This window comes from Mustela lutreola, chromosome 14 (assembly GCF_030435805.1).
Source record: "Mustela lutreola isolate mMusLut2 chromosome 14, mMusLut2.pri, whole genome shotgun sequence".
NCBI classification, from domain to species: domain Eukaryota; kingdom Metazoa; phylum Chordata; class Mammalia; order Carnivora; family Mustelidae; genus Mustela; species Mustela lutreola.
In genome coordinates, this window is record NC_081303.1 from 67,162,584 (window position 1) to 67,449,662 (window position 287,079).

Consider the following 287,079-nt stretch of genomic DNA (forward strand, 5'->3'; position numbering starts at 1 on the left):
GGCGCCCGGGGTCGGCTAGCAGGCGGGCGCGCTCCGGCTCGCTCTCTCGGCCCCGCCTGGGCGGGGGCAGGTGAGGGGCGTCCCGGGCCGGTCGGGGCGCGGGCCGTAGACCTCGCAGTCCCGCGTGCCCGAGCCCGGCCCCGCGAGGGGAGCACCCACTCCTTTTATCCCGGTCTCCCCGCGTCGCTGGGTTCCCGCAGAGCTGTCCCTAGGGCGCGTTGGTACAGGTTAGGGCGGAGTCGGACTCGGGATGGGAAACCTGGGGCTGGGGACGGGGTGAGGGGGTGTGTGTGGCGGGGGGTGGGGGGGGCAAGAGAAGGAGAAGCGCAGTTAGGGGGCGGAGGTCTGAGTACAAAACGCGTTGACTTCAAGTGAAATCAGATCAGTCGGAGCAGTTCGCGGTGGCTCCTCTCTCTCCTCCCACCCCACGTTTCTCTTGGCTGGACTCTCCCCTCCCTTCTCGTTCTAGTGACCCTGGACACTCCCTCCGTCCTTTCCCAGAAGTGTGGCGGCTGCGGGCTCCCGGTCCCAGAGGGCACGGACCCCAGAAGCATCGCTTCCTCTCCCTCTGCAGGTCCTCCCGGCCCGGTCCCAACATGCTGGACGGCCTGAAGATGGAGGAGAACTTCCAGAGCGCCATCGAGACTTCGGCGTCCTTCTCCTCGCTGCTGGGTAAGTGTTCAGGCCGTGCGCCCCAGGCGCACCCTCCTTCCAGCAGACCCCAGTTCTGCAGCCCAGCCCTCCGGGACCCGTTCGGCAGTAAGGGAGCCAGCGCCCTGCCTACTGCACTCGGTTTGAGCCCACGCTCCGTCTGTCCGTCAGTCCCCGTGGGTCCTTCCTACCCCGAGCCGACAAGCCGCCCCAGGTTTCACGCGCCGGGCACCGAATTCCCCAAAGCCGCGAGGGGCGGGCGAGATTGCTCGCGGGGTCTGAGTGGCAAGTGATTAAAAATACTCGGGGCTGGATTTTTAATCACGGAGCTGATCGACATCTCGTAAATGCCGCCGGCTTCTCGGCGGCCTAGGGGCGAGCATAGGAAACCTAAAGGCGCCCAAGTTCGAAGCGGCTCTTCGTCCCCTCCAACTCCAGGTCCAATCTCAGCCTCGGGCACGGCCGAAGGGCTTTTCCGGGCCGGTGGGCAGCGCAGCGCGGGGATTAGCCCGCACCGCAGGGCCCTCGCTTCCGTTTTAATTAACTGGAGCGGGACTTCGAGGCGGGCGGGTTCCCCTCAGCCTCCCCAATCCCTTTGCAGCGACCACGGAGGAGCCGCTAGCCAAGGGCCTCGAAAGGGTGTCCACACGCGCGGGGCTCGCTCATCTGAGGTGATGAGGATCATCATCTCATCTGAGGATTCTCAACCCCACCTGCCACCCCGAATACTTTGGTGCTTTTAAATTGTGGGCAGCGGGTGCTTTCATATTTTAGCGGGGGGGGGAGGTGTGTGTGGAGATTTTCGTTTTGTCATTTAAACCTCTTGCCTCTTTCGGTCCTTCGGAACCGCTAGAGTGGGGTGAAGGCGATGAGACAGTCTGGCTGGAGAAACCATAGCCGGAGAGGAATTCCCCCCTGCTCCCCAGATGAAGCGAAATCACGCGCACTGCGTTCCCCCCTTTCAACCCCTATTTGGGAAACTTCTCGACTCCGTGCAGCGTCGGAAGAGCGCGGGGGGCCAGAGCTGGCATTGCCCTGGCACGGAACGCACGCGACCCTGAGGCTACGGCAGGCGTCTCGGCCCGCAGTGTGCGCTCCGCGCGGCTCCGGGCGACTCCCAATGCCCGGGTCCTGGCCCTGAACGCCGAGACAGGGCAGAACAGAGAATCTTACTATTAAGAACTATCTCGCTACTTTTCTTAGCCCTCCCTGTGTGCCTCAAGGCGACTGGCCCCACTCAGGAGCTGGTGACAGGATCCCCCAAGGGAAAAAGCGACAGGAGTGTAGCAAGGAAGTGGGGAAGGATCAGGCCCTTTGGGCCACCACGCGCAAGAGTATTGTTATCAGGGGACAAGGCCTTCTTTAAATAGCTGTGAAATGTGCCGACAAAGGCGGCCAAGCGTTCCCACATCCTAAAAAAGGGCATCCTCTCCGCCAGCAAAATAAAGGAGCAAAACAGACAAAGTCCGAGGGGTAAGGTAGAGAGCATTCCCTGTTTGCGTGGAGTGGGTTTGGGGTGGGTGTTGCTCGAACGCGCGGTGGCTGAGCATGCGGGGTTCCGGGAACTCCCGCCGCATCTCGGCGCCCCGCTTCTTTCCTTTTTTACCCCTCTTATTTTGATGCTTCTTAATTATGTATATGTCTACATACATATATACACATAATATTAAACGTGTAAACCCACCCGCAACTTGTACTCCAGCCAAGGTACAGCACTTTGGCGTGCATTGCTTTGAACAATACCGAGTTTGCCTGGAGCAAGATGGTATTTTTCTGTACGTCTGAGACTTTTTAGGAGAAAAATAAAAATTTCAAAGTTTTCCCTCAAAAATACAACAGAATCGCATTATAGCAAAAGAAAAAACAAAACAAAACAAGTGCCCCCACATTCTTTTTATAGACTCACGGTTTTCCTAATAGTCAAAAGAGACAAGCGCAGTGAGTGACTTAAGGCTTACATGATAAATCCCGGAGCGCAGATTTATTTGTCGTCTGATTTTGCTAGTTGTGCGCACGTTTGCGCAAATACCTGGATAGGTTTGATAATTAAGTCCCCTTGTTACTGATTTCTGTCCCCTCCCCCGGTAGAATTTAAACCTTCCCGTAGAGTTGCTGTTTGTTAGAAACAACACCTGGTTTAATTCTTCTCTGTTCTCTAAAGCTCGGTTTGGTTGATGAGCGGAGGGCTTCCCGGGGTGGGGGGCGCGGGGGAAATCCGCGGGCGGGGAGGGATCGGAGCGAGTCCCGGCCGGGTTTGGCCGGGATGCTGGGCCGGCGCGATTGACTCGAGAACGTCTATTGCTGCTGTAGGCAGAGCGGTGAGCCCCAAGTCTGTCTGCGAGGGCTGTCAACGGGTCATCTCGGACAGGTTTCTGCTGCGGCTCAACGACAGCTTCTGGCATGAGCAGTGCGTGCAGTGCGCCTCCTGCAAAGAGCCCCTGGAGACCACCTGCTTCTACCGGGACAAGAAGCTCTACTGCAAGTACGACTACGAGAAGTAAGTGATCGCGTCGCCGGAGCGCACCCCCCTAGCCCACTCGCTCCTCCTTTACCCCCATCCGCTTCCGGAAGGCGCGGAGGCACCCTCTAGCCCAGAAACGCACGACGCCGATTCACCGCCAGGTTGTTGCGGGTTGCCCTCCCCCGGGGCCGGGGAGACCCGAGCGGGGCGCGCTGCCACCGCCCGGGCCGCAGGGGCGCAAGCGCCGGCTCCCTCCGCCGTGTGCTCCCCGGTGCGCAGTCCCCTCCCCGGGCTCCTGTACTCCCACCGCGCGCTTCCCGGAGGACACACCTGTGTGAGGGCTTCGACCCCGTCCGGCCGGCTGGGTCCCGGTTCTCCCCTTCCCTGGGGTGCCGCGCGGGCTGCCAGTGGCCCACATCTGCGCGCGGGGTTCCCGCTCCGTCTCAGCCACGTGTCTGCGCCACGGTGGCGCTCGGAGCGAGCCGCCAGCTTTCTGCTCCCGCGGCTTCCGTCCCCTGTGCGCGGTGCCCGTGCGGCTTTGTCCCCTGGCGTCGCGATAGACTGGGCTCAGAAACGGCGCGGCTGCCCCTCCGAGCTCCGCGCACCCTGTTTGCCTTTTCTCTCTCAGTCCGCGACCCCCGTCCCGTTTCTAGAAAACCCTGGGGCGCAGGGGCCTGATCTGAGGCTCCCTCCTGCACCGCACACTTCCCCACCCCCACCCCGAATTCCCGCGTGGGTGTGTCGTGCAGCCTTGCGCGGGATGCACTTCTCTCCTGCCGACCTGACCGTGCGGGTGTGTTTGGAGAACTAGGCGGCAGGTATCTAAGAAAGTAGATTATTTGGAACCTAGGTTTCTGTAATGCCTAAAGCCTGGACGCAGCCGGGAGTGGGAGTTAGAGGGATTTCCTGGTTCTCGCCAGGCAGGCCCGGAGCTGCTTGGTGGGTCCATGGAGAGGGACCTGCTTTTCCCTGTCCAGACGGCTAGTCAGTGGGGACACTGACTTCGCAAAGCTGTGCATGGTACTGAAGGAGAGAAAAGCGGCTGAAACGCAGGCCTCGCTTTTTGCACACTCGGGCTGGTGTGTGTGGCCCAGTGGACACGCGTGCCCGCGCAGGAGAATTCGGCATTTGTTACTGGTGAATAAGAGACAACTGTGCGCGAAGATAATCAAGGGCGGGGCGGGGCGCAGGAAAAGCTGTTCCTATCACGTTATTGAAAACACAGACAAGGGGTGTGTGCAACTCTCCATGTAACCACAACAACAACAGAGAGAGAACAGAAATATCTTCCTTCCAGTGTTGCCTGGGCTGTGAGGTTTACTGAAGACTGGCAAAGCGTTTATACCCAGTGACCTCAGACACACAATTTTTTTTTCTGCTTCCCAGGGCTGCTTTGCCATCCTCTGCTTGACTTTAACCCTCCTGCGGAAGGGGTACCGGGCATTTTGAAAAGATCACTTCACATTTTTAGCACTAAAAGGAATACTTGTTCTGTTTGGGAAGTGTTGGGCGATACAGAAATGAATAAAGAAACGAAAACACAAGGCCACTTTGCAAAGTGATAATTATGATTAACATTTTTTAAAGAAGACATGCCCGTATCTGTTCTTGGTTGTCTGTTTGTTGCCACAGTGTCTGAGGGAAAAGTGCAATTTTTGGGGCATTAAGCAGATTTTGCCCACAGAACTTCAGGTTATCACCTCTGCATAAAGCTTCTGGTTGTCTCTCGCATTCTCTCCCCTCCCCATTTTGCTTTTCATCTGAAGGTTTTGGGAATGTGTAGACCCAATCTTTATCTTTCTGCTTATAGATTACCGAAATGTCCACATCCTTCAGGCACAACACTAGCGAATTCAAAAGTATTGGAGCTTAGGAAAGGATTTGGATTGTGAATTTCTATTCTGTTTGTTAAAAAAAAAAAAAAAAAAAAATCACGAATCAAAGAAGGCTTAAGGGTCAACACAGCTGTCTGGCCAGTCAGATCTTCTTTAAGGAAGTCAGGCTGTGTCAAGAGGGGAAGAAACAGTTGTTGTAAAGTACTTAACACAACAATGACCCTCCGTCTCAGCCCCCCAGGTTTGGCGCGGGTTTTTGCTTATTAGGAGCCCACTAAGGTCAGTTCTCCGTGATCACAGCTATTTCTGCAGAGGGAAAATTGCAGGGATCAACTTGCCAGCTGTTGGCCAGAACCGAGAAGGTTTTGTAGAGAAGAACGTGAGCCGCATTGTTCGGGGAGGTGTTGCTGTCACAACGAGGAATTTTAATTTTAATTTTAACAACTATTTCGGAAACACAGGTCCAAAATGGAGTTGCCTGTGCTCTTTAAGCTCATGGCACCCCGTCGGCACAGGTCTGCACCCAACCCGTCCGTTTTTGGTTTTGTTTTGTTTTGTTTTAAAGCTTCTCCTCTGTTCCCCATCCCAACCTCATTCTTTTCCCAACAAAATGGGGTTTTAATATATCTGATCATCTTCAGGACATCGACATGCATGGTGGTTGCTGTGGTTGTTTGTTTCAAAAATTAGGCTCCAGACAAATCCCTTCTTTCAGCGGCTGTTATCATCAAGCGGCTCTGTCCGAGGCAGGGAGGGGGCTGGGTGAGGAGAGGCTGTGAGACCAAGTCCCAGCTGCCCTCAGGGGGCTTGCCACCCAGCCCCTTGGCCTTTGGCATTGTCCCAGCTACCAGGGATTTCTCAGCAGCCTCCTCTAAGCACAGGAATGGGCATCGCCTGGGACCCCTCGGGAATGAGCGGATCGTTGTCGTCTAGAGGGACCTTTTCAGTTGCTGATACCTTGAGACAGTCACAGAGAGCAATTTTTTTCCCTCTTGCACGAATCGATTATTTAAAAATAATTTTGACCTTTTGGGTGGATCTTTTTAAAGTCTGAGGCCCACCCAAGTTAAAGAGCCGGAGGCGTGGGTGTGAATGAGGAAGCCGGTGGTGAAGACAGAGGCAGGTCAGGCCCGCTTGGCTCTCCTGATTCGCCGAGTTACAAGTCGGCATGAAAGAGCACACAACTAAGTTGCAGTCTTCGGGGAAGGGCAGGAACGCAGTATGAACAAAGCGAGTTCATTGTATTTGTTTTAGCCATTGGTAGGTGCTTTTCTGGCTGTGGGCGGTTTTGCATTTGAATTATTAGCTGCTTGTCCCCGGTGTCAGGTGACCAGCTAAACAGTCCAAATCCTACTCTATCAGCTAGTGGTGACACCTCCTTGGTGTCAAACACCAAATTTGTCTAATTTAAAAAAAAATGGAATGGACACTGGCATCTGAGACACAGCCATTCATTTCAGACTTTGGGATGTTTTGTTAAATATTTGTCTCATACACTATGACACCCTTAGGAGCCATTTATCTTCCGATCATCCAAAACAAATAAGCATTTAAGGCCAGAGCGCCGAACAGTGATTTATGAGTGTCCGCAGAAATTAAGAGCTGGAGGTGATCTTTTTGGAGCGTGACAGGTCATCAAAGTAAAATCACTGGTTAGGTGGGATGATACGTTTCCAGAATTGCTGAAGCTGTACCCAGGGATTTAAAACAGGAGGGAGCTATAGGTATGGGTATTTAGAAACTGGATTCCCCTGTTTTCAGCGTGCCTGAAAGTTAGCAGACGACCCAGATATTTTCCAGCCCAGGGGGCTTCTATTTATATAACTGCTGTTCCCTATTTCACTGAGTCCTCTGTGATCTGGGTAGTTTGGAGTTTTTCCTGAATTTGTTCCAAACAAATACTGTAGTCGGACTTCAGCTGGAGACAGAAAAGGCTGCTGAATAATGGGAATGTGGTAATACAATAGATAATTAAGCTTTCTGGAAAGGATCCCACATTGAAATCAAGTTTTTATTGTTTCTTTCATGTGCCTGGCAGCTCGGTGCGTCAGCCCCGGGCCTTCTCCTCTCACATACGAAGTTTATCACGGTCCCTTAGATTGTTCTGGACATCCTAGGAGCAGAGTGGAATAGCGCTGCTGTCATCGGGGCTGTTCTCATAACATCGCAACTCCCCACATGTCAGCAGATCCCAGGCCTTGGGAGACCTTGCCTCAGAGGGCCGCAGGTCTGTGTTTTCTCCCCTTTCTCTTGGAGCAGACCAATTTTCCAAAGACAGGGACTAAAATGGGGGCAAAGCAGGTAGCACATTCAGAACTTTCTCTGTCTTGCCTTCACCCTGCTGATTGGCGGGCAGCCCTTCAGAGAAAATGGCCTGGGTAATGATCTCTCTTAGGACCAGTGATGGGACTAATTCTGCATTTTTATCAAGGTAGCGTAGGATGTGTGTGTGCGCGTGTGTGCGTGTATGTGTGTGTGTGTAGGGAGAAGAATTAGTTTGGTTTTATTACTGTGACGTTACTCGCAGATCAAAACTGGGTATGCAGTTACTCCTAGAAGGGAGCCCACAGATGAAATTATAGAGGCGGTTGTAGATTTTTGCTGTATTTTATCTTCTGTTGGCCCCACTCCTGGCATAATAAAATGTAAGGAATATAAAACTCAAACACAGCTAGGTAATAAATTGATGTCTGCATTAGATTGCAGGGGGGTTTAGCTAAGGATCAGCCCGGTCCACGGGCCGTGGCTGGGTGTTGGTACAGGCCAAGTAATCTCTTTTTTTACTTGGAGGGTGATTGGAAACAGTCCTTGCTCAGAGGTGTTTTCTCTTTTTATATGGATTGGTCCCTGGGTAGGACTTCCTTGGAATCTAAGACTTAAACTCTTGAAATAAAATTAGACAGCCCGAGTAGATATTAATAGTATTCTGGGAATTGTGTACGAACATCGTGGGATTCTTTTGATCCTTGCATAAGTGGAGCACATCATAAAAAGTTCTTTATCCAGGCCAGTTGTACATACGACAGAGTCTTGGGACTTCGGTCATCCCGCTAGCTAAGGAGTTGCTTTTGCTTTCAGATTTCCGAGCTCTTCTCAAAGCTCTTCGTTTGTCCTGCCTTTCGGTTTCATTTTTTCTCGTTTATAACTTTTGTATTCACCCAAATGCCGTTACCGGTTTTACGGAGGCCTCCGTCGCCACTGCTTTCTAATTCTGGAAAAAAAGTAGTTTGGAGGTCCTGAGCAGGTAATCTTCCTCTCATGAGAACAACTCCGTTTCCTAAATTATCAGCTCATTATTCTTGACGGTGGGAGAAATTGTGGGTCATAGCCTTTCGGAGCAAGACTAGAGACAAGGATTTAAAATACTCGTTATATTATCAGAAATTTAGTAAAGCCTCTTCGAGCCAACGCCCGTACAGCACGTCATTGTCGAATCCCATCATGTTCAAAATAACCCATATTGAATCCTGCCCACTCGAGTGTGAAACACAGTTGTACAACATTAGGGAATGAACGATGACGGGGCAGGGGCGGAATGTGCAACCACTTGGAAAGATTTAAAAATAATTTCTGCCATAACTGTGAACCTTTAGCCCTATTTGAGGGCTTTTCAATTTTCTTTTTTTTTTTAAACATCTTTCTGATGTGGATTTTCCAATGTCCTTTCGCATCTTCAGAGGGGAGTTCTTGGTAAGCCATTTGTGGGCTGAGATCTGGAAGTCTGGGGGACCCCAGGGTGTGGGGTGTGCCTCTCTCAGCCTCTGCACAGAACAGCGGGGTCCCTGTCCTGGAGGGTCCTGTCCTCTTTCCAACAGGCCTAAGGCTGCCCCCTAGGAACACTGTGTTTTTCTGAAAGTCCCGTAGTGACTTGTGGGACAATATTGTTACCAGCCCCTGTGTAGCTTTGCTGTGGGAAAGTTGGTGATTTTAGGGGCAAAGTGAAGAAAGGTTTCTGAAGGAAATAATACTAGGGGACAGGGGACTCCAGGCCCTTCTCTCCTGTGTGCCCTGTTTTACTGGAACCTACAGGAAGACCAGCTGGGGATTTCCATCATCTGCGTAGTTCTTGGTTAGCAAGACGTGGGACGTTTTAGTCCGTTTATCGCAATTAGAACTAGTTATGTCATTGCTGACCAGTGTCAGCGGCGGCTTTGGGCCTCTTTGTCATGTTTTCGATGATACATGGCCACCCGCCTTCCTGAAACGAAGGCAACACCTTCCAAATGTCACATTGTTATTTTAGTCAAGCCCAATTATCTGTCTCTATATTTTTAACCAAGACGAAATTAATAAAATTGCTGCGGGCCCTGGTATTAATTAGCAGTAGGATTAGAGCTGTACCGGGTAAAAAGGAGGTGTAAACACTGTCCTCTTGCTACATGTTTGTTTTCACACTACTGAAAATAAATAAAAGGAGACTTAGGATGGGGATTACGTTTCTTTTGGCATTATATGGCAGATCGGACTGGAATGTGGCAGAAACACCGCAGCATTAGCCAAGACTTTATGGAAGGAACGAAACTGCCGGCCTCGGTGGGTTCTCACCTTGTGTGTAGACCTGGTCCCATCACAGATAGCCCCAGCTGGATAGTCAAAAAAAAAAAAAAAAAAAAAAAAAAAGACCTTTGAAGCCTGCCTCTGGGCTGTTCTTCTCCACCGGGGAACCGAGGCAGCTGAGTCCTCAGTGGGGCCTGTCACCGGCCGCCAGGTTGGGATTAGCCAGAATGGAAGGAAGCCTTTGCCAGGTTCCCCGTTCGTGTGCCGTAATGTCACAGCAACAAAAAATACAAAAGGGCCTGAAACTCCATGGAGGAGTCTGGTGTCCCCCAGCCTTGCCAGCTTCCAGTTTGGGCGTCCCGGTTTTAGACAACAGTGCAGATGTCCGGCCGTTCTGACTCCCAGGTCGCCTCACCCTATCAGACTGGTGTTTGATCATTAGTGTCCCGTAACGGACCAGCCCTGGTGGAGGTCTGGCCATGGCCGGTCGGCCTACCGTGCCTGACAGGCCCAGTTAATCTCCGGGCATATAACAGATACCTTCAGCGTCTCGCCTTGCTGGGAGTGGACCACATGCTCTATCTGGGGCTCACATCTGGCCCGGGCCGTTCTGCCTCCCCCTCACTCCCCCTCACTCCCCTATGCCCTGTGGAATTCTAGTAACTTGACTCTCGCCAGCATCAGATCTTACTTAAATACCATCTCATCAGCTGCCTCATTTTTCCTCCCAGGCCATCCTTGTGGACCCTGAGTCCTCTTTTGATTTGCTTACGTGGAGGAAACTAGGAAACTAGTCTTCTGGATGCGATGGTCGGAGCCTTGTCCCATGGCCCCCCAGTTACGGCTCAGCTCAGTCGCTGGCAGGGGGCACACCCCTCGGGTTTGCGCGATCCCAACCCTTGCTCTTTGGGTGACCGTCCAGGGACACTGGCATGTCTTCTCAGTGTGCTGGGTACCTCTGAGGATGCCACCTTATGTCCTGCCACTCTAGATGGATTTTTTTGAGGGGGGGGGTGTGTGTGTCAGAGAAGCCCCTGAGTCTGATGCTGTCCCCAGTAAACCGAAAGGAGTTATTTGGTGAAAAACCCGACTGGGATCCTGATGGGATGTGAATACCCCATTCATTCTCAACTTCTTGCTGCTTCCCTGGACGTGGCCCTTCTCCGGGCAGGACGAACCCTCCCTCCTTCATCTCTGGAGCCCGGGGGTTCTATGGCTGCAGTGGGGAGGGGTCTTTCTGGCCACTTCCTCTCACCGGTTCCGGTTCCGTCCAGGCCGCCTCAGCTACACCAGGGCCCCCGCCTTGACTCACCGTACTGGTGCCCCCTTCCTATAGAGCCTCAGGAACCTTTAAAAGGATTTTTGAAAACAAAACAAAACAAAACACCCCCTCCTGAACTCCAGATTAGCCTCTTAAGCTCATTAAAGTTCCTTTAAATACCAAAATGTTGGGCTCCTGGGGATGATCCCCCCCAAACCATATTTTCATTCTTAACATTGTTGTCATTCACTGGGCAGCAGATTAAGGCAGCTCCCTCTGGGCCCAGAAACAGTCCCCTCTCTCTCTGCAGGAGGGTCCAAATATGTCTTTGTTCGAACACTCCAGTAGCCTGAACCTAAGTAGGAGCCGATGCCAGATTGGCCTGGGGCTCCTGGCTCCATGCTGGAGAAGTAAGTTGTTGTCTTTGGGGGGTAAGGTGGAGCCCAGAGCAGGGAATGGGCAGTTGGGTTGTGAAGATGTGGCTTGTATGGTTTTCAGGAGCTCGGTGGCCTCTGGGCTCTTTTGCAGTCCCTGGGGAGAACCCGGATGGATGAAGGCTCCAGTGGCCTGGATTTAAAGGACTGTCCTTGTCCTGGAGAATGGGAGCCCTCTTTCTGGGACCCAGCAGAAACGCCGGAGCCCGGTATCTGTTCTTCCCTCAGGCAGTGGTGGACCATCACAGCTCAGAAGTGGGTTTTTGTAGCAGTACCTGCCTTTGTCCCCAGGCTGCTCCCCCTCCCCCCATTCACTTTAGCCTCTTTTCCAAGGCGCCTCCTTAATACACCGGCCTCCTCTCCATCATTTCAGGCTTCCTTCCCTAAAGCTGGCTCTTGGGGAGAGCTTTCTGGTTTTGACAGTGGAACAAATCCTTTTTAACATAACCATCGAGAGCTTCCTCCCCTGCTGCTGGTTCCCCTCACCCCTGTCTCCGCCCCTCCTACATTGTAGCACAGATTCCTTTGTGCCTGTCTTCCACAGACAGTGATGGCCGCCATCTTCACAGAGATACAGGCACAGCTCCTCAGAGACCAGAGACGAAAACCAGGTGGCAGTGCCATGAGGTATATTTTGGAAGCCCAAAGAGGAAGAACATCCCAGAAGACCTTCCCTTGCATTTTTGGTAGAAGTGTTCCTTGGTCCCTGTGCCTCTGTTTCCCTTGGGGCTCTATGCACCTGGGATCTGTGCATTTATCTAGAGTATTAGTTATATAACCCCATTGTCAAGCTCTCAGCTCAGTCTTGTCTTCTCGCTTATCTTGTACTCTGACCCCATCTTGTGAATTTCATATTATCTTGGGTACAGGCTGGAGCCTGGTCTTAGCTATCTGTCAAATTGGACAGGATATTATGAAATAATTCTCTTGTGATGTACATGAGAATGTGGCGTTCTTTCAAAGAGACTTTTTAACTTGAAGGGCGTTCAGTCAAAAAGGAATGACTACCTTACAGTAGAATCTGAGATCCTAGAATGGGAGATTATTTTGGACAGAATGCAAATACCACTTCGTGGGGTGCTTTCCTGTTTGTCTATGCATAAGGCTGGTAGTAGTTATACACCTGCTCCTTTTCATCTGGGTTCTGTTCTTGGTTGGTGTCTTCCATTTCAAAAATCCATGTCTGTAGATGGAAGGGGTTGGACAGGTAGGTATGGCTGGTTTGAGCACTGCGTAGCTCCCTCCATTACCGGAAACACATGTTCTACTATGAATAGATGTCCAAGCCACAGTTTCCTTATCCATATGAGGGAATATGCAGACGACCTTCTAGGGTTATTGTGAGACTTGAGTAAGGAAATGAACACGGAAACCTTTTTGGTAAAATAGAGAGCACTATACAAGGTTGGTGTTATTGTTGACTTCTTTTGATATGAGTAAGAGAATGTAGATTCTCTGTCATGTAGATAACTCTGCATGGTGTAGTGGCCAAGAGCATAGACTGTGGACACTGGGTGTCTGGGATCACATCCTTTCTCTGTTACTTACTAGCCATTTCTGTGGGCAAGGGTCTTATTTTCTCAGCGCTGGTCTCCTCTCTCTAAAATGGGGGTAGTGGGGCGCCTGGGTGGCTCAGTCGGTTAAGCGGCTGCTTTTGGCTCAGGTCATGATCCCAGGGTTCTGGGTTTGAGCCCTGTGTTGGGCTCTCTGCTCGGCAGAGAGCCTGCTTCTCCCTCTCCCTCTGTCTGCTGCTCTGCCTACTTGTACTCTGTCTGTCAAATAAATAAATAAATAATCTTAAAAAAAAATGTGGGTAATGATAGTACCAACCTCACAGGGTCATTTTGGGTTAATATTTATAAAGTGTGCAGGTCAGTGCTTGGCTTATTGGAATTACTGTAAAAGGACATGCTGGGAAAAAAAAGGTATCTTTTTCCATTTTCTTTTCTTTTTTAAAAAGATTTTATTTTTTCATTTTTGTGAGAGAGGGAAAGAGAGAAGGAGAAAAAGGGAGGGGCAGAGGGAGAAGCAGACTCCCTGTTGAGCCGGGAGCCCAGTGCAGGACGGGATCCCAGAACCCTGGGATCATGACCTGAGCCAAAGGCAGACGCCCAACCGACTGAGCCACCCAAGCACCTTCATTTTCCATTTTCAAGGAGGCTTCACATGTATTCTCTTTACTGGACCTCACAACAATTTTAAAACTTAGGTAGGGAGAGCTTTTTTCCCCCTCCTCTGCTTTTTATAGCGAGGCAACGGAGGCTCAGAGAGGTGAAGGTCACGTTGTTGATAAAGAGGGAAGCTGGGATGCTGTCCCCAGCCGCAGACTCTTGGTGCAGTGGCCTTTCCTCTAAATCACACCATCTGCTGCTTGGGTTCTGGTGTTCACACCCCAGTGAGGTCACAGTTCTGTTTGTCCTGTTGAACGAGCTCTTGGAAAACAAGTCCCCACCTGCTGGATACTTGAGCCTGCAGGCAGCCTTCCGACGGTCAGCTGTTGATATATTCCGTGGTTTTAAGGGAAATGTTTTGGATTTGGGGATTGCCTGAGTGCGTGTGTGTGTGTGTGTGTGTGTGTGTGTGTGTGAGAGAGAGAGAGAGAGAGCGAGAGCGCGTGAGCGAGCTGCTAGCGTACACCCACCCCTCCTGGTTATCAGACTCGGCTCCCACGGAGCCGTCCTGCCGCCATCCTTTGCTGTCCCACCCAGCTACAGTGGGGCCCGAGGTTCCTCTAGCTTAGCTGTTCTTCCCCACCGGAAGAATGACCAAAAGGCAGACAAGCATCCATTTTTCTCTCTCTCCAGCTCCCAGAGTTCGCTATTGGTGGCTCGTTCTGGGAGGCTCTCCGCACATTTGGCAGTAGAACTGTTAAATATCAGGTCTGGAGCCTCCCAAACATAACTTCCATTGGGACCAGCCAGCAGCTGTCCATCCATTCTTTGCATAACCCTTTTCCAAGGCTTCTTCTGAACTGTGTTGCCTTTTCAGGCGAGCCCCAGCCTCAGCGAGAGAAGATCCCCCGCCGGGCACTGGTTCAGAGCCATGGACTCCCTCTTGTTTATCCCGTGACCTGGCTGGACCAAAAAAAAAAAGGGATAATGGAATCTTGGTTTTATTTTTTTATTTATTTATTTTTTTTTTAAGATTTTATTTATTTATTTGACAGAGAGAGATCACAAGTAGGCAGAGAGGCAGGCAGAGAGAGAGAGGAGGAAACAGGCTCCCTGCTGAGCAGAGAGCCCGATGTGGGACTCGATCCCAGGACCCTGAGATCATGACCTGAGCCGAAGGCAGCGGCTTAACCCACTGAGCCACCCAGGCGCCCGGAATCTTGGTTTTAAAGGAAATTAAATATTCCTGTACTATACTCTTTCATTTACCGGTGCTGACACTTGGTTCACGTAGACCTGGTTCTGCTCAAGTTTAGAGAGATGGACTGTGGGTCTGAATTTAATCTCTGTGAACCGGCGTGTAATGAAACTAGAGATTTCAGGTAATACAGCAGTAACTAGAATGCATTATACCTGGTTGTGTGCGGATTTCTCAAATTGAGAATTAAATGGAATCTTACAAACAGTTGGTTTATTAATTAAATCACTCATTCCTTCCTCTAATCATCAAACAGAATTATTAAATTCCTCTATGTGCCAGGTATGTAGAAAATGAGGAAAAGGAAGCAGGGATGTATTAACAATCGAGCAGAGGCTGTTTAGAGACATAAATTAAACAGATGCCTAAGAATAAGATTTCTCTGAAGAAAGGCCTGGCCTGTAGGACGCGTTTAAGTCCCTTGGTTCTGCATTTCTCTATGTTTCTCCTGATCTCCATAGTGCTTGTCCCCCTATGAAGTCTATTTTTATTTGTTGCTTTCTGGCCCGTGTCACCAGGTCACAAACTCTGCGAGGGCAGGGACCTTCCCGTTTTTTTGTTTGGTGTTTTGTTTCTCCAGCGTCTTGTCCGGTACCTGACACGGCGTAGGGATTAGACAGTTGTCTGTTGGTTGGATGGATAAAGTGATCCATGCGTGGCTTGTTTGGGGTTGTTATAAAAGCTTCACAGGAGAAGCGACAGAAAATAAACCAATAAATAAAGACCTATTTCAAATTGTGGTACACGCTAAGAAGCTAATGAATAGTCCATAGTAATACATAACCAAGGGACTCCAAGCTTTGGGATATTTTATCACATAAATGACAAGAAGAGGGGAATGCCAAAGGGGATGCTACCAGGGTGAGAGGAGCGCCTGCATTCCCGAAGTCCGTCTGCGGCAGGACGGCACGGAGACGGGAGAGGATGCCCTGGAGAGTGGGGTTCTGGAAGCCAGGGCAGTGCTGGGGACTTTCCAAGAGTAGGGCTGCCTAGTTGCTCTTGAAACGGGCGGTCCGTCATCGGTAATCTTAGCAAGAGTAGGTTTTCTCTTTTTTTTTCTGTTTTTATTTATTTATTTATTTGTCAGAGAGAGACAGAGAGTGAGCACAAGCAGGGGGTGGGGCAGGCAGAGGGAGAAGCAGGCTCCCCGCTGAGCAATGAACCCAACCTGGATCTCAGTCCCAGGACCCTGGGATCATGACCTGAACTGAAGGCAGAGGCTTAACTGACCGAGCCACCCAAGGTGTCCCTCAAGAGTAGTTTCATCATAGAGGGGACGGCAGGCATTTTAATAGCTTGTAGGTTAAAATGTAGTGGAAGGAGCAGAGGGAATGATGTGACCCCCTCTTCCGAGACGGTGGACCGCAGAAGAATGATCAGAAGGAAGAAGACGCAGCCGTTCTGGGGTTGGAGCGAGCATGAGGGGACAATGTCACAGGACGGGCTAGTCGTGAGCCTCCGTGAGGGCTCAGATGAGTTTCTCTGGGAAAGGAGGGAGGCTGAGGATCCAGGAGAGTGAGGGGCATCTAGTTGACAGAGGGGAAGCCTGGGGAAGGGTCAGGGACCCATCTCGGGCCCAGGGTCTGGCCCTGCTCCTCTCTCCCAGCCCGGCAGTTGCTTTGTTCTTTTGTGGCCATCTGTGAGGCTTAGCTGGAACTGAGCCGCGGCACAGGGGCCAACAGAGGGCGAGTCTGTCTTCTGTCCCTCTTCGTGGAGTCACGGCAGCTTCCCACCTTGCTTCTTGCCCAAGGCCACCCTGGGTTATGGGCCTGAGGGGGGGCCGGCAGAGGGAGGCTCTGTCCTTCTTCTTCAGACACTACTTGTCTTCGTGTGAGCCTCGCCCGCCTGTCACCTTCTGTCTGTGCTCTCACCCGCCAGAACTCCATTTGGTTACGGCGTGGTCCGAGGTGGACATGGTGTGGCCGATTCCCCAGGACAGGTGCGCCAGCCTTCCTAGGCCCGGAGCGAGTTGGCTGTGCTGGGCAGCTAGACCATGCAAACCTGGCTGTGGAAGGGCCTTTGTTTCCTGGGATACTCAGGCAAAACCGGAAGAGAAGGGCGTCCGTGACCAGGGGACGCAGTCCTCCTCGTCGGCCGTGGTGGCCCCGTCTCCTTCCACCTGGCCGTCACTGTGTATGGCCTCATTCACATGGTTGGTTGGTTGGTCTGTGAACTTTCTCAGACTGGAGACTGGACTGACCTGGAAGAGACCAGTGGATTTTTCCAGAAGCCTCCAGCCATTATGCTGCCTTTGCCTCTGCTTTGGCTGGACGGGCCAGGGCAAATCCCATCATCTCTTCAAGTTTGTGTGGTTTGCCTCCCGTGCCTTTCCTTTGAGTTCTGGGAGATGTGGAGCCTGATGGCAAACTGTCTGATGTGTGTGGTGAGGGAGTGCGAGTGTTTTTGCCCGGGAGCGGGAGAGCAGTGCGCAGATGGGTATGGATGTTTCCTTAGGTCCTGGGTTGTCCTGTCCATATGACCCTAGGAAAGAAAAAAAAGTAAGTGTCATAAGGGGAGACCTCTTCACTTAGAAGGGGATTAGGGCAAAATTGGTACTACCAAGGGAGCTGAGTATTTTTCAATGGCTCTGCCTCTGTGGCCAGTAAATTCAGTGGAAAAAATCAGTGACAGGTTTTTTGGTATCAGAGACACCCAACTGATTCATGGAATGGATTTTTCTCCTCATCAACAGGCCGTGGAGCTCGGTTTCGGCTGAGCTCCACAAAGGTAGGAGGGAAAGCTGTGGGCAGAGCAGTGAGACTTATCTCGGTACTTGGTGATATATTATTTTTCCGTTTCCCTGTTGACAGTTGAAGGGCAAGGGGCAAGTGGACCGCACTCTTCTAAGTGGCAACACGGACACGGTGGGACTGTGGGAAGCCATTAGCAGCCAAACCTAGTTAGCATCCACTCAGGAAAATGCTCTTCCCTCACTGGCCCCTTTCCCTCCACTCAATTATTAAAGGACTAAAGGACTTCTCCAATGAGCTCCCTTAAAACTTTAATGATGTGTGGTAATGCAGGGATCGAACTGTTAGGACAAAGTGATTCAGCTTTGCCCTGATATCCCTAGTTGATCGGAGAGGAAGGAAGTTTCTGAAGCTCACATTACCTGGAATAGGGGAGACCCGCCGTCAGGAAAGTCACTGCTGCAGCATCCGGGCATCTCACATTCCTGGCTTGTCCCCCAGATTGAGCCAGCTTCTGGGGGCAGGATGGAGAGACAGTACGTGCTGCCCTGTGGCCCTTGCTCCGAATAGTACTTCCTCTTTCTCAGAGTTGGACAGTATTTTCAGGAGAAGCTGATGGAGAAATATGTGTTTAGGGCCATGGTTTGATACTGTAGTTGTGCGTAAGGGAGTCATTCGGTTCTCAGTGGTCACTTGTAGCCTTCTTGACCATGAAGCCTGTGCCCTTTGGTTGTTGGGGGGGGAGGGGGGGAGTAACACAAGTGCTCGTGTGCATGCCCATGCGGACACGCTCTGTGCCCTTGTATAACTGGGGGTATGCCCTTGTGGGATCCCTGGACAAAGTCAGAGGTGAAACCTGTGGCCAGAGAACTGAGTCAGCTCTTGTTAGTTTCCGTGGGGACCCAACCCGTATCCCGAAACTGATCAGCATCAAGGGGTAGATACCGAGCTAATAGCTACAACCAAGCCTAAAATCCACAAGCATCAGCACACGGTGAGTGCTGTGGACATGGGGGCTTGCAGTACAGAGTATGGTGGGGGTGGGGGGTGGGGGGGTGAGCGGCTGGCACTTCCCAGGTGGGTGGCATCTGTCTTCATTGCCACATCTCCGTGCACCTCACTGACAGTCTAATTGATGAATCACTTGGCATTTGTTTATTTTTAAAGATTTTATTTATTTACTTATTTATTTATTTATCTGTCTATCAGAGAGAGAGTGAGTGATTGTGCACGAGCAGGGGTGGAGCGGCAGCACAGGGAGAGGCAGGCTCCCCACTGAGCTGGGAGCCTATGTGGGACTTGATCCCAGGACCGTGGGATCATGGCCTGAGCCGAAGGCAGACGCTTAACTGGCTGAGCCACCCAGGCATCCTGAACCACTCAGCATTTAGAAGCTCTGTATTTCATATTCATCTCTAATTTTAAAGCCCTATTTGGTGTAGGCTCTCCTTATGTTTTGTTGTTGTTTTGTTTTGTTTTTAAATTCCATTTCTTATTTGGTTGTTCTGAAGTTGGAGTTCAGGTGATCACCACTTTTCCCGTATAGTTTTTGGTTTTCTCTTCTAAGCGGTGCCTCTGTCTTGACTCCACGTCCTTCCCTCTGCTCTACATTTATCATGTAATTAAGACTGTTGTCGGAGTTAGGGTAGAATTTAGAAGTGTGGTCCTAACCCTCCGATTCGGCTCGCCTGAAAGGTAAATTTTACTTTGTTCCCTTATGTACCTCTATTTGTCCAGAGCCTGTGACACGCCAGACATCGTTATAGGAACTGGGAGAGAACCGTGAACAACAGTAAAGAGAGAATCCCTAACCGACATTCTAGAGGGGAAGGAAGGCAGTAAAGACACAAAATACACTTTCCCTCCCCTGCCACTGATATCCACAAGTCTGACTTTCCTTCCTACTTAAATATCCATCTGTTTAATGCCGCAGCCCACCCCTGCAATCGCTACTACCCCATTATATGTCTATATTTTCCTTCTTTCCAACCACTAACCACCTTCTAGCATATGCCGTAATTTACTTTTTTATTATTCCAAGATATCGTTTCCCCCATTAGCATGCAAGCCTCACGAGGACAGAGCCTGGAACAGTTTTGCGTACTAGCCCAGTGCCTGGAACATGATAGGTGCCCTGTGCTTGCCTTGGGAAGCCTGGGGTGACGGATTCATTGATAAAGCTGTCTCACACGGTGATAAAAGGAAGAGTGGGCGGGCGGTGATTCCTGGGTATTCCCCTGAGGGTATACCCAGGTATATCCCTGGGTACTTCACATCCCCTGAGTTGGGGAAGACATGAGGGGGTAGGGGGCAGCAGGGGCCATGGAGGCTGCAAGAGCTTGCTCGGATGTGGGTGAGATAATATATCTGCTTCTGAGCCTTATTTTATTCCTGAAACACTTCCGTAGAAGGCAGAAAGTAGGGGCAAGTGTGAAGGAGACAAGTGAGTGGAAAAATCCAGTGGTGTTGATACTTGGAGACTGTCTGGAGTCAAGGTTCCAAACCTGCATTTTGCTTCAGGGTGTCCTGTGAGTCCCTTGAGTTCTTTTCTCAGAAGTAGATGTGTATGTGCCTGTGTGTGTGCACTCTTCTGGGTCCATACAGTATGTCAGATTCTAGAAGCTGCCTGTCATCCCCAAATGGGTAAGAGTCAGTGATGTGGAAGAGAGGAGGTGATGAGAATGGATGGCAGAATCCCAGCCCCGCATGGGGACAAGGGTGGAAGTCTCAGCTCTGTTTCTTGGTGGACTGAGCTCTGAGGAATCTGCCTCCTTATTTCTAAAAGGCAGAAAAATATCTCTTTGCATATGTTATAGGGATTAAAGACTATGTGTGTTTGTACAGCATCGAGTAAGATCCTCAGAAGGTGACAGCTAATTACACTAATAATTTACTCACTAATGTTTGGCACTGCCAGCCAATTGTAGATTATTATGCCCATATGGGCAATTTTGTTCTCATACCGGTGGTGTGTTTCTTTCATTACTTTTAAACCTCAGCATTACTTCTCTAAGAATTCTCAGTGGATGTACCTAATATTTTAAAAGGACGTAAAGGCAGACAGATTGCCTTGTAAAGTAAAAACACACATCAGATGCCAGAAAGAGAAATCAAGAACAAGAAATACTTGGTTTGAGAACAGGGCTCTCGATCTGATAAAATTTGCTTCCCGCTGTTGGTTTATACGAACGGACTGATAAACTTAAGCCACAGGCATCCAGTATTTATTTGTTACATTAATCCTAAACCGAAAGATAATTTGTTAAGTAGGCTTATGTTTGCCCTTCTTTGCCAACAATTGTGGTTGTTTGTTGGCGACTGAAGGTTGAACTGAGCTCTCCTGTCTTGATCACAGCTGTTGGGAGGAAATAACGCGCTTGAGTTTCACAAACGTGTGAACTTTCTAGGTCTCATGTTATATTTAACAGAGGCTTGTTCTCTCTCAGAAGGTAGCAATAAGGATGAGACTTATGAAGTTATCGATCGTCCTTCGTAAGCAAGGCAGCCGAAGGGACCCTCATTAAACACTTTGCTCATAGTAATTTGGTGAGTGGGTGCACACCAGTTTTCATGTTTATGTATAATATGAATTCATTAATCCATATGTTGTGAATAGTTTAGCTTTAAAAAAGATTTATTTATTCACTTTGGAGAGCAAGCAGAGGGGAGGGGCAGTGGGAGAGGGAGAGAGAGAGAGAGCGAATCTCAAACAGACTCCGTGCTTGGCGTGGAGCCTGACGTGGAGCTCGAGCTCATGACCCTGAGATCATGACCTGGGCCGAAACCAAGAGCTGGATGTTTAACCAACTTCTGCCACCCAGGCACCGCAATGAGTGTTTTAGCTTTTATGAGGGACTTCAAAATCTTCATTTGTATTTTCTTTTTAAAATCACAGTTTCTCTCAGCTTTTCTAATGCTGACCTAGAAGCTACTATGAAAACTACTGGCAATGGACACTGATTTTAGTATATGTGCTGCCGAAGTAAGCACGGCAGCGGACACTGAGAGCCTGAATGAGAGAGAAGCCGGGAGAGTATCTATGATAACAGGCACTATGTCATGTAATCTTCGTCCCAGTTTCATTCAAGATGAGAAAACTGAGGCTCACAGAGTCTGAGCCACGGTCCCGATGTCACATGGATTCTTTCTAAGCTGTATGACTGGGAATCAGGCTCAGGCTTTCCAGAACTCCCTTTACCGTGTCATAGCTGCTTTGTCTGCGGGGCAAAACCCTGGAGACACTGCCTGTACTTATCACCAAGTTGTGCAGAAAGGTCATGCCAATCCCTTCTGTGGAGGCTTAGATTCAGGCAGTTCCGGGACTGATCTGTTGCTGAACCCATAGGTTTAAGTCACCCATTAAGAATGAGTGAAGTGATTATCCTGGACACAATTGCCCCAAACTGGCAGAACAGTGAGGGAGAAATGAAATCCTCAAGGATGGATGTGTTAACTTGGTAAATGGCTCCTTCCACCATTTTGTGTGGGTTTAGACACACATTTGACTTTTGTGAATTATAACTGTATCTTGAGCACAAGAGATACCTATATACGATATACATGTGTATTTGGTATGTATCAACACAAACGCATGTGGAATCATTGGATCTTAGTGATGGAAGATACTTTGTAGGTTATGGATGATAGTATAAACAGTGAAAAATGGGAGACAGATTGCATGATTTCTAGTTTTTAAAAAATATTTCCTTTATTTATTTATTTATTTTAGAGAGAGAATGCATGAGGAGGGTGGGGACGGGCAGAGGGAGAAGCAGACTCCCCGGTGAGCAGGGAGCCTTAATGTGGGGCTCGATCCCAGGACCCTGGGAAACCGACCTGAGCTGAAGGCAGATGCTTAACCAACTGAGACACCCAGGTGTCCTGATTGCCTGATTTCTAATCTATACTTTTAAAGTAATCTTCTATAGATGGCATATAGGTGAGTCTGTTTCATCCATTCTGACAATCTCTTTCTTTTCTTTGAAGTGTTTTGTCCATTAGTATTTGATGTGATTATTGATATAGTTGGATTTCAGTCTACTATTTTGCTATTTTATGCTATTTTATTTTCACTTTTGTTTTTGCTTTCTATTTATGCACTCTATTTTTTTGTTATCTGTTTCTCCTTTCATGTCTTCTCTTATTTTTATTTATTTTTAATTTTTTTTTACTTTTTTAAAAGAAGATTTTATTTCTTTATTTGAAGGAGAGAGAGTGAGAGAGAGAGTGAGAGAGAGAGAAAGTGCACGAGACGGGGTAAGGTCAAAGAGAGAAGTGGACTCTCCACTGAGCAGGGAGCCTGAAGCAGGACTCGATCCTGGAATTCCAGGATCATGACCTGAGCTGAAGGCAGTCTCCTAACCTGAGCCCCTCAGGTACCCTATTTAATGGATTTTTTAAAGAATTTTATTTTAATTCACTTATTTGCATCTTAACTATATTTCTTTAAATTATTAATTTTTTAGTGGCTGTTGCCAGGATTATAGTATGCATCCCTAAGTATTCACAGTATCTGTAGAGTTGATATTATACACTTGTACATTACACATAAGAACCTTGGAACTATATATACCCATTTACTCTCTCCCTCTGTTCTGTTTGCTATAGTTGTTGCATTTTTTTCTCTGTACTTTGGATTGTGTCATTTCTATTGATCTGCATGTAAGTTCATCAACACTTTCTTTGTCATCTTTGATCTGCTATTAAGCCAATCCACTATATTTGTTTAATTTCAGATCTGGTAATTTTCAGTTCTGGGGCTCCTCTGTCCAATTACCGTAGCCATTAGCAACATATGGATATTTAAGTCTAAATTAAATGCAGTTGTATACAGTGTAAAAGTCAGTTCCTCAGTTGCACTTGTAAGCACTCAAGTGCAACTCAGGTGCCAGTGGCACCATATTGGACAACAAAGACGCAAAACACTTCCATCATTGCAGAAAATCGTGTCAAACATTGCTGTTATGGAATCCCTACTTGATTCTTTTTCATAGTTTGAATTTTTTGGTGATATTTCCCATCTTTAAATTTTTTTAGCTTATATTTTTCAGGATATATAAAGGCATAATTATATTAGATGCTTTAAAATCCTTGTCAGAATATAGTGATCCAAGGGGGACCCTGCACCCCAAAGTTCATAGCAGCAATGTCCACAATAGCCAAACTATGCAAAGAGCCCAGATGTCCATCAACAGATGAATGGATAAAGAAGATGTGGTATATATGTACCATGGAATACTATGCAGCCATCAAGAGAAATGAAATCTTGCCAATCGCAACGACATGATTAGAACTAGAGGGTATTATGGTAAGTGAAATAAGTCAATCAGAGAGGGACAATTATCATATGATCCAGAGAGATCATATATGAAGAACTTGAGAGGCAGGGTCGGGAGTCCATGGGGGGAAGGGGGGAAAAATGAAACAAGATGGGATCAGGAGGGAGATAAGCCATAAGAGACTCTAATCTCACAAAACAAACTGAGGGTTGCTGGGGGTTGGGGGGCAGGGATAGGGCGGCTGAGTGATGGACGGTGGGGAGGGTATGTGCTATGGTGAGTGCTGTGAAATGTGTAAGACTAATGATTCACAGACCCGTTCCCCTGGGGCAAATAATACATTATATGTTAATAAAAAAATAATTAAAATTCTTGTCAGCTAGGGGCGCCTGGCTGGCTCAGTCAGTAGGGCATGTGACTCTTGATCTCAGCGTTGTGGGTTCAAGCCCCATGTTACATGTAGTGATCACTAAAATAAATAAAATCTTTAAAACCCCTGTCAGATATTCTAACCTCTGGGTCATTTTGGAGTCAATCTCTGTTGATTCTCTTTTCTCTTAAGTACGGGTCCTGTTGATGAGTTTAGATGGTGCCCCGGAAATGATACAGTATAGGGAACCTGAATTCTTATGGTCCTTCAAAGAGTATTCGTATCTTAGGAAATTTCCAGGAGGTAGCTAGCTTGGTGGAACTCAGACTGTGGACTCTTGACTTTGCTACTCTTGTGAGCTACAGCTAGAGTCTTAGTTCAGCATTTTGATCTTTAATTGGGCTGCTTGGAATCTACCCAGTGCACCTGGGATCCAGGGGCCCCCTAGAGATTTCAGCAGAGCTTATACGTACAATTAGGGCTTCCCCCTCTGCGGAGCTCTCCGGGTTTTTCTCTCACTTTTAGATGCTGTGATCGCTCCAAATTCTGTCTTCTGGTCCTTTCCCTCCGTGAGACTGGGGCGTCTTCATCCGAGTCTCTTCGTTATTCTGTGTGACTAAAAGCTGTAAAAACAGGAAAATCCCCCAGTTCTAGTCCTTTCTTCCAGGTGCTGAGTCCCCTTCAATGTCGGTCTGCTTTTGGTCATTATCTGGTGTCTTCGCATAGTTATTTTCTGCATTTTGTCTAGAGTTTCCGGTTACTTGTGGGACGCTGGGCAGTCGGAGCTACTCCGTTCGCTGCCAGGGAACCCTCGTTCCCGGTCTTGACTCACCCATTTCGTGTGTGACCTTGTTACCACCTGTGATGCCTCGTTTCTCTCATCTGTAAAATGGGAATAATAAGAATACCAACCTGACAAGACTGTCATGAGGTCAAGGAGGTTCGGTAAGCAGACTTAGGTATTTCTGGGGCTGAGTAATTGCTCCGTGTTAGCTGCTGTGAATGCGCTTCTGGTCTCAGCCTTGTCGTTTGTGTCTGTGGAAGTCACGAGCGGATCGGCACCAAACCCTGATCTTCTGCGGGGCTGCACACCCACTCCATACACACGCGCGAGAAATGATGTTGATCTTAGAGTGGCTCCTTGCCTGTCAGAAACGTTTGTCATTATGTGGTGTGCTGTAACTCTGTACATTGTTTTATGTGTCCATGGGTTTGATATTGGGAGAGGTAAGAGAGCGGTCTGACAGATTTTACTAACAGCCTTTTCTGTCAGATGTCACCAGAGTGTGTTTCTTGCCTCCATTTGGTTGGTTCTCATCTAGCTGCATCGGTGTGAGGCTTTCGGAGGGGGGTTATTCAGGCGTGTGGGCACTTGCTGCCTTCGATGACATGGCTCTGTCCTCTTTCCCATTGAGTGCGACTGTCCGGCTTCACTCCCTTTCCTTCATTCGTGAGTCAGCCTCCCCAGACCTCTGTCATGCTGGTTGCTCTTCCCCGCCCAGCCTTCTGGTTGCTGACATGTTTTGGGGACAGAGAAGCCAGTCGGGCATGCATCTCTATGATTCAGCAGGAAGCCTGGAACTCAGTGGAAGGCTTAAGGCTGCCTGGGTCATCTCTGGGAATGTGGCTTTCTGCTGGCCCACTTCCCTTGGGTTCGCCCCCACAGCTGTACCAACGGTGGGCCACCCGCCAGCACCTGCGCAGGTGCACGAACCCTGAAGGTGGCTCCATCTGGGGAATCACCTGTCTCAGTCTCCCCCCGGGGTTCCTGGCCAGGCACTCGGACAGGTTTGTAGCCGGCCAGGGGCCCTGCAGAGGTACAGCAGGGAGCTTGCTTTCCAGAGCTGTGGGGCTCGCATCAGAGTCACATGTTAACTGTGCACTCTTGGGAGGTAGCCACGAGGGACAGGCTGGGCTGGGGCTGGGACTAGCGGCGCCCTCCGGCCAACCCTCGCCCGACACTCATCCCACGAGCAGATCCTTGGTCCAGCGGGTAGCGGATCAAAATCCGGGGGCTTCTGTGCGCGATCCCGAGAAAGCACTAAACAAGGGCGCGGCTTGGTGCTTGTGCTGTGGGGTTTTCCTTCCCCCCAGTCTGTGCACTGTGCTCCTCCTCTCTCCCTGGCCCCTCTCACTGCCCTTCCTTCCCCCAGTCCCGACCCGGGAGCTGGAGCGAATGACACCCTGCAGGGTCTAGCCGTCCACACTCGACGGAAATATTTTCCATCCAAGTTCCTCTTTGGACTCTGGAAGTGGAGGCGGTGGCTGCGGCAGCTTTGGCCTCTCCCCAGCTCTGAGAAATCCCCAGTCAAGGCCTCTTAGTGAGAAGGATTTACGATGAGACAATGCGGCTTTCACAGCTTTTAATCACACCTGAGTCCTTCCCCAGCCTCCCGCTGGCTGGGACCACCTTGTTGAAAAGGGCCAGGATCTGGGCTGAGGGCGATGGGGAGGCTCCTGGCTGGGGGCGGTGCGTGCAGACCCCACGAGGCCCCCAGTCCAGCGCTCCCCTCCCTGGGGGAAGCTCACTGCTCCCCACCCCTCAAAAAAAAAAACCTGAGTCTGATGGAGGGCGGTGACGGTCCAGTGTCGTGTCTGGAGCGACGCATGATGGCCGCCCCGGGTCTGGTGTCCTCTTGCAGGTTCTGGGCTGGCATTCGGAGTGCAGTGCTCAGCTCCAGGGCCTGGAAGGGGGGCCCGGCAGTCCTGCACGCTCTGAGGGCCGGCACCATGTTTTGGCATCTCTCTCTGTCTCTCTCTCACGTCGGGTTTGACTCCGTTGACGTCAGGATGGTCTGGAGGTTTCTCTGGGTGGTCCTACCGGCCGCAGCCGCTCCTTGAAACAGGGCCGGCACCCGTAGTTGGTTCTGGACCGTGCGCCAAGGTGGCGTTAGCCCGTGATCTGGGTTGGGTTGGGGAGCGCTTCTCTCCTTGGGGTGTCACTTCTTCCTCCTTTCGGTCCTACTGTGGTCTTTCCCCATCGCTCTCATCTCCGTCCTGCCTGTCTTCTCCCCACCAGTGAGTTCATCCTCTCCCCTCATCACAGCTGGTGAAGTGAGGGACTTGCGAATCTGAAACTTACCAAGCCCCCTGTACCCTCACCTCTAGACCTGTGTTTTCACAAAAGCTAAGTGAGGGCTTGGGCCAGAGAGGTCCCGGTGGGGCTTGTCCATTTCAGCCCGTTCACATTTCGAGCCGGGTCGCTGTTTGTCGTGGGGGAGCTGCCTGGGCACTGTAGGATGCTTAGCAGTTTCCTTGACTTCACACCGCTAGACAGATGCCAGGCTCAGCTGTGGCAGTCAGGACTATCTCTCAACATGGCCATATCCTATGCGGGGGCAAAAATCTCCCCCAGGTGAGGACCGCTGGGGTATAGGGATACTAGGCACCACAGGACCTGAGCAAGCTGGGGGCAAGAGATGAGGCAGGTTTTCAAGATTTGACACTAGGGGTGTTGGCAGAAAGCAGCATGGCGGGGGCCTGGGGAGGGCTGGGGAAGGAAAGGATGCTGTCCCTGCAGAAGGAGGTGCTGGTGCCCAGAAGGGCGGGTCTCCTCTGACCCGCAGGCCCGGGCATGTGACTTAGTCGGGCCTAGAACGAGAAGCTGGTCCAGAAGGATGGCAGGACTCAGCCATCTGTGACTCTGCGCTGGTCTCACACCACTGACCCGTCCGCAAAGGCCGTCCTCATGGATGGTGCTGGCCCTTCCCAGGCGCAGAAAGCAGGTAGACCCGCTGGCTAGGGGTCTAGGAAGCCGTTGTGCCTAATTTGGCCCCTGATGTGCAGCTGTTCCCGCCGGTCCTCAGAGATCCGCGCGTTGCCTCGAGGGTATAGGGAACTACGGAGCCTCAGAGGCCATCGGATGGAAATGGGACTCGCTGGCGGCTCAGGCGCGTCCACAACCCGAGTGTCCTCCCTCCCATGTTGCCTGCCCGCTTTCCCTCCTCCCCCTCTCCAGCCCCTGTAATCACCATTCCCATCCAGCCTCCTCCAGCCTCCTGGAAAGATCTGGAGGCTGCTGATGGATTTGACTGAAGAGTGTGTAATATAAAAGGGCAGAGCTGAGCCTGCAGGGACCCGGGGCTGCTCCAGCTCCAATATTGCTTCCTCCGTCAGGGCAGGGCCGGGGAGCCCCTCTGGGATTACTCACACAATATTACTGCCACCGGTGAGGTGGGGGGGGGTGGGTGGGCAGGCGTGGGGAGGGTCTCGGGCTGGCTGCCTACGAGGCCCGGAATAACAACAACAATAATATTGGCGATATTTTCATAATAGTAAAAATAGTAATAATTGTGTTTTCCAGGTTTATTAACTTTGGGAAGTCTGGTTTATTAACTCTCCTGGCTTATTAACTTGGCGAAGTCTTTGCTCGTCACAGCATCTGCCTGAGGCTTGCGGGTGTGTTTGAGTTCATCAGTGTCAGGCTCTCTAAGAGAAAGAGGGGACGCAGGAGAGAGGGGAGGGGCAGGAGCAGTGATATTTGAAGTAATTAGACTTTATTGAAATCAAATGCCCGGGCAAGAAATGGTAATTAACTGAGAGGGGAGGATGCTGTGTTCTCCCTCATCCAAGGACCGTGGGGCTGTCGGAGATTAGCCTCATCTTGGGGCCACTGGATAGTTTCTGAAAGGCTGTGTGGGAAGGAATGTTTTTGTTTAAAAATAGAGATCTCAGTCGAACAGGATAGGAAGGAAGCGTACCTCCTTTCCCCGAGTTATCATCGGTACAGAATACAAAAAGGGAGAAAAAAAAACCCTAAAAAGATAGAATGGTTTAATTGGAAATTCCCATTCTGTCCCTGAAGTAATTCACTAGTGCAGGTAAACCAAGACCCACTAAAGGAGGGAAGACACTGATATGCCCGTCTGCAGAGGTCAGATAGAAAAATTTTGATGAGGATTATGATGAGGAGGAGGATTTGCAGGGGGATGGGGGTGGGGCGCATTTCCCATTTTGAAACTCACATGATGGTACCAGGATTAGGAACCTGGTAGGCTGGTTTCCTTGGGCTCCCTCTGGGGGCTGTGCTCTTGCCTTTGGAGGGTTTATAGAAGCGAAGGTGTGGGGTGGGGGGTGTCTCTGGAGCTCAGGGCTGGGACGGGCTCCTCGGAAAGCCATTCAGCTCAACTTAAGGAAGACTTTCTAGCCCTGCTTTTGAACTTGGAGAGAGTGAGTCCCTTATTGTATTGGGACGCAGAGAAGGCGTCCCAAATCCTTACGTTAAACATACGTTTACTATCTACGATCCTTCAGTACAAAGAAAAAAGCTGGCCTAACTCGATGACTTGGAGATCAAAAGAGTATTGGATCTGGAGGCAGGAAACCAGGTTTAAGACACCCTTTGAACCTGAGTTACTTTATGTGTGAAAATAGGGCCAACGGCGTCGGACAGGGTTGGTGGAAGGATGGCGGGGGGCGACCAAGTCAGAGTAATGCTTCGCAGACTGGAAAGCGCTCTATCCCTTCCAGGTTGAAAGCGATTACTGTTATTATTAGTATTTATCTTTGTTTTTATGCATCTGAGCCTTCCCAGCCGTGGAGTCGTAGACATTCTTTCTCTCCCAGCCTCTCTGGTGGTTTTGCTTTACGTTGCCCTCCTGGCGCTGGACGATAAAGAGCCACTGTGTCAACATTGACACAGGGATTGCTCTGTGTCTGGATGTATTCAATCAGTAATTTTCACTTGCAGCTTCTTTTGTCAGGGCTCTGAGACTCATGGTCAAAATGCACTGTGGACACGCAAAGGCTCTCCTGTATTACGGGGATTTACTTCTAATTAGGAGAGTATCAAGTTGAGAACTGGGCCCCTCATCAGGGTAGAGCCATTCTCAGGCGGGTGGGAGGAGACTTAACGTGGAGACCCAGGCAGAGCCGTGTGGTCCCGGTCCCAGGGACACCCTGACTTTCAGCCCGAGGTGGACTGCGGTCTTCGCACGCTGGCTTGTCTGTGCTCATCCCTCTCCCCTTCTGGAGCTGGTTTGTCAAGGAGGTGGGGCCTTTGGAGTAACAGCCCCACTTAATCAATACTCAGTCCCCTAAATTTTCGGAAGCCTGCTGCATGCCTGGCACTTCTTTTAACGAACCATCCTTCTCACCGATTGACATCTGCACCGGGCTGCTGATGCGGCCACACTCTAGACGAGGAAATGATGTGGGTGAATTTCTCTCTAGAACACAGATGATAAAAAGATAACTGTAAGCATTCAGTGGGCACTTTCTGTTCAGGTAAACCTGATCCATTCCGCAAATGTTTGCTGTAGTGCAGTTGAGCCTATGGGAGGGAATAAAAGGGACAAGACGAGATCTTTGCCTTTTGGTGTTTTATGAGCTAGTGCTGGACTTGAAAGCCTAGATGGGAACGAACTGAGAACATTGACACCAACCAGTGCAAAGGTGTAAGTCAAACGTGCAAAGGCTTATCACGAGGGGGGTCTCTCAGACAGGGTAAACAGTCAGTCAGAGAAGGTTTTCTGGAGGAGGTAGGCTGTGATTCAGGTCTTCGAGAAGAGTGTTGGCAGAGATCAGGGTTCCCTTGACGTCTGCCAGCTGTGGTGCCAGTGGTGACTCTATGTGGCACATAGGTATACAGTTCCCTACATGGCAGCAATGTCTTCTAACGTGTAGAAGAATCATGGTATCAGATCAGTGATGACTTAAAAGTGATAAAAAGTTTCTGTTAGAATAAATCTGGTTTAACTAAAATATGTGAACTGATTTCAATAATAGGTTATAATCATGCAGGTGGTGGGGCGCTTGGCCTAAACCATGTCTGCGGACCTGAAAATTCTGGAAGCTTAGGAAAGTACTAGCACCGAGGAGATGATCACTTTACATAGGTTGGGGTTTTTAATCGTTTACAGTTTAATGTGGTTTCGTCTATTTTCTGTGGCCTGTCGTCTTATGAGCTCCAGATGGTGGGCCGGCACACTATGACCTTGGTGCAAATTGGAATTTTAATGTGTTTATTTGTTCATTGAATTTTGACTATTTATTTTACACAGGAAGAGAAGTTGCCTTACCCAAGGTGAGACAACGAGTGAATAGTGGACTGGGGTTAGGTCCTGGGCCTTTAATTCAGAGGATTAGGGGGTTCTAGATTGAGGGAATGGGATTTGAAGGCGTAGAGTTCAGCTGGCAAATTGTATTCTACTCCAAGGGGGATGCAGCAAGAACCTGGTTCACTGGATTAGAACATGATTATACATGAATTGAAAAATCAGGAGGGACAAGCATAGGGATAATTGGAGAGGGTTCTTCAAAGTCTAGGTGTTAAGGAAACATAGTGTGTTCTTTATTATTATTATTAGTAGTAGTAGTGTATAAGTCATATAACGTGAATTTGACTATCTTAACCATTTTAAAATACACAGTGCGGTGGCTTTCAGTCCATTCACAATATTGTGCCATCATCACCACGAATTCTAGAACATCACCATCATCCGCATTTCGTCAGCCCTGTACCCAGGAAGCAAACACTGTGTTCTTTCCTTCCCTGAGCCCCTGGCAAACTCCGCTCTGCGATCTCTTTCTATGTATCTGCCATTCTGGATATTTTCATGTAAATCAAATCATGCAATATAGGACCTTTATGTCTGGCTTCTTTCACTTAACAGAATCTTTTAAGGCTCCTCTGTGCTGTAGTGAATATCAGTATTCCATTCCTTTTTATGGGTGAATAATACTCCCAACACATGGATATACCACATTCATCATTATTCCTTCGATAGATGTTTGGTTTGTTTTTATTTTTCAGCTATTACGAGAAACACTGCTGCGAACGTTCATATACAAATTTTGCTTGAACACCTGTTTTCAGTTCTTTTGGGTATATACCCAGGAGTTCAGTTGCAGGGTCACATGGTAATTTTATATTTAACTTTTTGAGGAATAGTCAAGCTATTTTTCAACAGCAGCTACACCATGTTTCATTCCTTCCAGCGATTCATGAGGGCTCCAATTTCTCCATATTCTCACCAACCCTTGCTATTTCCCCGTTCTCTTCTGATTCTAGCCATCCTAGTGGGTGTGAAGTGGTATCTTATCGTGGTTTTGATCTGGATTTTCCTGATGGCTAATCAGGTCAAGCATCTTTTCATGTATTTATTGGCCATTTGCGTGTTTTCTTTGCAGAAATGTCTCTTGAAAATGCATTTTCAAGTAGTGGTTTTTGTCTTTTTTTGTTGCTGAGCTGAAAGAGCATTTACCTATTCTGGAATTGGACCCTTATCTGATATGTGATCTGCAAACATTTTCTCCCATTCTGTAGGTTGTCCTCTCATTTTCTTGATTATGTCTTCTGCTATATAGAAGTTTTAAATTGTAGCAAAATCCAATGATCTATCCTTTGTTTTGTTTTAAGTTTAAAACTAGGGGGTCCATGTGGTTGAGTATTACAAGGTTGTAATGGTCAAAGACACTGGATTATGAGGTAATTAAATGCTTATTGGGGAACATTTGGAAAATATTAGAAATATAAGGAAAGTGGAAATCATCTATGATATCACTATTTACAGAACTCCCTCTTAGTATTTTGGTATTTTTCTTTCTAGTCTTTTTTTTTTTCTCCTTTTTTTCATGGGTATTTATGTGTGTGTTTGCCTGTCTGATTGCCCTTTGTTTATTCATACTGAATGTACATTCTTAGAACTACCTATCTTCGTTTGACTCTGTGTGCTGAACGTTTCCCTGTATCATTAGTCTTTGAAAGTATGGTTTTATTGGTTATGAAACTTAATTATAGCATAATTTGTAAAATCATTTATGTTATCACAATGAACAGTTGATCTTCCTGCTAATTCATATTTTATTATATCTTAGATGATTTCCTTTGATTGCCGAAGGGAGGATTACAGCATAAAATATATTAACATTTTTTTTAAGGTTCTTGAGATCTTTTCCTTCCTTCCACTCTTTTTTTTTCCCTTTTTATTCTTTGTCTTTTCTTCCTCTCTCTTTCCCCTCCTTTCTCCTTCTCCTTTGCCATCCCCCTTCTTTCCTTCCTTCCTGAAAGGGGAAGGTTGAGATATTAGTGAAGATCAGTTTGGAAGTGGTGTTAAGCTGGGGCAGGGCCTGGGCTTTTGTTGGTCAGGGGTCAAATGCATTAAGAGGGGCCACACCATCTCTCCCTGACTCCAGGCTTGGTCTCAGAGTGTTTCCGTGACGGGGCTTTCTCCTCTCTCTTTTCACCACAGTTTACCTGTTTTGGAATATGAGCTCTTTTGGAGAGTACACTCATGAAGCCTAACCATTTTTCTCCCTTCTGGCTCTAGGTCTGGATCATAGAATCGATGTGCTGTTTCTCACCTGCCTGTCTCTTTCCTCCTGACCGTACAGTAAAATGTATAGTAAAATGACGAGTGCGTATTGTTCTGTGGCTGAAATGTCTCTTGGAATTTGATTTTTTCTGTGCCATAGGAATAGCTGTTTAGTTTCTATTTTGTTGAAGCCGAGTTGACACACAGTGTCACATGAGTTTCAGGTGTACAGCACAGTGATTCGACCAGTCTGTAGGCTGTGCTGTGTTTGTTCGCCACAAGTGTAGCTCCCGTCTGGCACCGTATGAGTCTACTGTAATATTGTTGATTGTGCTCTCTTTGCTGTGTCTTTTATACTCATGACGTCATTCCATAACTGGAAGCCTGTACCTCCCACGCTCCCTCCCTCATTTTGCCCAGCCTCCACCCCCTCCCCTCTAGCGACTTTGTTCTCCATAGCTGAGTCTATTTCTGCTTTTTGTTTTATTCGTTTTTTTTTTTTTTTTTTAGCTTCCACATGTAATCATATGGTATTTGTCTTTCTCTGACTTACTTCACTTAGCCTAATATCCTCTTGGTCCGTCCACGTTGTTGCAGATGGCAAGATCTCATCTTTTTTGTGGCTGAGTAGTTTTTCATCGTGTGTATTCCCATGTCTTCTTTACCATTCATCTTTTGATGGACACTTGGGCTGTTTCCATATCTTGGCTCTTTGTACACAATGTTGCAATAAATACCTGAGTGCAAATATCTGTTCAAATGAGTGTTTTTGTTTCTTTTGGGTAAATACCCCGGGGTAGAATTGCTGAATCATATGGTAGTTCTTTTTATAAATTTTTTTGAGGAAACTCCACACTGTTTTTCACAGTGGCTGCACCATTTGACATTCTCACCGACCGTGCACAAGGACTCCCTCTCTGCATCCTCGCCAACACTTGTTAGTTCTTATCTTTTTGGTTGTAGCCATTCTGACAGGTATCAAGTCTTATCTCACTGTGGCTTTGATTTGTGTTTCTCTAATGATTAGTGATGAACATCTTTTCATGTGTCTGTTGGCCATCTGTATACTCTTTTTGGAAAAGTATCTATTCCATTCCTCTGCTCATTTTTATCAGATTATTTGTGTTTTTGGTGTTGAGTTGTATTAGTTTTTATGTATTTTGGATATTAACTCCTTATCATATATATCATTTGCCAATATCTTCTCCCAGTCAATAGGTGGCCTTGTCATTTTGTTGATTTTCCTTCGTTGTGCAAAGCTTTTTATTTTGGTGTGGTCCCAATGGTTTATTTTTGCTTTTGTTTTCCTTGCCCAAGGAGACCTATCTCGAACAATGTTGCAACAGCCTGCCAGAGCTGTCTAATTGCTTACCTGCTGTTCTCTCTAATCCTTTCTCTCGCTCAGGTTTTTTTTTTTTCCTTTCTGTTTTGACTAGTTACTGTGGTAAAACCAATCCAGTCTACTTGCTCACTTGCTTAAGATACCTGTACAGCCTTTCCATTACTTCCCAGGTGGAGTCCCTTACTCATAAACAGGTTTTCACACTCTGGCTTCTGTTGGGATGTTAGGGAAAACGTCTATACTATAGTTTTCAGTGTTAGGATGTCATGAATATTAAGTTACTGTATTAACTTAAGGCAGTATTTGTGGGGAGAAATGACAAAGGAAAAGGCAGGCTTTTAAATTTTGTTTTTGAAAGAGTTGTCTGCTTCTGAGTTACTTTCCAGAAAGGTTCTCCCAGCTTGCACTCCCGTTAGCTGTATGGGAAGGTGTCAGGCTCTTTTCATCTTTCCCCCGCTGACCATTTTTTAAAAAATAGATTTTATCTTTTAATTTTTTTAAAAAAGACTATTTATTTGACAGAGAGAGAGCGAGACCACGTGAGCACACATGCAAGAGGGAGCACACAAGCAGGGGGAGGGATAGAGGGAGCAGGAGACACCCTGCTGAACAGAGAGCCTGACGTGGGGTTCGATCCCAGAACCCTGACATCATGACCTGTCTTAAAGGCAGACACTTAACCAACCGAGCCACCCAGGAGCCCTGATATTTTATCTTTTAGAGAAGGTTCAAGTTCACAGAGAAATTGAGTGGGAGGTACAGAGCTCATGGTCTCATATGCTTCCTCTACCACCATGTGCACACCCTCTCCCATTACCACATCCCCCACTAGAATGGTGGCTCATTTGTTATTGTCAGTGAACTACACAGACAAATCATTATCCCCCAGAGTCCATAGTTTATTAGGATTCCCTCTTGGTATAAATTTTATGGGTTTGGGCAAGTTTATAATGACACTTACTCACCATGATAGTAGTGCCCTGAGCAGCTTGGCTCTTCTAAACACATCTGTGTTCCACCTCTTCATCCTTTCCTGTCCACGAACCCCTGGTCCCGCTGAGCTCTGCTGACTCCATACCCTTTGCCTTTTCCAGAAGGTCTTGTAGTTGGAACGACACAGGATGCAGTCTCTTCAGACTGGCTTCTTTCACTCAGAGATAGGTTCTTCATTCTCCTCCATGTCTTTTCCTGACTCGATAGCCCGTTGCCGTGTAGCATCCATTGTCTGGATATACTCCAACTTGATTTACTCATTCACCCGCCAAAGGAAGTCTTGGTACCTCAGAGTTCTGGCCATTACGAGTAAGCCACTGTGAGTGGCCACGTGTCAGCTGTTGTGTGGATGTGAGTTTTCAGTTCCCTTGGGAAATGCCGATTGTGGGATTGTGCCGTAAGAGTATGTGTTGTCTTGTAAGAAGCCAGCAAGCCATATTCTACAGTGGCTGTGCCATTTTGCATTCCCACCAGCTATGAGTGAGAGTTCCTGTTGCTCCACATCCTTGCTAGCATTTGATGCTGTCAGTGACTGGATTTTGGTCTTTCTAATAACTGTGAAGAGGTCTCTCATTGCTGTTTCTCATTGAACGTTTCTTTAGATAGAGTAGGGCAGGAGAGGGAGAATCTTAAGCAGATTCCACGCCCAGTGCAGAGTCCGACATGGGGCTCGATCTCACAATCCTAAGGTCATGACTTGAGCCGAAATCAAGAATCGGAAGCTTAACCAACAGAGCCACCCAGGCACCCCTTCATTGGCCGTGTCATACTTACAAACATTTGCTGACTGATAGTCTTGTATTGGATTTTAGATTATTCAAATTTAAATGATTTTTCAAAGGGTTAATGGCCATTTTTTCTGCTTTGTCTCCTCTTTTATAAAATTTTTTCTTCTTTTTCATGTGTATCTATGAATGAATACTTTATCATATTTGCTAGATGTGTTTTTCCCAGTTTGTCATTTGCTTTATAATTTTTTTTAATCCCAGGGACACCTGGGTGGCTCAGGTGGTTAAGCCTCTGCCTTTGGCTCAGGTCACAATGTCAGGGTCTTGGGATTGAGTCCTGCATCAGACTCCCTGCTCAGCTTGGAGCCTGTTTCTTCCTCTGCCTGCCACTCCCCTTACTTGTGCTCTCTGTCTCTGTCTGACAAATAAATAAAATCTTAAAAAGTATATCTATATGTTTTCCCCTTACATACATTTGTTTGATAATGAAATTTTCCTTTTCTTTTGTGATTTCTTCCATGGCATCAATGCTTGTTAGTCAGTAAACAGATAGGAATGGGAGCCTTTGTCTATGCCAGGAACTGCACCAGGCTCTGTGGAAATAAGCATGAAAGGCAGGCATGGTTTCTGTCCTTATGGAGCTTGGAGTTCCTGAGACCACCCACCCTTTATTCTTGCCTTTGTTCTTCCACAGTTAACTTTTCTACCCATCTAGAATTCTACTACTGTATATTGTCTAGTGGGGAGATCAGTTTATTTTTCTCCAAAATCCAATGTTCCTGACGTCTTTTGTTTTTTTGTTTTGTTTTGTTTTGTTTTTTTCCTGACGTCTTTTGTAGGAGAGCTTCTCTCTTCTCCGAGGCTTACGGTGTTTTTGTTACCTGCTGACTTCTTGTACATTAGAGCATTTTCAGGGCAGCTTAAATTGTGGCACTGACTGTCTATCAGTTTGAAGGCTGCTGGGACCCTGCTATGTTAACTCCCGTCACTCTGTAACTTATTTTCGTATCCTCAATAGAGCATGGCCTCCCTTATCACCATAGTTTGTTTGTTTGTTTTTAAATAAAGACTTTTTGTTCTCCTCAGTTTATTCTTCATGCATCCTTTGTATTTGTATTGTCAACTCAGAGAAGGAAACGTGATTAGGATTTTGGCAGAGATAGTCTTCCGACTTTGGGAAGGAATGGCCTTGGTGAACCAGTCTCCTCCTTAAGGAACCGGCTGCATCTCTGCATTATTCGGATCTTTTCCATCTCTCTGTGCGGTTGCATTTTCCTTGTGAGGGCTCCACATAGTCCTTTTCAGGGGTCGTTCCTAGATGTCATCGTGTTTTCTTATTGGATTTCTCCAGAAAGTTTTCTAACTGGATTTTTATCATGAGTTTTGTGTGAAAAATGAAATGCTCACCTATAAAAATGGTTACCTACAGAGGAATTAATTCTTATGTATTGTCTTGTCTCTGTATTTTACCCAATCTCTTCATTTTGGTTTTCATTGCTTTCTTGGTTTGATTCACTCTCAAATAATGGAAATGTATTGGATCTCATTCCAGTAGCTGTAAGTCTGTTGGTCTGCTTTATCTGTTTCTTTACACAAGACTTTTAAAGCATTTAAAAATTTAAAGTATTTTAAAGTATTTGGAAGTGGTTTAATAGGGAACATTTTTATCTTTTCCCTGGATTTTAAGAGGGGAAATGAATGCCTGTTGGTTTCTTAACAAGTATGCTGTTGTCTGTATGTTTAGGGTTGATGTTCTTTTTTTTTTTTTTTTTTTAAGATTTATTTATTTATTTGACAGAGATCGCAAGGAGGCAGAGAGGCAGGCAGAGAAAGAGGAGGAAGCAGGCTCCCTGCTGAGCAGAGAGCCCGATGCGGGGCTCGATCCCAGGACCCTGGGATCATGACCTGAGCCGAAAGCAGAGGCTTTAACCCACTGAGCCACCCAGGCGCCCCTGATGTTCTTTTTTTAAAAAAAATTAACACATAGTGTATTATTAGCTTCAGAGGTAGAATTTAGTGATTCGTCACTTGTATGACACCCACGGCTCATCACGTCACTCGCCCTCCTTTATGCCCATCCCCTACCCCCACCCCTCCAGCAATGCTCAGTTTGCTTCCTAGAGTTAAGAGTCTCTTATGGTTTGTCTCCCTCTCTGGTTTCATGTTATTTTATTTTTCCTTCCCTTCCCCTATGTTCATCTGTTTTGTTTCCTAAATTCCACATAGGAGTGATATCATATGGTATTTGTAATTCTCTGAACGACTTATTTCGCTCAGCATAATACCCTCTAGTTCCATCCACGTCATTGCAAATGGCAAGATTTCATTCTTTTTGATGGCTGAGTAAGAGTCCATAGTATGTCCTTACATCAGGAATAGCTCTGTTCCCTACGACGAAGCTGGTGGACATTGGTGTGTAGGTAAGAGAGGGAGAGAGATCTCAGCTAAATTACGTTCGGCTTCAACCGAAGGCAAAGCCAGCTAACTCCGGCTTAAACAGAAGAGCAGTCTGCTTTTCCACACTCCAGGAAGTCTGGTGAACAGAGGCGATGTGACGGCTCATCCTTGCCATCAGCAACCAAACTCTCCCTGCATTTCTTCTTTCTCTCCTAACACAGAGGCCTTTATCCTCTTGGCCGCAGAAAGGCAGCCCAGGGCTTGAAACTACATTCCAGGTGGGAAGAAGAGGGCGGGGCCTGAAGGTGAAGGGTCAAAGAGCAGAGTCCCAGCAGCTGAGTCTTTTTTCTTTAACGAGCTCTCCTAGAAGCCACCCCGGGTCTTCTGCTTGGGTCTCATTGAGCCAGATGGGCCATCCCTAAAAGCAGAAATTGTCTGGGAGAAGGGGCCTGGGCATGCTGGCGGGTTAGCCAGCCAAAAGTAGTTGCCCCAGCTTGGAAGCAAGTGGCATGGGGCCCTCAGAGAAGAGAAATAAAGTAATACCTTAAGCAGCCAGCTGAACGTCTCTCCGGACCCTCTGTGCCAGCATGAGTAAGTCACTTAACCTCTCTGTGCGTGGGGTGCTGCCCGCCTCGGCTGCCTAGAAGGGTGTTTGTGGAAGGTAGATAAAGTCACATCCTGAAGGTGCTCCTATCTTTATGCCATTTTTTGGTGTTAGGATAATTTCTGTGTTTGTTTGTTTTTTGGTTAATGAGTAAACTCTTTTTTCTCCCTGATTTTTATGGTGTTGTTATTAAATTACTTTTGCCTGAACAGAACCAAAAGGTGAACAGGATGTCGAGAAAGGGAACCTGGACAGCTGTTAGCAACAGGAGTGACTTTTTTTTTTTTTAAGATTTTATTTATTTATTTGAGAGAGACAGAGAACGTGAGTTTACACAAGCCAGGGGGAGGTGCAGGAGGAGGAGGGAGAAGCAGACTCCCTGTTGAGTGGGGACGCCAGGAGCCGCATGTGGGGCTCCATCCCAGGACTCGGGGATCCTGACCCGAGACGAAGGCAGATGCTTAACTGACTGAGCCACCCAGGTGCCCCAGGTGTGACTCCTTTGAAAGGGAGAGGAAATAAGGTGCGAAGACAAAAAGGCAGAGAGTCCTCTCAGCTTCTCCCTCAACAAGGGGAAGGAGGAAGACAGAACGTGTAATGGTGCTGTTGAGTGCTTTGCCCTGGTCTGCATTACGTCTGTCCTCTGCCTTGGGGTACGAGAAATGCCTAGCTTCGCAGTTTGATTGGGAAAAGCACCTTCAATCACGTTGCTTTTGTGGCAACTATTAATTGCTTCCTGAATTTATATAGCATGAATAAAGCAGGTTGCCAGGGAGTGAATTACCCAGTGGATAAATGGTGGGTCATTAATGTAGTGTTGACCCTGAACCCAGAAGATGACGTGAGATCTGCGAGAGCACTTGAGAAATTTACCAGAACCCGTTTCAGCTGGAGGTGATGTGTTTTAAATCCCCCTGTAATGCAATGAGGGGAATCAAATTAGATAATAGTTTGCAGAAATCTTCTGGGCTTGGAGCCCCACTCAGAGGGATTTTATCCTCTTGTGTTGTCATGCTTTCCTTTTTAGGACTATACCTGTGTCCCAGCCATTCCCAGAATGGCTTTATTTTTTCCCCCTATGGCGTTAAGCCCAAGTTGACACGTTGGAAATGTCATGGTGAGCAGGCGTTGCTTTTTATTATAGTTATTTTGTGTTAAGGACGTTCCAATTCTGCCTTATCCTGAAGCCTAAGATTTTAACAAATACGAAGAGAAAGGTAAGTTTGCTGGGTCATTCCATCTGTCCTGCTGCCTTATGTGTGACTTAACTCCTTTAGGAATGTCCAAGGTGTCCCTCTGAGGGTGTCACACTGTTGGGGGAGCTGGGGTGTGTGTGTTCATTGTATTTTTTTTTTTTAAAGATTTTATTTATTTATTTGATAAACACAGCAAGAGAGGGAACACAATCAGGGGGATTGGGAGAGGGAGAAGCAGGCCCCTCTGCGCAGGTAGCCTGGTGCAGGGCTCGATCCCAGGATTCTGGGATCTTGACCTGAGCCGAAGGCAGACGCTTAACCGAGCGAGCCCCAGGCGCCCCTGTTCATCTTATTTGTGGAGGCTGCTGTTTCTCTGGGCTTTAGAAACCAGAATCCGAGCTGTCGGGGAGCCTCATCTCTTCACTCTTCTCGCTCTGACCCACCTCCACAAATTCAGAGCACGTCCTGAAGAACAGGTTGTCTAACCGCCGTGAGGGCCTGTGTGCTGTGGGTGCTGGGTACCCCCGGAGGGCGGGGGTCAGAAGCGGACCAGCGTTCTCTTTCTTCTTGGGCACTTACAGTATCAGTTCTGTAAATGAGCCTATCAGGGTAGGGTTTTGTTGGTTTTTTTTCTTCATTATCCCAGACTCGCGGTCCCCGAACCAGATCCTGATCAGAAATGGGAAGGGAAATCTCAGGCCTGCGGGGGGAGTAGAAGCCTGGCCGAGGTCCCGGGGTGCCTGGGGACCCAGGTGGGAAGGGGCTGGTCCTGATGGCTGCCGGCCTCCCACAGGCCCTCTCTCTTCTGTCCCATCCTTACGCCGTAAACGGGCAGGTACATGAGGGCCCCAGTGGCACGTGTGCTGCTCGGCTGTGTGTCCCTGGGGCCCACGTGCCTGTGTATGCTGGCCACCACCCTCGCAAGGCCTTCAGGACTCTGCGAAGACCCGCCTCCCTCTCCCCCATCCCCCCGGTATTTCTGTACGCGGCTGTGGAGCTGCCTGTCAACTGCTCTAGCCTTTCTCTCCTGCTCCGGCCCCTCCCTGCGGTGCTCTCTATGCAGGAAGCAGCTTGAGGGTGAGCCACAGGCCCCCTGGCCCTGGGGTGTCTGCCTCGAGGCCGGTGGCGTGGTGACCGCAGGGGCGTGTGACTGTGTTCCGAGGACTGCCAGGCCTCAAGGTGCCACGGGCTCCCAGGGAAAGCTGGGTCCTGGGCTCCCAGACCTCTCTGCTCTGCTCCCCTTATTTCCTTGCGAGCTCTTGGAACGAGTTGGTGAGGCTGGGGAGGGGACAGGCCCAGGGCGACCCCCTCCAGTCAGAAAAGACAGAAAACCGTCGGAGCTGACTGAGCCACTGACTAAAAGAGAAAAACCTTCCTCCTCCTGCCCCATCCTGGTCTGTCATGCAGACAGACGGGGGGGGGGGTGGGGTGTCTGTTTGCCAGCGGCCTGACCCTGACTCCAGCCCCCGCGGGTGGCGGTCCTCGCTGGAGCGGCTCTGGTCCGCCTCCCGCGATGGGATGTGAGGCACGGCCATGGGGAGTGGACCCTTTCAGGCTTGCCAGCGTCAGGACCCTGATTTCCACCCGCGCTGCCCAGAGGGACACTCCCTCAGGCTCGGTGCAGGTGAGCTCTCAGCAGCTGGAGACCGGGGTTTCCAGGACAGGGGCCGAGGGGCTTGGGTGCGGGGCCCACGTGTCTGTAGCTGGGCTGGGCTTGGAGGGGACTCTCCAGAGCCTCTCGTGCCTGTTGGGATGCTTCTGAGCTTCTGCCAGGGGCCCCGCCGGCTAGAGGGGCCACGTCTCAAGGTTGCCGGGCTGCGCGCTGGGTGGAGAGGTCCGTGCCGAGCTGCAGACTCCGCCGGAGTCAGGGTGACAGGGATTTAGTTATACAGTGTTGGATTAAGGACCCGATACAAGGTGACTTGCATAATTTCCTCTCCACCGGCTCCTTAGCTACGAGTAATTTATTCTAACCTCCTTCCATAATGCCAATTACAGCTGTTAGCACGTACTTCAAAGCCAGGATTCAAAGTACAAAGCTATGGTTAGGATTTCCTGTGCTGGTGTCCCAGAAGGCTTTCAACCAAGGTTGGAGCTGGGGAGATGAAAGGCAGTGGGGCTTTTCCCTAGTGTTCTTGGGGTAGCGTGGATGCCGGGGGAGCTGAGGGACGGTGGGTGGGAACAGCCCCCAGAAAGGCTCGGCGGGAGGGAGGACCAGTCTGGCGCTGTGGGTGTGGTGACGACATCCTAAATGCAAAGGCTGGGTTTTCCTAGAGGCCGGATTTTCCCTGAATGGGGAGAGCTGGAGAACAGAACGATGGGGAAAGTCGGAGAGAACAGATCTACTAAGAGACAGAAATAATTGATAGACACGTCCCATTGGACATGTCAGGAGAGACAAATAGAATTCGAGACTGTCCTTTATGTCTGGTCGTGCTTGCCCGGAGGGAGGAGGGGGGTTGACAGAAGGAGGAGCCACGTAGCCCGTCCACCGGGAGCCTCCAGGGTGCTGCTCTCTGGCGCTTTGGCCTAGGAGGGAGTGGGACTGCCTGTGGCCGCCACGCTCCCAGCTGGTGTGCAGAGGAAACCACCGTGTCACCTGCCGGCTGTGTGTCAGTCTAGTAATCCCGTAAATGTCAGGTGCTGCTTGCAGGGAAAGGCAGCGGGGCCGGCTGCTAGAGGAGAGGGAAACTGCCCATTGTGCAACAAGGGAGAAGGTGCTAGAAGTCTCGTGGGTCTGGAGACCTGTTCAAGCACTAAGACTAAAGAGAACAGGGAGAGAATTTTTGGAAGGAGAGCTGAAACAGATACCGGCATAAAACAGTTTAAAAGCATAGAGGAGAGACTAGAAGAAATCAAAGGAAGAGAAAGGGAAGCCAAGACAGGAGGAAGGAGAACCCGTGCAGGGCCGGCTAGAAAGGAGGCCGGTCTTAGCATTCAGCTTACGGCAGCCTGTCTTTCGTCAGGTCTTAAACTCAGGAGGGTAGACTGGTGACGATGCTCCCGGAGACCCAGAGGCTCCTGGCACCCAGTGCTCAGAATGCTGGAGTCCCTGAGCTCTAGGAAGCGAACTGAGGGTTGCTGGAGGGGAGGGGTGTGTGGGGATGGGCCAACAGGGTGATGAGCACTAAGGCTGGCACTTGATAGAATGAGCACTGGGTGTTGTATGCAACTGAAGAATCACTAAATTCTCCCTCTGAAACTTACAGAGAGAGAGAGAGAGAGAGACAATGTTAGCAGAAGACAGTGTTGCTGGAGTCCACTTGGAAGCATCCTGGGAAGTTTGCCTCTTGGAGGCTGATACGGTGGAACCCTGGGTCCCTTTGCCATGTTCATTGCTTTGGCCTCCCAGGGCCAAGCTAGCCGTGTGTTCTGCAGCTCAGAGACCTCCCATGTGGTGACAGTCCCCCGGTCCCCTGGGAACCTCCCACACAAATGGCTGAGTCGTCCGTTACGTTTCAAGGAGGCACCTGCTTGTGGAGATGTTCGCCGTCTCACGTAGGTGGCTGGCTTTGGGGCCTCTGTTTGCTGTGACCCCTCCTTCTGGTGGCTGCGGGGGGAGGGCTGGCCCCGGCCAGTGCGCCCCCTCAGCGACCCAGGCCGGCCCTGGTTTTGAGGGCCGCTGGGGAAACGCCTCCCAGGGATCCCTCCTGTGCTGCTGGGCTTACGTCTTCAAATGAAAAAATGGGAAAATGTTGAGATTTTCTAAAGGGGCCTTTTCCAGTTTCCTTAACAAGGAATGCCCCCAAGAGAATGACTCTCAGGCCTGCCTCAGGGGATGCACTTGGCCTCTGGCCCCTCTTGGGTTTGACCAGTAGGAGGCGCTGGTCAGAGGACCGAGAGTGGAAGGGGAATGAGGCCGGCTGCCCGCTCCCCTGGCTCCTTCCCGGGGCCACCCCGCCATGCTGGCGCTGTCCTCGCGCCACATGCCTGTCGCTTCCGATGACTCTTCCCGCACAGCCCCGTCTGGGTCTTTGCCTGCGCCCGACCCTACCTTGCAGGCCCAGGGACGGTGCGGTTCCCCGAGGCTCCCAGCTCTCCCTCCGCCCCTTGAATTTTAAAAGGTAAGTCGTGTCTTTTAAGAATGATTGCTGGTGACAGGAACCATGAGAAGGTGGGCGTTTAGGTGCGTGACTGAGGGTGAAGCTGGCTGGTCCTTTCTGAAGTGGTTCGTGACCTAGTCCGCTGGCCTGATTCGAAGTGGAGTGACCAGAACGGGTTGGGGTAAGGAGCGGAGGAGATGGGTTTTTGGGGTTCGGGACCCAGGTGCCTGGGATGTGACTCAGCCACCACTCAGCTGGGATGGAGGGTGGCTTCGTGGGCACGTGATCCGCGCCTTTATACAAGCCCTGACCTCCGGAGGGTCCCAGGCTTGGATTCCTTCTCTCTCTCCCATCTTCGTCAGCCTTAATAATTTAAAAATAAAAATCTTTAATTCTTAATAATGAGACTAGAACATATCTTATAGTTCCATAAGCTCCTAATATATATGTAAGAATATATATAAACACACGTGTTGTAAGATTGTTATTCTTCATTGACCAACAAAAGGGCCTGTATTTTCACGTAGTCCCCAGGCCCCATAAATTATGCGGGTCCTGCAGGGATGAACTTGCCTGTGGATTCTGTTCTGTTTCCAGCTGGTGGGAGTCGAGCATGACTATGATGGTTCCTCTGCCCATGATTAGGCCATTGATTAGAAATGCTACTTTTTTGGGGGGACATTTTTTGGGGGGGTACAGTCTCTTTGAGCTAGAGAGCCAATGCCTCGATATTTTGTTCGGTTCCATCTTCTCCACCCTGAGTCTGAACATCGGTTCCCATCATCTGCTGGCACACAATGAACCAGCCCAAGAGAGAGTTCGTACAGCAGCAGCTGTCAACTTTCGTTCTGGATCTGCAGTTTGGGGAGGGCTCGGCAGGGTGGCTAGTTGCCATTGGATACTGCTCTCAGCTGGGGTGGCTCAGCTGGGGATAGGGGGTCTGTCTCCAAGATGGCACTCCTTGCCTGGCAGGTCGGCCCTGGCTCTTGGCCTGGGAGCTCAGCTGGGACTGTGGCCTGGGGGTCTTGTTTCCTCTCCACATGGGCATCTATGTTGCTTGGGCTTCCCTACAACATGGTGGCTGGTTTCCAAGAGTGGACGATTGGAGAGGCAGGAGATGGAAGCTGCGTGTCTTAAGAGCTGGGCCCAGAGGTCGGCCCGGTACGGCTTCCTTTTTCCCTGCCACTGTCTCGGCACCCACTCGGATTCAGAGTGAAGGGACTTAATCCCCATACAGATGGGAAGAGAGTCAAAGAATTGGTGATCTGATACCTTATGTGCCACATAGACATACCTTTTTTACATGTGAAAAGATTGAAGACAACAAAGGAATGAGATCTCAGAGCAACAGCAAATGCGGGGCAGAGCTGGGCTCCGTGTCTATAAGCTCCTGATTTCCCAGACGATGCTCTGCCTGGCATACCAGACTGCTGTTTTGCATAATCTAATAAACAGCAGTAACTCTTCTCTGTCCTCATGGCCCTGGTTTTCAACCTCAAAGCACATTGGAATAGTAATCAGGGATCTAGTCCAGTGCCTTTTTTCTTTTTTTTTTTAAACTGCCGAAATGGAGAATGTTCATTTACAAAACAAAGGCGAGCATCCACACCATAAAAACAGAAGCAGTTCTCCATCGTCTTGGTTGAGGAAGGGATGTGGGGCTAGAGCAGGACGCCCTGGCTCCTTGTTCTACAGGCAGAATGGCTGGTTTGGGACCAGTGCGTGAAGGGCGGCAGTGGTGTGCAGAGTCCTCCTCTGGGTCACTTTGAGGTTGAGTTAAGAAGGAAGGGTTTCGGGTAACTCTCAGCCCTCATGAATGGCCCGCCACACATCAGGGCCCCCTGAGGAGCACCTAGGCGAACCGGGCCTGCCAACAACCATCGTGCCCATCCTCTTACAAAGAGCTTGAATGCCCACATGCAGAGGGAGCCAGAAGATGAAGAGTCCCTTTCCCGGAGCCTCTGGGGAAAGCCCACCCTTCTCTTCCCTGGGGTGCAGGGTCTGCAGATTAGAACTTGTTCAACCCAGGGTGACAGGCCCGAACCTTTGACAATTCTGGGAAAGAAGTCGGTGGTCTCCAGAGTTTGGAGTGTGCAGGCCCCTGGTGTGGCACTTGGAACCCATTGCTGTCTTCAGATTGTCTCTGCAAGGGTGTGAGGCTGGCAAGAGCCAGACAGTGGCCCTCTGTGTCTGTCCCTGGCTGTCCCGGGGTCGCGAGGGGCAGGGTCCCCCCGGCATGGGTCTCTAGGTGGAAGCGGAATGGGCTTAGGGATTTCCGGTGGCCGATTTCTTGCCACACAGACCCAGATGAACCTGGGAATGTGGTCCAGGGACAGCCTGGCCTGAGACCCCCTTTACACCTGGGACCTTGTTTTCCGTGTGACTAGGAATTTCCGTGTGACTAGGAATCTCAACACCACGTATCACTTCAGGCCTGTTGTCCAGAAAAACTCAGATGAGTAAATACAGTTTATTCTGCCTCTGATTCCAGCCAGGCATTCCTAGGGAAGAGCGAGGGTCCCCGGGGGAAGAAAAAATGTGAATCCTGTTGACTGAAATGCTTAGTTCTTGGGATTCCATTACATCCATGGATGAGAATCCAGATAAGTCTAAAACTCCTTGAATGCGGGAAAGAAGTCATAAAGTCAGACAAGAAATAGACGTTCAGGTCTGGGGACGCGACGGCACAGACCGGCAGAGCAGCGGCTTTTGTATAAAAAATTCTTTCATTGTCTTGTGGGTGATCAGATTCGTCCTAGAATATTCTAGAACTCATCATCAAATATAGGTCCCTTCTGAGTCCTGTCCATGGGGCGTCCCCTCTGGATTGCAGGCACCTGAGTGTGTGCGGGTAGTTGGGTCTGCCCATCCCCAAGGGACCTCCACAGTGCCCAGCGCCTACACCTGAGGACTTCTGACCGAAGGACCTGCAGACCTCCACAGATCCTCTGCCAACCTAGGACTGTCCAGAAACAAGGGGGAAGAGTGATGGCAAGGGGACGAGGCAGGGCGCGTGGGCCGTGGTTATAGCACTGCCCTGCTGGGTGGGGTCCAGGACCCCCGTGTCCCTTGCTTGTTCTGCCCAGAGACGGATGGCCTTTGTCTCCAGGCCCCTCAGCGGTGTGGTGTCATCTTTCTATGCCCGACTACTCCCTTTCCCTTCAGGCTCTGCCGTGGGTGCCCCGTGGGTTTTGAGAGCAGGTTTGGGTTTGCAGTGCTCTATCTGCTGGCTTTCTATTGAGTCAGAAACAAAGGAGCAGGCAAAGGAGGCCCTTCCCCCCTCACCTGGCTCGTTTGTTTTCTAATCTGAAGCAGGCCGCATCTTCTCCTCCAGCGAGCCAGCTCGGGTGGGGAGCAGAAAGTTGGGAAGGCTGCAGGAGCCCAAGTCTGGGGCAGAGAGCAAGGATCCTGCTCACGCATCACCAGGGAAGAATTCAGGTAGAGGCCGCCTGAGGCGAGGGTGAATTGGTGGGATGTCCAGGGTCCTGCCTTCGGACAACGGTCCTCTAAGCCTGAAACTCTGTGACACAAGGCAGAGGGCTGGGGCCTTATGTCACTGGACCTAGGTTCAAGGGATGATGGCCACTGGCTGCCAGCAGAGCGCTGGGCAATGCTTGTGTATTCCCGAGGCTTTTGTGCGTCTGTATATTGGGGAGAGGATTGATTCCGTGAGATTTTATTGTGACTACCTAATGGCACAGCTTTGAGAAAGGACGATTCAGGGTGGGTGGCCAGCACTGTTGCCACAGTGGAGGGATCTGGAGGGATCATTCCTCCAGGCACGAGGAGGTGATGGACTTCGTGGGTCGTGGGGAAGGGCGTGGTTCTCTTCTTGAGCACCTGCTGGGGCTGAGTGCCCAGTGGCTTGGATGCCTCCCCCAGGGGGGCTGGTTACCCCCAGGAGCCTCAGCACGAGCTCAAGGGCCAGGAAGGATTGGAACTCCGCCGGAGCCCCTCTTCAGAAAGAGGGCAGGACAGAGCCACGGCACAGACGGATGCCGCGGTTGTTTGAGCAAAGGCAGAAGGGCTGCGAGCAGGTCACGGGGTTCTGGCATCTCGGGCGAGAGGTAACAAATGAGCTGACAGTCGGCCCTCCAGCGCCCCACCAGGACTTCCTCGGTTTGGCCACCGGGGGCTCTTGCTAGGCAGAGGTGCCTTCCCTGCCAGGTTTTTGTTATTAAGGTTGATCCCGTGTATCAGAGAGTGGAAAGCGAGCCTTGGAAATCCGCATCCTAGTGGGACTCGAGGCTTGATGGAGCAGCGTGTGCCAAGGGCTGGGGGGTGGGGATGCGCGGCGGGCTCCTCACTCAGCATCGGGAGCGAGCCCTCGGCATCACTCACTCTGTCAGGGTATTGCGGTGGTAATCACTTCCAAATGGCGGTGGGGTGGGGAGGGCGTGGGGAGGGGGGGGTCGCCCCCAGTCGCCCAAGGAATGTCTTGACTCAGTTCGGAAAGGGAGGTTTTCCATAAGCAGCTCCTCTTTCCAGAGGGGACCAACTGCAGAACACGAGATGCCCCGAGCCTCTCTCGGCATCATCCATAATAACAGCCACGTCAACCAAACGGAGGGGGAGGGCACGATCATCCAGGAGAGGGACACGTCCCATTGTCTGACCCGGGAGGTGCTTTCAGGATGAGCGACTCATTCCTCCCAAAATGACACACGGCCTCTCTAGTGGCTTCTAAGAAGGGATTGTAAGTGTGCGTGGGCACCCGTTCCATCTCTAAAAGGATGGACAGGCACGGTTAAAGCCCCTCCTTACACACACACAGACCCCAGCTCAGAACCTAGGGCAAGGGAATCCAAACCACAAGTCACGTCACCACTTAGTAGCTGTGGGATTTCCATCAGGTCTCCTTTCCGAAGCTCGGTTTTCTTGCCTATAAAATGGGGATGATACTGCCTATCTTCTAGGACTGTGAGGACTAAGGGATCCAACTTTTGAGAAAACATGAATCACCACCTAGGTGCTCAGTAAAATTATATTAAAATGACAGGGAAGCTTGTCCGTGTCTCTCCCGCCCTTTTCACTGGGAGGTCTTTCTTGCTGCAGTTCCTGCTGGGCACTGGCAGCATGACATGTGCACATCACACTCAGACTTCGTGGAGAGCTTTATTGCATTCACAACGGTCTCCACTGTTCCTGCTGCAACTCTCCCTGAGGCTGCCTGCAGCTGAGGGAGCTGACACCAGGGCTCAAGGGGCTTGGCCATGCGGCTCGTCTGTAGGGTGTCCTGCCCCGCGGATGCGTTGAACACTGTAGCATTGGCGCATCTGTTTCAGACTTGGACTAATCATTTCCTTATGAATATGCTGACTGGTTTTTTTCCTCAAAACTGTTTCTTCCATAGGTGATTCCTTTCCTTCTGTTTTCCTTACATTGGCAAGCGGGCTCTGGAAGCTCTTCTCTGGCCTCCCGACCTCCAGAAATGGTTCTGTGTCTCATCCTTTAGGGAACCCAGGAGGAAGGAGGAGGGGTAGTATTTGTAACTATAGTTAGTGGCCTTCATAGTCTTTTTTTTAAGTTAAAATTTAAAATGAGCCGGTGCTCAGGGATGATTTTCATTTAAGGTCTGGGTCCAACTATCCGTTCAAATATGGATGGCCGAATGAGGTTTGCACTAAGAACTCATCTTATTCTTGTCACCCATGGGCCAGGCTCCTAGGGATGGAAATTCTCTCAAGAGGGACCGAACCTAGGTCATGGTGGCTGCTTTGTTGCAGACTCGGATGGGTCAGTTGCAAGGGTATTGCTGAGGTCTGGAGTTTACGGGTGAATCAACTAGTGACTAACAGCCTCTTTATGAAGTACACACAGCGCCCAGAACTCCTTGTGGGCACAGCGTGACCCTGGGGACAGAGGTCCTGATGGTCTTCTTCATTCTGTCAGAGGCATGGGCACATCTGTGGTTAGTAAGTATCTCAAATTGTACTTTGGTTTTGAGCTTGCTCAAACCAGCCCTCACTCCCATCCGGTCTTCTCTCTCTGGGGCACCTTGACTATCCAGAATTCTTGTGGAACAGCACTCAGATTTCCCAGACAGCCAGTATCCATAAGCTCGAAACCTTCGTGGAGCTAGATTCCGTAAGGTTTGGATGGACAGAACTGTGAGCGTCAAGAGTGGAATATACACTGAGGTTTTTCCACACAGATGTCGGAGTTCCTCTCTCTTTGTCTTTCGCTGCCTATTATCTTTCCTCTTGCTTTCCCTCCACTTCTAGAGCTGCGCCCTGGCATTGCTTCCTGTGTGGGTCAGCAGAATGAATTTCCTGCCATTTGTTTCACTGTCGTTTCTGGAACAAGAAGGAAAGTTTGGCCGGCCTTGCCTATACTGCCTGATTCCCTTGCATGAAGCCACAGGGAGTTCTCATTACCACCGCCCATATGCACAGACACAGCATCTGTCTTCTGCCTGGGAGAGCTGCTGCCAGCAGCTCGGGGCTGAGCCCTGTCTCCTGCTGACCAGTTCCCTCTGTCTGCTGCCTGGACAGCGGGGAGGACAAGGAGGAGGGAGGTATGACACGCACCGTTTCCAATAAGGACTGGAGTGAAAATCTTGGCGATGGTGGGAAGTCAGGCAGAGGCGGCTCAACCACCAGCCCTCTTATCTCTGGGGAGTGCCGAGAGCTGCATCCCGGATGTAGGATGGCGTGAGAGCTGCCAACAGGCTGATGGTGAGATCCGGAGACCTTCTGCGCCGACTGCGTGTGGGAGGGAGCTGTCCCCGTGCGGTACAGAGAAATGGAGGAGGTTCAAGCTGACCATCAGGGTTTGCTTTTACTGGGTATGTGGGTTCTCTGGTGCCCCAGGAATGCTGCATCACAAAAGCTCTGGAGACTCAGGACTTACAAAACCAAACCTCTGTCTTACTGATGGGCTCTGTGTGGGTAGGGGTCACTTTCTTTTAAGCTGCGGGTCACTTGGACTTGGCATCTGGCTTCAGGTTGGGTTCAGGTTTTATGTAAATTCGCTTTGTATCAGCAGCCCCTGAGTCACGTTCTTGTGGAGGATGATGGGAGCCAGACCACACCTCCCCACTGACCCATGTCCCGTTGGCTAAACAAGTCCTATGGCGCAGCCCAAAGTCAGTGCGGGAGGGGAATTCACTCCTCCTCAAATGGATGGAAGTGGTGGGGGGAAAGTGACTGTCTATTCAGTCAGAAGCTGAAGCATCACACAAAGTTATGCATCTATAAATTCCACCAACTCAACTTCGGAAGCCCGAGAGCAGGAGTGGGGGAGGATGGCGAGGGGCCGGGTGCATGTCCAGCCGGGGGAGGTGGCGGTGCAGGTCCAGGCAGGAGCTGGACATCGAGAAGCTTGGCTTCTCTGTAGACCCCCCCGGGGGCAGGGGCTGCGCTGGCTCCCATGCACCATGGCTCTGCGAGCACCCATGCTCGGTCAGGGCTTGTCCTGCCGGCTACACCTTGTCTCTGAGGCCCCAACCCTGGAGTCAGCCTATCCCGCTGTAGTTTTCAAGGAGCTTTGAACGTAAGCTTTTAGGGCTGTCCTGGAGACCAGTAATAAAGAGAGAAGAACCAGGTTTGGGTTGGAGGTTCCCAGTAACTGGGGCAGATTTCCGTATCCCTGTATTTCTTTGGAGCAACCAGTGAATATCCGGTTTGACTTTTCTGCCGTGGAAGGTGCCGTTGGCCAGCTCCACGCAGGAGTCATGGCCAGAAGAGTGGTGGTTATAGGGACTTCTCTGCTTCCCGACCCTCGCCCCGCTCCCCATTCCTGCCTCAGCCCTGACTGGAAAGACTGATTTTTAGGTGCAATATTTGGGTTACTAAATCCTTTCAGACTGAAGCTTTAAGATCATCCCCGTGATGTCTTTTTCCCCCATGGGCTAGTTTTCGAGAACACGCAGGTCTAGATAATGTCGTAGGTCAGAAGTGTTCTCCTTCCTCCTCTCCCCTTGCCCCTGTGTTTCTAGAAAAAGGAACCTTTCTCCAGGGCCTTCCCTCCCCTGGTGGCAATATGTGTCGATGAGGCCTCTTTACTCGGGCAGAGCTGTGTAGGTAGGGACCTGTCCCTCAGTCCTCCTGCGCATTTCTGTCCCTCCTTCCTTCCCCAAACACCTACTGTGTGCTGGGCACCACACACACACGCACACACAGACAAACAACAGAGACCTGTTCTTTGCTGTCAGGAGACCCATACTCCCGAGTGCCTAAGAGACAAGGACCAGAGATCCGTGGAGTGTGAAATGGTTAAGTTTCCTAGTAAAACAGTGTGCACGTTATAACTTCAACATGAAGTGGAGGGGCCCCGGCCTGCTTGTGGGGTTGCATGGAGTAATGATGCCTACGGGGCATCCAGGAGGAGGTGACGAATGATGGGAATGGGCAGAAATGGAGAAGTGACACTTTGCGGGCTGGTGGGATCGTGTAAGTAAAGGCACCAGGCAAGGAGCACGAGGGAGGAAGCAGTAGTCCGACGTTGCAGGAGGGCAGAGGATTCCATTCCCAAGATGGGAACTGGCAGATGGTGAGGCAGGGAAGGTCGACCAGGGTCAGCTCAGGGACATCGTTGGATGTCATGTAAGGAGCTTGAGTTTGGGGACCCACTGAAAGTCCCCTTTGAAGCAGGCCAGTGACCTGATAAGATTTGCATTGTGTTTAGTTAAGAGCATTAACTGTGTATAGTTAATTCTTAGTTATCGGCTTGAAGGAGTAGGAAAAAAGCACAGACTCACAGCAGATAATTGCCATTAGTTTACCGCTTGTCCAGACCAGTGCTGCTGCCCCTGATGACCACATTTTTATTTTTTATTTTACGATTTTTTTAAAGACTTTATTTTTTTGACAGAGAGAGACACAGTGAGAGAGGGAACATAGGCAGGGGGAGGGGGAGAGGGAGAAGCAGGCTTCCTGCTGAGCACGCAGCCCAATGTGGGGCTTGATCCCAGGACGCTGGCATCGTGATCTGAGCCGAAGGCAGATGCTTAATGACTGAGCCCCCTAGGTGCCCCTGACGACCAGGTTTCGAGGAGGCCTACTGTAGGCAAGTTGGTCCCAAACAGGAAATGTCATGCTTTTGCAAATAACTAAGAGAAGGATGAACTACACTATGGCTGCTGGGTCCCTTTCTCATTCTGAGACCAGGCTGTAGTCTTTAAGGATAAGACTGACTTTGGGAGTGAGAGGCAAAGGTATATGGCATACCATGATCCTCCCAGTCCCATGAGGTGGGCTTTGTTGTTATTATTATTATTAATAATGAGGACACCGAAGTCCAGAGAGATTCAGTACCTTTCCCATAGTGACCAAGCTGGTAGTGTGGAGCCAGGCTTGCCCACCTCAGTTCTGACAACTTCCAGAACTAAACTTAAAACCAGCTTGTGGCGCAGCGTCTACCTGACTCCCTCCTTCCTCTGGGCCCAGAAATCTGAACCCCTTGCATCAAGGGAGTGATAAGCTGCTGTGCATTTTAAGAAAACAACAGCATCTGGTCTGCGATAACTCACACACACACACCAGACAGGACGTCCTGTGTAGAAAATGTGGAAAGATCTCTGCTCTGTTGACTATTGCCTTGAAATCCATCCTGAGCTCCGAAGCTTACGCCCAGGCTACTTAGAAAGTCCATCATTAGGGTAGAGGGGATCCTGGAATCTGGCGGGCATTGAGGAGAAGTGGCTTCCTACTCCATCCTTAGCCCCGCGGGTCCCCACCTACGCCCCAGTGTTCTTTGCCTCCCCGGGAACTGGAGGGCTGGTGGTCGGAGCGAAGGAGGCGTGGGCGTAGGCGGTGTCTGGAGGAGCAAGTCATCGGGCTGCCGAAGCCAAGTCCGTGACCAGCGCGGTCCCAGGAGGGCCCGCAGTTTGTGGTTACTTGGCCACTCTTCTAGCAGAGGAATGTGCTTCCCCCTTCTCATATGTCTTGAGCTTTTGTAAATTTTGACAAGGATCCATGAACAACCCAAAGCACCAGAGTGGGTACGAGGTCAGCCAACCACAGAGCATTCCCAGCCCCCAGCACGCTCGGCACAAGTCAGATGCCACTTGTGAGTCATAAAGGAGATGATCCCTTCGTGGATGACTGCAGCGGGGACCCGGTGGGCTGTGGGAAGGCAGAGGCAGAGGCAGCCCATCCCGGATTTACCTGCACATTTGGGAGCCTCTTGGAGTTCTCTGTTTGGTGTTGTAATCCTGGCACAAAAACAGTGTTCTCGCTAGCTCTGCATTCCTGGTTTTGGCCCAAGATGTATAAAAAATTGTACAGTGTCTTTCTTTTCAAAGCTTGAAAATGTCATTATTATTATTTATATGGTACCCTTGATTTAAGGCAATTTACAGTCATGACAAAGCCTGTGGACGGAACAACTGTGTCCACCCCCCACCCCCCAAGTTCGTGTGTTGAACTCTGATCAGTGTGATGGTGTCTGGAGATGGGGCCTTTGGGAGGTAATTAGGGTTAGATTAGGTCATGAAGGGAGGAACCTTACGATGGGGTTAGTGCCCTTCTAAGAAGAGGAAGAGAACAGAGCTCTCTTTATCATGGGAGTCTACAGCAAGAAGACGCCACCTACAGATTGGGGAGCAGGCCCTCGCCAGGAGCTAAATCTGTCGGCCCCTTGGCACCTTGATTTCGGACTTCCCAGCCTCCAGAACTCTTAGAGCTAAACACTTGTTGTTTAAGCCCTGTCGTCTGGGGTGTGCCTTGTAGCAGTCTGGGCTGAGTAAGACAACCAAGGTCCAATAAAATGATTGAAACAAGAATGCAAGAAAAGGAGCAAAACAATGGAGGGCATAGTGTGGAGCAAGCGGTATTCCAAAGACAGGGTTCGAGGATTCTTTGGGTGACACAGACTTTGTTCTGAGTTTCTGAAGAGCCTGGGGGAAGAGCAAGGGTTCTGAGTTCGGGGGGTGGGGGCGTGGGGGGGTGGGATGGGCCCTGGGTGGGCTCCACTGCTAGCAACAGGCAGCCCCCCTATGCATCTGGAGAGAGAAACTTCATCTGGTACTTTCCTCCCTAGAGGGGGAATCCTAGGGTCACTGGACAACTTCGTGGGCAGTGATTTTGTAAAAACGGTCGCCAAGCATTCAGTAATACAGGACTTCGGGGAAGTCCCCTCACTGCAGTGACTCGTGGACCCTGCAGTGTCCTCCGCTCCAGAAGGAGAAGGCGAACGATGTTTTGAAGAGGTCTCTGCCTGCGTTTCTGTGATTTGGTCTTTCTGGCTCCCCCTTCCTCTCCCCCCGCCCCACCCTGTTCCCAAGGGCCAAATACATAAGTAGGACCAAGTGAAATAAGTCATCTCACAGAGAAATACTTCATCTTGCAGAAGTAAGCAGCTTTCTAGGGATAAATAACTTGGCAACCGTTGAAAACAAAGGAAAAAAAGAAAAGAAAAGAACCATTTAATCTGTGTTCATCGCGAGTGTCCTTTCTGTCTTCCCGATCCCATGGCTTTGCACCTGATTTCTTTTTCTCCTTAAAGTGCATTTTGGAACCTGGCTGCCGTTTTTGACACTGGAGGGCCATATTTAGCAAAGCGTTCTCGACTTTTTTTTTTTTTTTTTTTGATGCTGAATTCCACCAGGTTGGAAGCTGCTTGGCTGTGTAAACCGGGGGCGGGCGCACATCCGAGTTGGTGTTGCGTGCACTGAGAGTGGTCAGTGCCGTGTGATGTGGTGCCTTTGCTAGTTCCTCCTTGTCCTCTGTGTGTGTGTGTTTCGAGTAACTTTCAGGTCTCAGAGAAGCGCAGGTGTGTTGTGGTATTGTACTGGTAGAAGAGCGTGTCTGGGAGGAATGTGTCCTTGACTCCTAGTGTGGAGTGAGCCAGATAGATGCTGCCTATAGGTCTGGGGTGGGGGGAAGCTCTGGGTTTGCAGGTGCCAGGTGGGATGACAGACAGGTGGGTGTGACGCCCCAGAGGACTGGAGCTGTAGGAAGTTCACTTGTTAAGCAGGAAGGAATATTAAATGGACCAGCAAGGCTTCCGCAGATGGCACAAGGTAGCTGCCCCGTGGCTTCTCACCAGGTTCAGAATTGTGCTAAAGCCAGTCCTGGGAGCTAGGGGTTTTGAGGCCCCGTTGTGCATCTTGGCACAGTGGACAGTGACGAGAATTGGACTGTGACTGCACGCATAAGGAAAGCCGGTATCTGGGCTCTGATTCACTCCACATCGGAACGTACTGCCGTCAAACGCCTGTCACTCAGAGCCCCTTGTCCTGAGATGCCACCCACGAGTTTCTCTGGCTTAGTTCCCCAGGGGGCCAAGTCTGTCTGTAATTCTCCTGGGTTCGCTGGCATCCTGGGATTCCTGGCTGAGGAGAAGCAGGCGGGGAGAGGAGAGGGCAGGGAGAGTTCGGGGCATTTCTACAATATTATATGCAAGTGCTGTGCAAATAAAATGCAAATGAGCACGGAGCGCTCAAGCAGCCGAGCAAAGGTGATGCAAATCTGCTTTTAATTTCCACGCCCGTGGCAAACACTGCGGAGGCATCCAGAGAGCTGCCGTGGGGAGCGGGCAGCCGTGGGGAGACAGAGCCGGGCACTCTGTGGTCGGTGCTGGACTTGACTATGGGTCTTCCAGCTTGATGTGAGCATAAAATGCGGCTGTCCAGAGGAGAGCTGAGGAGAACCACTTTCTCTGCCCTTGGAAATGAGGGAGGCTTGGGAGAAGGGAGAAGAGGGCTTAACTGGCGTCCAATTGAGGTTGTGTAGGTCACTTTTTTGGTGTGTCTGGGGAATGCTGCTGAGGAAGTTTCTAAAAGCTGTCCTTAGTGACGAGAAAGCCCTTTCCAGAGAGCCAAGGCGAGAATTAAGTGTACAGGTCTCCCTTGGGAGCACATTGTAGTTGATGAGCTCCGAGCTCAACAGGAATTGGTGAGAACTCAGAGCTGGGGACAGTGTGGGCTCTGAAGGGCGTGTGGGTCGGGGCTGGGCCTCCTACTACCCACGGGGGTCGTGCTCAGCAGGCTTTCATGAATCATTACCATGTACCTGACTCTTCTCAGAGGGCTCTGGGGGAAGGGTTTTCTGATCCAATGGCCACCGACCCCCAGAAGCACATGGGCAGTCAGTTTTAGGTATTCGAACCAGTGACCTGACAGTCATGCTGGGTCAAGGGATCAAGTCCAAGTGCCAATGCAGGGCTTAATTTTTCCTGCTGGAGAGAATGGGGGGACAGAAAGGATTTGGAAGATGACATCAGGCATCAGGAAGAGCTAGCTGCCACCTTTAATGGTATAGCTCCTAAAAGAACACCTGTCTCCTTTCTTTCTTCTTCTTCTTCTTCTTCTTCTTCTTTTTTTTTTTTTTTTTTTTTTTGTAGTGTGTTTCTTGGTTGCCCTGTTATCAGTGATACATGCAGGAGCTCCAAGAGAAATATGTTTTAACATCCTGAAACTGAATTATTAAATGGGGATTAACTTGGTGTTGACTTTTCTTCATGGCTGATTTGCAGTATAAACTGGGTTTAAGGCGTCTTTTGCTAACCCTTCTGGATTTCAGTGGACCGCATTGGATGAGCCATTCATTAAAGATCTCATGCTGATGTTATTTGTTTAGGCTTTGATGCCCTTTTTCTGTTTTCCCTCCCCTTTTATTCAATAATGATATCTTTCAGGCAGAGGATACCTTCCATCCTGTGGTATTAAGGGCTTTCCACGATAGAGAGCTTGGCCCCGTGGCCAGCAGTGAGGCAGGAATTAAGAGTGAGTTTGGTGGCCCTGCCTGGTCCCCGGATGGCCATGTAGCTGGGACTGGCTGCAAGGAGGCACAGGGCCTAGATGCCCTGGCTGGCATATGCTTCCTCTAGCCGCTCCTGGAACCCTCGACTCTATCCACAAGGGAACCTGTCTTTTCATTTTAGTCTTCAAACACCCAGAGGGAGGACCATCACCCTGTTCTTGTCAGAGAGCAGGTCCCGGAGGGAAGAGGAAAGGGCGGAGAGCTACCAGAAGGACACTGGCTTGGTTAAAACTGTGCTTCCTGTACCCTGCTTCCTCCTTAGGCAAGTTACTCAGACTCTGCGAGTCTCGTTTTTTTCATCTGCGAAGTAGGAAAAATAAACATACTCTTGGTGTTGTGAGGATTAAGTGAAATCATTCTTGTGATGTGCTCAGCATCTAACAGAGGCTCAGAATTTCCCTTTCCACACGCAGACACCCTTCACGCAGCTGAAGTCATAGCTCGGCAGCGCTCCATCTGTTACCCGCGCAACGTAGGTACCTCCCTTCGTCCTGCAGCGTCTCTTTCTCCAGCACGGTTCGTGGCTGCCCGGTACCACCTGTGGTCACGTGCTATGCTTATTGTGGGTTATTTTGGCTGTTTCCCAGAGTGAGAGTCCCTTCTGTGGGCCTTAGAGACTCCTGTCCAAGGAACACACTGCCTCTGTTCCTTCTGGAACATGGAGATGAGAGAAGATCTCAGCCGCTACAGGAGCATTTCACACGGACCGGCCGCCGCGGCTCCGGCCAGAGGTCAGCCGCCCAAGTCCAGAATGGTGCTTTGAATGTCATTCTCAGCCCTCTGGGCCCCACGGGCATTGGTTTGTTCTTGCAGCCGGGCCTCCCGACTCTAGGTGTCTGAGCCCAGGCCTGCAGTGCCACGGATGTGCGACTCGCTGTCTCCTTAGAACAAACCGTTTGGCCAATTGTACGGAATTCCTCCCTTTGACCCCCGCTGGCTGTGGCCTCCGCCTTGGCTGTGCTTCCCCACTGACTGGGCCACATGCCTTTCAACTGAAAGCTGCACTGTCGAGCCTCCAGATCCATTTAGTCTTTAAGTGACAGAGGTCTTTGCTGGCGATAAATTAGCCCTGGCAGCCCCCAGCCCTGCCAGAAAGAAGCACGCCTGCGCTGAGCCGCTCGTGTGCTCCGATGAAGGGAAAGGAGGTCAGCCAAGGGGCTTTTGTACCTGCACCCGAGGGGATGCCTCGCTGGGACATTTTAGGTTTCAACCTTTATCTCAAGTTTTAACTCCTGCAAGCTGCATGCGGTGACTTCTTCAAGGCACACCTTGAATCATCTTTATGTCCTATGACCTTGCTTTCCTGGTTCAGGAAATGGGAATTGGCTTTTAACGGGATAGACATCTGCCATCCATTGCCACATTGAAGCTTCGCACGGCTTGGTGTAGTGGGCTCAGTTTTATTATCTCCATTTTGCAGATGGAGGAGTTTTCCAGATGAGGCATCAGGCTTTGAGAGGTTGAGTGATGTGCCTGAATTCCCATAGCTAGATCGCATTGGTGCTGATAACGGGACTCAGTTCTACTGTCGCCCAGGCTGGGGGATGGGGGGATGGTGGGACATGGATAAACCTTCTTCTTGGCTCAGTGGGCTGCAGGGTCTTAGGGTCATTTGAGACTCAGCCCTGGAGGTCACAGCAAGTGCCTAAAGTTGGTCTAGAGTCTTCTGGGAATCCATTTCTGTATCTATTTATGTCCAGTCACTAGCCCTCCCTGACCACCACTGTCTTCATCCAGAATGTAGAGGCCTTAAGACCATGGCCCACCATCTTGCTTCTCAGTGTTGAGTGTTTTGCTCCTTCAGTGTGAGCTGGGGACATCCAGACTTTCTATTAGACCATTTTAGCCTCACTGGGAGTTGATACTTACAAGGTTGCTTTCAGCCTTGTGTTTGCCTGATGAGACAAAGGACACAACATTCCTTTCTTGAGAAGCTCTAGGAAATCCTGATTCCTTGGTCCTGCCCAGATCAAATATACCATGACCGGTGGGGGTGTTTGGCTTGAGCGTCTCCATCTCACCCATCCCCACCCCCACCCCCTGGTAATTCTAGTGTGCAGCTGGGAAAGAGTGCCTGTATTTTATTTAGCCTCTGAAGGAAAGAGATATTCAGTGCCTGGGTGGACACAGGGCAGAAGGGGAAGGGTCTGAGTGAGCCGGGGATGGACAGGGGAGTTTACGTGTTCATTCATTCAGGACCTCATGTTCCACGCATTGTGCTTGGGGATCTAGAGACATCTGAGACCCCTTCTTCATAGTGTGATGGGGAAGTGCAAGACACAGAGAATGAACTATATCAGCTCAGACCAGGGATACATTGTTGCTTTGCAACCCTCCCTGTACATCAGAATCACACAAGGAGCTTGTTATGAATGCAGAAGCTAACACACTTGCTAAATGTGGCTTGACTCTTCTACTAAATCAAATTCAAACCCCACAGTCTTTCTTGTAGCCTCCACCATAAGGGAGAGGAAATGCACATTCTTTAGAAACAAAATAAGACACAAAGTTACATTGCTTGCAACACCAGCGTTTCAGGAAGTTCTGTGTAGTATCTACTCATCCATCCTAGAAAAAGCAAGTGGGAGAGGGAAGAAGGTGAGTCCTGGACCTCAGATGTACCAGATGTGATTTGGTAGTGCTGTGTGTGTGTGTATGGGGGAGTGGGGAGCTAGCCTCTGCTTTTTGTGCTGCACTGGAGGTAGGCGAGGATACTCTAAGGGATCAGGGGAAAAGCAGGGAATTCTGAGCGGAGACTGTGAAGAGGGCTTCAGAGCGGAGGTGGTGTTTGGAACTGGCCCTTCTGTATTGGGCTACCCGCCTTGTTTGTGGCACTCCCACACCACGTCTGCAACTTGTCGGGTACGCTGGTACTCCCCTCTGAGATGGTGACCTCCAGTTTGCCCAGCAGGACCTTCCTCGTCTCTTCTCTGACCATTCCCTGTCTCACACTTCTTGCCCTGGCGTGCGTCTCTGCACCTCGCAGACGCTCTTCCCCATCGATCATGCCCTTCCCGCTTCAACTGATTGATTCCCATTTGTTGTTCAAACCCACATCAGACCCCTTCTTGTGCAGGAAGATTTTGTGATCGCTGACGGACATCCTCTATAAATTTTACACGCCGTGTTTCACCGTATCTTTTGAAGAGAAAGTGTTTAAGGATGGGTAGAATTTGGCAGTCAGGTGAGGGAGGCGGGGAAGTAGCATTCGGCAGAGGGAGGAGTACAAGCAACACAGGACAGAATGTTCTTGAGGACTGGCAAGCTGTGGCAAGCCTCGGGGCGCAGGGTTTGGTCAGGGTGGCTTTTGCAGCTGGGATGAGTTTCATAGGCTAAGTTTGGACATGGGGCTCTGGTGTGGGCTTTTCAAAAGTACTGTGATGTGATCAAATCTGTTCTAGAAGGAAAAACATGCACTTTTGCTGACCGTGTGAAGCATCTGGTTGTTGCCTCCATGAATCCGTGTGGATTGGAAAGAAATTTGGGGGTTAACTTACCATTTTACTTCTCAACCGTGTGTCCCTTATACATACACAGCTGTCTGTATGTGTACATTTCGGTGATTTAAAAGAACTCCCAAGCAAGGTAGATTTATCGGCTGCTGTTTATGTATATAATTTGAGTGGGATTTAAAAACTGGATCTTTAATCGGTTCTCAAAAAGGTTACTACTGTTTCCAACCAAGCTTTCTTGGCCAAAGAAATATTTGGAACAAGAGAAGAAGAAATGTTCAGTATTCTCTCCCGTCGTTCAGGATGGTGCCCCGGACCTGGTGTGCAGGTTCCAGGCCCATCTGATCGATCTGCTGCTACCAACCACATGAACTTTATGTTTATTGCTGCTCTCCTCCCGGTCTGCCTCCAGGGAGCTAGTTTTCTCCTGGGCTGGGGCTGTGGACTGGCCCTAGGAAGGGTCTTCGTCTTAAAGGGCCAGGACTCCTTACCCTTCCATTCACGGATTTGATACTCCTGTTTCCCTCTCTCTCTTGAGGAGACAGTTATCTCCACTTTTGCACACGAGGAGGTGGAATTTATCCACTGATCATACGCTTCAATTGCAGGGTTGACACAGATGCCCTTGTCCAGAGGAGAGCTATAAAACCTGGGGGCTTTTATAGGAACAGAAGAAAAAGAGAAAGGAAAAAAAAAACTTCAGGTTTCTCGAAGCAATGTCATTAGGTTATTTCTCTTTAAAAAATAGTTATATCTGATTATGAAATAACCATGTATTTATGATAGAGAATTTGGAATACATAAAAAAGAAATAATAATAATAATAATAATCATCTATCATCGCCCCATCTAGAAATAATCACTGTTGGTGTTTTGTTACCTAGACCTCGGGTTTCCCCTTGTAACCCCCTCCTGCCTCTATATTTTTGTAGGTGTCATATTACCCATATTATCTTATAAACTGCTTTTGCATTTCACAATTTATCATGAACACTTTCCCCTCGCATTCAGTGTGCTTCACATTTCCAGTACCAGTTTCCATGTCTGCATACTGTTAACTGGGTTTATGTACCATATGATCTACGTGTTGGACATCCTTGATTTTTTTTTTTTTTCTTTAGAGATTCAAAGCTGAAGCTCGGGCCTCAGACTGGCATACATCCGTCCTCTGTAACTGCGTGCAAACATTCATGTTTATTTAATTTTTATGGGGAGCAGTACATCGCTTTTATTTGATACTCAGAGCTTTAACTGCGGGAGGGTCAGAAGTGGATAAAGGTGCTTATGTTAAATCTCTAGAAGAGGCATTGCTGAGGCTAAATGGTCTGTACATGTTTGGAGACTTTTGATGACCTTGTAAGTTGTCCTTCTGAGGGAGCTCTGGCAGTTGACCCTGCCCCCAGGCAGCAGCCAGGGTGCCTGTGTTCCTGGACCCCGGCCAACCATGACCAACCCTAGGCATCATGCCTTTAGAAACTTACCGTCGAGTTATCAGTGGCTGTTCTGACTCTTGGCTTGTAACTTATGCTGAAGCTTTGCAGAGTCAGTGCTCCTCTTAGAGACCAAGGCACCCCAGATGCTGCTGAGGTTATTGAGGTCTGACTGAAAGAGTTCGTAACTAGAATATCTGGGTTTGTCAGCTAGGTCAGTGCAGCCACCTCCCTTGCTGGGCTGACCAGGCAGGGTGGCGGTTAGCAGCTCACCATCTGCAGGCTCAGATTTGATTGGGCTTTCACCTTGACCCCTGTGCTTACTCGCTATGTTACCTGGCACAGGTACATGAAGACTCTGTGTTTCTGTTCCCTCCTGCATAGACTAGAGATCTAACATCCGTGCCCATCTCACCCACAGGGCTCTGGTAAAGACCAGCGAGCCCCGCCTTGTGCGGCATCCACGGCACGTGCTCAGCCATCATCAGCTCTCACTGTCACGTGTGTGCCGTTCTCCGGTGGCCTCCTCCTTCCCTCCAAGTCTTAGGCTGTGATTCTCCATGTCACAGCTTTTAGAGCTGGAAATGGTCTTACTGACATTTCAGCTCAGGTCTTTAAGTCTGCAGACAAGACAACTGATGAGACATACGAGGGAAGAGTGGTCCCTCCTGGTGCAGAGACTGGTTTTGAGGACAGGACTGATATCGTCCGTAAAGTTCTTTTAAACTTGTGCACAGTCATCCTGTGTTAATCCGATGTGCGCGGTCTGCGTGGTCTATGACAGATGAAACTCACACAGGAATGGACTACCTGGAACGCGGATTTAACTGGAATCTTCCTGAACCCTTTCTTCCTTGAGGGCACTAGCCCAGGTCCTGCAGACAGCTCTGCCCTTGTCGGTGTTTTCGATATTGACAGGGAGTGTGACAAGTGCTCTGGGCTGACTGCAGCTGGGGCTGTATTTGTCCCGGCTCCCGGGGTCTTGTTCATCTCTGAGGCCCACCACCCTACGCATAGTTTGAGGGAATGAGCAAATGAATAATATCTCCCTAGAAGAGATAAAGGGGAATAATCTTCACCAGCAGGCATTTTCAGGCCTAAATCCAGTCTCGTTGCTGGTGGGTGAACCGGGGGATGCTGTGGGCTGAGTGTCTCGCTGCAAAGGTACGATGCGGGGGCCTCGCCGCTCTAACAAACCTTAGAGCCACCTCGTGAGTCTAACCTGTCTCTTCGTTTCTCCTCTGCTTTTCACTATATAACAACCACTCCTCCAGCTGCCTCACCTTCTAAGCCTTGTTTCCTCTCTGCGTGGTTCTCAGAGCTTTTAAGATGAAAACATTGTTTCCAGAACAGGGCGGCTCTTGAGGCCACTGTAAGAAGGAGACTCCCAGTAGCTGTGCTCATTTCCCCCCATTTGCCAGAGAAAGAGAAAAGCCCAGATTCCTGTAGGAACATGGTGCCAAATTCTGATTTTTATAGCCAGTGCCTGTTGGCCATCTTTCAAAGCCAGAAGTAAGGGTGCCTGCCTTGGCCAGCCGACCCTCCCCACCCTCGTCTGCGGTGAGCAGCCGGGCAGCACACGGTGGGTCAGAGGACAGGTTTAAAGCCCAGCACCCGCCCCCCACTTCTTAGCTGTGTCCTCTATCTGGAGAGTTCCTTAGCCTCCCTGGCTCGTATCTCCTGTATGAAGTGGAGATGTTGACAGAGCCTACCTCGTGGGGTTGAAACAAGGACCAAATGTGTCCAAATGTTTAAAACAGCACATGCTGTAAGTAGGCATTCAAGACTGGGTAAAATAATGCTCTTTATTTTGAATTCAGCGCGCACTTTTGGCCCCAGAAAGAGTCACCGACGACTAGCCACGGTCCAGTTCACTTACCTCATTTTTGAGATGAGGGAACTGAGGCCCAGAGAGGTAAAGTGAGGGGCCCAAATTCACTCGACTGGTACGCCACATAGATGGAAAGAGACCGACTGGCCTTGACGCTAGTGACAGACACTTGCTGCTATTTACATCAGCATGTCATGTGCCTTTGACTGGTCTGTCCATTCTGATGGTCACATCCGTAAAGCCAGCACCTGTGAGTTTTCTCTCTCTGTATCCCCTTTGGTGCCTGGGGCAGTGATGCAGACCAGTCATCAGCTGTGATGGAAACTGTTGGAAGGCGGAGGGTGTTGGTGATGTCTGGGCTTTGCAGCGAAGCTGTCCTAACAGTCCTTCGATCTTCTACTGGTAATGGCCGTAACCCATCTCTATCCATATGAATGGTGAGCAGTGGAACAGACAGGTGTCTTAAGCGGTGATATTTAAGCAGGAGCTGGATATGTTGCACAGAGATCTTGGGGAAAGAAGACTTAAATATCGGAACGCCATCACCTCCAGTCCAGAGCTTCCCAAACAGAAACCTGCATCAGAGTCCCCTTGTTAGAACAGGCTCCATAAGTCTAGATTGCTGGGTTTTACCCCTGAATTTCTAATTCAGCAGGTGGGACAAGGGCCAGGAATCTGGCTTTCAGACAAGTTCATGGGGCTGCTGCTGGGCCAGGGAACATACTTGAAGAACCATTGCTCTCTTTCAAATCCCGAGTCTGTAATTCTTAACACTCCTTGACAGTCATTAGCCTCTTACAGTCGACTGTGTTCTCAGCACTTAGCACGACGTCTGACCCGTGATAGGTGTAGTGGGCAAAAAATGTCCCCCCAAAGATAACCGTTCCTAAGCCCCGCAGCCTGTAAATGTGACCTCATTTGGAAAAAGGACCTTTGCAGATATGATTAAGTTAAAGATCTTGGGAAGAGATTATCCTGGATTATCTAGGTGAGTCCTAACCAGAGTTGGGGGGGGATCTTTCTCTCTCTCACGTACACACATGCACACACGCACACACACTCACAGGGGTGATGTGAAGACACAGGTAGAGGTTGGAGGGATGTGATCCTAGACCAAGGAATGTCAGCAGCCACCAGAAACTGGAAGAGGCAAGGCACAGACTTCCCCCCCAAAGCCTCCGGAAGACATGATGCTGATGCCTTCCTATCCACCTGGTGATACAGTTCTGACCCCCCAGAACTCTGAAGAATAAATATCTGTTGTTGTAAGCCCCCAAGTCTGTGGTCATTTTTCACAGTGGCTGGAAGAAATGAGTATAGTCGGTATTCTGCAAACATCAGTGAGCTGAGTACCAGCGCTTAGAGGCAGGTATTATGATGTCCTTTTAACTGATACGTAGAAGGGACCTTCGTGGCTCTGGCCCACCGGTACTGCACACCTTTCCTGCAGGGGAGGCCTGGGTCTCTTGCCTCCCGCTGTTTCTCTTCCTTTCTTCCTACTAGCTCCGTGGTCCGTCCCCAACCTCCCCCATCTACACATTAGGACAATGGAACTGGGATCCCCAGCCGTGGGGCTTCTGCTTTGTTATTTCATTATTTATTTATTTATTTATTAAAAGAATTTATTTATTTATTTGACAGAGATCACAAGTAGGCAGAGAGGCAGGCAGAGAGAGAGAGGGAAGCAGGCTCCCCACTGAGCAGAGATCCCGATGCGGAACTCGATCCCAGGACCCTGAGATCATGACCTGAGCTCAAGGCAGAGGCTTAACCCACTGAGCCACCCAGGTGCCCCTGCTTTGTTATTTTAAAGAAGTTTCTCCAGTGTGGCTGGTGTGCAGCCTGGAGGACACTGCTGAGACTAAGTTCTCCCCGGAGGCTGGCTGACCTACAGTGGCAAGTAAGACCTTCAATGCACCAGTGGCTTGAGCGTTTGCAAAGCACGCCTGTGGAAGTCAAGCCCTGAGGCGGGCGGGGTGGGCGCTGTCTTCCTTTTCCCGTGTGTGATGAGGCCTGGAAGTGGGGCCCGGACTCCGCCCTCGACCCGCTCTCCGCGCGACCTGCACCAGAGGACAATGTTGTTTGTGATCCTGTGCCCCCCCGATGACACCCACAGTGGTGGGGGCGGGGTCAGGCCTGAGATCTTGGAGGCTGGGAACATGAACAGTTTTGTATCGGGCCTCCCCTGAGATGGGTGATAGGAGGAGACATTCACGGCCGGGGAGACTTCGTGACGTTTCTCTGCAAGAATTTCACGTCCCTCCCCATGGCAGCTGCGGGGGCACTTAGCATCTGACTCTGGGCTCAGGCTTGGGAGACCGATGGCCCCAGACCCCTGTTAGAGTGCTCCCTAGCCCCAGGGGCCCCTCTGGAGAGTTCTGGAGTGCCATATTGCTCGTGCAAGTAGTGGGGCCCCTGGCTCTCCTTTCTCTTGGTGACAGTCCAAAGAAGGGAGCTGAGCACATGTTTCGGGGACTTCGGGGCAGGGGATTTTAAGTTGCGTCCGCTGCACCCCTCCCCATGGCAGCGGCAGCACACCTCGCCATGACTTCCGAATGTGACTGCGCCAAGGATGGGGGACGCCCTGGGGCCTGTGGGCCTCTGGCTCTGGCCCGGCGAGCGAGACGCCCCAGCAGCGCCCGGCGCTCTGTTTGCTGTGTCCACTCGGCCCAGCTGCTCACGCTGGTGCCTCGCTCTGCCCATCGGAGATCACCTAGTGATTTTTATGGGGTGAAATCTAAAGGAAATTGGAGAACGAGATCACTTCCTCTGTTTTAATCAGAGGTCGGGGACAGGTTGCCTCCAGTGCACCCGCACTGCCGCACCTCTGCAGCGGGCTGGTGGCCAGGACCGTGGTCGGGTACTGAGAACTTTAAATCTGGAGAAGGCTGTTTGAGGAGCTGGGTCAGGACTGCCGTGGCCGGCTGAGTGTGTGTGTGTGTGTGTGTGTGTGTGTGCGCGCGCGCGCGCGCGTGAGAGCACGGTCATACACACTCACAGTGTACCCCATACAGCTGTTTGAACAGTCCCCAGAGAACACACATTTTCTGTTGTAATAAAGGAAAACACAGTCCTCGGCGGTAACCTAGGAGACACGGGGTCCCCCCAGAATTGAAATCTTTAACCACATGTTGGCTGCTCACAGACCCGGCCCGGGAGGCCCCGGCTGGTGTGGACTTCACGTCGCCTTGTAGCTCCCGCCGGCTGAGGAGACAGCTGCCTGCTGTTCGCTGGCCCGTAAATCCCTGGGGAGAAATAAGAGCTAAGTGGTTGTTACGAAGGGGTGAAGGGTTTGCCTCTCACGGCGGCTAGTCGCTGCGACATCTCTGCTCGGCCGCACGACGCTTTTCCTCCCCGGATGCCTCACGGCTCTTCTGTGTGCATGTTCTGGAATCACAGGGCTGGAAGGAGACTCGGGGGGCCACCTACCTGCCACTGCCCCCGCCCCCCCCACCCCAGTCACTGCCTGTCTGTTCTTTCGTGCTGGCCCGGCCCAGGAGAGCTGTCCATCCAGTGACCCCCCAGGATGGGCATAAATATTGTTATCTCCGTTTAATAATGTGGTGCTGGAGCAAGGTAGAGCGTGTTTGTTCCGGGGAAATGGCCGTGGTTGTGAGCCCAGCGACGTGGAGGTGATTTAAACCCCCTCATCTGGATTTGTTTAACACACTTCAGTTTTATTATTCGGTTTTCATACAGGAAGTTAATGAATAACTCGGTCCGGCTCTATAGCTATACAACCAAACAAGGGACCCTGGCCGGGAGTTCATTCTCAGGACAGGCGTACCTCGATTTACACAATAGCAGAAGTCTTGGGAAACGGTCTCTGCTCCGGATTTTTGAAATAAGAGTCTTTAGAGGAATGAGGAATATTTTATTGTTGTTTCTGAGGGCTTTTTTTCCTTTTCTTTCTATTTTTAAGCAAAGCCAAGATGCATTTGGGAACGTGGATGATTTCCCTCTAATTGACTTTTTATGGGTTTGTTGGGAATAGAGGATTCCTCAACAGGACTTTATTTTAAGCTTAGGGATGGTGGCTCAGGGGGGCGGGTGTGGCCCTCGGGCCTGGGGGTTGAATGAAGTGACATGAGTAGAGATGTTAGACAACCACAGCACGGGGACCCCTCTTCGCCCTCCTGGACAAAGCGCACCAGTGTTCTGGAACACAAAAGAACAAAATAATTCACAAATGTAACCCCTTTGAGGGCCCAGTTCCAACCCCATCTTGTCCCTGCCTCCTAAAAGCTAATTACTTTTTGAACTTGGGCTTCCTATGTTAAGGAGAGGTGTAGCCCATGGTATAATTCACTGGTTAGGAGAGGAGTGGGAAAGAGTAGGGCCCTGGCCCCCTTAGAGAAATGGAATTCCCCTGTGACAAGAGGAGTTTTAAAGCCACCGGCTATATTTTGCCCACAGAACCATCTTCAGGGTATAATGAATCAGGCTGTGTTCGGCGGATTCTCTGGGAGGAAGTCCGCGCCACGGAGGCAGCTGGCTTGGCCGTGGACTAGGAGGTCATTCAGACAATTAGCAGTTTGCATTTTTAAAGCTCATATGCTTCCTATTATCAAGACAAATACAACGGGACTGCCTTGATTTATTTTTCCTTAATTAACCTAATCTCAGTAGTAATTCCCACTGTAATTGCCTCCTGGGTTTTAACCTAGTTGGTGATAAGTGAGGCAAAGAGATGAGACTTAAGGTCGATAACCTTGGACCCTGCAGACTTGTCCACCAGCTCCTTTCTGGCACCAAACATTCTTTGTAGTGTTGTGTTAGCGTTTGCTTTTCTCTAAGTATTTCTAGACCCAGACTTGCAAATACTCATCACACCTCCGAGAGGTGTTCAGAAATTGGAAAGGGGCTCGTCTTCAGAACTGGGTAGGCTGAATTTGAATCATGGGGCCCCACGTGATCTGCGTGGTTGGTCTCAGGCTATTTGCTTTCCCAAACCTCCCAAATCCTTCTCCGGAGAGTGGCTCTGTGGCAGGAACCCTGCAGGGCCCCTATGATGACCAAAGGAGAGAAGGTATAGACTGTGTGAGGTTTGGTGCCTAGCACTCTCCCCTCCACCCTGAATGTTCTGGTTCCGTCTTTACTGAATCAGGGGAAACTGAGGCACAGGGATAGTAACATCCTTGATCAGGGTAAAACCAAGGTGGAATCCTCAGACTCTGGTTTTCAAAGCCGTGTGCTTTCTTCGTCCAGGTGTACGGAGGTAGGCGATATAGACCAGCCAAGAGTCTAGTGCGAAGTGAAAGGAACTGGTGCTTCGGCCCGACCTCGTTCCTCCCTGGCCCCCAGCTTCCAGGCGAGATCTACACAGTCTATCAGGGCACTTCCTGCGCAGACCCTGGGCTGCCAGGAATAAAAGGAGGACACTCAGATTTACTGGGTGCTTTTGCATACGTTAACTCATTTGATACAAGAGCCCTTCATGGTGGAATGCCTGAAACTCTCTTACAGATGGGAACGTCAAGGTTCAGGCATTTTTAGAGTTTTGTCCGCAGTCACAGAGACAGTGAAAGCCGTGAACGTGGAGGTCTACACAGCCCCCTGGCCTTGAGCTGCCAGCCCTTCTGCCTATCCCACCTCCCCCTGCACAGTGACAGCTCGGGGTCCTGCCTCCTCTTGGATGGCAGCCTTTGAGTCTGGAACAGTGCTGGCCTGGGTTTTCTCTACTGGCCAAGGAGAGGGGCTAGTCCATCTCGGGACTGACACCAGGGAGCTGGGTCACGTAGCTGACCAAGCTGGGAAGCCTCATCACCCTTGGACTTCCCACCCCACTCCCATTCCCAACAACAGAGCCACCGCTGGGAAGCCAGGGCCCCTCCGGGCAAGGAAGAAGCTCACGCAGCTTCTCTTGCTGGTGTTTAACAATGCGTCCCGGCCAGGAACGCTTCCCTACCTCTAGCCTAAACCCTGGCAGAATCCGTTCCTTTTTATTTGGTCCTCAGTAAGATGGCAGACAGCTACTTCTCTAGCATCCATCCTAACCTTTCACGGGGAACCCTAGTGTGTGCATCTGCCTTGGACATTAACCCCTTTCTCCTCTTCTGGGCAGAAGGACCACGAGTCCACACAGACCCGAGACTCAAAGCAGCTCTTAGACCGGGAACGGTCTGCAGCATTTCTGAGCTGTCATAGCAAGGGACAGGCAGAATCATAGAATCACAGAGTTTAGGGACACTTGGGGGGCTCAGTTGGTTAAGCCTCTGCCTTCAGTTCAGGTCGTGATCCCAGGGTCCTGGGATTGAGCCCTGCATTGGGCTCCCTGCTCGGTGGGAAGCCTGCTTCTCCCTCTCCCACTCCCCCAGCTTGTGTTCCTGCTCTATCTCTATGTCAAATAAATAAATGAAATCTTGAAAAAAAAAAAAATCACAGAGTTTAGAACTGGAAGAGTTTAGAACTGGAACTGGATGAAACACCGTTTCATCCAACTATGTCCTTTTATAGATGAAACTGATCCCAGTGTCCAGGCTGTCACCCAGCGTGGGTGGTAAGAAGGATCTAGGGTTCCTGTGGAACCTGGGGGTTTTCTTCCAAGAACATGATGGGCCCTAACTGTGAAGTGGAGGCAAGAAATCTTTTATTCTCCCGATGAAGTCCTGCATCCAGGCCAGAAACCCTGCAGCCTGTTTTCACATGAACATTTAAGTAACTAAAGGAAATGCATTCATTCTTCTTAAGAATGCACTGTGGACGCATGGTATCCTTCCCAACATCAAGCACGTCCTGTAGGTCAGAGCTTGGCAAGGTCAACTTTCATTCTTCCTCCCACCCATTTTGCAGACGGAGAGACTGAGGCACTCGGGCTCTCCCAAAGGCAGCAGTCACGGGTGTTTTCCCATGTCTGGTGGCTTCCGGTGGCCACTGAGGCCTGGTCAGAAACCCAAGAACTTCCCGCCACCTGTCCATCCTCTCTTCCCCGCGGAGAGAAGAACACCCAGGCAAAGGCCACCTTTCTTCCCGTGCGGGCACTAGGCGGGTGCTAGGCGGCGAGGCTTTGTAAACGGAAGGACTTCCGTGTTGGCAAACCTGCTTGCGCTCAGCAGACACGTCCATAAATCTTGCTGGAAACAAATGCTTTAACTAGAGAAGGAAAGTTTAAAAGGCCCTGTGGGCATATTCTAATCACTGCTCAATAATATCAGCCAGCTCAGACTGAGGCCGTGGGGCTCCCAGCGGAGGGGGCCTGGGTAGGCACCGTGTAAAATGCTGCTGGCTGTAATTAAGTCTGACCTCCGCCGCCTGCATACTTGCTCTTAATATTAGCTCTGACTCCCAGAATGAGCCTTCAGTGCTTGCTGCTGGGATGGGCTCTTCAGGCTTCTTTCGTAGCCTTTCTTTAGCTTCTGTTCCAACCCCAAACACACACACACACACACACACACACACACACACACACATTCACACCCCGAGCCGAGGTGATCAGATGGTATCCAATTAAAGCAATAACCAGATAGATTTTTATAGTCACGAAAAAATGCCCTTGATCTCGAGAATGGCAGCAACTCCTGCATTTATGGCTCACAGTTTACAATGTGCAGAGTGCTTTTGCGTAGGCACTTGTTCCCCATTGTAGCCCTGTCAGGTGGCAGGGCTGGTATTCTGGACAACTAACATGTGAGGAATAAACAAAAGCTCAGAGAGGGCACAGCTTGTCTGCGGGCACCTGGGCTGGAAGCGGCTGTGCCCTGGATTCAGACCTGGGTCTTTGGATCTCAGGCCTGGTTTCTCATGTGCAGGTGTTCTTATGGACCAGAGACAGTCTGTAAAGTTGGAAGGTGGGGCAAAGGGGAGCGAATTTGGATCTTTTCTTTACTTTGTGCCAATGGAGTGGTGATTAGCCAGCAATTTCTTCCTTCTGTCTCCTGGCACCAAAGGAATATTAGATGTAAAGGGAAGATGGCCCTGTGGTTCGTGATGTCTGGTGGACAGTGACGAGGAGTATCCCTCCTGGATGTTTGTGACTCTGGTGAGTGTATCTTATTCATTAGACGAGTCCTACGTTTCAGAAATGTTTTTTAGATCATGCTACTTGCTGGGCTCTGTTCTAGCCATGCAGACATGGTTTCTCTGCCTACGGAGTGACATTAGAATCGGAGTAAGATGCTAATATGAAAAGCAGTGCTGTGTTGGGTTGCGAATGAAGTGACCGGTTGGGTACTTAGGGTGGGTTACCGGGTTGAGGGGCGGCTGTTTGAGCTGAGATCTGATTGCCAGAAGGAATTATTAAAGAGTGGGGAAAGGGAGGCTGTTTCAGGCAGAAAACAGGCCAGTGGAAATGCCCGATGTTGGGGAAGAGCTTGGAGAAGACCCATTGGAGGCACAGAAGGAAGTCCGCGTAGCTGCTGTTAGATGACGGGGCTGGGGGGTGGGCGGCGTGGCTTGGGGTTGGAAGGGGCGGCAAGAATCGCACTGGAACTTTAGCAAATCTGAGTAGGGATTTTGGATGTTCTTCTAAGTCCATTGGAGGAGGCCCTGGAGTAAGCCCCTGCTTTACACAGGGGAGTGAGATCTGATTTACATTTTCAAAAGGTCACTTGCTGCTGCGAGGCAGGAGATGGAGGGAGCTGTGGACACAGTGAGAAGTGGAAGGACTCTGGCCAGGACTGAGAGGTGGCATCAGGGTGGTTGGCTTAGGCTGTGGTGGAGAGATAGAAGGAACCAAAGATGGGTCCCGGGTAGATGGAGGCCCTGCAGGCTGCCGTGGGGACGATTTGGCCAGAAGAGGGCTGGCAGAGAGCTCTCTTAAGTTGGGAATGGGTTATATATCCAAGAGGGGGTGTCAGGAGGCAGCTGGATGTGAGTTTGGGGGGCAGGGGGCAGGATTTGGGGTTCATCCGCTGTGGATGGCATTGGAAAGCATGGGGTTGGATGGATGGTCCGGACGGAGTGTGCACAGAGGGAAGAAGCAGGGGCTGGGACCCGGGATTGGGGTTCTAGCACGAAGCAGAAACATCGAGGCTGAGGGCCGGGCGTGCCACGTGTTGAGGTGTCTGTGCTCCTACCCCAGTCAGCTGGGCTCGCACCTGTGGGCCACGGGTCCCAAGGGGGCTGAGTGGGAGCTTGATTTATCCGTGAAAACTCATTGCCGTCTCCGGAGGGAAAAATCCCTTAAGTTATATATATGCATGATCTCAAAGTCTGTAGGACTCTGACCCATCAACAGGTAACGTTCTCCACGTCTGCTGTCGGTCCGGCACTATTCCGGGCAATACAGCCTTGTTTCCAGAAGATGGTGTGTTAGGGCTTCACGTGTGCATGCACACACACATACATTCACAGATGTATGTGGGCACAATTTCCCGTGGGCACCGTGGGCTGAGCGGGCAGCCCTTCGCCACACCCAAGATGTACCGTCCGTCCTTCATGGGCCAGGGTCGCCCGGCATCGCAAAGGCTGCTTTCCGCTCTGCCTGTAGTCAGCCTTCAGAAACCTTCCTTTTGTGCATCCTCCCCCGTCCTCCCGGCCGAGGAATCCTGGAGCCTTCGGTCTTTTGGGGACGGACCTGGACTCTGTTGTCCAGCTCTATGTTTGGCAGGGCTGCTGGCTTCCGTGTTTGCTGTGGCGACCGCTTGAATCTGCCAGACTTGAGCCCACGAGCACTGAGGCCACGGGCCCGAGCAGACAGCTGTCAGAGGCCCTGGTCTGTGCTTTGGGGCTGGGGGTTCCTTCCCTGCTGCTGCTTTTCAGTGAAGATGAGGGTTCAGGGAAGCCATGTGCAAAAATCTTCAAGAACCAGAGAATTCTGGAGTTTTTTTTTTTTTTTTTTTTTTAAAGAAAGCTTAATATCTTGCATTTCTGTGTTTTCTCTCTCAGAAGCTCTTGAAGTGCATTCTGGTCCTTATCCCCTTTAGCCCCTGAAGCCCTGGGGGTTTGGTGAGGCATAGGAATTGTTACTCTCATTTTAGGGAGGAGAAGGCCCCTGACAGAGAATCCTGCCTGAGGTCAGAGATCTATCCAGGGAGGTTGGTGGGCCCCTAGCTCTCAGGGTCCCGTTCTCTATATCCTAGAGCAGAGAGGTCCCTTCTATGGTGGGAAAGGTGTTGGTCTGATTTGCAGACAATACTTTCGTAAAGACCCTTCTCTAGTCTCCAGACCTTCAGTGCCTGTCCTCTACCAAGGGTCACAAAGGACCCATCCAGTGCACGGATCTTGGGGAATTTGGGTAAAAGGTCAGTGGGACACCACAGGGGGCTGAAAAAGAATTGAAAGTTGTATTAAATTATAATGAAGTTCAATAATGTTTGTGTTTAATCTCTGATATATCACAAGCCTGCTTCCCTACCTTTGTCATTTCTACCTAGCCCTCTAAATTCTTCCATAGCCAAACAGTCCGAACCACAAAAGCATGTCTACCCGTTTATCAAGCTGGCTTACCATGGGGGGCACAAACTTAATAATGCTAATGATACCAGTGAGAATGACATAACAAAAACAAAAACAAAAACAAAAAACCCCAAAACAAAAAAGTAACCTCCAGGTTGAACTTTGGGAACCATGGTAATAAATGGTCTGGTGACTGAGCACGAGGGGTATCATTCAAGGTAGAATGGTGAGACGTGGGGGTGAACCCCCCAACCCCACACCTTCGTCTTTAAGAAGTCAGCCCTCAAACCACCGAGGACCGGCCCTGGGGTGTGTGTGTGTGTTGGGGGGGGGTGGCTCACCAGGGCGGGGTGTTTTCGGGTGGGGGGTGGTTGTTTTTAAGGGATAGGATCAAATTTAAAAGCACCACCATTCACCTTGGTTGCTAAGCCCCCCTGAGCCCGAGGTGAGGAATTCTGATTGGCAGAGTCTGTAGGAACCCAGACAAGGGGAGCAGCACGGAAAAACGGGAGGCTTAGGACGGGGACCCTGGCTGCAGAGCAACTCGGGGCTTCAATAAGCCCGAATCTGCTGAGAATACATTTTACGAACATGCAGCGAAGTTGGCTGCCTTTGTTTGGGGGTTTGTTAAGCATTATCTGAAGAATGCCATGGTTCAGCCTGCTCGGTGTGAAGCCTAATTCTTCCCCTTTCTGGAGCCACGGCCTGGTGTGTTCAATTTTTCTCTCTCCGTAGGGCTGCAGGCTCTCTGCTACTCCAGCCAAAAAAACACTCATATTTTAGCAAGCTTAGCCCCAGTCTGGTTGCCAGGCAGTAAAACGAGCACTTGCCCGCCCCGGGGAGAGGGGGACCGCGAGATGGAAAAGGGTCATGTAAACGACCGCTTAAACCCTCCCCCCAAATCTCCACGTGAGAGTCTTGGGGGCAGTTGATATGTTTATTGATGTGGAGAGACGCTGCTGCCTAGGCCCGGACTGCGGCCACTTGTTGGAACTAATAATACAAATTATTTTTGTCATCAGAGAGATGCTAATGGCAAGATACGTTCACCCTGGGCTGCTTGGGAAGGGTGTTAGATCTTTGACGAACGCTCCGGGCAGGCGGCACTGACCCCGTTGAACTGAGGGGGAAACTGAGGCATAAAACCGCTGAGCAGCTTGCACAGAGAGAACAGATGAACCAAGCACCCCCCCCACCCCCCAGCAGACCCTCTCCTCTACCTCGAGGAGCCCTTGCTGGTTTCCCTCTTAGCTCTTCTCTCACGCTCCCTTGTAGGAGAAGAGTCCGTGTGTGCGGGAACTGATGTGCGCTTGGTTCTGGAAGTCCTTAACTGTGACCGTTTTGAGGACCAGGGCGTGGAGCTGCTCACCCCGGCGCTGCTGCCGGGGCCCCACGGGAGCAGGCAGCGCACTCGGGCCAGTGCCGGCTGACCGCAGCCGCGGTGCTGGGAGACGAGGCCCCTTCCCACCGGCTGCGGTCTCCACCTGCCTGCCTGCTTCTCTCTCGTTGGGCAAGTCTGGGGAGTTGCAGCCTGTGTGCTGAGTTTCTCTCAGTCCTGCCACACCCCTGCCAACCGCCGGTCATACAGGGAGGCAGTCCAGAAACAGGCGGTGTGGACTGTGCCCCTCCTGGGGCACGGGGCTTCAGTGAGTTTCGGGGACATGACCGATGCGGAGGGAGCATGGGGAAGACAGGGGAGGCCCAGACTCAAATGTTGGTGGCGGCGGAAATGTGTTTGGCGGAGGGCTTGGTATTGGCCGAGGGGCCGAGAAGGATGTGAGAATGTGAGAAAGAGCATCCCGGGAAGGAAGGTCGCCGCCCGAGAGAGAGCCTGGGCCGCATGCCTGTTCTTTCTCGGAGGAGCTGGCGAGTGGCTCCCGGGTGCCAGGCCCCGTTCTGGGTGGTCGCTGAGCAAGGATGAGTGAGTCATAGGCACGGGATGGACGCTGAGAGCTGGATGCCTTCAAGGCCATTCAGTTGGTGAGGTCAGGGGCGTCTCTGAGAAGGCCAGGCCAATGGGGACAGTACGTCAACGTGGTTTTATGAGCAGCGCTCCGGCATAAATGGCCTGGGCTCGAAGTCTGACTCCCCTGCTTGTTAGTTTTATGAGCTCGGGCACCCTATTGAGCTTCTTGGTACCTCTATTTCTCCATTTTTACTTATTTATTAAAATTTTAAAAAAAGATTTTATTAGAGAGACAGAGAGCATATGCACACACAACAGGGAGGGGGAGGGTTTGGGGCAGAGGGATAAGCAGGTCCCCTGCTGAGCTGGGAGCCCGATGTGGGGCTCGATCCCAGGACCCTGGGATCATGACATGAGCTGAAGGCAGATGCTTAACCCACTGAGCCACCCAGGCGTCTTGTAGTTCCCCATCTTTAAATGGAGGAGTAAAACAGTTCATATCTCCTAGTTAAGGACTGAATTAGCTGGTTTGTGTAAAGCCCTTAGAAGAGCACTTAGGCACATGGTAACAGACATCATTTAGCAATTATAGTTACTCCTAGAAATTCACATAAACACTTTGACACAAAGCCGTACAATTTCTGGGGGTTGGTAGACCTCCTGATCCCCAATCCTAGACCTGTGGATAAGAATCCCGCTTTCTTTCTTTTTTTGTATGTTACCCAGCCAGTCGGAAGAAGCTGGATTCTTGCTGTCGAAGACAACACATAGCACCCCTACCCCCTTCTCTCCCATTCTAACAGGAAGCCTTTGAGGTGCTGCTGTGTGTGTGTGTGTGTGTGTGTGTCCGTGTGTCCGTGTGCATGCATGGGCGTGGACATGGGGTGCACTCGCCTGATGATCAGGCCTGCCTGTGGCCACTGTGGATGGAATGGGGGCTCCAGGGAACCTGCAGCCCGGGGAGGGCTTGTAGAGCAAAGGAGGACATGGGATTCCTCCAGCCAGGTGCCTTGCTGGAGTCACGGGAAGCCGCAGCGACATGGGATTATCTGTGTCTGACATGAACATACACTCACCCGCGGGGAGAGGGGACGTGAGATGCAAGAAGACCCACTGAGAGACACTGAGAGACTTTCCCCTGGGGCTGCAGAGCCTGCCTGTGGTTCCCGAACCGTCTCCCAGGCCCTGGCACAGCCCTGGCATGCCCCTTCCTGAGCGGAGGACTTGGCAGAGATGCCCTCCGGAGGCTGGCACTCCTGCTAGCAAGCCCCTGGCGGAGAGCAGTGAGGTGGGCAGATGCCAAGACAACTTCATCGCCTCGACGTGCCACCCACAGAGCTTTCTGACCGCCACCTCCTGCTGTCGCTGGTGTTTTCCCGGCTCTGGCCTGCCCTGCATTAGAGATTCCTCCAGGCCCCGCCAACTCGCTGCACCTCCCCCACACGCGGCTTTCACCAGTGAGCCCAGACAGATCCCTTCCTTGGGCACTTCCTTTCCTGAGCTGGACAGGACAGCCTGGGTCCCCAGAGCTGTTGCACTGTTGCACACCAGAGCACTTCCGAACCCTCACCGTGCATTGCTGATCCTGAACACGGGGGTGGCATGCCTCGGATCTGACTGATTACGGATTTTATTGCCCCGATCTTGAGCTCCGCTGAGGCCTGGAATGATACTTCTCCACATCTCGGTACTGCTCTGCGCCCTGGTTCTCCCCTGTAAGTTGCTAGAGAATGATAAGATCAAATTCCGTGTGCAGAGTTTGTGTCCTTTCTAAAGAACGCTCACGGTCACGGTCTTACTAACATTCTCCCTCTTCATGAATGTCTTCCCCTCCAACCATTCTCCTAAGAGCTGGGGAGTTGACTGCAATCAACGAAGGTAGCCATTGATCACACTTAAATTCCTTTTGCTTTTCTTTACAAAGATTGTGTGATGTAGAAGAATACTGTGTGAGGAGGTTTTAATAGCCCACTCGGGACAAGGTGATTATAACCTGACGTTTTGGGACCTTTGTGTCCCCACCACCCCCAACCCCGGGCTGGAGCATAAGGCTGTAGGGCTGCTGGCCATTGATCCCATAACTTATCTATCAAGTTCCACGGGCTGACCCTTCCTGGGACCTGCAGGCTTGGAGCTGCGCTCCGCCAAAGCCTGCAGGGGTGAGGTTGGAGAGGCAGGGGTTGTCCGGCTGGAATCCTTTTCTGTCTGAAGAGCTCTTCCGAGGCAGGGGTCTGATTTTAAAATCTCAGCAGACTCATGATCAGAAAAGGAGGGGCTGGTTTCAGCCTTAAAGACCTCTCGATGGGCAGGAAACGCAGAGGGTTTTCCGGACTCTGCTGTGACCTGGGAGTTTCAGTCTTCCAGGGAGTCCATTCTCAGGACTGTCGTGGGGATGACTCCTCTTAAGGGGGGGCCTTGGTTTTTCCTTCATCGTTCCCGACGTCTCTCGTGCCCCTCACCCACTCCCACCTCCAGCCTCTGGGGGGGGCGTCCCACGGCTCCCAGCCCACTCCCCTTTGTGAAACCTCACGGACATCCCCCACACTGTTGTGGTTCTCTCCTGCCTAGCCCCAGTCCGCGCTCATTCTCAGAGTTGGCTGGCGTTCAGACTTGCAGGGAGGAAGGCACACATCGTCTCGCACTGTGAATGTTCTAGAAACCAGAGGGAGGGGAGCACACTTTCCCCGCTTGTCTTCCCCGGATGCCGCACCTTCTCATCCCTACTCTTTTACTGCCCTTTGACCTGCCCCCGCCCCACTCCCCATCCCGTGAGCACTGGACGCAGCCGCAGTGGTGGCTCATCTTCTTTCCCTGGGGAGGCTGTGTTGGTGTCTGGGCTGGATTTGTTGTAGGAAGGCGAGGAGGGGGTTTTGCTGAGGCGGGGGGAAGACACTGTGTGGTATGGGGGGCCCAGCAGGGGTGTATAAGAGGTGACTAGAAGTCACCCGGGAGGAAGTCGACCTCTGTCACTTGGGTCAGCTTTAGTGTGGCACCCTTGGGTGTGTTGACTGGGGTATCCCTCACGAAAGCTCATGAGTGGTCACATCGGGCTTGCTAGCTAGCCACGCCCAGCCGGCTGCTTGTTGGGGGTTTTATTCACACTTGCTAATGCATAAATGCCTTTACTATATTAAGAACTGAGCCAAACAAGTGACTTCAAGGACCCAGAAGCAAATGTCTTGCTTGGGAGTGGCCTAGCTTGGGACTCAGGGCTGGCCAGTCTTGCGAAGTTGGGAGGAGTGAGTTCCGTAGCTCTTTGCTGGCAATTTCCCATGTCAGCCTGCCTGTGTTTGATCAGTGCAAAACCTTGTTTACTGGAAACCATAGGGTTCCTTCCACCATGAACCCCAGAGTTCCTCCGATTCTGTTCTAGTATATTTAAATGAAAAATCAAAACACAATTAAAAAAAGCAAACAAACAAACAAAAAGCAACTCTTCACACTGGGGATGAAGTAATATGAGAGCTTGTATCCCTAACAATAGGTAAGGAAATAGGAAATGCTGTGGATGATGGAGGACCTCCGATGCTCCAGCCTCTGCCTTCCCTGTAGGGCTATGTTTAATCCTTCCAACGACCTTATGAAATGTTGACCACTCCACATTACAGATAGGGAAACCAAGGCCCAGAGAGGTTAAGGAACCCACCCCTGCCTGTGAATGCGTTCCCACCAACACTTCACCTCTTGGGGAATTTCATTTTTTGCCTCCATGGCGCGTTACGTCCGTGACCGCCATGGTAACAACGCCATAAAGTTTCAAGGGCTCCAGCAGCCCCGAGGCTGTGGCTGGAGACTGTGTCCCACAGCTTTTTACGAGGGTGGCGGTCGTCCATCAGTCCCACTGGCACTTCTGATGTCCGAGGTAAATTCTCACCCCTGGAGTCCGGCCCTGGGAAGGTAGATTAGCTAAGGGCAGTTTGGTCATCCCTCAGTTCTTGGAAAGACTCAGCAGTAAACACTGACTTCTTTACCCCCAAAACTTAACCCCCAGATTAGTTCAATTTCCTTCTGTGTAACCCAGTCTGACCAAGAGTTACTACATATCTGCTGTAGGCTGGGTTCGCTGCGGCGCTGCGGTTTGGGACAGGAAACTGAGTGTTGTTCCTCCAGGGACACAGTATAGTGCTGGAGACCAACATAAACCAGTATTTATATGAACAGTGACACAAGCCCAGGCAGATGTGTAAAATTATCCTTAGCCTGGACAGTTGGAAGGGAAAAATGTGGTGTGTATAGGGGTGCCGAGGGCAGGGATGGAGGATGGCCAGGGGAGCTCACAGTTGGACTGAAAGGTAGAAAACAGAGAAGGTGAACCCTTCAGGTGTTGACGTGAACCCAGGCAGGTGTGCACGGTGCGGGACCCAAGGCAGATCCACGGTCAAGCTCGGATGAGAGTATGTGGTCGTTGAACCTCTCTCGTTCTGGCTTTCCTAATCTGTAAATTGGGGATTATAATTCTGTCTGACTCGGGTGGTTTTGAGGGATAAGTGACAGCCTAGCACCTGAGGAGTGCGTGGGGCAGGGGAGACAGCTCAGTGGGCATGATGATGCGAGGCTTTGTTGTCTTTTGTCTTTGTTTGGTGCTACCTTGGGGTGTCTCTCTGTGACCCCGTGTGCCCTCCCAGTGGAGCCGGCTTTATGGTCGATGCTCCACTGAAAGTCCTTGTCTCACCCTCGTCTGGAACTCCTAACTCTTGTTTTGTCACTTAGCTTTTCTCCTCTATATGCTCTGAACCTCCTGCTAGATGCAGGACTTCTCTTGCTGAGGGACCCTTTCTGTTTTTGTGATACTTACACCATGGGGCAACTCAGTACAATGGGCACCTAACAAAGACCTGTTTATACAAATAAGATAGTATGTGACTGCCCAGTGTGTTTGGTGGGGCACCATTCATATTAAAAGAGACAAAGGAAGGACTTAGGTAGTGAAGTGTTCATTGCGCAGGAGTTCAGACAGGAGGGTGAGGTCTGTCTTGGTGGCCAGGCTCCAAGGGACCCCTGATTGGTTGACTTGACTATTTTTTTTTTTTTTTTTAAGATGTATATATTCCAAGAAAGAGAAGTGGGAGGTGGATCCCAAGCAGGCTCCCCACCAAGGGCAGAGCCCCACACAGGCCTTGATCCACAGCCCTAAGATCAGGACCTGAGTCAAAACCACCAGTTAGATCCTCAACCAGCTAAGCCACCCAGGTGCACCCACTTGACTTTTTCTTTTTCTTTTTTTTTTTTTTTTTTTTTTTAAGATTTTATTCATTCATTTGAGACACAAGTGGGAAGGAAAGGGAGAGACAGGCTCCCTGCGTGCAGAGAGCCTGATGTGGGGTTTGATCTGAGGACCCCAGGGTCATGCCCTGAGCCAAAGGCAGATGCTTAACCAACTGAGCCACCCAGGCACCCCCCCCACCCCCAGTTGATAGATTTCTCCCCGTCCCATTGATTGGGTATGTTGCCTCTGTGGGTGAACGTGTGGGCACGGACTGAGTGTCTTGGGACTTTGCCTTTAGGGGTGCCCACTGGGGGTGTCACAGTCCCCATGATGCTGGCCAGGTGTGCTTGCTCCCCTCTACAGACCATTCATCCTACTCCCCCTTCGGAAAGGCCTGGGAAGGAGTCTCTAGGCACGACAGACCACTGGGCGATCGTGGTGGCATCCCCACAGCCCCTGTAATGCTCGCTCAGGAGCTCTCGGTCAGCCCTGCTCCGCACACTCAGACTGGCCTGCTCGGCAGGCACAGGAATTCCTCCCCACGCACCGTCCGCGCGTCTTTACCTGAGCCAGAACACGTGCTGCCGCTCCTCCCAGCTCGTGGCTCCAGCTGTGTTGGTGCAAATCCAAACCACGAAATCCTCCTGGGACGGCCGGGAATGTGGGCGCGATGCGGAGGCTGGGCCACAGAACGTTCTCCCATTTCCTCCCCGCGCTGCCGGGGATGTGCTTACGGATGCTTCTCCACGGCCCGGGAAATGGTGCTCAGGGAGGATCTAAGTCTTGCCTTCTTCCTGGCTGCATTCTAGGCTCAGCCCCCAGCTTTGCCCTCGCTGGCCTCTTCCTAAACCACACCATCAATAACTATCGCTCGTAGGCCCCGAGCAGACCCCTCGCCAACCCGTCGGACGGCTCTGGGCCTCCTGGGGGCTTCTGGGTTTCTTCTTCCCTCTGATTTCGGCACTCGCTGGACAGTGGAACACAGCCAGCTGACTTCCCAGTCGGTCCCCATCCTTCCCGCCATCGTGTCTCCCAGCCCCCACCACCCAGGTCCTTCCAGCCTCCCTGCCGTGGCTCTCAGCCTGCCTTGATGAAGCGCTTGCACGCCCTTGGGCCTGGGCTGTGCCCTTGTTGGGGCCTGGGGGGAGGGGCCAGGCGTGAGGGTCCGCCCCCAACGTGACTGCCACCCTCAGGTTGCCCCGTTGCTTTCAGTGAGTGCACGAGGCTGGTGGGAGCCTCAGCCACCAGTGTAACCAGATCTCTGTGGGCTCTTGAAAAATGGAGCTCTCTTCAGCAGCAAATGTTTGCAATTAACTTTAACATATGGTGGAATTTGTTTTTGTGTCCATAAAGCATGATAGGCGGTGAGGATCTGGCGGGGAAGACGTCCAGCTCATCACGCCCTGGGCCGAGCGTGTGGGCGGGCTCTTCCCACTCGATTTGGAGCCCGAGACCCTTGGTGAACTGAGCGGTCATGGATGGGTCAGCTGGGGCCCTGGTCCCTGTCTTTGGCTTGCCACATCCTTTTCCTGCCAGATGTTCCTACCTGTCCGGCAACGGGGTAAGGTGCGGTCCCCTTCCTTTTATGATGGGGCTTCGCGGCCTCTGGCCTTAATGACCCTTGCTTCTCAGTTGTGGCCACTGCCCAGCTCCAGCTCCTGGTCTCGTGGTCTGTGCGGATGTCCTATAGGATCCGCATGCTTTGGTCGGCTCTAGCCATAGGACTCAGGTCAGCTCTGTGACCAAATCCCAGGTGACTTCTGTGTTTTAGTTCCTGTGGGGCTGCAAGTAACACCAAGCTGAATGAACAAGAGCTTACACCAAGAGGAGAGTGATCTTTGCCCAAGTGGAAACTGAGGGCGGAAGTTACTGGATTGGTTCGGTAGTTTGCGGTCATTGGGGATCCAGTCTCTCCAGATTCCCATTGTGTGGCTTCAGGGTGCTGCCTGCATCAACCAGCTTCCCACCTTCCTATCACGGGGTCCAAAGCGAGAAGGAAGGGGGCGGGACCAGGGCTTTTCTTCATCATTTGCTTCTTATACAGAGGAAAATCTCTCTCGGCAGTCTCTGGTAGACTTCCCCCTGTATCTCTTTGACCGTAACTGGGCTGCAGGCCCACCCTCAGGGTAGTCACTGATCAATGGCAAAGAGATGCATCTGCCTGGCTTTGGTAAGTCATGAGTCACCTCTGCCCAACGATGCCAGGGTTTTCCTAGCAAGGTAGAAATGATGGTCGGAGGGTAGCCGGCCGTGTGTGGTCTAGTGCTCCTCCACTGTCAAGGGATGGTCAAGAAATGTCGAAGGGCGGCGGTCCATGGGTTGGTTGAAAGTGCCACCAGGGGAGCAGTTACTCTTGAAGACACGAGGCCATGGGATAGGAGATTGCGGTGGCCCACACCTCGTCAGGTCCTTGCGCATCTATCCTGTGTATTGTCCCTAACTGCCATCCTCCTGTAGCACTGCTTCCTCAAGTTATGCCTCTGCCAAAGATGTGCCAACACTCTCCATTTCCTGTGAAAAAGCCATCAGAGTCTACAATTCAAGGCCCCTTCCACCTGGATCAAAATAATCTCACATCTAGCAGAAAACACACACTTCCTGTTTTAGCTCTTGATATTTCTTTGTGCAAACAGGCAACAGACCGGCCTACTTTCTACCTGCCTAACTCACCTTGGGTTTTTGTGTCCACAGCCTTATCCCTCTAGAGTCTCCGTTTGGCATCAGCCTGTTCTGATTCTACTTGTTGTTTGAGGTGCTCACTGAAGTCCTCATTTCTGTGGAGAACACGTCCTTGATGGCTTCAACTGGAAGTTTCCCGAGCCCCTGTTATTGGTCTACCCACATGAGACGCAGAGAGCGCTAGGGGCATAGATGACCTTGGAGCTAGGTACAAGATTTGCACTGACCCTTGAAGGCTGGGGAAGATTTGGGGTGGCTAAAAGAACAGAAGCCATGCCAGGTAGTTAGTGTGCAGGATGAGGCCATGCATTAAGAATGCACCAGGGTAAGGATGCCTGGGTGGCTCAGTCACTTGGGCGTCTGCCTTCAGCTTGGGTCATGTTCCCAGGGTCCTGAGATCGAGTCTCGAGTTGGGTTCCTTGCTCAGTGGGAAGCCTGCTTCTCCCTCTCCCTCTGCCTGCTGGTCCTCCTGCTTGTGCTCTCTTTCTCTGACATATAAATAAAAGAATAAGATCTTAAAAAAAAAGAAAAAGAATGCAGCAGGGTCTTCACATTCCCACTTTTGTCTCACCTTCCAGCATCTTAACGTTCTTTTCCCAGGAGCAAATAAAACGGGTGTATGGTTACTGCACTGGGCAGCTCAGATGTAGGACATCTGCAGAAAGTTCTACTGGGAAGTACTGCTGTAGACCAGGGGAAGTCTTCAGTGGTGCTGAAACCCAAAAGTCCTTCGGCCCAGGGGCAGTGCCCACATCTGTCCCACTGGTTTGCCGAACTCTGAGCTGGTGGTTTCTGGTGTGGGGCTGGAAATGCAAAGCTGTATAAACAGACCTTTGAGGAACCAGAGCTCAGTGGGGTGCTTCTGAGCAGGCTTGTTCTCAGCACGGGACAGGTAAAACCCTCTGGAGGCAATCTTCAAGTAAGGAGTTTAGACCCCGTCTCTTGTCCTCTTTGGTCTTGAATGCTCCACAGGATGGAAGTGTGCTAAAAAAGAGGGAGTCCATCGTGGGAGTCCATGATGAGACAGGAATTGGGACCTCCGGGCAGCTCTTGGCGGGTGACTTAGGCGGGGGTAAGGTCATGAACCCAGAGCCTAGAAGAGGCCACATGCTCGCGCTGTTGGGATTTCTCTCTGTCCTGTTCCTGGGCTTCGAGTCTGGTGCACAGAAAGGATTCTTGGATCCTCTGTGGATTCTTGCTGCCCATCGTACAGTCTCTGCTGTAGCTTTCAGAAACTCGTAAAATGGTGAAGCCCATGGAGACAAAGCCAGGTTATGTAGATAACCGTGGATTGTTTTACGAACTGCTTTTAGAGACCTCTCCACTTGTTGCTGAAGGCTGGCGATGTGGGTTTTACAAACCCCATTTTTCAGGCTCAGAGACGTTAACTAACTTGGCCGAAGTCCCGCAGCTTATAAGTGGTAGAGTCGGACCCGCCATTCCAGCCTTTCTTTTTTTTTTTTTCTTTTTTTTTTTTTTTTTTTAAAGATTTTATTTATTTATTTGACAGAGAACACAAGTAGGCAGAGAGGCAGACAGAGAGAGAGAGAGAGAGAGAGAAGCAGGCTCTGCACCGAGCAGAGAGCCCGATGCGGGGCTCGATCCTAGGACCCTGGGATCATGACCTGGGCCAAAGGCAGAGGCTCTAACCCGCTGAGCCACCCAGGCGCCCCCATTCCAGCCTTTCTATGCTCTTTCCACCACGGTGTCCTTGCTCCTTAAATATTAAAAAAAAGAAAAAAGAGAGACATTTTAACATACCTTCCACCTGCTTCCTATTGGTACATGCTGGCCGCGTGGGATCGCTTCCCGCCTTCCTACCAAGACACTGATGATCACTCCCAGCGCCACACGTGAGGCCTCCATGTTTTGCGTGTGGTGTGAAGAGCAGAGCTGAGCCGGGCCTCTGTGCTCACACCTGAAGCCGCTGCTGCGTTATTTGTGATGGTAGCTTCAACTCCAGCCTGAGAACGTTGTGAGAAGGGTGAGTCTGAGGCCGAGGAACATCTCTTGGAATATTATAGGGTCAGATATCAGTGCTGTGGTGTGGGGACATTTCTACTTCAGCTTGGCTTCTCTCGCCATTAGGTCCAGTAATCCAGAAGGGTCCAGACTAGGCTTCTTCCAACGACTTCCCGAGAAGTCTCCCTACAGCAGCAAGGAGGCGTCCGCTCCACAGGACGGAGGGATCCCACTGGAGGCCGTGGGATCCCCGCTCGTGTTCTTGGGGGATCACTCCATTCCTTCCCCCCGCCTCTCACCTGCGTCCTGGTGGTTCCTCTCCTACCTCATGTGTGCCAGCCGCCATTGCATCGTTACCCCCATCGAAACAAACTTTTGACCTGATAGCCCACTCCAGTCATTCCATTCTTTTTTTTTTTCCCGAAAGATTTTATTAATTTTTTTTGACAGAGAGAGAGAGAGCGCACAAGTTGGCAGAGCAGCAGGCAGAGGGAGAGGAAGAAGCAGGCTCCCAGTGAGCAAGGAGCCTGATCTGGGACTCGATCCCAGGACGCTGGATCATGAGTTAAAGGCAGATACTTAACCGACTGTGCCCCCCAGGCGCCCCTGTCATTCCATTTCTCTGTGCTTCTCATGAAACTCTTTGAAAGAGCTTCTCCCTCCTGTGTCTCCATGCCCTTCCGTTCCACCCAGGCTTTCCACACCCATCTACCCTCGCTCACATCTGCGTTGCCAAGTCCAGTGGGCAGCATTCAGTCCTCATCTTGCTGGGTCTTGCCTGATGGATTTCGTCCCTCTTGTTTCCTTGAGACACTCACCTCCCTTGGCTTCCCCTCCACTTCCCTGTTTGTTCTCCTCTCTCCCTGGTTACTACTTCTCAGTCTCTGGCTTTTCTCACCTGGTGCATTTCGGGAACTTCCTAACTGACTTTCCCCCTGCCCTTTCTCTCCCCATGGATAGTTTTCAACCCAGCAGTGATAAGGATCCCATCAAAACTTCATCCTGGGTATACGGCCAAAGGGATGGGAAACAGGTACTCCGATAAGTTCATGGACACACGTGGTCATAGTAGCACCGTCCCCAAGAGCCAAAAGGCAGAGAGAGCCCGGACATCCATCAGTAGACGGATAAATAAAATGGCGTGGATAGTGGATAACTAAAACGACAATATATCCATGTAATGATATTCGTCATAGTAATGAATTCATTCTCTAAAAGGAATAGAGTACCTGGTCAGAAAACTGTGATTGGATCTGTAGAAAGAAGCCAGACACAAAAGGTCACATACCACATTGATTCCATCTACGTGCGCTCTTCGTGGATAGTCTGTCCGTAGAGACACCAGCCTGGTTGGCCCAGCTTTGGTTGGTGCCCACGTTTGAGGGGGAGGCTCTCCCCCCCCCCCCCCCCCACCCCCCTCCCCCCCCCCCCCCCCTGTGGCGTGATGGGAACGCTTTGGAACCAGAGAGAGCTGGTGGGTTTGTACAACGTTGTGAATGTGAATACCCCTGAATTGTGCCCCTTTGAAATATCTGGTGTGTCTTTTCGCTCCATTAAAAAACAACAACATGCACTCGTCTGCAAATACCTCCACTGTCATCCTGCCGTCGCCTGCAAGATCTCTGGCCTGTCCAACACCCCGCCCCCCACGACGTCTCCAGCAGCAGCTCTTACCACATTCGCCGTCACCCACTCTGCCCAGCCACTGTGGCCTCTGTGCTGTTTCCCAGCATGCCCAGCTGTGCTTCTGCCCCAGGGCCTCTGCACCTGCTGTTCTGTCTGCCTGGAATGTTCTTCCAACAGGCAGTGGGGGAGGGGCTCCCTCCTTACCAGCTCCTTCGAGTCTTTGCTCCAACATCAGCCCCTCAGTGGAAATTACAACTGGCCACCCCTGACACTTTCCATCCACTTTTATGCCTGCATTTTTTGTCTGTTGCGCTCATCTGACATTTTATTTGGTGCCATTTGTTGTCCATCAAAGGTAAACTCCAAGGGCTGCGAGTTTTGCCTGGTTTATTCACGGTTAGATGCGTAGCACCTGGAACCACGCCTCGATGCCAGCAGTTAGAACTATTAATTTTAGAACTATTAATTACTTAATAAATACTTGTTACGGGTACAGTATGAACAAAACCCTTCCATTCAGTGATCTTTAGTGCAGGTTTCCCAACTTTCTCTTTTATATTTGCTAGTTGAGAAGACCTTATGTCCCTTGGTGAGGGATGCTGCAAAATTCATATCTTTTTTCTCCCAAGCATGCCCGTAATGAGTTGGTCGTGACCTCTGAGTGGCTTTCTGGTTGCTGAAAATGCATCGCGGTGTTTACCGAAGCCTTGTTGTCTCTGCCTCTCTCATGACTGCAGTCTGGGGGGAAGAATATTTATCTTCGTGGAAGGACTGACCTAGTTTTAGAGGCGTTCAGCCCCTGACTGTGGTCTAGGTCTCAATATGTTCCAGTGCCGGTGACAGTCACCACACCATCTTCCAGCGAGCTTCTCTCTGCACAGCGGGAGAGGGACACGCGGCTCCTTCCTCGCAGTGCAGAAGTGTGCCGGGCTCGAGGAGAGGCTCTGTTTGAATGCAGCATCGTTCTTGCCTTTGCCGAGAAAGTCCTTTCCTCCTAGACAAGGGCAGTGTCTTCAGGCCTTTCAAGAGGTAGCTTCCCCACAGCCCCTTTGCCAGAAGATCAAACCAGCCCGGGGCCTTTGTGCCTAGTCACACAGTGATGACAGCGGGCATTTCTCTTCTCTCTGGCAAGAGGAGCCCCCCGCCTTCTGTTTTGGCTTGGAGAAACAGGTCTCCAGCTTCCTCATTGTCCTTCAGCTTGTCATGGGGAACCTGGAGGTCTCTGAGAAGTGAGGGGCTGGTGAGCTATGTCATCAGCACCTCTCTCTGGTCCCACCTTATAGATCTGAGAGCTCCCTGCCCTGAGCTGAAAAGACATTCCAGAAAGCTCATGCTCTCTTCAAGACATGGTCTGGTGTGGAGATGGCCTGGCTTGTCCTTGTTCATTCCCATGGTGGGGAGAGGGTGCTGTGAACGTTCTTTCTAACTTTTTTTTAAACTTCTGGCCGTAGTATGCCTAGATCCCCAGTCGAAGGGAGCACGCTCGTGTGTGTGTCTTGGGGGGAGGGGAAACCCACTCACATCTGTACACATAACTCAGCATTGTGATTTCAAACCAGGAATCCTGTTTCACAGAAATTTTTGTGGTTCTTCAGCTCTTCGTGACTGTCTCTGTTCTCTAATCCCCTGAATGGAGCTGGATATGAGGAGCAGAGCCATATGAAAGGCATCCAAGATGAAAATTATATCCTAGACTTGCACGTGAATGTTGTGGTCGGAGGTGGGGGTGTGCGCTGGCTGGCGTTACACGCTTGCCACCATTCCTCCCGACTTTGTATTTCTACCCAGTTCCTATTTGTTTGTTTCCACTCAAATTCCAAGGTTGAGGCTCTCCTGGGTTAGACCCAGTCTGGACCACTGATCTCAGAGCCTGGACTTTCTTTAAAGAAGTGGTGGCCCAGCCTCTGGCCTTGCCTTTCTAGGTAAAATATTTCAATATAAGTTGATAACTTTGTCCAGTCTAACTTACGAGGAGTGTGGGTTGACAACGATGGTGGTGTTGCTTTACAGTCACATACAAGTTTTAATTTGCAAAATACTGTACCATCCTACCGTTTGATGAGGACAACGCTCAGAGCTAAGTTAGGCAGTGGTATAGTGGATCCTTGGTGGGTTTTAGCACTGACAGACTTGATTCAAATCCTGGCATTCGCAACTACTAGCTGTGTAAAGTTGCGCAAACTCCTTAGGCCTTCGTAAGCCTCTATTTTCTCATCTGCAAAATGGGAGTAAGTTTTGACAGATGAGGGACATGATCTAATTTAGCTCCTAGTGAGATCACCTTGTATTGAAGCTGTATTGGTGCATGGCAAGAGGAAGCAGGTGGTCCCTTTGGGAAACTGTCAGGGTGATCCAGGGAAGATGTGGTGGGAGCGTGGCCTGCAGTCAGAGCAGTGGGCATGACGCGAGACGTGATCAGATTCTGGTTATATTTCGATGGTGGAGCACAATGGCTTGTTGATGAAGGGATACGAGGTGTGCAGGGGGAGGAGTCAAAAATGATCCTGAGATGTTTGTCTTGAGCAACTAGGAAGGTGGAGGTGCCATCCATCAACAGAAAAGAGGAGAGCGTGGTTCGATGGAGCAGGTATGACCCAACAGGAGGGGTGGGGGAGTGACGATCAAGAATTCTATTTTGGTTTTATTAAATTGGAGATTTTGATTAGAGATCCAAATGAAGAAACTGAGCAGGTAGTTGGATACACAAGTTAGATTTGGGAGGGAGATCTGGATAGAGATAGAAACTTCAAAGTCATTTAGCATAGATGTGATATTTAAAGCGATGAGACCACATGAGCTCTCCAAGAGTAGTAAGACTGGAGAAGGGGAAGAAGCCCTTCAGGGTTACGGAGGGGAAGCCGAGACCAGGGAGGAGTGGCCTGTGAGACAGGAAGAAAACCAGGAGAGTGAGGGATCCTGGACACCGCGTGGTCGCCATGTCAGATGCTGCTTATGGGCTCAGGGTGATGAGGACTGAGCAGAGTGGAGGTCACGGACGACCTTCCCAAGAAAGTTCTGTTGGAAGGAGTCTGACAGCTGCCTGATTAGATTGGCCTCCAAGGAGAGCAGAAGGAGAGGACCTGGAGATAGAAAACAGAAGTGATTTCTTTTTGAAATTTTTTTTTACAAAGGCTCTCAAATAAATATTTAGGGGAAGTAGTTGGTAGAGAAAGTAGGATCAAGAGAAGGGTATTTTTTTTCTCAGGATGTGAGAAATGAGGAGAAATAAATGAGAAAATAGTTACAAAGAGGGAGAATGTGTGATGTTGACTCTAAGTGTGAAGTGCTGAGTTCTAGTGCTGTGGTGAAGAAGTCGCCCTGGATAGGGCATGGGGTACGCTACCTTGAACGGAAAGGGGACATCCTGTAGAGAGCTGAATCCTGACCACAGTGGGTTCATCAAAGAGTTTCATTTTTCTCACTTCAAGGAAGCCAAAAAGAGAAGTCCAAGGATAGTGCAATTGCTCAAGATTGTTTTCACGGATCCAGGCTTTTCTCCTTTTAGGATATATCCTTAACAGGTGGCTTTCACTTTCTTAGGACCAAGAGGGTGGTTTCGTCTCCAAGTGTTACATTTAATTCCAGGCCGAAATAAGGGAAAAGGTAAAGAGTGAAATGTATGTACCAGCTGAGTCTCATGTTATCAAAAGAATAATGGCTCTTCCAAAGCTTCCTGCCCTGTCCCCAGCCCTAGCAGGATCCCATGTACTGCCTCCTAGGGCCACTCTGAGCTGCCAGGGAGTCTAGTGGGTGAGATTTTTCCCCTGGGAAGCTGGCCATCTAAATTTTGGCTATAGGAGGCAGAATATGAAAGATTATTGTTTCTTTCAGTTAAAAAATTTTTAATTGATCTTTTTACTTTTATTTTGTAAAAAATATTTTATTTCTTTAGTTAACAGAGAGAGAGCACAAGGAGGGGGTGTGGGAGAGGGAGAAGTAGGCTCTCTGCTGAGCAGGGAGCCCGATGTGGGACTCGAACCCAGGACACTGGGATCATGACCCAAGCCAAAGGCAGACACTTAGCCGACTGAGCCACCCAGACGCCCTTATTTTGTTGAAATTGTAGTGAAAAACACCTAACATGACATTTACCATCTCAAGCATTTTTAAGTGCACATTTCCGTGGCATTAGGTATCTTCACAGGATTGTGCTACCACTTACCACCATCCATCCACAAAACTTCACATGGTGCAATCCTGAAACTCCACACCCACTGAATGGCTCCCTTTTTCCTTCTTCCCAGAGCCCCTGGCCACCACCATTCCACTTTCTGTCTCTAGGAACTTGAGTCTTCCGGTTACCTCCTATAAGTAGAATCGTACTGTATTTGTCCTTTTGTGATAGGCTTGTACCTTTGAGCACAATATCCTCATTATGTTGCAGCATGTGCCAGGCTTTCCTTCCTCCCCCCCCCCCTTTTTTGGAGGTCGAATAATAGCCCATTTCAAAATATTCCAACGTAGCTGCCGCACTTTTTAAAATCCAGTCCTCTGTTGATGGGCACTTGGGTTTCCTTTATCTTTTGGCTGTTGTTAGTCACGCTGCTGTGAACGTGAGTGTACAAACACCTCTATGAGTCCTTACTTCAAATTTACATATACCTAGAAGTAGCGTTGCTGGGTGGTATGGTAATTCTGTTTTTAATTTGTTGAGGAACTACCATACTGTTTTCGTTGGCAGTTGCACCAGTTGGCAGCCACCTGTGCACAGGGTTCCAGGTTCTCTGCATGCTTGCCAAACTTGTTGTTTTCTGGTTTTTGTTTTGTTTTTGTTTTGATCTTAGCCATCCTAATGGGAATGGCGTCTTCTGGTTTTTAATGGATTGGGAGAGAGTTGGGATGGAGGGGAAGAGAGTTAAAAGACAAAAAGGATCAAATACAAGACATAAGAATGGTCTTACTTCCACTGGGTGTCCAGATGTCACTGAAACCTTTCTGGAACTCTCTGGACACCTTGAGTCTAACTGGAAAGGAAGGCAACATCATCTCATGGGACAGAGGTTGCCTTGGAGGCTTGGGACACCTGACTTTTGTACTCAAGGCTCCACCAATGCTGGACTTGGGGAGTCTCTGTACAGTGCTATTTACCTATTTTACCTCCTGTGTGAGGAGGATAATAGAATATGACTCCCACCTTACATCAGAGCTGAGATGTTACACAAGATCACGCGTGTTTGAAATCTCTGAACTAAAGGCGTTCTAGGACTTCAGATCACCCAGAGATATTATGCATCCTTCATGTGGGAAGGGAAGGTCCCACATGGCAGCTCTTTGTGGCTTCTATGCCGTGGAGGAGATTTTGACTCAGATTCTTTGTCAGTGTTTGTCTTTTGCTGTCTCCCCTGGAAGATGGCATGATCCCTGAAAACAGGTGTTGTACACACAAGAACAGTAACAACTGTCAGTGTTTCAAACATTACCTTGTGCTACTCCCTGTACTAGATGCTTTAGGAACAGAATTGTTGGTTTTCAGAGTATGTCTCGTTCCTAAGACTGTACTGATGGTGTCTGTTGATTCAGTAGGGTGCTCTTAGGTTGTGACAGTATGTCTTTTTTTTTTTTTTTTTTTTTTTTTTTTCTCTTTTGGATGTGTGGCCCAGGGGTAGTTGTGAAAAGTGGAGGTGACAAAAGCAAACAGAATTCATGGAGAGCTCGGTGTTGCCCCCTGCTGGGATTTCAGAATCTTTCCCATCAAAACATCATCAATAATGTCCTTGTCCTTCCTACTGTTATAACACACAAACTCTCTCTCTCTCCCTCTCTGTGGGTGTCTCTGTCTCTCACTCGCTCATAGAGCCCAGGATGCATACAGTCTTTGTAAGAATATACATCGTATTGGCCACGTGCCATCAAGCCAAGCCAAAAATTGTGGAACAAAAGGAATCTGTGCCCGGAATATCAGCTAAAAATATCTCAGTCCCTCTGCTCTGTTGTTTTCTGGGTATGTTTAAGAGTGTCCCAGGAGGCTAATGAGATGAAGGGAAAGTAAAACTGACAATTTTCGAAGGAAACCAAACCTTTAACTCCCTCAAAAGGAACGATATATTTTCTGTATGTCTGTTTTATGTTTCTTGCCATTTCTGCCTGTCTGTGCGACAATATGGAATGTCTAGAATACGAGTTGTGCCACCTTGGCTTGGATCGTTGGCATCCATGCCTTTACCACAGTCTTTTGCTCTGTGGTCGGACTCGTCGTCTGCTTTCCAGGTTTTGGTAAAGAGGGGGAGGGGAAGGAAAAGAAAGAGCTGCTAATAAGCAGGGCACACACCGTCTCACACACACTTTCTACTTCTTCAATGGCTCGGGCACTGGTGAAGAACCAGGGAGACACATTTCCATCCTGGCTTGGGCCGATGGTAACTTCTTCCATTTCTGATCCCTGACTGAGCCTCAACCTCTGGTTGGCCCTCTCGGTAATGTCCATGTTCTCTGTGATTTGGGGTAGGTCATCAATGGTTCCCTGGCCTTGGTGGCTTTCCATTTCTAAAGTGAGGGAGGGGAGAGGTTGATCTCTTGCAGGGGGATGGCTCTGACAGGGGAGCAAGGCGAGGAGTAGGGTGTCTTACTGAAGGGCCACACAGTGGTCAGCAGCCTTCGTAAGAAGCAGTCATCTGAGAACTGAAGTGATAAGGGGCAAGGGTCTGTCCCAAATATTTGCCAGATAATGTCAGCATTAACCAAATAGCAACTGTTGGCTGTGGTTGGCTAAACATGGAGCTGCCGACTTCCTGAACATATGCTGGTATCAGGCGTGGAGGTGGGTGTCGGTCGGCAGGAGTTGGCTGATGTCAATATTTACCTTGGGTTAGCGTGGACCATAGCCATAGTCGCCTGAATGAAATGCCATTTCCTCTCAACTGTCTGCTCTTCTGTATTTGTCTGTTGGTCTGTTCTCCAACAACGTATGAAAGGCTTGTTGAAGTTTTGATTTAATTTGTCATAGTCCCAAAGAACAAAGCCTTGGGACACACGTGAAGCTCTATTTCTGGCACCGTCGTCTGTCTTGAAATAAATGATCTTATACAGATATTTCCATGGCGGATCCGGTGACTTGATTTCAATAAGGGGAGTTCACAGTTGCTACTGACAGCAGCTGGCCGTGCCAGGTACTTCAAATCCATTGTCTCGTTTAATCTCCAGAGCATCTTGTAAGACGGTAACTATCTCACTGACGGATAAGGAGGCCGAGGCCCCAGGAGAGTCTAAGACTCACCCAGATGCTCAAGGGCAGAACCAAGATTTGCATCCGGGCGCTCTCGGACTCCCAAAGCCATGCTCTCGTCATTCTGTTGCGCTGGCTCGGGAAGAGATGCCTGGTAAGGACAAGAAAAGTACTTAGTGCACCATTCCGAGGTAAAAGCTGCCCACGGCCCGCAGTATTTTCGATGGGCGATGAGCCATGTGTGATCCCCCTGCCGCTTCTCGGGGAGGCCAGCGCCTCACGGAGCCTCCGGGACGTGCAGGCATCATCCTTAGCCGTTCCCATCCCATTGTCCGGTCCTCCTCTTTGCTCCCCAGGAGCCCCAAGGAGACAGAGACTCTGATTGGCTCTGCCTGCCACTTATTGTTTTCCATTTTCTCCCCACTGCAGAGTCTTGAGACTGTCTCCTATAGAAGATCCTGCCACTTCTATTGTCCTTGCAGACTTTCCCACCGCCCCAGGCCCACAGGCTCCGTGGCTTATTGTGGTGGTGTTGGCTCAGCCTCAAGGACAGAGACCTTCAGCCAGCTGACAAGGTTGCTTGTGTCACTACTTCTAAGGCCACAAGCCATGCTTTTGCTTCCCCATACTTTTGAATGCTCTTCTCTCACCACTGCTCCTTCAGTGGAGCCACATGGTCTCCCAGACTCCCAGCAGCAGATTTCCCCGACAGACAGACAGTTTTGGCTGAGGGCCAATCCCCATCTCTGTGCCTGGATGACCTCAGTTACCAAGTCAACATGGCACTTAATGCGTGCTGCTATGCCGCCCCCTGGTGGAGAGGGTGGAAACTGAGCGAAAGCCCGATGACTGCCTTCAGGGGAAGAGTTCCAAAAAGACCCCTCTTCCGGCTCTCTCAACCACAAGTTCATCTATTCCATTACAGCTCGTTTTGGTAGCGCCAGCAGCAAGATAGCATGATCTGTAGTTGCCAGCTGTCTAAGGCTAAAAGCAGCTCTGATTGTGTGTGTGTGTGTGTGTATGTGTGTGTGTGTGTGTGTGTGTGTTGGGGCTAAAGAAGTACACAGCCAGTTGGCCTGCGATGAGAATTCGGGTTTTTCCACATACTTACTTGGTCTTCCACCTTTCCACGTAATTGTCTATGGTGTGGAGGCCTTGAGAAGCTCCTTTGGAGGTCTGCAGGACTCTAGGTCAAGGTTAATGGAGATCTCAGTCTTTCCAAACACACACTCTGTTCGGGAACCTTCTGCCATGTCCTAATGGGTGCTCTCCGAATATTCCTGCCCAATCCTGAGGAATCTCAGGACCCTTGCCATGGGATCGTTCTGGGTTTGCATGAGGCTGCCCTGTTTTGCAGTATCCCTGTGTATGAGACGCTGTGTCATCAGCTATCATGACGGGGCATCTAGTATCTGGCGTCTGGGGGAGAGTGGGGCAGGGGTGGGAGAGATTGAAGGAAGCCATGGGAATAGGAGAAGAAGGCAGGTGTATTGAGAAGAGTCTGAAGCCTCAGTCAACCTCTTGGTTTTTACTTTGATATCAAGAGCAAGAAATCATTTCATCTAACCGTGCCAGGGCTCTTAGGGAGATCCAGACAGATCCTGTGTAGACAGGCTATGGACAAACCCTAGCTTGAGGCCATTTCAGCAGGTGGGAACTCAGTCCCTGGCTCCATGATATTGTCAGGGCTGACCCCCAAGTTCACAGCCAGCACCACCGGAAAGTTGACCTCTGACATCTTGCTTTGTTCATGGTCTTGGTCCTGAACTACTCTCCCTACACTTCTTTTTTTTTTTTTTTTTTTTTAAGATTTTTTTATTTATTTACTTGAGAGAGAGACAGTGAGAGAGAGCATGAGCGAGAAGAAGGTCAGAGAGCGAAGCAGACTCCCCATGAGCTGGGAGCCCGATGTGGGACTCGATCCCGGGACTCCGGGATCATGACCCGAGCCGAAGGCAGTCGTCCAACCAACTGAGCCACCCAGGCGTCCCTCTCCCTACACTTCTTTATCTAATCCTGATTCTCCTGGTCTCTCACACTGCGGTTCCTCATTTTTTTTTTTTACTTATTTCTCTCATATTCATATTCAACTCTTTTTCTCCATCATCATCGTTACCACCATGGTGGTAATTACCTTTTTTTTTTTTTTTTTTTTTGAGGATTTTCCACACACCAAGCACTATGCTAAGCAGAGTCAATGCCTTGGTTCAATGAATTCTCCTTGGGACTCTATGAGAGATAGGTCCTTTTTTTATTCCCACTCTGTTAGGTAAACTGATGCCACTGTAGCCTGACCAAGACCATCTGGCTAATAAGTGGCAGAGTAGGGACTTGGACCTAAGTTTTTTAATTACATCATCTTGTCTCTTGGTCCTATTTCCACACCAGTCCGTCTCTGGCTGCGCTTCCCTGGGTCTTTCTGGGCCCAACCCCACTGAACTATATTTTTGTCTGTACCTTGAAAATAGTGACCCCACCCCCACCAGGTTCCCTTGTGAAGGGGGTTCCAGCAAGAATTATCTTGTTTTGCAGTCATTTTGGAGTTCATGTAAGATTCTTCCCATGGGGGTGTTGGGTCCTGTGGGGTCTCCCAAATACAATTTATTCCTAACCTAAATCCATGGAGAACAGACCCCTCTCACGGGTCCCTTCAGGTGCCCTGAGGCCCAAGAGCTGAGTAGCCTGAAGGGACCAGCTCGGTTCCTAACCCTGCCTTTCTCTCACATGTCGGGGGCAGAGTCTCAGGACCCGGCCACGGGTCCCCTGACATAGCCATCTCAGCTGCTTGATCTTTTCCCTTATTTCTTCTGTAGAAACAGCGCTAGAGAGGCTCTCAGTGAGAAGCAGAAGAAGGAGTCTCTCTCCTGGGGGAGAGAAGCCTCATGAGGGAAGCTGAGTGAGGTACTGAGTTCACAGGGTGGTTCTACTTACTCTCCCCTCACAAGTTCACTGAGGTGCTAGAGAGAAGGGTTACCACAGCTGTTGGCTCCAGGTGGGTATTTGGTAGAGATTCATTCTCCGCCCCCCCTCCCTTCCACAAGCTTCTCTCCTTTTGAAGTAAAATAACTGGGAGGCTGGAACACGGTCGGACTGTGAGGACCCCAGCATTCGGAATGGGGGGTGGTTTTCCTCAGATCACACCGCCGGCGCCAGAGCCGCTGTGTCTGGTCCTTCAGCAGGTCCCGCCTTTCTGCCGTGACTCCTGGGCCGTGACTCCCAGGCTCCGGTGCCTCCCGCCGGCCTTGGACGTGCTCCTGAGGACGTCCTCGGGCGTCAGGCCTCCACGTCTGCTTCTTGCAGTGCTCTCGTCTCCTTAGCCGCAGAGTGGGATTCCCAACCCTGTGACAAAATCATGAATTATAAGAATGGGAGCGAATTAAGAAATCACGTCGCCCTAGTGGGTTTCGAGTGTGCCTTAGGGGCACACGGCTTGCTTCCTTCAGCATCTTCTCTAGAAAAATATCCAGAGGGATCCTTTTTAGAGCGAGTTGCTTGTGGCTGGAGTGTGCAGATGTGTGTTTCGTGTGCTTGTGAGCCCACACATGATCTCTTTGGGCCTTCGTTTGTATTTTTATAGATCCTCATGCATACACGTATGTAAATCTGTGAATGAGAACGACACGGTTCTGGCGAATGACCACGGTGTGGCCATGTCACACCAGCACACCTTCTGGAGACCTGGACTGGGGCCGCGGCGGCGTGGGCTGCGCTGGCTGCCAGATGTGGAGGGAGGAGGCATGAGGAATAGAGACTCGCCCCCTCTGCAGCCCCTCCGTTCACGGTCTGACACCGACCTAAGCAGTGCTTGGCCATTTGAGACAAGAAAGGGGAAGGGTGGTGGCTTTTCGGCGGGCTGTCGGTAAAGGAGGAGCCCTCAAGCCCTGGTCCCCCTGCTCCCGTCATGTGCTTCTCTGCTCTGCCCTCTCCCCACGCCCCGCCCACCAGCACGGGGCAGGGGGGCTGCGGCTGGGTCTGCCTTCCCTCCCAGTCCCCCGGCCATTGTAGCGGGGCATATGCTTTGTGTCAGGCCTGTGCTCTGTCTGGATGGCACCCTTGCATTCATCCCCCCCTGCCCCTGGGGCAGGACCTCACTCCTGGGAGATGAAGTCACACCCCCTCGAAGCAGAGACAGGTGGGGAGACGGGCTCACACTGCTCTCCCAGGATGGGACTCGGGAAACTCCTAAGCATACGTTGCCATTTGGGGGCCGAAAGATATCCCCAAAGATCAAAATGCAGAGGCAGGGCAAATCAGACAGATGCAAGCACTTGCCACCCTGATAGATGACGAAGTGCTCCCCACCCCCATCCGGTTCTCATCTCGTCCGCTTTGATCCCACAGCGTTGGCGTCGTTACTGCCTTTTGTATCTGAGCAAACGGAAGCTGCAAAAGGTGAAGCGCTTTGCTGCACGTCCTACTGCCGACTGCTTGCAAGAGTCCGAGCCTGCCAACTCGGGCTCGCCCACCAGAACGGGGAGGTGTCCGTCTCATAGCTCGGGGATCCTCCGAGATGAGGGAAGCAGGACCTTGAATGGAATTGAGGTGGAGGGCGTGGGAAAGTGCCAGCGGGAGGGGAGAGGAGAAGGAGCGGGGGACAAGACCAAAGATTCCGGGACCCCTCAGCCAAGCGGGTGGGCCTCTCCTCATGTGCCTCTCTGGGGCTTTCCCTCCTGCAGACTGCAGACACGGGGCACTGTGGTCTTTGCTCAGAGCCTGTTGCCTGCCGGAGCCTGGAAGCCGCCTGAGGCCAGGGCAGCCCGGGCTGTGGACCATGCCGAGGGCGTTCGCTAGAGGAAGGAACGTGCTAACTGTGGGCTCCGTCTCTGGGATGGGCACTGCCCTGGGGGCTTTTCCATGAGCTAGAGGGCATTGTGCCCATTTTAGAGGTGAGGGAATCCAATGCAAAGAGGAGATAAGGAACCATTTGAAGAATTTTGAGGGGCAGGAGATTTATAATGGTAGGAAAATTTGGGAGTTATGACGTATGCCTAGAAGAGCTCAACCCTTCTGGAAACCTTGTCTAGCTTTTCAAGGGCATGGCCAGTCTGCCGGGCTCTGAACCCAGAGCAAGGTCTCATTAGCATGCAGAAGGGGAAGGAACCATGGGGGCCGCCATCCAGGGCATTGGGAAGAGACAGGCTGTGTTTTAATTACGACCTGGACTTTTGAACAAATCCTTTTCTCTGCTTGTCTGAGCCTTAGAGAAAACAACTTGTGGGAGGTGTGCTGTCGGCAGCTGGGTCCACAGTGGTACCCGGACAGCTGTGTACACATCTGGCACACAGGTGGTGGACGGCCTGAGCCTCTTCTCCTTGAACGGCTCGAGAGTGAGGGAGAGTCACAAGAGTCAAGGTAGCGAGGTGAGGCTGACCTGGTCCTTACCCAGGGCCGGCGAGCTGGTGGACAGAAGGGACAGACACAGGTCTGTGCTCCGGCTTCCCATGACCGTTTCAGGATTGGAGCCCAGACAGCTCCCGCCACTTCCTCCAGCTGCTCCCGAGTCAACACGGTGGGCTTTCTTTGTAGAGCTCCCCCGACCCTCCCTTCTCCAACTTGGGGGAAGTTTTTCCGGAGAGGGGGATGGAATTAGCCAGGGTGGAGGAAGGGGAGGGATTAACAGGGGAGAAGCTAGACAAGCACAGATGCTGCCACCTGGGGCCACGGTCTCCAGAGCTTGTTGACTCCCTGGGCCGTTTGCCTTGAGTCTGTTTAACAGTTCATTCCGGGGGAGGGGAGGAGAAGGAAGGCTTCGGGGACAAAGGGCCTTGCACCAGCTCCTGGAAGAGCATTGATTAGTTTGCTCAGGTTGGCAAACAGTGGCTGGGGACTAGGGGCCGGGGATGAACTGGGTGATTTTTCTGCACGAGGCATGGCATGGAAGGAAAAGGCTGCTGGCATCTGGGGTCGTGGCTCAAGGCTGTTGCGTACCTTGTCGGGGGCGAAAGCGCCCCACCGGCCCCTTGGAAGTCGAGAGGCAGAGGGCAGGGGGTTTCTCACGTGCTCCTGATGGCCAGGCAGGTGGGGGAGGGGCCGGTGTGGGGGCTCCAGGCCTGGGTTGAGAGAGAGAGAGAGAGAATGCAAGCTTATCCGTTCCGTTCCTGATCCCGAGCTGGGCTGGAATCACCTGCCGGCTGGCCTCTGTCCCGGCAGGCTGTGTTCGTGGGAAGCAGCTTCATTCTCTTCTCCAAGCCTGGGCTTCCTTCACCCGAGGACTTCGAATGGCTTCCATTTTTCTTTGGCCAACCTGTGTGCAGCCCCTCCTTGGGCACCCCTCCTTCTCTTCCTCTTTGCCCTCAGTACTGTTCCCTTCTTCCAGGAAGCTTCCACGATAAACACACTGGGAGTCACGAGCTAGGACGGCTGTAGAGCTGGGAAGTGATTCTGTTCTCAACACACACTGGCTTGATGCCTTCCTATTTTGCATTGACCAGACATTGTAGTGTTGTTATATCCCGTTTCCCACAGGTAAGTCTCTGTGGGCAGACATTATTTGTATTTTGTTTGTTTGTCTGTAGTTTCTCTCAGTGGCCTGTGAGCTCCCAAGGGCTGGGGACTTGGTTTTGAACAATTATGTGCCTACAACAGTGCCTGACACTGAGAGGACCTATATACTCGTCCATAGAGCCTTGTTCACGCACGTGAATGTTGCCGGGGCGGTGGCTCCTCCCCTCCTGGTGCACAGGACGGGCTTCCCAATGAGCCAACGAGTGGCAAGAAGAGTAGACTCGTAAGTGAATGTGTGAGCGAGCCTTTGAGATGGGGTTGGACGCATTTCGGCCATGATGGCGGTTGGCCCTTCTATGAGAAAGTGCTCTTCTGTTATTCTGCCTCCCCGGGCCCCACCAGCCAGGGGCTCATGAGCAGAGCCCGGGTCTGCTTGTGTCTGTCTTTGCGAAGAGAGGAGGGGCGGGGAGTTTTCCGTACTCTGGCCATCCATTGCCTCCTGCTGCCATCCTCGCCCTAAACCGTCTGAACGGCCTGTGTCTGTTGACCCCTCTGGTATGTGAAGACAAACAGAGAGTGTGTGTGTGTGTGTTGAAGATTTTATTTATTTACTTGTCAGAGAGCACAAGCAGGGGGAGCAGCAGAGGGAGAGGGAGAAGCAGACTCCCCACTGAGCAGCGGGGCCCAAGCAGGGCTCGATCCCAGGGGGCTCATGACCTGAGCTGGAGGCAGATGCTTAACTGACCGAGCCACCCAGGTGTCCTAAGAGAGTGGTTTTGAGAGAGATTCTTTTCTGCCTGTTGTGCTACTACTGAAAGAAAGAAAGAAAGAAATAAACAAACAACTTGTTTGTTTTGAAGATATAAAAAAAATGAGTGCTATAAGGAGTGAATCCCAGAGATAGTTTCAGGGTGTATTGTCTCTGTGCTTATGCCAAAGGGGTTGCCAGAGACAGTTATGTTATCGTGAGGCAATTTATTTTTTATTTTTTATTTTTTTAAAGATTATTTATTTATTTATTTGACAGAGAGAGATCACAAGTAGGCAGAGGGGCAGGCAGAGAGAGAGAGAGAGAGAGAGGAGGAAGCAGGCTCCCTGCTGAGCAGAGAGCCCGATGCGGGACTCGATCCCAGGACCCTGGGATCATGACCTGAGCCGAAGGCAGCAGCTTAACCCACTGAGCCACCCAGGCGCCCTCATGAGGCAATTTAAAAGAAGAAATAGATCTTCTTTAAATTTTCGTCTCTCAGACTAGCCTGAACTGTTACTGATTTGGGTTGGCAAGGAGGGTGGAGGAGAAGAGTTACTTTATTGGGATCTACTGTGTGGCAGCCCCTAAGGGAGGCTCTTTACACGTGTTATTTGAGGAGAACGAGCCAGATCCATGGGTCAAGTCAAGTCAACCTTTACTGAGTACCCACCATGCACAAGAGGTTGTGGGTTATAGAATTTTCCACAGTCTTCTTGCAATACAGGCTGTTGGCAGGAGAGGCTCCAAGCACGGGGGCAGTGAAAGGGTAAGACGAGATTAAGATGTTTCAAGTCAGCAGGAAGGAGCAATTCCCCTAAGGTTTCTGAAGCCAGGAGAGGTGCTCTGGCCTCACACTGTAGCAACATCCCGAGGACAGAGGTGCAGAGGGGACGAGCCCCGCTGGTGGTTTTGCTGGCCACTGTTGGTGTAGCTGGTAGCAGACCGCAGCCTCTGGATCTCGCTGCCTTTTTTTTTTTTAAGACTTTGTTTATTTATTTGAGAGAGAGAGAGAGAGAAAGAAAGTAAGCATGAGTCGGGGGGTTGGGAGCAGGAGAGGATCTCAAGCAGACTTTGCGCTCAGTGTGAAGCCCAAGGCCGGGCTCGATCTTAACAACCCTCAGATCACGACCTGAGCCAACACCAAGAGTCAGACACTTAACCAACTGAGGTACCTAGATGCCACACGTTTGGTATCTTGAAACCCCTCCAGGAGTGCAGCCCAGACAGATCACACAAAGGTGTTTGAAGGAGGGGCCGTTGCTTCAGACCAGACCAGGGCAGGGCAGGTCGGGGCAGGATTCAAGACGCTGGGAGCTGCTGTGTTCTGAAGGGTGGGTGGGATTCGACTAGATTAAACGGAAGAATGGGCCTCGCAGGAGGGAAGGATAGGCCTCTCAGGGGGGCAGAATGGCCTTAATCGGCCCAGCGGCAGGAATCAGAAACGTGGGCAGGTGCGGCGACATCACCATCGCCACCAGCTCTGACTTCCAGGAGCCTGGGAGCCAACCCCCCCCCACCAGCTCCCCGTACCCACGCTGCGGCTCCTGTCCCCAGCTCTCTGGTTCCCTGCTGCCACCTGCTAGTGCTGGCCCTTGTCACTGGCAGCGGCTTTCCCTCCCTCGTCTGCCTCCACTTCCACTCTACCCTTCATGCTACAAAGAATTCCTTTGCCTCAACAGGGCTCTTAGCACGTTAAAATTTGTTCAGCGACTCCCCATCCCTTGCCAGTGATGTCCAGCCTGAGCGTGTGAGCGGTTACGACAGGCCTGCCCAGCTCCCCTTCTGGAGGCGCCCCTCCTCCAGCATGCTCTGGCCTCCCCTGCCTCCCCCCTCCTCCAGCATGCTCGGAGCTCCCTGGGCTTCACACGGGCTGTTCCCTCTGCCTGGGATCCCTTCCTCCGGCCCTGTTCTGCCATCAGCCTGCCCGCCTTCCTGTCTTTCCTTTGATGAAGATTTCCAGACCTCCTAGCAAAATGCAAATTGCCCTCTGCGCCCTGGGTTGTTCTGTGCCCCTGAAACCATTACCTGGACGAGCCATTAGCCTGAGCTCATTTCCGAAAGGCATTTTCTTTTACTCACCGTGGCATCCGCTAATACCTGCTGCTTTGGCTGGGCATAGACGGGCTCCCTCTATGTGGTTTGTTGGAAATAACCAAAATGAAGTGAGAAGTGCCAAGAGGGAGGCGGAGTGCGTGGAATGCCAGCTCGGGAAGCTGGGATTGCAGTTTCTGTCTCAAAAACCAGATGACGCATCAGAACGCCCCGGCCAGCTTGCTAGAGGCACATTCTGGGCCCCCCGTTTTGAATACTGATAGGAGGAGATGTGGACGTTTGTGGTCCTTTTATTTGGTTTCAACAATAAGCTTCCCCAGGGATTCCGGGCAGCCTCCCGGCGCCCAGGTGCAGACCTCCGTTTGGGAAACACTGTGTCCTACATGCACACGGGTCACACCCTGGGCTCAGACGGCTCCCAGCGCCTCTGCCTCTGCTTTTCTTAAGCCTCCGTGAGGCACTCCCTGCACTCTTCGGTTCCACCCCGTCGGGGAATACATCACCCAGATTTCTGGGGTATTCCATCCCGACCGTCTTGACCCCACTTCTTGGAGTCCTTTTTTGTGGGCGGCGGGAGGGTAGCTGGGCCCGATCAGACTTTTCTCCATGACCTTGCTTCCCTTTCTCCCCTGTCGCCAGGCTGTTTGCAGTCAAATGTGGGGGCTGCTTCGAGGCAATCGCACCCAATGAGTTCGTCATGCGGGCCCAGAAGAGCGTGTACCACCTGAGCTGTTTCTGCTGTTGTGTCTGTGAGCGGCAGCTGCAGAAGGGCGACGAGTTTGTCCTGAAGGAGGGGCAGCTGCTCTGCAAAGGGGACTATGAGAAGGAGCGGGAGCTACTCAGCCTGGTGAGTCCGGCAGCGTCAGACTCAGGTGAGTGCCTCGCGGAGGGCAGCAGGGATTTTGGGTGGGGGTGGGGGTGTGGGACAGTGGGGTGAGCTCACGCTCTTCACTGCTCTCTCCCCAGAAGCCCAGCCATAGGGGCAGCCCAGCCCCGTGGCAGAGCAGCTGTGTGCATCCCAGGCAGTGTCTTTGTGGCTGGAGGGATGTCTTACTGGTCAGGAATTGTTGTGAGGACGCCATGTGACGCGTGACCTCCCAATTCCATGGTGCACGACTGGGAACACATGTGTTCACAGGCTAACGGGAGGGACTCCGAGTCAGGCTGAGGGTCTGCAAGTCACCTGGGATCTGCCGAGCTGAGCTCCGGGCTGCAGAGCAGGCTCGGGTCTGCTCGGCGTGGTTCACACCAGGATACCGGCTTGAGACACAGCAGCCACAGGGCAGGGTCTTCTCTCGGCGGCGACGGAGGGGACAACCTTACGAGTGCATTTCAAGCCTCTGGTCCTGTCACGTGGGCTAACAGTCCACTGGCTAAAGCAAGTTCAAAGCGCAAACCCAAAGCCCAGAGGAAGGGAGGTATACCGCACGCCCCACAAGGCCCTGCTGGGGGTAGATACAGGATACTGTGAAAGGGAAAGGAGGCACGGGAACCAGTCTTTCGGTCTGTTTCTCCGTCTGTCATGTGGGAAAGCTGGAACCTACCTGAGGCTCGGTGGGTCATGGAGAGAAAGGAGCTGGAATGTGCTTGTGCCACCCAGCCGACCCCCACCCTTCCTGCCTTAGAGCGGGGGACAGAGGGGATGGGGAGCTCCAGCGACTGCACAGAGCGGGTTTTGGAAGGCCAGAGAAATTGAATTAAGCGTCTAGCTTGAGCACGTGTCTGTCCCCACCGCGCCACGTTTGTCTGGCCTCGCCCGTCCCTTCTCCGGATCCCCGAGAGCCACATGGCCTTCCTGACTCTTGCCATTGCCCCTGTCATTGCAGCCCCCAGAACGTGGCCGTAACCTCCTGCTGCCCACCTCGTGAGCCGCTCGGGGGGCCTCTGAGACCTCCCGCTCTTCCTCAGCCTGGCTGGACCCCAGCCCATCAGCATCCCCCGCTCAGCTCCGGGCCTTAAACTCTCATTTTCCCTCTGCCCCTCTCCTGGACTCTGGGGTCTTGCTCGCGTGTTCTTTCAGCCTCGATCTCGGGGCTCTTGCCCCAGGGATGACTCTTCATGCCTGCGGCTGAGTTGACCCTTGACTCCTCCTCCTGGGCCACTCACCCCACTTTATTGCATTTGCTTTTCTGGCTCTTTGTTGTTCTTGCCAAGCGCTAAGCCCCGAGAGGGACGGCATGTGTCTCTTTCGCCACCGTGGCCCCAGGGCTTAGCACAGGCCTGGAACACTCAGGGTGTTTGGTAAACTCTTACAGGAGAGAGTAAACTCTTGAAACAAAAGCACTGTGGCAAAACACTTGTATCCAGGGACTTTGGGGACAGGTGGGGTGGGGCCACCCCTACCCCGCCAACCCCCTCTACCCGCTGGCTGCACTGCTTAGAGCCATGTGACTGCGGACAGCTTCCAGAACCTCCCTAAGCCTCAGTTTCCATAACCATAAAGTCACGAAGGTCATGCCTCCCTGAGAGTTTTATTGCAGGGAATAAGAGAGAGAAGCCTGGCACGCACTCTAGGCCGGCGGGGACGCACACCTGCCGGCGGTGGAAATTCATTAGGCGGCCGTTTTGCATCCCTGACCTCCCCACTGGTTCTTCTTGCCCGACTCTGCTTGTAAGCGGACCCCTGGACAATCGCAGCTCCGCCTGTCTTCAAGTTTTCCTGGATTTGTCTTAATTCAGGCAGAAGCGGTTTCTCCTTTACAGGAACACTGCCCCTGCCACTTCAGGAATATCCTGCTGGGGTAATTGGGCTCCTTCTGAACCAAACTTCATGGCCTCCACTCCGTATAAGAAGGTCAGCTCGGCCTGGATTCCCTCTTTAGGTGTCCCCAGCCACTGAGGCCTCCTTCCCAGAATATTGCAAAATCTTCAGATTCCTAAAGGGCTTAGGCGCTATGGTGATCAAAATGCCAGTGTTTGACTTTGAAAAGAAAGGCACACCCGGAGGGACATGTCATTCTCTCTCACATGGAAAGACGTGCTGTGGTCTAGCCCTGGCTGGCACGATTGGGTGAGGCTTGACTATGAAGTTATGCGGTTGGCCCTGTGTTCAAGATGCCCAGATTTTAATTGACTACAGAGTTAGGGTGAGGCATGAATGTACCGTACCCCATGTCCCACCCCCTGTGCAAAGACCCAAAAAAAAAAAAAAAAAAAAAGCTGGATCTGAGAGCAGCATTAATAGAAATAAAATGTTCAGAGCATAGGAACTGCTAGGTGCTCCCTTTTCTGACCCCGTTTTAAGCAACACGTTCAGATGCGAGCATTTTCTTTTGAGGCTGCTGCAGACACAATAGAGCTTTCTGGTTCATTTATATGCACATTCATTCGGCTGACGTACCTTGAGTGCTTGCTTTATGCCAGGGATGGAGTCGGAATGATGAGAAATGATGTGGGGGGTGGGGAGATCCCTAAATCACGTCCGATGAAGGAAGTGTAGCTTTTTAGGCTAGAAAAGGAAAGACGACACGAGGACATAATTGTCGTCTTCCCAGGGTTGGATCGGACCTATTTCTAACTTCAGAGGGCAGACGTGGAATTCATTCAATTATTTAACAAAATCACTGAGTATTTACATTATACATAGGAAGGTAAAGTCCAGCATGGGACTCGACATGGGAAGTGTTAGAATGTCATCTTAATTATTAGAGCTAACGAACAGTCAATCTGCTCGAAGAGGTGGGTGGTCCACTTGTCGAAACTAATCTTGGCATGATGGGAGAGGGGAATGGTTTGAGAGGACACCACGGTCCCTTCGACTTGAAAAATCTATCCTTGGTTAATCGCTTTAAGCAGAATGATATTCGAGTTTCACTTAGAACCAAGTACAAGTTCTATACCCCTCATTTCATCAATTACATAAATATTGCCTGTCTGACATCATAAAACACCATGGGCCAAATCCTGCCTCACTAAGGAGAGGATAAGCTTCTAAGAATCAGGATTGTAGGTTTTCATTCCTTTGTTCCTTCAGCAAAGCTTAGCCTGATGCCAGGAGGAAGTGATCAATAAGTACTTAATGAGCAGAATTAAATCTTCGAGGAAGGGAGTCGTCCCCGTGTGGGGGGCTTACAGAAAGCAAACAGTTTTAGGATGCATCCCAGCACAAACACAATTTTGCCTCTTCTCCGTCCTGGGTGCTCTCCCTTTCCTAGGTACTTGGTAAATATTTGCCAAGTGAATGATTGAATGGGCCGTCATCTTTACGGTTTTTATCAATGACTTAGATGAAGACACGGATGTCAGGTTGCCTGGATTTGCTGATGACACAAAGCTGGCAGGGAAGGAGGGCGGGGCCGCTAAGATTCTCCAGGTTCAAGAAGATTTTGACAAGCTCACAGAAGAGCACAGTCAGCAAGAAGAAATGGAGCCACTGGCTTGCGAAATTCAATAGTGATGACGTGGTATAGGGCCTGTCGGGGCGGAGTTCCATCCTGGAATTGGGGGTTTCGTTGGGCACAAGGTCGGTGGGAGCCACGAGGAATCATGTGTTAATACAACTGTAATGTCCCTGATCCCTGACATGCAACTATTGCTCCAGCTTTGTATGGCTTTGTATGGCTTAGTGGCTTAGGTCTTGGTCTCATTTTAAGTAGTGCATTTTATTTTATTTTATTTTATTTTTAAAGATTTATTTATTTGACAGAGAGATCACAAGTAGGCAGAGAGGCAGGCAGAGGGTTGTGGGGGAAGCAGGCTCCCCGCTAAGCAAAGAGTCCAATGCGGGGCTCCATCCCAGGACCCTGGGATCATGACCTGAGCCAAAGGCAGAGGCTTTAACCCACTGAGCCACCTAGGCGCCTCTAAGTAATGCATTTTCGGACATCCCTGACGAAGTAGGGAGAGGGTCCAGAGGACAGCGGCTACCTTATGGAACCATAAATGCCTAAAGAAACTCTGTATTTTTGGTTCTATGAAAATAAAGCTAAGGGAAGCAGGGGAGTCCTACCCAAAGGTGCAGACCCGTGTCATGGGGACGAAATGACAGATTTTGGCATCCACCAAGGGGCAGACTAGACCCTTTATGAGAAGTGGAAAGGCTTGTCTCTTCACCTTTTAATCCCAGTGGGTGGAAGACAAGACCAGCATCCCCTAGGGCCGCTTAAATGGAGGATTCTCGAATCTGTGGCTTTCTGATGCTGACTGTTCTGACTTACAGAAAAGCATGGGACACATCTGCAGCTCTAAGGGACAGCAAATTCGGAGAACTTCAGCTGCTAGGTCTCTTTTCTGGTGTGGCCAGAAAGCTTTCATCCTGCTCCCTGCTTGCCAGTGGCCTGGAAGCAATCTCTCAGGAAGGATGGAATTCGTAGCTGGAGTTTGACAATTTTCTCTGGGCTGACTGGGCAACAGGGATGCCTGGGGCCTCCAGGATTGACCTAAAGAAGTTCATCCCTGTGATTTCCTCCTCCGTCAGAGAATCACACGGGCTTGAGAGGCTCCCCAGTTCACACTCCCATCAGATGCTCACGAGGCCTCTGTTGGGGTGTCTCCAACCATGGGGAATGCTTGGCCTCACATTCTGAGTGTGGATTGTCGGAATTGTTAGAGCCCCAGTATCTGTCTCCACATGCAACCCCAGTGTTGGCCTTGGTTGTACTTTCTAGAACTCACAAAACCAGCCAGTCTCCCTGACACGAGGCAACCCTTTGCATTACAGACAGAGATTCTTTTACTCCCTGGGTCCTCTCTTGTCCTGTTGCGTTCTTCCCCCTTCTTCCAACTGTCCCGTGGAAGAGAGTGCTCTATCTGGACGCATGGCAGTCTCTCTAGAAGGTACTATCCAGAAGGACGTGACGTCTTCAACATGTAGTCTAAACTAGCACAGTGCTATTACTGCTCCTTGTCATGCATGTCTGGTTCTATTGACGTGGCCCATGATTTCATTGGCTTTGTTGACCTGGGTGGGGGTGGGGCTTTAGGGGCTGATCCTGGGCAATCATAGCTCCTCCTGGCTGGGCCATGTTGCAGGTCTTAGTTATCTACCATCTTCATATTTTGACATCAGAGGTCATCTTAGAGTGTCTTGTGCAGCAGTTTTAAAAAATTTTATTTTGAAATAAAATTTTAGATTTATGGAACAGTTGCAAAGTAAGATAAATTGTCATGTAGCCTTTAGCTGGCTTCCCCTAATGTCAGTGTATCACACTGACCTGTGCGTTTTCATAAGTGTGTCATGTGAACTAAGAAGTTAACATCATCCAGTACTGTGCACTAGACAATAGAAACAAAAGCTATGCCTTGATTTCACGAGATTTTCCACTAATGTCTTTATGCATCCCAAGATTCAATCCAGTCCAGGATACCAAGTTGTGTTTAGTTTTTTGTTATTTTTACGTTAAATTGATTTTCCTTTTTATTCATTTTTGGGATCACCAAGGAATGTCTAGTCAGAAAATTGCATTTTTTTTTGCCCCTCCCTCCAACAACATCTTTTATATTTTATTCCCTTTTCTTGCCCCTCACCAGGGACTCAGGCTGTGTTTTTGGCTCGTTCTTTCTGGGGTGTGTTCGTTTACCATTTTAAGGTTTTCTTTCTTGAGGACCAGCATGCATTTTATATTACGCCCAGCATCGATTCCTTGGCCATTATATTCTTCCCAGTTTCAAATCCGTAATTCCTCTCGGTTTACTGACTCTTTCTTGGTCAGAACCAAAGCCCAAGCAAGTTGGTCCTTGGTTGGTCCTCCATTCTTCCCTTTATCTTCTGAGAATTGAAGGGTAAGGCAGGTTAAAGCAGGGCTCTCTCCGGTGCTCTGCTTTTGCGGAGGGATTTTCCCAGAGGAAGCCCTGGGCCATGAAGGCCCCATCATGAGGCTGTCTTTCTGCAAAGGAGGTTTTATGTTTCAGATAAATACAACGATTCCGTGGCCTCTGTTTTTCCAGTTGTCCGGATTGCTTGGGGAGGCTCTGCCCCTTCTTGCCTTGTGGCTGACACTCACCGGGCCTTTGCACGGTGCCTGGTATGCAAACAGGTGCTCAGGACACGTTTTCTTATTGTGTGAATAAATTAACTCTGTCCTGTTCCTGTTAGCCTCTGAGAGCCGTAGTAGAGAAGCATCGATCTCCAGTATGGCTTCTTGTTACTTGGCCTGGAAAGCAGATTCTTTACACATCCTGAAGTTTGGGGATCCTTCTTCCTTCTTAATTTTTCTGAGGATATGGGCTGTTGCTGGTTTGGGAGATGCAGATGCTTCTCTTGTCACTCTAATCGTGTCATGCATCTCTTTCCCCTTCTTTTCTGGGTCAGGTTTAGACGTTTGTTTTAATTTCCTTCCACAGCCTTGGAACTGATTTTTTTTTTTTTTTTTTTAATTCGTGATAGAAGCATTTTTTTCAACCTCTCTTGGAACTCTGGGTCTCCAGTAAATTAGAGCAGAGGGGTAGTGGTCACCTCGTAGGTTTTGGAAAATGTCTGACTGTCCTATAGGATTATAGGACTTGTCAGCTCATGGTCATGAATTTCCGAAGGCAAGATTTGAAAGAAAAAGTCAGCAGGAGGTATGAGGAAGTGTCTTCTTCCAAATGCTAATGCAAAGGGTGTGGGGTCTAAAGTTAGGTCCGAGGCTGAGTCTTGCCTTATAGTCCCAGCACTCCCCGTGACCTTGGGAAAGTTTCTTCCCCTTCCCAGGACTCTTTCCGAGTCAGTGAGAAGTGATCAAGGGCCTGAAACTTGGTCCATGTCCAGTAAATGGCAGGCATTGGTCTAATCTTCCAGTGCAAGGGCTGGGGAGCTTGTGGCTCACACACGCCCTTCACCCAAGAGCCATCATTTTACAGACATCTTATCTTCTGTCGTTGGTGCTCTGTTTCAGATGCTTCTGGATAGCTAACCTGGGACCATTTGAGGGTAGTACAGAGAGAGAGGGCCTGTGATTTGGGGTGGCTAGGATGTGCAAACTACAGATCACTGAGTCACCCCATGGGCCCGCACGTCTCAGAGGGGCTCCCCAGTCTCTGAACACTGGAGCTCATCCTGCATCCTGGAAAGTCTGTGCAAAAGGCCAGGAGGACACAGTCTTGTGGTCACTTCGGGGACTTAATGTGAATTTCAAGCAGGAACAGAAAGCATGTGTTGACCTGCGCTACCATTCTTTTATGGACTGGGGAACTGAGGTTTGGAGGGATTCTGATTTGAGCTCTCTTGAGTCCCCAAGTATCTTCTTATTTCTAAAGCTGACAGATTCTGGGATGTGGTCATCCTGGGGTGGCTCTCTTCGTGCTTCTTGGTCCGAGGGTGGTGGTGTATCTCCCACCTTCAGATGAATGATTTGGAGTGGATTACGTTTCTCTTCTGCAGCACTAGTCTTTGAGTCCAGGAACGACATTGAACCTGACAGTTACCTGTTAGTGAATTCATTGTGTTCCTGAATTGGCCTGTTAGGATCGCTGTGTTACCCAGTGTAATCTATTTATATCCTTCTGGGCAGCCACCTTATCAACCTTTAACTCAAAAGAGATTTCTTATAGATGTCTGCATGGTCCTAGGCTCTGTGCTAAATGCTGTGTTTCAGTTGCAGAAAAAGAAGGGCAGATGAGTTCAAGAGTCCTGAACAATGCAATTCAGAGAAACATTTCAAAGCCGACCTCCTGATGCCAGGGGAACAGTGGGGTCCTGATATAGAGCAAGACAAAGAGGCTGAGAGCTGGGAAAATGGACAGCCTCAAAGCTAGTTTCGTCATTCTTTCCTTTAAGAAACAAAAGGGTGAGCCATTAAAACAACAAAAACCTTACTAGATATTAAAATACTCTGATAAGTAGTATAGTTCTTTAAAAAAACATATTTCAATTGTACTTTATTTATTTATTTATTTTCCTGTAAAGCGGTGTTTTCAGAAGACTCCCCAGCAACGTTTTCTGGAAAATTATAGCTACAGATTGGCAAAAAAATATACATATATTTTATCATGACCTGTTATACACATTTGTGTGTGTGTGTATGAAATAAAGTTTCACCACTTAGATAGACTTACTGTCTACATGTTGATATTTTTCATTCTACTTATTTTTTCACTGTAGTCTTATCTCTTTTAATGTTATAACCCACCAAAGGATAGTGACCTGAAGTTCCAAAAATACGGCTTTAAGGGCAATTTACTTATAAACCCTTTCCCCAGCTTTTAGAATCGGTGTGGATTCTTCAAATTTCAAGCCAATAACTATGTTTTAATCTTCTATATATACCCACCTATGTCAGGTGCTGGGAATAAGACCAAAGACACAGAAGAGATCATGTGGCCTCAACGACTTGGCCCCATGCCCTGCCCAGAGTAAACACACAATAACTATTATCTGCTTTCATTGTTGTTAGCATTATCAAGGGAACATGAAAAGTACACGTAGTTATTTCATGACTAACACAAAGATCTTTGTGGACATTTTCTGACTTATTAATCTGGCATCTCTGGATAGTAGGGAAGAGAAAGTTATAATTGCCTGAGCTCTTTACTTTGTTTCCAAAATCAGGTTTTGTCTCTTGCTAGTTTTACTGCCGTGAAATTGACTACAGAATTATTTGTGGCCCTCGGTCTGGGGCTCTGTGCTTCTTCTCTGTTCTGAACCTTAGTCTTTCCATGTATTTGTTTTGTCTTCATATTATAGATGGAGAAATTAAGGACACAGGATACTTGAGTCGGGGATAAGCCAGAATAAGAACTTAATTCTACCAATTACCAAGTCAGGACACTTGATACTCAGCCTCTGCTCTAATTGTGAGTGGGACAGAGTTTATCTTTCGTGCTTGAAAAGTTATAGGCAATGTACAAACTCAGGCGGTGCTTTATCTCTTTTCTGTCAACTGTAATTTAATTTTGGGTCTGTGCTCACCCTTAATCATTTTAGTAGAAATCATCATTTAAAATTAGTGGCTTTCTTTCTGAGCACATTTAACCGGTCATAGTGTGCCGTGTGTGTTCATCTCCCTTGCACAATCCCTGGAAGAAAAAAATTGATCAAATGGATCAATTTGATCATTGAAAAAAAATTGATCAAATGGACAACCAATCCTTGTGATGTTCACATGATGATGATGTTAACAAATTTGGAGCCCTTACTCTGCACCAAGTAGTGCCTTGGGCACTGTAAACAAATGAGCTAACCTAACCTCATGTCAAGCTTATGTGGAAGGCAATGTTATGATTATTCCCATTCTTCAGATGAGGAAGGAGACCATGGAAAAGTCCGTAATTTGTTTAAGATCCTACAGCTAGTAATTGAAGGAGCCAGAATTAAAACTAAGGGCAGTCCAGCTCCAGAACCTGTATCATTAAGCACTATGCTGTGCTGTCCAATTGATAAAAATGTGAGGTCTATGAAAATAAGTCTACACTCCCTTTCGAATCAGTCAAAAATTCACCTTCTGCTCTAACTCCAGATCCTCCTTAATAATTAATCACTATTGCTGTACTTCTCATGGGCGTCTCCTGTAAGGACGTAGGAGGCTTGGAAAGATCCAAAGACAACATGGTATAGAAATATGGAAGTACTTGGAAAGTGCACACAAGAAATTTACTGGTTTTGTTTTGTTTTACAATGATTCATCAAACTTCTGCTCCTGTGGCGATCTGATGGTTGTAGCAAAAGCCAATTTGACATTTTTGTCCAGATGAGAGGTATCAGCTGTGCAACGCACAGCCCTCATTAATTAAGTGAATAAAAGTACAACAGAGGAGTAAATCAGTCACTATCAAAACTTCTAATAGGCTTTGCTGATCTGCAACATCCTACCATCTGTTCTGACCCCACTTTCAGGAGAAACGCACTCAGCTATGGTTTTCAAGTGGCAGTGTTGACATCGTTACCACTGCCCATCTTTTTTTTTTTTTTTTTTAAGATTTTATTTATGAGAGAGAGATTGCCAGGGGGAGGATTGCAGTGGGAAGCGGCAAACAGACTCCACATTGAGCACAGAGACTAACACGGGCTTGATCTCAGGAACCTAAAACCATGACCTGAGCGAGAAGCGAGAAGCAACAGTCAGATACCTAACCGACTGAGCCACCCAAGTGCCCCTCTATCTATCCACCTTTCTACTGGATCCTTTTTGAGTACAATGGCAGGACTTTGCAGGGTGACTAGTGAATGTTAGGAATGAAGCCTCTGGCCATGGAGACCCAGCATATGACTTTGACTTTTCATTACTTGAGCTAAATGACCTGGAGACTCTGTTTAAGATCATGCGGGAAAGGTTGTAGGGGTAAGTGCAGGGAAGATGCTAATTTCCTTGCACTGCCATGCTAGCCAAGCCCGTCAACTCATAGACTTCCAACCCAGAGGTTTCACGAGGGATCCAAAGATGTTTTAGACCATATACTGAGCAAAGGGGAGAACCACCTCCAGTATTTCTCGGTATCATGATGTCAGTGACCTAGGAGAAACCCTGGAGTCCACTTTACTAAAGGTTTGGTCACAAACCAGGCTACAGCTTCCTCTGAGCACTTTAAGGGTATTTGGTGCTGTAAAGGATATGGAAAACCAGGCAGTTTAGTTCTTAAACTAAACCACTTGGATTCTTACTGGTCCAAATCCACGTTTGCTCCCTGGGACCCAGGAGCATGCTTCCTTTTTCTTGGTGATTCTGAGCAGGGATTTGTGAGTTGTGATGCGTGTGCATGCAGGAACCACATTTCACTGATGAATGGACCAAGCTGGTATTCACGGTGAGTGTCGGGAAATTTCTTGGGAATCTGTGAGTGTGGTAAGGTAGTGGCTTGAACCAACTCAGCATCTGTTCTGTGTGTGGGAATTTGCTGAGCACCTGCATTAGGCAAGGACTGGGTCTGGGGCATGGGGGAACCTATAGAAGTATATGAGATCTGACTAATGAGTAAATATTTTGAGCATGGACTGCGTAAGACTGGCTAGAGGTGCTGTTCATATCCTAGTGGAGGGGGACAGCCAATAATCAAATAGATAAGCAAAATTATGGCTCAGATGACAGTGACTCTTCAAAGTACTCACCCTATAACACTTATTCTTATGTATTTAAACAAATACTTGGGCTTCTATGGATTGGGGGTCTTGAGTATATAAATGGACTGGGGTGCTCCTGGGCTTCTGGTTAGTTTTTTTTTTTAAAGTTCCCTCCTGTACAGCTGAAGGTTGAGAACCACTGCCCCAGCAGGAGCAGCAGTCAGGGGGATGGAGTCCCGGACCTCAGTCCGTATTTTCACCCAGTGGCAGAGCTGTGGGGCTAACAAAGGAGATTCTGGAATTAAAACATAAGGCAGCCGTTTCCTCAGTAATAAGCAGGGTTATAAGATGTAGCAAACAAAAATCTAGTTAAATCTGAGTTTTTATAAACCGTGTGTTCAAGGATGTCTCATGCAATATTAAATGATTGCTTATCGGAAATTCAAACTTAATCATGCCTCAGATTCGGTTAACCAGCAGCTCTAGAAACAGAGACAGTCTGGTGGGGTGCCAGCGGCTGGTGGTCGGTGCTGGAGCCTGCAGGGTGTACAGAAAGATGGTTGGTTGGTTGGTGAGAGGCAGACGGGGAGAAAAGGAATTGTGTCCTTCCTATCTTTCTTCAGGGCATGGGCTTGGCAAGGCCCTGTAGGCAGCCAGTGGGAAGGGCCCGTTACCCTGGCAACTCCCTCCTGCCGAGCCCCACAGGGGTCTGAACGGTGCCCCAGCTCGGCGGTCGGCGGTCCAGTGGCTTTTCTCTGGGGCGCACCTGTTCCCTCTGGCGCTGGGCAGGAGCCCGCGTCGGGCACTGGGTGCCAGGGAGCCGGGCGCCGTCCAGGACGGGCCGCAGTCGCCCCGCCGCCCTCCCGCTCTTCAAAGACCCTTCGGAGACGGACGAGGGCGGGCCCAGAAGCACCCCCGGCCGGCCCGCAGTTTGATGAGAAAATGCAGATAAAGAGCCCGGCGGTGGGGCCATATGTTCCCCATAATCTCCAAAGCCGTCACTTCAATTAGAGCCTCCCCTGAGTTCTAATGCCCGATCCTGAGTAAACAAGCCACCCTGAAAGAAGAGCTGGGTTTCCAATTAAAAGTGTACTAACATTTCTCCTTCCCTTAATTCCCGCGGAGCAAAGCCCCGCGCGGGCAGAGGCGCACCGGGTCGCCGCGAGGTCGCCGCGGGCCCCGCTGCCCGCGCCGCCCGTTCCCAGGTGACGTCAGGCGGGCCCGGGATTAGGGCCCACCCCGCGCCCCCCCTCCGCCCGCGCCGCGGACTTAATTAAAAGTAATGCCACGGTAAATCCGCCCGTCGCTTCTGGTGGAGCCGCGCCTCCGGGCCAGCCTGGGAGAGAGGGCTCCGAAGCAGGTGCTGGGGATTTGTGTGCTTGTGCGTGTGCGTGCGTGAGTGTGTGTGTGTGTGTGTGCGTGCGCGCAGGCTTGCTTGTGTGCATGTTAAAAGGGGGGGTCATGTTGCTGATTTGGGGGGGACTGAGATTACCTTCTTCTTGCCCCCACGCCCCCACTTCTGCACACGCACCGAGAGTCACACAGACCTACATGCCCGCGAAACCAGACTTTCCTTCTCGCTTGGGTTTGGGGTTTGCTTGGGGGACTCGTGCCTGCTCGGGCAACGGGGGTCGGGGAGGATCACTGTGTTCTCCCTCCCTGCCTGCCGCCTGCCTCCCTGGCCGCAAGTGGGAGAATTCTAAGGGCCTAAATACGTAGTAGCCAGATGTGAAGTTGTTTAAATCGCAGGAGAGCACTGCAGGACTCCCTGGGGCCCTCGGAAGCTTTTCAGAGTGCCTACTCTGAACCTTGCAGCCACTTTGAGCTCGTGCCTGACAGCATTCTAAAACTTGGTTTCCACTGAATTTTTTTCTTCCAGCAGAAACGGCTGTAAGTTGCCTGGTTTCAGATGGGAGAATGATTGACAGATTAACTTTCTGGCCTACTCGCCACACTATGAAAGAATCAAAGAATTGAAGCCATTATTTGAAAAATTCCAGAAACATCAACAAGCAGAAAATCCTCGCTAGATCATTCAAATGCAAATGCTTTTTCTTCTTTCATGAATTATCTGCGGAGTAATTACTTTAGTTTTGGGTTTGGCCTTGCTGGTGAAGACCTCAGAGAATTAGTCTCACTAAGTCCGTGGCTGTTTATTCCTTACTGTCTGATTGATGCTAACTAAATTAAATCGAGGCAAGTTCAACAGACATTCGAGGGCCTGTCAGACACTGGGTTAGATATTAGCGAGGAAGGGAAACCACGTCTGGGTTTACACACACTCCAGTTCTTCAGTGGAGAAGGAACTCCTGTAACAAAATCATTACAGTAAAATGTAATCTGCATGTGTGTTTCAGTAGAGACAGGAAGTGCTCAGATCACAGAAATGGATCAGTAATTCCCCCTTGGGGTGTGAGTCTGTGTTTTGGGGCACAGGGATCAGGGTCCTCTTTGGAAAGTGCACTTGGGGGTTGGTAGAATAGGTCATTTTCAGATGATGAAAGGTACATGAGTAAGTTGCTGGAAAGAATAGTGTAGCTTCGTGGGCACCGAGTCACAGAAATAGGGTTGTATCCCGCCATAGAAGGAGGGGCTGGAAGGGAGGGTTCCTCTGGGGGACGGAGATCCCAGTGCTGGTGTGAAGAGCAAGATTGATGCCAAAACTTGAAGGGTATTGTGTATCTTACTTGGATATATTTTGATGGTTAAACAAGTCTGATCAGAAGTTTGTAAATACAGCTGTGAGGCTTCTCACTTTGTGCTTCCAACAGGGAAGTATGGAGGGTTGGGGCGGAGTTGGGGTGACATTGCAGAAGAAGGGAGCTGGGCTGGAGGCTACTGCAGTGTCCCCATGAGACATGAAGGCTTGAACTCAACCCCAGATTGGGGAGGGGCTTTTGGAGAATTCATCCCTTCATTTATTCATTCAACACCTCGTGAATCCCTATATGTCATCCCAGACATTGTTCTGAGTGCTGGGGACAGGGTGGTGAACAAAATGGGCCAAACATCTGTCACTGGGGAGCTTAAATTCTAGAATTAACTGATGTTACAGTTAGGAAGAAAAGTAGAAATCTAGGATGTCTTTGGGGTTTCTGACCCATACGAATGGTGGTAACAGAAGCAGAGATAGATGTTCAGAGAAGAAGCTTGATAATGGATTCAGGTGAGGCATGTTGAATTGGAAATTTTTTATGGACAATGGGGATGTGGACATCTGGGGAGCAGTTGCACACATCTGTCTCAGGTTCAAGAGGGAGACCAGGCATGGATCTGAGAATCACGGAAACAACGAAGGTTTAATCCTAGGTAGTTTTTCACCAGTGTCTTCACTGATGTTGTTGTCAGAGTTTACATGGCTTTGGGGAAGCAAATAAATGAAACGGGCAGCAACAAACATCAAGTAGGGCAGTGGTTCTCAAAGAAGGTTCCACGGGTGGCAGCCTCAGTGTCGCCTGGAAATGTGTTAGAAATGTGAATTAGTTTTTAAAAGGTTTTATTTATTTCTGTGCGAGAGAGAGAGGGAGAGAGAGAGAGAACACGGGAAACAAGCAGACTCCTTGGGAACATGGAGCCCAATCTCAGGACCCTGAGATCATGACCTGAGCTGAATCCAAGAGTCAGATGCTTGAGCCATCCAGGTGCTCTTAGAAATGTGGGTTCTTAGTCCCTACTCTGACCTATTTAATGGGGGGGGTGGTAGGAGACAGAAACCTGAGTCTGTTGCCTGTGAAGTTTGAGAAGTACTGAACTAGAGTAGCCCATAGAGCCTATCAGATACAAGTCGCCTTAGCTGGAACAGTGGGCTTCTGTCCTTCTTAGTGACCATTGTCTACAGAAATGGATCTAAACCTCACCCTGGGACAGCTGTGTATTACTGTGATTCCACCAGGAAACGTGTGAACCCAGACCCTAATCGAGCCCTGAAGTGTTAAGTGATGATTCCCAACTCCCTTTTTTTCCTTCTAGAATAATCCTATGACAGAGTGGGGCTTTTTCCTTGTCCCATCCACCTCAGACTGTGACTAGTATCTCCTGTCTGCCCATATTTCTTGCTGCATCCCTACCCATACTATGAATGGATAGGTATGAAAGCACGTGGGCATGAGATACATGCCTTGGATGAAACAGTTACTGAAATTCCTTTTAACCCTGATTCTCTGGAATAAATGACACATACACACACACGCACACACATTCTGCAAGTCCCTCTTTCTTACCATCACCTCTGAAGTCATTCATTCAGGCAGTACCTGAGCCCATCCTCTGGGACCAGCCTCAGACTGCTCGCCAGAGAACGTAATGATACCAATGATACCACCTCTGTAGTTGGATGGACTCGAACACCCTTTTGAATTTGGCATCAGGGGATTAATTATTGTCTGAATAAATGGACAGTGATTTGATGTACATTTTAAGTGTTCAAATGGTTTTTTAAAAGATTTTTTTAAAATTTATTTGAAGAGAGAGAGAGAGCAAGAGAGAACATGAGTGGGGTGAAGAGCAGAGGGAGAAGCAGACTCCCCACTGAGCAGGGATCCTGATGTGGGGCTCAAACCTGGGACTCTGGGATCATGACCTGAGCCGAAGGCAGACGTTTCACCTACTGAGCCAGCCAGGTGCCCCGACATGATTTTAGAGAAGAGAAATTGATGAGGAATGGATTAGTCAGTGATTGAGCTAAGACAGTATTTTAAAACCAAGACTTTGGGGGTTATGGACACTGGATTTAATTTCTGGTTCTTCTTCCTGATAGCTGGTGACCTTGGGTAAACACTTTCACTTCCGATCCCTCACTTGCAAAATGGCCAGCTGTGATGCTTGCAATAGGCTAATATAAAGTGTTTGTCACAAAGTAAATGCTCAGTAAAGAGAGCTTGTCATCACTACACAAGCACTAGGGACTTTTGCTGGTCCTTGTGACAGCCTGTTCATACACTGGCAAAGGAGAGTGATAAAACCCAAAACGTTGTGACACTCCAAGGACGCCTCCGTGACTCTCCACAGTGTCCTTTTCATATGGATGAGAAGCTGTGTGTAAGGCTGCTTGACAGGGACGTGAGGAACCACAGCTGGCATTACGTCATCTAACAGCTGGGGTGTGACAAGAGGGAATTCAGGTTCTTGAAGGAGGGACAAAGGACACCAAACACAATCTCTGCAAAGTGGAACATGCCAAAGGGAATGTAACATTGGTTACAGTCCATCGGTTCTAGCATTTTCCCCAAGAATTCGTCTAGAATTATGTGTTGGGGCAGTCAGGTTATTTGAATTGTGTTTATTTTCTTCATAGACAACAGGCTGCTCCTAGGAAACTCCTCACCTCAGCAGAAGTAGTGTTTCCTCAGGAGATGAAGCAGTGACACCAGACGCCTGCCCCCCACCCCTGAAAATGGTACAAAGGAGTGTTGACTCTCCACCACTCTTTCCTTTGCTGTTGTCTCACGATTCTGTGGGATGCTGTAAGTCTATTCCATGTTCTACATAAGCGAGACCCATGGAGACCTGGTTTTCCCTTCAGAGGGCTGGTAGAACCACACACTGGCATTTTCTGATGCTCTTCCCAGGTTGAAAAAGAGAAATGGAAGTGCCTCTCTCTCTTGGATGAAGTCTGAGTCTTTGAGCTCGGACACAGTGACTCCCAATGTGGAGGTCTTCAGCCAAGGCAGCACATCTTGCCAGAATGTCAAGCCTCCCACGGGACTCTCCACACCCTCACCTGAGACTCTTTACTGCTCTAGCTCAGGAGCGTATCCCCAACTCTTCCTCCACCATGATTCAGGGAGGCAGGCTTTTTACAGAACCTCCCCCACCCAGTTCATCTGCTTTGACCTTGGTTGTGTCCAAGTATCAGGAGGGACAGCAGAAGGAGCTTTCTCTTCCTCTTTGTCTGAGAGATCTCTCTTGAGAGTGTTGGTCAGATGCAGATGACATCCTGGTTTCAGTCACCATGATGCCCTCAGTGCAGTGGGTGGTCTGTGTAGGCAAATTTCCAGTAGTGGGAATAACTTGTTCCAGAGTATACTGAAGGCTACAATTCTCAGATTATAAGCTTTAGAATTTATAATGTTCAGAACAGGTAAAAAATGCCTTTTATATTAGTTTAAGTACGGGAATTGGGATTATTCAGATTTAATAACGCCTCTAATTTTGCATCATATGTAGGGTCACAGAACCCAATGAAACAGAACTCTCAGTGAAGCAGAGTATGACTTTGAAGTCCTTCTTTAGTATAAAGAAGACAGTAATCAGTGAAGAAGCTGATTTAAAGATTTATTTCCTACATCCTTGAGAAAGTGTTTTCTAGAGTTACTCCCTGCTCTACTTGATCTCCCATACTTTATAATTTATGCAACTGCTTATGTTTAAGACAGTACCTTTTAGGACTTATGAAAAGATGAAGACCCGTACCAAAAAACCAAATAAATACTGCATCTACATACTCAGTAAGCCCCAAAGATGGAATAATTTCCTTTAGAAAAATGTTCTATTAACAAATGTTGAGGGGTAGTGTTTAACCCTATAAATTGAGTGTGTGAGATTAGCAAGAATTACCTCTTTCCATAACATCACTCCTGTGGCTCCAACCAAAAACATGTAACTTAAAACTAATAACAAGGAAACCTCAGGTCAGCCCAAATTGGTAGATGTTGTACGAGATAACTGCCCTGTATTTTTCAAACATGAAGGCCCATGAATGTCAAAGGTTGAAGGACTGTCCCAGACTGGAGAAGATTAAGGAGCCACAACAACTAATTGCAGTGTGGGTTCCTGGGTTGGATCTTGAGAAGGAGGATATCATAGGATATCATAGCAAAATAAAGATTCAGATTTATAATGTATTAATGTCACTTTTTAATGTTGACAGTTTTACTATGGTTATGAAAGCATATTCTCATTCCTGGGAGATACCTACTGAAGTATTCAGAAGCGGGGAAAGAGGGGGTATAGCTCAGTGGTAGAGCATTTGACTGCAGAAGGGCGAAAAGAATAGTTCGCTCTCTGGGCAGTGAGTCAGTAACATTTTACACTGAGGTGTCGTTTAGCTGTCTGATCAACACTGTCGAGGACTTTGTCTTTTTACCACCTATGACAGACACTCTGGGTGGCACTGGACTCTGAGCCAACAGGTTGGCAGCCTGGATTGGGAGCCAGTAGGTGTATGGTCTCAGATGAGTTCCTTCACCTATCCGGAACTGTTTCCTCCTCTGTAACATGAAGTCATTGATCTAAATTCTTGTGAGGTTTATTTCTCTGATGCTGTCCTTCCTCTCAGCATGTTCCAGCGAGAGGCACCTGGAAAGTGAGTCATAACTCCATGGGCAGATTTGTGAGTAATGTAACAGGACTGTGGGAAGCCTGTGGTTCCTCTTATCTCAGCTCGTGCAGGGAATTATTGCCTTATGTGTGGGACTGGACCCACCCTGCACCAGAAGAGGTAAAACTTGAGAAGTACATGGGAGAATGTTAAGGTCCAGATATTCATCTAGATAGCAAATGCCAAGGCTTTGGGGGAGTTCTTTAGGCATTGCCTAAGGGGCAGTCTGGCTATCTCCCCTCTATGCTATTGGCATTAAAACATTATAATAAAATTAGAAAAATAATCATTATGGAAACAGAGCATAAGCTCAGAGGTGTGTGTATACTATCATAAATGCTTTCTGAGAAGGTCTCAATTAGATACTTGAGCATGAGCCCTACTGACATTTTGGGTGAGACAGTTTGCTGGTTTGCATCTATGGCGTCCATCTGCTAAATGCCAGTGAGGTCATCAGACATTGTGCCAATGAGACAAAGAGCCTTTATACATTTGCAGATGACCCTGGGGACGGAAAAATTCCTTGAGAGCAATTGGTCAATATAGTGATCATAACCGGACAGCATATGTGCTTGTATTTCCCTCTTTCGTTTAGAAGATCAAGTTGAAGGGAATTTAAGACCTCATTAATTATAATTCCATCACATCATCATTGAGGAAATGGAGGTATCACCCATGTTATAGTTCTACAGAAGGCATGTTTAGTATCAGGCTCTTTTGTAACCACTGACATGGTCAAAGAGATATTTGGGACAAATAATGGACATGACCAGAGGGCTCTCTGTAACTTTTATTGATGGATGCTCTGCCCAAGATCCTAAGCCTTGGAGTTTTCTAGAATGACAAGACCCTTAAACAGTTTATCTGGTTCAGGAAGAGTTAGGTGCCCAAAGCAGAGCCAGTGCTACATTTAATATTCTAAGCCTCTTTTATTGCTTGCATTTTAACATATCCAAAATTGGGATGTGACTCATAAAATTGAGATGTAGTGAGAAAGTAAGGTATCAAAGTTTAATTGGTCATCTTTTTTATTCTTTCTTGATGGTCCATAAAATAAGGACATGTCTTCTAATTAAAAGCATCTTGTATTTGATGGATGGTGGTAACTAATTTCCAGGACAGGTTGTAGAGATCATTTCAATTTTAACAATTCCCAGAGGCTTGTGGCATGTGCCAACACCTGTCTTCTTAGTTGTTTGGTCTGTATATGGCAGAGAAGTACAGATATTGGACACAAACTGAAGAGAGGCGCTACAAGCAAAAATGATAAGCTGTCCAGTTTCTCTCTCTCCCATCCCTGAATAAATTTCCATTAAAGTCTTTCCTGGCTTCCACTTTTGTCTGTGGCCTTCTGGATCTGGCCATGGTGCTGACTACTCAGAGCACTTTAATACTGATTTCCAACAAATCATGTGCCCAAAGTCTAAATCCTGGAGTAACAATTGCCATGTCTCATTACTTAACTGCTATTCTGGCAGAAGCTTTCAAAACTAGTCCAAGAAAAATAACGAAGTGGGAAGGTGATTTGAGCTAACTTTGGTTTCAGTATGGCTAGTGATCTGAAGTGTCTGGAGAGACTTACCTGGCAAATGAAGAGACAGCTGCCAAAACTGTGAAGTCCCTTGTCTTTCTGGGAACTGTATCAGCCAGGGGCCAACCAAGAGGGTAGAAACAACTATCAATATATTTAAAGCAGAACTTAACACAGAGCATTGGTTACACTATCAGGAAATTGTTGAGATGTGACAGGTGAGGATGGTAAGCCACAAATTTGCAGCTGAGGGAAGTTGCAGAGTGACAGGTGATAGAACTCCTGTGAACATCTGGTGAAAACTGGAACTGCAGTGGGATTTTCAAGTGTGACTTGGAGCCCTGGAGGAGAAGCGACAGCTGCCGGAGACACCACCCAAGGCCGAGGGAGGTCGAGGAAATACTTTGGTTTTCCCTTTCTTCTGAATTCCATGGAAATGCCTGTAAATAACATGAATGATGGAAGGACTCCTCTGTATATTGAAGAATATTTATTTATCCTTGAAGATAAAGTAGCTGTAAGTCCAAGAACTCTTTCAGTGGGAGAATAATATTCAGCTTTACAGAAGTTTTATTCATGCACAATTTCCCAGGTGCACATCCATTATTTAGAATGACACAGGTGATGTAAAGAAAAGCTGACTTCGAACCTGAAAGCAAGTTCAAGCTGCAGCCACTGAGCTAGCACATCAGTACCTACATTTCCCCAAAGCTCAGCTGGAGCTGTAATGGCAAGGCGTTCCCCACTGTCTGGCTGCTTGATAGCCTCTTGCTCCCGTTCTCACTGGTGTCAGTGGAGATGAGACAGCTGACCGCAAGGGTGGGCTCATTTAAGGCTTGGTCTAAGACATGAAACTAAATGGACATACTTGATAAGATTCATGTTTTGTGAGAGATACTAGTTTCAGTGATCTGGGGTTTACAGGCAGAAAGGCTGCTCAACACCATGCATCAATCCTGGTAGAGATGATAATGAGCAGAAGCATAGACAGCAACCTGATGTGAGGGTAAAGGAGAGGGGACTCATGCTGCAGAGTCCTTTCAGGGGTTCACCATTGTCTTACCAGCTCAGGCATCCATGGCTCCGGTGTTTAGTAGCCACCACACTTGACAGAGAGGAAGGAGAACTGGCCCCTGTGCTGTTTGGGGCACTTTAAGATGATGCACGCCAGTGGCTTTCCCTGTTAATGTCAATCTTAGGTTACTGTAATACTCATCCCCAGCTTTTCATCCAATCACACTATTATTTTTTTTAAATATAGTTTCATTCTCCCCTAATTATCAGAGCTAGCAGGAATCACTCTGAAGAAGCAGATTAATTGAAAAAGTATGAATGCCTCTGTTAACTGAAAGTAAGAATGCGTTATGGAGAGAGTGACTTCAGTAAGATGTCAAAATAGGTCATTCCCGACTTCACTCCCTCTCCCAAGAACAGTTATTCAAGAACAACACACCACTGAGTGAATTCTACAACACAGGGGGAAGCCTGAAACCTCCCCCTGCCCCAGCACCTCAGAGACCAAGAAAGACTGCCTTAGAAGGATAAGGGAAGAGACTACATGTGACTACATTGCTTTGCCCCAGAATAACACAGCACAATGAAGAGAGGTCTACCCTGAGCTACTGGTTCCTCAGGTGGGAAAAGAAAACATGGTGGTGCTCAGGACAAGAAGTGGGCAGGGAGAGCTGCTCACCTGCGGAGCAAATCCAGTACTGCGCATGGAGGCTATGCATAAGCATAGGGATTAATTCATAGCCAAGGCTGAGGGTATCTCCTGGTCCCTCCCAGCCAGAGATCCTATTTGGGAAATTGAGAGTATCGTGAAGTGGTCCTTCCCCCTACCCATCCATGCAGTGGGACTGGGTTATAGCTCCATGCACTGTGGAGAATATCTTCTGGCTCCATGAGACCAGAGAGCTGGAGACAACTCTAGGAAGCTCTGCAACCCAGTGGCATTCAAGCTAAGAGAAAAGCAGACAGAGAAGACAGTTTGCAATTTGGAGTGTGGACTGGCTTAAGTTAAGACAACAATCATAGAGGTTTTGTGGTTTTGAGCTGCTTTTCTTGCTATACCCAGGCTGGGAACCTAATTCACAGTCCCACTTATTGCTGAGTACAGCCTTCAGCTTGTCCAACCACAGAACCAAACCAGAGCACAAAAGAAGCTGCATAGATCATCCAACAACACCACATATAGTGGCATTTGAACAGAGAGCACTGTTTGTGGATTCCCTCATCATCAGAGCAAACCAGTGGCCTCACCTGGCCAGGGAATTCAGGGTACACTTAGTACTGATTTGAGCCCCCAAACAAGGAGCTGCCTGCTGCTCTGACAGAGCGGGAAAACTAATTCATAGTCCCATCTGTAGTATGTGGTACCCAGTCCCAACACTCTAGTAAGGCTCACCAGAGAACTCATGCACCTGCAGAGTCCAGCCTAGAATTTCATATGCGTAGGGAAACAAGCCAGCAGTCCTATCCAACTGTTCTCAGCTGGTGGCACGCCCATCCTCATCTTTGGAGCTCAAACAGTTGCCTCACCTCAAAATAGACCATAAGAGCAGGCTCCACTTGCCTAAAGACATTACCATCAGACACACACAGAAATCCAAACTGAGCTAACTGGTAAAGAACTGTCTCTGCCAAAGAAAACTGGTAAAGTCTTAAAGATGAGCCTCATTACTCAAGTGCACAAGATACTGATTTAAAGAATCATGGATCATAAGAAATAATCATAAATATGGGGAAAATAATAAAGCTCCAAATACCCTAAGAAAATCAAGATCTATGAATTGTCAGATTAAGAACTCAGAATAAACCTCTTAAGGAAGTTTAGTGAACTATAAGAAAACACAGACAAGTAAATGAAATTAGGAAAACTACACATGAACAGAACCAGAAGTTTGACAAGGTAATAGCAACCATCAAACCACATGAAAGAGTGTTCCTCATCACTTACCATCAGGGAGATTCAAATCAAAACCACACTGAGATACCACCTTATACCAGTCAGAATGGCCAAAATCAACAAGACAGGAAATAACAAGTGTTGGAGAGGATGTGGAGAAAGGGGAACCCTCTTACACTGTTGTTGGGAATGCAAGCTGGTGCGGCCACTTTGGAAAACAGTGTGGAGATTCCTTAAGAAATTAAAAATAGAGCTTCCCTATGACTCTGCAATTGTGCTACTGGGTACTTACTCCAAAGATACAGATATAGTGAAAAGAAGGGTCACATGTACCCCAATGTTCATAGCAGTGATGGCCACAGTCACCAAACTGTGGAAAGAACCAAGATGCCCTTCAGTAGACGAATGGATAAGGAAGATGTGGTGCATATACACTATGGAGTATTATGCCTCCATCAGAAAGGATGAACACCCAACTTTTGTATCAAGGTGGATGGGACTGGAAGAGATTATGCTGAGTGAAATAAGTCAAGCAGAGAATGTCAACTATCATATGGTTTCACTTACTTGTGAACATAAGGAATAACATGAAGCACATTAGGAGAAGGAAAGGAAAAGTGAATTGGGGTAAATCAGAGGAGGAGATGAAGCATGAGAAACTGTGGACTCTGAGAAACAAATTGAGGGTTTTGGAGGGGAGAAGAGTTGGGGGGATGGGTGAACCTGGTGGTGGATATTAAGGAGGGCATGTATTACATGGAGCACTGGGTGTCGTGCATAAACAATGAATCTTGGAACACTGAAAAAATAAAAAAATAAAAAATAAACCCAAGCATTAATTCTAGAGTTAAAAAACACAGTAACTGAACTGAAGACTTAATGGAGAGTTTCAAAAGTAGACTCACCATGTAGAAGAAAGAGTTAGTGATCTGGAGGATAGGACATTGGAAATTAGCCAGTCAGAGAAGCAAAAAGAGAAAAAAAAATTTTTTAAATAAAGAAACCCTATAGGAATTATAGAACAGAATGGAAAAAAACAATGCTTTGTGGGAATTCCAGAAGGAAAAGAGAAAGAGAAAAGGACAGAAAGTGTATTTAAAGCGGTAATGGCTGAAAATTTTCCAAACCTGAGAAAGGGATATCCAGGTCCAATGACTCAAAAACGAAATTAAAGAGGAAAAATTGTTCTGAGACAAATGAAAGAGGAAACACATTGGAGCTTATGGGCTACAGCAAAATCAGTTCCAAGAGAGAAGTTCATAGCAACAAGACTCCATTAAGAAGCAAGAAATATCCCAAATAAACAACCTAACTCTATGCCTTGAGGAACTAGAAAAAGGAGAACAAACTGAGCCCAAAACTTTCAGAAGAAGGAAATAATAAAGATTAAAGCAAAGATAAATAGAGAATAGTAGGAAAGATAAAGCACACTAGTAGTTAGTTCTTTGAAAAGATAAACAAAATTGACAAACCCTTAGTTAGACTAACCAGGATAAAAAGGGAAAGAACCCAAATCGATGAAATTATAAATGAAAAAAGAGGCATTATAACTGATAGCATGGAAATTCAAAGAATTATAAGACTACTAAGAAAAACTCCATGCCAATATACCAGACAACCTAGAAGAAATGGAAAAATTCTTAGAAATGTGTAGCTCATCAAGACTGAATCAGGAAGAAATAGAAAATTTGACTAGATGAGTAACTAGTAAGGATATTGAATCACTAATAAAAATCTCCCAATAAAGAAATACTCAGGGCTGAATGATTTCATTGGTGGATTTTGCCAAACATTTGAAGAATTAACATCATGGGGCACCTGGGTGACTCTCTCTGTCTGCCTCTCTACCTACTTGTGATCTGTGTCTGTCAGATAATAAACAAAATCTTAAAAAAAATAAAAGAATTAACATCAATCCTTCTCAAGTTTTCTCCAAAAATTGAAGAGAAAGAAACACTCCCAAACTCATTTTACAAAGCCAACATTTTCCTTAAACCAAAAACCAGAAAAGGAACTACGTAAAGAAAGCCACAGGTCAATATCCCTGATGAAGACAGATGCAAAAATTCTCAGTAAAATTCTAGCAAACCAAATTTAGTAGTACATTAAAAGGATCGTTCACCATGATCATGTGAAATTTATCCCTGGGATGAAAGGATGTTTGAACATACACGAATCAATAGGTGTGATACACCACATTAATATAATGAAAAAAATGATATGATCTTCTCAGTAGATGCTTAAAAAGCATTCAACAAAATTCAACATCCATTCACGATAAAAACTCTTATCAATTCAAGCATAAAAACATATCTTGGGGCACCTGAGTGGCTCAGTTGGTCAAGTGGCTGCCTTTGGCTTAGGTCATGGTCCTGGGATCAAGCCTCAGGTAGGACTTCCCGTTCAAGGAGTCTGCTTCTCTTTCTCTCTCTGCACCCCCCCCCCCCCCGTGCACATGTGCTCTCTCTCGCTCTCTCTCTCCCTCAAATAAATAAATAAAATATTCTTAAAAATTGAAGACACAAATAAGTGGAAAGACATCTCATGTTTATGGATTGGAAGAATTAATACTGTTGAAACAATGTTAATATTACTGAAAGTTGTCTATAGGTTCAGCACAGTCTCTATCAAGACTCCAAAGGCATTTTTTTATAGAAGTAGAAAAAAAAAGTCCTAAAATTTATGTAGAACATATAGGGTCCCACATAGCCAAAGAAATCCTGAGAAAGAAGAATGAAGGAGGAGGCATCACACTTCCTGATTTCAAGCTATACAATAAAGCTGTAGTCATTAAAATAGTATGGTGCTGGCATAAAAATGGGCCAATAGACCAGTGGAACAGAATCAAGAACCTAGAAATAAGCCCAAGCATAAAAGGCCAACTAATATCTGACAAGGAAGTCAAGAATACTCAATGGAGAAAAGACAGTCACGTCAATAATTAGTGCTGGGATATTGGATATTGACATGTAAAAGAATGAAACTGGATTCATATTCTACACCACGTAAAAGTTAAGTCAAAATGGGTTGAAGACTTAAATGCTAGACCTGAATCCAGGAAATTCCTAGAAAAAAAAAAAATAGGAACAGGGCTTCTTGACATTGGTCTTGGTAATGATTTTTTGGATAGGACACCAAAGCCCAAGCAATAAAATAAAAAAATAGACAACTGGAACTACATCAAACTAAGAAACCTTCTGCTCCACAAAAGAAACCATCAAAGTGAAAAGGCAAGCTGTGGAATGGGAGAAAAAACTTAAAAACTATATACCTGATAAGGGGTTCATATTCAAAATATATAAAGAACTCCTACAACTCCATAGCAAAAATCCCCAAATAACCCAGTTAAAAAATGGACAAATGATATAAATACTCATTTCTCCAAGAAAGATAATATGGAAGGCCAATAGGCACATGAAATGTTGCTCAACATCACTAATCATTAAGAAAATGTTAATGAAAACCACAATGAGATACCACCTCATCTCTGTTACAATGGCCATCATCAAAAGGACAAAAGATGACAAGTGTTGGCAAGGATATGGAGAAAAGGGAACCCTTGTGCACTGTTGGTGGGAATGTCAATTGGTGTAGCCTCTATGGAAAACAGTATAGAGGATCCTCAAAAAAATTAAAAATAGAACTGCCATATGATCCAACATTTCCACTGTTGGGCATATATCCAAAAGAATTGAAATCAAGATCTTAGAAAGGTATCTGGACTTCCATGTTCACAGCAACATTATTCATGGTAAGCAAAGACATGGAAACCTAAATGTCCATCAATAGATGAAGGGATGGGGGCACCTGGGTGGCTCAGTGGGTTGGGACCTCTGCCTTCAGCTTGGGTCATGGTCCCAGGGTCCTGGGATGGAGCCCTGCATTGGCCGTCTGCTCAGTAGGGAGCCTGCTTCCCCCCCACCTCTGCCTGCCTCTCCTCCTACTTGTGATCTCTGTCTGTCAAATAAGTAAATATAATCTTTTAAAAAATAGGTGAATGGATGAAGAAGTTGAGTTATATATATGTATATATATATCTATATATATATATATACACACACACACATGTAGTTATATATATATATAAATATATATACCCACATATATATAACAGAATATTATCTAGCAAAACAAGACAGCTGTATCATTTGCGACAACATTGTTAGACCTTAAAGGCATTATATTAAAGGAAATAAGCCAGACAAAGGCAAATACTATATGATCTCCTATGTGAATCTAAAAAATAAGCAAACAAAAAACAGACAAACAAAAAAAGTCACAGAAAAGGAGATCAGACTTAGGGTTACCAGAAGGGCACCCTGGAGGGAAAATTGGAGGAGAATTGGAGGAAGGTGATCAAAAGGTACAAACTTCCAGTTACAAGATAAATAAGGATTAGGGATGGAATGTACGAGATGGTGGCTGACATGGTCAGCTCACCATGCTGTACGGTGCATGCAAAGTTGTTAAGAGAATAAAGCCTAGGAGTTTTCATCACGAGGAGAAAATTTTTTCCTTTTCTTTTTGTTGTATCTATATGAGAAGATGGATGTTATTAGAGCCTATCATGGTAATAATTTCACAATATACATAAATTAAATCACCATGGTGTCTGCCTTAAACATATATGGATGGATGTCAATTTTTTCTTGATAAAACTGGAAAAAAAAGACTCTATTTTGATTACTGGATCTCCCTGTGCATACATGCAAGAGTAGGGGTACGCAAAGAGAGGGAGGAATGTATTAGGTCAGTGATTCTCAGAGTGTGGTTTCTGGGCCAGCAGCATCAGCATCACCTGGGAAATTGTTAGAAATGGAAAGTCACAGATCTGTCCCAGACCTACTGAGGGCAAGGCCCGGCATCCCAGAGACTCTGGGTCGGGGGAAAGAGGCCCACCAATCCATATTTAACTAGTTCTCCAGGTGTTCTGAGCCATGCTCAAATCTGAGAAAAACTGATCTAGAGTCTAGATTATAATTACAGTGGTCTTTGGTTCAGAGCAACACCATCCTTCCTCCTTCTGTTATTTCAACAATACGCTGTCAAGTTTACAAGTAATGATGGTGTTGAGAAGAGTTTTCAGTGTTAGAAATGTAAAGCTAGCTAATTACATGAAGTCTTCGTGGTGGGTGCTCTCAGAAATGATTTCCTCAACGTCAGGATCCTCTCAGGACACGCACTTTCACTTACGGGTGATGGCCTTGAATATTCTCCAAATGGTTGTAGTGGGTTTTAGGGCACACAATTATATTCAGTTTATAGTTAATTTAGGGAAAGCTCTTTCTGCAGAAAAAATACTTGTTTTCCAAGCCCAATCACATGTCCTCACTGTGAAGGACCACGGCCACATGAATATTGGTTGACGATGTCTCACTTGGGAAGGGTAGCCCAAGAGGGCTGAGGGCCTCCTGGCCAAGTTCTCCCTCTTCCCCGTAGCTATCCCTGGGGACCATGTGTCCCCATCACCGGTTGACTGGCTAGAGGACAGATTGCACCATGGTCCCTGCTTCATGGTGCTGGCCTCTCTCTGTCCATATGCCCAGTTTACTTTTCTTTGGTTTCCCTTCTTCTTCCCTTTATCCCTAATTGTCATCATTTGGGGTTTCTCTTTTTTTAAGGCCTGCTGTCTTCTCCTCGTGAAAACAACTGGGTGGTGATGAAACACAGGGCTTCTGTAGGGTCAGTAGCAATGTGAAAGAGAAATTCAGATCATAGTTTAAGGGGCGTACATCTCAAACCACCTGTACCCCGAGTATGGTTCTCCAACAATTTCTGTAACCACAGGAAGTTGGTTGGCATTGGGAAATGGATTTGTGAAAAATGGGAAGAAAGAACTCTGCGGTGGGCCTGTTTGTGCCATGCACTGCCAGTGTGACTCTTGGCTTCATTCTGTTCATTCTGTACTAATTGGACACGAAATATTTAACAACCAATTATCAATCTCCCAAGTGCTCAGCATGGTGCTCTGTGGTGGAGGATACAATGATTATTTAGATGTTTCTTTGTTTTCTGGCAGCTTATTCTACTTACATGGAAAATAGAATTATAATGATATTTATTTAGTGAGCATTTATTAAGTTCTTACCATAAGCTCAGTACCATAAATACCATACATAAGTTGTTTGGTTTCACTATTCTAATTAGCCAATTGGGTAGGTGCTTTTAACCATTTTGCAGATGGGAAGGCCAAGACTTGATGCCAGGCAGCGTGACCAAGAGCAGCAGCTAAATAATAAAATGATAGAGCAAACTATGTGGGTCCAAAGCACTGCTTTTACCCACTCTGCTATACTGTTTCCAGAAGTACATCCTAAAGAATTCTTAGTTTGGTCCAATGCAGTACTTTTTTCCAAAAATCCATGCCAATATTTATAGCAGCAGTGTCCACAATAGCCAAACTATGGAAAGAGCCCAGGTGTCCATTGATAGATGAATGGATAAAGAAGATGTGGTCTGTATATACAACGGAATATTACTCAGCCACCAGAAAATGAAATTTTGCCGTTTGCAATGACATGGATAAAACTAGAGGGTATTCTGCGAAGCGAAATTAGTCAATCAGAGAAAGACAATTATCGTATGATTTCACCTATATGTGGAATTTAAGAAACAAAACAGAGGATCATAGGAGAAGGAAAGGATAAATAAAATAAGACTTTATCAGGGAGGGAGACAAACCAAAAGAGACTCTTAGTCATAGGAAACAACCGAGAGTGTCTGGAGGGGAGGGAGGTGGGGGATGGGGTACCTGGGGGATGGGCATTAAAGAGGCACGAGATATAATGAGCCCGAGGTGTTAGGCACAACCGATGAATCACTAACCTGTACCTCTGAAACTAATAATACATTCTTTATTAATTGATTAAAAGAAAACAAACCCGCACTTAGAGTTTATGATATTATTTTCAGCTCTAATGGTTAGAGAACGTAAGACAACATAAGAAGTTGTCTTCTAACTCAAATATTCTTGGATAATAAAGGTTTGAGGTAGACAAACTTGGGCTCTGGGTTTTTGGAAAGGGAAGGAACTGACAGAGAAGGGAGTGGAGTGTGGACCCTGGAGAAGATCTGGACCTTTTTGGTACCGAAGTATGGACCTGAGAAAGGTGTTCTCTGCTCTCCCTGGTCCTTCAGTAGCTTTATTTTATTTTATGCCAGGCATTTAATGTTGTCATAGACTGAATTGTGTTTTTCTTTATTTACTCACTGTCTTCTCCCACCAGAGATAGGAAGGCAGAGACTTTATTCCTCTTGTCCATACCATCTCACCCCATGTCTGTATGTGGTAGGTGCATGGCCAGTGTAGCTGTGGAATGGTGGAACATTCTGGGTGAGGCATGGGAGTTTCATCGTCAATAGAAACAAGCAGTAGTTTCCTAAGCCATCAGGAGACATAGTAGAAATAAAAACATTGAAAATATCTTACATTTTTATAGTGTTTTACTATTTTTTTTTTAAAAAGTGCTTTTATCTACTCCTACTTCTGAGCTCTCAAACCCTAACAGTGGGGTCTTTATTCCCCTGATTTTATAACTTAGGAGGGTAGGGCTCAGAGGATAGGTCACGGGCCTTAAGTCACATAGCCTGTGAGTGATGGAGGTAAGCACAGAGACTGTGTGTCTGACCTCACTTTTCCCTGCTGTTTTGAATCTCTCAGTTTTGTGGGATGAACTAGATAGAATCTGTGGGCACCGACCTGGCCGGGGTCCTGGCCTCAGCTTGCCCCTTCGAACCAGCACAGGGCCTAATCCCAACCAGGATGTCTCTGCCAAGGGCACAGGTGGTTGGATCAGCTGTGTCATCTGAGCAATTCCTCTGTATGATTTTTAAAAAAAAATTTTTTTAAGATCTTATTTATTTATTTATTTGCCAGAGAGAGAGAGAGCGCAAGAGAGATCACAAGTAGGCAGAGCAGCAGGCAGGGAGAGAGGGAGAAGCAGGCTCCCTGCTGAGCAGGGAGTCCATCCTGGCACTCCAGTACCATGACCTCAGCCGAAGGCAGACACCTAAACGACTGAGCCACCCAGGCGCCCGTATGATTAAGTCCACAATGAACTTATCCAGGGAGGATTCACTTCTGTGAGAACATTTCCAGTGTCCGCCGGCTCACTCAGCTTCCCGGTCACCTAGACAGTTGTTGTCTGGGTCTTTCTTAACTTGGAGAGATAATTAACCCCTTGTCTCCCAACCCTGACTTGAAACAGTTTCATTTTCTCAGATAATTTTATCCTCCTGAAGACTAGTAATAATTACTGCAGAGAAACTGGATTCCCCCGAAGAGATACAGTATTTGATCTACTTTAGTCTGTGTCTAAACCAGAGCAGATGCACTCAGACCTTACTAATTAACCTAGGATGATGGTTTGTTGGTTTTTTTTAAAAAGATTTTATTTATTTATTTGAGAGAGAGAGCATGAAGGGGGAAGAGGAGAGGCAGAGGGAGAAGCAGGCTCCCTGCTGAGCGGGGAGACTGACGCAGGGCTCCATCCTGGGACTCTGGGATCGTGACCTGAGCCAGAGGCAGAGGCTTAACTGACTGAGCCACCCAGGCACCCCTTTAACCTGGAATAAGGTTATGCATATCATACCCCACACCTAGTGAACCACCGGTGTCGCCGGGTTAATGAACGTTTCCTGAGGCTGAGCCCTGAGCCTCAGATACCCGAAGTGGCCTGTTACAAGCTTCCAGTCTCTGTTTCTGATGCTAGCCAAACCAAAACAGCACATGTCCTGGCTTTCGGGGAGAGTTTTGGTCTGTTCTTGATTTGCACGCTGTGACGCTGGTGTAGAGGAATCCCGTGGTGCCACAGTTACTAGTGTTTCCACGTAGGACGAGTCTGGGCAGGGGCGGTCCGCATTTGCACCTGCACTTAACAATTTGGATCGTGTGTAAATGTGTTTTTATTAAAACGGGGAAAGTGGTCGAAGAAATCAGGAGGAAAGATGCAGTGTGTGCACACGTGTGTGTGTGCACGTGTGTGTTTGTGTGTGTGTGTGCACGAGTGTGCAGAGTTGAGAGGGAGAGAGGCAGGGTAGGTGTTAGCACAAAGCCTGTTCAAACACAAAAAAGCCCCAAACAGAGGCAAATCCACAATAATCCCAGCAACCTGCACCAATACTGTCGTGTTTCCCTCTGAGCCTCCTCTGGCAAGGCTTCCCTCTCGGGGGCACCGGCCCGCTGAGGCAAGCAAGCGGGTGTCCAGGCTCTGGCACCTGCCAGCATCCCCAGAGTGGAGATGTTACCCCCTTTGGGGTCCTGGCTGGCCCACTGGCCCCTCTCCCTGCTTGGCACAGAAGCCCCCATCCGTTGTGGGCCTGGCCGCACAAAGGTGCCTTTCTGGGACACTTGACCCCCAGCCGACTCAGGCGTGCACTTGGCCTCTGTCTGCTGTGTGCTGGAAAGACTTAGCGCCCTGTGATCGGAGATCACGGCTGGGATTGCAGTGGTAAGGTATGTGTAGGGGAGGGAGGAGCGTTCCCGTCCCTTTTGGACAGAAAAGAATGGCTTTCCAGCAGGAGCTTGTGGGGAATGATTCGCCCCCGAGAAAGCCTTTGCCGTGAGCCTTTCTTTCCTCACTCCTTAATAATGGCGACGCCACCTGCAGTCGGCCAGGCCCTGATATTTGCAAATACCACGTACCCTTGGAACTTCATCACAATCCCATGTATTGAGGCAGGGAGAGGCGGCGTGGGGGCACAAGACACAGCATCCCGACCCTGTGCCCTTGGGCAGTACAACCTTCTCCTTGGGCCTCAGTTTATGCATCTATAAAAGGAAAAAGAAAGACAAATACACATTTTCTGCTTCTAGGGCTGTGATAGAAATAATGAAGCAATGCAGTTGTAAAATGACCCATGCCAAGGATTAGGTCAGCATAAGGGATTTTTACATTCTCTTGTAGATGAAGAAATGGAGTCTCCGAGATGTGGGAGACATCCAAGGGTCCACAGCGAGTAGCAGAACTAGGGCTTAGAATCCAGCTCTCTTATTTCATGGCCAGAGCTACTTTCTACCACTCTGCATAGCCCCTGACGTAAAGAGTGATCTTCCAGTGGACTATGGGAGACAGGGCAGCTAACTGTCGTCACTCTTAGGCCAGGATAGGTGCAGGTAACTGTCCTTTACTTATGTCCAGTTTGCTGGTTAAAAGGTCTTTTCCTCAGGGCGCCTGAGTAGCTGAGTTGGCTAAGCATCCAACTCTTGGTTTCAGCTCAGGGCAGGATCCCCGGGTCGTGAGATCGAGGCCCCTGTCGGACTCTGCACTAGGCGTGGAGTCTGCTTAACTTCCTTCCTCCCCCCTCCTTCTGCCCCTGCCCCTGCTCCCTTTCCATTCTCTCTCTCTCTCTCTCTCTCTCTCTCTCTCTCTCTCTCTCTTTTGATGGGCAGGAAAGAAGAGTTTATTAAGAGGACAAAACCCCCAAAGAGGAAGGAGACCCGCAAGGGTTGCCCCCCCCTTCCCATCTCTTAAAAAAAAAGTCTGTTTCTCCTCTCTGCAGGAGCACCTTGGGCCTGGCTGGAAGTGGACAGGCCTTGGATGAAACCTGGTCCTGCCTCCGGGGCCCTGTGTGTTAGAGGGAAGATTCCCGAACCTCTCTGAGTCTGTGCTTATTCCTTAGGTGGGAGCAGAGTGGATGGTATGACCTGCCATGCGTGTTGCCGTGGAGATGACAGGACCTGTGCACCCTGGACACAAAGGGCCTGACACAGACTTGGTTCCTGGGGTGTGGGGATTTTCTTCTGCTCAGGGTCCCTGGCTAGCCCTGGGGCCTGAGTGATTTCCTCAGCACCCTGCCTGGGCCCAGCAATTCCGTGCCTGGCGTCCAGGCCTTCCCTGGTCCACTCTTGCCCCCGTGTAGCTCCAGCCGCAGAATTCCCCTTGTCATTCATTTCATCGTTGCTGACAGCATCGGCTCTGGGACATCAGGGCCCCTCTCCACCTGAATTTCTTGTTCCTCCAAGTTGTGTACCCTCCAGTGAGACCCTGAGCCCCCCGTCCTGGTCCCTGGCCGTATGTTCATTTTCTTCCCATCCTGAGGTCAGAGACAGGCCGAGCTCTCCAGGACTCCAGCTCCCCGCCCTCCACCTCTGGAAAGCCTCATCTCCCTCGTCCCCATGTTTCAGCTGCTGCCACTAGCTTCTCTGGCTCACGGAACCATCTTTTCTAAATGCCTACATTTGTGTTAATGTTTCTCACCATGTGCAAAGAACTTAGCCAAATTCTATGTAACATTTTGCACCGTTTCACACGTGCTAACTCTGTTTTCTGTTCCCTTAGGAGCAAGGGGTTATGTCTGAGGGCTTTGTTACCCCTCCCAGTGCACTGAGAGGCCCTGGGCTGGAACGGCGTGCCCACACACCTGCTACTTGATGAGCCCCCTTCCTGGGTTGATGTCTTGCTTCTGTGCCATTGACACAGGCAGCTCTTGGGACAGGCAGCGCCTTGTCGCCTGTATCTGGAACTGCTGCATGTTGTTCATGTGACTCATTTTTTAGTTCAAGTGACGCCTGCACAGTGTCACCTTCTCTGATGCCCTCCCTAGGTCCTTGGAGGAGAGTTATTCGTATTTGGGCTTTGGGTCTTTCCCCTTTCCAGATCTGAGAGCTCTGTGAGAGCAGAGGGCGCGTCTCCATCCTCTGCGGATCCCAGAGCTGTCCTGGTCCTTGCCTGGAGCCCAGGATGGATGCTCATTGAGTCAGTGCAACGAACCGGTTCCAAGTCCGATCTTTCAAGGGAACCTGGGTTTGGCTGTAGTCGAGACCTCCGTGCAGAACCATGGGCAAGGTAGTTTCAGACAGTAGCTACACGGACTTGACTTTTCTGGATCGTCTTGCCTCTTGGATTTTAGGTGCTGTGCTGCACCTAGAGTTGATGGCTGCTTGGCTCCAGGAGAAAGGAATTCCGAGCCTGACATGCAGCCGGCAGCCGAAATAGCTTCCTGTCTTCATACATACCGCCCTTCCTCCTTTCCCTGCCCCTCCCCCCACAGCAAGCCCCAGACCCTTCCTCTCCTCCCCACCCTACCCTCCCCCAGCCTGAACGACATTTATGAGGCTCATCACGGGGGAAGCATCTGAGGCCTGTTCCTGCCTCTCCCTTCCCTAGCACGCGGGGCTCTGCCCCCACCCCCCACCTCCTGGGCCAAGCTCAGATATCTCTTCCCCTGTTTATGGGCCGTTGGGATTTTTTCCAACAACCCGAAATGAATGTACGAGGCCCCACAGGTAGTGCAGCCTGTCTCAGGGCCATAAACCACAGCGGGGTCTTTCATCTGTGATTGCTCATGTCATAAACGAGTGGGAGGGCCAGGCAAGGGGGAAGAACAGCCCTGAACCAAGCCAGGTTTTTTGGTTTTTTTTTTTTTTAAATGAGAAAGGGGAAAGAAAAACCCTGAGAAACATGTGCAGACTTTTTGCCAAGCAAATTCACTTCACTATGGTAGGCTGTGCGTGGAGATAAGTCTCTGGACGTCCCCACTAGGAGTCAGATTGATGCCGTGTTTGTGTCTAAATGGCCTCCAGGGAGGCTGACATTTGTTGTCGGAGACAGCGAGTGGTGTTCCTTTCATCTCCATGGAGGGGTGTCAGCTTAAATTATGAGGGATCGCTCCGGCCCGCATCGGGGTGTGGGAGCGCTGGCAACGGAGCGGGGCCGTCTCCTCCGTCCACTCCCACGCCTCTGCTGTTTCAAAGCGGCTCTTCCTCTTCTGCTCTCCAGCATTCCTGCTGGTGCTGGGAGAACTTTCCTAGCTCTTTCCCTTGGACCCATCAATCGATGTGCTTCTTGGGTATCGCGTGTTTTTTGGCAGAGAAGTTGGGGTCCGGGTCAGACAGGCCTGTCCCTACGGCACGAGAGGGCAGGAAGCCTCAGTGGACCCCCCCTGGGAGCAGCCTGCCGCTTCCCCAGCAGAGTCAGAGGGCCCCGTGCTGTCCGTCACAATTACAGCCCCGCAGGTCAGGAGCAGGGCGACATTAGCGACGGTCTCTCTTCTCCTCGGCAGCTGGGTCGTGCGTCTGTTGACACCTTGAGAGATGCCAGGAGGCCCCTGTGCACTGCGTCTTCGGAATCTCTCTTGCTCTGCTCTGCCAGGGCACCTGACTTCCCACAGAGGTGTCTGTTCGCTTGGGGGCGTTTTCTGTTCGATGCATACATGGTTTTGACCGTGGGAGAGCACACGGCGGACTGTGCACCTCGCGGACGCCTTGGTGTCCGTCAGCAGAGCTTTCCATCCCAAGAGTCAGAACCTGTAAGACTGGGATGGAGGATCTGTAAGTTTTGATGGAAAACAGGAGGTCAGGAGAGGTCTAGGGAAGGGATCATCTCCCTATGGTATGCAGGCCTGATCTGGCCTGGGGCCCGTTTCTGGAAGAGTCTTATTGGCACACAGCCACGCCTACTCATGGTCTGTAGCTTCCGCGCTCCAGTGGCAAAGGCCGGTCGTCGCACTAGACTGTAAGGCCTGCAAAGAGTAAAATAGACCCTCGCTGGCCTTTTACCAAAAAAAAAAAAAAAGGTTGTAGGCCCCTGGTCTAGGACATGAAGCTCTTCTTGGAAGGCAAAAGGTGGGACCTGAGGAGACAGAAGAGAGAGATTGGGAACTGAAAACAGGGATCGAAGGGAGAAAATGTGCCACAACATCAAGAGAAACTCTTGAGACCAATCTTCATCTCGTTCTTTCTGTCCTCCCCTCCTGCCCCTTCACCTTCCTCCTCTGAAAACGAATGTTTTCATCTCTCCTCCTCCAGGGACGGGGAGAGGAGGAATGAGCCACGCACAGTGTTCCCACGTCCTCCTAAGGGGGCCCCGGGGACTAGCCTAGGGACGAGTTCTCTCTCCTCCTCCCCTTTGTTCGTGATGGAGCAGCAGCTCTTGGGGAAGGTGCCGGGATCCCAGACAAGGAGTGGGGGAAACACAGCGACCCGAGGGGCCTCAGCCAGCCCGCCTCCGGGGCTCCCAACAGATTGCAGCAGTTACACTGTTGGGTCTGAACTGGCCCAGCCCCACTCTCTTGCCCTCACCTTCCTTCTCACGAGCACTCACAGGCTCCTGTACTTAAACCGACTCTCAGTGTTGGCTGGGGTCATGTCTGCAAAGAGAAACGAATGCTGGGTTTGTAAAACCTTAACTCAGACTCCCGTCGACAGGCAACTATTAACAGAAAACATGTGTCTCGGATCAAGAATACTTCTTTTATGTTGAAGTAATAATGGTGACGATGACGGTGATGATTTAGTAGGCACCTGCTACATTCTAGACAGCGCTAAACCCTTTCCGTGTATCTCATTTAATGCCAACAGCCCCGTCACTCTCCCCAGTGAGACCTTGGAGTCTGGAGAATTTGCTCGACATCACACATGACTGGCCGAGCTGGAATTTAAACCTGAGTTTGGAAGACTCCAGAGCCCACACTGCTCTCCCAAAGGATGGCAGTGTGTCTGAGACATCATTGAGGAATCTGGCATGATTTTAGACCTTACATTTTCAGGAGTTTTGTTTTCCTAGTTATCCATAAGCATATGCATCAGACCACCTGCGGCGTGACTGTCAGAGACCCGGACCGACTCCAGAAAACAATCGCAAATATCATTTTGTGGACAAAACTGGTTATAAGACATGAGGTTCCTAAATTATACAGTTGCATTTTATTCTGTTGTGTCTATCTGATGAGATATTTTCTATGCTCCAATGCCTTTTTAAAAAATTAAGCTTTTAATTGAAATTCCAGTAGAGTTAACATGCAGTGTTATAGGAGTTTCAGGTGCGGGAGACAGTGAATTGTACAAGTGCATTTTCAGACGCAGTCTGCACGTGGGATCTCATGGCCATTCATTCCAGACTCCACTCCTGTTCATCGCTGGCCTCGCAGGAGGTCTGTAGGAGCCTGGAGTGGGGGTGTCAGCCCATTTCCAAAGAAAACTCACTGAAGGCCTCATCGGTAACAGAGGCACATCCTTTCGACCCTCCAGCAGCAGACAGAATTCTTGGCCTCGGTGAAGGACTGGGCTTTGGGGAGAGGGGGTCTCTGAGCAGTGGGGTGTAGGCCTTGCAGGGCTGAGTGTGGGGAGTCCGTGCCTTTTTTCCCACTGTCTGTCTTCTTGTGGGGTCTTCTTATTTCCCCATGGTATTTGGTTCTTATGTGTTCATTTTTTCCTTGCCCTTCTGAAAATATCCTTCTAGAAAGATCCTACGGAGGGATGGCTGAGGTCAGCTAACTGGATTTGCCCCAGGGAAGAGCTGCCTCAGAGGTGAAGATGTCAGAGTAGCCACTCCTTGTCACGAGGATACTTCTTTATCTCTTGTTTAATCTTTCTGGGTTTTCCCTCTGTACTCTTGAGGCGAATGAGGCAGAAAGGAAAAGATGTTCTCTCCGCATCTATTTCAAGCCTCCTGTGTGCTTTGCACACGATAGCCCTACCCCTGAACCACGGTACCCTGAGGTGGGGTACCATTCGCTGCGGTGGTATAGGTGGGGAAACTGAGGCCCAGGGCATGTCCACATTCTCCTAGCTCCATGCTTATAATGGGGGGCCAGGGTGGATGGAGACTCAGGTGTGCCCACATCAGACCTGTTCAATGACATTGAAAGGGCCGTGCCTTCCAGGAACTCACGGGTTAGTGTCCCGTCATGTTCCAACTGTATGTCTGAACGTTCACAGAGGAAAGAAGCCATTGTCCTTTTGGATGGAACAGTCAACAGAAGTCTGAACTAAAATGGCGTATGCACCTTCCCCTTTACAGAGGAGGGTAGGATGAAGAGCAGGAGGTGTGTGGCTCACTCACGCCTGGATCTCTGTCCATGATGCAAGAGGGGCCCTGGGAGAGGCTGGGATGGCTACTGAAGGCTTTGCTTCCTTCCTCCAATTGCTCACAGCTTGTGAAGTAATTCCCGTAAAGGCAAATACAGTTACTTTAATCGTTACTGTAAACACAAGCAGTTTTGCCCAACTACCTGTGTTACGTCCATTCTGTTATCTGTCCCTGCAGGTAATCTAATGCTGGTCCTCCATGGCCATTTATTTATTTATTTATTTATTTACTCCATGGCCTTTTAAACAGTAATATTTTCCACCCCCTGGCAGTGTCTAGAATTTCAGACATAGTATCTAGGAAATTACACAAAACTTCTCCAGGCCTAGACTTGGAAAAATGACTTTTAAGAAAGAATATTAATAACCAGTGCTTCTTGGGCATCTATTACATGCCATGCAGAGTTCTGAGCACATTATTGAGAAACTCATTTAATCCTCATAACAGCCTGAAAGACGTGGGTTCTCTCCTGTCCCAGTTTTGCACGTGAAGAAACCAAGTCAGAGAGTTAGTGCCTTGCTCAAGGTGATGTAGTTAGTAACTTTGGAGCTAAGACACCACCCTGGGAAAATGTTTGGAGCCATAGTGGTAGACTCTCTGGTTGCTGTCTCCAGATGTTAGAAGGACTTTCCTTGGCCTCTTAGTGGAGGCTTTCACGTCAATCCTTCGGAGGTTCCTACACTCACCTGGAAAGCCATCCCGGGAACACGGACCCGAGTGCCTTGTTATACAATAACATACAGCTCCAGAAAGTGGCTTTGGAGAACTTAACAGTGTTTTCTTCATCTTTTAGGCAAAAGCGATGATGAAGAAAGTCTTTGCAAGTCAGCCCACGGGGCAGGGAAAGGAGCTGCCGAAGACGGCAAAGACCATAAGCGCCCCAAACGTCCCAGAACCATCTTGACGACCCAACAGAGGAGAGCATTCAAGGCCTCATTCGAAGTGTCCTCCAAGCCTTGCAGGAAGGTACAGGGGAAAGAAGGGAGGAACGGGGACTGGGCCCCACTTGTTTGTGTATCTTGCCCTCCTCTGGATTGCCCATGGACATGTGGGGGAGTGAAGGCGTTGGGGGAGGCTGTGCAGGTGGCCTTGAGCCCTGCTGAAGGCTCCAGATCCCCGATCCCTTCTGTACACGCATACCCACTTTGAGTGGCCGCCAGCTCAGTTTACAGAGAGCGATAGAAAGAACAGTAGGTACAGTTATGGGGATGGACCCAGATGCTCTAACAAGGAGAGCAAAAACGGAGCGGTTTGTAGACATATATTTATTTAGTTTGGGTCTAGTTTGTTCCACTTGGAGTGGCGACTTTGGGATTCACTGATGTCTTACTTCATTCATCTTTGTGGCTGAAGGGTATTGCCCGGTACGGGTGTGTCACAGTTTGTCCCTCCCCGGTCGGTGTGTGTTTGGATTGTTTCCAGTTTGGAACCGGGACAAATGGGGCTGATGTGAACTTCGGTGGTTTAATGAGGTATGAGTCTATTTTCATCTCATGTCTCAGTCCAGGGCTAAGCAGCCCAAGGTCAGCAGGGAGCTCTGTTCCCTGCCACAGGGTTCATTCATGCTGCCATCTTTTCCAGCCACTGTGGTGGAGAAAGAGGGAGTAGAAGGCAGGCCTGCCCCGAGATTCTGCGTAAAACTTGCACTCAGACATGGTGGCCAGAGTTTAATCCCATGACTGGCCTCCTCTGTGGGGGTTGGGCAGTGAGTCGGCCTGGGTGGCCACATGTCCTGCTGAAGCTTGACCGGTGGTTAATGGGAGGAAGGAGAGAAGGGACACTGGGGACAGTCAGCAGTCTCTGCCACGGACAGCTGCACCGGTTTATTAAGTATCCGCCATTTATGGACGGCCACGTGCTCAGTCTCGTTGCTGATGCTATCCAAGTAAGACAACTTTTTCAATTGAGTCTCGTGGAGGAAACACATTTTTGAAAAACTGAGCATTGTTTTTTCTCTACTGTATTAGTCACCTTTTGCTGTCATAACAAATAAAACCTTGGTGGCTTCCAGCGGACATCGTGTTCCTGCTCTTAGACTGCAGCTTGGCTGTGGCCCAGCTGGGCTCAGGTCCAGGCCCACTCCACCTGTCTCTCTGGGGCTCCAGGCCAAGGGAGCACGCTGTTCCCGTGAGGATGGCAGAAGGCAGGAGGCCAGGTCATACCGGGCAAACCCACTGAAAGGCTCTCCTTGGATCACACATTCCGTATTCACACTCATCCCACGAGCCAAGACAAGTCATGTGGCTAACCCCAAGTGAGGCAGGGGAAGGCCTGCCTGTGGGTGCAGGGGAGGGAGGGGGCGTGTCTGCTGAACTGACCAATAGTACAGTTTGCCATCGCACTTGACCTCCAGCAGACCTTTCTCTGCCTTCATACTCCTTAAACTCCAGGCATGGAGCGGGGAGGAAGGAAAGCCCCAAAGCAGACTTAGGTAAGGACCAATGATCATCTCCTTCTATTATTACTAATTCTACAGGTTAGACTCCCAGCCTCTGTGGCTGGTGCTGGCGGCCAGGCAGCCTGCAGGCCACCAGCCAGTAGGGAAGAGATGTGTGTGCACATAACATGGGGGAGAAAGCTGTGAGGACCATTACAGGGGGGCAGCCGGGAGCCGTGGGAGCACAGGGAAGGGAAAGGTCACTTCTGTCTGGGGAATCAGGCAAGGCTTTGTGGAACAGGTGGCTTTTGATAGGGTTTGGATAGGGTTTCAGCAGGTGGAGGTGGGGTCGGGGCACACTGCTATTTTAGTTGGCTTAGCAGAAGGATGTGTCTTAAAGATCTGGTTTAATCATCTTCTCCTAAGCCTCAGCCCACGTGGTGTGTTGAAGGTGGACCACTTCCCAAGGCCCGTTGTGAGCTCTCTGCCCCCATGTTAGGCGTTTAACCCCATGTCTGCCCAGGATCTAAGCAAGAGGGCAGCGTCTCTCAGACTCGCTCTCAGAAAGTCTGAGCTTCTCAACTCTTCCATTCCTGCCACCTTGCCCGCCCCTCACCGTGTGTCTGCATGGAGGGGAGTGTTTCAACCATCCTTCAGCATGGGGATCCCGACCGTCCTGTCTCTACGGGGCCACAGCACATGTTCTGGTCAGAGCTGACTGCTCTCGATCTACCCGAATCCAGATGGCTCTGGTCTCGTTCTCCTTGAGGAGGGCTCGCTCAGGGTAACAGTGAATATGAATATTCATGAAGCCCCCAGAGTCACCTAGAGCTGTGAGGGACAGAACCAAAATGTAGGTCAAGGAACAGAAACAGAAGAGAACAAGAGACCGCTGTTTGTATTGCAAAGTGGTTTTCACCCTCATTTCTCCTTAAGTAGGTCTGTACATTGGCGTGGATCGACTCCGAAAGCACGATCGATGATGGGTTTTGCTCATGTTCAAAAACCACTTGGAAACCCGTCTTGGAACACACATCTAATGAGTTATTCCCTCCTTTATTTACCTGGTGAAGGGCTTCCCTCCACTAGAAGGGAAGCAATGGTCTTGTGTCTGGGCTCAAAGTGGCCATTAGCCACTAGCCAGCTCCCACCAAGATGCGGCCTGCCAGCCTCCCCATGCGCTGCGTCGGGAATGTTCTTCCCCCTCTCTGAGATGCCGATGTTTCTCTGTTTCTAATGTTCTACTTTGTCAAGGTGAGGGAGACCCTGGCTGCAGAGACAGGGCTGAGCGTCCGTGTCGTCCAGGTGTGGTTCCAGAACCAGAGAGCAAAGGTAATCGGCTTCGTACTGACGTCTGTCTCTGTGTGGCTGGTTTCCCAAAATAGCAGTAGGTAGGACTACTTGTGGATGTGTTGTCTAACCAGAACTCGTTGGATAGAGTAGTTCTCACGATTCAGAAATTCTGTTGTGGGCAGTCATGTGGGCCACAGCTATCCTGCTTGGGGGAGAGGCAGGGCATTTGTTTTAGTGAAATGACTGATTTTCCTGGTGGCCGTGACTGTGAATCTGGCCAGCTAGCTACTGGCATAAATGTCTTTTTGTGTTTTTTAGTAAAAATGGATTCTTTAAATCACCTTTAACTAACGCAGCTACCAAAGTTTTTTAAAATTGCCAAGAGAACCTTCTATAACGTGCGTGTGACAGCTCTGGGGCCATGTGGTAGCATGGTGGCATTAATACCTTTACTCAGTGCCCCCATATACACCCCAACCATCATACTGTCTTCCGGAGCCCACCAGGGTCCACATTGCTGCACCATAGTCTTGTGCTTGTCAAGTTTCCTGCCCCTAGAAAGGCATGTGGCCCATGGCCCATATGTCTGGGGTCCTAATCTGTAGAGGGTGATAACTTCCGATCTCACTATCTGATCATGAATGGTTAGGATAGCACAGCGCTGCCCTAACTGAATTCTAGCAGAGCCCTGGGTACACACTTCATCCTGGGAGGACCCCATGTTTCCATAGGTTTGAGAGGCCCTGTAACTTCATGGCTTCCTAAAGCAGGGGAGTTTGAAGCTCTGAGAAATGCTTATTTTTGTTAGGGTCTCATGGAGCCCTAGCGTTCCACCGAACACAGTGCAAGAAGTTGGGTTACGATGCTCCTTCCGGGAGGTTTTGGTGGTACCTGTGTGCTCTGGGAGATCGGCTCCTTACCCCGAGGCTGTGGGTCTGGCGAGCGTCTCGAACACCAGAGCCAGTAGACGGGGGAGGGGGCGGGGAGCAGCCTCCTGGCACGTCCCAGGTGCCACGCCATCAGCAGCCCCTTGCTGTGGGCCCCACACAAATGCACTTACACCTCACTTGAAACTGTCACCGCATAAGCAGTGACATTTCTCTGCTGAGGGGACGTCCCGGGTTTGTGAGGACCGACGGCCTCATGCTTCCCAGCCAGCTGACGGGCCCACAGTGGCAGGGGAAGAGCCCAAAACAGCCGTGGGCAAATGCGCCGCTGGCTCTTCTGCTGAGCGAGAGCGCGGGTGTGGTCCCTCTGCTTTCCGCACGAGGCTCGTATGTCCCTGGCAGGGGCCTGCTGCTGGTCACCCGATCTAACCCCCTAACCCAGCGCCCCTCTCCTTGTCAGATGAAGAAGCTGGCCCGGAGGCAGCAGCAGCAGCAACAGGACCAGCAGAACACCCAGAGGCTGAGCTCCGGTAAGTGGGACCCTCCAGCCAGGCCTGCCAGGGTCCAGGCCTCGCCCACCTCATGGCTCTTGGTGGATGGCGGAAGGCCGCTTCTGGGCTCGGCGAAGCCCTGCCTGCACCAAGAACGGTGGTCTTCCAGCGAGGATAGAGGCCCGGGGGCTGGGGGAGAAGGTCGAAGGCACGAGCCAAGGCCTGGGATGCTGACTGCTGTGGTCTGAGCCACCTCCAGAGTCCCGGGGGCTGCGGCAGGAATCCCCGCAGGGCCCAGGCCACAGCCAGATCCTTGTCCTTCCCAGCAAATCAGTTGACGGAGGACGTCACTGTGACTTATCCATTTCGTAAACAACATAAGACAGTAAAAATGCTGCGAGTAAAACAGTAACCCGCTCCCTGGTTGGGCACATTCAATGGATTCACGCCGACCTGAGTCTGACACCCTCGCACCAGGGGAACAGAGAAGTCCTTTGTCTCCACCTCACTGATGAGCAGACAAGGGGGACCGGGGTCCTCGCTGAGTAGGGGGTGAGTCAGGACCGGAGCAGACGTCTCTGAACCTCGGTTCCACTAGGCCGTGCTGCCCCAACTCTCCCCTCCCGTAAGCACCTTCATTTGCTCTTGTGGCTAATACGGCTGATGTGAGCACTGGGAAGGGAGTCAAGAGGGACAGATCGTGGGACCTTTCAAGGGAACCAAAAGAAAAAAAATCAAATATAACTATATTATGACCATATCATTCTTTTTTGAATTTTTTTAAAGATTGTATTTATTTACTAGAAAGAGGGAGAGAGAACACAGGTAGGCAGAGCAGCAGGCAGAGGGAGAGAGAGAAGCAGGCTCTCCGCTGAGCAGGGAGCCTGACGTGGGGCTCGATCCCAGGACCCTGGGATCATGACCTAAGCCAAAGGCAGCCACTTAACCAACTGAGCCACCCAGGCGCCCCTGACCATGTCATTCTTAAAGGACTATGCACCCAACAGCATTGTAGTGGGATTCCCTAAGGGATCTGCTTGTACCTCAAACAGGAATCGTTCAGCCATCAGTGTGCACAGAAATCACTTGACATGTGGTAAAGTACAGATTCTGATTCCTCTAGTCTGGGTAGGCCCTGAGATTCTGCATTTTTAACAGACACCCGCTACTGCTGGCCCACGGACCACATTTTGAACAAGGCCATGACTGTGACATTGGCTCTCGGGCCCCAGACGGGACTCCTTGCCCTTTCAGGATAGACCTTGCCTTGTGCTTGATACCTGAGCTCGGCTCAGTGTAGAATCTGACTCCTGCAGCCCAGATTTGTCGTGGCTTCTCATTTTCTACACCAAACAGTGTCTTAACGTCAAGATAGATGCTCAGAGAGGGAAGTTAAGCAAGGACATGGGGACTGGGGAAGGTTATTGGGGCAGGTTAGTCAGCAGACCCAGATGCTGCTCCTGCTCCACTCCCAGAGCTATTTGATCTGGGACCAGCCTTTCTGCTTCCTGGCACCCCAGGCTGACTGTCCCTGGGGAGGGAGAATGACGCCTACCAGCCCTGTTGCACTGGGCCTCCGGGAAATTCAGAGACGGTCACGGCCATGGAGAAGCCATGCATGTGGACTCTTACAGGCCAGCACGCTCGGGAGGTGGTGAACGCAGCAAGGCGTTATGAGAACACACATTCAGAGTGCTTGAGGCTTTGGAGAACTCAAAGGGCAACTCCGAGGGCAAAATCCTAGGGCTGATATAAGAAAGCAGAAGCTCGTGGGGAGTAGAGTCTCTGAGAGCTCAGAGGCCGATGTTCAGAGAACCCCACAGCAGGATGTGGAGGCAGGACGTGAGTCCTCTAGTCTCCAGAACTTTTCTACGCAAGTGTAGCAAGTTGTTCCAAAGCATGTTCACATGCCTCACGGACTCTTGCTCTCCGTTCCACAAGGTCAGCAGGGCTGGAGTCACGAACCCCACCTGACTGACGCTCTCCCAGTAGGGGATGCTTGAAGGGTCTTTAGATCCATCCCCTCCAGGGACTGCCAAACTTGTGTGTAGCATCAAACACCTTGGATTTAATGATGTACTTCGAAGAAGCTCTCCAAGTTCAACTGCACCTTCCCCATCCCTTTTCTCTGAGGATGACCCATGATGGCCCTTGGGGGGTGGGGCACAGGCTGGGAACCACTGATGTCGCCTCATTCTGGACCATTTTATACATGAGGAAACCAAGAGCCAGGAAGTGAAATGATCTCTCCATGATTGTCACCCTTGTGCCATCCTCTTGGACGCTGACTAGGGCTGACCTAGGTAAGGTCACAACAAACACGGCAGTTTCTGCTTTGTGCTCTGCCTGGTTGCTGGCTCTGGGGAAGCCAGCTGCCGTGTGGCCGGGCTGCTCAAGCAGGCCTGTGAGAAGTCTGTGTGGTGGGGTCCCCACAGTGGGATGGCAGACACAGCACGTCCCACTCCACGTCTGGGGCCCGTGGCATCACAGGCACCCGCCCCTCTCACTCCTCCTTCCAAAGTCATAGCAAAGGCTGGTATTGGGTCGGGACACCGGGCAGCAGGGGACATGAATTTCGGAAGATGCTCTCAGCCTTCTCTCCCAGCATGGGATCCCGTGCTGCACTTGGAGAATGACCTGCCTTCTCTGTCCCCAGCTCAGACCAACGGCAGCGGGAATGCTGGGATGGAAGGAATCATGAACCCCTACACGGCTCTGCCCACCCCACAGCAGCTCCTGGCCATTGAGCAGAGTGTCTACAGCTCAGACCCCTTCCGACAGGGCCTCACCCCTCCCCAGATGCCGGGGGACCACATGCACCCGTACGGTAAGACGGATGCCCACCCCTCAGGGACCTCTCACAGCCTTTCCTCCCCGACACATCTGTGCGGTTCCCAGATCCTCACCGAAGCAGCCGGCAGAGTACGTGCCCAGAAAATGCCACTAGAATCATGTAACCAGTGGCCGCAGAAGAAGGACCAGCACACAGAGTCGTTTGTGATAGTTCCATTCGAGAAAGCACCATTTCTCATTGAACGGATGTTACTTAGGGGCTCCAAACGCGCTCCTGAAGCGTGACCAGAACTGTGGGGTGTAGAGCAACCCCTGCCTGCTCTCAGCCCACCCCAGCTGGGGCTGCCTTTAGTGCCGGGCGTGAGGCTGGCTTAGGCTCCCCTACCTGCCCTGCTTGCTGCCTCAGCGGACGGTCAGCAGCCCGGCCGGGGCACGCTGATGGCGTGCGTGAGCTCCGGAGTGGAGGGCTGAAGTTCAGTCTCAGGGCCAGATGAAGGTCACTGTGTTTTTATACAGAGAAGGTCAGTGGCATATGGGATGCATCTAATCTGGGTCATCTGTGATAAACCGCACTGATAGCTAAAAATACAGTTTTATTTGGCAAACCTTCAAAACGGCATTAGAGAGACATGGCTCAGCTCACAGATCTTTGTCAAGCAAATGCTTTTTTTTTTTTTTTTTTTGCCTTCATTAAAAACCGTGTTGAAGTGACCGCTGTCCTCCCATGTGACGCGTGCAGCAGACTGGGACAAAGATCCAGCTCTGCAGACTTCACTGACCCTCATTCGGACAAACCTGGGAGCGTCTGAGCAGATCACACGTGCGGAGGCTGAGGGGAAGATGCCTCTGTTCTTGTCACTGGGGTCCCCGAGCGATCCACAGCTGGCCCTCCCATCTTCTCTGTTCCGGGTGTAAACTAGCCCGGGGTGGGCCCCTAACCCTCCTTCCACTGCAGGACACACTCGGGGAGGCAGCAGACACTCGGTGTGATCTTGCTGTTTGAACGGACCCCTGTGACCCCGGAGGCGGCACGAGCCTCCTTCACAGAGCCCGTGTTGATTTTCTTCCCGATGCACGTTCAAGAACCATTTTGGGGGCTGAGTCCTCCCGGAGCCCTGCCCCCCCCCTCCAGGTGGAGGTGCCCCTTCCTGCCCACTCCCCAAACTCACCGTCTAGACGTTCTGACATTTGCTGCTGCGGCACCCCGTTCGGGCCTCTGGCCTGTCCTAGTTGATACTGTTTTCTGTGGTTGGGCTTTCCGCTGGAGCCCGCTAAGGCCCTGAGAGGTCTTCTGCAGAGGGATGGGGTCCCCTCCGTCCCACTCCCCTCCTGGCTGTCCCTCCGCCCGCCCCACGGCATCCCGCTGGCTGCACTCCCCCACATTCCTGATCCCAAAGGGAATCCTTCTTCGGGACCCTCCTGACCATGTCGTCTCCATTTCAGGTGCCGAACCCCTCTTCCACGACCTGGATAGTGACGACACCTCCCTCAGCAACCTGGGTGACTGTTTCCTAGCGACCTCAGAAGCCGGGCCCCTGCAGTCCCGAGTGGGAAACCCCATCGACCACCTGTACTCCATGCAGAATTCTTACTTTACCTCTTGAGTCTTCCCCTCGAGTTCTGTGGCTGGGCTCCCACCCAGAACAACCGTAGGCCGCGAGGGGTCGGCCGGCGTTAGGATGGGGAGGCCAGGAAAGAGGTGGGCTGGGGAGGGAGTTTTGTCGGGGATGCTGTTATATTACGACCTGATGTAGCTCGGCATTTCCAAAGACTGAACACGTAACGGATCGCATAGTTTCACGTTTCTGATAAGTCTTAGCTTTAGGTGTGAAGATGTGTTTATCTCTAAGGACAGGGACTTTTAATATAGACATTCTTATGCAAACTATAGGTATCTAGAGACTCCTAACAACTTCCCGCTCTTTTGGGGAAGCTTTTGTCAAGAGGTGCATATGTCTACGCATCCATATACCCATAGACGGACAGACAGACAGACAGATAGATGTGTGTGCGTGTGTAAGCTTCCATGCTTTATCATCAGAGTTTATTCCTAATTATAACAGACACCAACTGTACAGCAAAAGTAACTTTATTTTCAGTGTGAACTATATTTAAGGAAATGCTTGATGCACTTAAGTTATAAAATGAGATAATTTACTTTTATAAACTTTATTTTTCGTTTGAAGAGACTTGTCGGCAGGGCAGAGAGGGCCGCTCCGCCTGAGCCCGGGGCGTCGAGTGCTGGAGCGAGTTCTCTTTTCAAGAGTGTCGTCGAGGTTCTTGCTCTCTTGGGGGTTGAATCATGGGGCTTGGAGGGGACAGAAAAGTCCCCGAGTGTGTTCTTAGAAAGGGTAAAGCCTAGACTCTTCAGCTTTCTTTTCAGTTCTGACGTGTAGTTGTGGGCAGCAGTAGGAAGGTCAGTTTTGCTCTTGAACTTCAGCAACGGCAGGTGTGGGATGAGGTGACACTATGTACCTACCTCACTGGGGGACGCCGAGGCTTCATTCACCCCCCAGGACCCGTGAGCAGGGCTGGAACGAATAGCTGGTATTTGTCTAAAATACCGGACCAGCCACTTGGCAAAAGAGGCTCCCGGAGGGGGAGACGGTTGGCACCCTGCGCCCTGAGGGCCACTCTGCCCGCCGAGGTCCCTGATGCAGAGCCTCGGCTGGGAAGGCCCGCTCAGGGCCTCTCGGGGCTGGAGTCCTGCGCTGGGGAGAAGGCCGTCGTTGAGGGGATGGAAGAGAGGGCATCGTGGTGTTCTAGACCAGGGGTCGGCCAACCACGGCCCTCAGGCTGTGTTTTATGGCCTGCCAGCTACAAATTTTGTTTTCTTTCTTTCTTTTTTTTTTTTTTTTTTTTTTTACATTTTTAAAGGGTTGTTTAAAAAAAAAAAAAAAAGGACTATGGGACAGAGCGTATGTGCCCCGAAAGCCTGAAATATTGACTACCTGTGCTGTCTGGCTCTTTTCATAAGATGTCGGCTGGCCCCCGTTCTAGAAAATCTATTTCTAAACAGCCTTCTGGAGCTCAGAGAGGCGGCAGGGATCCAGGCGGAAACCCGGGCTGCTTCCTTCTGTCCCGCTGTTGGGACTTGGAGCCAGAAGGGCCGGCTGCCATCGAACGCGGGAGTCTGCACCCTGCCCTCCACTCGTGGTGCTAGGACCAGCTACTTCTGGGCTAGGAGGCCTCCTGGGAAAGCAGACGGGTCTCAGGGGGAAGCCGGGGGGTCCGATTGGAACCCTCTGAGAGGGGCCAGTCCAGGCTTGGCCTCACTGCCGAGGACGTCCAGGGCCTTCGACCCTTGTCCCTTCACTCTCTGCAAAGGGGACGTGATCCCTTATGGTAGAGTCTGTGCTGTGTGATTTTTGTGCTCATGTTTATAATTTATGTAAACCACCCAGAAGCCCAAGCCAGTCTGGGAAGTGGAAATCGTGCAGATGCTGTGGGACTCCGTGGGCTTCTGTGGCAGAGAGCTGGAGAACGTAGCAGAAACTGTGTGAGTGAAAACAAATAGAGATCCTTCCTCCACGCGTAATGGCATACCGAGATGAAATTAAAAACCTCTTACACATGAGCTGTCGTTGATTCAGGGGCAGGGGTGGGGTGGAGGGCCCGGAACCAGGGGGGCCTGGGTGTTTTGTCGACGGGTCCTGGGGAGGAGCACAGGGCGAAGCTGAACGTGAAGGGAAAGTGACTTCAGAGAAACCTTCCTGCCTCGGTCTTCACGAACCCGGCTGCGGAAGGAGGCCCGGGGAACATTCCGCCGGCGCTGTCAGGTTCACTCGAGGTGGGGTGGTTTGCAGTGTGTGGTGTGAGGACGTTAGCTTGGAAATCAGAGCAGGAGAAAGATGTCTCACCCAGGACCGAAGGGCGATGCCCGGGCAGGATGGGGGCGCAGAGCCCCGGACCGGAGCTTCTCCCAGACTCCACGGTGGCCTTCCATGTGGTATCTGGGTGACTGTCACGACTATGATGAAAAGAAGTACGGAAATGGTAGGAATGAGTGCGAGACCAGGACTTACACTCCAAAGGCGGCATCACTTCCGTGTGTCCTCTCGTCCGCTGGCCAGACCCTGTCCCCTCCCCCCGACCTCTGCTCACGCTCCCTGTCAGAAGCGGGCTCGGCCTCCTGCCGAGGGCCTGGGAGCAGAGAGAAGGGAGTTAGGAAGCCAGGCTGGCGGGAGGAGCCCTCACCCGGGCTGGCCCTGGTTCTGTCCCCAGATTCCGCAGAGAGCCCCGGCTGGGGGCCGTTCCCTGTCACCGTCTGTCTGCCCGACGGCTCCTTAGCCTTCAGCTTCGGCCTGCCACGTGGGGTGCGGGGTCTGTGTGGGGAACCCAGCCAGTGCCACCTGCTGCACCACCCCCCGATTTCCTAACCAAACAGTAGGAATTAATATTTTTGCTCACCTGACGGACCTGGGGAGGAGTTTGAGGGCACCTCTATTCCCTTCCAAGATATTGGCGCCGATGGTTTTTTCTTCTTTTCTCTTTACTTCTTTCTTTCCTTTTTTAATTTCTTCTTTCCTCTTTTCTTCTTTTTTCTTCTTTTCCTTCCCCCTTCCTTTTCTTTCCTTCCCTTTCCCTTCCCTTTCCTCTTTTCTTTCATTTTCTCTTTTCTTTTTTTCCCCTTTTCTTTCCTCTCCTCTCCGTTCCTTTGCTTTCTTTTTTTTTTTTCTTCTTCTTCTTTTTTTCCTTTCTTTCTTATGGCTCGGAGTAGGCACACACGGGGTCTGAATCCCAGTCTCCCCCACCCCCCGCCACCTACAAGGTCAAACTGGGTGGGTTTCTTCCCTCTCCTGAGCCTCTCACTCCTCATGCATGGCACAGGTAGGGTGCTTGTCCCTAGCAGAGGTGACAAGGTCAAGTGAGATGACACAGGCAAAGCCCGGAGCCCTTCAGGGGGCACACAGCGAGTGTCCACTGTGTGGCGGCAGCTGCGCCAGGGGCCAGGTCTACCGCTGGGGTTCGGTTGTTGGTGCAGGGCTAAGGCAGTCTCTGTCCTTATTAGAGGAGAAAGGAGAAAACCCCCTGGTTCACCTGGGTCCCCCTGGCATCAACATAATCACTTTTTATGTAACTTCTTTAAACCTCAGTGTGGGTCTTAATATAGCCTGACTCACAGTTGCGGGAGAGCTGGGTTGGTGGGGTGGTTGGTTTTTTTCAGGCCGGCAGATAAAATTCCAATTCCAAGGATACACCATGAACTTTGCCCCCTAAGGAGAAGCCGTCAGGTAACAGGCGATTTCTCTAGCTGTCCATAGTCAAGTTAGGGCTGAGGTGAGAGAGAGGCCCCTGATCCATAGTCCGAGCCTTTTCTGAGCGGCATCGTTTTGAGTCGACCTGCCATGAATCAAAAATGGGAAGAAACTGGAATTAATTTGTCAATTCCAAACCCAAAGACACATTTCTAAGGGCTCTGCGAGGCAAATCCAAGCGTCTCTTTCTCGCTCCCTTCCCCCACCCTCCCAGTGCAAACACATTCGGTCCAAACTGGATACAGACAACTTCAACTAGAATGAAACCCAATACTACATTGTTTCCTTGAGTCCCTTTGTCTAGCCTGTTGCAACATTGTTCCATGACAGGATGGGGAGAGTTCAAAAGAAGGCCTCCTTGAGCTTACAGGCCCTGTCCACATGGGGGTGGGGGAAGACTGGGGGTCCCTGGCCCCAATGCTTTTGTCCTATCTGAAGTTCCCAGGATGTGTGACTTTGACCAAGGCTCTGGGCCCCCATTTCCTCATTTATCAAATGGGGCCAATGATGCTCACCTGTCTTACAGGTTGGTCGTCATGAGTCTCCAAGGAAACAGGAAAGATCTCAGTAGGCCGTGGACCGCTGTACAAGTAGCCTTGGGATCTCGTCCCAGGAGGCGCATGCTGATGGACAGCCTGGCACCCTGTGCATTGCTCCTGCCTGAGTGGGTGCCCATGGCAAGGAAGGAGCACCGTGGATCTGAGGGAGATCATTTCTTTCCTGCCCCAGCTGCTGTAGGTTACTGCTGGCATGGCCTGATGGGCCTTCTCCCTTCCAGGGGAAGATTCTGGGAAGGAAAAAAACAAAAACAAAAAACAAAACCTACGGTGGCCTCTAGTGGCCAGTGCATTAGGTCACCTGTCTGTACCTGCAGGCTCCCTCCATCCGGCACCCCGTGTGCTTAGGAAGGGAAAGTGGGGCCCGCCCTCAACAGGAATGCCGCTGACCAATTTGCCTCCGTTAGCACCTCATGTGTTCACTGAATTCATTTCACCAGCATTTGCTGAGCACCAAGAATATGCCCTACCGTGAGCCGTAGAAATAGGATCAAGTGGAAAGAGCTGTGGGCCCCGCTCTCCCGGAGATGACAGTTAGTCGGGGAGAAACGTGAACAAACTGAACTTGCCTTGTATCAAGAGCTGCAAAGGAGGGGCACCTGGGGGGTTCAGTCAGTTAAGCGTCTGCCTTTGGCTCAGGTCATGATCCTGGGGTCCTTGGATCGAGCCCCACATGGGGCTTCCTGCTCAGTGGAGAGCCTGCTTCTCCCTCTGCCTCCCACTCTGCTGTTTGCTCTCTCTCTTTCTCTCAAATAAATAAGTAAAATCTTGGGGGGGAAAAAAAAAAAGGCCCACAGGAAAAGATGTAGGACATTATGGGACTGTAGATCCTGGTGACTCGTGTCCTGTACCCAAGGAGCAGGGCACAGAACCAAAACTAGGCCAGCGTCCCTTTCCAGGACTTGAACCTAAGGGACTGGCAGAAAGCTGGAAACTTGTTTCGAGCTAACCCATTTCCACACGGGCGCTTACCAAGATGACCACACTGCCTGCTGTCTGGCCCCTGAGATCCCCACTCTCCACCTGTTGCCAAAAGGAGTCCCCATGCCCCCTCTGGCTCTGTGAGCGGTCTGCTCTGCTCATCCCACAAAAGGCCCTTTTTTCCCCTCAAGTTAGCCTGAATTGGTTTCAGTCGCTTGCAGCCAAAAAATCCCGACAGGACCTATACACCTACAAATTTTGTGGGGGAAAGAGAGAATGTGTACGTGTGTGTTCCTCTGGATTCCATTGCATAGCTGTCACATCCTTTATTTTATAGATGAGAAACTTGTGGCTCAAAGGAAGTAAGGCCAGGGTTGCAGAGTTGATTCGGGGCACAGTTGAGTTTTCAGTTCATTTCTCTTGGCTCTCTGTCTTTGCTTGTCCCCCCAAGCCTGACCTCTCAGTGGCTGGGTTCATGGAAGTCAGGAGTACATGCATGGCGGGGAACTGGGAGAGATGCAAAGAAGTCAAAATATTTTTCCTGCCCGTAAGGAGCTTACAATCTAGTTGCGAGTAAAGAACATGCACACGAACTCCCCGTGTACGCCTGTGTGTGCCAAGAGTCAGGGCGCTGGCATGCATGATGGGTTGAGGCATTCAGAAAATAGAGAGCTTGTTGGGACAAACGACCAAGGAAGGGAAAAGATACTTTACCAAGAGAATGGGGCTGGGATTGAACCTTCAAAGATGGGCTTGGTGGCCATAAATGTAAAGCTTAGATTTTTACATGTCAGTGATTTAATACATATGTTGAGAGGAGGAAGAAGTACATTCTCAACAAAAAGACCAAAGTGGATAAAGGCACAGAAGAAAGGGTGCAAGGCACGTTCAAGTGTAAATGCACGGAGACCGTTCTGGTTGGGCAGAGGGTTGACTAATGGCAGAACTAGAGGAAAATCGAATGAGATCGATGGTAAAGGTGTTGCCACTAATTCATGAACATGGATCAAAGGCTTCCATTTCAAGGTGTAGCTGTGGCTGCTGGTCGTTCCCATAATTTATTGTCTCCTAAAATGAATTCTCCATTTGTTACTTGGAATAAAGCCTATACCTCTCAAACTCTAGTGCAACTAAGTTGGTTCATTTGACCAAGTTGACCAGCGAGATAAGTAGAAGGGTCATATGGCATTTTTGAGGCACCTTCCTTAAAAGACCACTGGCATGTGCCCTTTCCCTCTTCTGTCATTTTCTTCTTCCTGGCTGCAATGCAGATGTGATGGCTGGAGCTGGAGCAACTCTCTTGGGTCATGAGAGGAACCCAGGAGTGGAGGTGACACATGGGGAGACAACACAGGAGGAGTCTGGATTCCTGAGGACTTCTGGGAGCCAAGCTGGCATATTAGCCCTGAACTACCTACATCCTAATTATATATATGCAGAGAGAGAAAGAAAGAAACTTCTTTCTTTTATTAAGTTACTGTTGTTTTGGGTTTCTTCAATTTACAGCCAAATCTAATCCTGACTGATACACAAAGCCAATCCCAATTAGGAAGAAATCTAAGCCCATTTTGTTCCCCTCATGCTGCTGAGATAAACAGAGAAAGGTCCAGACAATATATTTCTAGGCAATTCCTAGCTCAGGGGCCTCACTACTGGGGTGAGGCGGAAAGAGGCGGGCACGGTTGTCCTGTGACTTTAAAATTTATGCATAGGTGATCTGGAAAGCAGTTACTTTAGAGCTGGGTCCTCTTATCCTTTGAAGAAAAGGAAGTAAAGGCGGTTTATTTGCCCACCTCATCTGAACACACTTCTCTAAATATCCCTGTCTATCTTTGGGCGTCCTTAAGCAACGTAGAATTTGACGAGTTCACCCAGCCTCCGGAAGTACCCTATAGTCTTTCCTGTGTACTCGTCTGTAGTGTTGGCACACGGCAGCATACACATTTTGAACACATAGTATGCATATTTGCATTATTTACACATATATGTATGTACATGGCACGTACGTGCACACACACTTACGAACACTATCCCGTCCCGTGCCAATAATGAGCTACGGACTGATTTTAGGGAGAAACCTTCATTCCCAGGTCCCCTGTTTCCGTGAGGAGATTTCCACTAGAGAAATGCTCCTGGGCTCTCCTCTCAGCCCTAACTTGCTTCTCCTCAAAGGAAGAGTCGAGGAACTACCTGATTGGTGGTTCCGGGAAAGGAGCTGAGAACGCTTGGCTCAGCTCTGCTGGGTCTGTGGGTCTCTGGTGTCTCTCCATGGCCTGGGTGCGTTAGGTGTTCTTGGTGTATTTATGTTCGAGGTAACTGGGACAGAAGTGGAGTTTGGGGGACAGTTCCATTGAAGAAGATTACAGCTGGGGGATCCTCTGTGGCTACAGATCAAAGCGTCATTCTTTATTTAGAGTTACCGATAAAACTAATTTTTTTTCAATAAAGATGATTTTTGAAAAATTTTCTTTTCTCTGGTTCCTTTGTAATATTTCCTGGTTAGTTATAAGGTAGAAAGCAATGATAGTGATGTTATTTATTGTTCCCCTAAAAGTCCCAAATTAATACCCGTTAGGGATCTCACAAAAAAGTCCTGCAATGTGTGGTCAGTCTAAATAAATTGTTTATTTGTTCATCCATTCCGTATTTAAGACCAACTTTTTAAGAACTGCCTTTATGCCAGTCAGTGAACCAGGGTAGTGGGTATGGATTTAAGGTAGAAAGCACAGCTTTGTAAGAAACGTATCTCTTTACATTCTTTTCTGACTACCTACAGTCTAATTTCTGTTCCTTTCCTGCTGGGCTGGGTCTCCCTCTCTAACCCCATGACCATGTTCTAGACTTGGGTCTTGGGCAGGGCCAAAGTGGCAGAGGAGTTAGAGGAAGGGGCCCGTCAGATATTGGTCTCTGCCATCCACCCAGGGTCATTGTCACTGTCGACACCAGGGCTGTCTTTCTTCACAGCTGTCATGGTCCTGGCGTGCATTTACGGTACCTTCCCGGGTCCTCTGATAGCATTACTGGGAAGCCCGTAGCCTCCCGTCCTTATTCTTTCTCCGAATCAAGTCAGGGACCCCCTCCTTTTAACAGGGGGAAAGGCTTTTCTAAGCTTTTCTTCCTTAGGTTTCAAGACACTTAGTCTGCATCCCGAATCTTTACTCTCGTGCCTTTAATTCTCTGATGATGTAATAAAATAATATTTTAGAGAGGTGTGTTTTTCTGCCACACGAGGGTCTGGAGATGATATTTCCCCACAGAGTAGAATTCTAGCTGGTGAGAAAGGGTTTGTAATTAGATTGTTCTGATGTAATTAGGCTTTTAACAAAGGCGTAAATGCAGAGTTCCAAAGGGGCAAAGTGGAGAGGGCGGGTTAAGCACTGAGTTATGGTGGGGCTGGTATCTGATCGGGGCCTTGAAAGGTGAGGAGAATGCCGGGAGTGCGGAGGGAGGGGGAGGGCAATCCAGAAGGGGGAAAATCTGAGCACAAGCAGGACACTCTGTGTAGGGGAAGATGGCCCTTATGGCTAGAACAGCAGAAGCATGTGGAAGCGTGGGTGGGGATGGCCATGACATTAAATGAGGGCCCTGTTGACTCGGAAGGGTCTCAGATGCTTCCCTAACAGGCCGGGCTTTATCCATGAGGCATCAGAAATTATTCCCCCGTAAACATTTCCTGAGCATCTACTAGAAAGGGTCACTGCTATGGGATCCCCTACAGATGCACATGCAGCTTCTATCCTTACAAAGCTCAAAGGTTAGCAAGGTGGTAAGACATAGTATTAATTATCTTGAATACATTTAACAAAATATATGACAATTGCTTAACCATCTATATAAGACAAATAAACAAAAGACAGCAGGATCACAGAGACCTAAGTATAGATCAGGACTCTGACATGTGAGCCAACTGGGTCCTACAACCCCCAATGGTCAGACGTTTGAAACACCCCAGTGATGGATTCAACATTTCACTCTTCACTTAGACATTGACTAATGCAGAAACGGATACAACTGGGGCTGAAACGGCTTTGGTTCTTTCTTTTGCCGTGGTGCCAAGATGGGGAAACCAGCATGACCAGAGCATAAGCTTTGGACTCAGACATTCTTGCGTTATCATTCTGCCCCTTACTGCCACATAGCCCCTCCCCCCAAATCTCGTATTTCCTTATCAGTAAATGGCGCTAGAGCTTGGTATGAGGAGAAGGGAAAGATCCATAGTTGCGTGCGATATGGTGGCAATCGGTGCCATCACTCTGGACACCAAGTAGTGGCCCGGTGCAGGGATGTGGGATTGGGAAGGGAGAGAAAAGGACACTAATTTGGAGACTCACCTGGTGGCAAAAGTGACAGGACCTGACCACAGGGAAAGGGAGGATTTAAAAACAATCGGAGCCCCAGTAACTGGAAACAAGGTGATGCCTTTAAAAATCACAACACAGAGAAAATCCTGCCCTCCTGCCCTCCTTTGCCCGGGAAGCTCAGCCTTAGACAAATGGGAACACAGAACTCGGAAGTGGGTTTGAAGCAGCTGTTGTGGGATGTCAGGACTGAGTCAGAGCAACTCAGAGGAGTTTTTCCAGGGGGACAGCTCTGTGCTGCAGATGAGAATTCTGGAATAGCAGGAAGCCGGGTGTGGTGGGGGCTCAGAGATGAGGGGGGTCTTTGGAGGGAGGAGGGAAGGGCACCTGGCCGGGAAATGGAGGTCCCCTCAGGTGCAGGAGGGTGAGGAGAGGAAAAAGAGCGGATTTCAGGATTGACCTTCCTGTAGGGATTGGGACATTCCATCAACAACCCCTTCTTTGTCCTCAGATCTTGCCTGATGGCCAGCCCGAGATTGGCTGGGAGATCACTTTTCAGGTGGGGAGGTCCCCTTGATGTTATCAGGAAAGGGCAAGAGCTTGCCCTGAGTGATCTTATGCTAATGACCTCGCTTTGCAAAGGAAATAGCTTGGAGTCAAATGGAGGGGTTTCTCTCCAGAGAACAGTTGGAGTGGGGCAGAGACAGGGCTGGAACCCGGTCCCCTGCTAACCTGAATGTCAGATAGTGGACTGCCCCTGGATCCAGGCTGTCCACTAGGAAGAGAACAGGAGCCACCTGTGGCATTGTAAATTTCCCAGCAGCCATCTTAAAAAAAAAAAAAAAAACAAAAAACAAGAAACAATGAGTGATAGTAATTTCAATACTATATTTTATGAAACCCAATATATCCCCAATATTAATTTTCAACATGGACTGCTAGCCACATTTTGAGAGCTCAGTAGCCGCTGTGTGGGGAGTAGCTACTTCACTGGACAGCAGGCATCTACACAATTGGGGTCAAAAAAGAATTTCAAACACCAAATGAGGGGCAAGAAGGAATTTGCAGTTCGAGCTGGAAATATCTGAACAAGTAGCTCCATTGCAGCTGAAATTTGATAGCATTTACCTGCATTTAGGGTCCAAATTCACTATAAGCCAAAATCTCTGAATTTCTTGCATCCTCTTTCTTTTCTTCTACTTCCTGGTACCCCAAAACCCACTAGAAAGACAATACCAAAGAATGAGAAAACAAGGACTTAGTCAAGTTTGTACCTCATTATCCAAGAGGAATTATGCTAATCAGTGGAACTTAGGTCAGTCTGACCAGCAGAAATACATTCCACATTTCATTACTCAGGGTGGCTGCCTGCAGCTCTGAGTTCACTGGACATTTTCTTGCTGCTTGGACTATTTACGCTCTGGGGTTAAGGCTACATTTGGATGCGGCTGACCGTTCTGTGTGAACTGACCTTGAATTGCCCTTAACCATGGTCCAGATTAAGGCCAGACCTAAAGGTCACTAGTTATCATTTCCTGCTAGACATGATCTCCACACATGCACATCTTACCCCCGGTTCCTAGTACCGTGCCTGCCTGAGAACAGACATTGGGAAAAACTTTGTTGAATTAAGTGAGATATCCAAGAGGTAAGCACTTGGCTTTTGCCCCAGTGAAAAAGGAAACACAGATGGATTTCATCCCGACATAAAGCTGGCAGGGTGGCCTGGTCAGTCCCTGGAAGAGATGGGTGTCACTGATCAGCTGTTCATTTATTCTTCCAACAAACATACCCTGAGCACCAAAGCCATGCTAGGCATCACGCACTGCACCTGGTCAGAATCACGAATCAGATAAAGCCCCGCCCTCATTCAGGAGAGACACAGATACAAATAATTCCAATCACTATGTGACACATGTCAAACTTGACGTTTCTGCCAAGGGGCATGGACATCTAGGAGGGTAAATTTAAATGGGCTTGGGGAATCAGGAAATGTCTCATGGAAGACACTGGGGCTGTGTCTTGAGAGGTGAGAGGGAGTTGGCTTGGAGACAAGGCTGGGGTGGGTGCTGTGGGCTTAAGCATGAGGTTGGGGATGTGAGGCAGGGGAGGGGGAGGGGAAGGGAGGGGGCACAGGGAGATGCCGCCCGTGTGCTGTATGGGTCGGCCAGCGGCTTGCCAGCATTTTCCTCTCAAGACCCATCACTTTTGAACAGTTATCGAGGACCCCAAAGAACGTTTGTTGACATGAGCTCTCTCTGTTGGGATTTACTATATTAGAAATTTGAGAGAATTTAAAAGTATTTTCTTCTTAGCTCATTTAAAATAACAGTAAGCTCCTGACATGTTAACACAGGTATCACATTTTAAAAGAAGTAACTATATTTTCCCAAAGAAAAATAATTTAGCCTTGCATCTGTTTTGCATTCTTGCACATCTCTTTAAGGCCTCAGGTAGCAGAGGACATCTGGGTCTCACATCCGCTTCTGTACTTGTCTGTGGCAGTGCGTTAAATCTGGCTTCATGCAGATACATCAAGAAGGATATGGAGGAAGGAGTATTTTAATAGTTTTTTTTTTTTATTATGTGATTATCTTCCTTTCATATTACACCCAAACTTGATAGTTTCTTAAAGGTTGCTTGAATCTAAAATCATGTTCTCTGTTGCATTAAATTCCATCGGTACTATACACCTAGATCTTGGCTGCTAACACCATTCTTTCATCAAAATTCTCCTGGGAGAAATGGCTGATTCTAGTGGGACTGGGGCAGGAAGTATAAATGGTGAGCCTCGAAACACACACACACACACACACACACGCACACACACACGCATGGTGTGTGAGGATGTATCAAAGGAGTCAACTGAAAAGGCTGTCCAAAGCTAGCATAATTTAAGCAGAAGAATTAATAAGGAAGCATTGGATTATAACCCCACATAAAGAATAAATACCAAGAGTTCTTATTGCTATAGATGAACAATTGAAGAAAGAAAGAAAGAAAGAAAGAAAGAAAGAGAGAAAGAAAAGATAAATCTCCATGTGAAGAATTCCAACTAATTTATACTGTGCCCTCAAGGAGAGGAAGATCAACTCCCTACTCCTTAAGTATGGGCTGCAGATAGTGATCAACTCCCAAGAGCACAGCACAGAAGGGAGGAAAAAGTAACTTAATAGTGGAGGAACCTTGCAAACACTCCCTTGGCCAGGTGACTGAAGTGAAACCAACAGTCATACATCAGGTCGACAGTATGTACCTTTGATGTGATGTGATGAAAACAGCACTTTACCACTGTGGTCTTGTCCTCCAAACCATGCCCCCAGTCTAATCAAGACAAGAACATCAGATAAATTCCACTCGAGGAACATTCTGCAAAGTACCTGACAGAGGTCGTCAAAAACAAAGTGAATCTGAGAAATTGTCAGAGCAAGAGGAGCTTGAAGAGACACGGCATGAAACACAATGTGATATCCTGGACGGGAGAAAGGACCTTGGGAAAAACTAAGGAACCCCAGTAAAGTAGGGGCCTGAGATGACAATAATGAATCAGCACTGGTTCATTCATCATAATAAATGTACCCTGCTAACGTCAGAGCTGGAAACGGAGGAACAAGTCTCAGGTTGTATGGGAATTCCCCGAATGGCAAATTTTTCCCCTAAAACTATTATAAAAAGTAAAGTTTATTAAAAAAATAAAAGTCCAGTGGTCTAAAAGACCTTGAATAGGTCTTTTATTCCACACTTAGTGTTGTGACATCATTCATTGGTCTTTGGGAAAATATCAGTGCTCCAAGCTGGCCAGACCTTTCCAATGTCCCCCCATCTCATGGCACCTTATCAGCAATGTCGTATTTGCAAATATCACCATCGAGCTCATCAGAAAAGTTTTAAAGTTCTAGGGAGCTGTCAAGCTCACCAGCACATGTGAATTTTCAGAATTCTAATTTTCTTTTGAACGTCGGAACTTGGTCATTGGCAACAGAAACTGTAAGCTTTTCTCTTCAAAGTGATAGGTTCAATTCACGCATTTTGGAGAAAATGTCTGGCAAATTTTAGATCTGCCTAACCATGGGTGGCCATTTTTTAAAGTAAAGGTGGTATTCTGCCCAAAAGGTAGTTGTTCAGCTCACAAGGTGACCATCACACAAGGGCCCTGCGTGACCTAGGCAGACTCCAGGAAGCATACGTCCTGTGTGCGTACTTCCAAGAACATCACCCCAAATATAGAAAAGATGTGTACTTAAGGGTTGACATTTAATAAAATTAATCATTTCTGCTGGTTCACTTATTACATTCTTGAGTGAAAGTGGCTTTTTTTTTGAAACGGGAGTCTGTGGGGATGAAGAACGTGCTAACAGCTGGCATAGTCTGTCACCACTGTCTCCATCCAGACCAAGGTTCTGGCCGCTGACCGACCATGACTTTGAAGAGTATTAAGCAGGGCAGAGGCATGAGAGGTTATATACCATGTCCTTCTGGCAGCAGTGGGAAGGATGGACAGGAGGGCAAGACACACGAGACAGAGAGATGGGTTGTCCCCAGTGACTGGCACATGCTCTGCTCCTACCTGCCCTGGGGGGGTGCTCTCTGCCCGGGATGCACCTGCCGGCCCCAGGGAAGCACCTGCCTGAGTGCTACTCTGAATACCTGTCCAGGCGCCCATGGGTCAGCGTAAAGTAATTTGTGGGTTCTTGCCCCGTGAGCTTCTCTAGCCCAAGGGTTTGATCCATCTTTCCCCAGGTGGCAGGCTTCTAGGGCGTCTGGGGGTCATTGCAGTAGAAGAAGGCTCTGCTAGCCTTGTCTGAACCCATCTCCAGATGCTGCTCTGAAGGCCCAGCCCTGCATCCCTAACAGCAGTGGTTTCCCCCGGTGTCCATGCGAGGGGGAAGGCTGCTCTTCTCCTGTTGGCACCCTAATGCCAGAGCGATCTTTCTGTAGGTGAATTTGACACCACTGCTGCCCCTTGAAAACTCTACAGCCTTATCTCCCCCCCTTTCCCCTCGTACTCAGGTTCTAGTCCCCAGAGTACCCCCCGCCCCCGCCACCAGACCCCCTGCAGCGCCACACTCTCTCCCTCCTGCAGGACTTTGCAGAGGTTAATCATCTTACATCCCATATCCATTCACCCAGCCCTCCCCGGGGCGCGCGCATGCACATGGACACACGCACATGCAGGCGCGCACATGCACGCACATGCACGCACGCATAAACACGCATGCGCACACGCACACATTAAACACGCATGCGCACACGCACGCACTGGGGTAATTGACTCAACCTCCAGCTTTCAGCTTGGATGCCAGAACCTCCCGGCGCTCTGCGAGCCCTCTCCCCGTGTCCGAGGCCTCCGCCCTTGTGCGGCCCTCGGAGCGCCCCTTGGACTGGACCAGGGGCGCGCAGAGACTGTGCCTGCCTTGTTCCGGTGGCTGCGAGGGCTCCTGGCCAGAGCCGGACGCTTCAGGTGCTTCTGTCCGCGGGAGAGCGCTCCGCGTCCCTGCTCTGGCGCTGCCCTGCCCTTGGCTCCCGAGAGCTCCGGGCCCGATACCCTGCCGTCTCAGGTCAGGAAACCAACCTCCGCGGAGACAGACTGCTGTTCTCGGTACGCAGAAGAGCGATGTGGTAAGGAGAGTGGGTTCTGGAGTCAGACACCCTGGGTGCACGAGAGCAGCCCTGTGTGAAACTTTCTGTGCCCCAGTAGCCGGCGGATAATCCTAGTACCTACCCCTACAGTACTGCAAGAATTAAAGGGAGCCATGCCTATAAAGCACCAGGCACGTATGATGATCCAAGAACATGCAGATTTTAGCATTTGTTCTTTTACTTTTATTTTCCATTAAGGTGGTGTCCCCTCTGACCCTTCAGCGGGGTCAGTGCCAACTAAACCTGCCAAGGGCCTCCACACTCCCCATTCCTGGAGGCTTCAGGCTCCAGCTGTTGGTGCTGCTGCCATGCCCTCCACCCCCTGCAGCCTGGGTCCCATTGGTGTCCTGGAAGCCTCTCAACTGTGTTGCAACTCGTGGCCCTTTAGGTCAGAAGCACGAGTGCTGACCTGGGGCTGGGGCTGACTGGTGGAGGGCAGGAGTGGCAGTGCGAGCGAGTGTCCCAACAGTGTCTCTGGGGGCAGACAGCCTGAGGGGGCAGTGTGGGCTTCTACAGGTGTGGCACTGGGAGGGCTGCCCCAATCCTTTTGACATGGGCTCTGCTGTGTGGGTGGAAGGCCCACCTGCCTGCTGAGTGCAGCTCGGCCCAGGTTGGATGAAATTCCTGAACCTCTGAATGTTTAGGCTGGGGGATGTGGAGGGAGAGAGAATGGGTTTGGATTCCAGCCTAGCCCCCAGCCCCCAGGGCCCTCTCAATTTCTTGACCTGGGCCCCCTGGTGACCTGGCTGTGCCCCCCGGGGAAGCAGGTCTCCTCACCTCATCACTGGCTTCATTCACACTCATTCAGCAATTGAGAGCCCGCCTGCTCCCGTGAGGCAGGTGAGGTATGTTGTCAACACCCTTTCTGCAGCCTTATCTCTGATTGTAGGAGAAGGGCTTGTCTGCCAGTCAGGGGTTCCGCCAGCAGAAGGGGGATAGGTTTATGGCCCTAGAGGCCTCCACAGGCAAATGATCCAGAAACATGTTTACAGGGAGGTCTGAGACCTCAGGGCCAAAGCATGCAGGGGATCAATGAGCATTTACATGAAGTTTTAGTAGGTGACCAGCCACGGGCCCAGCACTGCTACACCTGTGCCTCCCCCCTGCCCCCCCAGCAGAGCTTGTTCTCCTTTAAAGTGGAGAAAGCAGATTCCCAGTGTGGGGTAGATTTGCCTGTGATTCTGAAGCTTGCAGCCTGGACTCCGTCTCAGGATTTGCATCTCCAGAGACTTTAGGTAGAAATTTAAGGCTTACAAGTGCCAACACCTGGGACACAACCGGTGCTGTCTTACCTCCCTTCCTCCCATCCATTTCTTTCTGTCTTCCACCAGGTATTTAACGAGTGTATGCTAAGTGCCAGGCCTTGCGGGTGCTGAGGATATAATGGGGACAAAGGCCACTGCTCGAAAGGACAGGAGCTGCGGAAGTTCTCCGTGTTGGCAGGGAGCCCCTGGAGAATTCCATCTGGGGACTTAGTCCCTCACGTGTCTGCAGCTTTGTAAGTACAGTTGTCTCCTTTTAGTCACTTCCTTGTGATCTAAATTAATTGACGCCAGTAAGCTTTGAATGGAACACAGGCCATATGATGATATTTACAGCTTACTTTGTTTGAAATAGTTCAACGTAGACTGTTGGCATCTTCTAAGACCTTGTCCCTCAGCAGCCGTCCCCCTGGGAGCCATCGCTGTGGTCACACATAATTGCAGCTTATTCATTTCCACTGAAGAGCTGCAGTATTGCAGCAGGAGAACAGAACACGGTATTTTTACCCATTCTGTCGACGCACATTCAGCTGTGTCTGTTTGGGGATTATTATAAAGCAACACGCTCCTTAACATTTTTTGCATGTTTTTTGGTGCACATCTGCAAGAGTGTTTTGCTAACGGGGAATGCTGGCTCCCTTCCTGAACAGCATTTGGGATAAAATCGAGTTGACTGTATTAGAACATACCCCACATAGGAAGGATAAGGACTGTTTAGAGTACAGGTGTTGTTTACTAAGACACTTGTTTGAGTTTATCCATGGATGTCTCTGTATACTCTCCCGTCCACACACACACCCTGCTCTGCACAGTACTTAGGTGTCAGGGCTGTTGCTGTGATATGAACAGCACCTCCTTAAATTGCTTGGCCTGGCAACAGGATATATGCAAATGAATGTGCATGAGTGTGCACACCTGCTGGGTCCCACTATACAGGGTATATTTTTTACTATGGTAAAAAACTCATACAGTTCTTACTTTATTTCTTTAAGCATATTGAGCAGACTTATTTTATAATCTGTGCCCAGTAAGCCCAGCCGCTGAAATTCTGACAAGTCTGATTGATCTAGTGCTGTTCTTACCGGCTCTAATTCGATTTCTGCTTTATGATTTCTCAGACAATTCTGGTAGTATGAACCTGGACTTCAGACACTCATGAGGGTTGGCTAAGGGTTAAAAAAAATGGGGGGAGAGTTTTTCCGTTACCCACATCACAGCTTTGAGAGCATTGATTTTTCTTGTCTTCCCAGGTGGGAGGATTTCTAGTTTACTCTTTACTGAGACTGTAACCCTTTGGGTTTCCAGCTTCACTTAGAGTCTCCTGCTAGTCTTCCCAACCTGTGTCCTGTCAGGCTGTCTACTGTTCTCCATGTCTTGTGAGGTACGGAATCTAAAACTCATGGTGAGTGGGGGTTGGGCAAATGTTTTCAGAGAGAACGTCAGCTTCAGGGCTCTGCTGGTTCTTCTTTACATCTTCCCCTTGGATTTCAATCTCTGCAGCATCCCTACTTTACTGTGTGTTCTTGAATGCATCTCAAGTTGTTTAAAATATAACCTGCCATTTTGTTGTTGTTGTTGTTTTCCTTGAGAAGGTTGGCCCAAGTACACTATGCTGTCCGAATGGGAGTGCCCTGTGCATTCTTGTAAGAGTCACAGTGAGCCCCATAAAAGAATGTTCTCCATGGTTCCCCCAGGACCTGTGCCCAACCCTTGCAACCCGGAATCCCCTGTGGGATTTTTTTCCTTGTCTGACTGGAAGAGATCGTTGCCTGGGATGTTCTGGCTACTGGGAGGGCACACAGCTCCCTCTCCAACTTTCCAGTCAGTGTGCACCGTACTCTCACTGGAGTTGTGAGAAGTTGTAACACTTGCTCTTCTTTCACTCATTTCCAGTGGTCCATATTCTTTCCATAAAAAACACTCATTTCGAGGAAAAGAACCAGTTCGTAGTTTCACAATTGGAACAGTAAATTGGATATCCCCTTACATTCCCATAAATATAGTTGGTGCTTTTTGCCATATGCTGCCTTTGACTCTCCCCCGACCTATTCATCACCCCCCCCCACACACACACACCCCTCCAAAGTAAATCAGTAACAGGAGCTTTGGGATCAGGGGAGGGAGTGGCAAAGACCATGAATTCACTGAGCAGCGTAACACCCAAAAAAGAAATTGTGGGGTCTAGACGTTAGGCACTCTGATTCCCAGTCCTGATGGCTGTGTGTGTAATTCACCAGACAATGAGCACGTCCTGTGGGGGCAGGGACTACTGCGTGTGGTTCTGGGAGGACGCAAGGGGGACTCGCCCTCCAACCTTGTAATGTGATTGGGAAGTTAAACACCTACATGACGTTTCTCTGCAAAACAGTCTTAAATAAACTCTTAGAAAAGAGATTCAAGCAAGTTTTAACTTGGGTTTTAAGTAATGAACTTCAACAAGCAAAGGTTAGGGAGGCATATTTGGGCCAGAGGAACAGTTTGGGCAAAAGCAGGGAGAGCCAGGGACGTTCAAGGTCGGGGGGCAGTGTAGAGACTGAGTATGGGGTGCGCTGGGTACAGGGGCATGAACATGGCAGCTGCAGGCAGACCGGTATGGATGTTGGCAGGTCTGGTGGACTTGGGACCCAGCTCCACACTTCTGAAGTGGAAATAACAATAGGTGTCGTGTTACTGTGAGTACTTAGGGAAGTTCCTGTAGCAACCAAGACACTTAAAAATACGAACTTCAGGGACACCTGGGTGGCTCAGTTGGTTAAGCAGCTGCTCTACAGTGTAGCCCTTACTTTTAAAGGACAATGAGGGGTGCTCGGGTGGCTCAGTCAGTTGAGTGCCTGACTCTTGGTTTCAGCTCGGGTCGTGACTTCTTGGGTCCTGAGGTTGAACCCCATGGCCCCAGTTCAGTGGGGACTGTCCTGGAGATTCTGTCCCTCTGCCCCTCTGCCTTCAAAATAAATACATAAATCATTTTTTTTAAACAATTAGATTCTTTTTTGTTTGTTTGTTTGTTTTCATATTTTATTTATTTGACAGAGAGAAGTCACGACTAGGCAGAGAGGCAGGCAGAGAGAGAGGAGGAAGCAGGTTCCCTGCGGAGCAGAGAGCCCTATGTGGGGCTCGATCTCAGGACCCTGGGATCACCACCCGAGTTGAAGGCAGAAGCTTTAACCTACTGAGCCACCCAGGCACCCCACATAAATCTTTTTTAAAAAATAAGAAGAAACCAAGATCTAGAGAGGCTGTGACTGGCTCAAAGCCACAGGATCGGTCAGAGGCCAGGTTTCTCTTCACTGTGTTGTTACTGTTAACTCACACACACCCACGCCAGTCCCTTCCTCAGACCCGCCGCGCTTCCTTCTGTCAACTCCCACAGTGACTGCGCACACACACGCCTGCTCAGCATGTGGACCAGCTGATGAATAACTGGGTGATTGTTTGGCCTGGCCGACTGTCTTACAGGCAGCACTAAGGGTTTTTCTCCTCTGTCTCTCCTCTTTATTACTGTTGTGAATTCCTCTCAAGAATTTGAGCAGAGGGCTGTGTCTGGGTGGCCCAGTTGGTAAAGCATCCAACTCTTGGCTTCAGCTCAGGGCATCATCTTGGGGCTGTGAGCCTGCGTCAGGCTCCATGCTCAGTGGGGTATGTGTTGGAGGGTCTCTCTCTCTCCCTCTGCCCCCCTCCCTCTCTAAAAATAATAACTATGTCAGTCTTTAAAGCATTTGAACAGAGAGCCAGACCACAACACACTGTATTACTTTCCTTTTGCTGCTGTAACAAATTTGCACAAAATGTAGTGGTTTAAAACAACACAAGTTTATTCTGCGACTGTTCTAGATGTCAGAAGTCAGCAGTGAGTCTTGTAGGGCTAAAATAAAGGTGTTAGTGGATGGTTTCTTCTGGAAGCTGCAGGAGAGAATCGACCCTTGCCTCAATCCCCCTTCTAGTGGCTGCTAGCATTCCGTGGCATTTCTTGGCTTATCACTTCACTGTAGCCACTGGCTTGGGTCATGACATTGACTTTGATAATCAAACTTCTTCTTTGCCCTCCCCCCTTTGTAAGGACACTTATAATGACATTTAGGATGCACTGGTTAAAGCCAATAACGTCCCCAGCTCAATGCCCAAACTTAATCAAAGTCCCTTTTGCTATATATGATAACGTTTACAGGTTCCAGGTGTTGGGACAGGGATGTCTTCAGGGGCCATTATTCAGCCGACCATATTCTCTGAAGTGCCTCCTACCTTGGTGTGTTCTCTCCTCCTGGGCATGGCATCCACATGCGTTATCTCCTTACAGCCCGTGGTCACTTTGTACAGGAGGAGAAGGTGGCCCATACACAGCTTATTATTGTCACATCACTAAGCCAGGGGTCCTGTGGCTGAGTCTAGGCTCTTTCCTTTATACTTTCATGAGCAAATACGTTTATAGCTGGGGTCCTCTCTTCATAGTGGAGCGGTGGCCTGTTGGGCTCAGGGATCAAATATTGGGGATTCTCAGAATGAAGAAAAGTCCCAGGTTCTTAGGTCTCATCTTAGCTCTTTGGAAAGATCAAGCAAAAGTGATCATGAGATTCATTAGTTCTCTTACTTTTGCATATAGGAGAGAGGTTGAGTTTCCCAGTGTTCTCAAGGTCTAATCCTTGACCTTACCAAACGTACAGGGTCCTTGGTCAAGGGAATTTAGTTGTACAAGTAAAATATGACTTGCTGAGAAGATCAATTATCTAAGGGTTATCATTTCTCAGAAAAAAAGAAAATAGCTTCTCAAAGTAAGAATGCTCAGATTCATGTGATTTAGGCCAAAGGTGATGGGCTCCTTTCTCAGTTCTGTGCATCTCACACCACCCAGTACTTGTCTGAGAGCAGGTCAGACCCGAAGCTGGAGTAGATTGTATGTAGTAACTTGTCTATGCCTGCGTCCTGTTTGAGCCAAACAGTGGGCTCAAATGCCAAAAGGTGAGGAACATTCCTAAATGGGCTTACGATATTGGCTAGCGCTGGTGAGTTGAGTTGATTAGTACTGAGACAGCCACAGACAACTGGTCGATTGCTTCAGTCAATAAGAAACAAAATGAAGTCAAACTGATTTACATGAACTCAGTAGGAAGCCCATCAAACATCTGGGTACCAAGCAGGGCATGGCTCTGATTTTATTTCTCACTTTCATCCATTATTTTGGTGTCAGTTGGCTTCCTGATAGTAGGGCTCTGAGCTATTCATTGGTATTTTAGCACAGTCCCAATTCACCAGACATTTGCACAATCTTTCCCTCTCCGTCTGACCATGCCAGGGTATCAGTGCAGGGCAGAGCACTGACTGGGTGAAGACTAGAGGCTTTGCCGTCGGTCTCTGCTGGGTCCAATCCCACCTCTGTTCTACGGTGTTAATGGACTGTGTGGCCTTCAAGGAGTGACCTTATGTCTCTGAGTCTCAGTTTTGTTATAACATTTATTTTATTTATTTTAGAGGGGGGAGGGGCAAGGAGAGAGACTCTCAGGCAGACTCCCTGCTGAGCATGGCGCCCCACACAGGGCTCGATCCCACCGCCCAGAAACCATGACCTGGGCCAAAACCCTGAGTCAGATGCTAAACCGATTGAGCCACTCAGGTGCCCTGGGTCTCAGTTTTCATATTTGTAAAATGGGTAATAACAAAAGTACTGTGCCCACCTCAGAGTTTTCATGAATATTAAGAGTGTTAATCCATGTAAAGCACTTCAAATAGTGCAGAGAACATAAAAAAAAAAAATACCTTCCAAAAAAGTTAGTCATTAACTTTAAATGTGTATACATCTGAAGCAGGGAGGAAAATGAGTTTCTCCTAACAGTCAGTAGAAAATAAACAGGTAATTCTTAGGTTTTACTTAGCTTGCTTACATTGGAGATTTCTAGCCATGTAACAATTTTCCCATTGGTCCTGGGGCCTCAGTTCTGAACACATACGAGATATGTCTTATGCCCACTCTAACAATAGATAGTTCCAGATTAATCTATTGAACAATCTTTGAAATTTTACCTCTCCCACATCATGGTAAGTGTACTGCACGTTATCTAAACTTTAGCAAATATTTGTGGGCTAGCAGAATAGGGAAATTGGAGGATAATAAAAACCTATTCTCCAGAAAATTTTCTGATCTTCTCACCTCAACAGCCCACTCCTGGTGGGCGGCTTGGTGGTCATTTGTGTTCACATCCGTAAGATGTTAGCACATCTCGTCCATATGTAGCTCAGTGTGGGCTTCCCAGAAAGCAGGGCTGAGTCAAAGAGTTAACCGAGAGGGGCCCCGGCAGCAGGGGTGAAGCATGGCAGAGTGAAGCGTGGGCAGGGTGAGCTGGTCACCCAGGCAGGTGACGGCTTGCTTCCCCCCACCCTGAGCCATCTGAGGAGGTCCGTGAGGTGCTTCTTAGGCCCGTCCTTGTGGGATGCAGCAGTGAAGGGGAAACATGTCCCCACTGTCTTCTTTCTACCGTTGACCAGAGCTGTGCCCGAGTGTATTAACTCTCTTGCGTTTCTGGGTTGTGCAGGTTAGGGCTCCAGGTGGGTTTCTGAGGTGTCCCTAGGCAGAGTGTCAGCAGAGAAGGCCAGAGGTGGGAGGTGAGACGCGATGGTCCAAGACGAGGGACAATCCAGGTACGGCGACGTGAAGCCGGTGGCAGCAGTTAGGCTGGGGGTATGGAAAGAGACACAGAAGTGGGTCAGTAGAGGGCATTAAACACATACGCCAGTAAATGTTTTTATTGTCCCTGGGACATGCTACGCCTGGGTTGAAAGACTGAAATGTTTTCTTTTCAACCAGTTCTTTTGACGCAACATAGTAGCACTCTGAGAAAAGGTTTGTAAGTACAGGCTGATAAGTTTGTATTTTTTTAAAAAATTTTACTAATGGACTTAGTGCTGAAATTAAACCAACCTCCTGAGGGCTGCATTGTCCAGTTCATGTGCCTGTTACATTAAGCAGCTACACGCCGTCCAGTGCCAGCTGATTTCAGCTTTGTTTCCTGCTGGGTTCATATTAGCACTCCTTTTTCTGATGGGGCCCCGATTCCCACCTTCCCATTCCAGTATACCATGCCCTGGGCTTCTGGGTCATGCCTGATGGACAGCTGCAGGTGCGCCGCCCCCCACCCCATCTGGTAGGTTGCTGGGCTCAGTCCAGACCCCTCCCATGCGGAGCACACGCTGCTGTCACGACACTGCACGGTGCCAGCCTCTCATGATGGAGCATGATGTGCTCAGCGTGGCCCTCTGCTCGGGGCGCTCACACGCATGACATTCCTCCCCACCTCTGTGCCACTCTACAGCTGTGCCGCCCGCCGCTGGAAACGTTCTTGCCGGATTCTCCGCTGCGCTTCATGAACCAGCCACACGCCCCTCCCTGTCAGGGTGGTGGCTTACAGCGACACAACAAACCTCCCTTTGCTCTGTCTTCTGGGGTCCTCGATGTCTGCTACGTCTTCATGTGTGCCACATCAGAGGAATTCCCAGTCCAGGGGCGTGCCGGTGAACACGCTGTCCCACTCAAAAGCAAAAACCTGATTTGTCGTGTTTGTCAATTTCCGTTAGGTAAATTACTCCCATCATGGCCTATTCCAAGCTGCTAACCGTTGAACAAGCAGAATTCATGACCATTTCACAAGAGGTTCTCCCCAGAGGAGATCACTGATTTATTCCTCTGTTAGAGCTGAACACTACCATTTTTCAACTGTTAATTCCAGTTGTGTACTTTGTAAACTGCTGCAGGTGTCTGCTTGCTGGTGTAGCTCCTTGCTGAGCAGTGGAGTGTACAGGAAGGACACAGGCTCTGGAACCAGGCACCCTCGGTGCACAGTCCTGGCCCTGGCACTTGCCTGCTGTGTGATCCTGCTCGAGTTATATACCCTTCTCTGTTCCAGTTTTCCAATCTGAAAATGGATAGATTCATTTTCTATTGCTGTACAACAAATCCCCACCCACTGAGCAGCTTAAACCAACCCCAGTTCATTAGCTCCTCGTTCTGTAGGTCGAAAGTCTGAACACAGCTTGGCCGTCTTCTCTGCTCACGGCCTCATCAGGCTGAAATCGAGATGGCTGGAGGCTTGGCTGAGGAAGAATCTGCTTCCAGACTCACTCAGGTTGGGGGAAGAATCCACACCCTTGAGGCTGTGGGGATGAGGTCCTTGCCTTCCTCCTGGCTATTGGTTAGAAGTCACTATTGGCTTCGAGATGCTGTTCACCGACTCTCACCGAGTGGTCTTCTCTACTCTTAAAGTCAGAAATGGAGACTCCCCCTGTCATCAAGTCTTTGATGCTTTGGATCTCCTCAGGAACCGTCTGGTCTCTTTTAAGGTCTTGGCTGCTAGGGTCAACTCATCCTGTAGCTCTCTCTTTCTTAAGGTCAGCTGATTAGGGGTCTTATTTTGTTTAGTTTTGCTTGATATTTGACACAAGTTTATTTTGGTCTGAGAACAATTTTGTTTTGGTTCCCAAAATTTCACTCAATGTAGTTTTTCTAGGCAGAATAGAACAGTTTGATCCTGTGGTTTCAGATGCCCATTTGGTCACGCAAAAATGGCGATAGCCAAGCTAAACACGAGCTAAGTTTCACACGGTGGGAGCTTGCTGGCCCTGAGTCCTTCCTGTCCCTTGACACCCACAAACATTCATGTTGCACAATGATCTATTGCACACTTCCAGAGCATTTTTTCTGAATTAAATATCTTTAAATAAAAAATGCCTATGTTTGAGGTACACAACACAGTGATTTGATATACATATATGTGACCATTTCATATAAATACATAATATAAATATAAATGATGACTGAAGTCAAGCTAATTAGTACATCATCTCCTTACATAGCTACTATTTTATTGTGTGTTTGATGAGAGCACCTGAAATCTACTCTCTGGGTATGTTTCTGGTATTCCCTAAGTAGTATTAACCATGATCATCATGCTGTATGTTGGAACCGTAGATGTAGACAACTCCCCGTCCCTAACTCCTGTTCTACTCTCTGCTTCTGTGAGTTTGACTTTTATTTATTTTTTTTAAAGATCCCATGTATATGTCCGTTAGGTCCATTTGGTCTAGCGTTGTTCGACTACACTGTTTTCTTACTGATTTTCTCTCTGGATGATCTATGCATTAGTGATTCAACAAGTTCTATTGAAGTCCTCTACTGCTGTCTATTTCTTCCTTCAGTTCCATTAATATTTCTTTTTATATACTTAGATACTCTGATGTTGGATGCATGTATGCTCTCTTGATGAGTTGTCCCCTTTATCATTATATGTGACTTTCTTTGTCTCTTGCTACAGCTTTTGACTTAACGTCTACTTTGTCTTATTTGTTGTAAGGATATTTACCACTGTTCCCTTTTAACTGTGATTTGCATGGAGTATTCTTTTGCTTCCCTTCACTTTCAGCCTGTGGGTGTCCTCACTGCTGAAGTGAGTGTCTTGTGGGCAGCATATGGTTGGGTCTTGGTTTTATTCTTCATGCATTCAGTCGTTCTGATCTTTTGACTAGAGAATTTAATCCATTTACATTTAAAGTCATTATAGATGGGTAAGGATTGACTATTGCCATTTTTAAAATTTTTTTTCTGACTGTTTTGTAGCTCCTTTGTTCTTTTCCTCATCTTTTATTGTCTCTGTTTGATTCTTTTCTTTGTCTTCTGTGTATATCCCATGGGTATTTTATTTTCGGTTACCATGAGTTTTACACAAAACATCTTCTAGTTAATAGTCACTTTTAAGCTGATAACAACTTTAACTACAAAAACTCTTACACTTTAACTTCTACTCTGCCTACATTTCGTTATTGATGTCACAATTTAAATGTTTATTTTTTTTAATTCTAGTGTAATTAATGTACAGTATTAGTGACTCAACAAGTTCTGTACATTACTCAGTGTTTAGCATGATAATTGTACTTTGAAAAGTTTTAAAATTTTAATTCCAGTTAGTTAATGTACAGCATGATATTAGTTTCTGGTATACAATATAGTGATCCAACACTTTCACACATCACCTGTTCATCACAACAAGTGTGTTTCTTAATTCTCATCACCTGTTTCCCCCATCCCTCCACCCCTCTCCCCTCTGGTAACCATTAGTTTGTTCTACAATTGATTTGTCTATTTCTGTCTTTTTTCCCTTTGCTTGTTTGTTTGTTTCTTAAATTCCACATATGAGTGAAATCATATGGTATTTGTCTTTCTCTGACTGATTTATTTCATTTAGTGTTATACCCTGTAGGTCTGCCCATGTTGTTACAAATGATAAGATTTCATTCTTTGTAAGAGCTGAATGATACTCCACTATATAAACATATACACACACACACACACACACACACACACGTATATATTTATACCACTTCTTCTTTATCCTTTCATCTATTAATGGACATTAGGAATGCTTCCATAATTGGGCTGTTACAAATAATGTTGCAGTAAACAGAAGTGCATATACCTTTTTGAGTTAGTGTTTTCATGTTCTTTGGGGAAATACCCAGGAGTAGAATTACTGGAACATATGGTAATTCTCTTTTTAATTTTTTGAAGAAACTTCATATAGTTTTCCATAATGGTTGCTTCAGTTTGAATTCCCACCAACAATACATGAGAGTTCTTTTTTCTACATTCTTGCCAACACTTGTTGTTTCTTGTGTTTTTCATTTTAGCCATTCAGACAGGGGTGAGGTAATATCTCACTGTGGTTTTAATTTGCATTTCCCTGATAATGAGTGACGTTGAGCATCTTTTCATGTATCTGTTGGCCATGTGTATGTCTTCTTTGGAGCAATGTCTGTGCATGTCTTCTGCCCATTTTTAAATTGGATTATTTGTTTTTTTTCTGGTGTTTTGAGTTGTATAAGTTCTTTATGTATGTTGGATACTACCCCTTTATTGGATATGCCATTTGCGGATATCTTCTCCCATTCAGTAGGTTGTCTTTTAGTTTTGTTGATTGTTTCCTTTGCTGTGCTAAAGCTTTTTATTTTGATATAGTCCCAGTCATTTATTTTTGCTTTTATTTCCTTTGCCTCAGGAGACACATCTAGAAATTGTTGCTATAGCCAATGTCAGAGAAATTACTACCAGTGCTCTCTTCTAGAAATTTCATGGTTTCAGGTCTCATATTTGGGTCTTTGGACCATTTTCAATTTATATTTGTGTAAGTTATAAGACAGTGGTCCAGTTTCATTATTTTGCATGTGGCTGTCCAGTTTTTCCAATACCATTTTTTGAAGACATTGTCTTTTTCCCATTGCTCATTCTTTCTTGCTTTGTCAAAGATTAATTGACCATGTGGCTGTAGGTTTATTTCTGGGTTTTCTATTCTTTCTATTCTGATGTTCTGTTGATCTATGAGTCTATTTTTGTGCTGGTATCATAGTATTTTAATTACTGCCACTTTGTAATATAACTTGAAGTCTGGGATTGTGATACTACTAGTTTTGTTTTTCTTTTACAAGATTGCTTTGGCTATTAGAGCTCTCTTGTGATTCCATACAAATTTAAGGATTCTTTTTTCTAGTTCTGTGAAAAATGCTGTACAAACTAAACATTTTATATATGGTGTATCCATTAACAGATTATTGGAGCTAGAGTAATTTGTAATATTTTTGTCTTTTACTTTTATGCTAGTATTAAAAGTGCTTTACCCAACACCATTGTAATATTAGACTATTCTGAATTTGGTTATATTCTTACTTTTACTACTAGTGAATTTTATACTTTCACACATAGGCAGGCTTCCTGATAGAGTTCTCGAACGGGCTGTTCTGGAGCCTGGGTCCAATGAGGACTGTCACATCAGTGGTCCCTGGGGTGGGCCTGGCAACTGGGTCATGGAGGCAGGCCCGGAGGCTGGATCCTAAGTTGATGTGGGCTGGCCTGAAGTCTAAAACCACAGGAGCCAACCTGGGACTAGAGGGAAATTTGAGCCTAAGTCTGTAAGGGCAGGCTGGTGCTGGGGTAGGGGTTGGCCCTTGGGTCCATGGAGATAAGCCTGGTCCTGAGTCTGTGGGGGCTGGCTTGACACCAGGGCCCACTGGAGGCATGCCTGGTGCCTGGGGTCCATGGAAGTGGTTCTGCTGCTGCGACTGCGGTGTTTTGGGCTTGAAGCCCAGATCCGCGGGGGTGGGCCTGCAGCTGGGGTTCACAGGGGCTGGCCTGGTGCTGGACCACTCTTGAAGTCTGAGTTCAGGGGGACCAACCTGGCCTCAGGGTCTACTTGGGCAGGCCTGGATCTCACTTCCAAGGCTCCAAGGGCCGGTCTGGAACAGGTAAAGCCCTAGAGCCTGTGGCTAAAGGGACGGGTCTGGTGCTGGGGTGGGACAGGAGCCTGGAGCTCTGGAGTCAGCCTGGTATGAGGGCCAACATAGAGCCTCCATGACCCAGTTGCCAGGCCCAGCCAGTGGTCACTGGTGCCTGGTTGGCCCCACCTACCACAATGAAGATGGGTGCTCATTTTGCTCTCCTTCCCCCAGGAGGAGGGTGTCTCTCTTGCTGCCAGGGTTGGGGGTGGGTAGTGAATGGGGGGAACGTGATACTGTCCTCCTGACCTCTAGGGTGTATCTTTCTTATGTACGTGCTGTACCCAGGCGCTGTTGTCTCTCACCTGGAGAACTTAGCTCTTGTGAAGGTATTTTCCTGTACAGAGAGTGTTCAGATTGATGTTTCTTTAAGGGGACAAGAACTGGAAATCCCTATATCTCCCTCTTGTTGACATCACTCCTCCTGGTTAGGGACTTGGACTTCCTCGGCAAAATCCCCTTTTACCATATAATATAATCACAGAAGTGATATCTCATCAAGTTCACAGGTTCTGGCCACATTCAACACCAGAGCAGCACACAAGGCAGGGGTCACTGGAGGTTGCCTTTGAATTCTGCCTCGCACCAAAGGACTTATAATAGTATTTACCTCAAAGGGTTGTAAGGTATATATGAAAAGCATTCAGAACAGTTCTTGGCACATAGTAAGTGCTCAGTAAATATTAGCCAAAAACATTACTAAGTGAGAGGTTCTCCCCCTCCCCCCCAAAAAAGAGTTCTTGGATTATTTACCTTGGCTCCTGAGCCAGGCCTCACTGGGAACTCAGTAGATGTTTGTGAACTGAATGTATAAATCTATCTCATGCAGATGTATCAAATAGCATTTCACCAGAGTAAGCAACTTTGGAGGTCAGGTCATCTAGTCCCACATCTCGCCCCACATTTTCCACAATGTTGAGACCCAGATTGGTGGAATGACCATAAAGATCACCAACTAGGGACAGAGTGGCCACCAGATGACCAGCCTCCAGATTCTCTGTTATCTCTCTGCATTCCCCTGTGCTGTAGACAGTGGCCTCAACCCATCTTCTCAGCTGTTTTATCCAGCTGCCTCCAGGCAAGGCCAAGGGTCTCCTGATGGCACCCAGAGGGGCACTTGGCAAACAAAATGTGGATGGATTAAATTATACTCTATGTGACATCACTGACTACCTAAATGGTTACCATGCCAAAGGCCATCTCTTCCTCTCCTTACTTATGAGCAAGATGCCACTGTGGTCATTCTTCAGGAAACAGATGGTTTTAAGAGTAGCTAGGCCTCTACTCACCTTCCAGAACATGGTTGCATGGGTTATGTTTTCATGTAACATAGGTTCCAGAGATAGTAGTAAGAATTTTTCTTGAAGAATATTGGTGACTTACACCTCTCTTCTACCCCGCCCTCTTCTCTGATTTGTTACAGCCCATCATTCTTTTCATCATCTCAGATGCTATATATTTTAATTTTTAATTTTGTTTGCTGTGTCTCTCCCATTATGAGGTCAGCTTCCCCTGGGAGAGCATTTCTCTGTGTCACATTCCCTGTCCAATCCCCAGCTGCTGGAACAGTGCCTGGGACAAAGTCCATGCTCAATAAATACTTTTTGAATGGAGAATGCAATGGGTTTGGGGAACGTGGGGTTGAGAGCTTACAACTGGGTTCTTCCCTTTAGAATCTCTTCTGGCCTTTCTTCTAAGAATATGTGTCTAGACTTTCCAAGTTGAGATGGGCTGTCCTGCAGCATTTCCCATGAATACACTCAGACTGCTGCTGTCTCAACTGCATGCTTCCTAAGGCATCATTAAATTCATTTCTCTGCCACTTACTAGCTAATGTTTTAAATGATTACCTTGGTCCAACAATCTTTTATCAGGTGGAAGCAAGAAACTTGATAGAACAGTTCCCCACTATAAGAAAGCACATTAGATACTTAAATGGACTTATAGAGAAAACCCCAGTGTTAAAAAAAAAATGCCATCAGTCATCTCAATTCCTTCCCCATAATGGAATTTAATTATGATGATCGTCTCTTTCAGTTGTGTTTTCAGGAATTTAAAAAGAACATATCAGGCATCTAACCTCTCTGATGAGTTTGGAAAGAAGAGAAAATATAATGACTACAGGAAGGAAAAAAGGAAGAGCTCTCTTTTTTCCTCTCCCTCTGTTTGTGTCTCTGTTTCTGACTCTTTTTCTTTCATACGCATGCCACATACACACTTGCTTTATTCTTTTCCCTCTAGATTCCAGGACTCTTGTCTTGTGGATCGTTTGCTAGGTGGTGAGAACTTTTTGGAATTACTGAAGTCAATTGGAGGGTCAGACAGCATGGTGCCGTGGAAAGAGAGCTAGGCCTGGAAGCAACGAACTTGGGTTTCCTTTTGTCTCCATCAGGAACCACCTGTGAGCATCCAGGCAAGTCATGTCCTTGGGTCTCAACGGTTGGTAGTAGAAAATTTCTTACTGCTACAAAGAGTTAATAAGGGCTGATGAGCACCTTCCTATTTTTTTGTTGCAATGGTCAGTCTGTGTACTAAGCTTAACCTGTAGGACAGTTGCTCTCAAACTTTGGAGGACATGAGAAGCACCTGGAGTGCTTGGCAGACGTTGGATTCTGGGCCACACTCCCAGAGATCCCTATTTAGGAGTCTGGGACACGACCCAAGAATCTGCAGTTTTAGCATACATTCTTGGAGATTCTGCTGCATGCAGCCAGACTGAACACCACGTTCTTGGAAGCATTGTTCTAAAGTAACGGGATTTCTACTTAACTTTGGCAAATTGATCAGAAAAAGCATCTGTGTGTTCAAGACCAGGATGCCATGTTGTAGCTTTATTACAACTTAATTGAGAACAGCATTAGTGGAGGAAGATTACAGCCAAGGAAAATGAAAATGAAAATTAAAAAAAAAAAAAAGATTGCGCCCATAAGACAGATTAATAATCTCCAGTCTGCAAAGTTTAGCAATGCCCATGGGATCACTGGGTGCCTTTTAAAGGCCTAGATAGAGATGGGGGAAAGGAGAAAGCTTTCGGTACAACCCATTCACATTGGTGAGACTACACTTAATCTTCACAGCTCCCTTCTGGGTTTTTCCAAAGGAAAAAAATAAGACTAGTGAGTTGTCAAAAGTCACATAGCTACTAAGCGATAGAGGCTAGATTTTAAGCTAGACCTTTGGGCTTCAAAGCTTTTGTGCTATTTACCATCTACCACACTGCCCCTGTGCTCCTGGATGCCCATGAGCATACACACGGATGCTTCTTCAGGCTTGGGGTAGATGGAGTAGAGAGAAAAACAGAGAGGGGATTGAAGGAAAGAAGAGAAATAAGGAGGTAGAAAATGCAGAGAAAAAAATAGTACCCATGGTGAAGAGTATCACAGGAGAACTGATACTTAACATGGGTAGTGCTTAGGACAGGTGCAAACACACTGGGAAAAATCGAGATGAAACTGACCATGACTTTGGGGCTTGAAATCCTCTTCAGAGCTGTCCCAACTCCTCTGACTCAGGGAGCAAATCCTAAGACCAGGAGTGGGTTAAATCAGCTGATATAAAGTGTAAATGATTGACACAGTTCAAAGCACAGGTTGCCAGGGATGCTTTTATTTTAACAGGAAAGGAACATTTAGTTAAAGGAATGCATGTCAAATTGTGGGATTTCAGGCCACAATTGACAATTAGGAGTGAGTCAAGTGGTGTCCCCATTGGATCTAAAATCAAAACAAAACAAAAACAAAAACAAAACAAAACAAAAAAACAAAACAAAACAAAAAACAAAACCAAAAAACACAATGGAAGAGACTTCCTGCTCTGCTTCTGGCTACTATAGAGGGGAGTGGGATGTTGATTCAAGTACAGGTTAGACTTCCAGAAAAAAGTGATCTGTGGGCTACATCCTGAGTCTTAGAGATGCATTTAGAGGTTGAAAGAAGATTAACCTCAGGCCTTTGTCTTCTGACTAATGACCCATTTCTTTCCTCCACTTCGGTTCCTGTGCTCTCCTGGCAGATAGTCCTTCTTCCTGTTCAGGGCAGCCCGAGGGCTGGCTGTGGAGTGCATAGCACACAGCACACCCTTATCACCACCTGCACTCACGAGTCCTGTGTTATCAGAGCAGCTGTCCCTGACCTGTACAAGATTCCTTCATCTATTCCAACAACCTCTGCAGACCCTCGGGTCTGGGGTCAATGGCTCCAGCAAACAAAGGCTGCCCACGCTCCTTGAAGAGGTGCCTTTAGGGAGTGAGGCTTTCACCCTCTATCATCAGATTGGAGAAAGTTTGCGTTGCTCTCGAGCCCACCAACTGCCTGAAGGTCAATCCCAGAACATTCCCATCCTTGTTGGAATCTTGTGCTTCCTCTCCCGGAAGCCACTGAGGGATTGAGGGTCAGCTCCTTTTCCCATCTGCACATATATTCATTGACAAAGTGAGCAAACAGGGCGCCTGTGTAGCTCAGTCCATTAAGCATCTGCCTTTGGCTCAGGTCATGATCCTGGGGTTCTGGGATTGAGCCCCGCATGGGGCTCCCTGCTCAGTGGAGAATCTGCTTCTCCCTCTCTCTCTTCCGTACCCTGCTAGTGCTCTCTCACTCCTTCTCTCCTGCTCTCTCTCTCTCAAATAAATGTGTGGATAAAATCTTAAAAAAAATAGTTACTGAACACCTGGGTTTGCCATTATTGTGCTAAGTACTGTGAGTCCTCAGGAGCGCACCTGCTAGAGAGGGAGACAGGTACGTTAAAATCCAGGGGAGGTCTGGAGACAGAGGCCGGCTGGGATGCTGTGCTGGACTTATCCAGACTAGGGCTTCAGAGATAGTGTCCTGGCGAAGTGTCCGCTAAGCTGCTCCTGGAAGGTGGGGGAGTGAAGGGGGGGGTGAGGACTGGAGTCTTCCAGACAGAGGGACAGCATGAAAAAGAGGCCCAGAGGCCAGAGGCAGGGTGCATGATGGGGAACTCCCTAGCAGTTCAGCAGCAAGAATGGACGGGTGTGTGGGAGAGGGGGCGTTAGAGATAAGGCAGGGGGGAGATGTAAGCTGGGCCAGACCATACATGCCCCGTGAGGGATGGATTATTATTCTGGGAGCAATCCAAGGTCAGTTCAGGGACTCACTTGATTGTCCCATGTGTTATAACCAGTGAGTGTAAAAGACACCTCTGTCACTAAATCTCCATGGGCAGAGGAGCTGTTGGCTGACTTTGAAGAACCTTCCCATGCATTGCCTCACACCATCCTTCCAAGTGTTCCAGGAGCACATAGGTCATTCTCTGCTTTACCCCAAGTTCATGGATTTCTTTTTTTTTTTTTTTTTTTTTTTTTTTTTTAAAGATTTTATTTATTTATTTGACAGAGAGAGATCACAGTAGACAGAGAGGCAGGCAGAGAGAGAGAGAGGGAAGCAGGCTCCCTGCTGAGCAGAGAGCCCGATGTGGGACTTGATCCCAGGACCCTGAGATCATGACCTGAGCCGAAGGCAGCAGCTTAACCCACTGAGCCACCCAGGTGCCCCCAAGTTCATGGATTTCTAATCCGAAGCTCGACAAGGGGGAGAGACTTGACTGAAATCACATAGGGAGTATGCTGTAAAGACCGGACATGACACAGAATGATGGGAATTGACAATACGATAGGCAAATCAGAAAAGGTCATAGACAGAGGCAGAGTTGCTGTGAAAGTAATCTTAGCTCCCAGGACCACCGGCTTCCATGGGTACCTTCAAAGAGCTTGGAGGAGTCCATGCGATGTGCGCATGTGGTCATTGGCTTTTGTGAAACTTGCATTATGGAGATATTCCAGAAGCAAAGGGTTAAGACCTTCTCTTCCGCTCTGCCTTCCCCCCCACCCCCCTTCCCCGAGGATGGGGTGCGGTTGCAAGGGCTGTGCACAGTTTTCAGCTTTGGTTAAAGGGCTGTTGAGTTGGGGTTAAAATTTGGGTGGGGGGTAGAATTAATGTTTTCCATAGCCATTTCTGTGCATAGTTCATCTGTTGCTAGCCAAGCTGGGACAGAAGTGGCTCCCCGGAGTGTGCCTTTGGTCCCTGTTCCAATCCATTAATGGACCGAAGATGCGGGGCCAAGGGTCATATGGCACCTGGCACCAGAAGCATGTAGATCCTGGGAAAGAAAGAAGATGTGAAATGTCGGGAGTCGGGAGTCGGGAGTCGGGACCTAGTCTTTGGAAAATTCTTCCAGATATATTGTAAGTGGAGGATTTGCTTTTTGTCGATGACTAATCAGAATGACTAATTTGAACTTTTCTCGGGTCAGAAATACACTTACTAATGGAAAATGTACGATTATAAACAGACACCCCCCGCCACGATGTGCAGAATGTGCGGAGGCTGTAATGGGAATTCAGTGCGGTAGAATGGAGCAGAGTTCCCGGTTTCTGTGTTGGCTGCGCTGGACCCTCGGCCGTGCTGCGCAACAGAGTACATCTGTGTGTGCTTACACGTTTTATGCATCCCAACCTCCGGTAGTAACAAACAAAGTTTAATTAACCATGCTAAAGAAAGACTAAATAATCTTTTCATTCTTTTTGGTAGAAAATGGTATAGATATAGTAATTATACAAACAGTGTGTACATAGGGGTGCATACAAAATCTGGATGTATGCAAAGTATTAGGCAGCTAAAAATGTAGGGAAACTATAAAAATATATTTGGCAGTTAACTCAGGAAAAAACTGAATTTTGTGATGGTTGTTATACTGGCCAGCTTTTATAATTATGTGATTCATTTCTTATTTCATCCTAAGTAAGTACTTATTTTCCAGTCAAACTTGGATGGTTTAGTTTTGTTCTTTCTTTTAAAAAGCCCCTCCGTCTTCTCTACCTCCTCCGTGGTCTCCGCTTCCTCTCAGTTTCCCTGATCTGCTCGGGCCGTAGAGAACACGGACGCACTGCGCTGCTGTGGTCTAGGGGAACGGAAGGCTTAGCTGAGGAGGTGCCGTTTGCACTGGGCGTTGATGCAGGATGAACTTTTCTGCTGTGGGTCCTAGCCAGTTAATCTACCAGTGGGTTTTAGTCAGGAGAGCGTTTCCTAGAGTCCTAAGTGGGTCCTACCGCAGGAAGCGAATCCTAACCAGCCCGTAAGACTCCAACATGGCCATAAGTAGATGGTGGGTTTTCTGTCCACGTGTGATGTGAGTGTGGGTGTTTTCCTCACAAACAGAACCGACGCTGAGGCTCGTAGGAGGGTCAGTTCTGATTTAAGTGGGGAAGGTGGCCCAAGACTCATCTGCATCGCAGCCCAAACCCGAACCACCACTGACCGTCACATCCCCTGATCACAGGCTCTCCCCGGAGCCGTCTCGAATGCCCTGTCTTGTGAAGCCGTCCCTGTGTGGCATACAATATCTGCCCCATAATTATTTGTTAGTAGTACTATCTTTGCAACTTGTTTTTCCCATCTGAAAAATGGGTTTCAAAGGGTCACTGTGGACATTAAGCACCAAAACGCAGGTCAAGCTCCCAGCACTTGCCTGTATACAGCAGGCAACAGATAAATGTTATTTCCATTTCCTCTTCTCCAGTGTAATGAAGCGTTCACTACTTCGTCAAGCTTTTAGCTGGCCTTGTTTCTCCTCCCCAAACGTGCAGAGGCTTGGCTAGGGGAGCAGTCTGCCACAGACCATCTCTTGTCCCCTAACAATGTCTTCCTGCTTTCACATGGCAGCGTTGTCCCATCAGGGTGGCTTAGTCGGCTCAGCACCCAACTCTTGATTTTGGCTCAGGTCATGATCTCAGGGTCCTGGGATCGAGCCCTGCATCAGGCTCCCTGCTTAGTGGGGAGTCTGCCTCAGATTCTCTCTCTCCCTCTGCTCTTCCCCTCTGCACTCGCTCTTTCTAAAATAAATAAATCTTTTTTTTTTTTTTTTTAAGGTGATGTATTCAGACATCTAGCTTTTAATACCCTTGTTGGTTATTTGCTAATTTCCTCCTCATTTGTGTCAAATTCTACACTGTACATTGTTAGGAACTTGAGATGTGAATGCATGTGTGTGATAGGGCTTTTGTGACCTCTGCTAATGGATCTGGAGTTGCAGGCGAGAATCCTTTAATACTGAAGCTACCACATGCCAGTTTGTCTGGTTTGCCTTCTACAGTCTTCACGGGAACTCTACCAGGTAGGCGCAGGGATCTCCATGTTCTAGGCAAGGAAGCTGAGGCTCAGAAAGGTCAAGACAGTTGTCCAAAGCCACACAGTGGATGCTGGTAAGGTCCAAACACATATCCAAGATTACAGAGTTCCACATCTGCGGTCTCTCCTGTCAAAGACACTGTTGCCCTCTATGGTGACCGAATCTTTTCTGGTCAAGCCCAGCTCTGCCGAGCCTTCGGTCAAGTTTGATGGTCGGGCTACCAGATTTGCTCTGCATCAGGCATGATGCATGCCCAGTGTTCTGCTGGCCCCAAGGTGGAAGCCGAACGCAGTCGCAGCATCATTGCCAGCCAATGTCAACTCCAGGGTCGAGCCACATCCTACAGGAGCCTATAGAGTCTTTCGGCGCTGGAAGCTGGGACAGAAAATGCTCTGATGACTGCAGTGTTAATAAGGGGCGAGCCTCAGTACGATTTGTCCCTCACAAAGGCCACTCTGTCCTCCGTCGACAGCGCGGGGGTCCTGTTTCAGCTGCAAGGCGGCCACCCTGGCTCGGCCGCTGTCCCTTGTGGGGAGCAGGCCAGGCGCGCCCGATAACATCGCCGGGGCACAGTGGTGCTTTGTGTGCGTTCGGGGCTCTGGTTACCTGGGGCACGCCGGGTGCAGGCTCCAGGGCCTGAGGCCAGGGGGGAGGCAGTGACTAAGTAAAAATAAGCACGAAAGGGGAGTGTTGGGGAAACCCCAGAGGGAGCTTTTTTCTCCCCCTGCATCCTCAAGGTGCTTCCCATGGAGGCTGCTTGATCACCCGCCACCAAATTCAGCAAAGAAAAGGAATTCGGGCCAGACGTTTCAGCCGCGGGTGGCCTTGGGTTTGTGGGTGCTCCTGCTCTTGCCTGGAGGTGGACCAGCCGGACAGACTCTTCTGCTTGGTCCCGGAGCCTCTGCAGCGTGACACATCCCAGGCGAACTGTCTCCTGAGCCGGGCTCGGCGGCCTACGACTTCTCTGTCCGGGGCCAGCAGCCGTGATCTCCCTTCGAGCACCAGTCACAGGGTTCTTCAAGCTTTCGCTTCATAGAAACGCGCCCCGGGAAGCTTTTCGTAAATCACTGGGTTTGGCCCAGAGCCGATCCCCAAGAGGCTGAGTTGGAGGAGCTGCTCGCTTTGGGCGGCTGCCGGGCTCCTTCCTGGGAATGAGTCTGATCCTTTGAGCCTTGGGCTGGAAGCTGGTGATTTAAGCCATCAAGTGTAGGCAGGGGGGTTGGTCGCTGTCACCTCAAGTGTCCTCTTGCTGGTCCTGCCTTTTCCCTCTTGGTGTCACTCGCCCCGGGTGCCTACATCCGCCCAGTCCTCGTATATTCTGGGGTGACCTCTCTGCCCCACCGAGTGTCCTGCCTGGGTCTGCTCGTCGCCCCTCTTCCCCTGCACTTCCTGCTGCTCCTCTTTTCCTTCCTGATGATCCTCTAGGGGTCCAGGAAAGCAGCCGAAGCTCATAGAATAGAGGAATTCTAAGGTCTGAGATCCGTTTCTCACAAGTCTGGCAACATCAAACAAAATTTACTCTCTTGCAGTTCTGGAGGGCAGAAGCCCCCAGTCCAGGTGCCGGCAGGGGGTGACAGACTGAGGGTCCTCGGGGAGGGCCCTTCTGTGCCCCCGCAGCATCTGCTGGCTCCCGGCACTCACTGGCGTGCGGCCCCATGACTCCATCTCTGCCTCTGTGAGTGAGACACGGCTTCCCCTCCGCGTGTGTGTTTCTCTCTTCTCTCTCCCATTCACCGGTTTGGAGTTAGGATGTAGACATACATTTTAGGGGGCCAGGATTCCACCCAGTACAGGGGTTAAAAGCAAATGACACTTGAAGGTGTGACCAACACTGAGCTGTATTTGCATTTTTAAACAGGGAACTTGGCTGTCTTAATGCAAAAGAACAATCCCTGGTGGGAATTTTGGGCCTGCTTCTAGGCCGGCTCTGTGCTGCTTTTTGGAGAGGGATTTTTGGCTTGTTTATTTCTTTCCAACCACACCAAGCGCTCCGTGTTCAAACTTTCATGAAGGGAGGGAAGCTATGTGGTTCCTTGAGAGAGAATGTGGCCCCTGAGGCAAGTGGTGGTCCCTAGGGCTGAGTTTTCTTTCCTGAGCTGCTTTGGGAGAAGTATCGTCATCCCATAGAGCTGGAAGGGGGCAGTGGGGTGGTCGCAGGGCTCTTTGCATGAGAGAGCTGTGGCTCAAACCAGGGGGTCCCTTTGAAGCTGGACTCTGGGAACATCCCTGCCCACAGGCAGGTGGCGGCTCCCTGCCAGCCGGTCCTGGAAGGAGCGAGGAGGAACAGGAGGGGTTCCATTTCTCTAATTCTCAGTGCTTGACCTTCCCATGGCAGAGCTAGCCAGGCCTTCACACTTCTAGAGTTTCTAAGGGAAGGCGAGCTGGTGAACTCAGAGAATGTGTTTGTTTTTCTGCTTTCTGGAACGTCCCTCCCACGTGCACCATCTACCTTCTGTCGGGCGGACTCCCCTGACCACCCTATCTAGCAGAGCACTCGCTCATACTCTTTATCCTTTTTCTTGACCCAATTTTTTCCTTCCAGAACTCTCCATCTGTCTTGAGGACAGGACTTAGTGTGGTGAAGAATTTTGACTAAATAAATGATTTGTAAAACTGGAAGGGATTCATGAAGCTGCTGGCCCACTGGAGCCACCTGCCTTCAGGGTGGCAACACTCTGTCGCCATCCTCACTTCACGGTGGAAGCCGGTGAGGCGTGGAGAGGGCGGCCGGTTGCCGGAGGTCACCGCATTTTAGGAGACGGGGAAATCCAGCCGCAGTCTGTGATCTCCATTCAGGGGCCTTTGTGTTCAGTATTGAATTGTCACCTCAGTTTCCATTTGGTTTCAAGCCAGTGCTCTGCTTTCAGGATTCGGTGATTTTCCACTAGGGGTGAGCGCGGGACGACAGGTTAAGGGGAAGTGCAGATGAGGAGCCCCTCGGGCATGGCGGATGCCCCGCTGGACCCTGGCACGGAAGACAACTTTCTGATTCCTTGAGCCCAAACATGTTGTTATGATACAGCAGCTGATTGTGTGTGTGTGTGTGTGTGTGTGTGTGTGTGTGAGAGAGAGAGAGAGAGAGAGAGAGAGAGGCAGAGCAGAGAGGAAGAATGAGCAGGACCGTGTGTTGGGACGAGACTGCAGAAGGCAGAGTACATAGTGAAATGTTTTCCCCATAAGCTCCTAGTTTTATTGAATCTCCTCTGCCTGTCTTATCTTTGCAAGGATCACATTTTTTCCAAGCAGCTTTATTCCCCAGGCTCTTTGGAAATTAAGATTTCATTTCTCCTCGCACTCCCCCTGGCTGGCCGGCGGTGCCCACTGACCCCCGCGGGGAGGCGGCTCCCTGGCATTTCCCACGTACCTCAGCGCGGCTGCCCGCGAGCAGATGTGGTTTCTCTCTTTCCTCATTCGAGAATCACGGTTGATATGAAACCGCTCCTTAGCGGGGCATCAGAGACTGAAGATTTTTTAAAAAATGGAGGGAGGCCGTGGACGTGATGGAGGGCTTAGATAAGTGCCCGAGGAGAAACCTGTAGAAACTCAAAGGGCGGTGCTCTTAGTCCTGGGGACAGGGGAGCCGGAGGTCACCAGCCTCCCTAGTGTGCGGGCAGCAGGGGAGCCGTGACGTCCTGTCTCAGCTGGGTGGGCTGGCGAGGCTGCCAGGGGGCTGTCAGCCCTGATTCCAGCCACCGTCACTAGCCATGTCCATCCCCAGCCCTGGACCTCCACGTCCTTGCTTTTGCGGTCTCCGGGCACTCCTGCCGCTCCGTCTACCAGCTGAGACATCCCCTTCGTTACTGTCAGGGAGAAAAGCTGGGAAGAAATGTTCTTACTTCTCTTGACTCTTCTGGGCGCAGAAAACAGGGTGACTGTCACAGCATTTGTACTGACTTGAGGTGAAGCGGGCCACGGCGTCCAGGCAGACTCGGGTGAAAATCTGGGAGTTTCTGTTCGTGGGAACAAGATCCTAGCCCTCTTAGACTTGCCTTCCACCTCTGGAAAACGGGCATCCTGCTGTCTTCCCGCTGGGCTTGTTGGGAGGATTGAATCCTCTGTGTCATAATAGCAAGTCTCGCAGGGCTGGGCTCAATGCTCTCCCCGAGGTTCTCACTCAGCCTGTGAGTCACCGGGTTCAGGAAGCGGGGGACCATTTAAGGTAGAAAAACTGGCAGAACCAGAAGGTATGCCTGGGTCTGTTTGGATCTGAACCCCAAATTCATAGCCGTGCTGCTGCTCCCCGACAGATCTCCTTCCCTTTAGGAATTTATCATGAGCAGACATTTTGATTTTTTTGATTTTTATTTTTTAAATAAAATAGTCTAATTTTTAGTTTTAGTTTCAGAGGTAGAGTTTAGTGACTCATCAGTCACATATAATCTCCTCCTTACTGCCCCTCCCCCAGTTACCCCGTCCCCACCCCCGCCCCCTTCAGCAATCCTCAGTCTGTTTCCTAGAGGTAAGAGTCTCTTATGGTTTGCCTCCCTCTCCGATTTCGTCTTATTTTGTTTTTCCCTCTCTTCCCCTATGATCCTGTTTTGTTTCTTAAATTCTGCATATGAGTGAGCTCTGTGATAATTGTCTTTCTCTGACCAACTTATTTCGCTCAGCATAGTAACCTGAAGTTCCGTCCATTTCATTGCAAATCGTAAGATTTCATTTTTTTTGGTGGCTGAGTAATACTCCATTGTATATATACAGCACGTCTTCATCCAGTCCTCTGTCGGACATCTGGGCTCTTTCCAGAGTTTGGTTATTGTGGACACTGTTCTAAGTATACATTTTTAAAGATTTTATTTATTTATTTGACAGATAGAGATCACAAGTAGGCAGAGAGGCAGAGAGGTCCATCCCAGAACCCTGGGATCATGACCTGAGCCTAAGGCAGAGGCTTTAAAGCACTGAGCCACCCAGGCACACGAAGCATACATTTTTAAAAGGCAAACCTAAAAGGCCAAAAGAATAAAAAAGAAATTACTTAGAATTCCATCATTCAGAAAAGCCATTGTAAACACTCTGCTGTATATTTTTCTTTACAGTTACGTTTATTCTATGATGTATACATACATTTTTTTTTTGCCAAAAATAACATTATTTTGCTTTTATGGTTTTGTAGCTGGCTTTCCTCCATAACAGTATATTATGGGTAACTTTTGATGTCAGTTTTTCATTCAGTGAATTTTATTGAATGTCTGCTTTGTGCCACTTGTAATAAATCGGGGAACTAAAAAGTTAAAACCCCATTTCTGATGGAGTGTACATTGTGTTGTGCCAGAGAACGTACAAGAAGCACAATGAAAAGCACAATGAAAAATCACAGTGCCCCTAAGAAGGAGATATGTGCCATCAAAGAATAAAGCGGCACGAGGGTTAGGTCCCATTTTAAACCAATGAGCCCATCGAGAAGATGGTATTTGAGAAAAGACATGGAGGAGGGACTTGGTCCTGAGGTGCTCTGAGCAGTTCAGGCAGAGGAAATGGCCCAGGGAAGCATGAAGAAATGGATGTATTGGAAAGGAACAGCAAAGGGACTTTCTGAGACTGGATGGGGAGGTCTGGGTGAAAAAGAGGAGTCCTGGAGGCCTGCACGGTGTCGGCGTGAGCAACTGGAAGGACGGAGGAGCCACAATTGGCCCAGGTCAAGGGTGGAATGAAATTTGGGGCAGAGATCTGAGACTGGATTTGAACAGACTGGATTTGAGCTGTCGACTAGGTGTTCCACAGAGGATGTTGGATAAACAGCCTCCAGCCCAGCAGCGAGAGTGAGGCTCGGTGGACGCAGGTTTGGGAGTCAGTGACACTGATGAACTTGAAAGCATGAAGCTTTTTGAGAACCCCCAGAGCAGAGCCTGTGAATAGGGCAGGGGAGGGAGGACTGAGCCCTGGGGGACTCTACGGTGAAGACTTTGAGAAGAAGACAGAGAAGGAGAAAGGAGTGAAGTAGGAGAAGCATCAGGAGAGGGCCGTGTTCCACAAAGTCGGAAAAAGAATATACTTAGAGGAGGGGGGAGGGGCCGAAGGTGATACTATGTGACAATATGAGTTTTATGAGTGACTATACGAGTATAACGATACTATGTGACTATAAGAGTACTGACCACGTGGGTACAACTCCAGCCAGTGCCGAGGGTAAAGGAGACTCCAAGAGGATTCTCTCTTTATTCACTGGGTTATAATCCGTTGCTATCATTATTCATTGTAATGTTCGTATTGTCCCAGATTTGGCCACTGGGAGCCCCTGTGTCCTTCTCACAAGTCCATGTCACTCTTGGTGCACTTACTTATCTTCTGAAGGATGTTTCAGATTTTTTCACTATTGTAAGTGCTTCACTGAACATCCTTGGACAGACTTCTTTCTGTCCACATAGGTCACTCTCTAAACTTGCTCTTATTTTAGGATGTAGTGGGGCTGTTTCCTTTGACTGCCCTCCCCCGTGCATGTGGTTATTGGAATTGTCTGCCTCGTTTTCTTATGATGGGGCTCTGTGCATTCGTTCCCCGAAATAGAAGTTGTTGTGTCGTTTGCTTCTGATTTTCATACTCACTGAAAATGTGTCATACAAATAGGAAAATAAAATTTGAAAAGTCACATCAAAACCCACTGGACTGAAATACCCGCTAATAATTTTTTTTGACATTATTTTTATTATCTCTTTTTTATTTTTAATTGAAGTACAGTTGACATACATTATTACATTCGTTCCAGGTATACAACATAGTGATTTGACAATTCTATACATTATAAAATGCTCACCGATAAGTGTAGTCACCATCTGTCACCATATACTTACTACAGTATCGTTAATTTTATTCCCTGTGCTGTTCTTGTCATCCTCGTGACTTATTTGATAACTGGAAGTTTGTACCTCTATACCCTTCGCCTGTTGCACCCATGCCCCTGAAATACTATTCTAAAGCAATTGGGAACAGTTAACTAAATTTGACTTTACTCCTGAGAAAGGAAGCCTGAATTTTAGTTTGAGAGCCAGGTCTCCCCTTCAGCCAGACCATTGCTTCCCTACAACATGGAGCCGCTGGTTCCCAGAAGTGAGGGCCAAGGTGATTTTAATCAAGGTTTGTCTGATAAATTACTTTCCCTCTACCCTAAGCACACACACACATTTTTCAGTACTATAGAATACCCACTATTGTTGGTGGGACATCCTCCCGGACGTTTCATTCTCTAATTCTCTTTGCCATGTGTGTGTGTGCGTGTGTGTGTGTGTGTGTGCGTGTGTGCGTGTGTGTGCATGTGTGCGTTTGTGCATGTGTGTGTGCATGTGTGCGTGTGTGTGCGTGCATGTGTGCGTGTGTGCATGTGTGCGTGTGTGTGCATGTGTGTGTGTGCATGTGTGTGTGTGTGTGCATGTGTGTGCATGTGTGTGTGTGCATGTGTGCGCGCGCGCGCTCATAACTCTGCCAAGATGAGATCATAATCAGACCAGACAGATGTTCTGCTTTTCCCTGACTCAAGAACATAGAATATGTATTTTATTGTGTGTTAAGATAGACTATAACTAGCATTTCAAGCAGAAGGAGAATGATACTGGGTTCCCCACGTTAAGTGTCACATTTTATTCCTCTGATATTCATTAAGTACCTACTTGGTGACAGCCTTTCCTCAGTTTGTGTCCAGTTTTACATTGGGTGTGAGTATTTGGGTGGTCACTCTGGCCATTCAGTAACATACCCGTTCTCCTCTCCGTCTCGACACGTGGGAGATCACAGCTCTCCGTGGAGTGCGGGGTGGGGTCACAGGACTAGTTCTGACTGGTCAAACGTGATTGTGTGTCACTTCCAAGTGGAAGCCTTGGGACCAGTGCCAGACTCGCCACCTTCTTTTCCCTCGGCTTCTCCGAGGTAAACCCATCCAAAACAGGGCAAAAGGAGAGCTGAGATCCCACAGCCACATCTGCTGAGGAAGAATGGAAGGGACCCGGAGAGTCATCCTGGGCAGAAGAGGGTTGTAGGAGACATAAACTCAACGTAAGCGTGGATTTTTAAATAATTATAGCCGTTTAAATATGGTAGGAGCTGATTTAGGAGGAGGCACTCATCTAGATGTACAGTGCTTATTGGGACGTTATCTAAGCTTTAGGTGTCGGACTGAGTTAAGAATACAAAGATGAGCCTTGTGAAGCCTGTTTGCCTGGAAAGCTGAGAGACGAGTGGAAGAGACAGATGCGGATGTAAGTGGATACGCTCCAGTATGATTTGTCCGGGTGGTATTGGGGAAAGGTGCTGAGGGATCACAAATTAAGGAGTAACTAATCTGCCTCGATTGCTTGGGGAGAGCCTTACTGAGCAGATGACATTTGATCAGGGTCTTGAAGGATGTGTAGGAGTCTGCTTTTCAGCAGCATGGAGCGCCTTATCACTGGAAGTGTCCAGACAGAGATTGAATGGCCACCTGTCAGGAGAATTGCAGAGGGATCGCTGGGGAGGTGGGAGACTGGCCTGGGTGACCTCTCAGGTCCTTCCAAACCCAATATTTTGTAAAAGGGCCACAGTAGAGGGCCATTATCGCACTAGCATATATGTTACCATCTATCAACACATCACGTCCGATTCCCTGCCTCATGGGGCTGGAGGAGAGCCGCTGTCAACCCGATGAGGGTTTAAGTCGGGATCAGGGAGGGGAGGAATTTATATTTTCTTTGCCTTGCGGGTACATATCTCTTTACACTTCTCAACGGAGTGCACTGAAAGGGAAGGTAAGACGGACTTAATGAGAAAACCCAGAGATTTGGGGATGGAGGAGAGAGCTTAGCTGGACTCTGCACACTTGGCAGAATCAGAGGGTTTCCCGTATGCCCGGGTGGGCTCCTCTCACTCCTGCCTGCAGAGAACAGCTGAAGCAGGCTTCCCTGCTAGAGCCCCGCTTGCCTGAGCCAAGGCAGCCATCTGAGGCTCCCTGCCTGCTGTCCAGCACGGACTCGCCCTTCTGCCAAGAAAAGCAGTGGAGACAAAGGAGAAATACCCGAAGAGCAAAGTGGCATCCAGCTTCTGTCGGTCCTCGCGGCTGGAGAATACTTGAATTGTTCACATTCTTGACTCCGCTCAGGTGAGCGCAGGTGCACTCCGGTGGAGCCGCCGTCCCGTTTCTCCACCTGCAGGGCTGAGAGGCCCCACTGACAGGCGAGCAGACAGACCTGCCATTGTCACCTGCACGGGCTGGTGTATCAAATCCGTCTTAAGCAGGGCTTGGGGCTCGAGGCTCTGGAATCTCCGAAACACACCCTTACAGGGAGAAAGGGAGACACCTTACCAACGTGGGTTTTTCTTCTGGGCGCGGGCTGGGGAAGAACATTTGGTCAACTGAGTCTAGCCACTTTTCTTGGTGACTTCTCATGGTCCATCACATGTAGAAATAAATCAGTTTCTTCCCGGCCTCTAAAATTCAAACCTTGGCCCTCCTCCTCGTTAAACTCGGGAACTCGTTAACACATCAAGTTTCTTCTGGGATGTCTGTCAAGAAGGATTAGCAGCCGGCTGACGGATGTGGGTTCAGACTGCAGTGAACTTGTAATATCCACTCGGTTCCCGAGCTCTGACTCTGTGTCCCCTGCTGACCCCTACAGGCTCCTCGAGTCAGTAGGAAATGTAGCCTGATCGGATGGGCTCTGTGGTGTGTGCAGATGGTGCCTTTTCTCTAAGCCCCTGCGAGCTTGACTATTAACTATTATAAGGAAATTAACATGCTTCTGCTTTTTTGCCAGAAGAAACACAGGAAGGATACACCAAAAATTATTTACCAAGGCTGGTTGGGAATGGGGTGCCTGGATTTGGAAGGGATACTTTAAAAAACATACACCTTTTTTGAACAGTTTTCACTTTTGGAACCATGTTCATGTTTTGCTACTCCAAGACGTCAAATCAGTAAGGATGGGGGGAGAAAACATAAAATGGGATATCAGCAGAGACACTTCTTCTGAAAAACATAATCACCCTGAAGGAGGAAATAAAACAAATCCAAGGAAATTTGGACCTCGGTATTTTCACTATATACCTTCAATGTAAAGCCCAAAAGAACTGTAAACAGATGTTGAAGTTTGCTCAGAGAGTTTGTTGTTCATGGTGGCATGAATTAGCGATTTTAAAACTACTGTCTGGGTGTCCTAAGTGTGAGCGAAGTAGTGATTGTTCTAAACGTGGGAACCAGCTCTCTCTCTGTCCGAGAAAGGAGACGCAAACACAGGGAAAGGGAGGGCTGGAATGAACTGGTTTAACAGCCATCGGGATGGGGCTGCATGGGACTGGTGTGAGCAGAACTCAAGTTTTCTTAGTATTTTATACTATACATACACACACATACATACACACACACAGAGAGAGAACATGACATGTATATATTATGTTTAAATACGTTTGAACTGTATTAGGACAATGAACTTATCTAGATATCCATCAGACATTATTGTAAAATCTTATTTTTCCACTGTGAAAGCATTACCCCATCTCGTTAATTAACATACCCAAATCCTCACTTGTTTATTTGTTTGATTTGAACATTTAAGTTCTACCTTCTTAGCAAATTTGAATTATATGTTGCAGTGTAATCAACTGTTACCCTGTTATTCCCTAGATCCTTAGATCTCCAGACCCCATATCCATCTTTTTCTTTTTTTTTTTTTTTTTTTAAAGAAAGCACATAGGTGAGTGGGGGGGGTGTGGGCAAAGGGAGAGAGAGAGAAAGAGAATCTTAAGCAGGTTCCACACCCAGCGTGGAGCCTGACACAGGGCTCGATCTCACAACCCCAAGCTGAAATCAAGAGTTAGGTGCTTAACTGACTGAGTCTCCCAAGTGCCCCAGCTTTATCCATCTTAGAGCTGAAAGTGTGTACCCTTTAACTAAGCTTTCTTATTTCCCCCAACACTGGTTTGTGGCAATGACTTCTTGATTCTCTGTTTCTGTGAGTTTGACGACTTCTCCTCCTCTTCCTTCTCTTTCTTCAAGATTCCACACGTAAGTGGTACTCTGCAGCCGCCATCTTTGTCTGGCTTATTTCACTTAGCATAATACCCTCAAGGCCCATCCATATTTTTGCCAGTGCATTTCTCATGGCTGAATAGTATTCCATGTCCAATATCGCGATAAACCAACATCACGGGCCACCTGGTATGAGAAGGATGTAACATTTCTTCTGTTTTATTCCTTTCAAAATTGCATAACCTGACTCTAACTCTGAGGAAACTTCAGACAGACTCAAAATAATGAACGTTCTACAAAATGACTGACCTGTACTCCTCAGAAATCTCAAAATCATGAAGGAAAAGGAGAGCTGAAAAGCTATCTCAGATGAAAGGAGGCTCAGATACCATGACAACAAATGCAACACTTCATCATGGAGTGGATTGTGGAATGAGGAAAAATGGCTAAAAAGGATGGTATTGAAACTACTGAGAAAATTCAAATATGGGGGCGCCTGGTTGGCTCAGTGGGTTAAGCCTCTGCCTCCAGGTCAGGTCATGATCTCGGGGTCCTGGGATCGAGCCCTGAATCAGGCTCTCTGCTCAGCGGGGAGCCTGCTTCCCCCTCTCTCTCTGCCTACTTGTGATCTCTGTCTGTCAAAGAAATAAATCTTTAAAAATTTTTAAAAAAAATTCATATATGGGCTATGGGCTAAATTATAGCATTATATCAATGTTAAACGTGGTGATTTTGGTGATTGTACTGGGATGATGTAAGAGAATGTTCTTCTTGGGAAATACGCACTAAGATATTCAGGATTAAAGAAATATGTCCCCGATGAGTGAGAGAAACAGAGGGAGTGATAAAGCAAATCGGGCAAATTATTACCAGTCACTGCTTCCGATGTATCTAGGTTACTCGCATGTGGGTTTTCTTTGTGCTTTCTTAAAACTTTTCAGCAGTTTGAAATTGTATCAAATAAAAATTTACAAGATAAAAGAGGCAAATTCAAACTGTGTTGATAAGGATTATTCCTGCTCCATTCTGCACTGGTTGAGGGAGAATTAATCATCAATTATACATTAAAATTTTTTTTTATTATGTTAGTCACCATTAGTTTTTGCTATAGTGTTCTATGATTCATTGTTTGCGTGTAACACCCAGGGCTCCGTGCAATCTGTGCTCTTAATACCCATCACCGGCTCACCCATCCCCCCACCCACCCTCCCTCTGAAACCCTGTTTGTTTTCTGGACTCCATAGTCTCTCATGGTTCATCTCCCCTTCTGATTTCCCTCCCTTCTTTTTTCCCTTCCTTCTCCTAATGTCCTCCGTGCTATTCCTTATGCTCCACAAATAAGTGAAACCATATGATATTTGACTTTCTCTGCTTGACTTATTTCACTCAGTACAATCTCTTCCAGTCCCAACCATGTTGATGCAAAAGTTGGGTATTCATCCTTTCTGATGGCTGCGTAATACTCCATAGTGTATATGGACCACATCTTCTTTATCCATTCATCCGCCGAAGGGCATCTTGGTTCTTTCCACAGTTTGGCGACCATGGCCATTGCTGCTATGAACATTGGGGTACAGATGGCCCTTCTTTTCACTACATCTGTATCTTTGAGATAAGTACCCAGTAGTATAATTACTGGGTCATAGGGAAGCTCTATTTTTAACTTTTTGAGGAAACTCCACACTGCTTTCCAGAGTGGTTGCACAAACTTGCATTCCCACCAACAGTGTAGGAGGGTTCCCCTTCCTCCGCATCCTCGCCAACATCTGTTTGTTTCTTGCCTTGTCAGTTTTGGCCATTCTGACTGTGTAAGGTGGTGTCTCAGTGTGGCTTTGATTTGAATCTCTCTGGTGGCTAGTGATGAACATTTTCTCACGTGTCTGGTGGCCGTTCGTATGTCTTCTTTGGAAAAGCGTCTATTCATGTCTTCTGCCCATTTAAAAAAAAAAAAACAAAACTTCCATTTATTTATACTAGTTTAGACCCACATAATTTCAGGTTTTTATCTCATTGGATTCTCAACATAGCCTGCTGTAGTAAGCAAGGCCAGTATTTTATTGCCCTAAACTTACAGGAAACCCATGGTCAGATACCTTGCATTTCTCAAAGCCGTGGAACTAAAACGTGCTTAGGTCGGGACTTGGACCCGGGTGTTCCAGCTTTTGGTGCCACCTTCCTCATGGCACTAAGGTCGCACCTCTGACCTCTGCAGCGTGTATGCTCCTTCAAGGATGGAGAACATTGGACAGGACGTGATGATGGTCGGGTTCTCGGTGCCTGCTCTTTGTCTTTGCACTTGCCTTGGATTCTGCTTCCCCAGCATACTGCTAGGCCAGCCACGCGTCAGGTGCTTCTGCTAACACCTCATCGACTGGTGGCGGATGGTCATGCCAGTGTCAACGCCTGGACGCTGGCGTTGGACACTACGCACACGGATTCAGGTCCTTTCCCCTCACACACGCCCACAACTCTAGGCTCTTGGTGAAGTAAAGGATATATCCTGCGTCTTCAACTCTATCGTTCCTTTCTTTCAGGTTCAATCCCAAGTAATAAAGTCTAGCTTTGGGGCACCTGGCTGGCTCAGTTGATTGAACGTCTGACTCTTGATCTTGGCTCAGGTCTTGATCTCAGGGTCATGAGTTCAGGCCCCAAGTTGGGCTCCACGCTGGGTATGGAGCTGACTTAAAACAAGAAAAAACAAAACAGAGAAACCTCTACCTTTGAGGAAGGGTCATAGGCAAGTGACAAGGTATCATGGGATGGACAGGAGATGAGGCAGTGCGAAAGTCAGCAACAGGCCCTAATGATTGGTTATGTGCAGGTCTTAAAAGTGATTACACCGGAGTCCCAGGCTCTCTTGCTGAAGAGTCAGGGCTAGAATTTCAGAGGGCTGGATCTCGTGGCCAAATGAGGCCGGGAATGTCCTGGGATAAGACTCCCTAAACTTGTAACCAAATTCCAGTGCGACTCCAGGCCCGTTACAAACCTTGCTTTCTCTGCACAGACACCCATGGACCTGCCCCTTCTGCTCTGCTCTTCTGTTCCAAATCCTTTGCGCTCTGATCGTCTGTGCCCTTCATCTGACGCTGATCACAGATCGCTGTGTTTGGAATTGTGCGGGGGCTTTCACACAGCCGCCACACACTCCTAAACCCAGAAGTTAGGTCTGGACTTTGCTACAGCCGCTCTGCAACAGCTGCCTGCTTGCCAAATCCAAGGACCTGTCCTCGGGCTTTATTCTCCTCCGCTTGTCTAGAGCAGCCTTCTTAGCTTTGAGGATGTGACCAGAACGCAGATACGCACACATACACCGTTCTACCTGTGATTTCAACCACCCTCTTCTTTTAGCCGTCTCTATGAGGAGAAGCAGAAACCGGTGTCTTGTTTCGGGCTTGTGTTTGCTTTTACCGTCTGACTTTAATGAAGCACGAAGAGTCCACATACTTGGTAGCGGGAAGCAGCGTGGGCCACTGTGGGCCTTGCCTGTGCCCCAGAAGCAGCCAGCAGGCCTCTCTCCTCTGCCCCTCCCTGGCCAGGCTTGGTTTTTGACCCACCGCAGCTTAGCACAATCCCATCACTCTGGGCTTTTACGGAGGAGGCTGGAGTGTTCGTTCACTTGGGAACCTGGGCAGTTGGAAGGTGGAGACAGAAAGGACGTTGCCTGCCCGACTTCCACCTCCGGGCCCTCTTCTCCCTGCCCGGCGGCCTCAGGGCACCCGGGTCACTTTCCTCTGTGATGCCCATCGTCAGGGTGGTTGGCTGAGTTCTAGGGGACGAATAAGTGTTTCGATACCGGACAGACGCACCTTTAAAAATTACAGTTTGCTTCTAAAATGCTTTCTGCTTCCCGGGGATGTTTGGGGATGGATTAGACCGCATCTGGGAATGAACTATGAGCTTCTTGGGGGAATGCTTTACCCAAAGCTCTTTTGAAAATCTTTCCCAGAATTGTCTGCTGGCCAAAGCCCTAGTCATCCCACAAAATTGACACTAGCCCTACCCGTGCTTACCAAGGTCACATCTTAAGCACCAGGTTGTCGCCTCCTGCTCCTTCTCACTTGATGAGGATGAGGGAGGAGCCAGAGCCTCTGACTTCATGTCCAGAGCGTTTCCCCCATGACGGTGTGAGCTCCTGGTTAGGGCACAGTGTCCTGTGAGCAGTAAGAGTGTGGATACAAAGAAACGCGCCCTACGGCTCCACTGTGAGGAACGGACAGTCCAGTTGGAGAGCGAGATTCGTGGGTGCAAAACCCAACTCTGAGTATCAGCATTTCCCCAAATGGGTACCTTGGCATTCTGGTTTCCCAGAAATCTGACAGAGATTACCTGAGAGAGAAAATATGCCCACCCATGCTTGGTGGAATGAAGCAGCCTACTGTGAGCTGTCCATGGTCAAGTACTTTTAGGGTACGCTGGGACACAGTAGGAAAGCGTTGTTGAATGAATGCATACACAGATGGAACCCTGAGTCAGAGTTACCTGGGCTTCTTTGTAGGATGGCGGGTCGTTCCTCAGAGGCCGACCCTAAGGGGAGGACCTGTGGCCAGAGGCTTATGGAGAAGGGCTCCCTGGAGAAGTCAGTGGCGGGGGGTGGGGAACAGGACGGGGAAGGAAGAAGCCAAGCCGCGGTGTCATCTCGGGAGAGGACTCAGCCCCACCTCGTGCCCTCACTCAGGAGACTCCTGGGATTAAGTTGGCAGAATTTGTCCCACCTCAAGGAACGGGGTTAGGTTTCCAAACTCCTGCCCTCGTCGTCGCTCGCCGTGGCCTCCTGGGGGAACGCAAACTTGGGCTCTCAGGGCACCCTCCACTTCTCCGGAGAAAATCGCGAAGAGCAGAGAAGCTGGGGGGAGCACAGAGACGACACAGAGATCCTGGAGGGCCGGAGAGAGCGCCGACCATCGTGGCCACATGCAGCCGCTCACCAGGAGGAAAAACAGTCACTCAGTGATTCTCTGAGTTCCTTTTTTGGGACCGAGACCATTTATTCCCTTTAATGCTTCTTCCTTTGCTGGTTTTCTATGAAACAGTCTTTGGGAAATGCTGCTTACATTTTGCTCTCTTTTGCAAATTTTGTTTTAAGTGGGTTGAGGGGACATAGATTATGGTTGTGTAAATGGGCAAAGGGTGGCCAGTACCTCCCTGATTTGCAACACATTCCAACTGATTGGCAGGTGCGGGGGCAGTTTTGTTTTTGAGAGTGGAAGATCCCAAAGGCCATCTGGGGAAAGTGAGGCAGGGATGGTCCCTTGGAATTTAAATGGCATTTCGGTCTTGGGTTTCAGGGACCTGAAGAATATGTCTACCAACAACATAAGTCTATAAATATAAAATTTACATACATACAATTTTATAATTAATTTTCTAATTTATAATTAATTTTATACATACAAAAATATAGAGTATAAGGCACTAGATAAAAGGACAATTTAAAGATACCTCGTTTGAAAATATTTAGCTGAATAAGGTGTAGAAATGTTTTTCCCTTCGTAATAGCCCTGACAACCACTAATCCAAGGCCAAAACCCAGCTTTGTCCACTTTATTAGGAGTTATGAGGAGAGCTGAGAATTAGGAGGGAATCTTCTAATTTCGATAAATCAGTCAGATATAGGGAGAGAAGTTGGGAGAAAGGGAAGGAGAAAAGCCCGTGGTTTACTACGTCCATGTGACAGAACGACTAACCACGAGGGCAGGTGACATTTACGCCCTTGTCCTGAGGGACTTATGGGAACAGCTCTTCCACATCGAGAAGCTGTGCATTTACATTTTTAACCCCAAACATTTCTAAATTTTAGGAAAGGAGGAAAAATATCCTCGTTTCCCAAGTGCCAAATGGTAGAAGCGATCGATGAGGCTTGTACTGTGTCACTCTGTGTGGAGGACAGAACGCGTAAAGCTGCCGGATTGGTTTTCCACATTTCGACGCCAAAATGACAACAAGCAGAGTTCAGCCCTGACCCTGGTCAGATTTCTGATTGCAACAGCTCTGTGGGATGATTCACACGGAGACTCGAACAATAGCATATACATACTCACACTGGCTAATGTGCCAGGAGGGAGGACTTTAAAATGTTTTCTTTGTGTTTTTCGAATCGTTTCCATCCTGGAAGCTTGGTCCCCGAAGCCTTGCTGCCCTGGAGGGTTATCCCAAGGAGATGCTCGTGAGGGACTGTTTTGGTTACCATGACTATTTCCTGGAGGACCGCAGGGATGGACGATGTCTGTGTCATAAGACTTCAGCTGTTTGATCGGAGCGATATCCGAGCATGCGCACGCCCATCTGCTTTCTGGGTGCACCTGTGTTTATCTGCGCGGCCATGTGTGCCACACAGCTCTTCACCTCGCCGGCATGAAAGCACGCTGCACTGCTTCAGCCTAAAGCGTGGTACCTGTTCACCAAATTCACACCGGGCTGAGACCCGATGTGATCACGAAGGAAAACGTCCTCACGTTGTGAACAATCAGACAAGCGAGAATGGGAGAGTTTGCACGGAAGCTGTCCTCTTCGTGTTTGCTTTCCCTGCACTTCTGTTACCACATCAGCTCTGGATGCTAAAAATAGATGTTCATCCTAGCACTCTGGCTTCATTCAGTGTTTTCTGGGGTACACGGGCGCCCTCTGGCGGGCATTTGGCTGGTAATGTTTTGCTAAGGATGCTCCTTCTCTGGAGGTGCCCAGCGGACCCACACTGCTGCACATGGGGCTTCTGTGAAGACGGGGACCGAAGGAACCTCCCCAGGAGACTGTCAGAAACCTTGCACTGTCTCGTAGAACCTCCCACCGGACCAGAGGTGTTCTCAATCTGTGTTGTGTAACTCGGTAGCCATCAGCTACTGGGCACTTGAAATAGGGCTAGTGAGACCAAGGAGTGGATTTATTTTTTATGGAGGTAAAACTCACATAACATAAAATGAATGATTTTTAAATTGTGCCATTGCGCAGCCTTTTCTACACTCATGTTACTGTGCCACCAGCATCTCTTTGTAGCTCTGAGATGTTTTTATCCCCTCACAAGACCATCCTGCACCTGTTAAGGAGTAACTTTCCGTCGTCACCTCCCTGTGGCCCTTGGAAACCTCCAATGTCCATCCGGTCTCTGGGGATGATCTCTTGTGGATATTCCGCATGCACAGACTCAGACCACGAGACACTGCGTGTGACCGGCTTCTTTCACCTGGCTTCACGTGTTTGGGGCTCTTCCCTGTGGTAACTGCTGTCAGCGCCTTGTGCCTTTTCATGGCTGAGTAATATTCCACTGAATGTACACATTGTGTGGATGTATATATCTCCATCTTGTTTTTCCTTTCATCCACGGTGGACATTTGCATTGCTCTGACTTTAGATGATGGAGAAGAGCGTTTCTGTGCATTTTTGTGTACAAAGGTCTGTTCAAACACCTAGTATCAATTCTTTGGGATCTTTACCTGGGAGAGGAACTCTGGGTCACCAAGTCATTCTGTGTGTAGCTCTTCCAGAAACCACCCAACTGTTTTCTGAGGAGCTGAATTTTGAATTCTATGTAGTTTCAACAAACAATTTAATTTATTAGCTAATGGGTAAATTATTTTAATCCCAACACTACAACGAATACACTCCTATGGCGAAAAAAGCCATTGATATCCATAATCTTACCCTGGCTTTTCCCCCTACTTTGTAGGGAAATAGATCACAGATCATAGAAAATAATGCAGCCTTTGAGCAACCTTCAAGGATAAATACCCCAGCCCTGACATTTAACAGATGACGGAACTAGGGTCCAGAGGGGTAATGATTCTTCATAAGCATTTGGTGTGCACACCACGCAGGGCAAGGGCTGGGAAGACAGCTGCAGCCTGTGGCCGCTGGGTGGCAGCAGAGAGCACCGGGGGTAAGAGGAGTGGGAGAACAGCTGGGAAGCTGCCTTGAGACCAGGCTTATGGTCTTCGCCAGAGGATGGGCGTGGGGCTGCGGCTCACCTGCCTCACTTTCAGTGTGGACTGTCTTGTAGCCTAAAACCAAACTCGATTGCCCCCCCCCCCCTTCAGCTATCACCTGCATCTAGCCAGTTCCCCACACCTCCATCATCACCCCCTACCCTGGGCCCAATACCACCCCCCCATTCCCTTCCCCTCTTGTTCATTTTCAGTCTCGTCTGCCCCAGCAACCCGAGACAGTCTCATCTCACTCAAATTCCAAGGCCCTCTCCCCGGCCTGTGAGACTCCGTGTGTGTGCCCTGGGTCCTTCCTCCCCCACCTCGTCTAAGCACAGACCCTCCTGTTCTCCGCTCCAGGAACAGCAGTCCCTCTGGGCCTTCCTCGGACTCACAGGCACATGCTGCCCTTGTCCTCTCTGTCCGGGATCCTCTTCCTAGAGACATCTGAATGGCTCCCCCTGCCCTTCGGTCAGATCGCTGCTCAAATGTCACTCACCAGAGAGGCCCCCCCGAGCACCTCTGCTAAAGACAGCCCTTCTCCACTGCCGTCACTGGCCATCCCTGTCTCCGGCGTGGCTGTTCTCCACTGCTCTCATGACCTGCCATGATCCTGTAGGTATGCGCCACCCCCTCACCCCACCCCCACCAGAATGTGAGCTCCAAAGGGGCCAGGACTTCATCTCTTTTGTTCTGTCCTGTGCCTCTAACAGTGACGGGTACCTAAAGAAAAGGAGGAAGAAGAGAAGGAAGAAAGGAAGGAAGGAAGATAATCTTGGCCAGTGCGCTAACCTCTCTTAAGTCTCGGTTATTTCATCTCAAAAATGGGTGTAAGAATCATCTGTACCTCCTAGGGTTGCTGGGTCTTGCGATGGCACTCCATGTGCTTAGTCCAAAGCTGGGTCCTCAGTACGTGCTCAGTAAATAACAGTTTTCCTGAAATTTCCCAAAATTCTTTTTGCTATAACTTCTCCTTTGGAGGAGTGTCCTGCACTCAGTGCGAGATCTCTGCATCAGTCTGGGAAAAGCATGGTTGGCTCTCATTGCTTCCACCCCATTCTATGCAGCTTGACCTCGTCCACCTGCCATTTCCTGCCTCTGGGTGGCGCTCTCTGTTCCTTCTTGGCTACCCTTGCCTCATTTCTTCCCTGCTCTGCTCAGGGTTCAAAGTTCCTCCAAGTCCTCTACTGATTTTTCACTGCTTGATACACGAGTTCACAGTAACTGATTTCATATTTAGGATACCCGCGTGTGAGTACACACAGGCACACTTGGACGTGCCCACACGCGCACACACACACACTTCTCAACTTCTGAGCACCGTCTAGAAATCTTGAATCTCTGGTTGATATGACGAGATAAGGAGATGACCTCACTTTCTTACATCTGGACCTCCAGTCAGTCCAAAGGGGGCTAGGTGATCTTCCCTAGTAGACAGCTGCCGCGGCTTAAAACACGGAAGATTTGATAGCTACTAGGGGACTGTGGTCTCCGTAGGTCATAGTTTGCTGAGCTGGTCTCGCTTACTAAGAACGAGGCTGGTGATCTGTCTCCTTGCCAAGGCATTATATCTGTTGTGCCCATACTTCTCCGGCTGGCATGCCCGGCCTTTGGGGGACACAAGTTCAGCTCCAGGATACACACGGCAAACCCTGGTGGGACATCAGTTGTAGGGGCATAAGTGATTTAAGTTATTGCTGGAGGTGGAGCACGGATACGAAGTAGACTATAATGGCCTCATAAATGTTTAAGATAAAAATATTAATCTTGAAGGATATGTCTTGCTCGTGGAGAGCTGCTTCAGTCTACATCCCCAGGCTCTTGAATTCTCTTTATCCCCCTTAGGTACAAATTCCCACTCTCTTCTGCTCTTTGAACGCTTCCATGGGATCGTCAGATACACACTTCTACTATTGCTGTAGAAGTGTGCGTGCTTTTCACAATCACATTGCAAAAAGGCGCACTCTGTTGCCAGCAATTTGTCTGATTAGTGTGTTTTGTGGAAGGCCACGGTCATCCTAAACCCAAACCCATTTCCACCTCCAAAGAGTATCATTGCATTAACCAGTCTGCAACTGACATGGGTCTTTTTTAGGTGGGTGGGTGGGGAATATTTAATTATTTTCCAGCCATTAATATCAGAAAAAAACATATTGCATTAAACACATCTTTGGTGTTTTGAAGTGGACATACTTAGCTTTCACGGTTCTAACCATGGGTGTTTTACATTCTTCAGGATCCTATTAAGGTCTTTCGGCATTTGGAGCCTCCTTGACCCAGTGATCACCCTTTGGTTCATAGCCCCCAACTGGGAGGATGGTTGCGCATGAAAAAGTATAGTTTACCTTGGTGGGACCTACAGTAGCTCCTGCCCGGGGCCGGTAATTACACTTAATAATAAGGTTGGTGGGATTGTATAGTCAAAAATGCAGTCTGGAGAGTTCAAAAATTCATCTCGCGGCCGCCTCCCTGTTCATTCCTGGACCAGCTTTCTCAAGTTACTCTTCTTTTGACCAAAGAAAATCATAATCACAGGGAAGGAACTTCAACCAAACATCTGCCGGGGAAACAAGTAGAGCCATTCACCTGCATAATCAAAGACGTTCCTAAGTTACACAGGGCACGACGGTGACAGGGGCAGCCATCCTGGGGGTCCTTTCTGCTAATAGGAAGAAACCGAATGATGGGAAAACTTGCTTGTGGAGGGTGCTCAGGCCACAGAACCCCCAAGTCCCCTTAATTCGGAGTCCCAGGCCAGTGTGGCTGGTCCCTTCGGTGGCATTCCACTTGGGGGTGGGGTGTGTGTGGGAGGAGCAAGTGGTAAGAGGCTGAAGAGTGATGCTTCGTGCAAGAGACCAATGACGAAAGAAAGTTGAAATCGACTTCTGAACCAGAGACACTGCTTTGATCTTCTAGCTGTTGAAAGTTTTCTTTTTCAGAGAAATGATCTATTCACCTAGATTGTTTGCTGGGCATGGAGACATCAGTTACTTTGAAAAAATTAGTCTTCCCATTACTCACTAGCAGGGTGGTCCCAGGCTAGCTTTCAGAGCACAGCACATTTTCGGATGGACTCACTTTTTAAAGCTTATTCCTTTCCCTTGTAGACACCAGGTGATGTGCTCAGGAGGAAGGGTGACAGCGCTTGTGGGGTGACATGGGCACCTTTTACCTGGGGTCATCTAGAAGGCATGAGCCCTGACCCTTCCCTAACTCGTGAGTGACTCTGGTTTGGGACTGTGAAGTCAGGCCTGCGGGGAGCAGCCCAGCCTGGGAGGGTGAAGGCAGCGTGGACGAGGAGACTTTGGGGGCCCCTCAAGTCAGAGCGAAGACCAACCAACTGCGGTCTCTTCTGACTCGGGGGCATGTGCCCCCGGGGAGAGAGGGAACTAGGCAGATGTTCAGCTGTGCGCAGTGTGTTTGGGGAGAAGAAGGAAAGTTGCCATCTTCTGGAAGAATGTCTTTCTGCTGTTAGCTGACAGCTGCAATGTTGGGCAACCTCCCATGCTCGTTCTAGGACTGCCGTGTGCCTGCCGCCATGTTCTGCAGACTCTGCGTCACCCCTTCTGGACGTCCTCCCGCCACCCTCCCCTCCTGTAGCCCCTGCTGTCCTTCTACCTTTCCTCCTTCAGTTCTTCCTGCCTTTGCTCATGACGAAGTTGGTGGGAGAGAGAAGTGGGAAGCAGCCTTGGGTGACCACAAAGGACAGTGAGGAGAGCTCTTGTGCCTTTGTTTATGTCACCTACCCGTGTTCGAGTCCCAGTTCAGCAAGCTCAGCGTTGTGACGCTTCCCCTAAGGGTCCCCCAGGAGAGCCAGCTGTTGCCCACTTTGGTCCCCATTGTCCTTGTTCAAGCTTCCACTGTCGCCTTTGGTCCTTTGTCTTGTTATCTGATGCCATGGCGTCTCCCTACTGGACAGTGAATGCTCAAAGAGCAAGGCTTAGTCCCTGGTCTCTTAGCCTACAGTTGAACCGTGTTCTTGGCCGACACGGAGTATGGTGCTCCATGAGAGCCGACTGGATGAATGAATGAATGGAGAGCATAAAGGATTTCCTATTGTCTGGAAAACCATGTCAGAATTCCTTAGGACCAGCCTTCAGTGCGTTACTCGGTCTGTGGCTCAGACCCCCGCCTCAGCCAAGATCATGCTCTGCCCTCCGTGCACTGCGATCGCTCCCACTTCTTCCTTCCCTCCCCCCTCCCTTTTTTCCTTCCTTCCTTCTCTTCCTCCCTCCTTGTCTCCCCGCCCTTCTATCCCTACAGTTTCCTATCGTCCCCGACTATACAAGATCTCCCCATTCCTCCTTCCGAGTTTCCATCTTGCTCCTCTGTGAAGACTGTCCCGTTTTCTGCCGCTGTCCTTCCCGCCCTGAGTCCCTCACGGGACATTTAACCACGTCGGCCTTGCAGCATCTCTTACGGTTGTTTTGAAATCACAGCCCAGGCCCAGCACGTCGCTGGGAACACAGGGGCTGCTCAAGGCTGGTTCTGAGCGAGGGAACGGAGGCCACGCAGACCAGGACAACTCTGAGCAACCGAGTCACTGGCTCTATGAGAGTGGATTTTCCTGTCCTGCCTCAACTGCCCTCAATATCTGAGAGAAGTCACAGGGATGTGTAGAGCGTCTGAGACGGTCAGAGAGGGCAGAGGATGTCAACAGGAAGGCCCGAAAGCCGCACAGACCCTTCTCTTCCATGGGTGCCCACGCTAGACTCCGGGGGAAAATGAATCCGACGATCTGCTTCTCCACCTAACTGCGTGGTTGGCGGTAACTCTGCTCTTTCCTCTCCATGATCGCAGTTTCGTCCACTCTCCGTTTCGTGATTTCCTTTCTGCTGTGTATCTTCTGGACATGCAGGGTTATTCTTCCTTGCCCCCAAAATGCTTTTTTTTTTTTTTTTAAGAGCCATTTTTTCTGCCAGCTTGCCCTTCGTAGCTGCATATCTCACTGCTTCTTGATGATACGTGCTAGGTACCTTTACTTCTTTTTGTTAAAGCTGCAAACCCACTTCGCTTATTCCCCCGATGCTCTATTGGGAAGAAAACTCACATAGGAGTCCTCCAACACTGGGATTTACTTGATCCCATTTTGTTCTGGACAGAGCTTGGAATGTCCTGAGCCTTTCAGCTGCGGTCTGTCACTCGCTTTGGTACCCCCGGCACTTAGTGTAGCACCTGACTTCTGCGGAAGGGTACTAGATGTAAGTGAAAATCATTTGTAATGGAAGTATTGAACGCTACACTGATATTTACTTCAAGAACCAGTGGTCCTCAAAGTATGGGCCTAGGGCCAGCAGCATCAGCATCACCTGGGAATTTGCCAGAAAATGCAGATTCAGGGGTGTCTGGGGGACTGTGTTCGATAAGCATCTGACTCTTGGTTTTGACTCAGGTCATGGACTCAGGGTCATGAGATCGAGCCCCGTGTCGGGTTCCTTGCTCAGCCAGGAGTCTACTTGGGATTCTTTTTCTCCCTCTTCCCTTTCCCACTCATGCACTCTTTCTCTCTAAAATAAATAATCTTAAAAAAAAAAAAAAGAAAAAGAAACGCATAATCGCTGAATCAGGCACTCTCAGCCCAGCAGTCTCCTTCCCCTGACTCTAGGGCAGCTCAGGTCTGAGAACTGGTGGACTGTCCTTCGCAGCTGCACTCTTCCAGTGAGTCGGTTCGTAATGAGAAATGCAGGAACTTAAGCCAAGTCTGTACGAGCCCATCATGCTACAGCACAGTCTGGGACATTGCATGTTAACGTGCGGCCGGGCAGCTGGAGCTTCTTTTCGGTCTCTGATGTTCTGTCGGTTGGAGAGAGAGCTGCCCGTCTGTCACCACACACGCCCTGGGTTTTCTTTGCTGCCCTCCATTTGCACTTAGCTGCCCTGTCCCCCGCATGCAAAGGATAAGAGGAGTAATAAAGACGGTGCTTGGTTCTCGCAAGCCCTCCTCGGGCCCCCTGTGCTATGCATGGCATCCCCGTAACCTGGCCAAGCCGCCCGAGCCCCCGCTGTGCTGAGACTCACCTGCACCAGGTAGACAGTGAGGGATTGTTCGGAGCAAAACACTGTGCAATCAGCTGCAGATAACAGAGGCACAGAGGTCAGGCGAGCTGCCCAGAGCATCTTTCATCTTTGACTTATATTGGTGGGGTGTAAAGTGTGGCATCGGCCTGGCCTGCCCCGCGGTCAATGCCTGCCTTGTTCTGCCCCCCACTTATCTGCCATCGCTCTGATGTCACAGGTTTCGTTTGGATAGCTGACTTCAAAGGTGCTTTTCAAATTTTTTTAATTTTTCTATTTCAGGGATAATAGCGCAGCTTTTCAAAAGCATTTTGCTGTGCAATCAAATCAAACATTCTTAAATGGACGGGGCCAAGTTAACCCAGCCCAGGCACAGAAGCTCCCAAAAGGTTGCCAAGAACTTGGTGCCAATTCTGACAGATGGACAAAGGGAAGCTGTGTTTGCTGTCCTCCTCACCTCCACTCTTCTCTTGAGTCTGGCGTGTGCTAAGATTTAGAAAGCAGAAAACACCCCTCGCCATTGCCTCCTCTCTGGGCATGCCAACTCCCCTGGGGCGTTGTCTACCAGGATCTGTAATATACGCCCTAAGAATGACTGGGCAGCTGAGTCAGTAACTGAATCGTTGAGCTTTTCTGATGGTTTAAGTTGGAGTTCCACGGAAAAAGCCAAGTTGACTTCTGGCCCCCATGTCTTAAAGACACTGCTTTTATTTGGAGCCACACCTCTAAGTGGGCCATACTGTAGTATCTACCACTCTGTGGTCTTTGTTTTATTCCACGGTCACATGAATGGCTGAATGCTCCCATCACGGGCTGCGTGGGCTTTGTGGTGGCAGCTGGCTCTCGCTTTCGGGTGGGCTGAAATGACTAGACACGAGCTTGCGTCTTCACAGGGGAGGGACATATTTCCAGTGAATAATGACAGTGAACATTAACGGGCAGGATTATCTCCTAGACACTGAGCTGAGTGGTGTAGGCCTTATCTCGTGTAATTCTCCTGTCCCTCGGTCGCAGGTTCTGTTATTAAGCACGTTTTACAGATGAGGAAATTAAGGCTGGGATTTAAACTCATGTCTGTCTGCTTCCAGACTAAGTGTCTTAGCCTCGGTTTTGTGGCTCCCCAGTCTCGCTGCTGGTGGCAACTGAGTTAAGGAAGGTACAGAGGACAAAGAGGAGGACCGTGGTTTTCGGCCAGGGAATGTTTTCCCCTGAGCTTCAAAGAAAGGGATGTCAGAGCGAAGGGTGAGGGCAGCATCACTTCTGGGCTTTCAGCCCCCCGGGATCGGTCTCCCCTCTGCGGCTATGGAGAGCCCTTCCTGTGGGAAGGGGAAGAGGTTGCTTTGCTGTGGAGGTCCTGGGGGGGGGAGGTGTTAGGCCAAGGTCGTGCCTGAAGAGCTCGGACCAGAGTTTGTAAGCTCCAAACTGTGGGCACTGGACTGTTCATAGCACCTGAGAGTGTAGGCCCTGTTAGAGACACACGTTATACTTTGGAAATCTGATCTGGAAAAATTCCCAGAAGCAGAAGTCTAGAGAAAATCCAGGACAAAGTTCCAAAGACTGAGACAGAAGGCAGATGACTCATTTATATGGAAGTGTTCAAAAAAATGCCTGGGTAGAAGAACAGAGGAAAAGGATGTTGGGAAACACTGAGTGGTCCTCAGGGAATGTATCTGCAAGTTCAGACATAGAGGAGGCCGGGGCATAAGAGCCTGTGCACAATGGTGGACAGAACGCCTTGTCGCTGACCACCGAGGGGAAATCTGCGAGTGAACCAAAAGGCATCAGATGATGAAAGATAGGTTTTTTTTTTTTTTTTTTTAAATTTAGATTTTGAGCAAGGAAAACCAGCAACAAATGATGTTCCTCTTCCAAAGGTCAATATTGAAATGGTCACAGGTCACAGAAAATAGAACTCTCTAGCACCTGTTTAGCTTCTGTGCTCTTTGAAGGAGGAGAATTGTGCAACAGTGAAGGTGGACATCAGCATTGAGGGGAGGGGGTTGTCACCCTGCAGAGGCAGGAGGTGCTAGAGCAGAAACGGAGTGCTCTTGCTGCGAGCAAGTCTCGTGGGATGAACCGTGTGTTTTCAGAGTGTGGAGAGCTGGCCCACCAACTGGCAGGAGAAACTCACAGTAATTTTTGAGGAATCCTGAAACCAGTGGACTTCGAAAGACTGGCTCATGAGTATTTGGACAAGAAAGAAGTGAGACCTTGGATCGGGTACAAAAGCATTAAGGACGAGTGACAACAAAATAGGCTCATCTCCTATCTTCTTAGAACGGTGCTGGAGGCACTTACTGGCATATATGGCAAATGTATATGGTTTGAAACTGGCATATAATATGCCCAGTGAGAGAATTGATTCCCAAAGATATTGGCACACGGGGCCAAAAAGCCCCAAACCTCACAGGGTAGAAATAACACAAAATCAACCCTTGCTCCAGTACAGAGTAAAGGTGTTTCACCAGGCATTACCCTGAGAAAAAGAAATAAGACTTTTAGGTGAGTGCAAATTTGACACAATAAGCTGGAATATGATGTTTTTTCCCAAAAAAGTTAATTCAAACTTGATCCACATCAATGGAAATACAGTGTTCAGGACTCAGGAAAAAAAAAAAGGAAGCCAGCGTATTTTAACGCCTTTCTTCTGCAAAATATTTTCAAACACACGATCTCATTTTATTTATTTATTTTTATCGAGCATAAACCTCATTCTTTATACCTGAGTTATAAAAGCCAACACACAGAAAAGCTAATTAATTTTTACAAGATCCTGTAGCCAGAAGGTGGAGATGTCAGAGTTCAAGCTCAGGTCAGTTTGATCGCGAAGCCCTGCTCTTTCCCCTCTCCCAGTAGTAAGGCTTCCGCCCAAAGCGCATGGGGCACCAGTCACACCGCAGCGAGGGCTGGGCTAGGGGCTGTGCTCCAGGAGAGGCGTTAGTAATCCAGAGCTTTGTTCGAGGCTGGATTCCACAGCAGAATACGGTGTGTGTTGTTCGAGGTACCAACTTTTTTGAGTGAGGATGAGAAAGAAAATATGAAGTAGATAGAATGATGAGGGGTCTGAAAACTGTCCTATGAGGAAGCACTGACAATAGTAAACTAACTAACTGAAGATTCAGGGAGGATTTGAGATATGTCTTCAACTAGCTCCATGTTTACCGTAGGGAAGGAAGAAGCCGGGTGGGGGGTGTGTGTGTGTTGAACCCTCCAGAAGCCAATCTATAGCCAATGGGGGAAGTTATAGGAATGTTGGTTTCCCCTCTGTAGCAGTTTCCTATTGCTGCTATAACAAATTACCCCAACTTAGTGACTTAAACAATGCAAATATATTATCTTCTGGTTCCTTAGGTCAGAAGTCTGATATAGGTCCCACTGGACTAAAATCAAGGTGTTGATGGGGTCCTGTTCCTTCTGGAAGCCCTACGGGAGAATCTAGTCCCTTTCTTTTTCCAGCTTCTAGTCCCCACATTTCTTGGCACGTGGCTCCCTTCCTCCATCTTCAAAGCCAATGTTGTTGCAGCTCCCTGACCACTCCGCCGTCCTCTGATACAGTCAGGAAAGCACCTAGATGATCGGGCTGCACCTACCTAGCTAATCAAGAATAATCTCCATCTGCCAAGGGAGATTATTCCTTAAGCTTATTTTAAACATAATCATCTGCAAGTCCTTTTTGCCATATGTTCATGGCTTCCAGAGATTAGGCTGCGGACATATTTGGTGAGCCGTTCTTCTGTCTGTTCAGCATGAGGAGGTATTTTGTAAGCAGCTCCCTAATAGAGCTGTACGGCCGGGAGTGGTCTGTTGGACACCCTGCTCCTGGAAACAGTCCAGTGGAGAATAGACAGAGTTTTGATGGCGGTGCTGCAGGAGGGTTCAAGTACCTGACGAGTAGTTGATTAAATGTTTTCATAAGGTTGATCCCATCCCCCTGACCTTGAGACATAGGATTCTGTGACCACCCACTCTGTAGTGGGTTGAATAACATCCCTCCAAAACTTATGTCCACTCAAGACCTCAGAATAGGATCTTCTTTGAAAATGGGGTCTTTGGAGGCGCCTGGATGGCTCATTAAGCATCTGCTTTCAGCTCAGGTCATGATTGCAGGGTCCTGGGATGGAGCCCCGCATCGGGCTCCCTGCTCTGCCAGAAGCCTGCTTCTCCCTCTCCTGCTCGCCTTGCTTGTATTCCCTCTCTCACTGTCTCTCTCTCTGTGTCAAATGAATAAATAAAATCTTAAAAAAAAAAAAAAGAAAATAGGGTCGTTGCAGACACAGGTAATTAAGATGAGGTCATACAGCATTGGGGTGGGCCTCAAATCTGGTGTCCTTATAAAAGGAAGAGAAGACACACAGAGAGCGCAGGGAAGAAAGGCCTGTGAGGACGGCAGAGGCTTAGACTCTAGTCCTTTTCACCATGCTGTCATGCGTCCTCTGGCCCAATCCTGTTCTACCATAATGGCCAAGAGCATAGGCCCCAGAGTCTGGGGGGGCCTGTGTGCCTCAGTGGGTTAAGCGTCTGACTTCAGCTCAAATCATGATCTCAGGGTCCTGGGATGGAGACCGCGGTAGGGCTCTGCTTCTCCCTCTCCCTCTGGCCCTCTGCTGCCCCTTCCCCATCCCCCTCTGCCGCCCCTTCCCCATCCCCCTCTGCCGCCCCTTCCCCACCGTTCCCCCACCCAGCTCGTGAACACATGTGAGCACACGCTCGCTCTCTCGCTCAAACAAGTAAATAAAATCTTAAAGAGATAAAAAGAGGATAGACCCTGAGTCTAATGGCTCAGAGCCGAGGACCCAGCCTCTCTAAGATTTAGCTCTCTTATTTGTAGATCATGGGTAGTAGCATGACTACTTTCTTGTGAGGTCGTGGTGAGGATTATAAGATGCCCGTGTTAAAGGAAGCTTTCCATGAAGTACGGTCATTCATACAGAGTGTGTTCTGTGATCATCTATGGAGTCCGTCCTCTGTGTCAGGGACCATTCTGGGTGCCTGATATCTCAGTGAGCAAGGCAGATAAAAGTCTCAGGCCTCATGGGACTTCCATTCTACCAGGCAGCAGAAAATAGCAAACAGCAAACTTAACCAATGTGTAAATGACATAATATGCTGGAAAATGATAAGCGCTATGGAAGAGCTGTGGAAAAAAAAAAACAAAACAAAGCCAAGCAAGGGCCATAGGGGGCATGTGTGGAAGGTTGCGGATTGGAACTTCAAAACATCGGAGTGAGAGTTGAGCAAGCACATGAAGCCGTTGGGGAGGTTAGCTGTGCGGACAGCTGGGGGAGCACATGTAAGGCATGGAGAGCAGGGAGTTCAAAGACCCCGAGGCAGAAAGGTCTCTTGGTGTTTAGAGAATTTTTTTTTTAAGATTTTATTTATTTATTTGACAGAGAGAGATCACAAGTAGCCAGAGAGGCAGGCAGAGAGAGAGAGAGAGAGAGGAGGAAGCAGGCTCCCTGCCGAGCAGAGAGCCCGATGCGGGACTCGATCCCAGGACCCCGAGATCATGACCTGAGCCAAAGGCAGCGGCTTAATCCACTGAGCCACCCGGGCGCCCGATTTCTTGGTGTTTAAAGAGTAGGAAGATCAGTGTGCCTGGAGCAGAGATGCGGTCATGGAGGCAAAGGAAAGGAGGGACATGACGATACAGGAAGGAGGAAAGACAGGCCGAGGACTTGGCTTTCACTCTGAGCAAAGTGGAAGGCATTGGAAGGGGGCGAGCAGAAGAGAGAGAAGATTTGTCTTGTCTTCTAAAGGAAGCGCTCTAGCGACTCAAGCCAGCTGCGGAGAGTAGATCACACCAGCTGAGCAGTGAAGCAAGGAGACGCTCGCGGTTGTTCAGGTGAGAGGTGGTGGTGGTCTGGACCAGCGTGGTAGTAATGAGGGTCAGATTCTGCACAGATTTGGAGGATAAATCCGATAGGGATTTCCAACGTTGATAGTAAGAAGGGAATCAGGAATGACTCCAAGGTTCTGACCTGAGCAGCTGGAAAAGCAAAGTTGTTGCTAACTAAGATGTGGAAGACTGGGCGCCTGCGTGGCTCAGTGGGTTAAGCCTCTGCCTTTGGCTCAGGTCATGATCTCAGGGTCCTGGGATAGAGCCCTACATCGGGCTCTCTGCTCGGTGGGGAGCCTGCTTCTCCCACTCTCTCTGCCTGCCTCTCTGTCTACTTGTGATCTCTTTCTCTGTCAAATAAATAAAGAAAACCTTAAAAAATAAAATGTGGAAGACTGAAGGCTGTTTATGGGGAAAGAAGTTTAATTTTAGATATGTTAAAAGAGTGGTGCCTACTACATATCTGAGCATTGAGGTGAATAGGCAGTTAGATATAGAAGTCTGGGGTTCAGTAGACAAGACACAACTTTGTAGTATCTAAAGACCTATAAAATTCTGTTATTGATTTTGTGGAGTGTAAGTTACAGGAAGGTGGAGACCATGTTAAATTTCATACCTGAGTCTCCTCTGGGCTGGAATGAGCTAGGCTGGCTTCCTTTTTTTTCCTCTTCCTAAAATTACTCTTTGGACAAAGATGTGTGAGTATGTCTGTGTGGACACCGCTATGTGTCTTGGTCTGTTTGACCAGCTACAACTAAATACTGCAGGCTGGGTGACTTCTAAACAACAGAGATCTTTTTCTCCTCATTTCCAAGGCCAGGAAGTCCCTTGGATCAGGGGCCAGTATGTCCGGTAAGGGCTGTCTTCTGGGTTGCCAACTCCTCGTGCCCGCCCATAGTTGGAGAGATGAGGAAACTCCGTGGGGTCTTTTTTTTTTTTTTTTTTAAAGGTTTTATTTATTTGAGAGAGAGAGGCTGTGTGTGCTTGCACGCATGGGTGGTGGGACAGAGGGAGAGGGAAAAGCAGACTCCCCACTGAGCAGGGAGCCCAGCAACATGGGGCTAGATCCCAGGACCCTGGGATCACGATCTGAGCTGAAAGCAGAGACTAACCTACTCAGCCACCCTGGTGACCCCTGGGCTCTGTTTTTGAAGAGCTGTGATCCCATTCATGAAGGCTCCGCCCCATGATGCAAGCTCCTCCCACAGGCCCCACCCACAGCACCTTCGAAGGTTAGGATTTCCACATAGCAATTTGGGGCGGAAGGACACAAAGGTTTACAGCCTAGCACTGTGTAACCACCGCTGCCAGGAAGCCCGCAGGATACATGAACATGGCTTCCACCGCTGAGCAAGCCATCAAAGCAGGACCGTGGCACTATTCACCACAGTTTGTCAGATGTGATTCCAGGACCCTCCACTGGACTCTGGGAATTCATGGCATACACCTCACATGTCCGAACAAGCTTCCCCTATAACTTTGGTGATTCTGAAATACTCACCCTAACTCACGCCTTGCAAAGTGGTGACCTTCCGTGAGCATCATCTTCGTGTAGGTGGCATCACGGTCCTGCAAAGAGCACGGCGATCTCCCCTTGCATTTATTTCATAGGATTCTCCTGAATATCCCTGGGGCAGGAGGGCAGGCAGAGGTTCCCACAGGCCCCACTGAAGAATTCCTAATAATGGAACTAATGAAAATGCTTTGCCTCTGTGTGTGCATGTTCGTGCACCGTGCACGACTACCTATGTGTATGGGATCCACATAGCGATACCTGGCCTTTGCCACTTAGGTTTAGTGTGATTTTATTTACATTAAATGCTTCAAACGCTGTGAAGAAGGGAGGGGCTGGTGAGATTATACACATTTTGCTAAACTGAAAAACAAAAAAGGGCTCAGGCAGTTTATGTCTTTTTCAGAGTTCACAGCTGGCCAGAACAGGAAGGGGAGTTGGAGCCCGAATGTCTCGCTCTGGTTCTGAGATTCCCTTGTATGCACCGCCCACCCCGGGCTGCTCGGTGCGTTGTCCGTCCAGACCCCAGGACTCTCCTCAAGAGTGTGGTTGTTGCTTCTCGGAACCTGCCCCTTTCAGGGTTTCCTCTTGGTGAGAAGGTCAAACTGAGGAGGACGCCGCGTTGTTTTTCCTTGAACATTTCATGCCGGTTTGTTGGGTGGAGACATCCCGTGGCCGTTTGTTCGGCCTCCGTGTGGCACTCGTTGCGAGTACTGTTAGTCGTGCGGGGGTCTGTGGCCGTGGCTGGCTTTGCTCACTTCGTGCTGACTCTTGGCCATGGCTCTCCCTGGCTCCTGGAATGACTTTTGTAAATTGCGGACTTTGTCTATAAAAGATGAGTTCACCATTAACAAAAAGGATTAAGAGTGGGATGGGAAAGAAATATCTTTTGTTTGGGATAAGATGGGGACTCCGGGACCCCTGCAGCTTGGAGCATGATGGCTGTTGTCATTTACAGTAATGATTTACATGGATTAAGCCCCATGGCTTAGAAGGTGCTGGGTGCGGATAATTTTGCCTTTATGAGATGTCACCCTGAGGTCAGGAAATAAATGTCACGGGCACCTAGGAAAGCAAGTTGAAAAGGTGAGGCCCATGAAGTCAGGCCTCCAGGGCGATGGAAGGGTGTTCCCAGCACACGCTGACGACAGCCTGCACTGTTTGTCCTCGTCTGCGGGGGGATGAATCCCCGGGAGCCCGGGGTTATTACTGGCGCGCCAGCTGCTCTGTCTTTATTGCTGTCAGTCACGGTGTCTGCTTCTGCCCGTCCGCAGAGACTCGGCTTCTGTGGTCAGAGTGCAGGGCTGCCGCTTGGGGTCTGCAGGCCCCCTGTCCTCTACCTTCCACGCCCGTACTGCCTTGCTCAGGTTCACGGGGTCTCCCAATCTCAAAGGCCACATCAGAGCCAGAGGACGGGGACTGCGCCGCCACCTGCTGAGGTCAGGTGCAACATTGAATCAGAACGGGTGCGCGCCTGGCTCCCCTGCCTGTCTGCTGCCCCCCCACCCCGCCTGTGGCTGGGTAGCCCAGTTGTCTAAAGCTACTTGCAAATACAATTGGAGGTAGAGACAGAAAGTAGAATGGGGTTGGCAGGGACTGAGGGGAAGGGGGAGCTGGGAGCTACTGCTTACTGAGTGGAGAGTTTCAGTTTGGCAAGATAGAAACTGTCCCGGCGATGGATGGTGGGGCTGGTGGCCCAGCAGTATGAACATAACGGATGCCACTGACCTGGATGCTTAAGATGGTTACGGTGGTAAATTTTATGTTGATTGGTTTTTAGCACAACAAAAAAATTTTGTAGAATATGAGAAGAAATTGATTTTTAGTAAATGAAATATTTTATTGGAGCATCAAAAATACATACATAGGGAGGCGCCTGGGTGGTTCAGTTGGTGAAGCGCCGGACTCGGTTTTGGCTCAGATCATAATGTCAGGGGGGGTGGGGGGGGTGTTATGAGATCGAGCCCCGCGTTGGGCTGCATCCTCAGTGGGGGGTCTGCTTGATTCTTTACCTCTGCCCCTCTCCCGACACGCTTTCTCTCTCTCCTTTGTCTTTCTCAAATAAATCTTTAAAAAATATATGCATATATACATACAGTTTGGGTATCTTCTGGGTGCCTGTTACTCTGTCTCCACAAAATTCCTTTTTTTTTTTTTTTAAAGATTTTACTTATTTATTTGACAAACAGAGATCACAAGTAGGCAGAGAGGCAGGCAGAGAGAGAGGGGGAAGCAGGCTCCCCATTGAGCAGAGAGCCTGATGCGGGGCTCGATCCCAGGACCCTGAGATCATGACCTGAGCTGAAGGCAGAGGCTTTAACACACTGAGCCACCCAGGTGCCCCCAAATTCCACAAAATCCCAACTGCATACCTTGTTCATCCTGAACTTGATCATGGAAGGGCACAGAAGTAGCAGAATAAAGAGTGGGAAGGACCCCAAATCATGAGACCTGGGTGCTGAGCCCCACTCTGCACCCAGATCTGCCAAGAACATAAACTTTCTGGACTTATCTGTCAACTCATCAATGACAAGAAAAAGAGGTCTGGGATTTCTGTCTGCTCTAAAGGCTAAAAATGCAAGGATTTCCTGTGAAAGTAAAAATTGGACTTGAGTTCTCACTAAGAAGGAAATGATTGAGACCTTCCTACACGCAGGCTTTCTTTAAGGAGAAGGCACGACCGGAGAGGGTGCTTTGAGGCAAAGAGGTAACAGACAAGACAGGACAGTTTTTAAACGGAGAGTTCTAGTTCCTTAGTGGGTCGTGAAAATAGTTTATTGGCTTCCAATCAAGATTTTATAAAAGGAAATAGAACAGAAAATACTTGTGTTGTGTGGCGTCATGGTGAGCGTTCTGTGAAACTCTGATGCCAGGTCTCGAATCTGGGGGGGAGAGAGCCCATCAGAAATTCCACAGAGAGATCGGCATGACAGGTGGTGACTGCCTTCCGAAGACCCAGTAGTGGAGATCTGACAGTGCAGGAATGTGGCCTGTGTGTTGGGTCCTTGGGCAGCGCCATGTCACACCCAGGCTGGGGGCACAGTTTTTCATGGATCAGGCATATCCAAAGGCCTGAGGGTATAGGTGTGAGGAGCAGACGCTGAAACTATTGACTGAATTTTCCAGACCTTGCAGACTATTCTTAGTAAAAATGTCTGTGCACACAATGGTCTCATTTGCTAACTTTCCCAAAACACTGTTCAGTAAAGTAGGCATTTGTCTGTAAGAGACTTTCATTTACAGATACATGCATGAAATGCTTGCCCAAATGCACTGAATTTGGGGTTGTTCTCATCTTTGATGAGTTTGTTGTGTAAAGAAGGTTTCTAGGATCCCCAGGGAGAAGTTCTCAAAAACCCCCAATACTGGGGTGCCTGGGTGCCTCAGTGCGTTAACCCTCTGCCTTTAGCTCAGGTCATGATCTCAGAGTCCTGGGATCGAGCCCCGTATCGGGCTCTCTGCTCAGCAGGGAGCCTGCTTTCCCCTCTCTACCTGCCTCTCTGCCTACTTGTGATCTCTGTCTGTCAAATAAATAAATAAAATCTTTTTTAAAAACCCCAAGATTTTCTAGCCAAGTTATGTAACAATAGGATAAGATCATAATAAGAGGATTGGCTGCCTATAATAAATGAGAATTTTGTAATTCCCAATCCTATGTATTCAGTATTAGTCAAGGCAGTTTAGTTGCTGTGATAAAGCACCCCCAAAATTCAGTGACTTCACCTGAAAAATCCACTTCAAGTGTTCCTGGTTGGGTTGTTCTTAAAGGAGGCTTTCTAACAAGTGGTGACTTGGAGACTCAGACTCTTTCCATCTTGTGATGTCACCACCTTCATCCAGGTCTCCAAAGTCAACCTGCAAGAAAAGAGAAATGAGGAAGGTACTAACAGTCTTGGCTTGGAAGTAACTCACATCACGTACATTGCATGGGTCAGAACTGGTCGATCAGATGCACAAGAGCTGGGGTACGTGGGCCAGGCTGAGGCCACATCCCAGCAGGAATGGAAAGGGGACACTAATCTCTGCGGGTTCGTACCTGTCACAGCCACATCCTGCTCTTAATGTAGTAAATCAGAGACCCTCGATAAGTATCTCCTGAGTTACTTGATACATGAATAAATAATAGAGTTTTTTTACTTTATAATTATCGTATTATTTCTATGACTGTAGTTTCATTTCTTATTTTAAATCATTTTAAAGTGTTCATTTAGCTATTTAATCATTTCTTACCTTATTATGATCTTATCCCCTTATTAGGATCTTATCCTATTGTTACATAACTTGGTTAGAAAATCCTGGGGTTTTTAAAAAAGATTTTATTTATTTATTTGACAGACAGAGATCACAAGTAGGCAGAGAGGCAGGTAGAGAGGGGAAAGCAGGCTCCGTACTGAGCAGAGAGCTCGATGTGGGGCTTGATCCCAGGACCCTGAGATCATGACCTGAGCTAAAGGCAGACGGTTAACGCACTGAGCCACCCAGGCACCCCAGTATTGGGGGGTTTTGAGAACTTCTCCCTGGGGATCCTAGAAACCTTCTTTACACAACAAACTCTCACCAAAGATGAGAACAATCCCAAATTCAGTGCATTTGGGCACTTTCTTGGCAAATCTTTCAGAATGATGCTGTACCATGTCTCGAGTAGCTTAGGTGGTATTTTCCCTGAAAAGTGATGCAGCGGTCTGAAAGTGAACTTCAGATCCCTTCTAACTTGGCTATGCAAACACCACCTTGGCAGTGTCCATAGGCCAGCAGGGTTGATGCCATGTTCTTTTGCAATAACTCTATGTCAGCAAATTATGGGTCTTTAGCCAGTGAAGCAGAGGCAATGGTTGTAGCCGGTGAAAACCAGTTAAGCTGCAAACCATTCAGTTGTCCTGTAACTTGCCTCATATTATACATTGGGCTTTTAGTGACTTAAAAAAAAAAAAAAATAACAGAACTGGAACCTCTGCTTATTCCAAACTCTGATTACTTTGTAAATGCTCTTAATCAATGACCCCTCCATCAATGTGCTGGGTTGACCAGTGCTCTCTGTTCCTCCCGTAAAACCTATAGACTGATGCCCACAGTATCTTTATTGGATCAGAGGTCGGGAGGCAAGCGGCCCAGACTTAAACAATAGTTTGGTAGATCGTGGAGGGTCCAGGCTCCTTCTAGATTTCTGTTCCACTGTCCCTGGAAAGTGACCAGTATTGTCATAGTTCAGTATGGCTCCCAGGGCTCCAGCCATCCTCCCAAATGATGAAGAGCCCACCCCCTTGCTTTTTAGGAGACTTCTAGGAAGTTTTCCATATACATTAAAGCAAAATGTTTAAAATACGTTTGAATCATTTAAAATGTTCTCCCACTTTAACCAGCTCGTTTATTTAAAATTCTATTTATTTATTTATTTATTTATTTATTTATTTTAGAGAAGGAACGTGAGCAGGTTTGGGGGTGGGGGAAGGGGCTGGAGGGAGGGAGAAGCAGACTTCCTGCTGAGCAGGGAACTCAGTGTGCGGCTCGATCTTCCCAGGGCCCTGGGATCATGACCTGAGCCAAAGGCAGATGCTTAACCAGCTGAACCCCCCAGATGCCCTTAACCAGCTCATTTAGATTAACAGCCAATTACCAGTCCCATTAATATCTAATCCCAGAGCTTCCCATTGAGCTTCCCATGATACTGAAGTGGAAGAGGGTGCTGTGTAGAATGAAGGAGATATTCCTGTTGGAGGAGGTGTATAAACCAGCATTTGGCTTCTCATTGGTCACGAGCACGTTTGTTATCCTAATTCTGCTAGTCAGAGTACAGTCTAAGTTGCTATCACAAAGAGACCTGGAAAAACCCAATGGCTTCAATTCGATAGAAATGAGATTGATAGCTCTGTCCTCTTGCAGGTTGCCATTTCTCTTTGGGCAAAGATGTTTGTTCCAGCGCTCACCTCTCTCAAGCAGCTGGAAGAATTTTACAAACGAGGGGATGAGAGAGCATCTGCCTAATCATTTTAAGCTTCCCCAGAAGTGGCATATACTTCCATTCCATGGGCCGGAACTTAATCACACGGCCACACCTCGTGGCGGAGGCAGCCTCCGAAACTCGATTCTTGTGGAAGAAAGAGAAAACAGATGTTTGGGAACCATTAACAGTGCCCCCACCAATAATTTGGTGCTATTGAGTCTAGTCACCTCTAGTCATCTAATGGGATCTAGTTGCTGAGCATGTAAGTCCTGGGATCCAGCCTTGGATTACGGGGAGCTCAGTTTTACGGACGACAAGTCAGCAGGAGGACGATGAGCGGTCTGTGAGTCCCCTGATCATGGGGTACTGGCACAGTCAGCCCTCCCGCCGCGAGTGCACCCACGACACAAGGCCGTGTCACCACAGGCTTGCGAGGTCCGTACCCCACTGTGTCGATGGAGACTTCTGGGGTCATGCAGACTCACCATCTTGGTGGTTGGACCGAACTTTGCTTTTTTCTGTCACAGTGTAGCCGCATCCACTTGCTTCCTGGAAGCAAAGTCTGAACCTAGCAGGAGCAGGACTTTTCTTGTCATCGTCATCATCGATTCAGTGTGTCTAGATTAACATTTTTGAGGGGCAAGGTGCTGGGTTAGGCCGAGGGATGAGAAGATAAAACAGACAGTTTTCCTTCTTTGTTTTTTTAAAGATTTTATTCATTCATTTGACAGAGATCACAAGCAGGCAGAAAGGCAGGCAGAGAGAGAGGGAGAAGCAGGCTCCCCACAGAGCGGAGAGCCCAATGCGGGGCTCGATCCCAGGACCCCGGGACCATGACCTGAGCCTAAGGCAGAGGCCCCAACCCATTGAGCCACCCACGCGCCCCTCCTTCTTTTTCTTAAAGCTGCTTTATTGAAGTCTAATTCAGGTACCACACAATCACCTATTTAAAATGTACAACTCAGTGGTGTTTAGTATACTCATGGAGTTTGTGATGGTCCCTACAAGCTGTTTTTTTTTTTTTTTTTAAAGATTTTATTTATTTATTTGACAGCAGAGGCACAGCGAGAGAGGGAACACAAGCAGGGGGACCAGGAAGAGGGAAAAGCAGGTTTCCCCCTGAGCAGGGAGCCTGATGTGGGGTTCGATCCCAGGACCCTGGGATCATGATCTGAGCGGAAGGCAGACGCTTAACATCTGAGCCCCACTACAAGCCATTTCAAAGCATTTTCCTCACCCTCCTCGTACACCCGTGCCCACCTCACCCTACCCATTCCTCCCTCCCAGCCACACGCCTGCGGATCTACTCTTTGCGTCCACGGGCTTGCCTCATCTGGATATTTTATGTAAATGCAATCGTACAGTGTGTGCCCCGAGTATTTCCAAGGCTTGTCTGCGCTGTAGCAGGTGTCAGCACTTTATTCCTTTTTATTACTGAATAATGTCCGTTGTCTGGATATACCCCATTTTGTTCATTATTGGTGTGCTGGACATGTGGGATGTTGTCGTTTTGTGGTATATTATGAATAATAACGCCACGGACATTCCAGCACATGCCTGTGTGTGGACATGTGTTCTCATTTCTCTTGGCCACACACTGAGGGGTAGAGTCACTGGGTCATATGGTAACTATGTTTAACTTTTTGGGGTGCTGCTGGACCATCTTCTAGAGCAACTGCCTCTTCTCATGTTCTCACAGCAGTGTACGACCAAGGGTTCCAGTCTCTCTGGACCCTTGATCTCAAGTCTTGCAAATGTCTGTCTTTTTTTTTTTTTTTTTTAAAGGGATTACATCCATACACACACACACACACACACACACACACATCTATCTATCTATCTATCTATCTATCTATAAGATTTTATTTATTTATCTGACAGCCAGAGAGCCGGAGGGCAAATGGGGGGAGGGCAGGGGGAAAGAATCTCAAACAGGGTCCGCACCGAGCAGGAAGCCGACAAGGGGCTCCATCCCACCACCCTGAGATCTTGACTGGAGCGGAGACCATGAGTCGGTTGCTTAACTGACTGAGCCACCCAGATGCCCCAAGTGCCTGTCTTTTTGGCTATAGCCGTCTGAGGGGCATAAAGGTGTTTCCCTGTGGTTTGATGTACACTTCTCTGGCAGCTCATGATGTTTAAACAACTTTCCATCAACTTGGTTTTTTAGATTTTTTTTTAAAAGATTTTATGTGTTTTTGTATGCACACGAGAGAGAATACAGGCAAGGGGGAGGGGCAGAGGGAGAAGCACACTCCCCGCTGAGCAGGGAGCCCTATCTGGGGCTCGATCCCAGGACCCTGGGGTCTTGACCCGAGCCAAAGGCAGTTGCTTAATGACAAGCCACGCAGGTGCCCCTTTTCATGAGTTTTTTAGACATGCATATGTCTTTGGAGTACTCTCGATTTTGATCCTTTGCCCATTTTTTAAAAAAAGATTTTATTTATGTATTTGGCAGACAGAGATCAAAAGTAGGCAGAGAGGCAAGCGGAGAGAGGGGGAGGCAGGCTCCCTGCTGAGCAGAGAGCCCAATGCAGGGCTCTATCCCAGGATCCTGAGATCGTGACCTGAGCCAAAGGCAGGGGCTTAACCCACTGAGCCACCCAGGTGCCCCTTCTTTGCCCATTTAAAAAATTAGATCATTTGTCTTTTTATTCCTGAGTTGTAAAAGTTCCTTACATATATCACAGATAAAAGCCCCTTATCAGATACATGATTTGCAAACACTTTCTCCCATTCCACGAGCCACTCCTTTCACTTCCCGGATGGGGTGGAAGACAATTTTCTTGCCTCGGGCCTAGCTTTCAGATAAAGGCACAATGTGAACACAGTCCACAGAGATGGGCTTACAGTGAATTTTAAAGACCTCCCCCCACCAGGTGGAGGTTGGACCTGATTGGGAGGCTGGGGCTGGCGTGGGGGGAGCTTACAGTGGGGGGAGGGTTGCTGGCTGGGCGACTCAGCTTAGTCCCAGGGCCTTCTTTTGTGCCCAACTCTGTGCTCACGCATTCAGTCAAAACGGCAATCAGTTCAGTCCCAAAGCTGGTCTGGCTGGGTTTTCTTTTTGTTGCGCTGACAGGATATTGAGGGAACCCACTGGTTTTCTGGTAATGCGAGCCCGTCCGAGGACCTCACTGGCCTTCTCTCCCCTAGTGGTCACACAGTCTCTTCAGCTCCAGTAGGACAGAGTCACAGCTGAGCGATCCCAGGTCTCACTGTGGGGGCGGAGCTCAAGGCTGGGGGTCAGGTCCCCAGTCCCACACCCGCCCCCTAGCCTGCCCTTCCCTCTCGAACTTTCTGACTCACCTTCCCGAAAAGTGAGACTGGAAAAGTGAGTGTCTCTCAATGGTGTTTAGGGTCTTTGCCGAAATAAACCCGCCAGGTGGCCGGGGCTCGGGGCTGGGGTCGCTGAGCACACGGACGTGGTCCGTTCGTTCTCTTCCGGAGCGGACAGAACAACCCCCGCGGCACAGCGCTCTGCACAGACTGGGCCGCGGAGGCGTCCTGGCCGAGGCTGCTCGGGCTCGGAACAGATGACGGGACGGCAGGCAGTCCGTCCCCTTCTAGGGAATAAGGCAAGGATTCCTTTAACACAATGTGACAACTAATCTCTCTATAGCATCTGACTGGGAGGTTTTAATTACTACTGTGAAATACACACGTGATTTGGTTATTCCCGCAAACAGCCGGGTGGTGTCTCTGCGTTTCCCCATCACTCTGCCGCGTGCGCGCCCGCCCCGAGCGCGGTGGACTCTGACTCCTTCCATTCTCCTTGTCTCCTTAGTTCTTCTTCCCCTGCTTTGTTTTTGCCTCCTTGCATGTATCTGTGCGAACGAGCTTACTGATTTTCTGCTCTGAACATAAGGCCGGGTCCTTCCGCTCTCCTTCCCTCCCAGACATGGCCGTGACCCCAGTGGTCCCGGGGAACGGAGGCGTTTTCACAGCCTTCCTGGCGCTCAGATGAAGACCTCTCTGGGAGACTGTGTGCTTGGGTGGAGCAGCACAGTGCGGGACAGGCAGGAGTCACCGACACCAGGGCAGACTTTCTTCCAGCTCAGGAGTTAAAGCGGGACCCAGTCCGGAGCCTGGGTCGTCAGGATAACAAATATCTCTTTTGTTCCACGTAAAAATATACAGACGTCTGCACCTTACGGTGACAAATGTCTAGCTGGGAGCTCTGAGATTCGACTCAGATTGTTTGCTTATATTCAAACATGAGGTGGTCTAACGGGCTATTTGGAACATCCATGTGCAAATCTCTCTGCTTCTGGGTAAAACAGTGTTGTAAAAAAATGCCAAAAAAAAAAAAATGTTTGGTAAAATGGAAATATTGATCAGACATAGTTTGAGCCCCGAAATGTTCCACCGTGAAACAGTCCTCAGCCGCTCTGGCAGATTTCGGGACACCGGTTTGATTGAAAGAAAAGGAATAAGAAATAAAGAGAAAAAATCTGAAACCCTCAGTGGGATGCTTCCCGTGGGCTGAGCAAGTTAATACCCGGCCTTCCTTTTCGTGCAGCTCGTAAGGACGCTTCCTCGCCAAGCACGAGGCTACAGCCACTTTGGAGTGACAAACTGGTGATATCTAACTTGTTAACAAAAGTTTCCACGGACAGGAGACTTCACCCCTGGGTCCTCTACGCCAGGCGCCGCCCCCTCAGTCCGGTCATGCTTCCTGCAGGGCGCTCTAGCCCCACAGCCTATCCCCGACAAGCCGCTCGCCCCCGGTCCCTGGGAGGCCGCCGTCACCCTTCCACAGCTGCCCTGCTCCGGCGGGGGACCGTGACCGCCTGCGGGGCTCCTGGGCCCGGCTCAGACTGCATCACGCTGACTGAAGTAGCCCTTGCTCCGACTCACTGGGCCGTCCAGGGTCTCGGCTCTCCCTGTCTTTCAGGGTCAATTCCAGGACAGAATTGACCGTATCTGGCCAAGAAGTGGACTATCTGCCTGTTATCCAAACTCATTCTGTGCTTTTTTGTTTCTACATCTGTGTTTGCTGTTCCATCCTCCTGGGATGCCCTTCCAATCCCAACGCCGTCCCCAGGCTGTCAGAATCCGACACTCTTCTAAAGTTCCAGCCTCAATGTTTCCTTTCTCAGGAGCCCCTGCGGCCCCGCAGCGCCGCTCTCACGGCCATCTGGGGCCCTGCCACCCTCTCGCTGGAGCAGCGGGCGGGGTCTGCTCAGCTCAGGAGGGCGATGCATTAGCGTCCACTCTGTTCCCATAAAGGCCAGTGGCCCTAACGGCGTCCCTCAAATCTCTCTGAGCCTCAGTTTCCCCCTGTGTCAGCATGATGGGCTGGGCTTGCACGGGCTGGAAGGGGCTTTTGTTTAAAGCTTGGTGATTCCATGATTATGGACCAGAGCCCCGGTAGTAACTCCCCTATAACCTGCTGATTGCTTTAGGGCAAAACCAATACCTTCTTGGGGCACCTGGGTGGCACCGTCAGTTGTGCATCTGACTCTTGGTTTTGGCTCAGGTCATGGTCTCAGGGTTGCGGGTTCGAGCCCCGCATCAGGTTCAGCACTCAGTGGGGAGTCGGCTTGAGGATTCTCTCCCCCCTCACCCCCCACTCAAATAAATAACTAAGCCCTGGAGAAACCTGATAGCGTCTTCTCCTAGCCCTCTTTCCTCTTGGTGCCCGAGTGTCTTGCTCCCGGCAAGCCCTTGTTAAAGGAGAGGAGGGATGAAACGCAACCTCTTGCTGCGAACTGGTCTCGCTACTTAGTCTGTTTTCAGAAGTACAGACTGAGGTACCCTCTTTACTGAATGACTCTTTCCTGCCTCCTGCTGTTCACACACAGCGTTCGCTTTGGCTAAAAAGTTCCCCGCTGGAGAGCAAATCTGGATCTCCCAGCTTTTCCCGTTCGATTGTCTTCTCCTGTGTGCACATGGATTTTTTTCCCCCTAAATAAATGGCACGAGATAAGTATTAATTTATTTGAGGGGCTATGTTTCACCCTTCTGCCTTCTGTCACGAGAGAGGTGTGCTTTTGATTTTTGAAGAGATGCCCAGTGCTGTGTGGGCCCGTGGTTACGGGAGCTCTCTGAGCTGGTTGGCTGCTTACAGCAGGAGATCACCCATGTGATGTGGTTGCCCAGGGACCGGTGGGGCCGCCATCTGCCTACCCACTGGTCGTCCTGAAGGATTACTCCTTTGCTTCAAGAGCAGCCTGCTAAAAGGATGCGCCTCAAGCTATTACTGACAATCCTTTAGGTGAACAGCATTTACTTCAAGGGCATTCTAGAAAACCCCAGTTCCAGAAGATGCGAGTGGTTGTTCCAGAACAAGGGGACTTCTGTGATGAAATACATTTGGGCAGCTACAGTAAGTAAGACAAAGCAGATTCTCCTCGCCGCAGGACTTCTCAGAACATTGAATGGGCCGGTATGTGAGGGGAACGCAGCAGTCACATTTCCCACACTCAAACGTGACTACAGAATCAGAACCCTGCCAGCTGCTTATTTTATGTTGTTGTTGTTGTTGTTATTTTTAAGTTAAGGGTCCTAGAGTCTGGATTTCCACTGAACACACTCTAGGAAAAGCTGCCCCGGAGGGCCGTTAAGAGCCAGCCAAGTGTGGGATTCAAGGGGGCAGGCAGGCGGGGCTGCACAGACAGAAGCGCCCAGCGGGACGGCAGCCCTAGCAGCGAGTGAGACTCTGCGGGGTGCGCGGCGGCAGGTCCCCCACTCCGTCCAAGCCTCGGGTATCACTTCTCGCTCACAGAGTTGCACCTGATTCAGCTTTGATGCGCTGTCTTCACACTTCCCCCCGGTGACCTTGAGGGTTCCGGGAAAGCTGTGCTGTTTCTCCAGCACATTTGCAGGACGCCACGCTCTGCCCTCAGCAGCACAGAGGGAAGCGCTGAGGCTCGCGCCCGTAGGATGTTAAGCAGCCTGTGCCCTTCCGATGCCACGGCTACTGCTAAGCTCATGGAATCGAAGCTTTCGGCTGCGGAGGTGTCAGTACTGGGGTTGGGGCGGTGGGAAATCCATCAAGCCTTTCTCCCGGGGAGGCCAGTGCGAAGCAGGCAGGGATTGATTATTTCCCCCGTGTTCCAGAGCTTCTGGGGACATCTGTAGGCCAAGCTCCCAGGACGAACAGGTTGATCACAAACCTGAGAAGAAGGAGCACCTGCTAGTCGCTCAGTTAAAGCTCCTTCTTCAAGAGAGGCAGCTGCAGCGGACAGAGCGACAGAAAGCCCCTGAGACGGACCGGAGGGAGGAAGGAGAATGTGGAGTGGCAGTGAAGCCATTCCCAGCTCTGCGAAGCCCTGGGGGGCCCGGGCTGGCACCTGCCCCCCAACCCCCTGTTGCTGAGAACGGAAGAGCACTGTGAGCCGAGCGGCTGCAGGTCATGGGAAGGCCTCCTTGAGCTCTCCTGGCTCCCCTGGCCACTTGGGGCCACCTCTCTGTCACAGCACCCCTCGCCCCATACTGACTCGGGCTCCTGTCCTGTTCTGCCGTGCACTCCGTTGCAATGTCACAGTCCCACAGGCAGTGGGGACACACCTCCCGGCAGTCTTAGTGGCTCCGGTTAATAGCACACCCTAGGCTGAGTGATGTTTGCCAAGCAGCGCTGTGCTGGGATCTTCCTGGCCACCTGGATCGCATCCCTCCCCACCGAGCTGCAAGTGTCTGAGGTGCTCCCTTGTTCCCCGTCCCGCGCGGTCCACACGTGAGCAAGGACCACACTGCACCAAGCTTGAAGGGACAGGCACCGGGTACAGAAGTGCCTTGTGCAGTGTCCTTCCTTTGTGCTTAGTGGGGATGCCACGATGCTTGGCACCAGGGAGCAGAAGATAAGTTAGGCTTCCTACTTCCCCCACCCCCGTGTCCTCCTCAGAGGGCTAGAGGACCTAGGACGTAGGGTCAGGGCGACTGTGGGGTGGTCCCAGGGCAGAGGACACAGCTGCACTTCCTCATCTGCCCGCATGGCTGCCGGGCAGGGGGCTAACGAGAAGCGGGGTGAGAGGCAGGGGCTGCAGGGCGATCCCAGCTGCTCAGACCGCTGAGGGCACCAACTCCACTCTGCGGCCCCTCCCTCCCGACAAGGCTGCTACTGCCCTGAGACCGGGGGACCCCGGACCCCACTCACCCCCTTTGGCCTCCCACTGATGGCCTCAGAAATGGGGCTGTCCGGAGGCTCAGTCCCTCTACTTGTAAGGGAAATGCCTGCCTCTGCCCAGCGGGCCTTTCTACCTACTTGTGGACTTGCCCCGGCTGCTCCCGATGAGAAGTGGGGAGCAGAGGATTGTGGGGGGCTCCAGCATTGGTGATCTGTGCCTGTCCAGGCATAAGCATGGGTCTCCATCTGCTGGAAAGTGCCAGTGACTCTTCACGCCCTCGGACATCACCCAGCATTGACTTCAGGAGGCCTCCCCGGCTTCTCCTGCCTCCTGCCCAGGATGGCAGCTCGGTGGCCGGCCGAGCCTGGCTCTCCCTTCCACCTCTCTGCCTGGTCGGACCGGTGTCCCGCTTCCTGTTTGCAGCCTCCTCGTGGTTCCTCCAGCTCGTCTGTCTCCGGCGCCCATTGCAGCGCCTCGTCGCCGGGTTCTGTTCCGGTTGTCAAAGGCAGGAAACAAACGATCCAGTCCTTCCAGTTCACCAGCTAGCTCCGCTCCGGGGAGCAGGATCTGAAGAGGCCAAGGAGCCTGCCCCCACCCCGGGGGCCTGGACGGGCTGCCCCACCTCCCGGCGCACTGTCGGGGTCCGGCCACCGGCCTTGTGCGGTCTCTCCGCTCTGCTCCCTCCTCAGTACAGAGAACGGCGCTGATCCTTTCCTGAGGATCCATCCTGTCAGAATGGATTTGGGGACACCGTGGCAGCCGGGAGGAAGCCGTTCTAAAGTAGCCTTGCCAGACTTTAAAGAAAAGTGTGTTCCTCCTTGAATGTCCCACAAACTAGGCAAAGCCCTCTATTCCTACCTACCACCAAGGCTGTCCCCTCTCCCAGGACTCCGGTCTCTGTCTGTCTGTCTCTCTCCTGCTCAAGCTCTTCCTGGAGGTTCACACCCCCTACTGACCGCAGCATCTTCCCCTTCCCAATGCCCCAGATCACTGCTTCCTTCCCGCTCCTCTTCCCACAATGCTCTAGGTCCAGGAGGAGAGGGGGACCTTCTGGTTGTTGGGACTAAGGGTGCTTCCTGATGCCCCCCGGCCCCACAGAACCCCTTCTCTGCAGGAGCCTCCAGGCTGCGGCCAGGAGGAGGGCAAGGAGAAAGAAGCAGGATGCAGATGCCCAACAAAGCCGCGGCCGCCGGCTGCACGTGCGCACCTTCTGCCCAGGCGCGTCACCTGCCCCCGGCCACCGTCCCTGCGACGCCCGCCGCGCACCACCTCTCAGAACAGCTGGCCCTCGTGTCACAGCCAATTAGGCTTTGGAGGGAGTGAGAGGAGAAGGAGTGACGCCGCATACTGACCCCTGCTGTCACGGGGCCGGTGTGGCGGCCAGCACGCGTCCCCGCACGGCCACACCGCTAATTAATCACCTCGGCCACCGAGTTGTGACAGGGCTCTGCCGGCTCCCGGTGCACGTGGAGGCTGGGCCGCACCTGCGGGGACAGCGGTGCCGGCCAGGCTCTGGGCCGCCCGCCGCCCGTCTCAGCTGGCCAGCCAGGCCTGCTTCTGGCAAGGCTTCCCGAAGCTGTTGGGGTTAAAAGAGAGGGTGGGAAAGAGCGGCGACACGTCCTAAAGCCGTAAGTGGTTACACAGAGTGCAGGGTGGGGGCCGGGCCTGGCCGGGAGCTGGGCGGCTGGCAGCCAGACCAGGGCCCCCTCTCCGGAGTGGGCCTTCTGGAAGGCCTAGTGGAGGCTCAGGGATTTGCCCTGAGGAGGCTCCCGGGGAAGGAGCCCCAGGCCAGGAGGCCCTCCAGCTCCTGGGTCCCCTTTCCTTCCCGGTGCTGGTCCCCCCCCCCTTCCGTCTTCCCTTCCTCAGGCTCCCAGCAAGGCGGGCAGGCCCTGTGCCCGCAGCCCAGGAGCCTTCGCTCTACACTTCTTCTAAGACTTGAGTTAGATGTCGCCACCTCCAGGAAACGTGCACGGCGGGTGGCCATCCAGAAGCTCCCCGCTCCAAGTGACCTTCGGTCCTAGCTCACCAGACCCGGGGCTGTGAAGGCCTGTTCAAGGACGTGGGGACCCATCGGGGCAGCTCAGCTGCTAAAACAGTCTCTACCGCCTTTGCCCTTGCCAGCCTCTGTCAGATGATGCCTGAATAGGGCACCATTTCACCTTGATGAGTTCCAGGTCTGCTGGGGAGAGAGCCACAGACTGGGTCCCAGCCCTGAAGCCCCACAGAGTGTCGCATGGCAGCGTGCAGGGGAGCGGGCAGGGCAGGGAAGGGAATGCCCCCGCCACCTCCCACCACGAAGCGCATTCGTGACCTCATCCGGCTGACCGCTGCTTCCATGGAGATCTTGGGTCCGTCTGCTGCCTTTCTATCAACGCTCAGCATCACTTCCAGAGCAGTGAGGGCGATCACTTAGTGGCTTGCTCTTAGGCCAAAGTTCCCCTCCTCGGAGATGAAGCTTGCGCTGGTCCCTGACAAACTATAAACAAGCAAGTCTGTTTCAGGTGACATAAAACACAGCAGGGGGACACAGGACGTGCAGCCATTTGGATACAGATCGTTAAGGGTTCGTTTCTGATTGTAAGACCCGGGAGCCATGCACGCCATGAAATCAAGCCCCAACTCTGTATTCCTTCGGGGTGAATGGGAGACAAGGCTTCTGGAGATCGGCCTCAACAAAGCTCCCAGAGTCACCCCTTCCCTCTGTCCCCAGACACAGCACATTGCAGTTTCCTGGCCCAGGAAACCCTAGGCCTTTGGTCTGCTTAGCACACGTCAGTTTCCCTTCCAGACGCCCTGAAGCTGCCCCTCCTCAGACTTCCTTTCTAGAAGAGAGCCTAAAACCAGCGAGAGGCACGATCGGTCAGTCACAGAACTCGTTCCGTGAGGACGGACCCTTCCTGTTACATGAGAAGAGCTGTCCTGGGCAGCGAAGGGTGGCATTGGGAGATTCTGACAAAATTCTGTTCCATTTGTTGATGGGCAGAGTGGATGAGAGAATCTAGCAGCAGGAAGCAGGGGCGTCCAACATCTCTCTCGATGGCCATTGAAACTACGGCCAATTTCACTCAACCATTTATTTTCTGATGAAGACATTGAGTGATCTGTCTCTGAGGAAATCGTATATGCTTAGGAAGGAGAGTAGGTTTACAGGAACCCCCTAACCGATCGTTTAGATCTTGGGATACCCCCCCAAAAAGTATCTCTCTGTTTCTAAATAAAAATCTAAATAAAATATACAAAAAGAGTTAAAAAGTGGTTTAAAAGTTTAATAAATGAGGGGCGCCTGGGTGGCTCAGTTCATTAAGCATCCAGATCTTGGTTTCAGCTCAGGTCATGATCTCAGGGTCGTGAGCTCAAGCCCTGTGTTCAGCATTCAGTAGGGAGTCAGCTTGGGATTCCTCCCCCTCTGCTCCTCCCCCCACTTGCGCTCTCTCTCTCTCTCTCAAAAGTAAGTAATCTTCTAAAAAGTAAAAGTTTAATAAATGATGCTTTAGAATGTCAACGGGCACCACTGGGTGGCTCAGTAGGTTAAGCGTCTGCCTTTGGCTCCGGTCATGATCCCATTGTTCTGGATCAAGCCCCACATCTGGCTCCCAGCTCGGCAGGGAGTCTGCTTCTCCCTTTTAATTCTCCCTCTGGGCTCTCTCTCTCTCTCAAATAAAATCTTTAAAAAAAAAGTCAAAACCTGGAACTTGTATCTTAGAATATGTTACACAAAAACGCCTCTCCTGGGACGCCTGGGTAGCTCAGTAGGTTAAAGCCTCTGCCTTTGGCTCAGGTCATGGTCGTAGGGTCCTGGGATCAAGCCCCGCATCGGGCTCTCTGCTCAGTGGGGAGCCTGCTTCCCCCCTCTCTCTGCCTGCTGCTGTGCCTACTTGTGATCTCTATGTCAAATAAATAAAATCTTTAAAAAAAAAAAACAAACCCTAACATATCTACATTGGGAAAACAGAACTGTGTCTATAGGAATGGCTGGTGCCTTCTGTAGATTGCCTGGAGAGGGAGTGACCAACGTCCAGGACTCCTTATTGCGGGCAGTGAGCTAGTGTTTGCGGGGACAACAGCAGAGCTCTGTGCCATGTTGCAGGGGCGTCTGACCCTGTGACCTCTCTGGATTGAACCTTTGGTTGTCAGCCTCAAATGACAATGGTTGTGCTAGAGAGAAGATATGCTTTAAGGACAGGCTGAGATTGAGCTCCTGTGTCCCCTCTTAACTCGTGTGACTTTGAACCACGTTCTTCTCTTTGGCCACTACTTACCGGGCGCGCAGTCACACCCCTGCTCACTCATGCATCCCTATTGCATTCTTACGGTTCATAAAACAGACGGGCATCACTAGGGATACAAAGTGATGTTCTCGGAGCTCCTGGCTGGCTCAGTTGGTAGACCGTGCTGCTCTTGATGTCAGGGTCATGAGTTCAAACCCCAGGTTGGGCACGGAGCCTACTTAAAAAGGAAAAAACAAAATAACTGAAGTGATGTTCTAGACATGCTCCCTGCCAAAGAGCTCTCTGCTTAGTGACACGTGCCGCTGCATCTCTCCAGGCACTGAGGTCTTCCTCTGCAACATGGGATGAGAGAGCCCATCTCAAGGTCATGCCCTTCCTTGTTTGAATAGTTCACCAGAGCCACAGCCAACCTCGCGTGCATTCATTTGCTTTGTACATATGTGGTGCTATGAACTCCGGTTTTTGACATTTATGACAAGGTTTTCGTGAGTAGTACACGGGCCACGGTTTGCTCTTTTAAAAATTCATTTATCCGGAAAGGAGTCAATCGGCTAAAGAATTTTTTTCTTCTGCTTCACATGTTTTATGTTTCTTTGTTTTTTGCTTTTCCTTTTACTTGATGCCCAGCACTGTGCCATGTATGGCTGGGGATGCAGACACGTGTTCTAATACCTCCTATTTTCTTACGTGGGGTAGGTATGTAAGTGTGTGTTACTAGCGTGTGGGTAGAAGCGTGAGTGTGTGTGTGCACCGAGGCATGTGAGTGTGCATGCGAACATGTGTAGGGTGAAGTGTGGGCACACTTAGGGCATGTGTGGCTGTGCGTGTGGTTGTGTGCTTGTATGAGAGTGTATAAGTCTATATGTGTGTGACAATGAGTGTGTGTGAGTGAACACACATGAGTGAGAATATGTGTGGGTACATGTGTGAATGTGTAAATGTCTGCATAGAATAAGTGAGTGCAAGTGTGGGGAGAAGTGGTGCACACACATATGGGTGTGCACATGTGTGCATGGAAGTGTGTAAGTGTGTGTGTGTACACACATGAGTGAGAATATGTGTGGGTACATGTGTGAGTGTGTAAATGTCTGCATAGAATAAGTGAGTGCAAGTGTGGGGAGAAATGGTGCACACACATATGGGTGTGCACATGTGTGCATGGAAGTGTGTAAGTGTGTGTGTGTGTGTGTGTGTGTGTGAAGTCATCATGATGTCTCTCTTACTGACAGACTCTGGAGACCAGGTGTCTGCTCCTGAGAGCAGAAAAAGAAAGTGGGACACTTAGGGGGCTCAGTTGGTTAAGTGTCTGCCTTTGGCTCAGGTCACAATCTCAGGGTCCTGGGATCGAGACCCACTTCGGACTCCCTGCTCAGTGGGGAGCCTGCTTCTCCCCCTGCCCCTCCCCCTCCCCTCTGCTTGTGCTCTTTCTCTCTGTCACATAAAATCTCAAAAAAAAGAAACACAGTAAGTCTCAGTATGAGATCAAAAAGTGGTCAAGCAACTTGTTCCTCCAGCTGACTTTTTTTTTTGGCAATTTTTTTTCTTCCTAATTATGAAATCAAATTTAATAACAAAAGCAACAACAGAGGGGTAATTGGCCTGAAAAAGAATGGAAAAGAATTCCAGAAATAGAAACCAGCAGGGATTTAAAAAAAAAATAGCCTGGACCTTTCTGGCAAAATTTAAACTGAACAAAAAAGACTAACTTGAACCTTTTCAGGGAGGGCAGAGGGCAGCCCGGGTCTGCCGGAAGATGGGCACCGGTGTCGCGTCTGCAAGGCGGAGTCTCCATCTTGTGGCCAAATAGAGAACTGCAGCCCCTGCAGAGCGACTGAAACAACATGATGGAGCCGCTGGGAGCTGGGGCCGCCGGTCAGGCAAACCAGCGAGGCCGCCCCCAGTTGTCCGCATCACCAGGCCCCCTCTTTCTGCAGCCCCTACCTACTCCCTGTGACGTCACAGAAAAATATTATACTGGCCTCTGCCCCTGGCTCCTGCACGGAGCTCCAACACTCCTTGCAATTCCTTAAGTGAAAAGAGCTCGGGGTGGGGGGGCATCATCTGTTCCAATGTTTGGTCTTTGGTCCCAGTTTCTGACACTCCTAAAGTCCCTCGGAATGTCCTGGGGTGGGGCGAGTGTTTTTTGTTCTAATGGGATGACTCTGGAGGGGCTCCTGGAAGGGCGCCAGCCACCCAGGATTCAAAGCTTGGAACCTCAGGCCCGTGCCATCCTCCAGGCTGTGGGTAACCTGGGGCTCCTGTTTGCACTGGAGTCTGATCTGAGGTGGAGGTGGTTTTGTGGGACCGAGCCCTTGACCTGTGCCATCTGCACGAACCCCACAGAGCGTCTGGATTGTACTGAATCCGGGACCCTCCCGCTGAGAATGGCTTGGGGCGGGGGGAAAAGCCCGTATCTGGGGTCAGCAGTGTGGTGGGTGTGGCAGTGGTGTGACAGGAAGGGAGAAGCCCCGGGGCCGGTTCTCCTCTACACACCCCTGCAAACTCCCTCTCCCCCGGTCCACAGCTCTCTGCTCTCCTGCCTTCCAGCCACCGACGCCGGCTAAGTATCGGTCCGTCCTGTGCATCTCTCTTCTCCCGTCCCTTCTCTGGACGTTACAGAAGAGGACACAGGCCTCGATCAGAGGCTGTCAGACATGTGACTTCTGGACTTTCCTTCCCAAAAGGGAGGGAGGTGCACTGGCGTGAGGGGTGGGTCACCTTTCAGACAGGAAGTTCACCAGACCGGCCCGCCGGCCAGTGCGGAGGCTGCCTCACCTGCAGTCCTGGGCAGCAGGCAGCACCGGCCGGGGCACCGGCCTGGAGAACGAAGCCCGATGCCCCGTGCACCCCGTGCCTGGCACCTTTAGCCCGCTGCTGGGCCGCGGACGTTTGTGCAGTTGCTGCATTGGGGTTTTTTGTTTTGTTTTGTTTTAAATTTTATTTTATTTAAGTCTGATTAATTAACATGTAGTATTAGTTTCAGAGGTAGCATTCAGGGATTCACCATTTGCATGCACATCGCATGGCCTCCTTAACGCCTGCAGAGCGACTGAAACATGACTGAAACAGCCCATCACCTTAATGCTACGCACCCCCTCCACTTCCCCTCCAGCAGCCCTCCGCAGTCCAGAGTCTCTTAGGGCTCGTCTCCCCACCCATCTGGAGCTAACCCCCGGCGGCTTCCATGGAGACTTGAGGCTCTAGAACCCGTACGTCCCGAGCGTACAGGGAGGGCCTCAGGTTTTACCACAGACGTCGGCTGCGGGAGTAGAGACTCGAGGATTCTCTCCACAGAGCAGGGTACGGACACTACATACAGTGGCTTTACGGAAATGTAATAGAGATGGACGTGGTGAAGCGCTTTGGATGGTCCCTGGCAGCTACTTGATAAATATTAGTCAACATGATTATGACACCATTTTTAATGGCGTCAGGGAGATCTTCCCAACAACCCCATAATTGGAGACTAATATTATCTCTGTCTTTACACATCAGAAAACTCAAGAGCTGAGAGCCTCGTCACCCTGATTAGACTTTGGCGAAACTGGGACTCCGATCCCAGGTGGCTTGCGTCGGGAAATCAGGCTCGCGCCCAGCGTAGCCTGCCGTTTTTAACGAAAATATAAAGATGAGGAAAGATGTTCCCAGTGCATCGTTATCTGAAAAGGAAAGTCGCACGAGATGTTATAGTGTAGCCTTATTCTGTGCAAAGGAAATGTGTGTGTGCATGAGTTCATGTGTGTTTGTGTGTGTGTGTGTCGACCGGAGAGCTGGACGCAGGTTATGAAGGTAGCATAAGAGCTTAAGAGCGAGAGGTCTGGAACCCGTTTTCCGGACCCACAATCTGACTCAGCTCTTTCCTCACCACGTCAGGGAGGCACAGACCAGCGCTACCCCGAAGTGCGTCCACAACAGTCCTGGCTGGCGGGGTTGTCGTCATGATGAAATCAGGCGGGAGCAGTAAGCACCTGACACCGGCTGTGGCCCTAGTAGCCACTCAAGAAATCCTGGCTCTTATAGACACATATGAGGTCTTTCTAGCGCTGACCTCGAGGTCCTGCGAATGTGGGGGACTTTCCTTCTCTTGTAACTGTATTTTCTTTTGTTTTTTAAGATTTTATTTATTCATTCGACAGAAAGAGACACAGCGAGAAAGGGAACACAAGCAGGAGGAACAGTAGGCAGAGGGAGAGACAGGCTTCCCGCCCAGCACGGAGCCCAGTGCGGGGCTCAATCCCAGGACCCCGAGATCGTTGACCTGAGCTGAAAGGCAGACGCTTAATGCCTGAGCCACCCAGGCGCCCTGCATCTGTATTTTTAAAGTGAACTTTCACTAATGTGTATTACAGGCAAGAAAGTATTTGGAAAGAATGGGCAGAGGGGACTGTGCAACCGTGGCCAGCTGAAGGCCAGGTGGAGGCTGGTGGTGGGGAGCGGAGGGGCCTGGTCCTACGCCTGGTCCGACAGGGCCAGGCGGCCTTGCGTTTTGGGCAGATAATCCGCTCTGGCTTGTGTTTGTCTTGGCGCAGGAGAGACAGCTAGCTCTCCCCAGTATCTGCTTTTCCGTTTCTACAGCTCCCGACCTCTAGCTGGGTTCACCGCCACACAGAATACCAACTACATTTTCTAGCTTTCCTTTTTCTTTTTCTTTTTTTCAAGATTTTATTTATTTATTTTTGCGATAGAGCAAGAGTGAACCAGAGAGAGAGAGCGTGGGGTAGGGAAGGAGGAGGGAGAAGCAGAGGGAGAAGCAGAGGGAGAAGCAGGCTCCGGGCTGAGCAGGGAGCCCCATGCGGGACTCGATCCCAGGACCCTGGGATCACGACCGGAGCCGAAGGCAGACGTTTGACTGACGGAGGTGTCCCTACACTTTCTAGCGTAGTGTAGTCCCGACACTGTAGGGACCCCGGTGTCCCTACACTTTCTAGCTTTCCTGCCGTCAAGTGACTAATTCTGGCCCATGGGAGGCACGTGCTGTGGGTCACTTCTGGGAAGTGTCTTTGAAGGAAGAGGACCGCGGTCACCGTCCCCTCCTTCCCGGGGCTGGAGGCTGTGCTCTGTGCTCGGAGCTGGCGTAGCCACGTTGGACCGTGAGAAGGAGGCCTTGCTGCTCCCGTGGTCATCAGAGGCTCGGCTCCTGCTGGTTGTCTGCCTACTTGGGGATTTCATTTACCGGAGGGAGAAACAAATTTCTGCCTCATTTTAGCTACTGTTACATGGGATTGCCCGTCACTCACAGCTCACTGCTTGTCAGTGGCGGCCACCTCTGGGGACGCGTGGCCGTGTCAGGAGACATTTTTGGTTGTAACTACTGGAAAGATGCTGTGGCGTCTTGTAGTTTGAGGCCGGAAGAGCCTCAAACCTGTATGCGGGACAGCCCTCCCCACGGAGTTATCTGGCCCCAGACGTCATTAGTGTCAAAGCAGAGAGACCCTGCTCACAGCCGAACTCAGCCTTAACTAAGAGACGGAGCTTCCTACGAGCCCTCCATGCTGGCTTCGCAGCGAGAGCTGACTTGCTGCAGCCCCGCCACAGGGTGGGCCTGGGCCGTGGGAAATCCTGCTGTGTTGATTCTAGCAAGCCCCGGGGGTGAGCGGGAACAGAGACAAATGTTGTTGAGAGCCGCTGGTTGAGAGCTCAGCTCTGGCGGAGAAATCAAGGCAGCCTGTCACCTTACTGGGAGGTCAGAACGTTCTGGCTCGGGGGACAGGCCGCAGGCACGACTATCCAGGCAGCTTCTGTCGCCTCCTATGGCAAGAACCCTGCAGTGACATATGTGCACTTGGATGGCAGCCCAGGCTCTCCTTGGAGGCCTCTAGTTCTAGATCTACTCTGAGCCGTGGGTTTCAGTCCCCTGTGCACCAGAGGCTGGGGCTCCTGGGCGATGACAGTATAAAGGCCCACAAATCTATTGTTAGGCCAACACATGAGGGATAGCACGTGACCGTTCCCAAGGAGCCAATGGGCTGAACTGCCCCCAAATCCCCGGGACCACGATGGCCGTCTAGGAAAGGAAGTACCTCCCCAGCCTGGATCCCAGGGGTCAGCTGCCCAAGGCTAAGGGTGAGTTACACCTGCTAGGCTTTTTTCTACTGTCGGACCAGTGAGTCTGTGCTTGACCAGGCGAAACTCGGGCAGAAGAGTCTTAAGAAGTAGGTGACTGTGTGGTCGAGCAGCGGTTCCCTGAGCTGGGACTGACTCATTGTCTGGGTTTGGAGGAATCGGCCTCGCCCCGACCCCACTATCCCTGCCAGCATGTGTGTGAGAGGCCGGGGATCGCACAAGGATGTTGGGGCTGCCCAGTCTGTGTGCCTTGCCTTGCTGGACCCAGATTCCCCTGCTCCGGGCTGAGCTCCCTTCTGCAGTAAGCACGAGTTGATCAAGTGAGGTGGGTTGTGAGAATCGCCTCATTAAACACCCCAAGATGTGGGCCGTTTGAATCCGGCTCGGGTCCTGGCTGAGAGGTTGCCCATGGGGACCCAGGATGGACACCACTGTTCCCCTAGGGCCCGTGGCAGATGGTGAGATGAGTAGCTTCCTGTCCGGTCATGCTAATCAACTCTCCTGGTGTCTGAGGAATTCTGTTTCTTTAGGATTTTATTTATTCATTTTACAGAGAGAGAGAGAGCGAGCACTGGAGTGGAGGGGGTGGGAGGGATGGGGGGCTGGGTGATGGACACTGGGGATGTGTTGCGGTGAGCGCTGTGAATTGTGTAAAGACTGATGAATCACGGACTTCTACCCCTGAAACAAGTAATACATTATATGTTAATTAAAAAATTTTTAAAAACCTAACGTAATAAAGAGCAAATCTTTAAAAGAAAAAGATTTTATTTATTCATTTCACAGAGAGAGAGAGAGAGAGAGCACAAGCAGGGGGAGCGGCAGGCAGAGGGAGAGGGAGAAGCAGGCTCCCTGCCTGAGCAGGAGCCCATTGTAGGGCTCGATCCCAGGACCCCAGGATTATGACCTGAGCCGAAGACAGACGCTTAACTGACTGAGCCACCCAGGAGCCCCATTGTTTGATAAATTCTTAAAAATCTCTTGATAGGCTCAGTGAGAGGCTCCTGTGGTCCAAGAGGGAAAATAATGTCAGTAACCAGGCTCAGATTGTGGGAGGTCGACCCTGACACAGAGGGAGGGAGCAAGAGAAGCCAAAGCTCAGTAGTAATTAAGGAAGGGGGTGAACATATTGGAAGTAGCTGCTAAACCAATTCAAGCAACTTATTTAAAGTAGGGCCCTTGGAAAAAAAATAGTTTCAAATAATAATGTGCAAAAGTGAAGGGAATAGTAACAAGTCTCACATGGCCATGAATTCACAGCCCATCTTTTTTCATTTTGTACCTCATCTACTTCCTGCATTACCCTGTACCCTGATATTATTTTGAAACATTTTTTTTTTAAAGATTTGTTTACTTTCAGAGAGAGAGGGAAGGCGCATGCACACAGCAGGGCAGGTGCAGAGGGAGAGGGAGAAAGAGAATCCCAAGCAGACTCCCTGCTAAACGCAGAGCCCCACACCAGGTTTGGTTTCAGGACCCCAAGAATGTGACTTGAGCTGAAATCAAGAGTTGGATGCTTAACTGACTGAGCCAACCAGGCATCCCTATTTTGAAACATTTTTATGTAAATACCTTAGTAACTACCTCTAAATATATTTTTATAAAAATAGCTATATCATTATCACACTAAAATTAATAATTTTTAATATAATCAAACATTCAACTGGTGTTCCTCTTTCTGCAAATGCTTTATACTATTTTTTTACAGTTTATTCTGCGTAAGGATACAAAGTCCATGCCCTGTGGTTGATGTCACTTAATTCTGTCTCAGTATGTTCCTTCCTATATCTCTTTTCCCCCTTGCAATTAATTTAAGAAACCAAGTCACTTATCCTATAGAATTTCTCCTGGTCTAGGTTCCTCTGTTTTCATTCCCATGGTGATAGGCGGTGTCCTACTCTCTGTCTCCCACATTTCTCAAGCTTAGGGCTTAGACCTAGAAGAAAAATCAGATTTGGGTGTGATTTTTGTTGTTGCTGCTGTGGTTAAGACTACTCAGAAGTGGGGCCGTGTGTTTCCTTGGGGGTATGTTTGTCTGGTGGTGCATCTTTTTGGTGATTATTGCCTAGATCCATTAATTCCCAGAGGTTGCAAAATGGCGACCTTAAACCACCTCTAGTGGTCCAAGCTATATAACTAGGCCTCTAAAAGGGTACCTTACACTCTGCGCCCCAGCTCCTTCGTGACTTGTTTCTCCCTCCAAGGAAAAGTACTTGCCAAACTATTCAAAGTCTTGTGGCAGAATGAAAATGTCGGCTTGACGTCTGTTGGGATCCCAGCACCTCCTCATGCGATGACTCAGTATGGACGTTCCTTAGTTTCTCCGTGCTTTAATTTCCTAGTGTGTAAAACAAAAATAACAGAACACACCACATCTGAATGTGGTATTAGAAAGAATATATATAAAATGGGTACATAGCACACTCTCAGTAACAACTAACACTTGTCCTGCATTTCAATGACTTAAAGATGTGCTTTTTTTGCGACCGTATGTTAACATCTCTGAAATTGGGACGCCTCTTCTGACAGAAGGTATTTTAGGTTCAGTGGCGTATGATTGTAGTTCAGACAGCTTTCTCTTGCTCAAGTGCACGGAGTCTAAGTCATTGATGTTGCTACAGAGACTCATAATCATTCGAAATGGGCTTTCTGAAGTGAGCACATTCTGTTAATAGTTTCTATCGGTTCTAGAATTTTCCAGTTTCACAGAGGCTATCCGTTTTAGGATACCAGGTATGAATTTGATATGTTTTGTTTATAGATCAACAAAAGTGAAATTTCAGAAGAACTTGGAAATTCTAATATCACTATAGGACATTAGATATTTAAGACAAAAGAAAATCAGAATTGAGAAAGCGAGTTACCCCCTTGTTGTAGGTCACTTCAGGTCCTTTTCTCATTTCTTCCTATCCTCTCCCCTTCTCTGATCATGGGGAGTTAATCGTGTGGGTCCGATTCTGGAACCTGTATGGGGCTGTCATGGGCTGAATGTTTGTGTCCTCCCAGAATTCGTATGTTGAAACCTAACGGATGGTACAGGAGGTGGGGCCTCTGGGGACTGATGACGTCATGAAGGTGGCGCCCTCTTGAATGCGATTAGCTCCTTAAGAAAGGGATCCCAGGGAGCTCCTACACCCCATCTGCCCCTTGAGGACACAGCAGAGGCTGGCTGTCTGCAGCCCAGAGGAAGGCTCTCACCAACTATTGCTGGCACCCTGTCCTGGTCTTCCATGTCCAGCACTGAGAATAAGTGTCTGTTATTTAAAGCCACCCAGTCTAGGGCACGTTGTCATAACAGCCCCGCAGAAGAGTTGTGCCTGTGAGTGCTGGCCTCTCCCCCGTCCCCGGCCTGCAGGAGCAGGTGGAGCAGGCCAGGCCATCTTCATCTCTCTCACGGTCATGTTCTGCTTCACTTCCCCGTACACGACAAGTATCCTTCCAAGCTTCCGAAGAGTTAAATCTTAATAGTTAAATACTTATGGTTAATGCTAAGCTTCATTCCATAGATGTATCATTCGGAGAGTCGTCATCCTCTCTGGGCATCTTGGTAATTTTTGGTGAAAACATTACAATAAACGCCTTTGAACCAAGCCCTCTTTCATTATTTTGGATTGTTTCTTTCGAGTGGATTCCCAGAGATAAAGCAACCATGGCTAATCAAAGTGATTATTGGGGAGGGAGGCGTAATTTTATAGGTTTTAAGAGGACCTGTCCAAGGCTGAGGGAAGATTCCATTCCCCAGGGAAGGCCAGAAGGGGCTGGCGTTTGGCCTTGGGCTTGGGGGGTGTGGGGTGTCAGGGCTCTATCGGTGAGTTGTGGCTCCAGTAGGAGCTGTCGAGCTGATGATACATATTTTGGTGAGTTTTGCTTTTTCCTGAGAATACTTCATCGTTGGTGTTGGTGCTGTCCTGAGCACAGAAAGCCGGCTATCCTCAGGGACAATGCACTGGAAAAGCTTGATAACCAGTAAAGAACTCCTTATTATGCAATGGACAAGTTCTGTATATGTCTTTGGCCAAATTTCTATGATCCTCTATTTTGGGGATTTTTTTTAATGACTTCACGTCTAGGTCATAGGAAATAGTTTAGTGCTCCCAACGTATGCTATGATTTCATGTATTCATACCCTAGTACACGATTTTCCCTCTGCCTCTAAAAGCCTTCCTCCCCTTTGTCACCAGTTTGGCCTCTGCTTGTGCACCAAGCAGCTGTTTGCCTCTTCTTCTCTAAAAGAACCCCAACTTCGTTCAGATTTGGAGCAGCACTGAGCTCCATCGGTGGGCTCTTCCTGGTCTCAGCCAGTCATGGTAATCCCAGGCTCCTTTGTCACAATTGATTTCAGGCTCTGTGAGCGACCCAGTTATAGCTAACGGGGCCTAAGAGGAAATCTGTTAGAGACATCTAGAAAATATTTTTCACCCTGGTAAATCATGGCAGTGCCCCCATCCATTTCCACACTGGAGCACTGTCATGTGGGGATGTGTGTCGTATGAAGCTTCTGCAGCCATCTTGCATCACGAGGGGCAACATCTCTGACGTACCGAATGTGCAGGGCTAGGATGATGGAAAGAGCTTGCATCCTCTGGAGAATAGAGGATGACGTCTCACTTCACTGTGAAGTCAGGTGAGCGATCTAGGGTGGACGCATGGCTCCATGAAGGCTCCGATGTCTTGGTTTCTTCAGTCTTTCTGCTCTGCCATTCTGGGCTCATGGCTTTCCTTTGTTGCTTCAAGCCTGCTTCACCGCGAGCCCTGTGTCTGCGCTCTGGAGACTGTGAGGCAGGAAGGAACAAGCACAGCCGGTCAGGACTCGTAATGAAAGAATGAATGTGTCCTAGAAACTTCCGCATACTTCCTCCTTCTAATCAGAGGTGTCACATGGCCACCTCTGAGAGGTCTGGGAAGCATGACTGCTGGGGGCCACAGCGCCATCCCGAGTAGAACTGGAAATCTGTGAGTGAAGAGCGAGAGGTGTGGGTTAGGGCGGCGGATGCACTTGGGAAGTGTCTCCAGCCACCACACCAGCGTCTGGTGCTCTGCATCCTCCCGGGGAGCAAGAAGGGGGGCCCTGCCAGACGGACATCACACTGGCACCAACCCAGGCTGGAGCCGAACTTCATGAAGCAATGTCACGATTCTTCCTCTCCAATGCCGTGGAGCAGATCATCCCTGCTAGGTCAGAAAGAAGCAGCGGCTTCCGTTTACAAGTAGTTCAGCATTCTCCCATCACACCGCATGGCTGGGATTCTCTCGTGTTCACTCCCCCTCCTGAAGACCCAGGGCTCCCGGCCTTGCCTGCCCGTTCCTCTCACCCGGAGAGCACTAACAACGCCTGCTCTCCAGCCCTCCCAGCAGGCCAGTCAGTCAGCCTCCTCGGACAGGGGACCCGGGCCTCGGTATTTTCTTTCCTTTCCTTTTCTTTTCAGCTCCCAGGTGATTCTGACGTGCAGCCGAGGTTCAGGACCTCTGCAGTGGGAGCGGTGGTTTGAAATCCTGGCCACATATCGGAATCATCCAGGGGGCTTTTAAAAACTGCTGATGCCCATTCCTACCTCCAGAGATTCTGGCTTCATTGCATTGGGGCGGGGCCCGAGCGGGGACCGCTCTCTAAGGCTCCCCAGGTGGCTCTCATGTGCAGCCGGGTTTGAGAAGCGCGGCCCCAGAGTCGCGAAACCACGGAAGGAAGGAAGGAATCTTTCTTTCTTCGAGGCAATAAAACCGCTAAAGTGCTGCTACCTAGCACATTTCTGGGCATCGCTAGGACTGTGTTCTCAACCTGGCTGGCACAGGAGTCCCTCTGGGACAGTTTCTGAAAGTTCCACTTCCTGGACTCTGCTCTCTGGGATTTTAATGCAGTGGTTGTGGGTGGCGGGGGAGGGAGGGTGCTGGCATCATTCTTGTCCCTTTGTTTTTAAAGCTCTTCCGGGACGATTATTGGTAACAGGGGTGAGGACCACTGCAAAATATTAGTGATGGCGATGAGGATGACGCTGATCCTGACGGTGTTAAAATAATGGCCCATAAAAGTTGTGCCCAGGCCAGGAGAAGACCACGGTAGCTGAGATCGGGCAGGTTTCAGAACACCTGGGTGACTCAGTGGGTGAAGCGTCCGACTCCGCTCGGGTCATGATGGCAGGGTCGTGGGATCGAGCCCCGTGGCAGGCTCTGCGCTCAGTGGGGAGTCTGCTGGAGGGTCTGTCTTTCTCCCTCGACCCCCAACCCTGACCCTCTCTCCTTTATCTTCCTTTCCCGCCCCAGCCCCCACCTAAAAAAGGGGATCAGGTTTTATTTATGCAGAGGGGCTGAACGTCACCATTTGTGTCTTTTTCCATTGCTAATCCCATGTACTCTCTGCATTTGTAAAGAATTGTCTTGTTGGGGTGCCCAGTGGCTCAGTCGGTGAAACGTCCGGCCTTCGGCTAGAGCCCTGAGTCGGGCTCCTTGCTCAGCAGGGATCCTGCTTCTCCCTCTCTCTCTCTCTCTCTCTGACAAATACATAAAGACTTAAAAAAAAAAAAAAAAAAAAAAAGGAACTACCTTGTTTAAGAATAGGCCCTCCTCATTTTGTATCTGCTTTCCCTCACCCAGCGTGATAGGAAGTCCCTAGAAGTGTAGCCGATGAACGAGCTGTGTGGCTCCAGCCATCAAGTCTGAAGGCACCTGTTTAAGGCTGTATCCAATTCTCTGCTTAAACGATGTCAGCTTTTTCTGTCCCCTGGCTGCCCTACCCCATCAGTCTTTTTATGAAGATCTCAGTCAAACTCGTTGCTTGGGGTTGTGTAAACAGAACCACCAGCCGAAATGTGTTATGGCTGTGACAGATGTTCCTGGGGACACGCGTGTGCCCCGCACGTTCAGAGCCCCGGCTGTCACACACTCGCTCCCGCCGCCCTCCACAGAGGCAGCAGGTGCTGGCAGGAGGACGCCCAAGGACAGGAGCCTCTCGCCTCCCTCCTCTGCACACCGCAGCCGCAGCCGCTGCAAGCGGGAGGCTATGCCGGCCTCGGGGAGCTGCTCACAAGGCACACATGCCCATGGGTGGGCGCAGCTAGAAGCCGGATGGGGCCGCCTCCCGGCCTGCCCCTTGCCCTCCCCTAGCTCTCTCCTGAAGGCCTTACAGCTCACTTCCTGCCCTGCAGGGGGAGTGGGGCCTCCCCGTCCCACGGGTGTCCTGAGCTCCGGAGGGAGAAGGAGCACTCCGCCTTTCGAGGCAGTGCGGCTGCCGGTGCATCTCCTAGGGTGTCCGTCTCCTGGTCTTCCCTTCTACCATTTCTTTACATTTGACCTAAAAGTCCAACATGGAAGGAAATTAGAAATCAGCCCTTCTCTGATGGGAGAGTGAGGCCCCCAGAACTTCTGCAAACCCTGAGGATTCTGTGTGCACAGGCTGAACTTCCTGGCGTGTGAGGGCAGCGTGCAAAGTCCACTTTCCCGTGTTCCTTACTCACATTGAAGGCCACTGCTGGGCATTCAAGCAGGCCTGGGACAGGCCCTCTGTTCCTTAGGGGCACAGCCTCTGTCCTGTCCCTCCTGTGGGACAAACATGCTTGGTTTAAAGGTGGCCACCCCCCCACTCTCCGCTGAGTTGTGCAGATTTGACAGAGCACTGCAAAGGCGAGAAAGGCCACTCCTTCCTGCCTCCGCCTTTGAACAGGGAGGCCTGCAGGGACCAGAGGGGTGGGTGGCGTCTGTCAGCGCCCAGGCGGTGTGATCAAGCAGATCAGAAAAGCCCCATCTTTGTGCTCAAACCTCTCTGTCTGCAATTTTCCAAGATGCACTGGAAATTGTTAATATGGTTGTTAACTAACAGTTGGCAGCTAGGAGAGTGGTTGGTGACTAGAGCACAAAATTTGGCCAAAAATTTAAGAAAATGAACTGATTCCTTTTCTCTCTGATAGAACATAGTAATGAGGACAGGTTTCCTGGGCTAGCCTTGGCACTCCTGCCGTTCCTGGCAGGAGGATTCTTTATTGTGGGGGCCACCCTGTTAGAAGCCGAACGTCCTCCAACAAGTGGAGACCCCAAAACTGTCTCCGAACATTGCCAGTGTTCCCTAGGGGGCAAAATCATCTGAACCATTGCTTTCGTCAGTTGGCTTAGAAGGTTAGAGGCTATGTGCCAAGCCAATTTCGGCCCACAGGCTGAGGACATAAAAGCCGTTTTAAGGCTAGAAGGAGATGCTTTTTCTGAATCTGAAGGGAGAACATTTGAGGCCGCTGAGTCATGGGGTCTTTCTGTGGAGGGATCCTCCAAGCCGTCCTAGCACAGGAGAGCGCCCACGTGGGGAATGGTCTGCCAGAGGGGATGGCAGGGCTCTCCTTAAGCTGGGGATTCCAGAGGTGAGGACACAGCCTGGGGACACAGCCTGGGGACACTTCCAGCTTAGGAAGGCCCCAGGGCTGTCCACACCTCCTTGTAATGGAGGGAAAGCAGCTGAATGTGTCAGGCTGTGGAGAAGGCCTTGGGAAAGGAGTTGAGAGAGGCCGGCAGACCCAATCCCCCCTCCCCTCATAGAGACAGTTGGGGACAGGGCAGCAGCTGGAAGACCAAGCCCTAGAACAGAAGAGTTGTGTCCCCTCAGCAGTGGGCATCTCCCAGGGCAGTACCTGGTGGTCTGTACCCCCCACCACCCCCGGCTGCCACCCCAGCAAGGCCTGCAGAAGTGGGGCCCGCCCTGAGTTCTACCAGCCCCAGGAAGTGGATGGACTGATGGAGAACCTTTGCTCTGACAACAGAAACCCCCTCGTGTTGTTAATACTTGCGTTCAAGACCGCAAACCGGGTGGGAACTGGAAAGTTCGCTTGTGTTCAGCTTTAGAAAACAGTCATCCTTGTGCACGTCGTCATTTGTGACATGTATGCCTGCCACAAGTTGTGTAAGCTGGCATCTTCTTTGACGGGGGACACGCTCGCTTTTTTTTTGAGAACGATCTCATGACTCACCATTCAAACCCGTGTCCCGTTTAATACACCGGAGGGACTGCTGGCTTCACGTGTAGCCACCCATGTCTTGCCTATAAAACAGACAAACAAATCCGTTCTTGGATCATGTGCTTAATAGCAATCCCGAGTTGTCGCCGTTCGGTGCATTTGTGTCTCCGTCCGGCACAAGGTGTTAAGAATTAGCCATCAGAGTTGTGCTTCGAGGGACAGAGAAGGAAAAAGTTCTGAGGTTGCGGGCACGAGGCCCACCCGCTCTTGGCTGAACCTGAGACAGACGAAACCTGCAGAAGCTCCTCAGGGCGGAGCTGAAGACACAGGCTGATTTCAGAACCCGGCATTTCACCTCGCGTGCCGGGGGAATTTGAGAGCTGAGCTCGGGGCCAGCAGCATCGGTCTGGTGCTCCGCAGCTCTCCTCCTCCGGTCTCTGCCTTCCCCGCAGCCTCAGGGACGTCCTGCCCAGCATCTCAGGAGCCCGCCACCCCCCACCCCCACCCCGGCATAGGAGGAGGGGGAGTCCAAGAAGGCACGTGCCAAGTGGGGAGAGTAGTGACAGCCCCAGGAGGAAGAGCCCTGTGGACAGGAGTATCCCCAGCGCCAGAGGAAGTCCTGGCAGTGGTTCTTCACGGAAGCAGTTCCTTCTCCGCAGCCCATTTGATGACTGCTCCATGGAATCGATTGAGGAGTTTTATTGATGCTTGTGGATAGGGTCCAGGGCTGGTCCCTATATATCCCGAAACACAGTGGACAGTCCAGCATGACACCAAGTGTGGTTGCCTCTCCTGCGGCTTTGGAGAGTTCTGCCAGAGCAGGTGGCAAGCCTGTCTGTGGCTGCTGGAGGGGCCTGGACCTGAACTCCATCTAACATGAAAATGCAAAAGATATTTTTTTTTTAAAGATTTTTAAAAATTTATTTGACAGCATGAACCAGGGGGTACAGCAGGCAGAGGGAGAAGCAGGCTCCCCACGGAGCAGGGAACCTGATTTGAGGCTCTATCCCAAGGCCTGGGATCCCAGGATCATGACCTGAGCTGAAGGTAGATGCTTACCTAGCTGAGCTGCCCAGGTGCCCCTATAAAGGACTTCCTCCAAAATTTTAGCAGACCTTAAATTTCCTAGAAATGAACCTGCTGTTGAATCCCAGGAAAGGTTGCCCTTTGTTTTGTTCTGGGACATTATCAGATCTTTCTTCCGTATTTTGGAAAACCACATGATCTGCAGCAATGTTGGCGGTGGCACTTGAGATGCAAATAGAGTCCCTCTGCATATTGCCTTTGTGACTGTCACCTTTCTGGTGATTCTGACTAGAGGCCAGTTTCCAGGTCACTGAATCTTCTAGAACACTTGGACCTCAACACTATATATTTAAGTGCAGATTCATGCATTCATTCATTATACATACACATATTTATTCATTATTTTATTTTTATTTAAAATTACTTTTTAAATAAAAAAAGTATTTTTTATTTTTTATAAAAGGATTTTTCTTTTATATTACAGTTAAGATTTTTATGGAGTCTTTTGAAATCACGTGCATAAAGTCAGCTGTCTTCAATTCTAGAATGAAGAGCACAAAATATTTATTATTTAAAAGGGATCCCCCTAAGGGGAAGGTAAGGTTCTAGTATCCAAAGACAATGAGAGTAATTCTGCAAATTGTCCACTGGAGGTTGCTAGAAACTCACCCAAATGGATCAGGGACACCTGCAGGAGAATTCCGTTTCTCCAGCATTAAATCAATAATGATGCAAATGACTGTTAACATTACTGCCCCCCCCCCCCCACACACACGATTGTGTCTCCTCTCACGTCTGTCACACGTGGGTCAGCCTCCTTTGTTCACACCCAGGGCACCACCTGGGTGTGAACCATCCCCTCCTGTGGACTCCTGCACCTTCCCTGAGATTCTATTTCCAGTATATAGAGACGTCGAGCTGCATGGGGGCATGACTATCCTATCTCCCTACTCTGGTCAAAATCAGATAAATCGGCATTTTGCAGAATTTAAAATGAGACCATACATTACAGGCTGTGTCAAAGTTTACCACGCTTGCCTTGCTGCCCCAGGGGCAGAGAGCCAGAGCGCCGTCGGAATCATACGACTCTTTTAACGTCAAAATAGAGAAATGGAAAAAAAAAAAGAGAGAAATGGCCTAAGAGGGGGGAAAAGCCTCAATATATTTTTTTTTAAATCTCTTTGGCTCTCATAGGAAAAACATTTTTTGATACAACACATCCTCATGGCCTAAGCATGCCGCAGAGGCCTTGGCCATGAGACGGTCTCGTAAGATGTGATCTTGGATGTGAATCAAAATCTCTTCTTCCCGTGTCTCACAAAACCGATTTGCCTAGATGTTCACTGCCATCTAGACATGGAAATATATGCGGGGTGCGATTTCTGAGGCTTGCCAGAGGAAATGATGAGTGTGCTAGGTCCCCAGAGTTAGAGCTTTGGAGAAGAGAGGAGGGCTTAGCTCATCGGCCCCTCCCGTGGACTCCCGCACCTTAAAGATGAGAAGCCCACATGGGGCAGGGGAGGGGGAAGGTGAAGTTCAGATTCAGTCGGGAGCTGGGCTGAGGAGGCGGGGTGGGGGGGGTGGATGGGGATGGAGCATCTCGGGGTGTGCTCACAGGCCACTGTGTTGTGCTCCTTGTGTTGGGATGGGGTACAGGTGTTTGTCATAGAAACAAAACAAAGCTGAAAGTGGGCCGTGCTTAGACCAGCGATGCAAGGGTATCATGAACTAAAGACTATAATAAATCTGTGCTCTTGAGGTCCAAATGGGGAAGTCTGTGCTCTTGAGGTCCAAATGGGGAAGGAAAAAAAAAAGTGGGAAAGAAGAAAAGATGGTTTCTGAGGTCCTACATCAGCGTGGAAAGCCTGACTACTGGTTCATATCTTGATTTCTAGCTCAAAGCCTAAGTCAAGCTGTTCTGTACCCAACTGTAGCTCAGCAGTTGCCTTGCAGCACACATTTTGCTGAAAGCTAGTTAAAAACAAACACACAAACAAAAGACTAATAAAAATAGTCAAAGGGATTGAGGTTCAAGTGTGGGGAGGAGGGGGTGTGGGAACTTCAAGGCAGCAACCTGGATTCGAGGAGGTGAATTTCACACAGTGGATCCGGTCAGTAGACCCCGCTTCTCTCTGAGGTCTGTCCGCACTGACCACACACCCTGGGTTTATCCACGTCTGAGAAAGAAAACATTTGAAGGATTCCCACACTGTGGAGAGGTTCCAGTAAGTGAGAGAAAACATTAGCAGGACTGTCAGTTACGGAACCCCACTGAGGAATTTCCCAGTATTCTTTGTTTCTCTTTTCTAGGTTGGGATTTAGCCCAGCTACAGCCTGTGGGCCAAGCCCAGTTTCCTATTTGTTTGTGTAAATCCATTATATGACACTGGTTTCAGTAGGGATGAGTTTGCTCCCTAAGGAGCCTCGGGTAATGCCTGGAAGCATTTTTGGTTGTAAATTGGGGTAGAGATGCATTAGCAGGTGGTGGGTCCAGCCAGGGATGCTGCTGGTCCCACCGCAGAGTCCATGAGAGCCCCACGCAGCAGAGAATTAGTGGCCCAGAATGACAATGGTACGGGGCTGGGAAATCCCTGGTTTTCTTGGTACCAATTTGCATTTATTAGTTTCTCTGGCTCCTCTACCAGCAGAGTTGTGTAGTTGAGACAGAGATCATATGCACCCCCCGGAGCCTGACAGGTGTAGTGTGTGTCCCAGTATAGCAAAAGTTTGCCAACCCGAACCCTAGTCTAGATCATCAGTAAAGACTGAACAAACAAGTAAACTTGGATTACTTTAAAAACGGCAAAGTTTAATCTATAACGCCTACAGTATCCCTTCGAAAGCCTCCTTGCTGGACTTTTTACAGCTACATTTCAATTCTGTATCCTTCTGATTGCCACTCCTTGGTCTCTTTTATTAAGGCCCTACTTACTTGCTGAGCGGAGGCCACTGCCATTCAAACACAGGCACATTTCCTGCTCTTGGGGGGCAGGGGTAGGGGGTGTCCCTGGCCCAGCAGGAAGACAGACATTAATTAAACCATCACCCTAATGAATGTATAATGACAAACTGTAGTAAAAGCTTGAAGGCTAGAGACAGGTTCTATGACAGTTGACTGTGGCTCCGGCAAGGCTCCTCAAGGAAGTGATTTGTACAGAGGCCCAAGTGGGGAGTAGGGGTTAATGAGACCAAGACTGTGTGTCGTGGGGATCCTGGGGCAGGTGCAGGGGTGACGATGAGGCCCAGAGAACCTGGAGGGGGAGTGGGCTTGGAGGTAGAGCTGTGGTGGGAAGTCTGGGGGTGCCAGGTAAGACCTCGTGGACTAGGTTACATGCTTGGTCTTTATCCCAAGAACATCAGGAGTGAAGCCTTTGAGGGGCACGGGGAGGGGGGATTTGATTGGATTTGTATTTCAAGTTCATAAATTGTCAGACTCCAAAATTGAAAAGAAAAAAAAGTTGAACTCCTTTTAAAACCTAGTTATTTTAAAAATAACTAGCTATTGATTAACTTTAGAGTTTCTAGTTAATCTATTGTGTTCCATTTTTGTTTTCCTTCCCAACATAGTCAGTGAAGGGCCTGAATTCAAATATGATCATTTTCTTTTTATAAAATAGGTTTATAGGAGAAACTCAGCTGGACTTTATCCTGCAGTGATTTCTAAGGTCATACTTCTTTTGAAGATCAGTTGAATATTTATGTGTGTGTGTGTTTTGATGTTAAAATCCCAATTCTCACTGTGCCTTCTAAGTTTTCTAGGACTTTTAAAAACTTCTCACCAGAGAGTCCATAGAATCAATAACTCATTGTATAAACTGTCTATAGTGCAGACCATTTAGTTTTTCTGTGCAAAGTGTGGTTTTTACCAAGTTTTTATTTTCTTTTGGCCTTATCCATTTGGCTAATCATACCTAGCCTACTAAATTTTATTGTGGTCTTCATTATTTACTAGTATTTATTAGTAGCACCTTTGAAAATGCAAGCTACAAATTCTCTATGTGACTAAAATCAGTAAAACATTCTCTTGCGTAGGTTAAAGGGCGGAGAAGGGACCTGTGCGTGATAGGGTGTGATTTGAGTTATTGTTCTCCGGATTGCGGACCATTGTCCTTCAAGAGAGAATGACGACTGTCCTCCAGCAGGGGGTGCCACAGTCCCAAGTCTGGCTGGCTGGCTGGTTTGTGCAGGAAATTTTGTGGGAGCCCAGCCGCGCTCCTTTGCTTACTTAGCGTCCTATGGCTGCTTTTATGCAGCGAGGACGAAGTTGTCTAGTTGCGGCAGAGATCATACAGCTGCAGCCCGAGATGTTTGTCTCTAGCCCCTTACAGAAAAAAGCTGGCGGACTCCTATTCTAGAGCAAGCAGATGAAGCTCTTTCTAGGTTCCTTTTATGTCAGCCCAGTTAGTGGTAACGACGTAGTCGGCCTTTGCCTTTGAACGGCCACCCCCAAAACCCTACATTTTCCCCGCATTTCAGCCCTCACAGCACAAGCTCCACCTCACGAAGCATTTTACAAGCATCCTCTTGCACACACCTTACCACAGCCTGGTGAATTCGAGATTATGATCCTCATTTTGCAAAGGAGAGAGTTTAGAGGGGAGAAGCTAAATATCGTGTCCACATTCACAGACCGTGTAAATGGCAGAAACGAGAATCCGATTTGGTTCCCTTCTCCTGGGTGACAGCCACTCCATGCAGTGAGCTCCCTCCCCGAGTCTTTTCCATCAGAGCCCATGAACAAAAATGCAATGGCCGGTGGGTCCACCAGTAGCCTGTCGCTCCCTGGAAAGGGCCTGAGGTGCTCAGCTCTCAGGCCAAATGTACTCCCCAGTGCACAGACCTCCCTTCCAGGCAAGCCGGCTCGAAGCTCAGAACGGGCGCTCTGAGGCGTACTCGGCAGCCATTGATGGCTTATGGCCTCAGAGATGCTCCTGGCATTTCATTTGTGGGAGATTTTCCTTTCATCTCGAAGCATGGAAGGCAAGGGAGACGAAGAAGCAGCTCTCAACCACCATGGGGTTCCAACGGACTCTCCATTCAAAGCTCCCTGTTCCCTGAGACCAGAACATTCGATGGAATTATAGAATTATTAAAGAAGCACGCCTTCCCAGTCCCATCTGTCATCAAGTGGGTATTTGCATTTCACTAGCAGGACAAGTGGCCTGGAGAGAGTGCTGCTGCTGGCTTCCCAGGGCAGCGCCAAGGCTGCCCCAGCCCCGCGCTACCCTGGGGGTTCTTTGGTGACATGTCACGGCATCGCCTGCAGCAAACAGAAACCATTGATCTGTTAGTCAAGCCTATTTGAGAGCAACAGAACTCACCACGTGGACCCTTCGATGTTCTCGTCCATTTGTGCCCAGATGCGCCAAAGGATTTGTGAGAACGAACTCAGTCGTTTGAATTCAACAGGTTATTTTAAAAAGAGCCAGGTTTTTAATGTGATTCAAATTTCTTTTCCCTTGCAGCAATTTGTTTGAAAAAATCATATATTTTTTAATGCCTCTTCAAAATGGAATACAATCATACCACACTCTGGGGCTTTTCCTTACCCTAGGATGCGTCAGGAATTACTTTAAATCTCTTCTGAACGCAGAGATACTCCGTTCACCTCCCTGGCCAAGAATTAGGTCAGTAGGGTTGAGCAAGTTAAAAAACAGAATTTTTAAGTCCCCAACTATCAAGTGAATTACCCACCAGATGCAGCAGGCTCTGAAGGAATCATTAAGAGCTATTTAGCTAAATAATATCTGTGCTAACAAGTCCCACAAAACAGATTTCTGTGACAATGTGCGTCCTACAATGGCCCTAAACACACATCACACCATGAGGGTTCTATCAGCTAATTAATATAGGGTGAGAGCTTAAAGAAATGAGATTAACTGAGTAAGATTCTCTTAACTGATCTCCGTCCTTAAACAGCATGACCAAGAGTCACCTGTTAGCTCAGAGAGCACAAGGTCTCCATTTGACTTTGGCCTCCGGGGACAGGAACTCCTGCATGGTTTTGTCCTTCTCTTGTCCTTCTAGAAACTCTCCTAGCAAATATGCTTCAGGAGCAGTTCTTTGATAATATTGCCACAGCAGGAGTGACGAGGACTCTCATCTTGTGAGAGTTTGTTGTAATCTTCTGCAGATGTGTTCATTCACTTATCCTTTCAACATTTATGAAGCTCCTACTGTGTACTAGCTACTTGACCCTGGATGTGAACAGACATGGCTGCCTTCCCTGCTTCCCTGTGTCTGCCTTAGTCATGCTGGATGACCTTGCTGGGCAAGCACAGCTCCACTGGGGGAAACTCTTGAAGCTCTAGTAAGTGAGTCTCAGAAGCTTTCTAACTTCAAGCCATCTTGTGAACAGTTTTTTCCAACCCCACAGTGGCCTTTTGCAGCTGCGGGTAGGCAGCACTAAAACTTTCCAGCCTCAAAAGCCCAAATTAGGAAGTTACACTGAATATATTTCGTGAAAGTGCATGTGGTAAGTTCCATTTCATCCCTCCAAACCAGACTGTCCCGGCACGGAGCCTGGCCTGACCACTAAAATGTTGTCGTACAAGTTCATGTAAAAATTCCTTTCCTCCTCTTTCTTTATCAGGCTCACATCCCAAGTAGTAATTATGAGGTTTCATGCCTTTCTTTTTCCGGCTTGTCAGTTAGTAAATGGATGGTGGAAGTTAGAGGGAGTTGCTGGGAGTTGGGTCTTTAGGTATACAGTTGACACCCAACTTCCCTGGACGTCCATGAGGTCCTTCAATTGCTTACATGGTAGGAAGATGATTAGCCAACAGACAGTTGCAATCCAGCCAGGTAGATCAACAGGAGAGTTCTGTGTAAAGCCTACCAGTAGCATGAAAAATGGAGGGTCCTTTGCTGCTATGACTGGGGGATTGGGAGTGGCTTCTTAAAGACAGGGATGGATTCGAGCCCTGAAAATCCATTCAACCTGGAGGATACTGGTAGAGAAGAGGGGGAGGAATGAGCATTCCAGGCAGAGGAACAAACATGGCGAGGCTTCCAGTGAAACGAGATGATAAGGCCAGGATTGCATTGGTAGTTTGGTGTCCTTGAGGCATCTGCTATGACACACGGAACTGTTGGAAATGGGGATTGATAGATTCATGGGGACCACAAAGCAAAGGACCAAACATGCATCTTTCTATTGAGTATGCTAGGCTCTTTGCAAGCAACAGGGCCTCTCATTTATCACTGTATTACTCACAGGATCAAACACGGTGCCCTGGTCTTATCAGATCCTTGCTAAATATTTACTCCTTTATCTGTTGAATAAAATACTGAAACAATATTTTTTAACCATTTATTGGCCCTTTTCTGCACAGTCAGCTGGATCATTGGTATGACAAGTGGAATCCGATCCTGCACTATTCCTAAGACATGGGAAGCAAGACATCTTTGGGTTCTTCTTAGAAAGAGTTGCTGATGGTTGACTCGGGGGACAGTGTACCAAGTGGATGGTACTGGCTATGTGGGGAGAGACTTGTATGTAAGGATATGGGGTAGGGGGTGATTCCTTTTTAAGGAATAGGAGACCGGACCATGATGGGTGTAGTATGTGTTCATCTCTCAGACCCACACCGTCCAGTAGAAACATATAATGCAAGCCATGTGCATAATGTAACGACGGAGCTACGTTAAGAAGAAATCAATCAAAATATACTGGTGAAATTAATTTTAATACTATATTTTATTATACCTTTTTTAGCCCAAACATCATTTCAATATGTAATCAATATAAAAATTATGAATGAGAAATTTTACACTCTTTTTACAAATCGTCTTCAAACTCCCATGTATTTATACTGGTATCACTTCCACGTTTCAAGTGTTCAAGAGCTCCGCAGGACTGGTGGCCGCTATATCAGATCGTGGGTCTTAGACTATCTCCAAATAACCTGAAGATGAGATCACCAAAGATGAGATCACTAGGAGGCTGCTCTGTGTGGTTGGTCAGAAGGTTATTGGCTTATAACTAAACCTTAGAACCTTTCAGCCTGATCAAGTGAAGACCACACTCTGCTCTTCCAGACAAGCTGGGGCGCTGGGACATTGTACCATGACTGTCATGGTGGCTGTTCTTCCTAACAAGGGACCACACAGGAGCGGGGTCCAATAACTGCTACATTTATTGGGCACCTAGATTGTGCCGGCCACTGTCCACGGATTATTGCATTGAAATCCACACAACGTCCTCTGCAACACAAGTTCTCAGTATCTTCTTTTTTATAGATAAGGAAGTTGAAACTCAAAAAGTCTAATTTGATTGTCCAAGGGTCCATGAATGTGACTCAGAGTGGGGACAGCATTCAAGTCCAATCATGAGACACGGGTCCCATTCACTGTTCTGCCTCCCAGCTGCCATCAGAGCCTTTGGTGACATGCTCATGCTGGCCGGGAGGCAAGACATACTTATTTTATATATCTGTGCTGTAACATGAAGGATGTGATTACGGATAGGCACAACCAGTTCAATCCGGCCAGGCTCCCTACAGACAACTCCGCAAACGCTCAACAAACATTAAGTGTCTGGTACCAGAATGGCGTAAGGCTTTGGGTCGAGAGAAGTGAGTAAAGCACGTGCGCTGTTCTGGGAGTTTACAGTTTCGTGCGGGGAACAAAGGCACGGATTGAAAATGTTCAGTCCATTAGGTCTGTCTGAGGGAGAACCCAAAGTGCATGGAAGCAGGAAGGGGGTGTGGTCAGGTCGACGGGGGAGACTGGCTTTGTAAGGGGGGTCCTTGGAGTTGCTTCTACAGGGACAAGTGTCCCTCCGTCTGGATTCCGATGCACAACTTCTCATTGGTCAGCTAAACGATCCCATTTACCCAATAGGTGGTGAGAAATGGAGCCCATGAGGTAGATTTCCTCCCCTCTGAGGGTCTCTTCCTTCTAGTATGGTGTTTTTATGCTCTGGAAATTAATCAGGCGAGTCAACAGCAGCATTTGTCTTAACGAAATAAATTAAAATGGTCAAGAACAGTAGGTATCGGGGGGCCGTTCTGGCCTTGGGATTCCTATCCTTTCTGGCTGCTAGCCATTTTCTCGAGCGTTGAAGTCCTGTCCAGGCGATCAGATGCTGTCCTGCTGTGTGTTGTCCCGAGTCCAGGTGTCATTTCTTGAGACTTTAACTTGAAAATACGTCTCAGTAGAGTGGGGTGCCATATAAAACGTCTTTCATTCTGTGGCCACGCTCATGGAAGTTGGAAAACCACAGCTCTGGGTGCCTGGGACTGCTGAGGAGGGACTGTCTTCATCTTTGCTGGCGCTGGCCTGCAACATGTCCTCGTGTGGCCCTGGTGCTGCCTGTCACTCCTGGATGCAGCTCTCTCAGTAATCCGGGATGCTCTCTGGCAAGATGCCTGGGAGGAAGGGGTGGAGGTGGGGGAGCCATGCCGCCTTTGCTTCCCCATGTCCCTTCCGCATGGCTCCTCTCTCCAGACCGTCTTTGGGCACACCCTCCTCGACAGGAGTTGAGTTTCCCGGAAAAGCAGAAAAGCTCTAAACATGACTGTCCCCTTAGTCCATGAGGAAAGAACCCCAGATGTTAGAATATCCACAGGAGCCCCTTCACCAACATCTGCATTTCTTAACCCTGTGTCTCAACTTCCCTTCCGCTCCCCTCTGTAAGAACACCTCCCTCTATGCCTGCAAGTAGTCTCCCTCCGCATGTTAACTACCTGGAATTAAAGTAGAAACTTAAAATAAAGCCTCTGTGTAGAAGTATGTAAAGAAAGAATACTTCCCTCTTCTCATTTCCGGTCTGCCGATTGCTATCTCACGTCCCAGGAGCAGGTCTGGCCTGGGATTCATAGCTTTCCTGGCAGCTGGACATTTTCAGAGTGACTTTCCATTATGGAATCAAGCCCTAGATACCAAGAAGAGTGGTCCTCTAGGCACTGCGTGTACACATGTGTGTAGCCGGGAGACACATAGACACTCCATGTCCTGAGGAATCATTCAGGGGAGACAGGGCAGTGGACTCCCATGTGCTTTGAGCTGTGAGTTGCCTACCTGCCTCTGTGTTCTCTCCATGATAGAGGTTAGCTGTCAGATCACACAAATATTCACACACACACAAGCTCGCTCACTTCCTGAAGATCAACTGTAATCCCTCCCGCACTCCCTGCCAGTACTAACATTTACGCCAGTGGTTTTCAAATGATCCATGTTTTAGAGGCATTTGGGAAGCTTGTTAAAATTTAGATTCCGGGGCCTTCTCCCGGAGGATTTTGGTTCCTGAGGTCTGAGCAGGGCCTGGCAAAGTCAGTTCTAACAAATACTCTGGGTGATGCCAGTGTATTCTTGAGACCCCCTTTTGAATAGTACTGCCATGCTTGCTTGAGCCGTGTCCCAGGGCCACCACCACCGGCAGGACGTCAGGAGTCAGTAGTCACGTGACTGTGCCCAGCAGTGCGCTTTGTTCCTCTTTCATGTCCAGCCCCTAACCCTCCCCTTCCCGTCTGACCACAAGGCCCACCTAGAAGATTCCCATGGCACCCCTGCAGAGCCGGAGCCGGAGGCGCTGACTTCCTTCAGTGACGTACCACATTCTAGTGGTGAAATGACCCCCCCCCCCCCCCGTGAGAGCTTGGTTAGACTGTGCGCCACGACCTTTCTCCTCTGCACCTCTTTCTGGGGGTGGGGGTGGGGGCAAGGTCTGCGGAGGGGAAGGTTGAATTTCCAGCCACAGTTACATTTATCTTCTACAGGTTATAGGATCAACTCACTGTGACACAGAGACAGCTGACTCAGAAGACTCATACGTTGGGTTGTGCAAAGAGCCTTGGAGGTTTCCTCTGAGGGAGAGCATGGCCAGCTTCAGACACACATTGGCCTTGGGGGGCTGGGAAGGGTGAGAGGTGCAAACAGTTGGTGACATTGTGCCCATTTCTAAATGTGCCCATTTCAAGGGAGAAAGGCTGGGAAAGCCAAGCCCAGGCCTTAGGGGAGACGTAAACTGGTGGTTGCCCTCCTGCCAGGCACCTGACCTGTCCTCCTCTGTCCTCTGGCTGATAAGCTCTACTTGCGCTAATTCATCATGGAAACCATAAGGCTGGTCTTCTACCAGTGACCCTAACCCTCAAGCCAGTGGGCCAGTAGGTGTCTAAAACTTCTTTTTTCTTTACATTTCACCCCATATATTTACACCTTTGCCCAAAGCTTCCTTCCCTCTTACTGCTCCTTTTCCTCAGCTTTCAGTTTCATTTCTTGGTCTCTGAGAAGGACTCTGCCCCTTTCCTGGACGACGTCCTATTGGCGTCATCCCTGATGCCACAGGTGACCTGGTTCCACACACCTTGTTCTTGTGGCTTTGGTGTATTTATAGAATTCCATCTTGTGATTAAACATCTCTGGGGATAAGCCACTATTTCGTTAACTTTTTAACAATGTTTCCATTCTTTTGTCTGTATGGTTTCCCTTCTCTGTGGTTGAATTGAACCCTAGTCTCGGTTTCCTTATTATGTGATTACGAATGAGGACTGTTCCCGTTGAGTTCCAGTCACATGGGCCTCCTTCCTCTTCTTGAACATTCCTGGGGGCTTCCAGGCTAGGGCTTCCAGGCTGGCTGTTCTCTCTGCCTGGAATGCAGGCATTCCAGGTATCCCCCAGGTATCAGCATGGCTAACCCCATGACTTCCCGAAGTCCCTCTCCGTGAGGCCTACCCTCACCATTCCTTTTAAGGTGTCAACCCTGCTACAGTCCTGATCCCCTTAATTGCTCTAATCATTTATTGTACTTATTTGGTTCTTTGTTGTTTGTTATCACCTGCCTTCTTCTATTAGACATTAGGTTCCAAGAGGCTAGGGATTTTGTTCTGCTTTGAACACAGATGTGTCCCCAAGCACTTGGACCAGATGCTGACTCATAGTACGTGCTGAACAGGTGTTTGTTGAGTGACTAAAATCACCCTTGAGGGTAGGATCTCTGCTCTCTCCCTGTACCTACTCTAGTACTTAAGAGAATGTACATGGGCAGGGCTCAGTAAACTGTTGCGAAGCTCTAATTGTATTTTTATTACTCATTTCATAGTAACCTGTGTATGTCAAGTGATATAAATTCAGAGGTGATTATTGTTGTTGTTGTTGTTGTTGTTTTAATCCAGAGACAGTACTGGAGGAGGGAGGGCCATGGCACACATGATGCTCATGTCGTGTTTCCCTCCCCTTCCTGCCCATGCCATTTGGTGGGATGGCCTCCGTGTGTCTTTGTGCCTTTCACACACCAGCCACTCAGTAAGAGCTACACTACTGATTTAATGAAGGGGGTTGGAGGCTGCCCACCTCACTTTTATAGTTGAAATGCCCTGATGTTAGTATTTGGGGTACTACACAAGATCAGCTATTATAAGGTTGATCTACATGAAAGTGCCTCTGTGTGTGTGTGTGTGTGTATGTGTGTGTGTGTGTGTGTGTGTGTGTGTAAAATGAACCCATACCAGCAATTTCATATGGTTCAACTTAAACCTATAGTCAGTCTGATGCAGTTGTGAATGGAACCAAAAATAACTAGACAAAAGAGACTCACCAGTGAAGACATCCAGACTCTGTTTTTTCCTCCTCCCCTTGAGCCAATTCTTAGCCAACTGATGTGGGGTCATGCTTAGAAATGCTCAGTTGGTTAGAACCTATCTATTCAATAGCAGAAATGACTTTCTTTCTCAGCTGCTGGGTTCTGAGCGCTACATGGTCCAGGGTGACATTCAGCATTCTGAGTATGTGTCCTAGGATCCTGTTCTTCTCAGAGAAGTAGCAAACCCTGATCACACCCCTTTTCCCAAACCTTACATGTCATCACCTAGATCAAGGGCATGTAAGGTTTTCAGCCTATGAACTATTTGGGCAGTGCTTCTGTAGGACCTTGCAAACCAGTGACTCTCCCCACCCCCATTCCTCAACATTGTAGAATAAATTCTACCCTAACATTCTAGAATAAATGGTACCTGAAAGGTTGCCCAGTCCTTTGGAAAAGGTGCCAGGAGGCAATGCCTGGACTTCATAAAATATTAATACAAACAAGGAAACAAATGATAATGTGTCCTTGTCACAGACACACAACATGTGGAGAAGCTTAATGAGCTGCAGAAAGCTTGCTGATCTCATTTTAAGAACCATTGATTGACAGTTAGTAAATGTGTCTCTGTTGTGATGAACTAGATCACCCCTCCTGGTCTGATTGAGCCACAGTCATCATTCAACAAGGATTTAATGGGAACCGAGGCAGCTGAGGGTCCTAGTTAAGAGCAGAGTCCTACCAGTGCCATTTACTGCTGCAGGATCTTAGGGAAGTTACTGAACCTCTCTGCCTCAGTTGCTTCATGTGGTACAAGGAGATACTAGTGCTACCACATAGGATTGATGTGAGAGCAGAACAGGTCAACATGAATATTTAAAGAGTGATTCACATTTTGTCACACATGATACGCTGTCCATAAGTGTCAGTTACAATTATTACAGTGTGTCCACATCTTCAGAATACTCGGAGTGCCCAATGCAATACAATTTGGGAAAATGGTATGGGCTCCACGAGTGAGCACCTGAACGAGAAAGCGAATGTGGCTGGATCATTATACCTGCACCAAGAAGCTGAGCTTGCTTACGCCTGTGTCCACACTTCTGATCAGGAAGACAGATCAACTTAGTGGGGGAAGCATTAGATGGGTTGTTCAATGCCGTGTAGATATATCCCCCAGTGTTACTTATGTTTAATTGTGAGTGTGGTTTAATTAATTTGGCTGCAAGGATATATTTTAAATCACCATTATGCAAACCATTAGAATGGTTAATTTCCAGTCCTCATGAGGGGAATGGGTTCCCTTATCAGTGTAACTACTTGTTTGGTTTCAAAATAAGGTCCTTCCCATGTTCCCATTACCCAAATAAACTCTTCTCCCCAGAGCAATGGGGAATATTTCCAAAACGGTGCTGGCCATAGGATTATCCTTTTGGCATTTTCGCATAGAGAATTTCTTCTGTTGTTATTCAAGCATCAGTTGGGAAACACCATCTTGATCGGAGTAAGCGCTGATGATGTAGGAATTTACAGCTATAAGCAGAGAAAGATCCATTTTCTTCAACAAATTTGGTGAAAGCAGGAAAACATGCAGTAAATTAAGCCTGATTTGCATGACATTGTGCATGCATGCAGTCCTTCCTCTGAGCCAGGGAATGCTCTTTGATTGAATTTTTCTTTTTCTCTATGTTTGTATGGTATTCTGGGAACAATCGAGGAGCCCTCTGTTGGCTAATTAACACCTGTAAATTCACATTGCCTGGTGTCTTCCTTATATTGCAGAGGTAATGAGTCCAAATCCTGGTAGGGTTGTATTTTTATTAAAATTTCTTCATATCTTTTTCTTTTCATGTCAGACAGATTGCTACACGTTTAACCCTTTAATGCCTTTTGTGTTCTGTCATTATCCTGGGAAATAAAGCAGAAGTTAGAGAACTATCATTGGGTTGCTGACGGGAAGAAATCAAACACCCAGGCAAGTTGTGATCAGTAACATATAGGTTCTGAAGCTATGTGGTGGCAAGATAGTTGGAGAATGAAATTCCAGTCATTTAATCTGTGGGTCAGTCTCCATGATGCCAAATAAATGCTCATTAGTTCCTTAACAGATATTTTCTGAGTGACACATATATGATGATGAAAGCAAGGTGGTTTCCAAGAGGAACAACATAGCCGCTGTCCCCAAGTCATAGTTGGCAACAGAGGTGACAGTAAATAGATGCAAAACTAGTCGATACGTAGAAATATGCTCAGGGTAGTACAGAAAAATAGAGAAGGGAGAAGCTGACCCATTCTGTGGAATCATAGGCTTTTCAGAGTAGATAAAATGTGACCTGAATAGGAAAAGATGCTAGGAGTTAGCTGTGGAACATGGACGCAGCACTCAGTGGGAAGAAATAGCATATACAGACCCTCTGTTAATGGAGAACAATATTGTTTATGTCTGCAGTTCTGGAAAGACTTCTGATGATCCTGTCCTTCATGGGATGGCTCCAGTGGTAAAGACCAGCCCAATATGGTGATCCGGCCCTACAAGGCTGAAAAGTCACTTGGCTCCAATTCCTAGTTAATCAGACCTATTCCCTAGCATGGGCTGGCTATGTCTCCTTGACCTATTCCGTGGAGGAACTATTCTTTGCTGACTTACCGAACAACTGTGCCATCAGTGGGTAACGTCCCCTGTGTTGTAAAGAAGCTGGGCTCTCCGCACTGGGCCATCATCCTGCTCTGAAACCTCTGGAATCACCTATCAGTATCAGGAAAAACCTCAACACACAAATAATAGAGAAACTATATTTCTCTTCACATTCTTCCAGACCTGCTGATGGTGAATTCCAGGGAATCAGAATGTACTCAAAATGACCCAAACTTGAGTCTGTTTTGTATTGATGTGCCAGGCTCCATTGCTGACCAGTTTCAAGTTTGCCCCATTCTAAGTGGATGGGGTCAATGGGCACTTTTTGCTGCAGAGTTCATTAATAATGAATGAGACCCTACTCATGCAAGTCAGAGGGAAGGGCCATATGGAGAGTTTGATTCTACTGATTGTTCTATCAGTTGAGGTGAACTAACTGTCATAACAAACAGGTCCCTCAGTATGTAATGGGTCAGACACAGTACAAGCTTGTGTTTTGATGCGTAACAATGCTGAGTAGGAAAACAGGTTGGTGGAGTGGTGCTCAACTGCGCAGTTATTCAGAGATCCAGGCTGATGGAGAACGTGCCATCTTCAGATCGCAGCTGCTGAGATTACCCTGGGGTTGTTCCCATTCCTACCAATCACAGGATAAACGAACATGGAGGACAGGGTAGGAGAGATTTTTATGGAATGCTTAGAAATGGAGAACATCATATCTATTCACATTTTGTTGACTAGAACTCAGTCATATGGCCACATCTAACTACAGGGGATTTTGGCAAAGGTAGTCTAGCAGTATGTCCCAAAAGAAGAGGCAAACATGGATTTTAGATAATAGCAAGCAGTCTTCCACAGTCCCCCACCTCATCACACCCCACGTCTCCTTTTATTACTAGACCTTACCTGGATTCCATATGTGACCCAATAATCACCCTGAACACCAGGACCACGGTTTACAGCCATCATTGCCTACAAGTCATGTGGCCAATATGCTCTGTCCTCACTACTGCTATCCAGGGTGGTGTGATAGTTCACGGCTGATCACTCAAGACCATAAAAATAAGAATTGGAGAAGCTTCCCCCGTGATTTCATGTCTGGAGATCCACGCTGATTTAAAGAGATAGGATCTAAGGCTTTTTGTCTGCTTTATTTGTTCATCGTTCTGTATAATATTATGGCTGAACAAAGAGTTCCCAACAAAAAATTTTGAAAATAACTGGGCTAGATTTCCAAACTAATTTCTGTGAGTCCTAGAAGTAGGCTGTGTCAGAGGAATGACCTTAAAAGTTATGATTGAATAGTCAGCGAGTCATGAGAGATATCTGGAATTCAATATATTAAGAGATAGGAAGCATATGAAAAGAATGCAAGATGCTGACAGGTCCAAAAGTCTTTAGAGTTAACTGGAAAATGCATTTATGTATTTTTAAGATACAAAGGAAAGCAAAATGCAATCAAGCAAGCCAGGGCTTGGAATGAGGTTTTCTGGGGTAAGCAGAACAACTCATGGATTATATAACTTGATATGAACTAAACAGTCTATGAGTCTACCCCATTGGAGGGTTTTGATACAACCTTGGTAAATGGAACTAGGCATGCCCCATCGGTGTGGCTGACAAATACCCAGTCACCATCCCAACTGAAACATGGGTCATCGTGTAACCGCAACTGACTCAGATATTATCCTCCCAAATGATGTGGGTAACGTAATTGTTTCTATCCTGCATATTCGTCTTTCAAAACTCAGAAGATTTAGAATTAAGTACTGAGAAATTTAAAAGATGAGAACCATTGTATTGATGTCTTTGTGTCAGGAATCTGAAAAAATCTGGAATTTCAGTTACTAGTAATATTTAGATACTTATAATGACCCATTAGAAGAATAGTTTAACTTTGTAAATTCAATTTAAAATTACAATTGAGTCATTGATTTAGTCCTGTAATTTTAGGTTGAAATCTTACTAATTTTTATGGACAGTGTTGAAATATTTAAGAGAACTTAAGTTTCACTGTGTTTAAAAGTCTAATTTATTAGATTTATAAGAATTACTTAAATGTGGGGAAAGTTTTTCAGCCAGATAGTTAAAGTGTTTAAAGAGAAAATTGAATATATTAAATTTATAAGTGCAGTTTAAAGTTTGTAAAGGAGTTTAACCAAGTTTGTGAATGGGCTCAAGCATTAGTAATACCCGACCACCACAATATGATTAAGATTTTTTAGATTTAAAGGTAAAATAACAGGATTTCTAAATTGAACTAAAAAGCTTAAGGAAGGATTAAATTTTTGGATTAGTAACTTTAATAAAATGAGTGTTAATTACTATAACCAAAGAAGATACCTGATTAGAACTTTCTGGCACATGAAACTACTCTGAAGGACGTACATACACATACACATATAATCCTTACACTTAGTAGATTTTTATATTGAGGATTTTATCTGGAGTATCAGCCAACGTGTAATAAAAAAAAAAAAAAAAAACAAAACCAGTTCGATGGAATTGAGTAGACTTTGGTGGAACAGACTAGTCTTCAGCTTCCTCTTCCAAGGCTTCCTTCGCTAGAGCCATCCCAGCAGCGGAGAGCCAGGTCATTCTGCACAGGGACCTGAAATCTTGAGCAGTTATGTAGACCTCCTCCAAAGGAGAAAAACACTCAAGGATCCCTGTGTTAACTGATTTTTACGTTATTTCAATATGTTTAACATAAAACCAGATATAAAGTGTTCGTGTTAAGAGCTGTACTACCCCCCAAACAACTTCCCCGACTAAGTACAAACTCAGATACAAACATGGTAAGATTCAGACGAACACAGGAATGCTCTGTGATGGGCACCGTTTGGCTGGAACTCAGTCACAGTTTGCAGCCCGAGTATGGGCTACCACAGACCCTACTCCTCACGGTTCCGCATGCCCCACTTACTACCTTGTGTAGTGTTTCATTTGCACACCACTTTCCTCTCCTGAACTATTTTGTTTGGCCTGCTGTGATGTCATTTGGCACAAATGCATCATTTACTATTCAGTTAACCTTTACTATTCAGTTCACCTCTGTTCTTTTCTCATTAGTTAGAGCCATTAAAATAGCGCCACTTGGCAACAACGTAATTGCAAACAAAAGCAAATAACGCTGAAATGTGGCAGAGCCCAGTTACAAAATGGGTATTGCGATGTTCCAGAATATTCGTACATTCAAGTTGTTGGATTATTATAAAAGGGAACACTCAATTTAAAACTTATTACAGAAAAACCATGGATTTCAAGCATGTCCAGTTTGAGAAGCGTCTGGCAAAGTGGAAAGAGCCTAAGCTTTCCAGAAAGGCAAACTTGGCTTCCAATCCTAGCTTTTCCACTGAATCGACAGTTGGGTGACCTCTTTGTTTCTCTTCTCCCCATTTATAAAACAAGGGTGAAAATACCGATCCCATGGAGTTGAAATGAACAGCAGAGGTAATATGTATAAAGTTATGAGCAAATGGGTAAGCATTTGGTAAAAGAGAGTTAGTATGATGAGAGATTATATTTAGTATATTTGCCCAATAACCTGTTCTGAAGTGTGTGTGTGTGTGTGTGTGTGTGTATAGAGTGGGGTTGTGTAGTTAGAAACCTTACCCGCATTAGACACAAATAAAAAACAGTGAAGGCAATGGTTTTCCAAAGAGCCTCTTCAACTCTCTAGAAAAGGGAAGGGGTTGGCCTTGGTGGAGCTGGTGGGGTTCAGGGTCTCAACACTCCCTTCAACCAGAGCTGTTTTGTTTTACATCCTTGTTTTACACACAGGGCTTCCATTTAAGTTACTATTTAAATAACTGGATTTTATGCCTAAAAATAAAAAAAAAATTAAAACCATTAGTATATTATTAAAGTGATGATGATGATGACAGTTGAACCATTATTATGTGGTTGACACAACAGCTTTATGAGTCAGGTATTGTCATTATCCTCACTACAGTAGTAGTATTCTCACTACAGTAGTAAAAAAAAAAAATCAAATTAAAAGTATATATACTTTTTGCCTCCTCTTGTGCTTTGAATAAAATATAGCCTTGGCGGTGTTACGACAACAACCTGAGATATTCCTCAATTTTGAAAGCCCTTGTAAACAGACCTTCCAGCTCTAGACTTAAAATGTAATTCCTTAAACATTAGGCAAAATCATCTTTTCACCTTTTTGAAATACCATCCCATCGCCGTGCATAGCCATCAGCTAGGAATTCACACCTCTCAAGCCTGCCTCTTAATGAGTCAGCATCCTTCATTTGATTCCTATTAAAATGAAGAAGCGTGAAACCAGTTTCAGGCAAGTTGAGAAAATAGACTGCCTCAAGATTTTTCACCGTAATTTCATCCCCAGGGGCCCTAGAAACGCAGACACATGCATGCCCACCGGCTAACAACCCCCCTTTTCAGGCACATGTGTGCATGCACACACACAAGGGATACAGGGAAAAGGTTTATTATTGTTATGCAAATGGATCTGTTAACTAAAGACCAGGATGCCAATTGTCTAAGGAATGTATTAATTCTGAACTCTGAAGAAATACCTGATGAGAAGGAGAGAAAACACTGCCTAAATTTCTATAAAACGATCTAAGCTATTTCTTGTGTTTGAGGTTACCAATCCTTTGTTGTCATCTGATGAGCATTTCATTTTTGTCAAGGGGCAAAAAATGTATTTTGCCCCAGAAAGTATTAAGAGAACCATCTCATTTTATTGGCCAAAGGGTTCCCTTTCATGTTGCAGTAACCCAGTGTTGATGGAAATTTGGAATATTGTTGCTCAGATTCTCAAAGGCACGTAGGCTCTTTGGAGGCTGCTCCCTCCCATGCACTCCCCCCATCAGCTCTTAGAATGAGGGCTGTGCCGTTACAGCACGTTGTTCTAGAAAGCTTCTGCTTTAATACCCACAGATGACCCCTGAGTTGACTTTTCTTTTCCTTCAAGGGAATCATTATTTTCAACAATCTGAAACAGTTTGGTTGATTGAATCAACCATATCATTATTTTAACAGGTCATTAAAATAAATGAAAAAAATTTAAATGATTATAAAACCTGTGTTTTCTGCAGTATAATCACAGCCAGAAGCTCTCTGCGTGTATATAATAAAATAAGGCCATAGCACAACATCTCATAATGTCACTCAAGTATTCTTTGAGACCAGAAGGGTATAAATAAAATTAGCTAGTTGGGGGAAAAGAAATGTTTAGCTAACACAGCCAAGGGTTGAAAACATGTTGTAATGAAAAGACATTAAATTAAAACTTAGGAAAACAAGGTCCTTGTTTCTGCTCTCCAGTAACTAACTAGATTATACTGAAAGAGTCGCTAATTTTCTTTGAGTCTTCATCTTTTACTGTACTAAATAGAAAGATTTGTGGCCCTACCTGTGTTAAGTGCTTAATGTGGGAACCCATATTTGTAGTTCATCCATGCAGTTCAACAAATATTTCTCGTTCTTCTGCTGCTGCATGGTAGGGTTGCACTTCCTGCTAACTTTAAGGGTAGGTATTGCCAGATGAAACACTTTGGCCAATGAAATTTGAGGAGCAGTGCTGTGTGTCATTCTTGGGTAGGAACTTTAAGGACCAGTGATTGATTTGCCACATGTCCTTCTCACTGCAAAGCCAACTGTAGAGGGTCACATTGAAATGACATCTTGATAATGCTGGGCTTTGAGATTCTGATGTTTGCTACTGCAGCGTAACCTAGCACATCCTAACTAATACAGTGTATGCAAGCACTTTGAGAAATAGTAAGGATTGTTCAAATATAAGGGTGAAGAAACTACTAGTTTAGGAAACATTTTTATTCCATTTAGATTTTTAAAGACCTGAACAAGAGGGTGTTTTGGTAGTTCAGTCAGTTAAGCATCTGCCTTTGGCTCAGGTTATGATCTCAGTCAGAGTCCTGGTATCGAGCCCTGCATTGGGCTCCCTGCTCAATGGGAAGTCTGTTTCTCCCTCTCCCTCTGCCCTTCACCCCTGCTCATGTGCTCTCTCTCTATCTCAAATAAATAAGTAAAATATTTGAAAAGAAAAAAAAAAGCTGAACAGGCAAATACTGTATCTCCTTTTTAGTGGAAAATCAAGTTGTAAATGCACAATAAGGAAGCAGCGCTATGTAAGAGAAGTAGAGGTGAAGTGTTCAAAGGAGGTACCGTAGCAGTGTGTAATCAGCCCCCGCTAAACAAGCCAAGGAATGCTTCTTGTTTGAGTTTGGCTTTTGCTGGTTTGGACATATTCTAGCATCTGTTTTTGAATGATCAGGAGAAATACAGGCTTGGGTTCTAAGAGAAAATACTGTTTTATGTATTCAGAAGAGAGAGTGTGGGAGGGGTCCTATAAACACCATCTTTTGTTTTGTCAGCATAGTGTTTAATTCCTTTCCTTTTCTTAATTGGAATGACTTTCTGTGGGCATGGGTCTGCTGGTTCTCCAGAGTACCCACCCCTCCCTAGTGCCTCACGCCCAGCCCCCCCTACAGCTGTTACTGCTTACCCCCGTGAGGCCACTCTGATTTTGCAATCCTTGCACTGAAGGGATAGGCTTCAGAGAGAAATGGCAGTTTACAGTGGTGATGAAAAACTAATACATCCATGCAAAAGTGAAAAAATACACATTTCTCTTCAACAAAACTGTTGTTAAGACCATGAGAGTGCAGGCAACATGCAAGCCATTAGAGAACAGGATAGAGAACTCCTTGGGAGGAAGTTAGCATTTTTTTGTACCCCTGAAAGGAAAGTTAAGAGCTAGATAATGAGGGAAAATTAAGCTTGAATTGGGCTAGTTGAGAAAGTGACTAACTTAAATGCGACATTTCTCTTAATTTTCTTCCTTATTTTTTTATTATGACCCATCAAACTGCTCCTTATCTTTTATAGTTTTAGATCCAGATATAAATCAGTAGGAACCAGGCTGTCTAGGTAATTGGCTCTTTGTTTGTGACAGTGACCATACTTTGGACCTTGGACCATACTTTGGAAAAAGGGAAAAATGCCTCAAGGCATTATCTTGCAAATCCTCCCTGCTTAGGAGATGGCAGGAGATGAGCCCTGAAGAGAGGTGCTGGGTCACTTACCCCTGGGACTTCCTAAGACCTGGAATAAGTGTCATAGTCTCCCTGAGACTTCCCTGGGAACTAGAGCTACCTGGGAAATTCAAAATCTTTTTAAAAAATCTCTTTCTCAGGGTACCTGGGTGGCTCAGTCAGTTAAGCATCCAATTCTTGCTTTATGTTCAGGTCATGATCTCAGGGTCGTGAGATCAAGTCCCATGTAGAGCTCACGCTCAGTGCGGAGTCTGCTTGAGATTCTCTCTCTCCTTCGCCTTCTCCCTACTCGTTCTCTCTCTCTCTCCCTCCTTCTCTCTAATAAATAAAGTCTTTGAAAAAGATAAATAAAAACCTCTTTCTCTCACAACCTATATACATGCTATCAGCATATCTTTCTGCCTTAGTTTCAAAATATATCTAGAAGATGGGCGCTTCTTACCAGAGTTCCTGTTGTTGTTCTTGCCCGGATCTTCTCTTTGGGCCTCCACTCCTGCTTCTTACCAACCTGTTTCCCATAGAGGCCACCTGATCCTTTAACACCAGGTCTTGTCATCAGATGACAAGTCAGGTCTTGCTTCTTCTCTGTTTCAAAACCACCAGGACTTTTGCATCCATGAGAATAACATCCATACCTCAACACACCCGGGAGACCCTACGTGCCTGATCCCTGGTCGCCATTCCTGCCTCCTGGCAGGCCTACCTACCTTGTTCCAGCTGCACCAGCCAGTCCAGCCTCTGAAATGTGCCAGGATGACCCTTGCTGGCCTCTCTTCCCAGAATGCTCTTCCCCAGTCCCCTGCCTGGACATTCCTCCAACTGTCTGCATCTTTGCTCTAAGAGTCCTTACTCTCATGCTCTCTCCCCTTACAGCAGGTGTTGTCACTACACTTACCATGCCTGACGTTGTGCTCCAGATTTGTAACAGAATATCAAAACAAGACCCCTCCTGGCTTGGATGTCCCAAGGCTGAGAATGATTGACGACTGGTTGCTCTCTGCTCATGCTGGGCATCTCAACCACAGCTTTGATGGGAGAATCAGAGATTAATTTGAGGAGGAGGATTTAAAAGTTTCAGAGTAAAGATATCTTTAGATAGAGGGCCAGGGGCTGAGGATCAGTGGTTGGGGGGTAGAATCTTAAGGGAACAAATGGAGAGACTTGAACGCGTGTTTCCTGGAGTTGAGGGTTCTTTAGGGACCGAGGGACCCAGCTAAGAGTTCAAAAAACAAACAAACAAGAACAAACTTCCAGGAGAGAGGCTGACTGATACAGCCTGTGGTGGGGGCCTGGTCTTCCAGAGTTTGGTGGGGACAAACCGTGTGGCTCTATTTCCCTGGCCAGATGTAGATTCCTGGCCTGGAAGCTCAAGGCGAGCCCAACAGAAGGATTGATGCAAGGCTGCGGAGGATGAGAAATGTGACCAGACAGAGAAGGGAACTGTAGGTGGGAGGTTCTCGGAATGCAGGGCTGGGGTCTGCAAATGCAGTGTTTGCCCTTGGACCAGCAGAAGGTGCAGCCCTGCGGTACCGAGTCCTCAACACGGCACCCCTTTTCACTATTTCCACTTTCACCCGGGGTAGGAGCCTTGACGATACTAGCAGATGAGAGGGGCGGCAAGATGAAGGAAACCCTCCTTCCCACAGAAGCTTCCATATTTCAGTCAGTCCTGAGCTGGGGAGGGGAACGTTTGAAATAGATAATACAAGCAAAACTTTAATTTGTTACTTTTTTTTTTTTTTTCAACAAACTTGCAAAAGGGACTCCTTCTCTAGCCTGTTTCTAACGATGTTTGAGACATTATTATGTAGGACGGCTGGGGTGGAGGTAGGAGTTGGCAAAGAGATGGAGGTACTTGGAGAAATGGTTAGAGTGGAACTACCAACCCTTATGAAGAGAGAGCATCTCCTTCATGGAGGGGATCTTACTTTGGGTGCCTCCCTGGCTCTCAGGTCCCAGAGCGGATTGGTTCTGTGGACCCTGAGAGCAAAGATCCGAGTTCCCACTCTCAGAGACCTTGATGGTTCGGCCAAGGTGCTAACGCAGTGACTTCTGTGAGTGAAGGGCTGGGGGCCGGTCCTAGCCACACGCACTGGGAAGATTCCTGGCACCTCTGCATTGTCCTTCAGAGGGGAGGCTGGTGTTCTAGCAGGGGAGGGTTCAGGGTCCTGATTAATTTGATTTAGAGAAGTTAAATAATGCGAGAAGTTAAATAGTGTCTTGCACCTGAGTGTAGCGGTTGCAAATTTATGTCTAGCACACAGGAGAATGGGGCCGCAGGGCGTCATCCTGGAGAGTCAGAGGAGAGGGATTAGGCCACCTTCTAATTAACTGCTCTCTACAATGTGCCTGTTCAGTGCACAGTGGGCAGGCACCTGGAGTCCCATTTCGCCCGCAATAAAATTAAGTCACGAGCAGCTTGTCGACGCAGGAGGATCTTGGAGTGAGACATTGTCGGGGCCAGAAAGCTGGCCAGAGCCAGAGGTCAGACAGCCCACTCTGGCTCCTGTGCTGCCCTCTGACCCCTCCCTCCAAAAGCCTTGGGCTCCACAAAGATTGCAGGGAAACATGCGGAAAAACCTCACTGAAAATTGAATTAATTCGTGCCCGGGGTGGAAAGGAATAAAAGGGGGAATTTGCAAATCCATCAGGGAAAAAGAGAGCACGACAGAGAAAAGAGAGCAAGTTATAAAGGAAGAGGGGTGGGGAATTAATGGGGACGAAAATAGATTAGAATTTTCTGTCCTCTGCAGGGTTTACAACACTTCCCAGGCAATTAGGAATAAAATCACAGCCTCCCCAAACTCCTATTCCCTGGAGGCAAAGGAGGGGAATGATAGGCATGTGTGGGGAGCAAAACCCAGAGGGCCTTTGTTACAAACACTTGAGCCAGGCAGTGGTTGGGTGGCCGCCTAGACCCCCCAGCCTTCCCCATGGACCTACATTAGTAGTGAGAGCAAGGCACAGGCGTGAGGAGACCGTGGGGGGCCAAGCTCAGCCTCAAGGGGCCACCCCTTTCTCCCTTCTTCACTCATCCTGATCAAGCCCAGTGTAAAGGGTGAGCCATTTCATGGTGGCCGTGGTTCCTCCTGTAACTGAATGGAGATGCATTTGATGCTAATGACCTCTGACCTCTGCCCAGAATTTTCAGTTTGCAAAGCACTTTCACGAAGGCGGTCATCTGAGGGCAAGATCCTTTGAGAAATGTTGGAGGAGCAAGTATTACAAGCATTCTATCCCGCCTGTTCTACAAGTGAAGAAAAGAAGCTCAGGAAACCGAGCTACATGGAGTCCCATCCAGACACACACTGTTTTCCTGGGGCAGGAAGGGGGATGTAGGAGGCAAGTCTGCTGTTGGAGACAGAGTAAATGGAATGCTCCAGTCCCCACCCTGAGGTCTGCCTGCCCAAACATTTCCCAATGGCTTCTGAAGAGTTTACAAGTCCAGAGTGTGAGGTGCCTTTGTATGCGATGGTTCTCAGCTGAGGTGCTCCAGATGGTTGGCGTGGCGCGGTCCTGTGTTGTTCAGGATTGTTCTGGGCTGTTGGTATGAGAGAGTTCTGTGTTGTTCAGGATTACAAGGTGTTCGGCACCATTGCCTTGCCCCCAATAACAGTGGGCATCATGATGGTAAACATGTTCCAGTCATTTCCAGATGCTTCCAGGAGGCTGGGGCTGTCCTCAGTTGTGTCTCTTAAGAAGGGTAGCAAGTTCACTCGTGTTAGTGGCTGAACTCTAGATTTGGAGCATGCTCTATCCCCATGCCTGGCGAGAAAGCAAACCATAGAACTGAACAGGGCAATACACAGCCCATGGGCAGCGTTCACAAGCAGCTGGCAGAGGGGAGGGTGGGCTCACGGATGGCACTCTCCAAAACAGCGCAGGTTCCCATTGCTCTCACTTCTAGAGAGATTTAGGGAGCATTGTGCAAAGAGTCTGTTTCTTCCAGTAAATGGTATTATGCATGGGAATCCTTGGTTCTTAATCTATGGATAAGGAGACAATACTTTCTGGTTTACCTGGGGATGGTTCCAGTTTATTCCTGTTTTCTTGGCATCTCTGTCAGTTATACCCTCTTTCCCTCTGGAATGCATCCTGGTTTGCATAATAAAATACAGATTCCTCCTAACACGGTAGAACTCAGGCAAGGGTAATTGCCTGTGTCCCATGTGTCTGAGAACCTCCCCAGAGCCTAGAAGAAGTTCCTCCTTTGAATTACAGTATGTACTTAGCCACTGTTATGGGCTGATTTTGTCCTCTACTAAATTTTCATATTAAATTGCTAACTCCCAGTATCTCAAGATGTGACTGTATTTGGAGATAAAGTCTTTAAAGAGGTAATTGTGTTAAAATGAGGTCATTAAGGTGGGCCCTAATCCAGTATGACTGATACCATTATAAGAGCCCATAAGGACACAGACACACACAGAGGAAGGAGCTCGTGAACACAGAGGGAGGGGATGGCCGGCTACATACAAGTCAAGGAGAGAAATCTCAGAAGAAACAGCCCTGTCCTTGATTGACCTTGATCTTGGCCTTCTGGCCTCCAGAACTGTGAGGAAATAAACCTCTGTGTGCTGGGCCACCCAGGCTCTGCTCTTTGTTATGATACCTCCAGCAAACTAAGAGAGTTACCTTCTGGGATATAGAAATTAGTACTGCCCACCAGGAAAGAAGACACAGTGTTCCTGGGGTGGTGAGACCTTGGGCCTGATTTACCATACAGCTTCCCCTGTTCTGTAAGACCAGGAGCCTGAGTAAGAAAAATCATTCTCTAGGGGCCAGATCTAGAGACAGGGCGCTGCTCACTGTGAAGTACCCATGAGAAGTTCGTGGTCCAGCCTCTGGGAATTGCAGACCTTTACAAAGCCCTAGAAGCAAGGCCCGAGACCTGGCCACTTCCCCTCCTCTTGGTAGCCAACCTGCTCTTCCCAGTGGGGCTGCATGGGGAAGGAGCCCATGAGCTTTTGGACTTGAGCTGCTCTTGGTGCTTGTGTCCACCATGGATGAGGAATGTGATTCAGGGGCAGCTCCTGACCTTGAGGGCTCTATGATTACCACAGTAAAGCACACATACCAGTAGAAGGGTAGAGAGACTTTGCCTTGGACTCTCCATATTCTGGAGCCTGGGTCATGGGCATGAGTGACTAGCGGGCCAGCAATCTGCGGTCCGGTGTACATCTGCTTGCTGAGTGCCAGCCTCTGGGACTCTGGTTTCATCTTGGCTCTGCCGTGTGCTACTTCTATCAGTTGAGGCAAAATACAGACTCCTTCTAACCCTATGACTTGGGGATATAATACTATTAGACAATTAGGGTTATTGAAAGGATAGGTGAGATAATATATGTGAGTTTCCCAATATACCACCCACTTAAGGGAGCACAGCTAATGCTAGTAGTGTAGTAATATTCCTGGACTAGGCTCCCTCACTGTTTCATTCGTCGAGCATGTGACTCTTGATCTCTGGGCTGTGAATTCAAGCCCCATGTTGAATATAGAGATTACTTAAAAAAAAAAAAATTAAAATACTTCTGGACTAGACTCATCTTCAGTGGTATCAGCTGCCTTTCTGGCCCCCAAAGGTGGAAATTCAAAGATGCTTCTTCCTGGAGGTCTGGTGACTCACAAGGTCACCCTTGGGGTCCTGTACTTGGGGCCTGTGCCAAGCAGCTGGTGGTCTCCATCACCTCCTGCTTCTCAGCTCTTTCTAAGTGGGGACCTGTGGTTTCCTTGAAGCACTGATAACCTGAATTCCACCTTTGAGTTCCTGGTTAGTTCATGGGCCTCTGCTTTACCTTCCTCCCATTCCCTATTTAGAGATCACAAGCAAGGCAGTGTTTCAGAGCAGGATGGGGGATGCTGATTCAGCAACCAGAGTAAAACTCAAGACAGACTCCAGGGCCCCCACGCCCTCAGCTGCTCTGGCTTTGTAGGAACCATGCTAAAACGCTCCACAGGTTCACCCACACAGAGCATCATCAACTTCTTATAACCTAAGGACACAAAGAGGTCCATCGAATCTTAGGGGACCAGGGTCTCTAATCAGTCACCATCAGAGGTGACCATCCACTGCCTCTACTCTCTTGCCTGGATCACCTTTATAAGACTCGGTCCTAAAGGAAGCTGTACTTGTCCCTAAGACCGTATTAGAGGAGGTGACAATGCTGAGATGGTTTTTCAGAAAGTCCCTGGGTACCCCCACCATTGTCAATAGCTGTTCACTGCAGAACAAACATCATTTCCAGTATCTTTAATATAGTTATCAAACCTTCTAAGTATTTGTTCCCTCTGGAGTATAAATTCCTGATTACCCGCCCACCACCCAGTATGTGTTTCTGTTTAGAGAACCTTAAATACTATCTATATCCACCCAGAGGATGTAGGTAAAAAGGAACTCATACTGATTATGCTATCCCTACTGAGGTATTTGAAGCAAATTATAGAGAGCAGAGCCATCTCTTTAGGTATATTTTTTCATTTGGAATATTTTATAAGATAGGTATCATATATATCATTTGAAGATATATATGTATTATGTAGATGAATAGATAAGAAGAAATACATTCTAGGAAGAAAAAATTTTCTTTTGTACGTGTATGTGTATATGTAGATACATACAGAGACACACACGTTCACACATACACACGTACACACACATATGCACACATGCACATACACAAAAGAAGAATTGCTCCGTCAAGAGACAGGAGTATTCTAGAGGATCTTGATTCATGCTGTTAACGCCCCTTACGGAAGGTTGCGTCATGCTCTGGAGCCACAAAGGTGTAAAGAGTAGATGTTTCGCCAGCTAATAATGTGTATCGTCATTTAAAGAAATACATGCTAATTTATAGGTGAAAATCATGTCTCATTTTAATTCCTGCATCTTTAAAGAAAAACAAATGGCAAGATTGTTTTTATGTGTTGTTGGCAGCGTTTTATCTTCCTGTGAATTGTTGGTTTTCATATTAGTACTTTTTAGGGCTCTCTTGTTTTCTTATCAGTTGGCAGGCACTTTAAAATAATGGCTGTAGGGCATCTGGGTGACGCAGTTGGTTAAGCCACTGCCTTCGGCTCAGGTCATGATACTGGAGTCCTGGGATCAAGTCCCATATCGGGCTTCCCCAGCTCTGCAGGGAGCCTACTTCTCCCTCTCCTTCTGGCTGCCACTGCCCCCCTGCTTGTGCGCGCTCTCTCTCTCTCTCTCTCTCTCGGTCTATCAAATATATAAATAAAATCTTAAATAAATAAATAAGATTAAATAATGGCTGTAGACTTGCTCTGACGCCATCTTGGGCATGTGAGGAAATGTGCCTCGAGTGCCGTGGCTAATGGCTCAGATCAAATCCAGACTGAGGCTTGTCTGACTCCAGCTGATTCTTCCCCAGTCACATGGCACTTCTTTCCAGCAGGCCAGGGAAATAGCAGGTTACACAATGTCTGTGTGGGGTCTGAGGCAACTCAGAGCCAGGACCCACATAAATATGGAGCTTAATTACTGCAATGCGGGTCTTGGAAATGTCTCATAAATAATTTCTCATTTAACCTCAAAATTCTCCTATTAGACAACAATCAAGTATAATTATGATATTGACATTTTACAGATGAAGCTGCTGGGGTAAAGTAAGATCCATGTGCATTAGGTCAAGTAGAGGTCAAATCCAGTCTTAGACTCAATACCATTATTTTATGATAATATGTAACACTCCATTTATCTGTCACCATCAGGAGGAAGAGGCAGTCACTTCAGTTAATTTTCAGTT

At 49.0% G+C, this 287,079-nt stretch overlaps 1 protein-coding gene across 1 annotated transcript; it reads left to right on the plus strand.

The window, feature by feature from the left end:
* Nucleotides 1-490: 490 nt before the first annotated feature.
* On the plus strand, nt 491-155,840 carry LMX1A (LIM homeobox transcription factor 1 alpha). The gene is made up of 8 exons (XM_059146562.1): nt 491-672; nt 2,962-3,148; nt 105,585-105,817; nt 145,216-145,388; nt 148,054-148,131; nt 149,440-149,509; nt 152,127-152,297; nt 153,707-155,840. The coding sequence occupies exons 1-8, from the start codon at nt 597-599 to the stop codon at nt 153,865-153,867; spliced, it is 1,149 nt and encodes a 382-aa protein (XP_059002545.1). The 5' UTR covers nt 491-596; the 3' UTR covers nt 153,868-155,840.
* Nucleotides 155,841-287,079: the final 131,239 nt, after the last annotated feature.

What these genes read in the sequence shown, in the direction of transcription:
- LMX1A (XM_059146562.1), top strand. Translation starts at nt 597, where the DNA reads ATGCTGGACGGCCTGAAGATGGAGGAGAACTTCCAGAGCGCCATCGAG. An exon ending in GTCCTTCTCCTCGCTGCTGG is followed by an intron (nt 673 to 2,961) that starts GTAAGTGTTCAG and finishes TTGCTGCTGTAG; the next exon opens with GCAGAGCGGTGAGCCCCAAG. An exon ending in TCCAGAACCAGAGAGCAAAG is followed by an intron (nt 148,132 to 149,439) that starts GTAATCGGCTTC and finishes TCTCCTTGTCAG; the next exon opens with ATGAAGAAGCTGGCCCGGAG.